The sequence below is a fragment of the Uloborus diversus genome, chromosome 7, assembly GCF_026930045.1.
Source record: "Uloborus diversus isolate 005 chromosome 7, Udiv.v.3.1, whole genome shotgun sequence".
In the NCBI taxonomy this organism is placed as follows: domain Eukaryota; kingdom Metazoa; phylum Arthropoda; class Arachnida; order Araneae; family Uloboridae; genus Uloborus; species Uloborus diversus.
The window spans coordinates 156,906,085-157,164,656 of NC_072737.1; the positions used below are offsets into that span (position 1 = coordinate 156,906,085).

The 258,572-nt window shown below is 34.2% G+C and overlaps 1 protein-coding gene across 1 annotated transcript; it reads left to right on the forward strand.

Moving 5' to 3' along the window:
- Positions 1-95,452: 95,452 nt before the first annotated feature.
- Positions 95,453-243,514, forward strand: LOC129225774 (T-box transcription factor TBX20-like). The gene is made up of 5 exons (XM_054860281.1): positions 95,453-96,960; positions 145,649-146,039; positions 213,506-213,779; positions 229,112-229,279; positions 243,434-243,514. The coding sequence occupies exons 1-5, from the start codon at positions 96,732-96,734 to the stop codon at positions 243,512-243,514; spliced, it is 1,143 nt and encodes a 380-aa protein (XP_054716256.1). The 5' UTR covers positions 95,453-96,731.
- Positions 243,515-258,572: the final 15,058 nt, after the last annotated feature.

Consider the following 258,572-nt stretch of genomic DNA (forward strand, 5'->3'; position numbering starts at 1 on the left):
TTTTTTTTTTGGACAATGAAAATTATTTCTTTAAGTTGACATTTTATTGTTTTTTTTTTTGTTTTGTTTTGGTAAGTGCATTAATTCATTTAAAAAAATGTTTTTGGCAACAGGGGAAAAAGAAACGTTTTTTTTTTTTTTTTGATATGATGTATTTATTTTAATGAGCTTTTTAATTTTAATTGTTTTTTTTTCGTTTTGAAAGCTGTTAAAGATTTTTTTGATGGAAAAAAGTGTATTAGCTGCTTTGTTTAAAAATTGCTGCTATTTTACTTGTTCGTTTTTTTTTTGTTTTTTGTTTTTTTGTTTTTTTTTTTTTTTTTTTCATACAGTGGCTCCCAAAAGTCTTCGTACACCTACGACTTTCAACGAAATAGGCCCCAATCAATTGGTTAGAATTAATATTTCGGAATATGTATCTAATTATAAGATCAATGATCAATTTTTGACAAAACTACATGAAATTTTAAAAAAAAAATATTAAAACTTAATTTTTTAAAAATCAAAAACCAAAAAGTGCCGGAAATTTTATTTTACAAAAGTCTTCGTACACTTTATAAAATGTCTATATATATTATTGAATAATCTAACTTTTGATTAAGTTATTAATTAGTAGAATATCATACAGTATTCACAACACCTTTTAAACGTCTGGGAATAGATTTCATTCTTTTTCTTTCTTTTTTTTTTTTTTTTTGCGTAATTTCTGAGTAAGTGTTCTACCACACTTCGATCTTACTGTTTCTAGCTCTATTTTCGTTTTAAAGCCCTATTTTCGTAATCTAGCCTCCAGATATCTCTAAATACGTTACACTAATTCAAAATCTGGAGATGTAGGGAGTATTTTCTAAACTTCAGGACAATTTTCGTGGCACTAGACGCAAATGTTGAAAACCGTGTGCTTCTTATCGTTACCTTGATAAAAAAACAAAGTTGTTTCCAATAACCAAATTTTTGGCTAAGAGTTCAAAATTGGTTTTTAAAATATTTAAAGGAACAGCATGATTCATTATTTCATCAAAAAATTACGAACTACCAAGTCCTGATGCTGATATGCACCCTCACACTAGAACACCTCCACCGTCCTAATTAACTGATCCAAATAAGTTCTTAAGATTAAGTGCCTAGTTTTTGAGTTCTACTTACAGTTGTGAAACAATTTAACCAAAAATGTTGAATTAATTTTTATCTGTAAGTAAGACGTGATTCTAAAACGTTTTTAGCTTATTTATAATTGATTTTGCGACGAAAAGCGTAAGCTTTCTGTTTTTCGCACGACCAAAAAAAATTCTGCGTGAAGAGGTCCCATTTAATCCAGCTAACCAGAAAACTTGGCGAACAATTTTAGATGAAAACTGAATGTAATATGTTTCATTTAAATCTGCAGTAACGTTTACAGCACTCAAATGTGTATTTTTCATAAATTTTTTAACTTTAAATCTGCGATCACGTTTTGTCAACTTCGCCGGTTGACTTTTTCTTACCTTGTTTACGGTCCGATTCCTTTCTAGCAGTTTATCAAACACTTTACTGTACAAACAAATAAATTAACTAATTTAGAGACATTTCAAACCAATTTACCACTACTGTGGGGAAAAAATTCAAATTTTGAATGATGTTTGCGGTTTTTTACGAATACCAGCCATTTTACACTAATAAGAGCAATATTAAGGAATAAATAAACAAAAAAATTAAAGCCAAATGACTTAAAAGGGTCAACACAATGCAAAAATATTAATAAAACGGCATATGATAATTTTAATCAGGAATTTTTTCGAAAATATTTGAGTGTACGATGACTTTTGTGGCGTGTTATTTCTCTGTATCTTCGTTTTCTGACCCATTTCAAAAAGAAGATCCGTCAATATTTTGAAAAAAACCAATAGGTTTTATTTAGGATGATATAGGAATGATGTGAAAAAATATTGGACGTCATATTCTAATTCAGTTTCAAGTGATTTTGGTTTTACTAAAAAATTTCAAAGTGTACGAACACTTTTGAGAGCCACTGTATCTATTTTTTTTAGATGAGTGAGGAATATTTTATTCCTAGAAATCAGCTTAAAGTATTTTAAAAATATGTTTGAAAAAAATTTGCGATTTGAGCTATTTTTGAGAATATTGATCAGGTACTAGAAATTAGTATGGGTAAACGGGAAAGTAGGCTCGTCTAGTTCTAGACAGAACTTCTTGTTTAAAGCACAAATTTAGTGCCAAAAATAAAAATAATATTTTATTGCAAGTTTTATTACATTGTTATTTCTTTGTGCACTAATTTTCTGAACAAATTTCCAATTTGTTAAGTTTTTTGAGAAAGGTAAGCTTTTTAACTCTTTGAAAAATTAATTCCATTTTCGTCAAAAATGCGATTCTGTACTATAATAGTCAGTAGTTGTAAGAGAAAAATTAGAAAAAAATAATAAATCTTGGTCTTAAAAAGATTAATGCTATGATTTTCCAAAAGTTGGCTTTAAAAAAAACACATATTTGTCCTGCCGTTTTAATTGTCAATTAGTTGTCATATCTCCATCAAAGCAATCGTAAAATTGAAAATTCGAAACACGATGAGTAGATCATACAGTCCATTCTTCACGGTGGTAAAATCTCCAACTTGCAAAACACACCTTGTGTATGTGATTATCCCAACACATGACCCTGCCATTCAAAGACTATTCATCTACGTTTCACAGTACCCGTTCCACGAACTAAAGCAAAATTCCAGCTTGATGGATCGAAAATAAAATAGGTTGTCAGAGAAAGAATAAAATAAAAATAATTGCAGAATCATCTTCAGGTCTTTGTTGGCTTGATCCATCGTCTTGTGTGTTCTGGGTACCCATAACCCAATCCTCACCTCCTGCTGGTCATGTGTGACGTCAGCAATCGTCTGCAAGGACTGTCATCGTATCCCGCTGCCCAGCACACAATAGTCGCTTGGCCATCGACCTGATTGCGTTATTGTTGAAAACAGAAATTGTTTATTGGGGTCTTTTTATCCTCAAAGGTAAAGTTCACCAAAGGTTTTTTTAAATCTGTACTGTGGAGTCGGAGAGAAATTGGCCGACTCCGACTCCTGGAGTTACATAATCTTTGACTGTTTGACTCCAACTTCGACTCCTTAACCACAAAATCAATCCACGATAACAACTATTGCTGCGCAGCCCTGTCAAAGTTTAGAACACGGAGGGAAAATGACAGACGACTCCGATTCTTGGAAATTTAAAGCCTTCGACTTCCTTTAATCCAAAATCAGTCCGACTCCGAATTCATGGCTCCAACTCTTACTCCGCAGCCCTGGAAAAGTTAAAGACTCGAACGGAAAATGACCGACTCCAACTTTTGGAATTTTAAAGTTTTCGACTCCGATTCCTTTACCCGAATTCTGTCTGACTCCAACTCTTATTCCGCAGTCCTGGCAAAGTTATGAACTTAGAGGGAAAATGACCGACTCCGACTCTTGGAATTTCAACACTTTCGACTTCCTTTATTCCAAAATCAGTCCGACTCCGACTTCATGACTCCAACTCTTACTCCGCAGCCCTAGAAAAGTTAAGGACTCGGAGGGGAAAATGATGAACTTTGACTTTTGGAATTTTGAAGCTTTCGACTCCGACTCCTTTACCTTTCAGTCAGACTCCAACTTTTATTCCACAATCCTGGCAACGTTATGGACTCGGAGGGAAAATGACTGACTCCGACTCTTCGAATTTTAAAGTTTTCGACTCCATTTACTCCAAAATCAATACGACTCCGACTTCACGACTCCAACTCTTACTCCATAGCCCTGGCAAAGTTAGGACTTGGAGAGAAAGTGACCAACTACAACTCCGACTCATTTCGTTGCTCAAATTATGATTCGTATTGATTTAAATATTTTTAGTTCATTTTAAATATTTTTGCTAATTATAACAAGTTTGGTGATGTTACCACAAGTAGGGGATTTAACCTGATGGAATTTGAGGAATTGCCCGACTATCAAGGGTAATATGCCCCAAAGCTGCAAATTTTTTTAATTAAAAATTTAATTCATAGTTTTTGTTCATGATAGATTTTACACAACATCTGGACCTACTTTAAGAGAAGCAGGAACTATTATCTTTTATTAGATTACCCTGACTTACTCTATATTCTACGTCCCAAATTTCGAACTTCGGCATCTGGTCACCTTAATTAAACAAGAATTTTTGCAACTTAAGAGTAGATCAAAAATGCTCGGCGGAAACAGACAACAAACAAATATCCCCCCTATCACTCGCATTATTCCAAGACGTATGACCACTTCACGCACTGGAAGTGTGAATAATTGCATAGTTTGCATAACACTCCCATCGATTCAGGCGATCAGCGTGAGCACCCGAGTTGCTGTCAAATGGCTGTCCAAGATCTGCGTGAGGTCCGAGAATTGGTATGCAACAACCGTTTTCGCGCTGTCTGGAGAATGATATTTCGAGACACATGTAAGTTTTAGATTTACGCTCAGAGAATTCAAAAAATGATATTGAAATGTTGCTTGAGATTATGATTTTTCCCACCAACGTTGCTTTTTTGATGCTAACAAATGCCCTGCGATTTAACTTTTTCTTCTCTCCAGACACTTATTGTTTTCTTTCCAATAGCCTCAATGCTGACGAATTGGTTTAGACTTCAAACCTCTTGTTTACCATTAAACGTGCCATGCTTTCGTAATGAGCATATCGGGACCATAGGAATGTGTGATGCGTTTTGAACAAAATGAAAATTGTGGGTTGGAAACTAAAAGTACTTTCTGTAGTTAACTGAAGACAAGTTACTGTTTACTGGAATTAGTTGATGACGAGATCATAGAAATGTGAGTTGTATTTTGAACAAAATGAACGTTTCAGATGAAAACTAAATTACTTAGCATCGCTAGCTGAAGACAAGTTTCTGTTTATTGGAATCAGTTGATGACGAGGTCATAGGAATGTGAGTTGTGCTTTGAACAATATGAAAGGTAGTAATGGAAACTAATAACATTCCTTTAAAAAGTTAAGTGAAACTAAATTACTGTTTTCTGAAAAACTAACAACTGTTTTCTGGAACCAGTTGAGGAGAATGTATGATGTGTTTTAAACAAAATGTAAGTTACGAATGAAAAATAAATACTTAGCATCAGTTAACTGAAGACAAGTTACTGTTTATTGGAATCAGTTGATGACGAGATCATAGGAATGAGCTGTACTTTGAACAAAATGAACGTTATTGAAGAAAATTAAAAGTTATTTCCATTGTTAACTGATGAAACATTACTATTTTTGGGATCAGTTGACGACGAGATCATAGGAATGTGAGTTGTGTTTTGAACGAAATGAACGTTGGGGATGAAAACTGAAAGTACTTAGCATTACTAGCTGAAGACAAGTTACTGTTTGTTGGAATCAGTTGATTACGAGATCAGAGGAATGTGCGTTGTGCTTTGAGCAATATGAAAGTTAGGAATGAAAACTAGTAGTTAGTAGCAGTCCTTAGAAAAGTTAAGTGAAACAAAAGTATTGTTTACTCAACAACTAACAACTGTTTACTGGAATCAGTTGATGAGAATGTGTGATGCGTTTTGAACAAAATGAAAGTTATGAATGAAATTAAGTACTTAGCATCAGTTAACTGAAGACAAATTACTGTTTATTGGAATCAGTTAATGACGAGATCATAGGAATGTAAGTTGTACTTTGAACAATATGAAAGTTAAGAAGGAAAACTAAAAGTATAGTTAACTGAAACCAAGTTGGTGTTTATTGGACAACTAATAACTGCTTACTGGAATCATTTGATACTGACATCGAGAATGTGACTCGTGTATTGAACAAACTGAAATATACGAATTAAAACTAAAAGTACTTAGCACTGGGAACCAGGAGTGCCGACATCAAGGGCACTGCAGTGCTCAAGCACTCCCTCAAAACATTTGTTGGGGTGCAGAGCTTCTCACCTGCACACCCTTAAGCAACCAAAAAAAAAAAGAAAGAAATATTTTAAAAAGGCAAAACATCTTCATATTCTTCTTCAGCAATAAACTAGATCTTAAAGAGTAATAGCAAACTGAGTGCCCCTAAAATAGGCTCTAGGCCACCGCCTAGTTGGCCTATTCAATAATCAGGCCCTGCATAATATGCCGACAACACATTGCGCTGACATCAGAAAAAAAATTGCGAAACTCCAATGGCAACTATCACCATCATTGAGTATATTTTCCACCACATAAAACAAAGCCTTATCACGTAGAACGAAAACAAACAAACGGTTCACAGTCATTCCAGATTCCGACCCGGCTCAAGGCCGGACCGAAACCTTCACATCCGGCAAGTCCAATGTCACCAAGTCACGGTACGTTCTCTTAATACCTTTCTCCTTTCTCAGTCATCCACGTATTTTATGACCACCTGTTTCGACGACCAGCCCTCGATTATCGCACGATCCAAATATATAAATATAAATATTACAATTCGAGAAATTTTTTACGATTTCTCTCCGGCCTGCTGAGTGTCAGCCCTGACAATGGGTCTTATTTATGTGGCGAGCAGGCGTCAATGAAACGTGGAGGTCGAAATTGTCAACACACACGAAGGATGTTAGAGGACGTTAAACCACCAACCGCCACCGTTGGTGACTTGCACAGGATCCATCCATCAACATATATCTCGAATTCATGCATTGCATTCTGCACCTACGGAATGCGATATAGCACCCTATTTCCTTTTTGCGCTCCTGGCTGAACGAGAAGGGACCAAAGAAAGGAAACGCCTAGTTGAGAATTCGTTTCGGAGGTTGCAATCTCAAATTGAGCCTTGAAATTGATGATGCTAATTAAAAGCGAATTATATTCAAAAAATTGGATGTTTTAAAAAAATTAAAGTTGAATAAAACGTGATGGTCCGAATTGTCAACACACAAGAAGGACGTTAGAAGACATTAAACCACCATTGATGATTTGCACAGGATCCATCCATTGACATACATATCAAATTAATACAGTGCATTCAACACTTACGGAATACGATATAGACCCCATTTCCTTTTTGAGGTCTAGGCAGAACGATAAAGGACCAAAGAAAGAAAACACCAAGTTGAGACTGCAATGTCGAAATAGGCCTTGAAATTGATGATGCTAATTAAATGCGCAGGATCCATCCATTAACATACATCTCAAATTCATGCATTGCATTCTGCATCTGCGGATTGCGATATAGCACCCTATTTCCTTTTTGCTCTCTTGGCTGAACGAGAAGGGACCAAGGAAAGGAAACACCTGGTCGAGAATTCGTTTCAGAGTTTGCAATCTCGAAATGAGCCTTGAAATTGATGATGCTAAATTAAAAGCGAATGATATTCAAAAAAAAAAAAAAAACTTGAGACAAACGTGATGGTTGAAATTTTCAACACATAAGATGGATGTTAGAGGACATTAAGCCATCGGCCGACGCCATTGGTGATTTGCACAGGATCCATCCATCAACATACATGTCAAATTAATACCGTGCATTCTGCACCTACGGAATGCGATCTAGCCCCTGTTCCCTTTTTGAAGTCTAGGCTGAACGAGAAGGGACCAAAGACCAGTCCAAAATGCGTTTCAGAATTTGTTATCTCGAAAAGAACCTTGAAATTGATGATGATCATCAAAAGTAAATAATGTTCAAAAAACTGAATGTTTCTAAAAAAATAGGCTTGAATTAAACTTAGAAGTATAGAACTTGTTAGCACACGCGAAGGATGTTGCACCATTGGTGATTTGCACTGGATCCACCCATCAATATATATCACGAATTTATACTCTGCTCTTACGGAATGCTATATAGCCCCCTATTTCCTGTTTGACTCTGAAGGAGAAGGGACTAACGAAATGTAAAGCCTGGTTAAGACTGTAATCTCGAAATGAGACTAGAAATTGATGACGCTAATTAAAAGGAAGTGATATTTAAACTAGTATGTTGTGGCCATCACGAAACTTTCTTCTATATATTTCTTATAATTCTGATCCCTCCCCATGCTTGACGAGGAAACAATATTCTCAACAAAAACAAAATTACACACGCCAAAACTTGACGACCATCACAATTCCCGAATTATCTGAAAAGCAAAGGAAAGAATGAAATTTGAAAATTATTTTAAAAGCCTTGCTTAAAATAATTACAAACATTTATCTGTTAACAAACAAAAGATGGCAACAGTTTAAAAGTTTAAATCATCGCAATTTTCTGGTCATTTTCCAACAATTAAAATCACGCGAAATACGCAGACAATTTGTCTTTCTTAATTGTTGCATTTATAAAGCTATTTTTATTCACAAAAAAAAAAAAAAAAAATTCAGCCCCCATGGAGCGATTGGCGCCAAACTTGAACCACCGTTTGTTTACATATGGATTCATTTATTCCAAATTTCATCCAGAACGGAGTATTACTTCTTGAGATATGGCACTCACAATGAAAAAAAAAAAGAACGTTCAATTTCGCCACCCCTTTTTAGCTATTGACACCAAAATAGATTCAGCTCTTATACCCTGTAAGGGCTACTTGTCGATAAATTTTTCTTTGATTTCGTTCATTATTTCTTGAGATACAGCAATTGACGACAAAAACGTTCTATAGTTCAACCCCCGTTTGAGCTATTGACACCAAAATTGAATTAACACCTGTAACTGTTAGGGGCAACATATGGACCAAATTTTGTTTGATTCCGCCAGTTGCTTCTTGGGGAATAGCAGGTACGCATAACTCAAGAAACGTTCCATTGCTCCACCCCCCTTCAAGGAATTCGCGCCAAAAACCAATGGGCACAAGTTCACATAGGGGCACATATGTGTACCAAATTTCGCTCGATTTCATGCTGTAGTTTTTGCTGTAGAGCGGCCACAAAAAAAAAATGGTAGCACACACGCACACACACACACAGACAGACATTTTCCAAAAATGATCGAAATTGACTCAGCATACCTCAAAACGTTCGAATCTGTCAAAATTCGAAAATTTGCACGAATCCAATACTTTCTTCTATATATTAGATATAAAAGAAAGTAAAAATTGAATACGATTCTGACAAATTAATCGTCAGCGAAACGTGGAGATTGGAATTGTCAACACACACGAAGAGATGTTAGAGGACGTTAAACCACCTGCCTCCACCATTGATGACTTGCACAAGATCCATCCATCAAAACAAGTCTCAAATTCGAGCTTTGCATTTTTCACTAACAAAATGCGATGTGCATCTGCAATTTTTTCGATATTTTAAGGCTTAAAAATAAAGATTTTACCTAGTTTTCTTCGTAGGTGCTATTCTAAACACTAGATTACGTTAGAACATGACACATGATGTAGGAATTCACTGCGCATGATTGTTAACAACAGCTGCAATGAAACTAGAGTACACAAGCTACTGCTGAAAGGGAAGATAACACATTCACTGCATGACCCTGACTCATAACTCATTTTTTTTTAAATAATATTTTCACTCATGCGAAACATGTTTTCATCATTTAGTTAGTTACAATTTCATTTCTTTCTGTCTTTCTCTCTCTACATATACAGTATTCTCGAGCGACAATCTGCCGTTCCAAAAAAATTCGGTCGTTAATAGAGGTGGTTTTTCAAAGAACTGACCACATTGGATTGCTTAAGCAACTTAATCAAAATTTTACCATGATTAGCGAGCAATATTTAAAAGAACTGTTTGTGCTTTGATTTTCTGAATTTTGATTATAGGAACGGTTACATATTTAAGAAGGAAAAATACTTTAACCTCTTTCAAAGTAAGACGAAATTTGATTTGTTAACAAATTTTTTCCGTCAGTACCATTTATTACTCAATTCCGAGAAAAGAGAATTTATATTAACGTCTTGCATGCTTATTAAACTAGGACTGCTAAAGTTAATTAGATAGTTTTCCGGGAAGGAGACCCTCATCGTTGGGTCCATCTGCGCAAGACATCAGTAGACATCCTGTGTTGCTAACTGTATCACTGGCTGGAAGGCTTAAAAAATTCCAAGCCCAATATTCGAAATACATAAAGAAATAAGCCAATTGGTTAGTATGTGAAGAGAAACGAGCTGATATGTGCATCACATGACTTCCTTTTACTCCAATTTAATGTAATTTCCTCATAATTGGCACTTTTAATGTGATTCAATTGTTTACTCTCGAAATATCACCAACACTGGCCATATTGAAACCAAATTTTAAAAAAATCGCCAAATTTGTCGCCAAGTTGGCGACAAAACTTGGCGACCAAAATACTGGCGATATATCACCAAGCGCCCGACAAATTATAACACCACTTGAGTTTACATCGAAATTAACAATGATTTTCCCCAAAAAGGGGCAAAAGGCCCCCTTAGGAACATCCGAATGCAACCCAAAGGGAAGGTGCACAACTAGGCCCCACCAGGAGTCTAGGCTCCAAATTTCACCTTTCTAGGACATACCGTTTTTGAGTTATGCGAGATACATACACACGTACATACATACGCACATACATACGTATATACGGACGTCAAGACAAAATTCGTTGTAATTAACTCGGAGGTCGTCAAAATGGATATTTTGGGTGTCTGTAGGTTCCTAGGCATATATCCACGTGTGGTCAGGTCGAAAAAAAAAACTCAACATTCATTCGGGGGTGAGAAAAATGGAAATTAGGGCGGATTTTTGAGTGAAAATTTTTTCGCGATTACAATACTTCCTTTTTTGTAAAAGGAAGTAAAAGGGCAAGAAAGTTTCAGATAAGAGATAAATCTTGTCGCTAAGAGAGTGTTGTCTGATCTTTAGCGGCAAAAGGACCTTAAACAATGAGTCGAAAAGAAAAATCTTTGTCTTGGAAAATTGGTCGTTAACGGAGGTGATCGCTGTATAGAGGTAGCCGCTCATAGAAGTTTCACTGTATATGTGTGTGGGGAGAGAGATAATGATATTCATTTCTTACTATTGGAACGGTACAGTACGAATTATCACTTTAATTAAAAATAAGATTATTAATATATGACAGGAGAAAGATCTACCAACCACAGGAAAAGAACTCAGGGGCAGATACAGGGGAAGGGTCATGGGGGTCATAACTCCCCCCCTCAAACCGTCGACATTTTTTTCATCTACATTTTTCTTCAACTAATTTATGAATACAATGTAAACGATTGCAATATTTTCTTTTATTCATTTAAAATAAATTTTAAATAATCATACTACTTTTTTTCGTTGCTTATGAAATTAATTACAGTGGAATTCTGTTACAACGAATACCAATACAACGAAATTTCCGTTTCAACGAACCACATTTCAGTCCCTATATAGCTGCCATTACATTATTTGTAGTCCATTACAGCGAAATTCCCTTTACAACGAAAAAAATTTGCGGCCCCTTGGAGTTCGTTGTAACGGGATTTCACTGTAGTAACATTTTTGCTCTATTAGGTGCCTTATTCCTGACCGATTTGGTGCTTTTTATTGACACCCAAGTAGTTTCAGAAATTTCTCGTACCCAAAACAAAACCATAGGTTCGTTGGTAAGGGACGAGCGGAAGGGGGGGGGGCGTTCATTCCGCAGCATGACCCCTCTTGAAATGGTAGTCTGTGTCCTCCCTTTCTTCCATCCATTTGGGTTTGAAAGCACAACGTTTCCATTAACTGTTTCAAAACTGACGAAATTCCCTGGATTTAAAAGTCATCAGACAGATTAAAAAATATCGCTTGCTTTTTTCCCTTTCCACTTGTGGCGGAAAGCAGGCATTAAATTCATAGACCATTCCATTTCACGATCTGCACGATATCCAACTTGTCGTTATGTTTCACAAAAAACGGCCGGGAGACAATGATTTATATTTCCGCTCAATGGACGTCTGTCCGTACTTCGAAGGTTGACACCGACGCCTCTTTTCACTTTCCATCTCATCTTTTCCTCTTTTTTTTTTTTTTTTTCCATACTTACAATGCATTTTAAGGGGAAAAATATCTTTGCCAAACTTTGAATTAAAACTGGAAAAATTGTTTACTTATTTATCAAGCAGTTAAGATTGATTAGTTACGTTTATCACCTTGTCATGGAATGGAGAAACTTTTATTCCCTTTGTGATTAGTTGATAGCGAATCAAAAGATATATCGCGTTGTACAGTGCTGGCCAAATTATTAGACTAAAGAGTTTTTTTTTTTTTTGTTTTGTTTTTGTTTTGTTTTTTGTACACTATTTGTACTAAACTACTATTTATTTTACACTTAAAGTACAGTACATACTGTACACTGATTATGACGTTATTTAAGCATAATTTAATGTTTGCAGGTGGCAGCACTGTCTGCTTTGTTTATGTTCTTTGTTTATCTGCCTACCAGGAACATAACCTCAATCAGCTTAAACAGTTCACTAGTTATTTTTATGAGTGTGTTCTGTTATGTTTAAAGTTAGTTTTAGGTAATTAGTGAGTATGTGTATGTGAGTATATATAATGGTGAGTATAAACAATTTTTTACCTCCTTTTTTAAAAAGTTAAGAAATGGTGTAAACCTTGTGAAAAGTATGCCAAAAAGACTTGAAATACTCATCCAGAACAAGGGAATGCATACTCAATATTAGATAATTATTTCACTGTTCGCTAATGGGTCTATAGTTATTAATCAATAAAGAATTTGCTTTTAAAACAGTCAGTCTAATAATTTGGCCAGCACTGTAGTTGATTCTCTAAAATTTGAACAGTATCGTGTCCGGGAAGAACAAAAAAAAAAAAAAAAATAACATGACCCACAAAGTTTGAATGTTTTTTTAATCGTTTGAAATAATGTTCTAAATGTAGTTCCATTCATACGAAAACAATAACTCATCTAGCAGTAAGTTACTATTCCTAAACCAAGGCTAAGGCCCAGAACTACATGCAATATACCAGACCATCCGGTTATCCCATTCTGAGATTGCAGTTTCGTTCTTATTAGAACTCCTCGGTCAGAAAAAGTGAATAATCATCTACCAGTTTGTTGGCACTCTCAGCATCAATGAGGTGACATCTGCCTCCAGCTCCGTTATTCGCTATTCCTGACTGAGGAGTTCTAATAAGAACGAAACTGCAGTCTCAGGCTGTGATAACCGGGCGGGCTGACTGGGACATTCCATGTAATAACTTCTTTATTTTTTCCTAAGAAAAAATTTTACTACCCAACAAGTTACTCTCTTGGCCTGCCCGAATCCTTTTCTCAAATGTACATAAATTATTAAGAATTGTTTATCAACATTCAACATAATAAATGTGTAGTACAATTTCATTTGTGCAGTTGCATACTTAAAGGTATAAAAGAATACTTTTAAATCTTTTTAATTGCTTAAATTATCAAAATGAATCATTTCAAAGTTTTCCCTAAAGTTTTCATGTCTTTCTCATGACCTAGGAAGGGTTTAACTAATCAAGGCAAATTTTTAAAAAAAATCGAATCTGCTTTTCACCATTTTTTGAATTTCTAGAGCATTTTGTAGTTCTGATTTGCCTGGAGGTCTTTTTATAATTTTAAAGTTCAAACTGAGGTATATAACATTTTTGCTGTCACTCTACCGGGCAACATTTCTGTTACATACAAAAGCTCTTTTTATTATTTCTATTATATGAAATTTAATTAAGAGGTAAGAATTTAAAAAAATAACATTTAATCTTTAAATACGATTCTAGATCTTGGTAACAGGCTCTGAGTAAGTAAAAAGTCACTCTCCTCACTTTTTCTCTGCCAGGACAACATAGATAAAATGTAATAGAGTTAAAGTGAGTTCTCTTTATTTTTCAATTCTCTTATCAAGATCCTCATAAAGACTCGATATATATTTTTCAAAATCTTTTAAAGCATTTCTATTTTTACAGAACTTCTTATTAGAAAATGTCAGGTTTTTGGAGAATCAGTCTTACACGGTGAGTGGAATTTAGGTAAAGCGATGTCACTTCGTATACCTAAGGCCCTTAGACACGGTACATATGGTAATTATAAATGATTATTTTAAAATAATTTATAATTTGAATATTTCTAACACCGAATATATTTATATAAATAAACTTAGAGAATGTTTTTTTTCTTTTTTCGTTAGTGTGCACCGAAATAAATAGATTTTTTTTTTTAATATTGCAGTTCTTTAGCACTGTCATATTTTCCACGTATAAGATTACAACAGCGCACATTTATTAATACCTTTATTTCCTTTTTTGCTTATTGCCTTATGTATTATGGAATAGCTTCTAAGACATTAAGATTTACAAGTGGTTTATTTTTTGTATGATGAGTAAAATATCTGAAGAGATTGAAATTTATGTGAAATTATAACTTTTAGATAGAGAGTAATCAACTACAAAACATAGGAATTTGAAAAGAAAAGAAAAGGAGCGTTTCGAAAGATTAATAAATGAAAATATGTTTCAAAATTTGACTTTATATGACCTTCTTGTCATTAATTAGAGCGATGGTCAATATGACACAGATTGGCGTCGGTTAGTAGAATATTAGTTGTTTTCCATGTGGGTATCCCCCCCCCCCGTCACGTTATGCTAAATACTACCAGGGCGGTGGAGTCGGGGAGACAATGACGACTCCGGCTCAAACTCCGGAAAATTTAGAGTCTTCAACTCCGACCTCCTTTACTCCAAAATCAGTCCGACTCCGACTTCATGACTCCAACTCCGCAAGCACTGGCAGAGTTATGGATTTAGAATAAAAATGACCGACTCCGACTCCAGCTGTAGGAATTGTTAGAAAAACTTAAAACTTTTCTCGAAATCAGGGTTGCAAATGAAGATGTTTTACGGGCCATGTGCATTTCACGAAAAACAGTTACTTAAAAAAGAGGATATCCGTTCATCGATCCTTTGAGGAGCTTTTGGTTGCATTCGGATGTTCCTAAGGGGGTCTTTTGCCCCTTTTTGTGGGGAAATCATCGTTAATTTCGATGTAAACTCAAATGGTGTTATAATTTGTCAGACACTTGGCGATATATCGCCAATCTTTTAGTCGCCAAGTTTTGTCGCCAACTAAATTTGGCGGATTTCTTTTTTTTAATTTGGTTTCATTTTGGTCACTGTTGGTGATATTTAGAGAGTAAACAATTGACTCACATTAAAATAGCGAATAATGGGGAAATGACATTAAATTGGAGTAAAATGAAGTCATGTGATGCACACATCAGCTCGTTTCACATACGGTATAGGTGAGTCAAAGATGGCAACTGTTCCTAAGGCAGACCACCCCCAAAACGGGAAAATTAATTTTACTTCTTATCACAAAACAGTGGTTTTACTTAAATCCTGATTACTGAATAGGTCCGCTAAGCCGTGACCTAGAGCCTCCGCTTTTTAGGGTCCCCCAAATGGTTAAAAATCGTTTTAGCTAATGACTTAAATTGTTTTATCTAATAAATAAAACCGTAATTTTTGACTACAGGGAGCCCCGAAAAAGGTTTTGGCCTAGGATCCCTCGATAGGGGGCCCTGGTTGTACTGCATTGTAAATCATGCAGCTGTAGTGCAAATGACTGAATCTGAAGAGATTACTTTGATCTATCCCCCTTGTATGCGCAGTGATTTCACTTTTGAGGAGGAGTAGTTCTAAATTTCAGGTATAAACATATTTTAACTTGTATGGGTTTAAATTCTTACAACTTTAAATTATGATACGTTTGCTGAAAGATTACTTATTTGTTTTGAACTAAATTCATTTTAAATCACTTTAATTCTAATAAATTTGTAATAGTGTAATAAATTTTTACCTCGTGCAAATGATGACCATATACATGTTCCCAAGATAGCCACCTCAAATAAATGATATGTTAACTAATGTAGTAAGGTGTAATTTTCATTTTCGGTGCTCCAGTTTATTAATTATTTTTTTTGAAAGCACACATTGCTCTGCAATAATTTTTAAACATTTTTTCCAGATCAAGTGAAGGCATGGCAACGAATGATCAAAAATATGTTCATTATAATTTTTCCCTTCGTAATTTCCTTATAATTATTCCCACGCACTGCACTTTTCAAATTGCAGTATGAAAATACTTAAATTTGATATTACAAAAAGAATTGCATTTGATTTGTGTTATAAGTAAGCGTAAAATTCAATATACCTTTGTCCACCTTTGTCTTACTTACCTGTGAGGAGTAACTGTTAAGCAGAATTGTTTCGTTTATTAACTAAAGAATCAATTAAATTTGGAATAATTCGTACATTTATCAATTCGAACAAAAAGCACTAATGATATTTCCCACGACGTCTTTACTTCGAAGGCTTCATTTAATATTCAGAAACATTTGTGTTTACATATAAACACAATTCGTCTGTCTTTGGCACATTAATTCACACACCACTCGCAAGCTGCTTTTCAAAAATCCCCCGTTTATTGCACATTAGCGTGCAGCAGCCTATCCACTAAATAGGCAGTCGTGATATTCCCACAACCGCCTTTTCCTCGCCCTCTAAGGATCTCCCCCACCTTCCGCTTCCTTAATCAAATTTCATTAAAAGAAACCCGATGACTTACCACAAAACAGGAAACCAGACCCGAAAAAAGATGCAACCTGTTTGTTCTCCGAGGGACATCTGGTCCATGTATGGATAACTAATTAACGGTTGTCCTGTCCTTAGAGCTTCTGTTCTTGCACGCGATCCCTTACCAACCTTGAGGATTTCTTTTCAAAACGAAAAGTGATAAGGTGGCAAAAAAATCATTTCTGGGTTCTGATCACGTACCTTGTGAGAAAAACAGCTTGGAAGATATACATATGACATGCGTCGTTTTTCGAAACATATAACGCATCCCCAAAGCTTGTTTCAATAGACTTCCTGAGTAGCGATGATTGATGATTGGAACACGTGACGAAATATAACCTGGTGCTGGTGTTACTTGAAAATGTAAGATGAATTGGTGTTTACATCATACATAAGCAAAAATTATGTAGAATCGACATGAAATTCCTTGTATGCGAGATACAAGAAGATTCTTAAGAAAATCCCCTAGCAATATAACAGTTTTTACCCTAAATATCTTCTTCCCCCTTAATTGGTCGACGAATACGGGCCTGATTGACGCATGGCCCTGCAGGTTCTTGGATCGGGGCACCAAAATAAGGTCAATTTCTTTCTTTTATCCCTTTTTGAAATAAACTACTTTGAAAATGTGCAGATTCTCTTTTGAGAGGAGCACCAATTTCACCCCAGGGCCAGGGCACCACCTTATCTTGATCGAGTACTGAGAACCGATCAAAAACATTGTGGGAACAACTGGGCACGTTCAAAATTACCCACATACAATGCAGTGATACTATTAATTAGTTATCCGTATATTTGGACCATGTATGGTTAATTAATTAACGGTTTCTCTGTCCTTAAAGCATTAACTTCTGTTATAGCATGCGATCTCTTACCAGCCTTGAGGGTTTCTTTTCAAAACGAAGAATGATAAGGTGCCAAAAAAAATCATTTCTGGGTTCTGATCACGTATATTCGGAAAAAAACAGCTTTCGGAGTATACACATATGACATACGTCATTTTTGAACCATATAATGCAAACCGAATTCTTATTTCAATAGACTTCCTGAGTAGCAATGATTGATGGTTGAAACACGTGACGAAATATAATCTTGTGTTTGCTTCACTTGAAGACGTCAACGAAAGTAGATCATTGTTGAATCGATATGAAATTTCTAGCGTGATGCAAGGGGAAATTAAAATGCAGGGGAAATCTGAAAATGTTGCCTAAAATATCCTCCTACTCCTCAATTGGTTGATATTTAAACTAGTGGTCAACCTACGAAATAAGTCTGAAAGTTTCTATTGAATCGCTTTTCTCGCTTATCAGACAGTAAAATATTTTAGTCTAGCTTTATCACTATGACATGCCTCAGTTCGCAAAAAATTACAGAGAGCTGCATACACGTGTTTTGGGGTTAAAAGGGTTGTCTTTTTCAATTCAAAGGAAGTGAGCTTATGGATGAAAAGACAGCCGACAAATTTTTGCGTACTTTTTTAGACATGTTAATTGTAAAGAAACGTTTTTTTTTTTGGGGGGGGGGGCAATCACGATTGCTAATTGTTTTTATGTGACCGTCCTTGATGTTTGGTTGATTTTTCAGCTTGGATCAGGGGCCTCTGCAGGTGCGGCTCCTCTGGTGCTTACCACTGTCCCCCGGAATCTGCTTCTCCCGGGCAGGCTTCCATGTCCTACATCCACGCACGCTCACACACATACACACCCACACGCGCCTTCACACACATACATACCCACACGCGCCTTCACACTCATACACACAAAATCCTACACACGCAAGCACGCCTATAGTCACACATATGCCTACAGAATCGCAAGAAACTGCCCAGGACGGGGGGCCGGCTTGGATGGCGGGAGCCGTTTGTAGAAACATAGTAGGGTCCTGTCGCAACTCGTAATTGCGAAACACATAACTTGAATTTAAAATGTCAGAATTCAAATTATTATTAGATGTTTTTTTTTTATTATTTATTTAAAAGTAGGTGAAAGAAGCAATGAAAATCGGGACATTACTTCGAGAATTTCTGTTTTTTAATACAGTTCAAAAATAAAATTAAAAACAAATTAAGAGAAAAATTGTCTACAGTATTCACAGCTTATTTTGTAAAATAAAAAGTAGAAATCTGATATTATAACCATGGTGGCGGAGTCGAATGGAAAATGGCCACCTCTGACACCAACTCCTTCACCCCAAAATTAGTTCAACTACGAGTGTGACGTCTCAGCCCTGTCAGAGTTGAGGACTCGGAGGGACCGACTCCGACTCCGACTCCTTCGCCCCAAAATCAGTCCGGCTCCTACACCTCTCGACCTCTCGATAGCAGAGAGCAGCATGGGGCCTTTACAGTTTTTGGAAGTCAAATATAGTAAAAAGTATGAAGTAGGACAAGGTTACCCACATGGTTCAAAGTTACCCGAAATGGCTACAGTTTTTACTTCTGCAGGCTTTTTAACTTCATCTATAAGCCCTCCCCCCCATCCCCTATTTCTAACAAAGAGCATATAACTTACAAATGGTTCAGCAACACTATATCAGTAAATTAATGAAAAGAACGAAAAAACACTGGAGCCCGAGAAAGGGGAAAAAAATCATCCTTCTTCAAATAAAGAGCTCGAATTAGGCAGCCTGATTTATAAATACGCGGTCCATTAATCTATCAAGGCAACGAAAATTACAGGTTTTTAAAAGCGAATAGCTATCTCTTTTCCCCCAACCTCTTCCTTTCAATTAGAGACAACAGATGTCAGAAAGGCACGATTTCAATTGGCGAGGCGGAGCCGATTTTTTTTTTCTTTCTCTTTCTGTCTTTCTTTTTCTATCTCTTTCTCTTACTTTTTTTTCAACTGAAGTATAGAATGATTCTACTTCTCATGCTACTTAATCGAAGTAATTGAAGACAAGGTGAGGTGAGACTTAGATTTCGCATTTTCTTTTATAATCTTTTTTCGTTTGGAACCTGAATTTCGAATTTCAAATCGAAGAAAAACTGCAAGGAAAGTTTATGCATTTAAAAAGACCAAATAACATCCAGAAACTTATAAATTTATCCAGTCAATGCTCTTTAGAACGTCCTTCCATTACGGAGACCCTTCCGTTATACAAAGGCCCCCCGTTAACTATTCTTTAGATACAATGTTATTTTATCTCCTGTTAGAACGTCCAAAATGGATCCTTCATTCCAGTATAACGTACAAAATGAAGGTACAACTTATTGGTAATTCTCAAGACTATCTATTCAGAAACTAAATTTCAACAATTTTATGTTTCTAAGACCTCCTTCACATGGGGCAACCTATAGTACATTCAGGAAGAAGTGATAGCGAAAGTAAACAAAGAGGTTTACTGTTTGACGCCTACATGTGCCACTTGCCATTTTGTTCACGAACATTTTGCTTATCTGATTGGCACTGTTTTTTACTTACTCGCGCCAAGCAGTCAGCGGTATTGCCAAGTGTCGCGTAGCTTTGTTTACTTCCACTATCACTTATCAGTGAATGCACTGTAGATGAATCAACTTTCGAATGAGTGGTTATAAGGAAGTACCAGGTAGAAAAGTGAAGGAATCGCCTGTCATCCTTTACACACGTTGCCCAACACACCAGGCACATGAACTGTACGCTGTACGGTGGTTAAAACTTTTTTTCAGCTAGAGTCCAGGGCGGTCATTCCAAGCTCGTCAGCTTGCGAGATCGAGATTCTCGCTCATGTGATCGGTTGTGACGCAGAAATGTCGCAAAAGTAGCATTCTAATCTACTCGAACCTAGCAGCAAGATAACTTCGAGTAGATTAGAATGCTACTTTGCTACATTTCTACGTCACAACCGATCACGTGAGCGAGAATCTCGATCTCGCAAGCTGACGAGCTTGGAATGAACGCCCAGGACACCTCCTATTTGTTTCAGAATTACTAATAGTATTATGCTGTAAAAGTTTCAGCTTCTTACTCAAATTTTAAGAGGGTGCTCAATAATCCTTAAATTTAACATTATCCGGAGAAAAGAAAATGTCACAAATTTAGAAACATTTAATTTCCCCAGCTGTTTTTGTGTAAATAATTATTTTATTGCAATGTATATGCATATTACTAGTGTATATTAAAATATGTAGCATTATTTTTTCAGTTCAATGTACTTTTAACCCCCCTCCCCTTCCCCATACTTATAAAATTTAGGGTCGGGGCTTGAGCACCCTCTTTCAGTTGAAATATGCAGCTAAAACTCATCCAATATATTACTATTCACAAGTATAAAATGATTGAGGGGTGTCCTGTTATCTAGGAGAAACTTTCTGAGCAATCACGATTGCTTATTGTTCTCACTTGACCGTTTTGATGTGCTATCATTTTATTTTCCCGCCAGCACCCTCTGCAGCATCACCGTCGACCGACTCCTCACGATGCAGCTCCTATAGCGAAAACCGTCTCCAGGTTGCATCCATATGCTACACACACGCGCATACATACACGCACGTACAAACAAACACATACACACACACATACATACACCTACAAACATACACAAACACATACACACACACGCATACATACAGACACCTACGCATACACACACACACCTACACACAACTACCCACACACTCATGCCTGCACACAGACACAAACACATATGCCTACACACACATACACATTCCCCCCCCCCTCCACCACAAACACTCATACACACAACTACCCACACACTCATACCTGCACACAGACACAAACACACACGCCTACATACACACACACTCGTGATTGCGAAAAACATAATCTTCATTCCAGATGTCAAAATTCAAACTAATTTCTAATATTTTTTTTTATTTCTCTAATTTTTGAACTACCCTAATGTACCGCAGCCATACTCATCCCGATAAGTGTAATTCACTTTTTACACTCATCGGAACATTCCCAAGCGATCACTCTGCACACGAATAAACTTGTTGAGATTTAAATGAATTATTTAACCATCGTTTTGATGCACAAAAATTGCAAATTGCTGCAGGCACGTGTTTCGGTGTTACAAGGAGCACCTTTGTCACTGCAAAGAATGTGAGCTTTTGGATGAGGCTTTCCTTGGATGACTTTCATCCAAAAGCTCACACTTCTTTGCATTGAAAAAGGTGTTCCTTCCAACACCAAAACATGTATCTGCAGCAATTTTCGATTTTTGTGCATCAAATCGTTGGTTAATGGATTCATTTAATTTTCCAGCACAAAGGTATTTTATTCGTTAAAACTTATTGAGAGTCAACTCGGTTCAGTTTTAACAGCGTTGTGGAGCATCTAGAGCCTGATTACCGCAGGGGCATGCGGGGCACAGGCCCCTTCTCTTAGATTCAGGGGGCCCAAAATCCCCTCAGTTTATCGTGCTAATTAAAAATAAATAATGATTTCACTCAAAATTTAGAGTATAATGATATCATTGATAGTTTTGCAAATGCCAAGACAAGGAAAAAAAATCCTAAAAAATAAAAATTCCTTTTCAAAATTAGATCTTTTTACAAATCTCAAAACCACTCCAAGTTTAGTCTGTATTTACTACTAAAAGTTATATCATAGATAACTTTGATATTTACGTAACTGGAACGGGCAAAGTTTAACCACATCTTATAGAATTATCGTATACTATATCTCTTCTACTTTTTAAATGTTGTGATATGAGGTAAAACCAAATTCAGCATGGTTGCGTCAATACGCAAGTATCGAAATATTTTATAGCTTCAGAATAAACAGGAGTAGTGGGAGGGAGCACAAAATGAATTTCATGCCCAGTGTCTTCAAATATCTTAGTCGGGTTCTGGGGGGGGGGGGGGTTGAAATAGAAATGTGCCTCATGTTCAATATCAGAATGATCGGGCTCTGGGAGCATTTGTTCGAATAAATTCGGCTAATTAGAAGAAAAGTTGATTTAACTTAAGTTATTCATGTGAAGTGAAGACAAAGAAAAACGCCCGGCAACTTTTTTGGAAAGTTGATTCCGTTAACCGCCTCGTGTGTAGGAGGCCTAAAAAATGTAAAATACTTCATTTGATTGGAGTTATTTTACTATGGAAGGGTCAAAGATTTGAAGAAAACCGTACACAAACGACTCTAAATAAGAGGATAAACTAGGACATTTAAAAAAAAAATCCTAAAAAAAATATTAATTTGAATTTTTGGCATCTTGAATTCAAATTATGTTTTTCGCAATCACGAGCGTGTGTGTGTATGAATGCGCATGTGTGTTTGTGTAGGCGCATGTGTGTGTGTATGTATGCATGTGTGTGTATGTATGCATGTGTGTGTATGTATTCATGTGTGTGCGTGTTGTGTATGCAGTGCTGTGTGTGTACGCGTGCGTGTGTGTGTAGGCGTTCGTGTGTGTGTATGTAGGCATATGTGTTTGTTTCTGTGTGCAGGCATGAGTGTGTGTATGTGTGTGTGTGTGTGTAGGAGCGTGTGTTTGTGTCTGTGCGCAGGCATGAGTGTGTGTAGACGTGTGTGTGTAGGATATGGACGCAACCTGGAGACGGTTTTCGCAAGAGGAGCAGCATCGTGAGGCCGGTCGACGCGACAGTGGTGCTGGCAGAGGGTGCTGGTGGGAAAATAAAATCAGCGTAACATCAAAAACAGTCAAGTGAAAACAATAAGCAATCGTGATTGCTCAATAAAGCAGAGGCAAACCATGATCTCTACATCAAAGAATAAACTGATTTCTGTCAGTTATTTTCATTGAATCTGATCATTTAAAGTATTCTTTGAATTCATGTGTAAAAAATACTTATAAAAGTCTCTAGTTTATAATATATTTTCTTCATTAGAATTTACAATTTTGTGGTGAATATGCCTGAGTCAGGCGCAGTAAGAACAAGAGCGTGGCGTGAAAGAAAACGTGGGCGTGAAGTAACAATTCAGAATGCAAAAAAAAAAAAAAAGGAGAGGAAAAAGATAAGTTTCACTTTCTATCGTGTGTTTTTATGACACACAAATTTTTTATGTATATACTTAATTAAATTATATTTTAAAGTGGAATTCTGGCATCAAACTATTGATTTTGGTGCTGTCTCATCGAGTAAAAATTAGACGTAAACAACAGTACATATTTAATAAGTCAAATTAAAGATATGCAAATTAAAATATTGATGATTTGCAGCTAATACCGAAAATAGCAATAATTTAACTCAGAAAATATTGTAATTCAAAATGTTCTTTTTCTCCAAGAAAGAAAGGGAAGAAACGGACTTTTTTCACTGATTTATTTATTTATTTATTTATTTTGATCTATCACGATTGTTCATTGCTTTACCTTGACCTAAGTTGATATCCGTTTGATTTTATTTTTCTACTAGTGGCGTAAGCACAGATTTGCCCGTAATAGAAAATTAAAAGGTCTTTTGGTTCGCCTGCATATTTACAAATAATGCATGATGAATTTCTCGCCAATTGGCTTGCCCATGTTACGGTTCCACGTTATGATAACTTGGTAATTTACTCGTCCATCCTTATATATTATTTCTGTAGCCTGTTTTTGGTTTCTACGCGAGATTTTCCTCAATTCTTGACCGATTTCTTTGATTTACATCTTATTTTAAAGCTTATCGTGCAGGCTACTGACGAAAAATAGACCCACGGTCTAAAAATTGCTTTTTCGGGCAAAAAAACCTGTTTTAAAGTACCAGAATGAGGTTTTCGGTTAAATTTATAACTTTAACTTGCAATGTTATCGACAGAGCTGAATAGCTTGATCGGCAGAGCGTTCGACTGGTAATCAGGAGAATGCGTGTTCGGGCCCACGTCCGGACAATCTGCATCAAAAAATTAGAAAAATATCGCGCATTACATGAACAATGAATAACAAATATGAGGGAATACATGAGGTAAAAACGCTCCTAGCTGTTATGAAAACTTGATGCAACACGGAGCTAAATTAATACTCAATTGTAAGGGTTTTTTTAAGCTTTGGCTCCGGGAAGAAAATTAAAGCATAATGTAAGCGAAAATATAAGTATCAGGTTTAAGATTTCAGACTACATTGGAATTGTTTTTTGTTCAGTAAAATGTAATAAATCGTATGTTGAAATATAGATTCTTCTAATGAGTTTTTGACTCTTTGTATAAATAAGAAAAAATACTACTCAATTTAAATGGTAATATATATTTTTTTCTTCTTTTTGCAAAAAAAACAAATAGCTTATCACATTTTTACTACATTTGAAAAGTTACGCTTAATAAAGAACTTAGTTCAAATTATTTTGTATTTTAACCGTGCTATTAAATGATGAACACGTGCTGCCATCTAAGTTATAACGGTTCAAACAGCCTGCGATAACAAATTGTAAAAATTTTCAAAAATAAAAACATTTCTCGGCAAGAAAAAAAATTTAAAATTACCTGTGAGTTTTTTTTTTTTTTTTTTTCAGTAGAGCGTTCGGCTATAAACTGTCTGAACTTCGGGCCAATTCGGGCTGTCCGACATAATAGCAAATTTACAGTAATATTACGCATTACATCCTTATATATTATTTCTGTAGCCTGTTTTTGGTTTCTACGCGAGATTTTCCTCAATTCTTGACCGATTTCTTTGATTTACATCTTATTTTAAAGCTTATCGTGCAGGCTACTGACGAAAAATAGACCCACGGTCTAAAAATTGCTTTTTCGGGCAAGAAAACCTGTTTTAAAGAACCAGAATGAGGTTTTCGGTTAAATTTATAACTTTAACTTGCAATGTTACCGACAGAGCTGAATAGCTTGATCGGCAGAGCGTTCGACTGGTAATCAGGAGAATGCGTGTTCGGGCCCACGTCCGGACAATCTGCATCAAAAAATTAGAAAAATATCGCGAATTACATGAATAATGAATAACAAATATGAGGGAATACATGAGGTAAAAACGCTCCTAGCTGTTATGAAAACTTGATGCAACACGGAGCTGAATTAATACTCAATTGTAAGGGTTTTTTTTTTAAGCTTTGGCTCCGGGAAGAAAATTAAAGCATAATGTAAGCGAAAATATAAGTATCAGGTTTAAGATTTCAGACTACATTGGAATTGTTTTTTGTTCAGTAAAATGTAATAAATTGTATGTTGAAATATAGATTCTTCTAATGAGTTTTTGATTCTTTGTATAAATAAAAAAAAATACTACTCAATTTAAAGGGTAATATATATTTTTTTCTTCTTTTTGCAAAAAAAACAAATAGCTTATCACATTTTTACTACATTTGAAAAGTTACGCTTAATAAAGAACTTAGTTCAAATTACTTTGTATTTTAACCGTGCTATTAAATGATGAACACGTGCTGCCATCTAAGTTATAACGGTTCAAACAGCCTGCGATAACAAATTGTAAAAATTTTCAAAAATAAAAACATTTCTCGGCAAGAAAAAAAATTTAAAATTACCTGTGGGTTTTTTTTTTTTTTTTTCGGTAGAGCGTTCGGCTATAAACTGTCTGAACTTCGGGCCAATTCGGGCTGTCCGACATAATAGCAAATTTACAGTAATATTACGCATTACATGTACTCATAACATACAACAGATAACACACGTAATAAAATAAATGCAGATGGAATGCTATTTGGTGTTTCGACTCCTTTATGCAGGCTACAGTTATCATTCAGATAAGTTGACTGCTAATCGAAGGGGAAAGAACACCCTTCCCCTTTTTTTTTCCAAAAAGGGAATCCTTTTTGTGCAGAAAAACATTTTTATTGTATACTGAAATGTAGATTTTTCTAATAGCAGTGTTCGAACTTTTGTACAAATGAAAAAATACTACGCCAAATTAAAACTACGAGTTTCAACCAGTAAATCTTTAATTATTTATTCAAATACGATATAAAATATTAAAATTATTATCAACTTCATTAGTAAAAAATCATTTTCTACTCCTCTGCTTTCGGCTGAAAAAAAAAAAAAAAAAAAATTGTCTACGTTCGAAAAATTACACTTAAAAAACGGACTCAGTTCAACTGGTTTTGGTTTTTAATTCGATTAAAAGAAAAACAAGTGCGGATTTTTAAGCCGTACAGGTTAAAGAAGCCTGCTATGGGAAATTGTGGAATATTCAAAAATAAAAACACTTATTTTTTCAACAGAATTTATTACTTCTCTGGAATGTTTGCTTCAATCTCTACGTGAGATCTTCTTCATTCTTTAATCAAATTCCATGTTTTACGAATATTTTTAAATCGTATCATGCTGGCTAATGACAAAACATAGGCGCATGATCTTATTATATTTTTTTCGGGAAAAAACTTTTTTACTGTGTTTTATTACGCATTCCTTCAATGAATAGCATTTGAAATGGAAGGCACAGTTGCTAGGTTTGTTGGAGCGTCGTACTGTTAATCAGAATGGCGCAAGTTCGAATCCGTGCCACTAAATATCTCTTAAATGTTTCTCTTTTTTTCCGTCAGATGCTCACATGGGCAGGACAGTTTCTACCACAACCTGCTTTTTTCACATGCAAAATTACTGATTTTTCACGTGTCACTCAGCTACACTTTTAATAATATTTATATTTGCATTGAAAATACGTACAACCAAAAGGGAAGCGATGATCAAATTATCACAACGTTGTATTTAACGAGGTTTTGTTACTGATGTCTTCAAATTACATGCCTTCTCTTGTGCACTTACTTTTTTCCGTTTGCTTTTTTCGGTTTTTCTTCATAATATTCTTTCATTGAAGTTTTTAAAGAGCGAAATGCCTCATGAAACGATTCGAAGTACAGTGCGGAGTTCCGCACGGGTCGACTAGTGTACTCATAACATACAACAGATAACACACGTAATAAAATAAATGCAGATGGAATGCTATTTGGTGTTTCGACTCCTTTATGCAGGCTACAGTTATCATTCAGATAAGTTGACTGTTAATCGAAGGGTGTTCTTCCCCTTTTTTTTTCCAAAAAGGGAATCCTTTTTGTGCAGAAAAACATTTTTATTGTATACTGAAATGTAGATTTTTCTAATAGCAGTGTTCGAACTTTTGTACAAATGAAAAAATACTACGCCAAATTAAAACTACGAGTTTCAACCAGTAAATCTTTAATTATTTATTCAAATACGATATAAAACATTAAAATTATTATCAACTTCATTAGTAAAAAATCATTTTCTACTCCTCTGCTTTCGGCTGAAAAAAAAAAAAAAAAAAAACATTTTGTCTACGTTCGAAAAATTACACTTAAAAAACGGACTCAGTTCAACTGGTTTTGGTTTTGAATTCGATTAAAAGAAAAACAAGTGCGGGTTTTTAAGCCGTACAGGTTAAAGAAGCCTGCTATGGGAAATTGTGGAATATTCAAAAATAAAAACACTTATTTTTTCAACCGAATTTATTACTTCTCTGGAATGTTTGCTTCAATCTCTACGTGAGATCTTCTTCATTCTTTAATCAAATTCCATGTTTTACGAATATTTTTAAATCGTATCATGCTGGCTAATGACAAAACATAGGCGCATGATCTTATTATATTTTTTTCGGGAAAAAACTTTTTTACTGTGTTTTATTACGCATTCCTTCAATGAATAGCATTTGAAATGGAAGGCACAGTTGCTAGGTTTGTTGGAGCGTCGTACTGTTACTCAGAATGGCGCAAGTTCGAATCCGTGCCACTAAATATCTCTTAAATGTTTCTTTTTTTTCCGTCAGATGCTCACATGGGCAGGACAGTTTCTACCACAACCTGCTTTTTTCACATGCAAAATTACTGATTTTTCACGTGTCACTCAGCTACACTTTTAATAATATTTATATTTGCATTGAAAATACGTACAACCAAAAGGGAAGCGATGATCAAATTATCACAACGTTGTATTTAACGAGGTTTTGTTACTGATGTCTTCAAATTACATGCCTTCTCTTGTGCACTTACTTTTTTCCGTTTGCTTTTTTCGGTTTTTCTTCATAATATTCTTTCATTGAAGTTTTTAAAGAGCGAAATGCCTCATGAAACGATTCGAAGTACAATGCGGAGTTCCGCACGGGTCGACTAGTCTTATGATAATTTTGCTCGGGAAAATGTTCTTAAAATTGGAATAGAAAAAGAACAAAATCGAATTTTTGAAAAATTGCTTCGAGGTGCACACTCCCATGCTACAAAGTAATTCTGTGCCAAATTTCATGAAAATCGGCAGAACGGTCTAGGCGCTATGCGAGTCACAGAGATCCTGACACAGAGAGATCCAGACAGAGAGACTTTCAACTTGATTATTCGGAAAGATGCTAATGCAAATTCTTCGGGTCTTCGGGCCTCCATGACCATGTCCCTCTTCCTCCGCGGTGGCATCTATGTCCCCCAAAATCGGCTTTTTTTCCCACCCTTTCGAATTTACACAATTCTCTTTAGACATCCAGAACACAACATCCAGCTCATAACATCCATCATTCAATAGTCAACATCCAGCATGAAGCTCCTGGCATTCATTTAAATTTTGACGACTTGAGTTCAAATTATGTTTTTCGCAATCGGGTTGTTTCCGAAATTTTAAAAGTATTTTTTCCTGAAAGTGCATGCTAAAAACATTGGATTTAATCATTTTTAAAGTAATTTGACAAAGTTAAAATACTTTAACAATTATTTTATTCGGTGCGCAGATTGAGATTCATTTTTTACGCTTCTGCACATGACATCACAAGTGATGAAATGCCATTCACTGATGCCATTAGCGCACAGCGCAAGTTATCATAACCTGGCAAAGCGGTTGACAGCAAAGCGTAAACATTTAACTCGTCAATGGAGTAGCGGGCCAAAGTACATCACTTATGACGTCATAAAGACTACGCCTTATCTCCAAAATCGGTCACTTAAAAAAATTAAATAAAAAAAATAACAGTTGGGGGAAACAATTTTTTCTGGCTTCACGTTACTTTATTTTATTATTTTTATTTCATTTTATTTTATTTATTTATTTATTTATTTATTGCTTATTCTATCAATTTCAGTGACTAAAAGTAGTACTTTCGACTGAAGGAAACAACTCTATTATGATTGATATAGGAGCCATTTGCAGAAAAAAGGAACCCAAGGAGAAGGTTTTCTTTTTTCTCCTTTTAATGTATAGGGCAAGCTGGGTTTGTTCGACACGTAAATTTTTGAGCCATATTGTCATCTATTAAGTATGAGACCCCATCAGCATCAACACTTTTTATTTTCACCTATTCAACATTAGTATTTCTTTTCTAGTAAGTAGTAGTACAGTCATCGCTCTATAGAACGACCTCCTGTTACTGCGTCCCTTCCGTTATAGCGACCGAAGTATGAAGTCCCATTTCGTATTCCATAGACGCAATGTTATTTTATTGTCTATTAGAGCGTCCGAACTGAACCATTCATTCCTATACAACGTCCAAAACTAAATTTTAATTTTTGTATTATCCTCAAAACTAACTATCGAAAACTAATATTTAAACACTTTATGTTTCTAAAGGTAAAATATTTCCATTGAAAAGAATTATTAATATTATCAGAAGAAAAAAAAGAGTAGGGGAGGGGGTTCATGTCATACTCAATTAATCTAAAGGTAACTGACAACATAAATGGGTCGACATAATTAACTTCAATAACGTTGTAAAATAAATTCTAAAATGAAAAGCTAATTTAGTAAGTGAAACAAAGCAGGAAAATTGCCTTTCATCTCACAAACTGAATAAATAACTTATTTTTCCATCATAAAAGCACAGTTATCTAAAAACCAAACTAAGAAATAAGCACCATTTTCTTTTCAGTGGGTTAAGACCTCAATTTGATGGTAAGAGTATGCTAAAATATTCCACTTCCTTCTTACAGAATTCAAATGGAAGGGGCCCCTCCAAGTCACCTTAATGACGGTAAAAAAATATTTTATACGTACAAATGCATAAGGGGAGGGGGGCGGGTGAGATACGCGAGCCCGGTTAGATGCTCGGCGTGTGAAAACAGGCGTTTGTTAGGAGGCGTTCTAAACGCCGCGTGACATGAATTTTTATCGATATGTGTGGGATTAGTGTGGAAATACATTTGGGACGCCAATTTGGGCCGTAAAGGCGCTGAAACGGTTGCAATAGTAGAAAGAAATGACACTTTTGCGCGGGTGATTTATGCCGCATGCTCAGCGGGGGGCAGTTGGAAGGGCACTTCGTAATCCGATGGGAGGAAACGGGGATAATAATCGTAATCGATGTTTGCGTCTCGCCCGATTTGTTTCTTTTTCTGTTTTTCACCTCCTACAAATGTTCATTCCGTTATTTCGATACAAATGCCCGTTTATAGCGCAGTGTAGTAGAATATCGTTTGTTCGGCACCTCTTTATCCGGACCTCTGGTTAATCCGGATCAAATGTGTAGCGTTTTTTAAAGTTTTTTATTTACATCAATAAAGCTCTCCCCCCCCCCTAACATGAATAAACACTTTTCGTCTTTAATCCCCTCGCATGAATAAATTCCTTTTCTCGTCGACCCTCCACCCCCCCCCCGCCCACCCCTATTTGAAGACGAAGATTTCCTAACAGCAATTAAATCGCTTTCTCAATCGGCTAAGGCCTAAATGTCAAATTATAACATTTTAAACAAATAAAACAATTTTCTGCAAAATTGAATCTTAGGGCTAAAATGAAATTATTTATAAGAAAATAAACAATGTCAAATAAATTCGCTCAAAAAGCTGTTTTTTTGTGTTTCAGTACAATCCAATTAAAAACTAACATTTTATGCGGAACATTTTTATCTTTAGCACTTTATTTTCCAATACCTTAGCTTAAAAACGAAGCAAAAACAATACCAGACACGTATTACTAAAAGAGAAAAAATCTGATGTGGACTCCACACTACTTCCTTCTCCATCTATTAAATAATGCAAAAAACAAAATATTTTCTCCCCTAGTTTGTCGTGAATCAATGCAAAAAAAAAGCGTTTTACCGAGATTAATTTTTCCAATATCTACCATTTCAACGTTAATCATTGGATAACCCAATAAATATCGCCAAAAGCGCCAAATTGAAACCAGATTCGAAAAATATTTTTTTCCGCCAAATTTGCGGCCAACTTTGCAATATATCGCCAAATTGGCGACAGAAGACCACCAAACGCTTGGCGATGTATAGCCAAGTGTACGCCAAATCATAACATCACTTGAGTTGGCATTGAAATTGACACTGATTCTTCCCAAAAGGTGTAAAAGGCCCCTTTTGGAACATCCGAATCATTTCATTCATTTTGATACTGAAAATCAACGAACGTAATTTTAGACAAATTTCGAGGATATTCGGGGGATTATATATTAGGATGGAATAGATTCGGGGCTCGCAGGGGCGTGCACAGGGGGGGGGGTGAGAGAAGGGACACCTGTTGGCCCGGGCCCGAGCCTTGAAGGGGGCCAAATATTTTTAAAACAAGGGGTGAAATATAGGGGTAAGCAATATGGAGGGGGGCCCGGAAAAGTCATTTGTGACGGGCCCCAAAATTTCTGTGCACGTCCCTGAGGGTTCGTCCCCTGAACTGTGTTTGAGTTGAAGTTCGAAGCGTTTGTGTTAACCCAGGAAACCCCGTAAAGGTAAGTAATAAAAATTAAAAAAAAAAAATGCCCCTTCCTATTGAAAAATTTCAGGATCTTCCCTTGTGCAGAAAACACTAATTAAACCTAACAAAGCGCTGGTTTAGCGATTCGATTTTATTATTATTTATTTTTTTCCTTTAAAATTTTTTATTTTTCCTTTTTCTTTCTTATTTTTGATAAGCTGCACTTGGTGCCTCACAATGCTCGACACCCTAAGTGACTGGCTTGCATAGCTTGCCCCTAGGACCAGCCCTTATCTTGTATGTTAACCAACTTGTAGGTTAACTGTTAATCAATGTATACGCAAAAACACACTACGATTCTGACAAAAGATTTGTTTCAGCAACGCAGTCAACAAGAAAATGGAAACAACAGCTAATTTACAGATGAAAAAAGTAGTAAAGGATGCTAAACATCTTTCTCTTAAATGCACAGTTGAACTTTGTTCATTTTATTGCAAAAAAGTTGCCACTTCCAGTTTCCATTTCTTCAACAAATTAAGCACAAGGCAAGCAGTCTTGCGAGAATTAATTAATAATGTGTAGAACAAAAGCGAATAAGGATTCAGCAAAAGGATTGTCTTCAACAACGGAATATAACAACTGGCCGGTGGAAATGGCGCTTAACAACAAACCAGAACGTAAAACAACAGTTACAACCAGCTTACTGATACCAAAGTAACAGAGAAGATATTATTTCCTCCGGTAATAAAGAGTTAATTTCATCCACAGCAACATCTGTTTCGTGCGCACGAACAACACTTTTCATTATCCCCACCTTGTTTACGGCGAGCACAAACGCATTTGCTTAAGAAGGAAACAGAATATAGTTATCATACTATTATTGAGATACACAATTTTGTGTGGCCACCTGATGGTTTGATAATTCGGCAGACGAACCTGTTGGAGGTTTGGGTGGCTTCTAAGTAGGACAAAGGACACCTGAGAAGGCTGTAGGTTAACCCTATGAAACGGAAAGCCTTTTGGAGAAATCTTTGTTATTCAAGCACTTGAGTAATTTGAGCGTCAAGTTATTAAATTATTTATGCGGAAAATACAATGGAGCTGTTACAGGAAAAACCCTGATAAAAATGTAAGTATGTTAGTAATTAATGTTGTGAACGTGAGGTTGCTGTTCCTAAAGTAAAATAATTAACGTATAATTGGGAAACTTTATGAATTTTTCAGACTTTACAAAAGTAGTTAAATATAAAAATATAGGGTAGTCTGACTAGTAAATGAACCCTTCAGCCAGTGGTTTCCAATAAGTGGGGCGCACCTCCCACGGAAAGCATAGAATAATTTTAAGAAGGGAACGCTGCTGTTACCAACTTATGATTTTTTAACAGAGAGAAAATAAAATCGGTGTCAAACAATAAAAATCAACGATACATGGTCGCTATGGAATGTGGTTGTTTCCAAAATTTTAAAAGTATTTTCTTCTGAAAGAGCATGCTTAAAAACATAGGATTTAACCATTTTTTAAATAATTTAACAAAGTTTAGTGTTTTTTGACAATTATTTTAATCGATGCGCAGATTGAAATTCCGTTTTAACGCTTCTGCACCTGACATCACAAGTGATGAAATGCCATTCATTGATCCCAGTAGTGCACAGCGCCAATTATCATAACCTGGCAACGCGGTTGACAGCAAAACGTAAACATTTAGCACGGCAATGGAGTAGCGCGCCAAAGTACATCACTTGTGACGTCATAAAGACCATGCCTTATTTCCAAAATCCGATATTAAAAAAAAAATTAAATAAAAAATAACTGTTAGGAAAATAAAAGTTTTTTCTGGATTCATGTTTTGTTTTTTCTTTTTTTTCCCCCCCCCCTTCTTCTTATTCTATCAATTTCAGTGACTAAAAGTAGTACTTTTGACTAAAGGAAACGACCTCATTCGGGTTTGAACGTCCGTACTATGAACCGGGGCTGCAGAGTCGGAGGGAAAATGACCGACTCTGACTCCGACTCTGAGGATTTTCGAATCTTCGACTCCAACTCCTTCACCCCAAAATCAGTCCAACTCCGACTCTAATTCTACGACTCCTATACTCCACCACAGTCTCGCTAAGAACATTTACATCGTTTCAATGATAAAACGCTTTGAAAAAATTTGCACTCAAAAGCAAGCTTACTCACTCATCGCAGTAACAATGGTATCAACATTTCATTTCTGTAGTGTTTATAGCGCAAGCAAAAAAAAAAAAAAGCATGTTTTGAAATTATTGATGCTTTGAAACTAACAAATTACGTGAATGTTTTTATTCTTATAAGCAACCTTGCAACGGTACACCTAACGCTTAAACATCAGTGAAAATTACGATAGCGATAAAGAAATATAATTTTTAAACGGACATTTGTGGTAACTAGCTACCTCCCAAAATTGTGTAGCTAAAATTTTTGCTGCATTTACTCGAAAAAAAACTGAATTACTTTTAAATGGACGCAACTCATTCCATTTCGTTATTTATTTGTGTCAAAATGATGTAAGATAATTTTGTTCCAAAAGGGGTTAAGTCCTTTTTCTTCTTTTATTTCTAAATTGCGCATTATACTATCCAAGACATAGACGGTATAGTTTACATATTTTGCAAACTGTAATCGTTGCTGTAATCGTTATTACCTTTTGACTACGGATCATAATCAAAATTATAATCAATTGTAATTTCCTATTTTTGAAGCTCGTCATCATAATCGTAATCGACAGTATGGTACATAGTAGTATCGACAGTATAGTATGCAGTAGGGAAGCACCGATTAATCGGCAATGCTGATTAATCGGTCACTTTGCTGATTATTTATAATTGGCCAAATTTTGCCGATTAATCGGCGGAAAAAAAATTTCCAAAATAAATTTTTAAGCATACTTTCAACAAGAAACTATGATGAATATATTTATGAACAATAAATAAATGTAATTTGCTGCAAACATTATTTTAAAATTGCAGTATGAAAGTGTACAAAGTGAAAACAAATAGTTTAGAATGTGCGTAAAACTGAATGAGATATTAAAGAATAATTCTCACACCTAAAATTCGCATGGCACTACAAAGAATAATTAAATTATAGGACTTAAATTGGAATGCGAGGAAAATGTATCCCGGAGTTTTTTCAAGAAAGGAAAAAATTTAATTAACACCATTAGGAAACAAGATCCTCTACTGTCTGACCATCGATTACATGGCTAATATTTGGTTTATAGGCGGAAATGGACGTATCTATTAGTTTATAGAGATGTTAGTTGACTTGTTTCATATGTGCACTTTTGCCTCTCTATTATTTGGCCTTAGTTTTGTAAAATTGAAAACTAGCTCGCAGCAACATTTTTTTGATCAAAAGTATATTCGATCTATATTCTCACGGCAAAAATTAATTGATTTATTTATTCACAACAAAGTTTTTAGATTACCATTTTGCTTTTACGTTCCTGAACGAAATTAAAATATTTTCTTTTCTTTTTGTTTCCATGGTAACTATTTTTGTTTTCCCTTATTTTATTTTTGAAAATGCAATAAATGAATAAGGCACTAGTGACATTATAAAACTCGTGCTCAAAATCCCATCGTTATTTTCCCTTCTCCCCTGCTAGATTCATTCATCTGGAATAACCTTTACTTGGCAGATTGCCAAATTACATACAATCCGCTGTCAAACAGTACACATCCGAGAAAGACTTTTTACAAAAGTTAAACTTTTCATTCACTGGTATGTAGTTATTCAATGGTTGAACTACTCTTTGATACTAGTTAGAATGTAGTAAGATAGAAATTACGACTTAAAAACCCGTAACAAAGTCACGTTTTAGATCAACTAGGAGAAAATTACTATTTAACGGAATCGTGTGTGTTAAAAATTATAGTTTAGGACTCCGTGACAAAACTCATTGGTCTTTTTAACTTGGCGTTTTTATCTAACCAAAAGCTTCAGGCTTTTGGTTAGACAGTTTTAAATTCAGACTTTTGCAACGTCCCGACTACTATGAACTTACCAGCAACGTGCCTAGGATGAGATTATCGTAGCATACTTTATAGCTCCAGCTGACGTAGGGGAACACTCACAAAGTGAACTAAATTTTTGAAGTTTCAATCAATATTTTAAAGACAGAACAGCGACAGAACACTTTCTCCCCCCCCCCCTCTTCCATTCTCCGCCTTTGCATGTCCTTGGGGGGGGGGGGGGGGGGACCAAGTGCATTGCAAAATGGAGCGACCATTGCCCAATGAAAAAAAACTGCATTAAAAAACTGAAAGAAATTTAAGTTGATTGGAATCATTTCGTACTTTCTTCAAATTGAGACATTCATGAGGGTGTGGCGACCGAGTGAACGGAAGTGAAGAGAAAAGGACTTGCGGCGGCCGAGCGAATTGAAGTGAAGTGAGATTGATGAAGCTGGAGAAAAAGATATTGTAAATAGATAAAGTACGATTTGCTGTTGTTGAAATGTTGATAAATAAAATAAAGTAAAATATTCTCTACTCTACCGTTACTCCATTCTCTACTCTAAATATACTCTACAAGGAAGTTGAGATGATACACTAAACTACTGAGCTGAGAAAGGCCTTCGAACATGGAACTATAAAGCTTATAACTCGTTTTTTATTCTACTTAGAGATTTCGAACAGGGGCCATCTTCAGCAGAAAAATCAAATTTCACGTCGTTTGGACTATTTCTGGGGGTGCTTCCAACACCTTGAATTTTTCAAAAGTTTTAAACGACATGAAATTTTAAAATTTAAAAAACCTTTTTACTTCCTTTTACAAAAAAGGAAGTATTGTATTCGCGAAAAAAATTTCACTCAAAATTCGGCCTTAATTTCCATTTTGCTCACCCCCGAATTAATGATAAGTTTTTTTTTTTTTCAACCTGACCACACGCGGATAAGTGCCTAAGAACGTATAAACACCCGAAATATCAATTTTGACATTCCCCGAGTTAATTACAACGACTTTTCTCGTGACGTCCGTATGTGCGTATGTATGTGCAGATGTGCGGATGTATGTCGCATAACTCAAACACGGTATGTCAACTTTCTAAGAACGATATGTCCTAGAAAGTTGAAATTTGGTACGTAGGCTCCTAGTGGGGTCTAGTTGTGCACCTCCTCTTTTGGTTGCATTCGGGTGTTTCTAAAGGGATCTTTTGCCCCTTTTTGGGTGGAAATCTATGTTAATTTCGATGGATACTCAAGTGGTATTATAATTTGGCGGGCACTTGGCGATATATCGCCAGTCTTTTGGTCGCCAACTTGGCAACAAATTTGGCAATTTTTTTTAATATCGTATTTTTGAACATCAATGAGAATTTTTCTTTCCCTGAGAGGGAATTTAGTAACGGTAGTGTCCTTCTTACAGTCTTGAGCAACGATGCGTAAAGAATGTATTTTTTGTAATAACATTCTTGCTTGACAGCATTGTCGTTAAATAATGATACAGCCATAGTTTCGGGACCACCTCGAAAACAGACTTGGTTTGACAGTATTTTAAGAACAACCATATGAATTTTTGATGCATTATGCTGTTAAATTGATCAATTTACGTACGAACAGGAAATCAATATGCAGTGCTTTGATAACCTAATAAGATAAAACCAAGCTCAATCATAAATTTGAAAAAAAAAAAATATCTAGGTACGTTACAGTAAGCAGTTACAGAATTCATTTCATACAATAGCTTATATTGTATAATTATAACTATGTAAAAAAATTATTTCGACTCACCATAAGAAACAATGATTTTTAGCTAAAAAAATATTTTGTTTTTGAGAAGCAAACAACAGCATGTCGTACAAAATGTCTTTCCGTGCCTGACTGAGATAGTTCTATCTATTGAGAGGCGCAATAATGAAATTTTCGAATGGTCCATCGCACACGGTGGTCCATCCCGGGATTATACTATACTCTTTTAAAGGAAAAAAAACACCTGTTCGAACACCAGAAATCGAAATTCTACATCAAAATCATAGCAAACATTTAATAGTGGAGTTTCGGATTAAAAAGTCTATGAACAGTAGCAAAAAACTTACTTTTGCGTGCAGAAACACAAAAAAAAAAACCCGTGCAAATGGCATATTCGAAGAACAACAAACACTGCCTAGAAGATTCCGACAAGGAAGACACATCCCTTTTCCTTAACCCCCCCCCCTCATATTAGTGTCATTTTAACCATAACCTGTTTCAATCAACTCAGATACCTTATATACGAGGTATATCTTCTAGAAGAGGAATGCTATACTTAAATCTAAACTCGATTTCGTTCGGTTAGTAAGCGAGTTGATGTATGAATACCAAGTCTAATGATCTTCACGGATACATCAGAATGATACAGCTGCAAAAAAAAGTTAATGTTAAGCGATTTTTAAATGGACCCAGAGAAATGAAGGACAATGATTAATAGAAGTATGCATATCAGTATCAGTTTTCATGCAAATTCGTCCATTAAACATGATTGATTTGTTTTCTAATTTAGTATGAAAAGCTCAGACACACTACCCCAAGAATTAAATAGCTAGTTGATCTGACACTTAATACGTGTTAATTATCCTGTATGAGAGATTCGGATGTGACAGATTATCATTCATGTCCGGTCACACTTTGAGAAATTGAATAAAATTGTCTCTAAAGGATGGCCTCGGTTTAAGCATACAAAGCCACCATTTTATGAAAAAAGAACATTGTTTTAAATTATGGGGTAGACTGAGGCACGTTTACGCAATGCCCTTTTTTCAAAACGAATTATAACTGGAGAGCAAACATTCATAACAGATTGATGCTACTTCTTAGCAAATATCCTCACAAGTTTTTGAGTATCAGTCGAGCTTTGTTTTAGCATAGAGAAAGAATGATATGTTTTCTACCAAGTCGAGTAAATTTTGAGTTGTTTTGCAGTTTGTTGTGAATAAATAATATTTAGTTAAGAAAGAACAAATATATAAAAATTAGCAGAATTTTATCCTTTTTTGAGAGTTGTATTTGTATGTAATGTTATTGAATTTTTTTGCACGTTAAAAATAAATCCAAACTTGGCGATGGGGCAAATTTACTCATTGGCACCTGAGTTTCACAAGTTCTTACTGTGTCTTACTTCTAAACGTGCCCTGACTTTTTTTTCCGCTCCGAACTGTCTCAACATTTTTTAGTATTTTCAGGCTATTTAGTTTTGAAAATCACCATTTTTTAAATTGAGTTACAAATTCGTATCTTATAGCTTACAATCATGCAGCGTTGTCTTCAGGTCCGTTCAGCTTTTACTTTATACACTATTCAGTGTGTAATAAATTTCCTTCATTTTACCAATGGTAAGACATTATGTTCAAACCACTAACAGAACCACTTTAGGTCACAAAATAAATATGCGTAATTGTGCCCCGTGTCCGGTACAAGTTTACGCAACTGACTTGGACTCAAAAATAACTTTTTTAACGGTTAAAAACACAAACTGAGCAACAACTGAATATACAAATTTCGATCCTATTAACTGCTTTATAAAACAGCACTGTCTAAAATTTCCTAAGTTAAAACATAAAATTTAGAAAACTCATTAAAAATAATCTATGTAAATGTGCCCTGGTCTACCCTACTGTAGTCTAACCTAATACCACTATACTTAAGACAGGCCGACGCATCAGCTTAAGCTTAGCCATTTTGGATCGGATTTATCCTTGTTGTGGAGCTAGGGTTACCAGAACAAAATTTCGGGTTTTGCCAAATTGACCAATAATATAGTTTATTTAATAACCAATTCACGTCTCGCTAACAATACCTTTTTTGGATTTGTATAGAGTGAAGTTACTCTTGTCTTGTCTCGTTACTCTCTTGTTTTACCAATTCGTCTCAGAAAAAAATACTAAAACCTTATGTTTTTATAAAATTTGCTCTGTTCAATCACTGGTCATGATCGGACTAAAGAAACCAACGTGATGTTTGTGAACACTAATAAGATAGTAGCTGGACCAGGAAGTACTTTTTCTATTGTAATGCTTTATTGATCGCTTTTGTAAGACTTTCTCCTATTGCCAACTTCATTCTAGTTTTTAACAATTCACCCAAACAATTACAAAAATTTTTACCTTAACGGAATAACTTTTTAGCATCAAAAACAATATGGAAAGCCTCAACTATGCCAACTAACCTTTTGTATCGCAACTAAGTTCTGTTGAGTGTTAGTACGAGTGATTTTGAGTGTTTTTCACATTTCCAACTTCTTTATTCGTAGTTTTTAACGGTTGACAAACGATTACGAAATTGTTTACCTTAACAGCAAAACTCTTTCAGCATCGAAAATATACCTTAGAATGCCGCAACTAACTACGTTTTTGTAACACCACTAAAACCCACTAAGCTTTTGTAAGAGTGAGTTTTTCTTAAGTGTTCCTCGCATTGCCAAATTCTGCATAGTTTTTAACAACAATCAGCATGCAATTATGAATTTTTTTACCAGAACAGCATAACTCTTCAACCTTCTGAAACATACCCCATAGAATGCCACCACAATACAAACTATGTTTTTGTAGCCCCACTAAAACCCACATAGTTTTTGTAAGAGTGGTTTTAAGTGATTCTCGCATTGCAAACTTCTGCATTTTGTAAACAACAACTGACAGACAATTGCGAATTTTTTTTACCAGAACAGCATAACTCTTCAACCTTCTTAAACATACTATAGAATGCCGCCACTATATAAAAAAAAAAAAAAAAAAAAAACGTTTTTGCAGCCCTATTAAAACCCACATAGTTTTTGTAGGACTGATTTTAAGTGTTTCTCGCATTGCCTACTTCTTCATTTTGTTAACAACAATTGACAGACAATTACGAAATGTTTTACCAGAGCAACACAACTCTTTCGATATCAAAAATATACCATGAAATGCCGAGAGTACGTTTTTGTAGCCCCATTAAAGCCACAAAGTTTTTGCAAGAGTGATTTTAAGTGTTTCTCGCATTGCCAACTTCTGCATAATGTTTAACAATAATCCACACACAATTACGAAATTTTTTTTACCCGAACAACACAACTCTATCAGTATCAAAAACATACCATAGAATGTCACCACTAGCTACAGTTTTGTAGTCCCACTGAAATCCACAAAGCTTTTGCAGGATATTTTAAGTGTTTCTCGCATTGCCATCTTCTGCATAGTTTTTAACAATTGACAGACAATTGCGACATGTTTTGCCAGAACAACACAACTCTTTCAGCATCAGAATCATATACCACGGAACGCCCCCACTAAGCTCTCGTTCTTCTTTAACCTTCCTCGTCCCAATTTGACACTCATGCAAAATTCATGGCCGAAATTCCTCCCGCCACTTGGTGGTGATCATGTTCCCGCCTGTGTGGTCCGGCAGGTAAAAAATCATTGTCTCCACAGGGAGTGCGATCGCAAAATAACCCGGTTGCGCAATTTTCGCAAGAGGAGATTAAGATCTCAGCATCAGAGGGTCAATCCAATTCATCTCCAGGATCACACCAGCAAACAAGTTCATTATTTTTTAGCCATCTTTTTCCGTCATGGCGAGACTCATGATGCCAGAGCTTTGATAGCTCAAAAGTCGAACGACAAGAGTGGTCCATTGTTGCCAATGGGATATTGACAAGGATTGTTACGAGGTGACTTTTGATGGAGGTTAAAGAGATTGACGTCCTTTTTCATGTTTTCAGCCTTCCAAATTCAAGTAAAAAATAAAACTTGGTAGGGCTTTTTCTTTTTTTTTTTTTTTGATCGCACAAGCATTCTGAAAATATATAGGTAATTTTTAATAGTTTCGTGTGAAAAAACTTTCAGAACAGTAAAACCATGCTAGCCAAAGAGCTTTCTTCATTTTTTATCTTATTCTGGTGATTGGCAGTAATTCAATTCTTGTTTTAAAGTAAAATGCATATTAAATTTTTATTAATACTTAAATGCATAATTTAGGAATTCAATTTCAGTTTTTATTCTTTCTACGTTTTTACCTCTTTTGAATCTAACATTTTGCTTGAGAGTACATATACTCCTGAAATTCTTTTTAGTTTATTTCACCAAAATAGAAAAAAAAATCTACTTTGAACGTACATATAGTAACTAAACAATGGAAAATAGAGATCATTAATTTTTCAAAAACAAATGACTATTATCATCGTCATAATCCCGTTCTTCATATACCTTTATAGTAGAATGAATATGAGCAATATTGTATCTCAATGCAATATTTTTTACCAACACTCCACAAACTGGCACATAATTTCTTTTAGAAGTAGTCAAAATTAAAAAAGAAAGACAGAACCGAAGAATACATAACCTTATATGCCGTGTATCCATTTTGAAACGTACCCAATTTAGTCTTTGAAAATACTACAACAAAATTGAACCTGTGTTGTTCAAATAAATTAATAGCATACCCGCTGATAATGCTGTTAAACCAATTTTAACTCGTAAATTGCGGTGCTAGTGCGGATTTAAAGTGAAAATAGATTCTTTTTTCTTTTTCTTTTTCCAGCATTTGCCGTATGTACCTTTTGCTTAAGTTTGAGAATAACTACTCCTTTTTTTTCCGACGTTGAACAAAAATGTACTACTTAAACACTAACGTATTTTTACAGTACTTTTTATCACTCTGTAAAAAAAAATTTCTGTTTTTCTATCAAAGGTCCATGTTGCCAAATGGTTTTTTAATCTTAAACCATAATTAAGTTGAAATATGATTTTTTCCACAAAATTTAAACAAGAGATTTTAACCAGAGAACAATTTTAAGAAACTTTTTGAAAAATCATTCATTTAACGGTTGAAACGAACTCGAAATTGCTTTTTTCTTTCTTCTCGTTTCCAACCCCCCCCCCCCCCCCCCTTCTTTCCCTTTTATCCTTTTTTGTTCCTGAAATTAATAACTTAGTATAAATATTCTTAACTAACAAAAATAATTCGAGGGGTTTTTTTTTTAACCATCTAGAATTATTTTTCTTCCTTTCTGTCATTTTTTTTCTCGTTCTCTCCTTTTCTCTCTTTTAAATTGACAACTTAACTAAATTATTGTTCATTACTTTAAAATAATTGAAAAGGTCCTTCTTTTCCCCCTCATGTTCTTTTCTTTCTTTTCTTCTCTTCTTTCTTTTGATTTTTCTTTTCTCTTAAATCAACAACGCAATTTAACTATTTTTAATTAACGTCAAAAAATTCGAAACTACTTTTTTACTTGTTTTTTTTTTATTTATTTTCCTCCCTTTTTTGTTCTCTCTCGCGAGCACGTTCTCTCTCTCTTTCTCTCTTACCTCTTAAATTAATAATTTTACTTAAATATTGATAATTATCTTAGAATAATTCGGAGTCACTCTTTTTTGTTCTTTCCTTTTTCTCTTTTTTTCGTTCTCTTTCTCTCTCTCTCTCCCTCGTTGTCTCTTAAATTAGTAACTTAATTATTGTTGATTAACTTTCAAAAAACTAGCGAAATCGCTTTTGTTCCTCCCCCTTCTCTACCATTCTTCTCTTTCTTATATTATTTATTATTATTTTTTTTAATTCGTTTATTTATTTAATTTTTTATTTATTTTTTAATTCTGTCTCTTTCTGTATCTTAAATTAATAACTGAAACATTGTTAGTTAACTTTGAAAAAAAAAGAATTCAAAATCTAGGTTTTTCCTCTCGTTCTTTTTTTTTTTTTTTTTTTTTTGCTTTTCTATTTCTTTTTCTTCAACTTTTTTCCCTTCTCTCTCTCTCTTTTTCTGTCTGTCTTTAAAATATTGTTAATTTAAAAAAAGTATTCAAGATCACTCCCTCACCCCTTCATTCCTTTTTTTTTCTTTTTTTACCCTTTTGTTTCCTCTCGCTCTCTCTCTCTTTGTCTCTAAAATTAATAACCATATCGTTAATTAACTCACAAGAATTCGAAATCGCTTTTTTCCCTCGAAAGAAAAAAAAACCCATTTGCTTCTTAAAAGAGCATACCTTTCCACACCACATCCCCAACTCGTTCCACAGGGGTGTCTCCAGTCACAAGAAAAATTCGAACTCGTCATTATTAAACGCTGTCGTGCTTTCACGCCCGTCTATCAATTACGAAAGCAGCCGATTTCCCTTTCACCCACGACTCTCACTTTCTAGAACGACAAAATAAATCGGTCCGAAAGCCAAAGACGCCTTTTTGGCCTTTTATTTATGGTTCTCGAATGCATCTCGAAGATCGTTTGCCTTCTCGACCCTCCCTTGTTCGCCAGCTGTCGAATTTGGGCGTCCCTTCTCTCATACCAAGTCATCCAGCCTGAGCTACCACAACTTTAACACCCCTCTACTTGGAGCTCGATGCCGCCCTCTAATTGAAATCTAAACGGCCGCTCGTTATAGCGGGGTTATAAAACAATTTCGTTCCGAAGCTATGCCGCGCCTATCTCATTTAGAACGCGGTGGTAGGTTCTTTTTCCTTTTTTTTATGATATAATCATTTCTTCATCACACTTACGCAGTTGAAGGGTCCGAGGCACTTTGTGGAGGAATTACGATAGTTCGTCGAGAAAAAGGTTCTTTTCAGGGTTCATTTATGTTTTCATACTTTTAAATTTTTTCTCCATGCCTATCCTGCATCAATGCATCAAAATACTCTCCCAGTGTAATATTGAACACTCGGAAAATTATTGTTTTATTTTCTGATGTAATTACTGCGCAATCCTAAGGGAATTACAGCTGATTCTTTAAAATAATTACAATGATTCTATTTATAAAAAAGTTCTTTTCAAAGATTTTTTTTATTCATTTATTTTATTTATTTATTATCGGTACCCGCACGACTTTGCCCGTAGTAGAATATTAAAAGGTCATTTAGTTCGCCTGTATATTTACAAATAATGTTTGATGAATTTCTTGCCAATTCGCTATGTTAGTTTGCTCGCCCTTGTTATGGTAGGTTGCTCGTCCACGTTATGGCAATTTACTCGTTCATGTTATGAAAATTTGCTCGGTAAAATGTTCTTAAAATTAGAATAGAAAAAGAACAAAATCGAATTTTCGAAAAATCGCTTCAAGGTGTACACCGTCATGCTACAAACAAATTGTGTATCAAATTTCATGAAAATCAGCTGTACGGTTTAGGCGCTATGGGCGTCAGAGAGATCCAGACAGAGATCCGGACAGATATCCCGAAAGAGATTCAGACAAACTTTGAGCTTTATTATTAGTAAAGATTTACTTATTTATTTATTTATTTATTTTATTTCTTTATTTATTTTATTTGTTTATTTTTCTTTCTGTGCTGTAAAGGATTTTTTTTTAATTTTTTAAACTTATTTTTTAATTTTATTTCATTTTATCATTTTATTTTGTATACATATTTACTAATTTTTTAAGCTCTTATTATACTTGATGTGCCGTTGGTGGGCGGGACAAGTTTAATCGTTTCAAAAACAACAATAAATAACATTAATTATAAATTTAGTTGTTAATCAAGGTAACAAATCAATTGATCAGTGGGAAAAACTTTTTAATCGTTTCAAAAACAACAATTGAATTTAAGAGTATGGTAAATTGAAAATTCATGAGACATATTTTGTCCTATTATCCCCACTAGAAAAAATCCTAAAAACTTTTTGAAAAAGCATTTTGAAAAGTTATCAAGTTATTTGAGCCAGCAGCGTACCGAGGGGGGGGGGGGATTATCATATGCTTCCTCCAAGATTTTGTTGGACTTTTAAAGGCGGTGGCACCGAGTTTTTGTAAACCAGTATCCAAAATGTTCCCAATCTGCCCTATTTTCTGAGAGTCTTCCTCATTTTACTCCTAAACACTTGACATCTCTTCAAAAACAGTAATCTGTGGTCTCAGCTGATATCTCGCAATCCAAGGTAGGACATTCGTGGTTCGTACCATCTTTTCTCCAGGCCCAGCCCAATTCCATTTCAACTTTTCATACTTGGTTACGGATTTTTGTTAATTTTTCGTGTGCGGTGCTATAAATTTAATTTGTTATTTTACTATCGTCTGCCAATGCACAAAATACTTCTTTATATATATTTTTTTATTTGTCGTCTGCATTTTGTATTGTTTTTTGTAATGGCAACAGCTAAAGAAATGTTACAGAACAGTTTAGTTACTGTGATGGAATTGTAAAGGTGGCATTTTTCTTGCCCTATATTTGTTGATAACACAATTTATACTATTTGCATAATTGTGCAATTCAAAAGTCTTTTTTTTATAAAGAGTAAAAATCTGCTTTATTTATTGAAGTGCAGAATTATATTTATTATGGAATTTCCTGAGTGAAAAGGAACAACACGATAAATGACATAATAGGTAAAAATAATATTCGTGCATGCAATAACTGAAAAAAATCAATTCGCATACATTTTAACTATAACAAAAACGATAAAAATGCATGTAAAAAAATATGTAAAAGCGAAAAACATATCTTTTTTTATTGAAAACAGATTACGCACAGATTAAGAAATAGATCAAACTACGTTACATTAAAAACGTATAAGGGAGAAGAGGGGACTTTTTCGAGCGAAACTAGTCTGATCACTCGTTTAAATGCGTAAGTAATACAGATCGAAAAAATCAGTAATTAGTATAGATCTAACGTAGCAAATAGAGTAGCTCTGGGAACCAGGTTTCAACGAGTAGTGTTGATCTAAAATCCAGGTTTCAAGAACTATTGTTGATTCAAAAACCAGGTTTTAACAAATAGAGTGTTGATATAAAAACGGGGTTTCAACTAGTAGTGTAGCTCTAAAAATCGGTAAGTAGCTCAAATTTAAATCAGTAAGAAGTGCAGATTGAAAAATCAGGTTTTAAGCATTTCAGGCTTTGTTGTCACTGGAAGGGAGGAGGATGAAAGATACTGGAAGGGAGGAGGATGAAAGATACTGGGAGGGAGGAGGATGGAAGATACTGGAAGGGAGGAGGATGAAAGATACTGGAAGGGAGGAGGATGAAAGATACTGGAAGGGAAGATGATGAAAGATACAGGAATGTTCAAAAATAGATTTTGTTCTTATTGAATTAAAATGAATGTATTTATCTACACTCAGTAGTCAGTGCCGAAAAAAAAAATCCCTTTTTTTTTTTTTTTTTTTTTGAAAGTGTGAAGGAACGCGAATAGGCCGCCCGCTGATAATCGGTAGTTTGCAGTACATTTTATAATTATTAAGTTTACTTCTATTTCATTTCAAAATCCAAAATTGCAATTTGCTTTTTGCTCAAGTCTAGCAGTAAAACAAAACATCATACGTTTGGTTCATTTATGATACAACAACAAGCTAACTTAAGTTTTGATTTACGCTTATCAGAAATTTCAAAAATTTACTTCAGGCAAGCTATCTGCCTTCCCTTGACACCTGAAATAAAAGAATGAGAATTTCATGGATCCCGCAATAAAAGACTGATCGGTATCAATCGAGGAATGGTCCCATAAACTGTGTCTCTAATTTCACGACACATTTAGCGACGGACCCTCTTAAAGCATCACACTAACTATATACATAGGCGAACCTATTTTTCGCCTCGCTATCCGTAGACGGCGTCTCGTTGATAGTGAGGCCTGAGAGCCCGGCGCCTAGGCAATCGGGGCGAGTTCCCATTTTAACGCTTCCGCAACTCGTTATCAGGAAAGAATCAGGAATGGAGAATCACGTTTTGTTTGCGGTAGACAACGCTGAAATTGCGCCGCTATGTGTGGTAACTGTTAGCGGACGTCGATGACGAAGTGCAGCGACAGCTCGGTTAGGGGAAAGAACCAGCGTCGAAGTCAGGGGTGCGGAGTCGGAGTCGGACTGATTTTGAGGTGAAGGAGTCGGAGTTGGAGTCAAAGGCATTAAATTCCAAAAGTCGGAGTCGGTCATTTTGTCCGCAACTATGATCAGAGCTACGGAAAAGAGTAGGAATGGAAGTCGGAGTTGGTCATTTTTTAAGCAATTCTACCAGATATACCGAAAAGAGTAGAAGTGGAAGTCGGAGTCTGACATTTTTTGAGCAACTCTGCCGGGTTACCGAGTAAGAGTTGGGGTGGAAGTGGGAGTCGGTCATTTTTTGAGCAACTAGGTCAACGTTACTGAGTAAGAGTTGGAGTCGGCTCGATTGAAGGGAAAAGGAGTCGGAGTTAGTAATTTTCCCTTCGACTCTACATCCCTGGTCAAAACATGCCTTTATGCTGTGCCTATGCTTAGGGCTTTGGAGTCGGAGTCGTGAAATCGAAATCGGGCTGATTTTGGGTACAGAAGTAGGAGTAGGGAGTAGAAGGTTTTAAAATTCCAGGAGTCGGAGTCGGCCAATTTCTCTCAAAAACCACAACTCTGACAGTGCTGCGGAGTTAGACTGATTTCGGAGTAAATGAGTCGGAGTTGGAGTTTAGAGTTGAAAGTTTTAAATTCCAAGGGTCGGAGTCAGAATCGGTCATTTATTCTCAGAGCATGCAACTCTGCCAGTGCTGCAGAGTCAGACTGATTTCGGGGTAAATTAGTACGATTCGGAGGCGGAATCGGTTATTTATCCTCAGAGCATGCAACTCTGCAAATCTTAGGTTCACTTACCTTAACTAAAACAATCAAAATCTAAGGGTTGAAAAAAATACCTTTGTGCTTGAGGAGTGATACAAGAAATACCAGCGCTTAGTTGCAGGGAATTGCAGATTACACCAGACACGTGTTTCAGTGACCGGATCCCTTTTCACCCAGAAGGTTACACTTTTACGTTGAAAAAGGCGTTTGTTGTAACACCGAAACACGTGTCTGCAGTAATCAGCAATTTTGTGCACACTGCTAAGAGTGCGGACTGAATATGGCACCTATTAGCACCCTTAAAGGTGCTATTTAGCTCTCTGTGGCACCGTTAAGGGTACCTATGGGAGCCAACTGGCTTACTTAGAAGTGATACAGAGTGGCAAACGGAACCAAATGGTACCTTTAAGAGTCGCATACTGATGGCATAAGTAGTCAAGTCCTGTTTGGTGATATTTTGACAGTTGAAATTTTAACCTTAACTCCAGTGTATAAACCCTAAACTCCAGTTGATAACGTTCATTGTTGGCCACTTTTTCGTTTCTTCATTGTCCTAAAGGGACAGTCTTCCCAGTTCAACAGTTAAGTTACCGGATCCAGTTCAACCTTGTCGAAATAAAGCATTTCCCTGCACATCAAACATTACCAAAAAATATTATAAAATTAGCATGCCATGGCGCGAGTTTCATTGTTGATGACGTCAGAGCGTTATTTGATCATATATGAGGATTTTCCTAATCAAAATCTATTTCAAAATTTAGTATTTTGATCAAATTTCATCAAACCTATTTTGCTATTTATTTGTCCGGCCCCTTTGGAGGACCAGACCACTATCCCCCCCCCCCTATTTTGTCCCCTTCTGGCTTTGGCCCTGCTTTCATGTTGCAGATAGCAATTAAAGAAGAGAAAAATTTCATTTTGGAATTCCAAAGAAGTCGAACAGAAGAAACACAGGTGAAAAGAAAAGGAGCAAGTTCCAACTAGTTAGTGCCTCCACATTGTCTACATCACTGGTAAGAAAAGTTGCTGATTGCATGACCTGCAAGACACACAGTGGTTTATTTACTTCTCGTTTCTTCTCCAAGCCTGGACGGCGCTATGCGTCGCCTGGATTCCTAAAGATAATGCAAAGTAATCTCAGTTCGATGTTCCACATTTATTGACTCTGTATGCAAGAATAGATGGGGAAAAAACAACAGCCGTATCTCTTTCGCTCTTGATACTGCAACTGCTGAACGGTTGTCGTGGTGCACAGAAAATCTCAATGAAGCATTCGGATGGAATTCGAACCGTGAACTATCGAAATATGATTCACGTTCTTGTTTCAAGACTTTTTTCATTATTTATGTCTGAAAATAGTTTTAATTTTACTTTTTGTGGGCTTTCGTTCTTCCGCCTTCCAGTTTAAGTATTTTCTATCACAAATAAGCCTTAAGATACATGTAAGTGTAGTAAAAGAGATACAAACCTCTTTCGATATTTGTATGTTATCAATTGCATTTGTCAGAAAATCAGAAAAATTTCATTTTAACAGCAAAACGGTATTAAATTCAATTTTTTCATCTTTTTTTTTTTTTTTTTTTTTTTTTTTTTTTTTTTTTTTTTTTTTTTTGAGAGAGAGAGAGAGAGAGAAAGAGAATGAATATACAAGAAGAAGTAAAATTTTTGCTCCAAAAAGGCTAGAAAAATGGGAGATTCTGAGTGTATTTTCGGTTCCCCCCTCCCCTCCTGTTTTCTTTTTATTTATTTCTTTTTTCCCTTTTTTGGAAAATGTGATAGGTAAAAAAAAAAACTATCGGCAGGGTTTATTTGTATGGCGATTCTTCAAAAAATGTCAGTTGCGTAACGCTAAATTTTTTATTTTATTCAAGTTAATTAAATATGGGATTAACTGTTATGCTTTGATGATATATTAAAGCATGTATTATTCCCCAACAGCATTATTTTTGAAGGCTTTGGTTAGCTGGAAAAAATAGAAAGAGAAATTTAAGCACTTTATTATTCAAGCAAAAAAATATATATATTCATCACAAAAATTGCAATTGTGATGCAAATATTTTTACCGCCGATATTTTTTTTTTTTTTTCGCAAAGCACTGTCTTGTGATTCCACAATGAAAAAACGTTCATTTCTTGTTCATTCATTGATTTATTTCTACATCGGACAAAAAACATTTTAAATCATTAAATATGAAGTCTCTTTTGAAAAACATTTTTAAAGTCCCTTTTCCCATGTGCAAAGTGATAATTTTCTACTTTTATTTGAAAGCTCAAACTTACAGCCAAATATGAAAAATATTCTCTCAATACAAATTTAGTTATAAAATAAATTGTTCTCTATTTGCTTTTATGTACTGTAATTTTCAAAATAAATGTCTAATATTTTTCATTCTGAATAATGTACCTTAACTATTTCAAATCGCCCCTCAGTACCCTACTTTACAAACCACAAATATCTAGTGAATTTGTTTTGAAAATTACAGTTCATAAAGAAAAACAATGTATTTTATAATAAAACTTGCATTGAAACAATGTTTTTTATTTTTTTGGGAATAAAACTGTGCTTTGAAAAAAAAATGGAAAATGTTCACTTTTTCTTCCATAAGACAAAGTGAAAAATGAAATATTTCTCCAATGAATTACTTTCTATTCGATCGTAAAAACATTTTTGATCAAATGAATGAGTAAATAAAAATATGAATGAATAAATGAAATGATAATAAAACAGTAAACTAATAAATAAATTAATTAATCAATTAATGTATGAGAAAGCATTGGTTCTTATTTTTTGGGAGTAAAACTGCTTTCAAAAAGAATAGAAAATGTTCGCTGTTTTTCCTTGACGCAACGTGAAAAACGAAATATTTCTCCAATGAAATATTTTCTATTCGATTGTAAAAAATATTTTTGATCAAATGAACGAGTAAATAAAAGAATGAATGAACAAATGAAATGATAATAGAGCATTAAACTAATAATTTACTTAATCAACCAATTAATATATGAAAAAACATTATTTTTATTTTTTGGGAGTAAAACTGTGCTTTGAAAAAAAAATGGAAAATGTTCACTTTTTTTTCCCATGGGACAAATTGAAAAATGAAATATTTCTCCAATGAAATATTTTCTATTCGACTGTAAAAAAAATGTTTTGATCAAATGAATGAGTAAATAAAAGAATGAATGAATAAATAAAACGATAATAAAACAATAAACTAAAAAATAAATTAATTAATCAATTAATGTATGAGAACAAATAAATGAGTGAATAAAACAGGGAATGACTACGAAAATAAGTGACTGAATGAATAAATAAGTGAATCATTAAATGAAGGAACGCGAATAAATTAATTAATAATTAAATACGTAAGTGATTTAGTAAATAATTGGATGAGTAAACGAAAGGAACTATTTCATGTTGACCTATCCACTTTGCCCCGCATACAATTTACTAAACATACAAAACATTTAAAATAAAAACTAGCTGATGTGTGCATCCCATGACTTCCTTTTACTCCAATTTTAATAAAATTTTCCCATTATTGGCAATTTTAATGTGGTTCAATAGTTTACTCTCTAAATATCACCAACAGTGGCCAAATTGAAACCAGATTTAAAAAAGAAAATCCCCAAAGTTTGTTGCTAACGACAAAACTTGGCGACCAATAGACTTTCAATCTAACGCCAAGTGTCTGCCAAATTATAACACCGCTTGAGTACATCAAAATTAACAAAGATTTCCCCCCAAAAAGGGGCAAAAGACCCCTTTAAAAACACCCGAATGCAACCAAAAGGGGAGGTGCACAGCTAGACCCCACTAGCAGTCTACGTACCAAATTTCAACTTTCTAGGACATACCGTTCTTGAGTTACGCGACATACATACGCTCATACGCACATCCGTACATACGCACATGCGCATATATATGCACAACATACATATGTACATACGGACGTCACGAAAAAAGTCGTTGTAATTAACTCGGGGAATGTCAAAATGGATATTTCGAGTGTTTATACGTTCTTAGTCACTTATCCGCGTGTGGTCGGGTTGAAAAAATAACTCAACATTAATTCGGGGGTGAGCAAAATGGAAATCAAGGCCGAATTTTGAATGAAAATTTTTTTTGCGAACACAATACTTCCTTTTTTGGAAAAGGAACTAATAAGCTTAATATCAACTAAATAAATACTGCATCTAATTTTAGTAGGTCGCAATTAGTATTTAAAATGTGAACAACAAGAATTTTATCATTTGACAATAGAAAGAATAATTTTTACTTACAAAAAAATATTTCAATCTGAGAGCCTTTTTTTTAATTGCTTGTAATATTATACGCTTTGATCTTCAGTGGTAATTTTTTCCTGACTAGAAAAGACTACATGTCTTTCTACATAGTTAAAATGTTACCAGATCGGTGGCGCTACAAGCAGCGTAAGTATTTTACCATTTCACTTTGTCCCTTATACCCCTACTTAAAGGTGACTTATATGAGTTATTCTTCAAAAAGTAAATTTTCACACGCCTTTTACAGTAAAAACTTTAAGGAATAATTCGTTGAACAATGTTTTTTAATTTCATCAAAAATATATTTATTTAAACCTGCCAGCAATTTTTTAGCAATGATTTTTATTCTAATATATTTTTGGTCACAGCATGTGAATTCTCACCTCCGTGGCATGCCACACGCCTGGTTATTAAGCAACTGTTAATGTTGCTTAATAACTTGTTTAATTAAAAATATATATATATTTATTTATTATTTCATTCTCAAGTGGCTCAAATACTAATTGTTCAAGTATATTAAACTTTTTAATATTGTATTTTAGTTCGTTTTAGTAGGATAAGGAATTACGTCACACAATAAATTCTCGACTCCGTTAACCAAAGACAAAATGCCATTTCGCATTAACAAATGGTAGTAATGACATCACATTTAATTTCACATGATACAAGGGAGTCCCCTTGCTTATTTCAAACCTTAAAAAAGGTGTAAATTTTTGTTGATAAACAAAAAAGATAGATTTCGTTTTAAAAACCAAGTGTGGTTATTGGGAATTCTCACTTCCATGAACTTGAACTTCAGGGACGTAAATAAAAGTTTTTAAAAAAGTGCTCGTTTGTTTCATATGCTTAACGTATGCAGATTGTAGCAACAAAGAAAGAATTTCTGTATCCATTAGGACTATATTAATAGAAAATTCCTCACCACCGTGACAGACTTTATCAATGTCATTATTTCTGAGGTGAAATTAAATGCTGGAGGGTAATACATCAATTTTAGTCAGTCTACCAAAATTATAAATTACCAGTTTATTCTCAAATTTACTAATTTGGAAATACATTAATACTAACTATTTTTAACACACAATATAACTAAAAGGATAACTAAAATTTTAGCCGTAATTTAATTAAGAGAGTTTAATATTAGATTCAAACTGATCAGTAAAATAGCTCATTGTGTGCACAATTAACAAAATTACTACTTTGATATTAAATTGACCTCTATTTTCAAACACTAAAAGTTTTTTTTTTTTTTTTTTTTTTTTTTTTTTTTTTTTTTAAACTTCCGGGAACAAGGTATTCATGCAAGAATGAAAAAAAAAAGAAAACAAAAGGTTTTGAAATTCAAAAATATTATCATTCAAAAGTTACACATTCTGGAGAATGACCCATATTACTTCTGGTCGAATTCCTTTCCTTTACAAATGTTAAGTGAAAAATTCGTTGTATAAAATTTGATAATTCAATCATAAACACTCTTTAGCCACCAGGCCAAAATTGAAGAAATGCAATTTCATATGAACCTGAAGTGACATAAAAGAGCGATAGATAGTTTAAGTTACAGATTCGTTGTTAGTGCATAGGAAACTCCTTTCCTTCACAAATATTAAATCAAAAATTCACAAGGAGCTGTTCACAAATTATGTCACGCTTTAAAGGAGAAGGGGTTCGTGAAGTTGTGTCGGCTTGTGACCAGAGGGTCGGAGAGAGTTGCAATAGGTTTGATATTAAGAACGTGTATATGAAAATGGAGTGACGTGTGACAAAGGAGGGGGAGGAGAAATTATGAAGGATGACACTTTATAACATACGAATATTACACTAAAAAGTTGAAAAAAATGTGACTCCATTTATGGAAATTTTCTAAAGATAAAATTCAGATAATTATTTCTGATTTCAATCAACCATCAACACTACTTAACAAAAAACGAAAGTCTAGTCATAAATATTCTTCAGGTACAAGACTAAAAATGAAGTGATGCAGTTTTATGTGAACCTAAATGTGAGCTAGGAGCTGTCCACGAATGATGTCAACCGTTAAAGGGGGAGAGGGTTCAATAAATTGTGACTTCTTGTGACTAGGCGAGGGTGGAGGTAACAAGAAGTGTGACATCACGCATTTTTTAAAAGAACATGTTGATGAAAAATCGACTGACATGTCACAAAGAGAGGGAGGAAAAATAATAAAGGATGACACTCCATGATACAAGAATACGACACTAAAAAGTTGACAAAAAATATGATACCATTTATGGAAACCCTAAAGAGATAAAATTCTGACAATTATGAAAAATCGAGTGACATGTCACAAAGAGGGGGAGAAAAAATGATAAAGGATGGCACTTCATGACACAAGACTATGACACTAAAAAGTTGAAAAAAAAAACATGGCGCCATTTATGGAAACCCTAAAAAGATAAAATTCTGACAATTATGAAAAATCGAGTGACATGTCACAAAGAGGGGGAGAAAAAATGATAAAGGATGGCACTTCATGACACAAGACTATGACACTAAAAAGTTGAAAAAAAAAATATGGCACCATTTATGGAAACCCTAAAAAGATAAAATTCTGACAATTATGAAAAATCGAGTGACATGTCACAAAGAGGGGAAGGAAAAATGATAAAGAATGACACTTCATGACACAAGAATATGACACTAAAAAGCTGAAGAAAAACATGGGACACCATTTATGGAAACCCTAAAAAGATAAAATTCTGACTATTATTTCTGACTCCAATCATCCATCAACACTACTTAACAAACAACGTAAGTCTAGTCATAAATATTCTTCAGCTACCAGGCCAGGAATGAAGTGATGCAATTTTATATGGACCTGAAGGTGACATAAAACCCGGATCTGTAACTTTATCAAACCGTAATGCATCTTATCGAGTCATTCCGATGGCCCAACTATCGACTTTATCATTAGCTTTCAGCGTTATCCCGTGGAAGAGGCGCCACTGATTGCAGATGGCCGAAAAGAACTTCGACAACTAAGAGTAATGCGCTACGAGGAATGTAGTCTTGCATTAATGGCATTGTAAAGTTCTTCTTTGCATTGATGGATAGATAGAAGAGAGAAACAAGAGTAGTTTGTGACCAGGCAATGAAAACTGAAGTACAATTCCATTTTCAGAAATTTATCGTACAAGTTGAAAACTGTAGCGTTTGGTACAATACATTAAAACATTTTTATTAACATTTTAATTATTATTTATTTATGTTAAAGCAAAAACTGGGAGAGCTTTTATGGTTCATTCCAGGTGTTGCGTTGGCAAAAAGTGGCGCAACAACTCAATAATCGACTGCATCTAACCAGTGGGTCAGCACAAAATTTTCTTTTTGGAATTGAGTGGAACAGTGGTGCCCCAACTTTTTCACCTGAAGGGGCGTATCTCGTATTAAGATTAATCTTGTGGGCCATAATACATATAAAAGATAAATATACTTGTCATTTTCCCTAGATAGCTCGGGAAAACCCGAAAAAGGAAAAAAAAATCAAAATAGGAATTGTCGATACCATTTCTGCAAGCTTGTTTTATTAATATTACGAAGTTTCCACCTGCTTTTAAGAAACGAATTTCTGACTATTTGTCCTCAGAATCGCAATTGCCGAATGAGGAGGATTGGTCGTTTGGGAAGATTACAGAAGACAGTTTTCGATTCGGAGCATTGAACATAATCACGGGCTATGTTGATCAGCTGATTTCTGACTATTTGTCTTCAAAATTGCAATTGCCGAATGAAGAGGATTGGTCGTTTGAGAAGGAATTGCAATTGCCAAATGAAGAGGATTGGTCGCTTGGGAAGGTTACAAAAGACAGTTTTCGATTCGTAGCATTGAACATAATGACGGGCTACGTTGATCAGCTAATTTCTAACTATTTGTCTTGAAAATTGCAATTGCCGAATAAAGAGGATTGGTCGTTTGGGAAGGCTACAAAAAAGTTTTCGATTCGCAGCATTGAACATATTGACGGGCTAACTTCGGAGGCCTTACGTGGCCCGAGGGTCGTTGGTCCGGCACCAGTGGTGTAGAAAGCAGTTACTGTTGCCACTTCACCTCAGGAAATACTTTTGAAATCTTATTTTAAAAACAGTACATACTGTGCATTCACCGGAATGTGTCAATACTTCTAGGTGCTATTGCTTGTTTTCATTACCACCCTAGTATTTTTGCGCTCTTTGTCATAACACTTCAGAACTCAGTAGAAGCTATAAATATGCTTCGATTAATATTACTGTAACTGCAGAGAAACAACTGTAGTAAAGCTGCACGTAACTACTGTAACAACTGTCGTAAAGCTGCAATAAAGCTAAAACTCTAGAGCCGATTCAATTCAAATTTATTTATTACTTGTGTTACAGAACTGATAATCACAATTTTTTGACTTATTCTTCCTCTTTTTTATGTAATATCTATAATGTTCCCAGTCTTAAATCACACTGTGAACTTTTGTGTCTTATTTTTCTCTATAAGGTACGAAATAACTTAATTGACTGCTCTGATACTGTTAATTCTATTCAACTTGCTGTCCCAAATAGGACTCTTAGAATCTTAGGAGTCGTTCACGTTTTAAAAATATTTTTACTATTAACTATATTGATAATTTTTGTCTTTTTAAATTTTAGAAACTATTTAACATTTATTGTCGAGACTTAGATATTTTTAGCATGTCATTTTTCAATTTTAAGTCCAGATGTTTTAATATTTTGAAAGTAGTGTTTGTTTTAATTCCTATTTTTTATTATTTTTGCCACTGTAATTGGATTTTCTCTGTAGTGTGTAATACTTTTAATAAATCTTTACTAATAATAAAGCTGAAAGTCTCTCTGTCAGGATGTTTGGATGTCTGTGACGCGCATAGCGCCTAGAGCCTTCGGCCGATTTTCAGGAAATTTGGCACAAAGTTAGTATGTAGCATGGGGGTGTGCACCTCGAAGCGATTTTTCGAAAATTCGATTTTGTTCTTTTTCTATTCCAATTTTAAGCCCATTTTTCACAGAAATTTAATAAAATGGGAAAGAATTTGTTCTGAAAATTACCTTTCTTTTCTTTACTTCTTTATCTTTCTTCTTTTCTTTACTTCTTTATCTTTACTAATAATAAAGCTGAAAGTCTCTCTGTCCGGAGGATGTCTGGATGTCTGTAGGATGTCTGTGACGCGCATAGCGCCTAGACCTTTCGGCCGATTTTCATGAAATTTGGCACAAATTTAGTTTGTAGCATGGGGGTGTGCACCTCGAAGCGAGTTTTCGAAAATTCGATTTTGTTCTTTTTCTATTCCAATTTTAAGCCCATTTTTTACAGAAATTTAATAAAATGTGAAAGACTCTTTATCTTCTTCTTCTTTACTAAGAATAAAGCTGAAAGCATCTCTGTCCGGAGGATGTCTGGATGTCTGTAGGATGTTTGTGACGCGCATAGCGCCTAAACTGTTCGGCCGATTTTCATGAAATTTGGCACAAAGTTAGTTTGTAGCATGGGGGTGTGCACCTCGAAGCGATTTTTCGAAAATTCGATGTGGTTCTTTTTCTATTCTAATTTTAAGAACAAAAATATCATAAGATGGACGAGTAAATTACGAAATTATCATAACGTGGAACCGTAACATGGGTACAAGCCAATTGGTGAGAAAATTCACCATACATTATTTGTAAATATACAGGCGAACCAAAAGACCTTTTGATTTTTCTACTGCGGGCAAAGCCGTGCGGGTATCACTAGTAAATCAATAAATAAATAAAGTAAAACTTTTAGGAATGTGTGGATTTTTAATCTCCATTTTGTCACTCTTTCTTCAAGTGAATTATTATAACATTTTATTATGGTTAATTAAGTAATAGGCACAATATTCATTTTAAAATAATGTGAAATACATTTTAAAACGGGGAATAAACAATTAAGAGTTCTATGGGAAATAACAACATCAAATAGCACAAATTGCGGATTATTGCAGACACGTGTTTCAGCGATACAAGGAGCGCCTTTTTCAATGCAAAAAAAAAAAAAAAAAAATGAGCGTATGGATGCATTGAAAAGGGCGTTCCTTGTAACGCCGAAACACATGTCTGCAGTAATCTTCAATTCGTGCTATTTGAAGTTGTTATTTCTTATTTTACTTTTTATGCACTGAAGTATTAATTTAACTAACTTAATATTTCTGTTTAGATTAACTAAAATTGGAAAAAGAAATTCCAGTAACCAATTCCCTTGCCTTTATTCCTTTCTAAAAAATAACCAAGATTACAAAAAATTCCCAAAATACGTTGTCGCGAAATAGCACTTTTGCTGAGTTCAAAACCAAAAACACAACCTTCAACTTGAAAAGCAAGGAACCGAAGCGGCTTCCTTATGCATCAACTGGTGACTTCCCATTGTTTTTGTAATCGTTTGACTGCTGCAACAAAAACTCGCGCGAGGCACTTTTGCCGTCCAGAATGGAACAATTTTATTCTTTTTTGACTCTTACGAACCTAATTCATGGTTTTGGCATTGTTTAGCTCTCATCTTCCCACTTGTGCTTCTGTGATTTTACCTGTCGGATTTAAAAGCTTGAGAGGCTATTCAAATTATGTAAGAAAATACGACTTAATGGACAGACATCCTTGGTGCTTTTTAGGAAACAGGGTCGTTTTGGAGGAAAAAAATCAATTTGCCACAAAGTCATTTTAACTCATTTTCTCAAAGACTATTTCCTGTTAAATTCATATTTTACTTTTCTTAGAATTGTAATGACATCTCAATGTAGTTAGAAAATTTCCAATTAACCATGGTGCCTAGTTGATTATCCTTTTCTCGGGAATGCTCCTGATAAGAGTAAGGGCGCACCCTCCTTAATATCGCGAAGACCCCACCTTAAAGCAAGAGCCTCCCCCCTCCCCGAAAAAAAGTGAAAAATACCCCTCAAAGCAACCCCCTAAAAATTTCAATGCCGCAATCTGCGCCATGACCCCCTCCCTGGTGGGCACCCCTGCTTTTCTTTTGGCATGGCCACCGGGAGCCAAGACAGGCCCCTTGTCAGTTTGGTCACCGGGACTCCTCTCACCAGAAAACTTATAAAATTTTTACTGTTCCGATTACGGAGTATTCGGAATAGCACAAATACGGAATAATCGGAGCAGTGCTAGGTCCACGGCACCCAAAAAGGCCGGGACCCCTGTTTTCGACTAGAGTGACATAGCCTCTCGGTGGCTCTGTATATTGGAACTACATTAGCGATGCTGTTCAAATTTGCGTCTCCACATATAGGAGAGAGTCATGAGGAATCGGACAACGCTGCATTTATGCTGAAATAAAATGTGAAAAATTATTTCTAGCTAGTCCAGTACATTTAACAGCAGGAGTCTAAGGCTTTGCCACTGGTTTCTTGAGATCTGTTGCTATTGCCGCCGGTTTGAAATATGACGTTTATTTTATTTATTTGTTCCTTACGCAGTTGTAGATTCGGTCAATGGGGTTATTTCCTTCAGTCACTTTTAGTTACCGAAATTGATAGAATAAGCAAAAAAAAAAAAAAAAAAAAAATAGACCCAGAAAATATTTTTATTTTAGCAACAGTTATTTTTTAGTTAATTTTTTTAAATGTCTGATTTTTCAAACAAGGCGTGGTCTTGATGACGTCACAAATGATGCATTCTGGCGCGTCTTTCTACCACGGTTCCACGTTATGATAATCAAAAAGGAATTAAAATTCGATTTCGATTCCGAGTCACAACTGACTACAACTGTATTTATGTCGAGGACTGCATACTAAGTGCCTTGCCTCCATTATTTTTTATACCGAAAGATGGCAGCACCATCACCGGATCGAACAGTTAATGATAATTTAGAACTAGAACATGAGCTAATAGCTACCTGGTGCTAGCACCCCCAGAGGTATCGTTTCACTTGGAGGACACTGAGACCACGAGCATATTTAACGTCGCCCAGTCCCCTTTAATGACGACGGTGGATCTTCGACCGTCGAGGTTCGAACTCAGGACCCTCCGGCCCCGAATCCGACACTCTACCGATCGGGCTACCACGGCCCCGGAATTAAAATTGCGCTCTACGGTTGCTATCAACCATATCGTTGCCAATACACGTGAGTAAAGATGCGAATTAAATATTTTGGTTTGTAAATGGCAACTCTGAATGGCATTTCATCATTTGTGATGTCATCGGGCAGAAACATAAACAATGAAAGCGCACCGATTTAAGTAATTTTTTTAAAATATTAAACTGAAACAAATTATTTAAAAAATGGTCATATCCCATGTTTTTAAACATGCTTTTTAAAAAAAATATATCTTAAAATTTCGGAAACGACCCCATTGTTCATTAATTATGAAATTCGAAACCAAACTTATTTCCTGTAGAATCTACTGGACACGCTGGGAATAATTTGTCTGGATGCCCTAGAAATATACTTGACACGCTAGAAATAATTTGTCACATATTATTTCGGCAGAAACGCAATGCTTTATCATTCCTGAAGACACTCCCCTAGACTACAAAGAAATAACATTTTCTAACATCTGTATACACTTTAAAAAGTAAATTAAGGATTAAGACAAATTGAAACATCTAAGAAATCGGATGTAAAAGGCATTATTTTAATAAAAATGGCGCAAGTTTGAGCAAGAAAGATGAAGTTTTCAAATGTAAAATGTCTCCTCATTTTTATTTAACAGCACCATAAGGTCTCTTTCATTGTATTTCATGGGATATTTTAGTTTAACACAAGATATTTCAAATCAGCATTCAGGTTTAAGCTTCCAAACAGTAACTTCAGAATGCTTGGATGATACAATTAGTTTATAGTAGTGTTGCCAACTTATACTGTAGAATAAAAATTATTAGAAAACTGTTATCATAGCCTTGCCAGCAAAGTGCAACATTGGGCTAACAGTAATTTTTGTTGACAAACATACAGGGGTGCAAAGTTAAGTCACATGATTCTGAAGTGTCCTAAATGTCTGCAACATATTTGAGCATAAGTAATAAGAAAGTCAGTGGAAGAGATTTTTTTAATATACACTTGCGTCAAAAAGTTAAGGTACAACCAGTTTTTTTGCGTCTAATTTGCAAATGAATGAATGTAGAAACGTAAAGTTTGGAGGATATGTGCATTAAATAGTTTTTTTTTTTTTTTTTTTTGAATGCGTCATAGAAATTTGTATAAGTGTATTGCAAAAATGATTTACAACAAAAAAAGTAATCTTGGCGGAAAAGTTCATTCTTGGAGAAAACAGTACATCTGGAGTCATCTGTGAGCAGCACAGAAGCTTCGAAAAACATGTTGCACCTTATCTTTTTGAAACCTATGTATCATACCCCGGCAGCAGAAGAAACACAACACAAAAATAAGAATAGCATTGAAGAAAATTAAGGTTTCATGCACTTTTAATTGATTTATTCTCAAACGCATTATATTATCTACATTAAACCGCCAGACGTCTACCGCAGATTTAATTTACCTGTTGAATAAGGCCCTATTAAGAGTTCAGCCTCAGCATTAGCCATTAAAGCAGTTGTTATGAAGGGTGAGTATTAATAAAGAGTTACAGTAATAAATATAACAGTAATAATAAGCTTAATTGGAAGCTGGTGACTTGGTAATAAAGGAATGCAATTATTAGTATTTAATAAGTCTTGATGCTTAAATTTCACGTAATCAACAAGCAATATGTGTTGCTTTATGTAAACAGCTGATTATTATAAATTAAACTTTGTGCTAATTTTGTGGCAAGAAAAAACTTTAAATTTAGATTTTAAATCAATAATTCTTGTTTTTCGTTTTTCAAACTTTTTGAGATCTGCCGCTATTGCTGCCGGTTTAAAATATGACGATTTTTTTTTTTTTTTAACGTAATTGAAAATTCAGACAATCTCATTATAAAATTCGGAACCACGGTTATTTCCTGTAGAGTCTAAAAATATCTTCGAACATTCAACGTAAAACAAACAGATGGGAAATGTAAACGGCACTGCAAGACATAAATTACAGTATAAAACCCCGAAACTCATGGGCTATTCATTGGCGCTTGTGAAAATGCGAGCAATTCTTTTGTTTCAGACACGAGCCAAAGTAGTTTAGAATGTTGAGAAAAAACATCAGACCTCGCTTCCTATGTCTTTTTGATTGTAGAAATAATAACGGTTGATTCTCTTCGGAACAGCTCAAGCAAATCCGAACGATTTAGATAGAAATAAAACGTTTACTGAACACAAAAAAATACGATGCTTGAAATATCGTTTTTCGCGAGTCAAACAAAATGGCGATATGCAAAATGGTGCGTTTCGGATAGCAAGCTAACTTGTTTAGTGATAGCCGTAAAGACAGAAATAGGTCAAAAATTGTTAAAGGTCAAGTGTGACGGGAATATTGGAATATACTCGCTAGCATAAAAGTGCCCTTCTACAAGTTGTTATTGAGATTCAACTATTGATCGCAAATTGGGGTGAAAAAATAGTGAGCACTTTTAAGTTTGACAACGGTTGTTCTTTAGCATGTTATTTTGTAAATCAGGTTTTCTATTTTTTTTTTTTTTTTTTTAAGAATGAAAAGAAAATGAAATAGGTAAAAAATGGTGAACATTAATAGGGTCATTGTAACGCAACCAAAGGCCGGGGTATGCGGCAGGGAGGGGGGGATAGTCATTCCCCATTCCTTTTGAAGCCATGATCTACATACCAGTAGCGTTGATTCGGAGAAAAGGGATATTTCCTCATTCCCTACCCCCCCCCCCCCCCCGGATACGTCGCTGCTTCATACGACTTAAAATCCTTGGTTTTAAGATGTGCAATTTCGCTCATTGTCGATGGAACTATTCCTTAGTAAATAATTGCAATCAGCACTCACCAATCACTTCAGCGTTAGATTCCGTTTCCTTTTGCTTTTTGAAATCAGCATAATGCATACAAATCTTGATGGTATTTGCTGAGACTTCATTCCACGTGGCTTTAGAGAGATGCAGAGCACACCTTCGTCAAGTGCAGAAGCAAACCCTTAAAAATCACGTGATTCAAACACCAAAGATTCAACGTGATTCAACACTGACTCCATGCAGTTGCCCGTAAACAATAATCAAGGTCATTTCAAGTTACAAATTTGTTTTATTGGAAAAAACACCGGAAATAGTGTCTGCTGAATTCGGTCGCAGTATTGGATTTTAGACGATACAAAACGGTCGTTAAACCGAAAGTAAATTCACAGATTTCATAGGGACAAAGTTGGGGCTTTTACCACTGATCGCTATAATGGGATGGTCTTTGTAATGTGTGGTCGTTATAATGAGAGTCGACTGCACTTGTAAATCGAAGGAGGAGATTGTATCAAAAATACCATTATTGTAAAATGGAATTTGATTGAAAGTTTAAGTACAAATTTCAAAATTTATGTATTTGATTGGAAACCAAACGGCCGATCATCTTGTTTTATACGTACACGTATATTGAACAGTTCGAGAACAAAGTACCCTCAAGAGAACATATTCATAATTATTATTATACAAAAAATAAAAATATACAAAAAATAATAATACAGTCCCGACTTACGCGAGGGACGCGTTCCAAGACTCCTCGCGTAAGTCGAAATTTCGCGTTGTGGAAAAATATGTGTATACAATTTTTTTAGAAGCATACCAAATTCTTTTAGACACTTATGAACGTTCTCAAACTGCTTTAAAGCATTCCTCAACTATACACTACAGTTTCTTACATAAAAAACTAAACTTTTACTGTATTTAAAAAAAAACTGTTTTATTCAAGATGAAATACAAAGATGCACAAAATGAATGTTCAACGGAAGGAAAAGACATAAAATAAAACAACACGACAGTATGTAGAAATAATAATATGTTGCACTTTAATGGTACTGTATGTATACAGTAACATATTTATTAGTACGCATGGAAGATTCACTCATATGTATTGTCGCGCTACCGTCGACATTTTGTAGTTGTTCAAGCATCTCAAGAATGTTAGCTCCCTCCCCACCCCACCCCCCTTTTTTTAATCAGAAACTTTCTTTTTCTTCTCATTTTCACAAAGATTAGATAAAGGTGCCACTAAGGTACCATTATATTTCATCAACTTTAATATTTCAAATGAAAAAAAAAATAAATGAATGATGCTGAGTGACTAACAACGCGATGCGTAGACTAGTTTGATGTGGAAACTTTCGCTGTAAGTGATGCCTAAAGGGATATAATAGTATTTACGAAATCAATATTTAGTGGCTAAAAACGCGGCCGATACTTCCTTCTAAAACATTCGTATTGTAAACGAAAAATTCGCGTTAGCTCTAAAATTCGTAACTCGTGAAAAATTCGCGTTATAGCCGTTTCGCGTAAGTCGAATTGTGTTGTAGCGGGAGTCGACTGTAATGCTTTTTATTATTATTTTTAAATTTTAAGTTGACTATCGATGAATAGTTTTCGGCAATAAACTCGTTTTGGGTACGATCGGCAGTCAAGCATCAGACCACTCCTAACTAAATGTAGCTGGTCCTCACACAACCATTTTGATTTTATTGGTGAATGTTAGCGGTTGGGAACAGTTTATTCAACACAATGAACCTTATCATAAAAACGTAATTGCACATAAAACTCCATGCATAGTTTTTAAATCTTTTCCGGGGGATAAAAAATGTTCTTAATGTCAAACACCGCTTCTTCCAAGAGATCGGTCAAGCATGGATAAACGCAGAACTCGCTGCTCGTGGTACTTCTCTAAACGCGACTTCGCGATTCGACACCAGCAACTCATCACTCCAGAGAGCCTCGTAACACTTCCTACTCGGATTCTCAAAAATCCCGCGCGAAATCCGATCAACATCCTTGCTCTTGAAGAGAGAGAGAGGAAGTGAGGAATTACCGGATCGTCGAACTTTTGTCGAACTGTTTCGATTCAAGTTCTTTTTGGCCTTCCCCATTATTTTTCATAGCCTTCCATTATTTGTTCTGTTGTTTTGTTTGCTCGATACGCAGACCGGGCATAAACAATCGAAACCACCCGGCCCACAATTGTTTAAGAATGAAGCTGAAAAATGGTGGGATGTTCACGCTTACTTGATTGGCCGCAGCACACAGCTCGAGATTTCCGAGTTACTAAACATCACAGGTGATTCCTTTCACCATACTGAACATGAACAATCCCATATGAAGGATTGGAATTTCCCCCAGGGTTTTTCTTTTCATGTACTATGCATTTTTTTTCCATATTCCCTTTTCGTTTCAGAAAGAACAGTGAAATCCCGTTACAACGAACTTCAACGAACCGCAAATTTGATATGTTATAACGGAAATTTTTTCCCTAAATGGAACTCAAGCAATGTAATAGCAATTACACTGTTGCAATTGGCACTTCGTTTGGCAATTTCGTTGTACATTGGTGTACATAGTGACGGACTTTCATTGTATACAATACAAGGTGTCCATAAAAGAACTACAGAGTTTTGAAGCAATTTTTTTTAATTCAATCATAAAACTAGGTCCGTGTTGTACAGATGTACTTGAAGGTTGATTTATAAGATTTTCACCATTTACTAGTAGAATTCATTTTTCAACTAGTAGAAAATTCCCCTTTTGTGGCACGGCATCTATTCAAACAGCATTCAACCTCTTCTCATATCTTTGCCAGCATGTTTGGAGTGGCATTCGTCACCCAAGTCACCTCACTTAATACATACCGTTAACTCGTTATGATTTCTTAAAACCTCTGAGTTTATATAAGGACAACCTGTATTTTATGCGTCAGTAGATGTGAACTGAATTGTTTGGATATATTTTTAGATATCACGACTTGAAGCTTGTTAAAAGGAAAGCATTTGCAAGCACAGACGGCACAAGGTGGATAGACTAATTTACTGGCGGAATTCAAGGCGTTATAAATTAATCGTTCTCGGACTGTGGAGTCTGATCGGATCTTTTAGGGGAAATTTGTTGAGATGGCAATGGCTTGTTGATCATAGTGCAAATGAGGAAGACAGGTTTTAGGTAACTTGTTTTGTTGGAGTATCAGACCATGTTAAAATGATTCAGTTCAACCTGCAAAAAAACCGAGCATTATAAAGGAAGGCTGAGATTATATACGTAATCCAGTGGCGCACACAAGGGGAGGGTCCAAGGGGATCGAACCCCTCCCATCGCCCTTGAGTTCTTTTGATTGACTATAATCCTATGTATATAGTACGTAAAATAATTCCAAGCAAAGGTAACTATAATTTCAGATTCTATTAACTAAAAAATAAAATTTATTTTCTCTCTTTCTTTCCCTGCAAAATCGAACTGTATGAGAACAAAAATTGTTCTATAATGATGATTTTGCTTCATTGTTTTTGCTTTTAGCTATGAGAGAAGTAAACATATTCATTCTTGTGTTTTCTGGTATTTTAATTAAGCATTTGTCATTAATAAGTTTATTTATTAAATAATGCTAAGCAATTATATATATTCAATATTTTTTAAGAATGTGTTTTGTTCCCAACAATCGATAAAATAAAAGAATATTTTTGGGTGCATGTTGGAGTATGATATGAGAATGGTGGAACTTCGATCCTGGAACCCTTCTTTCAAAAATCCCTGTATTCGCCACTACTTTAAGCAAGAATGCGATCGAGAAAAGTCAGAGCATTTGAATGAATTCAAAAACACTGCTTATCACCTTTCCAACATTTGAACATCTGAAGTTTTGCAACTTTGGGCACGAGATAGGGATTTTTCTACAAGAATTTAAAATCGCTTGCTGCTTTATCTCTGGTTTTTATCACTTCTTTTTTTTCTCCAATTATTTTCAAATATAGACAGTTACATAACTCCCGTAATCATATCTGATCCGTGACACACACACAAGAAAAAAGTATATTAAAAGTGGAAAGTTCTTTTTTGAACAATCACGAACTGCTTGCTGTTCTCCTTACCCCTTAGTTGAATCTCGGTTCCTCTTATTTTTTCTATGCTTATTATAGAACCTCCTCTGGACTATATCCAATAGCCTCGTGAATATATCCAATTTGAACTTTGATTTGAATTCAAATTTTGATTTTCGCAATTATGATTACAATAGGAGCCGTAGAAACAAGAAACCCTACTAGTAGTGTCTTATCGCACTTCGTGAATCGAAAAACATAATTTGAATTCAAGATTTCCAAGTTCAAAATTTGTTATTTTATTTATATATTTATTTTTATTTTATTTTTATTAGGTTGTGCTTGGAACTAGGTCTACTCTCAAAAGTCATTTATTTTTAAACGTTCAAAAGTTGAGCGTGCAAAACGGAGAATTTTCTCAATTCCGAAAAAAAAGTTGTGGTCGTTTGAAAAAAAAATAAATAAATAAACGACTCTTTGAGATGTACATTGTTATAACCAGGGGTTCCAGACGAGTGAAAATATTCCCTCTAAAGTGAAAGCATAGTGCCTGAAGGTGCAATGCAAGCTAGAAAATAGAGCCGAAATAGCATGCAATCACAAAAAAGACTCATTGCGCATGCGCTTTTGCCTTAGACATACATTCAACCACCTTAATATGGCGGACAAATGATGATTGCGTTTGTGTGTCTTTCACATTGAATGAAGTACACTATTGGATTTAAACACAATGTTTCTTGGATTAATTATCCGAAATTACAAGTAAGTACAGCTTTTGATCACTTTGTAGCGTTTAGGGCTTTCAAACATAGTTAAGTGGTTAAAAGTGCATTTATTGCTTTTCAGTTACCGTTACTGTCTTTTAGCTTCCGTTAACCTTTACTATCGTGAAATTTCCATCATTTAAAACGCTACTAAAAATATCTGTCATTATTTTCTTGAGTACTCGATAAGCAGCTTTTATTAATCACCAAAAAAAAAAAAGCTATAAGATATCAATAATCAACAAGTGAGAATCTTAATAAAAGTGGTTCTTGTGCTACGCAGATTATAACAGAAAGCTAGCGGAAAAAAAATCTCTCTCAGTCTAGTTCTTTTTTTTTTTTTTTTTTTTTTGACTTTTTCATTCAAGTGTTAGAATCATTTCCTGTTAGCGGTTAGTCTGGATAGCGTTATAAATTTCTTTTGGTTTTTTAACTATCGAAAAGCTTCATGTGCATTTTATTTTGTTACTCTTGATTAACGTTTATGAAACGATTTTGTTTTTCCGTAACTGTAATATCTCTGAATATTTTTGGCTCTTCATGTAAATAATCCATAAGTACAGCTATGCTTCATTTTCGGAATGCGTCAAGGTTTTAGTAAATGTATAATTTCTCACGTTATTTAAATAATTACTCGTCTTTAAATTATAACGATTTGTGACAGATCATTGATACCAAGTAAAGGGGTAGATATTTATTGTTTTATTAATTCTTAACATTACTATTTGTAAAAAAAAAAATCGTCAGAACTCTGAATTTTTCACATTTTTTAACGGCCCCAGAGTTATTATTAATATTATTTATTTTATGAATTTTTAAGAAAACGATAAAGATTTCACTGGTTCGCAAAGTTTTTCATTTGCTTTTACCGCGCCCGTGAGTCAGAAGAGGTTGAGAAACACTGAGTTAGAGCAATGAGCACTTCTTAACTATGTTGAAAACTCTGAAATATGATCAAATGCTGTAATTACATGTTTTAATCATTTCCAGTATCGAGTTCAATGTGAAAAATGTCCAAAACGAAGAATATCATAAATCAAAACAAAACTTAAAAAAAAAAAAAAAAAAAAAACCACAACTGTATTCAAAAACGCACACAATACGGGGGAGGGGGGAGGAGGATCTATAGTAAGGGTGCCATTTCTCTCTCCAAAGGTTCCTTTTTTTCACTCCGACTGTCTATTTTTTAAAAGGTGCCTGTTTTTCACCCTATTTAGAGGTGCGATTTCGGCTCCGTATTGGGTGCCGCTGGTGAACAAGCATTTCTCCCCTGAAAGGTGCTGAATGCATCCTGTAGTTTTAACAGTGTACTGACGCACTAAAACAGCGATATGTCTTTCTTCCCAATTTGCTGCAAAAAAAGTTTAGCAGTTGCGGTAAAAAAAAAAAAAAAAAAAAAAGGATTCAGTTAGTTCACTTCTCATCCAAGAACGATGTGTATATAAAATGGTGCTATACCTCAGTTCGGTTATTAAGTGACCTACAAAAGCATTATACGTACTCTCTCGATATATAAATAAAGAAACAAATAAGTAAATAAATAAATGAATGAATGAATAAAGCACAACTTTAAAGCATAGTTTGAACTAAGTTATTCAATTAAATATAATGTTTTTGATATACACAAAATATGCAACAAAAACGAACTTATCAAAAGGTATGAAAAAATTGCAAATAAAGGATCTCAGTTTCCAAATGGAATTAAGGATCTGAAAAGTTCTTGAATTTCAAAAACATTTTTTGTGGACAAAATTTTAATAAACAAAAGAAAAAATACATAAATATTAAGTTTGAAAAATTTTATTTAAAGCTATTCTTTTAATAATTCCAAAAAAAAAAAAATGTACATGTCTTGCCTAAAGTCATTCTTCTTCTTTTTTTTTTGTACACATATGAAAACAGTAGCAAAAAATTGCGCTTGTGCAATGTATCTTGAACCTAAAATATATCTATATCTTTCTTGCTAAGGAACAAATGTAGTCTAACAAAAATATGCTGCCGCCAAGCACATGCAGTCGAGCTCAAACTGAGAAATTTCATTTTTAACTTTTACGCCTCCATACATTTCATTCAGACCACTTTTTTAGGCATTTTATAAAAAATTCATTCCTAAATAACTATATAAAATTGTATTTATGCAAAATAATTTACAAAAAACCACCTTTTGACAAGGTGGATACAAGAGAGGGGCGATGGGGGCGATCGCCCTCCCTTGAGGGACTCTGCATCGTCAATGTTTCGGAATTGAAGCGCTAAAATCGCAAGTGTAGGCCATTTTTGATGATGTTACGGGAACGTATGAAGCTCGAAACTCTCTCACGGAGACTTTCGAAATTAGAGTTACAAAAAGGCAATTTTAGAAGATCTTTGGTGATGTTTTGAATAGGAGAGGTTTTGAGGCCTTCCCCCAGATATTTTTCAAAATGTAAGTCATAAAGTAGCGACTGTAGACCATTTCAGGTAGTGTTAGAATAAGGGATGACGTTCAGGTAATTTTTTTAAATTGATATCCCCCCCCCCCAAAAAAAAAACCTCAAGTTTAGACAATACTTGATAATGTTAAGAAAGGGGAGTGTCGAAACATTCTCTTAAAGTTATTACGATATTGAAGTTATAAAAACAAATTTTAGAAAACCTTTGAAAACGAATAATGGGTCTAGGAACCTCTTCTCCTCCTCCTAGGCTAAATCTCTAATTTTTTTATTGTTTTAAATAAAACTATGTTGCAACCCCCCATCCGAGCATGTATAATTCAGAGACGTAGTAAGAGAGGTTTAGAGGCAAGTAAAAAATTCAATCGCCCCCTCCTTGGAAAATTTCTGAGTCCCTCTTTGCCTTTTGATTAACTCAATTTTGTTAAAAAGTGCAGATACGACACCTGTGCTTAGCACAGCAGTATGGGTATCAGTTTCTAATCTGTTAGAGAAAGAAAGAAAGTAAGAAAAGGAGAAAAAAAGGGTATTTTCCATCAATATTTCCACCCCCGCCAAAAAAAAAAGACAAGTTATGAATGGGCCGTTAAAAAAATAATTTAAAAGGTTTTTTTTTTAAAAACCTCATATTTTCTTCCAGCATCTTTTTATTTTTCTAAAGAACAAATAATATGGAATTAGCGCATGGAGAGAAAGTTATACCACCTTCTATCAATTAATCAAATACTGTTAAATAATCATCAAAATTGGTACATCCGGTGAAAAGTAATCTGCGGACAAACGTGCAAAAAAAAAAAAAAATAAATAAATAAATAAATAAAAAATTTTAAAAAACTCGTACATATATACTTTGTGTAACGCTATGAATAGAAAAGTTTCCTTTGTAAAGCAGGTTAGTAAAAATAAAAGTTTTTTTTTTTTTTTTTTAATTTTAATTTTTGTTTTAATTTAGAAAAAAATTCCACTGCTTAAAAATTTTCAAGCTTTTTCTTTTTCCTTCCTCCCCGGTTGTCAACCCTATATACCTGACCATCTTCCGGAACAAAAAATTAATAAATAAATAAGCAAAACTAAGAAAACAGACATTGTAATTAGACGGCAAACAATGAGCTTTATTTTTCTTATCACCCGATGGCAACGCGAGTGTATGTCCGCCATGAGTTCACAAGTCGAAAGTTTCCTCCCTGGAGAGATGGATTTATGGAGTAATGTCATAAACCACGCTTGCATGGGTAATTCCCCCAGATGTATTAGATTGTTATTTTGATCGGATATTTCACCTCCAGCGTTTTATGGCGAAAGACAATTTAGGCTGTAATCGTTCCACGAATCACTCAGGGCTGCTGGGGAAATATAGAAGAGAGTTTCTACTATTAGAAAGACAGCGAAGACTGGAAATTTCCTTTCTCTCTTCCTTACGAAGAAGGGTTTATTTATTTATTTGTTTATTTATTTAGTTCTATGAATAAGCATGTGTGTGTTCTTGTGTGTGTGCTTTAAGTCATTCCTATTGAGAGAAGATTCCAAATTATTATTCTCACATCTAATGCTATTTACTGGAAATTTATGAAGTCTTGCACTTGTAAACAAAATTTATTTAAAAAAAAAAAACAGATTTAAACACATTTCTTTCTTTTAAACTTTGATCCGCATCTTCTTCTTCTTATTATTATTATTTCAGTTCTATGAATGAGCATGTGGTGTGTTCTTATGTGTGTGCTTTAAGTCACTCCGATTGATAGATGATTTTGATTCCAAATTATTATCCTCGCATGTAACGTAATTTGCAGGAGGTTTATGAAATCTTGCAAAAAAAAATTTAAAAAAAAACAGATTTATACACAATTTTTTTTTTAATATGATACTCATCTTAAAAAGTTTTCTTCCCCCCCCCCCCCCCACATCGTCAATTCACTACTAAATGCGCGCCTTTCTTAGAAGATTTTGACGATTTTCAACTTCATATCAGGCACTAGCGCAGCCATACTCTACTTTCTAATGTGGGATGATTTGATCAAACTTTCATATACAAATGGCAATATGCTTAAAAACCGAAGTTTCTGGGGGCTGATCCTAACGACTCAAAACACCCATCGCGGCGCTCTTGGGAATTTCTTCCTTCATAGAGTCCGCCATTTTCAGTTTTCAATCTCAATGTCACCCACATACCTTTAGCTAACATTGTATGAATGAGGGAAAAAATCTTGATGAGTTAAGGATCAAAATAAAGAGAAATTTTCAAGTACGAGTATCTTGTCTACATGCAAAGATTTCAAGATAGAGTGTACCATCTCTCGTATTGCTTTCCTTGCTCTGAAATTCCGTTACCTAATTTAAAAAAAAAGATATTAAAAAGGGATAGCATATTGATCCAATAATTATTCAATCCAATGACAAAACATTCACCCTCTTACTAATCATTAACATTTCTATGAAAAAGTTACGCTGAATGTTTCAAAATCTGTAAGTATTTTAACTTCTAATATAACAGCTTTTTTCTTTCTAAAAAAAGAATTTCTAAAAAGAATTTCTAAAAAAAAGAGCGACTTTTAAAGCCATGATGAGAATAGTTGGAAGTTAAAAATCTTTGTTTGTTTTATGCAAGAAGTATATATCAGTTTTAATATTTAGATCACATTCCCTGAGAGGATTTTTTTAAATCAAAACTCGACTGTCAGCTACACATAGACACGATTCAATGATTTTTTTTTAATCTGAGCTACCTTCTCCTTAAAATAAAATGTCTATTAATCGTTCACCTTAAAAGCTGTCCTTGCACAAAAAATAAATTAGTTAGATAAAAATAATGAAAAAAACGGCGATGTGAAGCAAGATAATGACTATGCGACAGTTTTATTTTTTACTTGAATTTTGTGATAATGCCTCGAATTTTCTATGGTTTTTTGAAATGTTTTTTAATTATGTATAAATATTACAATAGCTACCTGTATTTACATATAAAAAGCTTTGTGACAGTTGTTTAATATCATGTGGAATGTTATGTAGTTATTTATTTTTGTTAAAAAAAAAATTTTAAAGATGAAACCCTAATTGGTCTGCGAATTTTTTTCAAAAACTATTCCGGTCCGCGGGTCAAAAAAGGTTAGGAAACGCTGATCTACTTGATTCTCTTAAATTTAAATATTTATATATTTTTAACAAAAAAAAAAAAGGTGATAGATAAAAATGAGATGGTTATTACGTTCAATGAATGGAATATTGTCTATGCGACATGAATTAAAATTTTGCCACCTTTCACTTCATGCCAACAGCAGATTTTTTTCACGAACTTATCCATATGTCTCGATAAGACAGCATTTGACATGCGCCAGAGAGTTGCGGACCACCGACCGAACAAATTAAAACTGAAGGCCACAAGTTACAAAAGTTCATTCACTCACTCTCTGCTACTTAGCAAACGAGAGAAGAAAAAAAAAACGCTACCTGCTAAGTAAAAAGAACTTTATTATAATGGAGTCCAAAACAAAAGCCCACCTATACATCTGATTAATGCCCGTGTCGTCCAGCCCCATTTTCGACTTCTCATATCAAGTCGGAATACTTCTCCTTTTTTTATTCCTGCTTTTCTTTTAGCCGCCGCTTCATCCTCTTTGTAACTCGCACGGTTGCTTTTTTGCCTGACGGTAGTCGTCAACACTGTAGCCAATGGGGGAGCCAACTGGTCACGCTGTCCGCTCCGCCTCCCTTGACGTTACGTCCTGCGTCACGTGAGACCGAGGGCCCAATCGTGTCTGGGATCGTGGGGACGAGGATCGGAAACTGCGACAATATGGCGCTGAACTTGGAGAAAAGTGACAACTTCGGAACAGTTTTGTTAGTTCTTTCCTTTTGAAAACCCGAAAGTAAAACGTTTTCGACAGCGAGATGGCAAATGTACTTTTTTTAAAAGCTTCAATGCACCTCGAAAAACCCGTTTTGGGAGGAAATTTTACATTGATAGTGCTTTAAATTTTCAAAAAAAAAAATATATATATGCGTTTTCGTGTCGTAATCTATCGCAATAAAATAATGAAAATAAAATTGCAATTTTTCCTAAAAGTACAATGGGATCGTTTCCAAAGTTTTAAAAGTATTTTTTTTTCTGAAAGAACATGCTTAAAAACTTAGGATCTAACCATTTTTTAAATAATTTGTTTAAGTTTAATATGTTTAAAAAATTACTTAAATCGGTGCGCTTTCATTGTTTACATTTCTTGCCGATGACATCACAAATGATAAAATACCATTCTGTGTTGCCATTCACAGAGCAAAATATTTAATTCGCATCTTTACTCGTCTGTATTGGCAACGATATGGTTGATAGCAAGCGTAGAACGCAATCTTAATTCGCTTCTTGATTATCATAACGTGGGAACGCGGTACAAAATGCGCCAAAGAACACCATTTGTGAAGTCATCAAGACCACGCCTTGTTTGCAAAATCGGACATTTTAAAAAATTAATTTTAAAAAAACTTTTGGGAAAATGAAAGAATTTTCTGGGTCCATGTTTTTTTTTTTTTTTTTTTTGCTTATTTTATCAATTTCAGCGACTAAAAGTACTACTTTTGACTGAAGGAAACAACCCCATTGTTCCATAAGTGTTTGTATGGAAATTTAAAACTTCCTTATGAGCGAGTCAAGAGGGGAAGAAATGATTGAAGAAGTTTATTTTTAACAATAGCAACAGGGGAGAGGGGGATAGTATACTTTGACGACCGGTAAAGGATCAATGAAACTTGTAGCTGGGAGAAGCACCAAAACGAGAATTTCAGAGGGGAATTTTTTTTTTTTCATTTATTATTTTTTAGTAATTTATTATTTTTTAGTAATTTTACCTGAAGTACAATTTGGAAAATGTTACAATAAACATGGAAAAATCTTTAAAAATGCTTCTTCGAAGTGTAACTATACCCCAAGTGAATCAAGTGGAATGCTGACATAACAAGCAATGAAATAGAGTTTTCAGAAGTTCTTTTTAAAGAAGAGTCTCGAAAAATGTTTGAAGTCCTAATTCTAGTTAAATAATAAGCCTAAATTTACTTTTGCAGTTAATACAAACCAAAGTACGGCAATCTTCATCGAAATACGCTGCTTCAAATATTTAGGGGAAATTTCCTGCATTTAAGATTATTTGGTTATTTGTAAAAAAAAAAGTTAAATGTAAAATGTAAAAATCAACCGCCAACCCCCTGAAACATTTCTGGATCCGCCCATGGGTTCTACCGCATACGTATGTCGAATAAATATAAGCTTTTTGCTTATTCATGAAAATCTAAATTCTTGGCAACTACGTACTCGAACATTTAAGCCCAATCAACTTAGCCATGTGTCAATTGGACTCGGTCTCTCCTACTACCATAGACTAAATCAATAGTTATATGTTTGAAATAAATATATCAAATGTACTAAAAATAATTACAGGTCCATTCAAATGTAAAATAAGCTCAAATGTGGAAGCTCCGATGAAACGAAAATTTCAGTTCAATGAAGTACAGAGAGCTAGCTGTAAACGCTGATTTTCATATTGAATGAAACCAAGTCGTTACAGTTGCCATTTGTTACTATAGTAGGTAGCCTAACCTCGGATATCCGGATTATCCGGGACAAAAGGCAATCCGGGTAGTACGGATAATAAGCGAAGGAAATCCTTAAATTGAAAGACTTGCTCTTTAAAACCATTCGGGAGAATCGAAAACTCGGATAATAAGCAAAACAAATCCTTAAATATTCCGACTCAAACATTAAAAAATATAGATATACAGTAGACCCTCGTTTTACGCGGGGGTTACGTTCTACGGAAATGCCGCGTAAATCGATTCCACTCAAATTGAGAACTAATAATAGCGTTAAAATAGGGGTTTGGTTCCGCAGATAACAAAATACTTCATTAGTGATGACTAATTGTATAATAGTTTTAATGTGTACTTATAACGACTTTTATGCACAATATGCTAAAGAAAACATAAATTAATTCCGTGTCCCGTTTATAAAGAGGAGCTGGCTATGATAGTCTTTTGGCAGTCATTAAGAATTTTTCTCTATAATTCTTTGCCGTGCATTAACACATCCATGATCACTTGCGTCATTTCCATGATAGAATTTTCCTTCACTAACAAATCAGAAAGATCATTTCTATTGTCTAGGAAGGAATTGCTCAAAATTTTCAATGTGAACGTTTTTGGTTGTGCGTCACCGACGTATGTATTCTCGTTGGTTTTGGCCTCCTTTGACACTCCTAAAAAATCTTCTTCCTGTGAGTTCTGAACTGTGTGAGTTTAATAACTTTACTTCTGGAAAGAGCTCTGGAACCAATCGCATAAAATGTCTCCAGTGGCCCGAGCTCGATTATTAGCACGCCAAAATGAAGTTGATTAAGCGTAATCTGCAATCCTTAGGAGTTTGGATTTTGAAGGAGGGGAAAAAATTTTCTGTTGCATTGCCGCATCCGCGTAAAACCGAAACTCATCCGCGTAAAATAAAATAAAAGTGTCAAATCTTAAACCGCGTATAATCGAAACCGCTTAAAATAAACCCGCGTAAAACGAGGGTCTACTGTAAACTCGTCACATCATTTCTTATCTAATAATTGGTCAGTTTTCTTCTATTTCAAACACTAGAAAATCGCCCGTCAAGGTATGACGGGTGCAAATTGCTTCTACATTTGAACGAAGCAATTGCCTGTTTAATGATATTTTGAAAGTTGAAATTTTAACCCTAACTCCAGTGGATTAATCCTAAACTCCAGAAGATAGCGCTCATTGCCGACCACTTTTTCATTTCTTCACCCTCCTAAAATCACGGTTTTACCACAAAAACATTTAAGTTACCGGATCCAGTTCAGCCCTGTCAAAATAAAGCATTTCCCTGCATGTCAAATACTACCAAAAATATTATCAAATTATCATGCCGGGGTGCGATTTTCATTGTTGATGACATCAGCGTTACTCAATCATTCGCTATTATATATAATAATACGTGGTTTTGCGTTTGAATGAATTTTCATCATTAATAGCTCAGCTAGAGTAGCGTCGTTATAACACTCCAAGTACGCCATAATGCTTGTTAAATTACCATACTTTATTGTAACGATCTGTGCAAAAGCTGCAAATTTTGTTTGAAAACTCAAGTTTGGTGTTGTTATAGTTACGTTCTTTCTGCCATAAATAAAAATTTTTATTCATATGAGCATAAAATGTTTTTTATGTCTACAAAACTTATCCGGATTATCCGGATAAACAAAGACCGGATAAACGAGATTCTACTATTTTGTTTCTTGTTTCATGCTTAAAAAATTATTATTCAGCAGCTTTTTCGTCCACTTCCGAAATTATCATTTACCTCGAACTTCTCCGAGTTAGCTCCCCCTCACGCAATGTGTTTTTGCAGAAAAATCTTTTTACAGGCAACATTGAGAAGCTTTCCTGCTTCGGGGGTTAATGATACCCACAAGTATAAAATCATATGTGTACAGTATAACTTCGATTTAACGATTGTCAAGGGATTGGAAAAGTTATCGTTAAATCAAGGATATCGTTAAATTGAGGGGAGATGCTTAATACAGTCAAATCCGGACCAGTGAACTGTATCATTAATTTGAGGAAATCTTTAAATCGGGTACCGTTAAATCGAAGTTATACTGTACTTACTACTATGATAAATAAGGGGGAGGGGACTACGTTTTTGAAAATAAGGATTTTAAAAAAAAGTTTTTCTACAGCTCTTTTGGCCCATCGCTTTTATCACTACAGCTTTTTTATTATTATTATTATTATTATTATTGTTGTTGTCCATTTCCAAAATCATCATCATTCAATCCACTAGCTTCTCCGTGTTAGCTTCCCTGCAAGCAATGTGTTTTTGCTTAAAAAATCCTTTTACAGGAAATTTTGAGACGTTTTCCTGCTTCGGAAGAAAATGATATCAACAGTTTTTAATTCATACAGGATGCTTTAAATATGAAGGAAGAAAACTAGGTTTTCAGTATTATTTTTTTAAAAAACAGTTTTTTCTACAGCTTCTTTTGTCATTCTTTTTTTTTTTTTTTTTTCATTACAGCTCTTTTTTTCCCCTAAATCCGAAGTCATCGTAAACTTCAATTCTACTAGTTTTTCTATGTTAACTTCTCCGCAAGCAATGTGCTTTTGCTGAAAAAATCCTTTTACAGGAAATTTTGAGACGTTTTCCTGCTTCGGAGGAAAATGATATCAACAGTTATACATTCATGAGTACTTTAAACATGAAGGGAGAAAACTTGGTTTTCAATATTAATTTTTTTAACCGTTTTTTCTACAGCTTATTTTGTCAATCATTTTTTTTTTCATTACAGCTCTTTTTTCCCCCTAAATCCTAAGTCATCGTATACTTCAATTCTACTAGCTTCTCTATGTTAACTTCTCCGCAAGCAATGTGCTTTTGCTGAAAAAAATCCTTTTACAGGAAATTTTGAGACGTTTTCCTGCTTCGGAGGAAAATGATATCAACAGTTATACATTCATGAGTACTTTAAACATGAAGGGAGAAAACTTGGTTTTCAATATTAATTTTTTTAACCGTTTTTTCTACAGCTTATTTTGTCAATCATTTTTTTTTTTCATTACAGCTCTTTTTTTCCCCTAAATCCGAAGTCATCGTATACTTCAATTCAACTAGTTTCTCTATGTTAACTTCTCCGCAAGCAATGTGCTTTTGCTGAAAAAATCCTTTTACAGGAAATTTTGAGACGATTTCTTGCTTCGGAGGAAAATGATATCAGCACTTATACTTTAAATATGAATGGAGAAAACTAGATTTTCAATGTTAATTATTTTTTAAAAAGTTTTTTTTTACGGCTTCTTTTGTCAATCTTTTTTTTTCTTTTTTTACTACGGCCCTCTCCCCCCCCCCCCCCCCCCCAGTCCGAAGTTATTGCATACTTTAATTCTACAAGCCTCTCTGTATTAACTTCTCCGCAAGCAATGTGCTTTTGCTGAAAAAATCCTTTTCACAGGAAATTTTAACACGTTTTCCTGCTTCGAAGGAAAATAATATCAACAGTTATAAATTCATGGGTACTTTAAATATGAAGGAAGAAAACTAGGTTTTCAATGTTAATTACTTTTAAAAAACAGGTTTTTTTTTACAGCTTCTTTTGTCAATCTTTTTTTCACTACAGCTACTGTTTTTTTTCCTTCCTTTCTTTTCGTTTTTTTTTTCTTTCTTTCTTTTTTCCCCTCAAATCCGAAGTCATCGAAAACTTTTAATTCTACTAGCTTCTCTATATTAACTTCTCCGCAAGCAATATTTTTTTTGCAGAAAAATCCTTTTACAGGAATAATTGAGAAGTTTTTCTGCCTCGGAGAAAAATGATATCAACAGATATAGATGCATCTATGTACTTTAGGTAAATGACTATAATGATAAATGAAAGAAAAGAACTAAGCTTTTAGAAATACTTTTTTTTTTAAATCGTTTTTTCTGCATCTTTTTTTTTTTTTTGCCAATCACTTTTTACATTACAACTTTTTTCGCCCATTTCTGAAGTCATCATATACTTCGACATAATTACTAGCTTCTCCGTATCAGTTTCTCCGCAAACAGCATGTTTTTGCAGAAAAATCTTTTTGCAAGCAGCGTCGAGAAGTTTTCCTGCTTCGGGGGAAAATTGTATCAACAGATATAAATTCGAGATGTACTTTTTGCAAATAATCATAATCTTTACTAATAATAAAGCTCAAAGTCTCTCTGTCTGGATGTCTGGATCTTTGTGACGCGCATAGTGCCTAGACCGTTCGGCCGATTTTCATGAAATCTGGCATAAAGTTAGTTTGCAGCATGGAGGTGTGCACCGCGAAGAGATTTTTTGAAAATTCGATTTTGTTCTTTTCTATATCAATTTTAAGAACATTTTCCGGAGCAAAATTATCATAAGATGGACGAGTAAATTACGAAATTATCATGACGTGGAATGGGAGAGCGAATGAACATAGCCAATTGGTGAGAAATTCGTCCTCCATTATTTGTAAACATACAGGCGAACCGAATGACCTTTTAATTTTCAACTACGGGCAAAGTCGTGCGGGTACCACTAGTGATAAATAAAGTGAGGAGGCAGTGGCGCACACAAGGGGGGTGGGTCCAGGGGGTTCAAACCCCTCCTATAGGCTTTGCTTTTTTTCCTATAGATTACTATTCTATGTATTTTGCACGGATAATAATTTTAAATTAAGTTAACTATAACTTCAGTTCTAAAAAGTAAAAAAATAAAATTCTTTTGTTAAAAGATTTTTAAAATATTGTGCACTTTTCCTATAACGAATTACCTATAAGATGCAGAATGGTGATTTTAAATGAATACACTCTAATTACCATGTTTTGCAATCGCAGATTAAAATGATATTTTATGAACTTAAATCCATTTTTAATTATTAGAAATGTTAAAACGTAAATTATTGCGTTCTAGATATTTATTTAAGTGTATTTCATTAAACAATGCTAGTTATTTATTCAGTAGTTTATTTTTTACTGTTTTTCGTTCTCGGAAATCGACAAATTCAGGTCAATATGTTTGACAGCTCATTGGGGTATAATATGAGAATAAGGCTTTCGACCTTGGACCCTTCCCTTGCAAAAATCCTGTGTGTGATACCGTAGGGGGGGGGGGGGTAAAGGACACAGTTTTTTTTTTTTTGAGCAATCACGATTGCTTATTGTTCTCATTTGACTGTTTTGATGTCCTATGATTTTATTTTCCCGCCGCCTCCCTCTGCAGCACCACTGCAGAGACCGGCCGCCTCACGATGCTGCTCCTCTAGCGAAAAGGGTAGTCCAGGTTGCGTCACTTACTTGCCTACACTTACACATACACCTACACACACACACACAAACACACACATACATACAGACACCTACACATACACACACAAACACACGCACCCACATGCCTGCACACAGACACAAACACACACGCCTACACACACACACACACTCGTGATTGCGAAAAACTTAATTTGAATTCAAAATGTCAAAATTCAAATTATTATTATTATTATTTTTTTTTTTTTTTTTTTTTTGTAATTCTTTTTGTCCATCACTTTTTTCACTAAAGCTCTTTTTTGAGCAATCGCGATTGCTAATTGTTTTCATTTGACCGTCCTTGATGTCCGGTTCCTTTTTCAACCCCACCGTCCTCTGCAGGCGCGACTCCTCTGGTCCTGAGCACTGTCCCCCAGTAGCCGCTGCTCCTGGTTGGTGGCGTCCATGTCCTAGACACACGCACGCTCATATACACTCACACGTATACACAAAAGCGTCTGTACACACATACACACACGCCAACGTGCATACACACAGGTCTACGCACACACACAAGCCTACACATACACAACTATACACCACCCAAAAGGAGAGAAAGGAACCATTTCTAGAAACAATCGAGTGGGGTAGTAACAATGAGTAGGGTCCTGTCGCAACTCGTGGTTGCGAAAAACATAATTTGAATTCAAAATTTCAAAATTCAAATTAATTTTGAAAATTCAAAAGTTTTTTAATCAAGGTCGAGAAAGCGACCCATTATATCATTTATTATTATTATTATTTTATTTTTTATTTATTTATTTATTTATTTATTTATTTATTTATTTTTTTTTTTTTTTTGATCAATTCCGAAGTCATCGCGTACTTCAATCCTTCTATCTTTTCCGCAAGCAATGTGTTTCTGCAGAAAAAATCTTTTTACAGCAACTATTGAGAAGCTCTAATGCTTCGGGGAAAATGACAACCGCGGATATTAATTCATAAATGATGGAGGAAAAACTATGTTTATAAACAAAATTATCATGAAACACGAAAAAACATTAGATTCAATATTTTAATTTAGTTTTTACAAAAAATGCATTCTTTTTACAAAAATAAAACTCGTTCTTAATTTGCTATAAATGAACCTAGTACAGTGCATGATATTTTAAATTCGAAACAACTTGGTTAAAAAAAACTCTTATTGTAACACATTGTGCCAATATTTATTTATTCATCTTTAATATCTACTTCGAAGTGCTATTAGAAGTATTCACATTTTACATTACCTTTCAATTCATTCTTCAATTAGAAAAGAAATTTAACTGATCACCACTATCTTATTTTACTTTATTATTATTTTTCGATAAATCTCCAATTCTCTTTGAATGAGGTCGTTTCCAAAAATTTAAAAGTATTTTTTTCTGAAAGAGCTTGATTAAAAATATAGGATCTGACCATTTTTTTAATAATTTGTTTAAGTTTAATATTCTTTAAAAATTACATAAATCAGTGCGCTTTCATTGTTTACGTTTCTGTCGTGTGACATCACAAATGATGAAATGCCATTCAGTGTTGCCATTCACGGAGACAAATATTTAATTCGCATCTTTACTCACGTGTATTGGCAACGATTTGGTTGATAGCAAGCGTAGAGCGCAATTTTAATTCGCTGCTTGATTATCATAACGTGGCAATGCTGTAGAAAGATGCGCCAAATTGCATCATTTGTGACGTCATAAAGACCACGCCTTGTTTTCAAAATCGGACATTAAAAAAATTAATTAAAAAATAACTGTTGGGAAAATGAATGTATTTTCTGGGTCCATGTTTTTTTTTTACTCATTCTATCAATTTCAGTGACTAAAAGTAGCACTTTTGACTGAAGGAAACAACCCCATTGCATTATTTATGTAGAGAACATTTAAATAAAAAAGAACTGAAAACTTAAGGTAAGCCAAGTAATACAACAAGACATTCGAAAAAAGATATCACCGGACACCTTTTCGTCCATAAATTTAATTCCTTTGCATTGAAAAAAGCGCTCCTTGTAACGCTGAAACACGTGTCTGCAGTAATCTGAAATATGTGCACTTCAACGTTTTTATTTTTTATTTCACTTTTCACTAGCACAAAATTAATTATTCAACTCTTACTATACAAATTCCTGGATATATTCTATAGAAGGCCTACACAATAAAAAGACACGTGCCGCGGGAAACTTTATTGGCACTCATTTTGTGTTCTGTGATAACTTTTGCTGATATTAATCTTATGTTAAAATGCATATTATGAATTCAAACTTGAAGTGGTAAGGCTCCTTGTATTTCACTTAGACGACACGGGCTGAGCTCTATGTGGTCCAATGGTTATGACCGCTGTCTTTCGACCAAAAAAGAGAAAAAAAAAGAAACGATCGGTTTTTTTTAACAGTTGACTAATATTCCCTGGTGCTTCTCGCACATCCACCGGTAGTTTCAAAATGAAAAAGTAGATAAAACATTTTTGCATTGAATCTATTTTCATTTTACTAATTGAAATATTTTTTTCGTTTTAATTTTTTGAACTATTTAACTGTTTATTCTCTTCTGAGCACAGTAGATTTGTTAATAAAAACACATAAATGTCACTGATTAAGTTTATCTTTCAGCGTATAAAATACTTATTATTCTTTCTTCATCCAGCCCCTCAGATATTTTCTATCAGTTAACATTTTCAGTCAACGCATAGCAGCCTCTCTTTCTCTTTATTTTCAAAGACCTTAGCAATACTTTAACAACACGACACTCACAGCAGCGTTTCTCAAACTTTTTTGATCCGCGGACCGACAAAAGCTTTTGAGAAACGATCACGAACCAGTGATATTTTTTAAAAACCTTTATGCAAAGTAATACTAATCTTTATCTTTACTAATAATAAAGCTGAAAGTCTCTCTGTTCGGATCTCTCTCTGTCCGGATCTCTGTCTGTCAGGATCTCTGTGACGCGCATAGCGCATAGACAGTTCGGCCGATTTTCATGAAATTTGGCACAGAATTAGTTTGTAGCATGGGGGTGTGCACCTCGAAACGATTTTTCGAAAGTTCAATGTGGTTCTTTTTCTATTCCGATTTTAAGAACAAAATGATGGACGAGTGAATTACAAAATTATCATAACGTGGGACCGTAAATGGGCACAAGTCAATTGGCGAGAAATTCACCATACATTATTTGTAAATATACAAGCGAACCAGAAGACCTTTTAATTTTCTACTACGGGTAAAGCCGTGCGGGTACCACTAGTAACAAATAAAACAATAAATAAAAAACACTTTACTTGGTATTAAAGTACTGTCAAAAATATTAGTAAGCTAATAATGAAAGTAGTTATTGTAATAAAACCAAACTTAAGTAAGTAATCATTTGTGAGAAATCACAGAAAATTACGTGGATTAATCACAAAATTCACGTAGAAAAAAAATCTCATATACTGCCGTGCTAGGAACATAGGTCGTATCTGCAGCTCAAATTAAAATGAGAAATTGCCGTTTAAAGTTGTTTGCCTCCAGGCATTTTATTCAGATGCAACTTTTTCAAATATTAAAAAGATATATTTTCCATTGACAAATGACCATAAAATATTGTATTTAGGTGAAATATGTGACCAAGGACCAAAAGGTGACCGCAACGCAATTTTGATAAAAAGTGCAGATACGACCTGTGTGCTTATCACTGCGGTATATAGGTATTAATAAATTTTTCTTTTTCTTTCTTTCATTATTACATCCTTTTACAAAAAAGGAAGTATTGCATTCGCGAAAAAAATTTCACTCAAAAATCGGCCTTAATTTCCAATTTTTTTACCCCCAATGAATGTTAAGTTTTCTTTTTTTCGACCTGACCACACATAGATATATGCCTAGGAACCTACAGACACCCGAAATATAAATTTTGACTATCCCCGAGTTAATTACAACGAATTTTCGTATTTTGTATGTGAGTACGTGTGTATGTGTGTATGTATCTCGCATAACTCAAAAACGCTATGTCCTAGAAAGTTGAAATTTGGTACGTAGACTCCTAGTGTGGCCTAGTTGTGCACTTCCCTTTTGGTTGCATTCGGATGTTCCTAAGGGGTCTTTCGCCCCTTTTTGGGGGAAATCGTTGTTAATTTCGATGTAAACTCAAGTGGTGTTATAATTTGTCAGACGCTTGTCCATATATCGCCGGTATTTTGGTCGCCAAGTTTTGTCGCCAACTTGACGACAACTTTGGCTTCTTTTTTTTTAATTTTAAATTTGGTTTCAATTGGGCTACTGTTGGTGATATTTAGAGAGTAAACAATTGAATCACATTAAAATTGCCAATCATGGGGAAATGACATTAAATTGGAGTAAAAGGAAGTCATGTGATGCTCATCAGCTCGTTTTTATTGATGTGTTTTGAGCAAAAAAATTTTTTTTACCCGAACGAGCAAAAATCTCTGAGGACTGGTAAAAATTTTCTGTGGACCGATTCCGGTTTGACAAATGCTGACTTACACCACTTGGTCGCATAAGACTTGAATCGATTATTTCAGAAAGGGCATTGTCACATTTTTTTCAAAATTGAGTTAGCTGTGGTTTTCCCATGTTTATGTGTAGAGACATCGACTAGTGTAGCAGAGAAGTCAATCCTCGTACAACAAAGCACTTTATTTAGGGGTCAAATTTTTCGTTTAGTGCAGAAAGGGCATAAGTCCCGGACTTAATCCTTGATGCACTAAACGCGAAGGAAAAAATAGTAAGACGCAAAGGCAAGATCATAGAAGAACTAGATATTTTGGCGTAAGGAAGTAAAAACAAATAACTCCTTTGATCTAGCATAATTTCGGTAGTGGTAGGTTCGTCAGTTCGAAGGGTTAGGGGGCATTCGAAATCATGGAATTGGAATGAAATTCGCTAATTTCTCAGGGGTTTTATTAACATCACTCTAGGAACTGCGAAAAAACTGTATGCTTTCAGTGAGAAATACGCTGGTCAAAATAAGAACAACACTGCAAGAGACTTTTTCTAGATATAACACTAAAGAAATTCAACAAGATTGCTGATGACTTTCCTCTGAGAGGACATTTGTTTGTCCTTTGCGACAGTGATTTTTGGACAGTAAAACGAATGTTAAACAAATAACTGCAACTACTAAAACAGGTTCCCTATTTTATTTATTTATTTATTTATTTATTTTATTTATTTATTTATTATTATTATTATTATTATTATTATTATTATTTTGAAGAGGACAAATCTCCCAAATTGAGATTTTGGAAAAAGATTCTACTAGGCGACGAATATTTTCAATTATCAACATTCATGATGTTTAAATATTCGATAGAGAATCAAAGGAACGGTTTCAGGCTAGCTATTTTATAGACGGTTTTCAAGAGATTATTGCAAAGCAACGTTTGTCGGTTAAACTACCTTTGGCCAATATTGAGTATAAAAGGAAAATTTTCATATTGTTGGAAAAAATAACAAATACAAAGATGATTATTCAGTGCAATTTGGAACATAGTCATATTAATTTGTACATCGAACTTGGTACACAAAACTAGACATGAAAAGGATAGAAAAAAAGATTTCCATGGTGGATGCATTTGATGACTATGAATATAGTTTTATACGCATGTCAAACTTTTGCATCTTATCTCAGTTTGTTAGTTTTTGTATTTTTTTAATTTTTTTACATCAGACTTTATTATTTTACTAAAACAAGACGAGGGAAAGAGGAAAATACACGATGTATTTTCTGAAGATAATGAATTTATGACTAAGGACTTCACAAACTATATTTGTCACTTTGTTAAATTATTTTTTATTATCATAAATCAGTTTGAAGCAATTTCACCTGATTTACATTTTCATCGCTCTAAACTAGTCTTTCAGGATATTTATTGCAGAAAGGGTTCAAAAGAGAAAGTCCAAATTAAAATAATAATTATTATTATTATTTTCAGATTCAAAATGAAACGTAATTTAAGGTGCGGTAATGATCCTCCTTGGGACTAGATTAGTCATAAAAAATTTGGCAGAATTAAGTTCATTTCTGAATGAAATAATCACTTTTTGTTGATTTCTGAAAAGTTGCATCAGTTGGACTTATGCCCTTTCTGAAATAATCGATTCACTTTAAGTTACCCCTGACAGCTTTTTAGACTATTATCTGGATGCCACACTTGCCAAATCCATTAACTCCATAAAACAAAAAGTAGAGAAAAGTTATGAAGATGATAGTGTTATCCATAGGAGTAAATAGGACCACGTGTTACATTTTCTGCCATCACATGGTCAGAAATGTACTCAACCAAAACTTTAATATAAATTCACATGCTAAACATTGATGCACTATTAAAGCAGAAATGATGATTTTTTTTTTTTTTTTTTTTTTTTTTTTTTTTTTTTTTTTTTTTTTTGAGCAATCACGATTGCTTATTGCTTTCATTTGAATGTTTGTGACGTTCCTATCATTTTTCCCACCACCATCCTCCGCAGCATCACCGTCGACCGGATCCTCACGATGCTGCACCTCTAGCGAAAACCGTCTCTAGGTTTCGTCAATATCCTACACTTACACGCATACATACACGCACCTACACACATATACATATATACACCTACACACACATACACAAACACATACACACACAAACACACACACTCACATACACAAAACTACCCACACATTCATGCCTACACACAGACACAAACACATATGTCTACACACACATACCCCCACACACACACATAGACACAACTACCCACACACTCATGCCTGCACACAGGCACAAACACACATGCCTACACACACAAACACACACACACACACATACCCCCCACACACAAACACACACGCTTACATATACACACACACTCGTGATTGCGAAAAACATAATTTAAATTCAAGATGACAAAATTCAATTTTTTTTTAAAGTGGAGTTAATCGATTTGGCAACTGAGGCATCCATCTTTCAAAACTCTGCAAAGTGGCGCAGCGAAGGAGGGGTTTTGGGGGTACCCCCTCCCCCAGCGGTATTGGTTTTAACATAAATGAAAATTCTAATAGAGTAGTTTATGCATATGAAAGGGCTGTTTTGATCAGAAGAATATTTCAGAAGGTATTTTTGATTAAAAATCCCCTTCAAAAGGTGTTTTTGATCAAAAAACTCCCTTCAGAAGGAATTTTTGATGTAAAAAAACCCCCTCCAGAATCTATTTCTGGCTGCGCCAGTGGTGTGGTCTATTATTAATAACAATAATTTCATTTATCAAATGCATACCGAAGATCCATATAAGTGTAAAACCAATGGTCGGTTTAATTTTAATAATTTCCTAAAAGAATGAAAATATTTTTCGATTTCTTGTACTTTCATACATTGTTCATACTCCGTTGATGCTATTGATAAATAGAAGCTAATACCATTAATTTCATTGGACATTTCTTACTGATTATATAAATAATCTCCACAGACTTTTAGATTAAAGATGCATTTCTTTTTACCTAAAGTTTTACGTACATTACTGAGTAGAGATCAAAGTAAGAAATAACACCGTTGAATTCCACAAAATTGCAGGTTACTGCAGACACGTGTTTCGGCGTTACAAGAAACACCCTTTTCAATGCAAAATAAGTGAGCTTATGGATTCATCTGTAAACTCGATTTTTCTTTTTCCTTTTTTGAATTGCAAAAAGCGCTATTTGTAACGCCATTACAATACAAATCATTTTCAAAATTTGATACATTTATTGTAATATTTTGTGGTTTATCTAAAATCCTTATATATTATTTCTGTAGCCTGTTTTTGGTTTCTACGCCAGATTTTCCTCAATTCTTGATCGATTTCTTTGATTTACACCTTATTTTAAAGCTTATCGTGTAGGCTACTGACGAAAAATAGACCCACGGTCTAAAAATTGTTTTTTCGGGCAAAAAAACCTGTTTTAAAGAACCAGAATGAGGTTTTCGGTTAAATTTGTAACTTTAACTTGCACTGTTACTGACGGAGCTGAATAGCTTAATCGGCAGAGCGTTCGACTGGTAACTAGGAGAATGCGTGTTCGGGCCCACGTCTGGACAATCTGCATCAAAAAAGTAGAAAAATATCGCTCATTACATGAACAATGAATAACAAATATGAGGGAATACATGAGGTAGAAACGCTCTTAGCTGTTATGAAAACTTGATGCAACACGGAGTTAAATTGATACTCAATTGTAAGGTTTTTTTTTTTTTTTTTTTTTTTATTAAGCTTTGGCTCCGGGAAGAAAATTAAAGCATAATGTAAGCGAAAATATAAGTATCAGGTTTAAGATTTCAGACTACATTGGAATTGTTTTTTGTTCAGTGAAATATAATAAATCGTATGTTGAAATATAGATTCTTCTAATGAGTTTTTGACTCTTTGTACAAATAAAAAAAATACTACCTCAATTTAAAGGGTAATATATATATTTTTCTTCTTTTTGCAAAAAAACAACTAGCGTATCGCATTTTTACTACATTTGAAAAGCTACGCGTAAAAAAGAACTTAGTTCAAATTATTTTGTATTTTAACCGTGCTGTTAAATGATGAACACGTGCTGCCATCTAAGTCATAACGGTTCAAACAGTCTGCGATAACAAATTGTGAAATTTTTCAAAAATAAAAACACTTCTCGGCAAGAAAAAAAATTTTAAATTACCTGTGGGGTTTTTTTTTTTTTTTTTCGGTAGAGCGTTCGGCTGTCTGAACTTCGGGCCAGTTCGGGCTGTCCGATATAATAGCAAATTTACTATAATATTACGCATTACATGTACTCATAACATACAACAGATAACACACGTAATACAATAAATGCAGTGGGAATGCTATTTGGTGTTTCGACTCCTTTATGCAGGCTACAGTTATCATTCAGATAAGTTGACTTCTAATCGAAGGGTGTTCTTCCCTTTTTTTTAAAGCTTTGACTCCGTTCAGACCACTGAGCATAATGTAAGCATAAAAAAAAAGTATTAGATATACCTCAAGGGAATCCTTTTTGTGCAGAAAAACAATTTTATTGTATGCTGAAATGCAGATTTTTCTAATAGCAGTGTTCGAACTTTTGTACAAATGCTGAAATGTAGATTTTTCTAATAGCAGTGTTCGAACTTTTGTACAAATGAAAAAATAATACGCCAAATTAAAACTACGAGTTTCAACCAGTAAATCTTTAATTATTTATTCGAATACGATATAAAACATTAAAATTATTACTAACTTCATTAGTAAGAAATCATTTTCTACTCCTCTGCTTTCGGCTGGGAAAAAAAAAAAAACATTTTATCTACGTTCGAAAAATTACACTTAAAAAAACGGACTCAGTTCAACTGGTTTTGGTTTTGAATTTTAAGTGTTCGATTAAAAGACAAACAAGTGCGGGCTTTTAAGCCGTACAGGTTAAAGAAGCCTGCTGTGGGAAATTGTTGAATATTCAAAAATAAAAACACTTATTTTTTCAACCGAATTTTTTACTTCTCTAGAATGTTTGTTTCAATCGCTACGTGAGATCTTCCTCATTCTTTAATCAAATTCCATGTTTTACGAATAATTTTAAATCGTATCATGCTGGCTAATGACAAAACATAGACGCATGATCTTATTATATTTTTTTCGGCAAAAAATTTTTTTAGTGTTTTATTACGCTTTCTTTCAATGAATAGCATTCGAAAAGGAAGTCACAGTTGCTAGGTTTGTTGGAGCGTCGTACTGTTAATCAGAATGGCGCCAGTTCGAATCCGTGCCACTAAATATCTCTAATGTTTCTTTTTTTCCGTCAGATTTCACATGGGCAGGACTGTATTTGCCATAACCTGTTTTTTCACATGCAAAATTACTGATTTTTTACGTGTCACTCAGCCACACTTTTAATGATATTAATATTTGCATTGAAAATACGTACAACCAAAAGGGGAGCGATGATCAAATTATCACAACGTTGTATTTAACGAGGTTTTGTTACTGATGTCTTCACATTCCGTGCCTTCTCTTGTGCGCTTACGTTTTTCAGTTTACTTTTTACGGTTTTTCTTCATAATGTTCTTTCTTTGAAATTTTTAAAGAGCGAAATGCCTTATGAAACGATTCGAAGTACAGTGCGGAGTTCCGCACGGTTCGACTAGTAATATTTTTGTTATAAAGTGATGTCCTTTTTTAAATTAATATTTTAAAAAAATAATTGTGACCTTTTGATGTCCAATGCAGTACTTATTTAGGTAATATCAGGCATGTTTTGATTTTAAATGTTTAACATAAATTACCAACTGCACGTGGGGGTGAATTGAAATGCTTCATTTCGTACATTTATTAAACTACTTACGTATTTCTTGAGTAATTCATTTACATTTCGTCATTTTTAAAATTCACTTATTTATTTATTTGTTCACCTATTCGTTTACTCATTCATCATTTTATTCACACGTTATTTTTTTCATATACATTGATTCATTAATTAATTAATTTATTTATTTATTTATTGTTTCATCTTTTATTCATTTATTCCCTATTGTTGAAAATATTTTCAAAATCAAAAAAGAAAATATTTTATCAGCAAAGAGTTTTATTTATCATATTGCTTTCAAAGTGAAAAATTTTCACACTTTTTGAAGAGGCAAATTTACTGCCAAAGAGAAAAATAATGCTTCAATTCAAAATTTACTGTAAAACATATTGATATTTCAAAGAACTATAATTTCCAAAGGAAATTTTCCATTTCTCTATATAAACTTCCTAGTCTGTTGTGGATTAGTACAGGGAAGACCGTTTTACAGAGAATTTTTTAGGAAGAAAAACCTAATTTATGCATGGGCAAAACAAAAGTAACTTTCACGGCACTGAATTAAAAATGAATAAATAATAATGAAACTAAATTAAAGAAAGAATATTCGCGCCTATTCTATTATACACAGTACACATTTCCAACTTCCTAGTCTGTTGTGGTTCAATACAGGGAAGAGTTTTACGGAGAGTTTTTGGAAAGACCAAATTTATGCAAGTGCAAAATGACACTGAATTAAAAATAAGTAAATAATCTTTATCTTTACTAATAATAAAGCTGAAAGTCTCTCTGTCCGGAGGATGTCTGTAGGATGTCTGGATTTCTGTGACGCGCATAGCGCCTAGACCGTTCTGCCGATTTTCATGAAATTTGGTACAAAGTTAGTTTGTAGCATGGGTGTGTGCACCTTGAAGCGATTTTTCGAAAATTCGATGTGGTTCTCTTTCTATTCCAATTTTAAGAACAAAAATATCATAAGATGGACGAGTAAATTGCGAAATTATCATTACGTGGAACCGTAACATGGGCACAAGCCAATTGGCGAGATACGAAATTATCATAACGTGGAACCGTAACATGGGTACAATCCAATTGGCGAGAAAATTCACCATACATTATTTGTAAATATACAGGCGAACCAAAAGATCTTTTAATTTTTCTATTACGGGCAAAGCCGTGCGGGTACCACTAGTAACAAAATAAAAGTAAAGAAAGAAAGAAAACGTGCGCATTTATTTGTTAAATCACTTATATATTCATTCATTAATTCATTCACTTACCTTCCTTTACTTATTAGTTCACTATTCATTCACTTATTTTCTGATTCATTCACTCATTTATTTTTTCTCACAGATACATTCATTCATTCATTCATTCATTGATGAATGATATTTTTAATAATCTAATAAAAAATATTTTATTTGAAAAATATTTTTTTCCCCTTTTTTTAAGCAAAAAATTGACTGCCAAAAATAAAAAATAATATAAGCTTTTGTTATAAAGTACATTGCTCCCTCTTAATGTACTGTAATTTTCAAAACAAATTTCCAATTTGTTAATATTGCAAAAGATAAGTTATCTTAAATATTTCGCTCTGCCCGACTTTATTTAGACTTAATATGCTACTCACTATAATGGGGTTGTTTCCTTCAGTCAAAAGTAGTACTTTTAGTCACTGAAATTGATAGAATAAGCAAAAAAAAAAAAAAAAACCATTGACCCAGAAAATACTTACATTTTCCCAACAGTTATTTTTGAATTAATTTTTTAAAACGTTCAATTTTTCAAACAAGGCGTGGTCTTGATGACGTCACAAATGATGCTCTTTGGCGCATCTTTCTTCCGCGTTTCCACGTTATGATAATTAAGAAGCGAATTAAAATTGCGCTCTACGCTTGCTATCAACCATATCGTTGCCAACGCACGTGAATAAAGATGCGAATTAAATATTTTGTACTGTGAATGGCAACATTGAATGGCATTTCATCATTTGTGATGTCCTCGGCGGAAGCGTAAAATATGAAAGCGCACCGATTTAAGTAATTTTTTAAAAATATTAAACTTAAACAAATTATTTAAAAAATGGTCACATCCTATGTTTTTAAGCATGCTCTTTCAGAAAAAAATACTTTTCAAATTTTGTAAACGACCCCATTACCGCTGTAGCTATTATGACCATTCTCTGTAGATTAATTAGGTATTCTCCCTAAACGTTACAAGTATTCTACATAAGCTAAAATAACACATAGAGCATAAAGCAAACAAAAAAAAAAATGTAAAAATCGCTATTCTCATTAGACAATCTAGTTTATCATTAATTTTACACAGCCACAATAGATTATTATCAAAGATTAGAAATACGCTCGTCAAGGCATTACGGGTGAAAATTGCTTCTACGTAACAAGAAAAGAAGCAATTGCCTGTTTGGTGATATTTTGATGGTTGAAATTTTAAACCTAACTCCATTGGATTAGCCCTAAACTCTAGTAGATAGCATTCTTTGCTGACCAATTTTTTCGTTTCTTCATTCACCTAAAATGAGTCTTACCAGAAAACAGTTAAGTGACCGGATCCAGTTCAGCCTTGTGGCAATAAAGCCTTTCCCTGCATGTCAAACATTACCTAAAAATATTATCAAATTATCATGCTGTGGCGCAAGTTTCACTGTTGGTGACGTCAGGAGCGTTACTCGATCAGTGAATTCTCTATTACATATGTATGAGGATTCTTCACACATTCTCAGTAGGTTTTAATTTAAAACAAAATAAAATTGGACAATAACAAAGAATTAAAAATGGAAAGAAGAATTACGCTTTCGTTCTGTGCCAGTAAAAATCAGTAATATCAACTGACTTTTAGTAATTTTTTCAAACGCTACTTGGAAACATTAATCGCTGTTCATTCTTTTAGGTTTCATAAATAATGAGAAGAGAACAATGTTAATCAAATACATTTTTGTTTTAGCTGCTGTTTTTGCATTTTATCTTTGAAAAAGGGAAATTTTTGCTTGCAAAAAATAAATCTGCACATTGTTTTCTTTATTAACTCCCTCTGTTCTCCATTTTTCTCTTTACTTCCATATATTAACTGATTAAAGCTTGCTTATGCTGCCCACTAAATCTTGGGAATTTAAACTATTATATCATAGGAATAAGCTAATACTCATTCTCACCGTAAAATGTTAGATAGGCGCTTTTACCTATTTATTTGAATTTCGACATCATTTTATTCTGAATAACTAAATTAAATTATTATTAATATTGCATTACATGTTAATAATTATCTGCAAAAAACCCAAATAACAACTTATTTTCTCTTTTAACAACTTTGAAACCTTAGGCGATGGAACTGCTAGTTAACATTTTCTAAATCGCAGACGATAGAACTTCGAAGAAGAGCCGCAATCAAAACCAAAATTCGTCAACCTCTCTCACGAGCACGGATTATAGGTGGCGCCACACAGCAGCAGCCTCCGATCCGACACTCTGGAAAGTCCCGATCGCCGTAAAAATCTCACTCATCTCAAACAGCTCCCCGACACACACACACACACACACACACACACACACATGCACACACATCCCCACTCGCAATACGGCAGTGCTCTTTCTTTCCTTTCTTTTTTTTTATTTCATTTTATTTTTTATTCTACTTTTCTTTATCTTTTGCGTTACACACACCGCCGTCTGTGATTGGAAGAGTGGCAGGGAGGTAAGGGGGAAGGGAAAAGCTACGGTGTGTCGTCGGGAAAAGGTTTGTTTACTTTTTATTCCAGAGAGGCTGGAACGTTTTGTGTTGACTGGGTGTGACTAACGCGAAGGTGGCGCTATGTGTGCATGCGACTAAATGCCCGACCCCCCAAAACAGACCAGCTAAGTGAGTGAGTAACAAGTTGAGTTGAGCAGAGAGCCGTCTTCTTCTTGAGAGACAGTTCTCGACTTTTTTATTGCACATTGGCGGTTTGGACTTTTAATATCGATGAATTCGAAATGTTAATCAAAATAATTTTTTTTAAATATCTTCTAGGGAAAAAGTTTAGTTGAGTTGTCAGTTGAAGACAAATTTTAATTAATTGATCGTTTGACTTTTATGCTCAAAGTGTCAGATTTTAATTATCGTCTGTGTTTTGAAATGTTGTTTTTACTTCTATAGCGAAGAAAATAAATTTGAAACAGAGAAGTATAAAGCTTAGAACTATCGAAAAACAAAGGTAAACAAATTGTGAAAATTTCAAATTTAAGTAGTTTAACTTTTTGAAAGCTGGATTTAATACAGCTTGAAAAAATAGTGAATTATTCCAATTGTACCTAAACCATTGAAGGAGTTATAAAAGTTGAGCACAACAAGTCCAAGAAATGTTATTGGAGAATTCGTTTGAACATTTTGTAAAGAACAAAATAGCAAAACTAGACAGGTTCATATTGGAAAAAAAGTGCTCATGTCAGATTTTATGATAATCGTTTTGACTATTTACCAAAGAATTTTAATTAAATCCGAAAGGAAAATTAAATATTGAGTTTTTTCTACATTCAATTTTGCTTGTATTGTTGACAAACTTACAAATTTTGCTTCATGAAATTATTTATCTATAATATTCGAAGCTGCTGAAGAACCATCATCAGATACTGTCATAGCGTCCAGGAAAAATTGGCATAATTTTTACATTGATGAGTTTTGTTTTTTTGTGTGACAATCAAACTACTTGTGTAGCTGAAGCCTGCACAAATAATCTTCAAGAAAATATTTTCCACTCATTAATGATGAAGTACTGTGGCAGCTAAGACACCTGGTACTAGCGCAAAGTGCAACTTCGCTGCCTGCTATAGGGCAGGCTCTATGGTCGTCCCAGCGCCGGTGCGTCATTCCATGGATGCCGCCGCAGGGGCGAGATCCAGCGGCTTCCAGACTCTCCCTCGCCGTGCTTTCCCGCCGATGGCCATGTCGAGTCGGGCTAAGGACTTCTCCATCGATTCTCTCATGTCCACTGGAGTCACAGAGGAGAGCTCTGAAGAGTCCGAACGGGACACGCCTTTGGGACGGGACAGTCTGTCTATTTCACCTTTAGGTAAGTGATTGAAAAATCATTTTCTTAATTCAAATTATTATTGATGATTATGGGTTGAGAACTACAACTGGGTAACTACAAATTTGAAAAAATAGAATGGTTCATTTTTCAGACATGTGACTTTTCAGTATTTTTACTGAATTCAGTAATTTTTGAGACAGAAAAATACTGTAAGCACAAGCAGTAATTATTCTCTCAAACTATATGAGAGAGAACTACAACTGGGTAACTACAAATTTGGCAGAATAGAATGTTTTATTTTATCAGACATGTGACTTTTCAGTATTTTTTACTGAAGTTAGTAATTTTTGAGAGAGAAAAATACTGTAAGCAGTATTAAATCTGTCAAAATATCTTGTAATTCAAATTATTGTATTGAATATCGTGGGTTGAGAACTACAACCTACAACTGGATAACTACAAATTTGGCAAAATAGAATGGTTTATTTTTATCAGACTAGTGATTTTTCAGTATTTTTACTGAATTCAGTAGTTTTTGAGAGAGAAAAATACTGCAAGCAGTAGTAAATCTCTCAAAGTATATAAGAAAGAACTACAATTGGGAAACTACAAATTTGGCAAATAGAAAGCTTTATTTTCGTCGGACATGTGAATTTTCAGTATTTTTGCTGAATTCAGTAATTTTTGAGAGAGAAAAATACTGTAACTAGTATTGAATCTCTCCAAATATATGAGAGGGAACTACAACTGTGTAACTACAAATTTGGCAAAATAGAAAGCTTCATTTTTGTCAGGCATGTGATTTTTCAGTATTTTTACGGAAATAAGTAATTTTTGAGAGAGAAAAATACTGTAAGCAATAAGCAGTATTAAATCTCTCAAAATATTTCTTAACTCAAATTATTGTATCGCATATCGTGAGATGAGGGTATCTACATATTTCGCAAAATAGAATGCTTCCTTTTTCAGGCATGTGATTTTTCAGTATTTTAACTGAATTCAGTAGTTTTTGAGAGAGTAAAATACAATAAACAGAAAAAAAAGAAGAGGCATTGCAGGCAAAATTCAAAACCTGCCAGTTAATTTCTTGCATCGAATTAAAATAGTCAACTTTATAGAGACAAAAATCCATGGGTTAACTTGCAAGTGTTATGCAATATACTAACAATACTGCGCTGGTGCATACAACCATGCAATCTCATTATTTTTCATCATATTTAGATCACATGTATGTTTTGTTGAAAATTCTTGTTCGAAAGAAGATATAGATATTTCTAATTAAATAAAAGTTAGAAATGGTACTTTAATAACATATAAATCAAGTGTTCACATTTTCCGAAAAATTGTGAAAAAACATTATCTTATTGAGTTTTTCTTGAAGCAGTGTGAAAAAAAAACTGAATTGTAGTTACCTAGTTGTAGTGTTTACCCCACAATACATCGCTCTGTGGCGAGAATAATGGCACGGCCGAATTTCAGTTACCTAAGTTGTTGTATTCACCCCACGATGCATCGCTCTCGGATGGCAATAGTGGCACATCTCAAAAGAACAGTATTGAAGAAAATCAAGGTTTTCAGTTTTAATTTATTTATAACTAGTGGTACCTGCACGGCTTTGCCCGTATTAGGAAAATTAAAAGATCTTTTGGTTCGCCTGCATATTTACAAATAATGTATGGTGAATTTTCTCGCCAATTGGCTTGTATCCATGTTACGGTTCCACGTTATGATAATTTCGTAATTTACTCGTCCATCGTATGATAGTTTTGTTCTTAAAATTGGAATAGAAAAAGAACCACATCGAATTTTCGAAAAATCGCTTCGAGGTGCACACCCCCATGCTATAAACTAACTTTATGCCAAATTTCATGAAAATCGGCCGAACGGTCTAGGCGCTATGCGCGTCACAGAAATCCAAACATCCAGACATCCTCCGGACATCCAGACAGAGAGACTTTCAGTTTTATTATTAGTAAAGATCATTCACTACAATATATACAAAAAAATATCATTATGATACAATCTAGTTTCTGTGTGTACTAGCTGATTTTTGTAGTTGAAAATAATCGTGAATATTTAAAATTTGGAAATTTTTCTTCTAAAGTAGGAACTTTTTAAGATGTGCTACTATTGATTATGCCATTTTTACTCCACCACACACTAGTTACTTAATTAACTTTGTGCCAGTATTATGGCAAAAAATAGCATTAAATTTAAATTTTCTGTCAATAATTCGTTCCGTTTCTTAACGTTTTGGAGATAAACCACTAATGTCCAATGGATAAATCGTTGACTACAAAGCTTAAGTCATTTTTGTCCTCAGAGCGCATTTTACAAATTACAACCAGTCTATTAGAATTGACAATTTCACATTTCGTACAGTAAATCGACTGTGCAGTTTAATATTTTTATCAGTAAACGTGCGGTAGAAATAAGTTTTTACTGTTTCTCTCTTAACGATTCATAAGTTTAAATTGACATTGCACCAAAACTGGAGTTTTTTGAACCTTTGACTTTTACTAGAACAACGACAGCATGATTGATTCACTTTACTTCATTCGTTTAACGAGTGTTAAACGAAGTGTTTAGTACTATATTAAAGCAAAATAATAATAACAATAATAATAATAATAGCAACAACTATAATAACGATAGTAATAATAATAACTATAAAAACAGTAGTAGTAGTAGTAGTAGTAGTAGTAGTAGTAGTAGTAGTAGTAGTAGTAGTAGTAGTAGTAGTAGTAGTAGTAGTAGTAGTAGTAGTAGTAGTAGTAGTAGTAGTAGTAGTAGTAGTAGTAGTAGTAGTAGTAGCAATAATGATGATAATAATAATAATAATAATAATAATAATAATAATAATAATAATAGTAACAATAATAATAATCTTTTACTATACATTGATTTATTAATTTTGATATGTTACTGAATTACAGTGCAAATTTCTTTTTAATCATTTAAAATTAACTGAATCTACAAAACGCATATTATAGAATTATTTATTCGTAAAATCTGATTTATGCCATTAATTAAATTATTTACTGTCTTTTATTGAGATTTTTAGAATTAAAAAAAAATAGCGTCCACTAGTTATTTGAAATTCATCCAGGTATTTAAAAAAATGTTTTTAGAATTGAAACTTTATAATCCGTTCGAAGTATGAATTTCGAGACTGATATGATTTGTTTTTACAGTGCGGATTCAAGTTGGTAGAGATTAGTTACTTTCTTGAAGCTGCAAGAAACGAATTTACAAATTCGTTTAACCTCTTTAAATCATTTTGAAAAAGAAAATAAACCTCTTTAAATCATTTAAAAGAGGTTTCAACGAATTTTCAATCTCTGAAAATCATCAAAAAAAGCGTAATATGAATGACAGACACGTGTTTAGGGTAACAAGGAGTTCTTTTTCAATGCAAAAGAATGCTTATGGAGGAAAAGACAGCTGAACAATCCTTTTCTTCTTTAATTTACCACATAAAACAAGTATTTTATTTAAAACTAGTTCTCTAAATCAGAGACAAGATACTGTTATAGACTACGTTTGTGAATAATAGTCTTATTTAATGTTAATGTTGCTTCTACCAAAATATATTTTGGCAAGGAAAAAAAAATAAGTATGGAATAAATGCTTTCATCAATAATTCTATTTCCTCCATATGGTAGATTTACAATCTTTTATAGGGAAATAGATATTATTTCAAGGTCATGACTCCACTAAATCAGTTAAAGGTATGGAATAAGTGAGAGCATTGGATGAGTTAAGGATGGGATTTAAAAAGAAGGAATAGCGTTCAAATTCATTTTTACCACCGGGCTTCGCTCACTCCACTTAAAATATACTCTAAGACAGATAAACGTGAGAATAACTAAATGTGTTTCTGTGATTGGCAATAGCTTAATAAATATTACGAGTTAGAATAATCGCTTACGTTATTGTACGATGTACGGTGGGAGCTCAGTAAAGAATGGGTCCTAGTAAGAGTTTCCTGTAAGTTTTAAATATGTAATAGTAGTTCTCTCTCTAATTTTCCCTAAACAGTTGCTTCAGCAGTTCTATTCCTGCACTAGCGGTACTCGCACGGCTTTGCTCTAGTACAGAATTAAAAGGTCATTTGGTTCGCCTGTATATTTAACGAATAATGGATGATGAATTTCTCGCCAATATGCTAGGTTAATTTGCTCGTTTATGTTATGGTAATTTGCTCGTAAATATTATGATAATTTACTCGTCCGTGTTATGTTCATTTACTCGTCCATGTTATAGTAATTCACTCGGTAATGCTGCCGAGGAATTAAATCCACTAATGGTGACTTAAAATTTAAACAGAAGAAGAACAAAATCGAATTTTTGAAAAATCGCTTCGAGGTGCACACCTTTATGCTATAAACTAATTTTGTACCAAATTTCATGAAAATCGGCTGAACGGTTTAGGAGCTATGCGCATCACACATATCCAGACATCCAGCTTTATTATCAGTAAAGATAAACATTCTGTTCAAACTAAAATACATTAGTCAAATGATCTCAGAAATAATTTTTGAAAAGATGTTAAAAACTTGAGTTCAGCTTTGACTGAAAATTTAAAAAGTTTTTTACTTAAAAACCGTTTGCTGAAAAATACATTTTGAAAAAGTTAGGAATAGCAATTATATGTTTTCCTTTCGATGTTTTACAAGACACAGATAAGAAATAGTATTTGCAAAACAATAAATAAATTGAAATTTGTTTCAATGATTAATTCTTTGACTACGTATATTGATTTTATCAGCAGAAAGGTTTAACCATCCGTTACTAATATGAACCTGCGTTTTTCCTTTTCGAAGTCATTATATTTTCAATAATTCTATTAGTTTAACATAAAGCTGATGCCATAGTAGCGATATCATAGGCTTTCTGACGACCATAACCACACGATCTAGCGAATATTTGTAATTATACTTAGAAAATGAAGGTTTGGCTTCATTGGTCTACATGGCCTTGTTTGGCGCACTTGCCTTAGTTTTCTCTCTTCTTCTTTTTTTTTTTTTAGTTGTCTCTTTGTCTCTTTTGAGAATTATCGCACTTGAGAATATCAGATTTCGAGAAAATTAAGACATTTAGTTCTATAAGTTCATACTGCAAAATATCGAAATGTTATCTAGCTACAAATTCGTCCGTCTGTAAACGATTAAAGATTTTACTAAAAATAGGTAAATTTCTCTTTTTTAAATAAGAATATACTCTGGAATACTCTATAAAATATCTCAAATGAACAGTTGTTTTCTGATAGTTACTGAATTATAAAGACAGCACACATAATTTTGTAACTGTACAAAATCTTAAGTTCGAGTTAGGTATAATTCTTTGCGTATTGTTGAAAAAAAAAAATTAGGAAAATTCTTGCGTCAAATTTTAGAAGTGTTAGAGTTACATCTGTGAAACAAGAGGTTTTGCGGGAAATAAACGGGGAAAGGGTTTTTTTTTTAACCGACTTCAAAAAGGAGGCGGTTATCAGTTCATACCGTATGTATGGTTTTTTTTTTTTTTTTTTTTTTGTTTGTCCACTCATAGCGTCTCACCTAGTGAACCGATTTTGATGATTCTTTTTTTAATGGATAGGGGATGGCTCAACTTAGGTCCCATTACTTTGTTTGACCATATTTGTTTTTTAGAAAAAAAGTTATGGGCAAAAAACAGTAAATTTTATGCAATTAAAATGATATTGTAGCGAAGTTCGCACTTTTCATTCGTGGATAACGGTGGCTCAGTGGTAGAATTCTCGCCTCCCACACGAGCGACCCGGGTTGAAATCCCGACTAGGATAAAATGAATTTTACTAAAATTTTGTTTCTACTGTTTCCCGTATTTTCTTGAATGTTCTATTAATTTCTGTATCTTTCCAAGTCTGGAAAGTTCCAGCACTTTCTCAAGTTGTATATAAGAAGATGTAACGTTCATTCGTGGTTCTGAATAAAGATCTCGAGTTGAGAATAACGAGTATTCGCTTCATTTGGCTTTCACATTGTCTTCGCTATCTTCATCTACGCGACAATATGAAACTCATTGTTATAAAAGTTTGGTGCCATATAACAGTAACATTAATAGTAATTGTAATGATAATTTTGAATAAAGGCTTTTCTAAAGCAATACAGTGATATAGAGCCGAACTTCTTACTAGGTAACTTCTTACTTTTACTGAAATATCTACATTTACACTAAAAAGAATGAAATAAAAAATTTTTGAAAAAAAAAATAGAACCGACTTTAAAATTGCTCTAAAAAGTGAAAAATAATTTTATTCTTTAAACACCATCGATAATACTTTTAAACATAATTTTTGAAGTTGGCGCAAAAACAAAAAGTAAAATCCATTGTAACCATGCTTTGTTCATATTTTTATCAAAAAATCATCCAAAGTTAGGAACGAAACAGTTATATCGTTACTCAAATATGCTGTCATCAATGCGTAATGCATGTGGTAGTGAAGAAACTGGACCTGGTAAAATTTATACTTGTAGTTGAGTTATGGCTGTGAATGATTTTATCGATCGTTTTTGCGCCAACTTCAAAAATTATGTTTAAAAGTATTATCGATGGTGTTTAAAGAATAAAATTATTTTTCACTTTTTAGAGCAATTTTGAAGTCGGTTCTATTTTTTTTTTTTTTTTTTTTCAAAAATTTTTTATTTACTCTACTGTATCAATTTCCAAGAAAGCTAAATTCAGAATCTTCTACTTTTGTTATTAAACAGGATTATTTCATTAATAATTTTTTGCATTAACTATAAATATTCAGTCTCGGTTAATTTACTTTAAAAGCATTTAACCAGCGTCAAGAAGCTTTACAGAAACTTGATAAACACTAAATATGTTTGATGTTGAGTGTGAACAGATCAGCATTATATATATATTGGAAACTAAAAGTAATTCGGGAATATATTTATCATAACAAAAATGGGTATTGAAAAAAATTGTTTTACTTTATTTAGGGGTAATGGAGACGTTAAGGCTCTGTCTTTAAGGGCTGTCTGAACAGTTCAAAAAATGTATCACTAAGTTTTTTGCGGTTGGTTTACTTCGTTGCTTTAACTTTGTAAGTTGTTAAAACTGGGCATTGAAAAATATCATGCATCTGAAAATGATCATGGGGATTTTCCTTCATTAAGTAGTTGACAGCTACGAAGCTAGTGTGCCTAATTTCTGCTAGCTATATATCCGGCAAAAAACAGGAATGCTTCCCGCTAACAATTGGTAATCTTCCTGACCTGCAGCCTTTCTGAAGCCTTCCCAAGAAAAACCAGTCATGTTTCCGGAATATATCATTAATACTCCGACAAAACTTAGATATAAATGTAGTAAAAGTTGTCTCATTTCTGATTTGCCATCAGGAAAGCCCTTAAGACAAATATGGCCGAATTTAAGGCAGAATTGCAAGCAAATACCGAACAGCTTATCCTGCAATTCTTGCAAAGCTATAACGTCCAGAGACTACACTTCGCTCTTGTCTGGGGATCAGTAAATCGGAAGGGCCGTAACCGAGCTGAAAGCAAACACCTTATACAGAAGAATAATATATTTTCTCACTCTTGAAGTGCTCTTGGCAAAATAAAATTCCTAGTGCAGTTTTGCATCAAAGAGAAATTTCTCATGGATGAAATCATGGATCATGGGAATACCTCGATGGATACGAATGTGAAAAACCAGTTATCCCATTTGCATCCATCGATTGGGAAACCCGGGCTTCAATAATCTCGGGGTAAAAGCGTCCGCCGATAGTGGTGTCACTTGAAAGAATGGATGTTCTAATGGGGGATCGCACTTTGTCTACAAAAGATTGTTCCTCCTAAGCAACCCCATTAGAAATAATAAAAAGGAGAAAAGAATATTTTCATACTGGTTGCTAAAAATATTCTTCACAACAGTCATAGACCTGTATTCATGGAACTTGTAGCAATCCAGGAAACATTTCCTCAAATGTACAGTCGAACCTCCATAGATCGAACTTCCACATATCGAAATTTTCTATGCATCGAAATCCCAGCAAATTTCTGTGTTCATTATATAGAAAAATTCTTTCTATATATCGAAGAAATCTCTATACATCGAAATTTTTTTCGAGACATTCGTAGATTTTTTTTTCCACTTTAGACTGTTTGTCTCATGAAAAATAAAGGTTAGAGGAGAAAATTACGCTCACTAAAGGTTGCTACGGAACTCATAAGAAATCTGGGGTTGAAGGATGTGTTGTTAAGTCGTTGTTCCGTTCCGAAGTTCTTAAATTCCTTCAAGTTTATTTCAAATCTTAGCTGTAACCATTAAACCTGTAAAGTCAGTTTCAAATTATCCCTTTTGTTTGTTGATTACCATTTCTAGTCTTCTTAGCTTCAGTAAAAATCATTCAAGTTAAGCAGATTGATTTTTTACTTTTCTCCCGATCACATTGTTAAAACGAAAATCCCCTAATGTTGCGATCAAGTTGAATTGCCGAAGAATATAAAGATGTATGATTGGCGTAAAAATGTAATTTCTGTTAATTTTTTAATCATTAACTTTTATTTAATCCGATATTCGTATAAATTATAAATTGGGTTTCATTTACGAAAATTAGCTTTTATTTTAATACAGACACTTTTATGATAAAATAAGATCGTTTCCATATATCGAAATTTCTATATATCGATTTTTTTCTCGGCAATTTGCTACTTCGATATATGGAGGTCCGACTGTAGTTGTTTTTCACAGGAAACTGGTGAAAGTCCATGAACGTTTCCTGGATATAATCTGTGACGTTTAGGAATTTTCTTACAGTTTATCCTCATATGTATATATCATAGCCAATTCCCTGATCGTGCAACGCTCCTGACGTCACCAACAATGAAACTCGCGCCATAGTATGGTAATACTTTTTAGCAATGTTTGACATGCAGGGAAATGCTTTATTTTGAAGAGGTGAACTGGAAACGGTATCTTAACTCTTTTACTGGTAAGACTGCAATTTCCGGGGAATGAAGAAACGAAAAAGTGGTCAACAATGAACGCCACCTACTGGAGTTAAGGGTTAATCCACTGGAGTTAGGGTTAAAATTTCAACGATCAAAATATAACCAAACAGGCAATTGCTTCGTTCAAATGTAGAAGCAATTTTCACCCGTCATACCTTGACGGGCGATTTTCTAGTCACAAGCAAGGGCGGATTCAGAGGAGGGTCAAAGGGTCAGCTGACACCCCTGTGACAAGAATTTCATTATGATTATTTTGTAACTAAAAATAGTAAATGCACATAGAATCAATGTTAACCTTGCTTTGTTTGGTTCTGTAAGGTATTTCTTCTCAGCGCGTCATAATTCAAGGGATTGACCACCGAACCAAATGTCGTGTTGTGTGTGCTTTTTCCAACCATTTTATAGCTGTAACTAGCTGCGTTGCCCGGCTTTGCCCGGTCTATTTTGAAAACAAAAATTGTGTCAAGTGACTTATATTCAACAATCAGACATAAATAAAAGAAAAAAAAAATCATCATGCAAAAATTCAACTCCAAACAATGACGACTGATATTAAATTACTTTTAAGAAATTAAAATAAAATGAGAAAGATGGATTTAAAAAGCGTAACTATGGAAACACAAAATAAAATAAGTTTTAGAGTTGAAAATAAGAAAGATAGAAACAATGGATTCAAAAAGCGTTACCGTGGAAACGCAAAATTAAATGGTTAAGAACTTGAATAGAGAACAGATTTTTGAACTTCATTTAATTCGCTTGTAACTTTTTTTCTAATGAAGATAGAGAATTAAACTTCCGACCATAGGTCGAGTTAGATCTGAAGCAAAAAAGGTAGCTCTTTTCAATGGTGTCAAAACAAAAACTGTAGGACAATTCCTTCACTTTTTATTGATGGATTTAATGAAGAAAGTATTGCATAAATTTCAGCTAAACCTAAATAAATTCGAGCTAAAAACGCAAATAACTCCCGCCGCAATTAAGTTAGAGCGTTGGAACAAATTGCGTAGAACGCGGAAAATTCTACCCTTTCCAACGATATGTAATATTACTAATTACGAGTAATTTTTTACCCCCATATTTGGGAATTTATGTGAAAATTGGGCCTAAATTGGAATTAAAAAAAAAACTATTCATCGAATATTTTTCGAACTGGTCTGCAAACCTTCTCAGGACTTAAAGGAACAAATTGTGAAAATTTCAGCGAAATCGGCCGGGTAGTTCTCGAGTTTTGCGAGTTCAAACAAACAGACACTTTTTGGACACTTCATTTTATTACTTTCTTCTATATCTAATACATAGAAGAAAGTATTGGATTCGTGCAAATTTTCGAATTTCGAATTTTGACGGATTCGAACGTTTTGAGGTGTGTTGAGTCCATTTCGACTATTTTTGGAAAATGTCTGTCTGTCTGTGTGTGTGTATGTATGTGTGTGTGTATGTGTGTGTGTGTCACGTCTGTGTGTGACCAGTTTTTTGTGGCCACTCTACAGCAAAAACTACCGCATGAAATCGAACGAAATTTGGTACACATATGTGCCCCTATGTGAACTTGTGCCCATTGGTTTTTGGCGCGAATTCCTCCAAGGGGGGGTGGAGCAATGGGACGTTTTTTGAGTTACGCGTATTCCTCAGGAAGTAAGTGGCGGAATCAAACAAAATTTGGTCCATATGTTGCCATTAACAGGAACAGGTGCTGATTCAATTTTGGTGTCAATAACACAAACGGGGGGTTGAGCTATAGAACGTTTTTTGTCGTCAATTGTGACTGCTGTATCTCAAGAAATAACAAACGGAATCAAACAAAATATTTTTTGACAAGTAGCCCTTAGTGGGTATAAGAGCTGATTTTATTTTGGTGTCAACAGCTAAAAAGGGGGTAGCGCAATCGCCCTTTCTTTTATTCCATTGTGAGTGCCCTATCTCAAGAAGTAATGCTACGTTCTGGTTGAAATTTGGAATATATGTGAATCCATATGTAAACAGGCTTTGGTTCAATTTTGACGCCAATCGCTCCAAGAGGTGTTGATTTTATTTTTTTTTTTTTGAATAAAAATAGCTTTATTAATGCAACAATAAGAAAGATAAATCGTAATAGATTGTCGTCTGCGTATTTCTCGTGATTTTAATTGAATGGAACTGATCGGAAATATTATCTCAATGATTTAAAATTTTTAACTGTTGCCATCTTATGTTTGTTAACAAATAAAATATTTGTAATTAATTCAAGCAAGGCTTTAAAAATAACTTTCAATTTTCGCTCTTTGCTTTGCCTTTGCAATAATTCAGACATTGGGATGGTAGTCAAGTTTTTGCATGTGTAATTTTGTTTTTGTTGGGAATATTGCTTCCTCGTCAAGCATGGGGAGGGATCAGAAAAAAAAAAAGAAAAATATAGAAGAAAGTTTCGTAATGGCCACAACATACTAGTACTAGTAGAGATGTCATACATTTAAAACTTACGGTATCATGACCAGCATGTTTGCCAGCAGAAATATGAATTTTGATGAAAATTAGATCCTGGCGCATGTTGGGAAATTGAAAAGTTTAACGGAGAAGGGATAATTTGAAACGATTTTGATCGCATTGGGGGGGGGGCTCCGTAGCGTATGAGGGTGCGCGCCATCCCTTTGGCGGCATCCCTGCTTAATTGATACTTTTTTACGTAAGAGGGGCAATGTTGGACATTGAAACTTGATCCCCCTTACAAAATTTTCTGGATCCGCCCCTGGTCATAAGAGTAAAAGTAAAAAAGTTTTGGTGAGCCATCAACCTTTTAGCTCCACATGCCGACATTGTTGCTTTTGATAACCCGAGAATCTTCCTTCGCCCTCAACATGCATTATTTATGTACATACAACGTCCATTTGTAACGAAAGCCCTATGATGAACGACAACTCAAACACGAGACGTGTATTAAACGTCAGGCTATGTCGAGCGTGAAGATTGTTTGGCAAGAAAATGGGATATCAAAGTAAAGATAAATGGCAGCCCTGATAACATTTTTAGCGTTCCTTTCTGACAAAGGATAATGAGCTTTGGGTGGAATTAATTATCTCTCGATTCCATTTACGTGAGAGGATAGTTCTGTTTTGGAAGAAATATTGATGAACGGAAGAGACAATGAAAAATTCGCTTTAATTATGAAAATTTTTCCAGTTTTTTTTTTTTTTTTTTTTTTTTTTGTGAATTCGGAAGAGTGTCAATTTCGTAATTTAGACGCATTTCAAAGTCTATTTAAATCCTTTGTGGTGGTGTGAGATATTGCTGGAGTTTTTTTAAGGCTTTGACACGTTTTGGAGAAGGAAAGTTCATTTTGGAGGAGTGATCCCAGAGCCCACTTCGTAATATGAGCATTATGAAATGGTTGGTAACGTTGTCGCAACCATGCCTTTCAAAGTCTATTTAAATCCTTTGTGGTGGTGTGAGATATTGCTGGAGATTTTTCAAAGCTTTGACACGTTTTGGAGAAGGGAAGTTCATTTCGGAGGAGTGATCCCAGAGCCCACTTCGTAATATGAGCATTATGAAATGGTTGGTAACGTTGTCGCAACCATGCCTTTCAAAGTCTATTTAAATCCTTTGTGGTGGTGTGAGATATTGCTGGAGATTTTTCAAAGCTTTGACACGTTTTGGAGAAGGGAATGGGGTTCATTTCGGAGGAGTGATCCCAGAGCCCACTTCGTAATATGAGCATTATGAAATGGTTGGTAACGTTGTCGCAACCATGCCTTTCAAAGTCTATTTAAATCCTTCGTGGTGGTGTGAGATATTACTGGAGATTTTTCAAAGCTTTGACACGTTTTGGAGAAGGGAATGGGGTTCATTTCGGAGGAGTGATCCCAGAGCCCACTTCGTAATATGAACATTATGAAATGGTTGATAACATTGTCGCAACCATTTTAAAACGTTTCGAAAACGTCTAAACGTTACTCGTGCAACTCGTGGGAAAGATACGAAAATGGTAAAGACCATAATAGTGATCAATTCCAAAAAAAAAAAAAAAATAACAATGAAATATAAAGGAGTTTTTTCAAGCCGTAAAAATAATACTCGACACGTTTTAGAGGAGGAAAATTCATTCCGGAGGAGTGAAGTCAGAGCACACTTTGTGCAAAAGCGTTTTTAGATGGTTATTAACGTTGTCAAACGGTTAGGAAACGTTTGAACATTACTTGTGCTCTCTGGGAAGAATGCGAAAACGGTAAAGATCATAATAGTAATCAAATAAATAAAAAGAAATTTCTAAGAATGAAATGTAAAGGAGTTTTTTTTTTTTTTTTTTTTTTTTTCAAGTTGTGAAAATAATATTTGACACGTTTTAGAGAAGGGAAATTCATTTTGGAGGAGTGAAGCCAGAGCACACTTTATGCTATAAGCTTTTTAAAATGGGTGTTAACGTTGTAGAACCCTTTTAAAACGATTTGGAAACGTTTAAACATTACTTGTGCTCTCGGGGAAGCATGCGAAAACGGTAAAGATCATAATAGTGACCAATTAAATAAAACATTTTCTAAGAATGAAATGGGAAAATGGTAAGGAAAGGAAAGATATGTACACTCTTAAAACTACGGGTTGCAATTGGCACTTTCAGAGGGGTGAAACGTTTGTAGCATGAAAATATTTTGAAAAAATTGAGTTTGAAGTTTAAAAAAACACTATTTTCAAAAAAGTCCGAAATGCTAGTTGAATTAATTTTTCAAATGTCTGCTAATTTAAACATTTTGATTAATAAATTTTTCTTAAATACCTAGTATTCCAGAAAACACTGATAAATGTTTTTAGTAACATTTATGCATGACAGAAACAGCAAAACACTATACTGTTTGTAACGGTACTGAGCAATACGCAAGTCAACTTACTTTGAAACTTTTAAATCTGTCGGAAAGTCCTGAAAGCTATACATCATAGTTAAATGTCTGTAATTACGTGACATTTTGAAGATTTATCCAAGTAACGTTGAATTTTAATCCAATTGTGTACGCCATTCAATAAGAAAATATAATATCGACATCTTTTATATTTAATTTTCATTTATGTTGAACAAAAAGAGACTAACAGAAAAGAGAGGAAACGTCGTGCAGAATAGTTTTTTTTTCTTCTTCTTCGATAATATAATGAAAAATCCTATATCCTTCTCAACACATCATCACCACATTCATCAAGATTTATGCAAACGAACTAAATAAAGACACAGAAATTTCCCAAATCACCGTAAAGTAGCTTCAGACATCTATGTTCCCACTGTGAGCCTTTCTTATTTTATTTTGTCTCTCCCTGGGTTCTCTCTCATTTTCTTCCAGACCAATTTTTAGAGGCTCTAAAATTTGCTGCCCACCTTTTTTTATGACGCATGACGCACTAAAGTGATGGGGGCGACAAAGGAAACTTTTATTGCGCGTTTTAAAAGGAAAGGGAAATTTATGGATGCAGAGAAATCTCTTTCAAAAGCAAAAACAATAGGGTATCAATAAGAAAATAACTATTTCGGCACTTTATGAAACTCCTAATCATTTAGGAAATTAATGTTTTCGAGTTTTACGCTTTAAGTGAACTAAGTAACTTAAGACTATTTTTTTATGCAGCAAACTCCCGACTATCCGCGGAACAGGGTGGCACGGTAACTGCGGATAAGAGAAAACCGCGGATTATTCGAATAATAGATAAAAAACGTTACTACTGTATACAATAGCTAAAAAATATGAATAACAATCAGACATACATTTAAATTGCAGATAGAAACATAGCTGCATTCCATCTGCTAACATGTAATGTAAAAAATATACATATGTATATACATATGTAAAAGCTAAAAACAAACAACAGCACAGTTAAAGGTTTAAAAAACATTTAATGACTGTTAAAAATAAAAAAAATAGTGAAAAGATCCACGGGTAAACCGACCGCCGATAATCGGGGATTTACTGTACTTTAAGAATTTATATAATTCAGGGTTATTATCAAACATCATACTAATGATAACATATACTTTTGTTTTCACATGCAAAACAAAAAATAATTTAATAGAAAATTTTAAAATTTGATTTTGTATGTAAAGAATTTTATTTTACAAAGCCCCTCATTTTCTCTTCTTTTATTTATCGATATCTAGTTGCCAAAAATTTTTTGTTATACTCATAATAGCATTGCAATTTTATGGGTGCCATTCAACGGAAAACAGTTATTTTGTCCCATACGTGACGCCTCATCTTTATACATAAATGGCTACTTCTATATATATATATATATATATATATATATATATATATATATATATATATATATATATATATATATATATATATATATATATATATATATATATATATATATATATATATATATATATATATATATATATATATATATATATATATATATATATATATATGTGTGTGTGTGTGTGTGTGTGTGTGTGTGTGTGTGTGTGTGTATGTATGTTCGGGGTAATCTTCAAAACTACTGGACCAATTTTAACCATTTTTTCACCATAGATAGCTACATTATCAGGGAGCAACTTAGGCTATAGTTTATTCCCCAAAAACTTAGTTTTAAAACATTATGATAAAAAATAAATGTCATGTAATTTCCCCATTAAATGATTAAATATGAAACCCATTGTTACGAAAATTCGTTGCAATACAACAGCAATATTAAAAGAAATTATAATGAAAATTTTGAATCAAGGCTTCTCTGGAGCAAGCATGACATTTCTTTCTTTCTTAGGAGTTGTATCTTCATCTTTATACATAAATGGCTAATTCTGTATGTATGTATGTCCGGGGTAATCTTCAAAACTACTGGACCGATTTTAACCATTTTTCACCATAGATAGCTACATTACCTGGGAGCAACTTAGGCTATAATTTATTACTAAAAACTTAATTTAAAAAAGTTATGATGGAAAACAGTAAATTTCGTGTAATTACCCCATTAAATGATTAAATATAAAACCCATTGTTACGAAAATTCGTTGCCTAACAACAACAATATTAAAAGTAATCATAATGAAAATTTTGAATCAAAGCTTCTCCGGAGCAAACATGAGTTTAAAGACATTTACACATTTGGAAACTCTACTTTTTGCACACTTAGGAAAACATAGTAGAGAGCTTTTTTTTTTTTTTTTTTTGTGTGTGTGTGTGTGTGTGTGTGTGTGTGTGTGTGTGTGTGTGTGTGTGTGTGTGTGTGTGTGTGTGCGTGCGTGTACTATTTAGTTAAATAAAGCGCACGGGGGTTTTTTTTTTCGTGATCTTTGTTTTTGTTAGTTCATATTTTGGAAATTTTTATATGCTTCAATTCGTGCATTCGTTTCTAAATGAATTCTCGTTCGTTCTTTATACTTATTGCTATTTTACTTTTGTGAGTAAGGAAGAAGCTAGATTTTTAATCACGTCAAAGCGGTGTGTTTTGAGTTCTTTCAGTTAAAACAGAAATCTAAAGAAAGTAGCTATTGTTTCTCACAATTATTACTGACCCAGACAACGCCAGGTATTTTTGCTAGTATCTTATATAATTAGAAACTTAGCGTATGTACCTATGTATGTAATTATGTATTTCATAATTGTATGTTTAATAGATTTTCAGAAAAAGGTACATGAACCTGTGCAAATCAGCATTGACGGTGTAGGGGGGTACTGACTCTCCTTAAGATGTTTGTTAATAAAGAATTGTTTTTAACTTTCTCCAGTTATATATATAGTTCAATGCCCCCCTCCCCTTCCCCACATAAAATGTACTAATTTAAAATATGATTTTAAGACTTTTTTTTCATGATTTAAAGAGGAAATATAAGCCAAAGAACATGGTTACATAGTTTTTTTGAAAAATCAGGCACTAAAGGGTTTATTAATTTTAGTTTGATAATATATTTAGTCGATGTATTATTGTTTCAACCGCATTTGTGTCATTTTACGGTATCATTGGTTTAGTGAAAATGAAGGAAAAATACTAATGCAAGAAAAGTAAAGCAGGTGCATTTCTCTACACCAATTTCCTGAAAAAGAAATAACTTTTCGGCGTGTGCTTCACCGATGGAAGTGAACTCTCACTCAGCATTGCACTGCACAATGCTCTCTTCTCTCTTTCTCTCTGCTTGACAAATGTCAGACCTGAAAAACAGTCACGCTCCCTAACAAACCATGAAATCATGTAACCAGTTGGACGCTTGCAAGTTTTCGAAGTGGAAAAAAAATCTTTTCTCCTATTGTCATCATACGTTTTGATAAATATTGCTCAGTCTATCGCCGGTGCAAAATGTATTCTTTATTTTATTTTGATTAGTTCATGTTTTTTCATTGCCATTTGGTGTAGGAAAAGTCTTTAAAAGTACACAGGAAATGCAGTCTTTACGAAGAAATTTTGCTCAAAAACCTTACGAATGATAGACAAGTTATACATACTTAAATATTCGGATATTAAGATATATTACTTTGGAAATAAAACCTGAAAATCATTACAGTTTCATAAAAATTCATGTTAATAGTTTTTAGGCTCTAATTCACATGACAGTTATTTTTGTTAAAATAGGTTTGAAATATATGCAGCATAATAATTTTCAAAACAATTGAATTAACAATACATCCTAAATATTTTTAACTTGCTGAGAATAACACAGAATGGGGTCGTTTCCGAAATTTTAAAAGTATTTTTTTCTGAAAGAGCATGCTTAACATGTGATATGACCATTTTTTAAATAATTTGTTTAAGTTTAATATATTTTTAAAAAATTACTTAAATCGGTGCGCTTTCATTGTTTTTGTTTCCGCCCGATGACATCACAAATGATGAAATGTCATTCAGTGTTGCCATTCACGGTCCAAAATATTTAATTCGCATCCTTATTCACGTGTATTGGCAACGATACGGTACGGTTGATAGCAAGTGTAGAGCGTAATTTTAATTCGCTTGTTGATTATCATAATTAGGAACCGTGGTAGAAAGATGCGCCAAAATGCATCATTTGTGACGTCATCAAGACCACGCCTTGTTTGAAAAATTGGACATTTAAAAAAATTAATTAAAAAACAACTGTTGGGAAAATAAAAATATTTTTTGGGTCTATTTTATTTTATTTATTTATTTATTTTATTTTTATTTTTATTTTTTTGCTTATTTCATCAATTTCAGTGACTAAAAGTAGTACTTTTGACTGAAGGAAACAACCCCATTCACAGCAATGCTGAACAGTTGAAATCAATTACGGTTATAAATAATTAGTAATTGTAATAAGCACTTTTTCAGTTTAATTGCTATCTTAATCGTTAATGTATTATGAATTCTTTTTTGTGGTACTTACTATTTCTTAGAATAGTTTTAGAAAGCATTATTGAGAAAACCATGGCGATTTTGAAAATCTTTGATTTCAGAATAGAGGGTAAAAACTGTTGTTGATGAGTATGAGTCCTATAAACATAGATGCTCAGTTGAATAATATCTTTAATTACATTTTAAAATACTACTACTAATCTCAACTGCAATATAGTAGTAAACGAAATGCAATGTTAGTTCTTGGTTGGATACTAATTATTACTTTCAGTTGCTTTAGAGATGAGGCTTATTACGATAAATGAAAAAATCCTTTCGTAGCCTTAGATATAGCTTTTTTTTTTTTTTTTTTTAGTATATAGCTAATTGGTGGTGAATATAAGTGCTACTAAAAAAACTTGTATGCTCAGCTGAAAAGCATCTTAAATAATGTTTCCAAAATATTACTGCTGGATTCAATTTCTTCGTGTATTTAAACCCAATTGCAAGGAACTTGGTTTCCTTGTTATGGTAAACGTAAAGTAATGTTTGCTCTTTGTGTGATGATAATTTTAATTTTGAGTGGTATTAGAAATCATGATCGTTTGCGATTGCTAAAAAGACCATTGTAGTTGTAGAGATTGCTGAACTTTGAATTTGTGTGATGATAATTTTCATTCTGCGTGATATTAGAAATCATGATAGTTACAATTACTAAAAAGACCGTTGTAGTTGTGGATATTGTTGAACATTGAATTTGAGTGATGATAATTATTATTCTGAATGGTATTAGAAAAAATTATCGTTTACGATTGCTAAAAATACCTTTGTAGTTGCGGAGATTATTAAACTTTGAATTTGCGTAATGATAATTATTATTCTGAGTGGTATTAGAAATCATGATCGTTTACGATTGCTAAAAAGACCATTGTAGTTGTAGAGATTGCTAAACTTTGAATTTGTGTGATGATAATTTTTATTCTGAGTGGTATTAGAAATCATGATATTTACGATTACTAAAAAGACCATTGTAGTTGTGGATATTATTGAACATTGAATTTGAGTGATGATAATTATTATTCTGAATGGTACGATTGCTAAAAATACCTTTGTAGTTGCGGGGATTATTAAACTTTGAATTTGTGTTATGATAATTATTATTCTGAGTTGTAGTAGATATCATGATCGTTTACGATTACTAAAGAGACCGTTGTAGTTGCAGAGATTATTAAACTTTGAATTAAGCATAGGGCTAATTTATGAAGAGTGAACTCTATAGTAAAATAATTTATTTGCTAAATTGAATAACATCTTGAATCACGTTTTAAATATATTACTGCTAAAATCAAGTGATCATGGGCGAAAACCACAATTGCAAGGAATTTGGTTTTGGTGTAATCGTAAACTAAATGTAATTGTAGTCTTTATGTGATAATAACTACTGCTCTGAATGGCTTTATAAATCATGAGCGTATCGACAGCTTTATAATAATTATTATTATTATTATCGTTAAAGTAGTATATCTTTAAATTTAAAACTGAGTATAGACAAGAGCCCTAGCAAGTAAATTTACACGTATGTTTAACAGAATGGCATCTTAATAAGTAGCGTTTCCAGACGTTGAAAATATTACTGAAATGGAAAGGAAAGGCGCAGTAGCTGTTTTTTTTTTTTTTTTTTTTTCATTTTTTATTTATTTATTTATTTATTTATTTATTTATTTATTATTTTATCTTATTTTATTTTATTTCATTTTACTTTATTTATTTATTTATTTTATTTCATTTCATTTTATTTTTTTGCATTGCTGTCAGTTATTGTACTTAAGCTTTGTTGTACAAGCTTGCTTATTTGATTTCCGCTGAAAATGGAGCTCGAAAAAAACATCCACAGTAAACTCTCGATTATCCGCGAGACAATTAACAGTCAGGAATATATATTTTCGCAGCAAAAAGCGCTTTACCTTCCCACGGCAGATTACTACTCTAATTAATTTGTTCATGTACCTTGCACAGGGTCATAATTTCAAAGAATTTGATTATGTGCAACCATAAACGTAACACAATAAGCTCTTTGTGTCATTGGGATTAATTGTTATCTTGAATGGTATTAGAAATTAGAAATCTTGATCATAACGATTGCAGTGACTAGTTACTGCATTTGTAATCTCTTTTTTAGAATCTTTACTAATAATAAAACTGAAAGTCTGTCTGCATATCTAAATCTCTGTCTGGATGTCTGGTTCTCTGTGACGCGCATAGCGCCTAGACCGTTCGACCGATGTTCAAGAAATTTGGCACAAAGTTAGTTTGTAGCATGTGGGTGTGCACCTCGAAGCGATTTTTCAAAAATTCGATGTGGTTCTTTTTCTATTCCAATTTTAAGAAAATTTTACCGAGCAAATTATCACAACGTGGACGGCTAAATTACGAAATTATCATAACGTGGAACCGTAACATGGGCAAGCAAATGAATATAGCAAATTGGCGAGAAAATCGCCATCCAATATTTGTAAATATAGAGACGAACCAAATGACTTTCTAATTTTCTACTACGGCCAAAGCCGTGCGGGTACCACATGGTTGAACATAAAACTAATTGATGGTGAATATGAATGCTATTAAATAAATTTACATGATCAATTTACTTTCAGTTTGTAGAAATAGTGAAAAAAAAATAGTATTGTGAAGAACTTGTTCATATAAGTAGGTAATTATAGTTAAGGAATTTTAGCGGAGGATAATAAAAGGCTTCCGAAATTTTAAAAGTGTCTTTTTCTGAAAGAGCATGCTAAAAACGTAGGATTTAAACATTTTTTAAATAATTTGGCAAAGTTTAATATTTTTTAGCAATTATTTTATTAGGTGCTCATATTGAAATTCATTTTTTATGCTTCTGCACATGACATCATAAGTGATGAAATGCTATTCACTGATGCCATTAGCGCGCAGCGCAAAATATCATGATATGGCAACGCGGTTGACAGAAAGCGTGAGCACTTAACGCGCCAATTGAGTAGCGCACCAAAGTACATCATTTTTGAAGTCATAAAAATGTTTCCAAGATAAATAAAAAATAACTGTTGGGAAAATAAAAGTTTTTTTTTTTTTGATTACTCTATCAATTTCAGCTACTAAATGAAGTACTTTTGACTGAAGGAAACAACCCCTTTCTAGTTGTAATTAATTATAAAGACTGCAAAAGAAATTTTCATCCGTCAATAAATTATTGTTGACCACATACATAACAGAGGATGACAGTGCCTTTAAAAAAGATTTCAAAAAATAAATATAAAAAAACGTTAATGAAAAGCAATATTTATTATTTTATTATTATTATTTTAATGTCTTTATTCAGTTACATACGTGCGTGTGTAAAACCTCTTTTTGTCACTAAAGGGTAAAATTTACAAAACATTCACGTCATCACAAAGCATAAAAAGAATAAATATTTTACTCCATTTTTTAGAAAAAGATTTGAAGGCTGCTGAAAACACACTTTTTTTCGAATCGTTATATAAATCGTGAGAATAGGACATACAAAGAATTTAGAATCGAAAAAAAAATCTCAACTAAGTTAAAAGCATAAAAAAAATGCAGCAATTTTCCAAGACATAAACACGGATCGGAAGTAGTAGCGATACAGATATATACCAAACATCTATTACTAAAAAAAAGTTTAAAGCAAAAACGATAACGATAAGGTATAAAAACTCGACGACGAAAAGCTTGTCACGACAGTGGAATAGTGAGAAGTTCAATTGTATCCGCATTTGTTATCCATGATGTCGAAAACTCTTTCACTGGAAACAATAACAGGGCAAAGAACTAAGCGGATATTGTTCCTCTCCTAGAAAATTGAATCAGTAGATCACGATTGAAAAATAAAAACTCCTTCAGCAGCAGAAAAAGTCGCCAACAAGCAGCATCGTTGACTGGTGACTGACTAGCTAGGGTTGTTCACAGATTAATATTATTTATTTATTTTTTATCGTCTGCAGTTTTTGCACGGCAGTTTTAAATTATTTTTATTTTTATCGTCTGCAGATTATTAACAATTCTAAATCTGCTAATGAAGTTCACATTCGAAAAGGGCTTTTTGTCTCTTATAAGGTAATTGGTTAAATCTCCCCGATATGGGGTTGGGGCTTACGCACGGATTCAGGGAACCGTATCGTCAGGGTAAGGTTTTATGTGTTTCCTCTTCCAGTGCATAGATACTAATTATTTCCATGTTTTTTCTGAAATGTTATATCTTATATTTATTAATTCGTGCTTAGAGAAGCAGGACATAAAGTTTCTCAATGCCTCCATAAGCGTCGCCAGCTTTTTGTGGGTGATGTTGAAGTTTAACAGTCCAATTATTTTCCTGAATCGGGCAACTGATTAGCTCATAATCTTCAAATCCCAGGGAGAAGAAAACATTCTGACATTGTTTAAAACTAAAATGGCGTTTTTTTTCGTCCGGCATCACGCGAGACATAGAGTGGCACGGAATTGCAATGGATACTATCTAAGAAAAAGTTATATCAAACATGAAACTCCAATTAGTTCGCTACTTTACATTTGTTTATATTTTCATAAAAGCCATAAAATTAGCAAGAAGTTAAAAAATAATAATAAATAATGTAGCTGTTTAAATGAGAAGTATGGGGAAAATTCAACTCATTTGCTTAGAACAGTTAAATTTTAGATAAGAATTAATCGTTTCATTGAAAAAGAAACAATAAAATATAATATTGGTGGAAAATCGTTTATTTTTGTATTTTCATCTATCCTTAAGTGAAAAGTTATAATCATGTGAGGTTATGGTTAAAAAATCGCTAGTTCATTTCCTTCTAATTCTATTATACCTTTTTTAAAGACTTTTTACAGTGCATTAATTTTAAACAATCGTCTTTAAAACGCAACAGCTTTCCATACTCGTTATGTCAGGGGAGGGTGTAATCTAGCCTACAGAAGAGATATATGCTCTTTTTAATAAGCTTCAAAGCGCTATAAGAAATCTCTGTCGGGTTATAGGAAATTCAGAAGTTTATCTGAAAGCGAAAATTGAAAGGGAAAAAGTTAATTTATAACGTTGTTCAATGCTCAATTCTAACAAACTATAAGAGGCTCTGTAGTCTTGGCTAATGGCTGGCTCTGACTCAAATCTTAAATCCCATCAGGTGGCGTATTTTAGCCTTGGAACTGCGAGTTTACTTTTAACAAAAATCGTCTGCTTTCAAAACAGAAATAGTAAATTTTAGTTCATTGTTTTCGAGCTTGAATAAGACACTTTTTGGTGATTTAAGAAATTAGCCATAGAAGTGAAACAGTTTAATTTTGCGCGGACAAGACAATAGTTCAGTCCTTGTTTTACCTCTTTCAGCAGCCATTAGCCAGATACGGCAGCGCCTCCTATAGTTCATTTGAATTGCTATTTTTTTTATTTAATAAATTAACTTTAATACTTGGTTACAAAAGAACTCGTCAATGCATACGAAAATTTCACGTTTCGCAATTATGAAACCACTAGCAGAAATTGTAATGAATGGTTGAGGCAAAAGAAAGGAAGACACTTTTCTGAAAATAATTCGTAATTTTTCATGCTAATAACTAGTAAAAATTGTCTAGCATGTTGTTAAACTACTTTATATTATACTCATTTATACAAATGAATAAAAATAGTGTTTTATACATGTACTTCATATTCGAATAGCTGAAAAACAAAAAAGTATGATACAGACTGATTGATCGCGTTGATGCACGTTAATCGATATGAAGACGTACATTAAGCATATATTATGGTTTTCAACACATTTCTTTTGATTGCTCTTGATATCAAAACTGTTTTTAAAAATAAAAAGTACAATTATAAAGCATTTTAGTGAAAATGACAAAAAAGGGAAAAAACAAATATTTTAACCACTCTGATGACTTAATAACTAAGAAGATCATGCTTCGAACGGAATATTGCAATTTATCAACTAAAATGAACAGCAAAACTAATGAAAAGAGATAATGGTGATGTTTTGTGTCTGAAGTAGAGAATTTATGAACTTTTTCTCCAGATTGTATGTGATAATGAGAAGTAAGCTACTCATGGAAATTAGCGACAATCTATGCTTACAAAGGGGCGCTATATGTAAATTAAGTTATTACAAGATGTATAAATCTTACTTGAACTTTTACTGGTCAGAAATAATAAAATTTATCTGCTCAATGGATAATGAGATAAAGAGAAGTTTACCTACTCCTGAAAGTTAGCGACAATATATGCTTCCAAAGGGTGAATTATACGGAAATTAAATTACTGCAAGGTGCATAATTCTCTCTTGGTCTTTTAAAGGTCAGATATAATAAAATTGATCTCGTAAATGGCTGATGAAAATTCTGTATTATTAAAAAGAGGCAGTAAAGAAATTCATCGCCTAAGAAAAGTAACTAAGATTTATTCTTTACTTAGCGGCAAAAACGTATCGAAGTTTAGTTTGTAGCAAGGATCAATGACAATATGAATCTCTCAATGAGAATAAGTCTTTTTTTTCTTTTTCATCGTTTGTTATTTTTATAAATTTTAATTTAACAAAAAAAATGTTTTTGTGATTGTTTAAAGCGTAACAAAAAGTATACATTACGATTATTATAGTCTATAATGATCAAATTTATAAACTTAAAACCTTGAAAGTTATTGCACTGAAAATAATTCATTCTCTCTCTCTCTCTCACACACACACACACACACATTTTTGTCAAACGGAAAATAATAAAAAAGCTATTTAAATGAAATAACATCTATGTAATATATGTAACAATAAATAGCTATTTAAATAAAATAAATTTAGGATTCATTATCAGCTTTTATAACTATTTGTTAATCAAGTTAATCTCAAAAATTTTAAAGATACATATGTATCGAAAAACAATGCATATATATATCATTTTTTCTCTCTCTCTCTCTTTTTATTTATTTTTTTTCTTACACTTTCTTTCCTTTTTAGGGCTTAGAATATTAACTTCTGAGAGACTCTATATATATTACATTCAAACAAGAGATAGTGACAAAATTTAGTTCTTACAGACACTAGTATCTTGGTCCTTTGAAAATAGAAATTTCCTTTCTTAAAAGCAAACAGTACATTTTACAATTTAGTCATTGATTTTGGAATTGAAGAAATTATGTTAAACTTCAATGCCAAAAATTTATAGAGAAAAAGAACTATACGAAAAACAAAATAGAAAAATTCAATGTCGACCTACGATTCTTAAAATTGAAATCTACAAAGATTTTACAAAGTTATATCATTAAATTCCACATTTTCCTTCTACTCTCCTGAAGTTGCCTAAGGTCATGGACCTTTTTGTCGCACGCTAATTCTGAAAACCCCATCGCTGAAACCACCATCTCATCAAGTCGTTAACGCCGTCAACCAATGGTAGCGACATTACAGGAAGCACAGAAGCAGCATGCGGACAAAATCCCCACATAAATTAGATTGATTTGTTGCTGGCGAAGCAATAAGAATTGTTTTTTGAGTACACTTTGACACTGGAGTGCATGAAAATCGATTAGGTTTTTCTTTCCTTTTTCTCGTGCTGGTTCAAAAATTTTAATCTTAACTCTTTAATGACTATGGGACATACGTATAGGGTAAATGACTAGTTATGGACAGCCCACAAGTAATGGGCTGGTTCACCTTGTATTCTCAATTTCAAGCATCAATATTCCAGGAGCACAATGAGTAGATTCTCAATTTTATTTGCATTTAAGCTTTTGAAGAATTTTTTTCTAAAGGATATTATTTTAAAACTGAGACAATTCTGACTCGGACGTGATTCCGGAACATTTAATAGCTGGCTTATACAAGTTTCTGATCGTAGAGCTTTGTTTTCTTTTGTTTATTTACAAAAAATAAATTAAAAAATTTGTCAACTAGAAAATTCTATTGTTAATGCTAACTAAATTTCACGCGTTTTCCTTAGTGGCCGTGCCTATCACATCGTCTCAGATTGCAATTCTTTTAATGACACATTTGTTGGGAGACCAATCATGAATCAATAATTTATGAAACAGTTATTTCGTGATTCTTCAACAAATTTAACTCATTTATATTCTCACTTCTAGCACGATCCTCTGTCCATATTTTGACCACTACCTGGTGTAGAAATTACTTCACCAGCTGGTAAAAAGTTTCTTTTCGTTGCTTTTAAACAAAGTTAACTCACTTATATTGTCACTTTTGACACGATTCTCGATTCATATTTTTACAGATAACAGGGGAAGAAACTACAGTGTTATCAGCTCCTAAACTACAAAACTCATGCGAAAACTATAACTCCTTTGCCATCGCAGTGTTCAATCAATTCAAACCATCCGGCTGAAAGACTGGAAAAGTGTATGAGAGTTTAAATGTGACCCCTCTGGAGCGCGAGCGCGTAGCAGTAAAATAATCCTTCTTTACTATATCTGATCACAATCATTTACTCAAAAACTAAGATGTTTAATTTTTAATTTAATTTCTGACCATCTTTAAAAGGTATAGGTCCACTCGAGTATTTTGGGACTACTATAGACCTCAATCTTTCTGCGTCTGTAAGCACGAACAAAGCACAGCAGAGCTAAAGTGTTAAAGTCTGCTAAATGTCTAACACCCTAAACATTTCAAACACTATAGTTTTTATAATCTTTCACGCACAATCTTTCTGAACATTTGTACTGCTTAATTTTCAAGACAACTTCAAATTACCATGATTTCGAAAAAATAGTTTGCTTTATTTCTTTCCTAAATGATACTTCACTTCGTATTTGGACACCATCCCAGTGCAAAGATACTGTTAACGGCACCTAAGTTCGTCCTAGGAGCCCGAAATTGTTATGTCACCGTGAATGACGGAATGACGGAAAGGTGATTGTGTGTGAATGTTACTGGGTAATGAAGGATGGTGTCTCTTATCATAGGCAACGTACAACGAAGTTCAAGTGTAAGTCTTTGTGATATAATCAGATTTGCCTCTAAACATCCTCAAGAACTGCCGATTTTTATAACTGAAAAATTACCCTGCTTAATTTTCAAGAACATTTCTTACTGTCATGTTTCCAGAATAGTAAGAGTTAACTATAATAATTACTAAGGCGAATCCTCATTTCGTATTTGAACACCATGTGTGAAAATATTGTTAACCGCACCTAAGTTCGTCCCATGAACCCGCAACTGTTATGTCACCGTAGACTACAATCCATCTTCTCAATCGGGCTATGAAGGACCATGTCTCTTATCATAGGCAACGTATAACAAAATTTAAGTATGAGTCTTTGCAATAAAATCAGATTAGCCTTCAAACATCCTCAAGAACTGCCGATTTTCATAACTGAAAAATTACCCTGCTTAATTTTCAAGACAATTTCAAACTATCAGGTTTCCAGAATAATAAGAGTTAGCTCGATTCATTTTTAAGGTGAATCCTCGTTTCGTATTTTGATACCATCTTGGTGCAAAAATACCGTTAATGGCACCTAACGCCTGAGTTTGTCCTAAAAACTCGTATAATTGTAATGTCACCGCAGATTTCAATTCCTCTTACCGATCGGGCAATAAAGGACCGTGCCTCTCATCAGAGACAGCATAAAACAGTGTTCAAGTGTGAGTCTTTGCCATAATCGGTTCGCCTCTAACCAGCCTTAAGACTTGTCGTTTTTAGTAACTGAAAAACTACTGTGCTTAGTTTTCGAGAATATTTCAAATTGCCATGTTTCCATATAGTGATAGTCAACTGGATTGTTTTCTAAGCACCTTGACAGCTAAGCTCATCTTTAGGAACCTGTAATTGTTATGTCACCTAAGACTTCAATCCACCTTCTCAACCGGGCTATGAAGGACCGTGTCTCTTGTCATAGACAACGTTACTAGTGTGTTCAAGTGTGAGCCTTTGCAATAATCAGATTAGCCTTAAAAATCCTTAAGAACTGTCGTTTTTTGCAGCTAAAAAATTACTTTGCTTATTTTTCAAGAAAATTTTGAATTGCCATGTTTTTATGCAGTGAAAATAAAGTGGATGGATTTCTAAGGCATTTTGACATTATCTTGGTGCAAAAATGCCATTAAATGGCATCTTTACTGCTGAGTTCATCCTAATGACCGGTAATTGCTACGTCACAGCAGGCTTCAGTCCATCTTACCAACCGGGCGATGAAGACCGTCCATGCCTCTTATCACTGAAAACGTAAAACAGTGTTCAACTATGAGTATTTGCCATAATTCGCTCGCCTCTAAATATCGCTAAGAATTGTCGTTTTTTGTAACTGAAAAATTACTCTGCTTAGGTTTCAAGAAAATGTCAGATAGCCATGTTTCTATATAGTGACAGTCAACTGGACTGGTTTCTACGTCGAATTCTCACATCACATTTTGATGTCATCTTCGAGCAAAAATACTGTTTAACGGCACCTTAACTGATGAGTTCAACCGGGAACCCGAAATTGTTATGTCACCACAGACTGCAATTTATCTTACCAACCGGGCAATGAAAGACCGTCCTTCTTATCTTTGGCAACGTACAACAGAGTTCAAATATGAGTCTTTCCAATAATCAGTTCGCCTCTGGCCATCCTCAAGATTGTCGTTTGCTGAAAAATTACTCTGCTTAGTTTTCAAGAAAACTTCAAATTGTCAGGTTTCCAGACAGTAAAAGTCGACTGTATTGATTTCTAAAGTGCATCCTCGCATCTCCTTTTGCATGATTTCGGTACGAAAATTCCATTTTTCCGCACCTTAACTACAGAGTTCATCCTAGGGAACCCGCAATTGTTATGTCACCGCAGACTTCAATCCATCTTACCAACCGGGCAATGAAAGACCGTGCCTCTTATCATAAACAACGTACAAAAGAGTTAAGTTGCGAATCTTTGCAATAATCAGCTTGCCTCTAACCATTCATATGAATTGTTATTTTTTGTGACGGAAAAACTATCTTGTTTAATTTTCAAGCAATTTCAAATTTCAATCTTTCCATAGAGTGAAAGTAAACTGGATGGATTTCCAAGGTACATCCTCACATCGCATTTTGATATCATCTTGGTGCAAAAATACCGTTTAACGGCACCTTCACCGCTGAGTTCATCCTAGAAACCCGTAATTGTTATGTCACCGCAGACTTCAATCCATCTTACCAACCGAGCAATGAAAGACCGTGCCTCTTATCATAAACAACATACAAAAGAGTTCAGTTGCGAATCCTTGCAATAATCAGTTTGCCTCTAACCATCCATATGAATTGTCATTTTTTGTGACGGAAAAATTATCCTGTTTAATTTTCAAGCAAGTTTCAAATTTTTATCTTTCCATATAGTGAAAGTCAACTGGATTGATTTCCAAGGTACATCCTCACATCGCATTTTGATATCATCTTGGTGCAAAAATACCGTTTAACGGCACCTTAACCGCTGAGGAACCCGTAATTGTTATGTCCTAGGGAACCCGTAATTGTTATGTCACCGCAGACTTCAATCCATCTTACCAACCGGGCAATGAAGGACCGTGCCTCTTATCATAAACAACGTACAACAGAGTTCAAGTGTGACAGTCTCTGCAACAATCAGTTAGGCCTCTAAACATCCTAAGCACTGTCGTGTTTTTTATAGCCCATAAATTACACATTTTTCCGCTTCGAACTCCAACGCGTGCATTGCTCTCTCTGGATCTACTCCTTCCCGGGGTTTCCGAACGGAAATCACTGTTCGAAGGAGCAGAAACGAAAGATAGCTAAAGACAGAGGAAGAGGTAGTAATAAGACTAATAAAATGCTAGATTCGAACTCAGCATTTGATTTTTTTTTCTTCTTTGTGTTCTTCCTGTGAATTGTTCTTGAACTTGGGAAGTGTTAAACGATTTCGGACGAATGGATTCGAAATTGCATTTCATTCCGTAAAACTGTTCCGAGATAGAGAGCATGAATTTAGTGATAAGCGTGTTTTCCGGCATGCGGATGCTGAAATTGTGGGATCTTGTTGTGGAAACAATTTGAGAAACATTTCCGTATTTTCCATCTCGTGTCACATTTCCTTTCATAATTAGAATTTTCTTCGTATATTTCCCACTTCAAATATGATGTGGAAAGGTTATCATTAAGAAAAGGCAACAGGACTAATTAGATATGTTTAATCAGTCAGGGGTGCCCACCCCCTAAGAGCAAAGGCGCACCATCCCCAAATATCGCGAAGACACACCCCAAAAGCAAGACACCCCCCCCCCCCAAAAAAAAAAATTTAACACAAATTAACCCTAAAAATATCATTAAATACCATTTCAAATATGATGTGCAATAGTTAGCTTTAATAAAAGAGACTAATTAGATGTGTTTAATCTGTTTTCATGATTTTGGACAAGTGACTTAAAATTTTGAAAGAGAATTTCATTCCATTTAGCATGCTTTTTCCTAGAAGCAGCATTTGAATACGTAAAAAAAATATTGACTGTGTGTGTGTGTGCGTTCTCTAATAGCACACTCAACACAAGCACACGAAGATAATTACACCAGAACGTAAATGTAAAACAGAAAAATGTAAAACAGAAAAATGTAAAACAGGAAAATGTAAAAATGTAAAACATATAAATGTAAAATTTTAAGATGGAGAAATGAAAAATATAAAAATGTAAAATGGAAAGATGGAAAATTTAACAATATAAAATGCAAAAACAGGCAAAAAAAAAAGTTCAATCAATGTGGAGTTCCTGAAGTTGATCTCAGGCCTTCCAGTATCTAACGCATTCAGGCACTTCAGGACCTTCTTTGTTCGATTGAACATCATTGAAATCTTTTATCCTCCGATGCAATATAATAAATGGTAGAAAGTTTATGATCTTGTGAAATAGAAATGGGGAAGTAATTTTTCTGATTCAAAGATGCTCTACTTTTATTGAAATAATTTAGTATTTTGCATCACATTTGTCAGAAGTTTCAAAATATATTAAGTGGCAGGATAACTTTAAACCAGCTCAATAATTTATTTGAAACGGTTTTAATAATTATTATTTAACGTATTTTTTTGATAAACGCACAATACTTTAGAAGCTCAGTTTCATGCTAATAGATACAGTACTATCAACATACTATCAACATATGATTGGAGGAGTTAGGAGTAAAATAAAATTGCTGATAAAATTTCCCCCGAATTAGATTTTTACGTTTAGTTTTCGGAACGATCTCTTTATTGTAGTATTAAGCTTTATGACCACAGCTTTTTCAGTTTCGGTCGGCTGTGTCAAGCTTTTGATAAAATTTCAGCAAAAACATGATAAAAATTAGAACCAATTATTTCAGGAGAAGTCGCTCAATCTTTTAGGAAAATCAATACCAACTACTGTCATTTCATCGAAACATTATGTGCACTGTGCTCCATAATTGTCAAGAAAAAACAAGAAGACCGATATCGCAACATTTCACTCGGCAAACACTAATAAAACCTCTTAATTTCCTATCCACGTTTAAATCGAAATTTCATTACCTGAGGCCTTTATTTTCCGTCCAGGAAAAAAGTCAGTCGCGTACCTCTTAATCAAACACCAACTCGGCAATGATTTTGCAGCTGCGAATATCACTCTGCGAATTAAAACATTCTCCCACTGTCAAACACATTTCTGCTATTTATTCTGAAAATGTGTTTGAGCCCTCGTAATACGAGAAGCATAAAGATCTGCTGTGTAAAGAAATCTTTCCTAATTTATTGGTAACTGAATCTTTGTAATCATCATTTTGGTTACCAGAATCATTTTCTTAGCGGTTTTGTTTTAGCGGAAGATGTTTGAGGATCGCAAGATTGCATGCACTAAAGTTTTTGAGCAATCACGATTTCTTATTGCTTTCATTTGACAGTTTTGAGGTCCTATGATTTTATTTTCCCGCCAGCACCCTCTGCAGCATCACCGTCGACCGGCCGCCTCACGATGCTGCTCCTCTAGCGAAAACCGTCTCCAGGTTGCGTCAATATCCTACACTTACACGCATACATACACGCACGTACACACACACACATAAACACATACACACACATACATACGCATACACACACATACACAAACACATACACACACATACATACGCATACACACACATACACAAACATATACACACACTCGCACACATACAGACACCTACACATACACACACACCTACACGCAACTGCCCACACAGTCATGCCTGCACACAGACACAAACACATATGCCTACACACACATACACATACACCCCTACGCACAAACACACATACCCCCCACACACACATAAACACACACGCCTTCATACACACACACACTCATGATTGCGAAAAACATAATTTTAATTCAAGAGGTCAAAATTCAAATTATTATTATTTTTTTTTATTTATTGTACATTTTTTCTCTTTTTGAAGACTATCGTTCACCTGCAGCCCTATATCGTAGCTTAAGTAGCGATACGTCCGGTCATCTTGGGTCTAAATGCCGCTTTCCTCCTATGACTGCTATGCTTAAGTAGCGTGTTTTGCTTCTTGATTGTGGCGCTTCTTGATTGTTTATCAACATAGAGTTGATAAGAAACCACAACCAAAAAGCAAAACACGCTACTTCGATATAGAAAAGATACAGGGTGATCAGCAAATAAGCCCTGATTTTAAAATTAAATTTCTCTACAACAAAAATCGATAGAATTATGCGGCAAACTGTGCGTTTATTAGCAAAACTGTAAAAATGGTGCACAAAAGTTTAGAACATTTTGTTACGAAAATCGTCAACAGATGGCGCTCTGCGCTGAAAACTCTTTCTTTGAAAGGAAATTGAAAAATAATAATAATAATAATAATAAAGTGAAGCACTCTTTGAAATCAGAATACAATTTTTTCAAAGTGTTCATCGTTCGAAGCAATAACGTGGCGTAAACGAACAATGAAATTTGACGTGACGTCTTGCAATGTCACAACGGAAATGGAATCACATGCAACCCCAATCAACGATTCAAGCTCATCTAGAGTAGCAGAGTTGTTTCCACAGACACTGTCTTTCAATACGCTCCACAGAAAGAAGTCACAAGGAGTTAGATCGGGAGAACATGGAGGCCGATCTGTGTCGGTAAAACCAGTAGATACCTGGTAAATCCTCCAACGCTAGTTGATTGCTGACAAATTGTTCCAAAAGTTGAACGTAACGTTCAGTAGAACATTGAATCGATTTTGAAAACTGCTACGTGTTGCCGTAGGACTGTGTTGCAATCGGTGGAATTCCAGTACCGAAAACACGCGTGCTTCAATGGAATACATTATTTCACTTTCTTAGATAGCCTCTTTTCACTATCCAACAGTCGTAAAGATCGTTTTATACTTCGAAGCATATTTTAAAAGCTATTGATAGGTCATTGTGATTACAGTGCCATCTGTTGCCGATATTTGTAAATAAATTCTCTAAACCTATGTGCACGATTTTTACAATTTTGCTAATAAACGTACAGGTTACCGCATGATTATATCGGCCTTTGTTGTAGAGATATTTAATTTTGAAATCAGAGCTTATTCGCTGATCACCCTGTAGGAAGGAAGCATCGTTTAGCCTCAAGATGGCGCACATGTCGCTACGTATTCTACGATTCAGGCTACACTCTCAGCAACCAACGGGAACTAAATGCAGTCCCATTTGTGATCCAAACTCACCCCATTTGCTCACCACATACTAACCAATGAAATATCCGGATTTAATTGTATATGTCATATTCCACCTGCTCACGAATGGTACGCATAAACTTCCCCTGGTGCTTTGCTCGAAGTCAAACGTGGCAGTGACACCCAGACCGCCCTTTTCTAGATCTATTGCATAAATCGCCACCTTAAGTGTCTTACCTTTGAGCGTGGCAGAAAAATCCACCTTACTTACAAAAGAATGCTGTGACGGGGTTTCATCGGACTTTCCAAGGCAGGTTTAACCTTCGATCCTCGCACTGTAATCGATATTTTAGCGGTCGACGAAGCTGCAGAAGCTGATCTGACATATGTCAGATGTCTTCTACAGGAAAAGCAACAACAAACAACATCATTAACAGGTGCGAGTTCAATATAGTATGGCCATAGTATGAATGTATTCTGAGCACTCAGCCTTTCTGATCTTGCCAGAATGAAGCCCAAAGTTTTTCTCAAATCTGACCGTCAAAAAAAGAAACTGAATGCAAACAAGTTTTAAAATTATATAATATTATGTATAATTTGGGAAGCACAATTGTTTTCATGAGGAAGAAATAAAAGAAAAAAAAATAGTGCAACTGGTAAAATGCATCTTAATAGTTAGCTCTCATCTTATTTACAATAACGTGGACACAATAAGAACAAGAACTCGATTCGATGAGTTTCCTATTCCTAATCAACTGAATATTGCCGTTTTCTTTATTCATTCTGATTGGAATCAGCATTATTCAAGTCTAAAATTATTCATCCAAAATCTTTTTTTGAAAATTCTGTCTCTTCAGCAGCAATCTTTCAATTTCGAAAACAGTAGTGCTTTTTGCAAAAAATTCAAAATATGCGACCCCTACGAATCCGCGGGTGGTTGAAATCGAGACTACATTTGTGTGGCCGCAGCAGAGGTGACACAATAATAACAATAAATTTCACTGCTAAAGGTAGAAGGTTCCCCCTTCCCCCACAGGCAGAACAGGAAACATCAAATTCGGAACCCACATGGTTCTCGCTTTTTTGACAGTCGAGAACCACCTCCAACAATCGCATTGCTGATACTCCCTGCCCGATATTTTTATTTTACTTCTTTTTAGAAATGGCGTAACATTCTGGAGAGGTTGAAAAATTGCAGCATAAATATAGGCTTCTTATTCTCAGTTTTTCAAGATGATTTTTCCTTTATTTGGACATGTTGTACATCGGCAATCAACTGAGTTTTTTCTCGGAGGATCCTTTTCTGTGAACCTAAATGTTCGGTCTAAGGACCTTTAATCTTCAGAATTTTCGATTTTCTGGAAAAAATATATGTTATGCATAATTTTATTCTGAACAATTTGATACCTTATTTATTACCATACGCCAAAAACTTTTCGAGTTATTGTAAAAATGCTTAAACTTTCCCCGTAGAGATTTATGTTAACAGCAGCTGTTTAAGCCTCTTTTTCTCAGGTGCCGATTTCTTCGGTTTTCTCGTTTTGCGCGCATGATATTTCAGAAAGTTTCTTACATATTTCCGTAAAACTTTTCATGCATATTTGTCTGATACATCTTAACGATCTGAACCTAAATTTCAACTAAAAAATTAAAGTTAATATTTAAAAATAAATATTTTTTTACCCAAAATTTTGGAAAATTTCGATATTAACTTACCAAATTTGAAAAAAAATAAATAAATAATTTTAAAAAAATAAATAAATTTAGGTTTAGGTCATAAATATAAACCAGATAAACATACATTAAAAATTTTACGGACATATATAAGAAACTTTCTGAGATATCATGCGCGCAAAACGAGAAAACCGAAGAAACCGGCACCTGAGAAAAAGAATCTTAAACAGCTACTGTTAACATAAATCTCTATGGGGAGAGTTTAGGCATTTTTACAATAACTCGAAAAGTTTTTGGCGTATAGTACTAAATAAGGTATCAAATTGTTCAGAATTAAACTGTGCATAACATATATTTTTTCCAGAAAATCGAAAATTTTGAAGTTTAAAGGTACTTAGACCCCTTGTGACTTGAAAAATACCAACAATAAAAGAATAGCACGTTTGCCGAATTCTTCTGATTTAACATTTTAATGCATGATTTGTTCATTTATATATATATATATATATATATATATATATATATATATATATATATATATATATATATATATATATATATATATATATATATATATATATATATATATAACATTTTACAAATGTTGCCTGTACTGACTATAGCAACCGCGTGAGGAAAATTGGGTGTACCACAGCAGTGGGACTTGGGCCAGAAAGGGGTCGGGTTAGTAAAAAACATTGGTGAACATTTTTTATACCTGTTACCATTTGCTAATTTAGGTATTTTCGATATCTGATTACCTGTGCAAAAGGGCAAATAAAAAAGCTAAATTTGCAGAGTAATCATTGGCCACGAAAAATATATATTGAAAGAGAAATCTAATGAATCTTTCCAATTGGAATAATTTAAGTGATTTAGGTATTGGCGATTGTGCCATTTTAGCGAAGTCCGTTACAGCGAAAACTTCGTTTTAGGAGCTAGGAAATCCCGAGCTAAAATTATGTAGGAACCATATCAGCATTCATAATATCGGTAAACGGAGTTTTGTTACAGTGAAGTAGTTTTGCTACTTTTTTTTACTCTAAATTTATAAATTTTTCAAGAAAAGAAGTTAATGAAAAATTGTTCGTTATTTTGATGTCTTTGTTGCAGATGAAAACCGTAAATCGGATCCTATTTAAAGTTGAAACTTTAAGAAATTTCTTCAAACTAAGTTGAAAATTCGTTTTATCAGAAGATCATTCTACCGACATTCGTACTAACAAGACCTATCTCCATTTTTGAAGTGAAAGAAATCGGAATTTTTTTAAGAGCTGAAACATTATTTCAAAGATGATAAGAAGAAGTCTTCCTTTCGCATACAATAAGTTAATTATGAATTTATCTGAAGTCACAACCTTCACTCAATTTTCATTGATAAACTCGTTAGAAATCCAAGAATCAGGCGTCAGGGGTTACAAGCATTTATCTTCAATTCTCAATCTTTAGTGAAAGATTTTTGTCAGCACTCTAGATGATCAAACGCCGATTAGCTCCTTGGATTACGCACGATCTCAATTTAAATAGAATTTGAACTCGATTTCCAGGAAAATTGAACAACTTCTTATCGCCTGGGTATAAGAAGTTGGTCTCGTGTACAAATTTCACAAAATGCTCACGTGTCCTTTGAGAGAGGAAAAGCAAGGATGATTTTTTGAGATGAGGTGACTACGACTTGTTTTTTCTACGATTTATGTAACTAATTGGAGTGCAATCTAAAAAAGCTCGAATAATGATGTTTTTTGAAATGAAGTGGCTACGATTTGTTCTCTCTGCAGGCTTAAATCTAAAGCTCTATGTATCACCAAGAAATTGACTGAATCTAACAAAATTTAGCTGTAACCATCTTATTGGTGATAAGTTTCGCCAATGTAATGGTGCTTTTACAAACAATCAGTCTGTAAAAGCAAACATATTGGTAAAACTTACATCCCCCCCCCCCCCATTTTTTCCTAAAAAGTTAAATGTAGGGAAAGAGAACTTTATAATTTCATTCTGCAGTTTATAAGCTGTAATTTACCTTACTATTTTATTTATTTACAATTTTATTATTTATTTTTTATACTTTTTTAAATTTTTGTTTTAAATATTAAAATTTTATTCGTGAAGGTATTTTTTGAATCCCGTTTAATGCATACATTATTTGAATTTGGATTCGTTTCTAGCAGTCAAGAGCTTTTATCTTAGGAAACTCGGGTTTTTCTCTGAATTTATAATCCTGTATACAAAGAGAAACCTGTATACAAAGGCTATCTTTGAAACTAAACCAAGTTAATGGACTTGCTATTTTATGTTGCTTTAGGAGTAAACATACGTTCTACATTCTAGTGATTGTAAGTATAACGCTACAAAAGTTGTACCCCCCCCCCCTCTCCCAACGTATATATTAAGTGGATCAGTGAGTGGCGTAACCAAGGGAGTCTGGGTCATATCCCCTCCCGTATGAAGCAACAAAATTATGTATATGAACACACATGCAAGAACCTAAAACCCACTTTTCGACCTTTAATATCAGAAAATTTCATTTGACACTCCACCCCTATCAAACATTTCTCGCTGCTCCCCTAATATGGATGATCATCTTTATTGAGCATTCTTAGAAATTATATACCCAGTCCATATCTACTCTTAGCTCATTAATGATATACTAACGACATGACAGGGTAAAGCATCATAATTCATAACTTGACTAAAAGTATTGCACTGGGCTGAATGATGGCTTGTAGACACTTTCTCTATTATCTTGTTCTCCACCCAAAATATCTGCAGGTACACGAAAAATGTTGTTGCCTTTTGGGCATAGCTTAAAATTCAAAGAGAATTATCAACCGAATCAAAAATATCATTGTTACTTAATGTTCATTCAATAATAATAATAGCATTTTCTTTCTTCAATACACTACAATAAAATTAGAAAAAAGAAAAAGGATATGAAAAACCGAAGATATTTCCTATCCGTGTACAAAAATAGCCTGGATACTTTCAACCTGATGCATGCAAAGTAGCATCAAAGCATGAATCAAACCTTAATTGTTCTCAATATCAAAGAAGTACCGCTCTTAATAAGTAATCACTTGGCATAGCAGCAGCAGTTTCCCTTCTTTCTTAATTATATTTATCCCATCTTCGGTACGAACGGTCGTGCCTTGTGACATATATTCGAAGTCACGTAAGATGATTCAGTAATTAGTAGACAGAGCAAGACTTACTTAATTCCCCCTCCCCCTTTCTTTTCATTTTTTCAACCTCCTCTTGTTGTTTTTCCTCCCCATATTCAAAGTGCCTAATTCTGCAAGTGAGCAAGTGGCCCCGAGTCCAAAACGAACAATGACTCAAATTAATACAAAGAAGAAATAGCCGCAAAAGCTTTCAGGCATATTTTATGTTGTCTACGCGGTGAAGTCTAATTGATGGGAAAATTGTATAAAATTTCAACGATTAAGATTAATTAAAGAGACGTGCCATTGGTCGTGTCCTGCGCTATTGTTTTTAATCGGTTGTGGCGCCAAGTCTTTGTCTTTATCGCGCAATTTGGCGCTATTACAAGAAATAAAGTAGTAGCGGAAACTTTTTTTTTTTTTTTTTTAGCATCGTGACTTGAGCGGAAGCTTAGAACGTAAATGAAAACTTTTGTTATGATTGCATAAAATTATCTTGAAGACTTTAGGATAATGTCTAACCTAAACCATACAGCACGTGACCTGAGGTTTTGCAATCATAAGCTGGTTTCTTGTATTTTTCATTCTCTGATAAATAAAAAATAATAATAGCAATATATGATGGAAAAAGAGAAAAAAACGCTTAATAATAGGTACTTATTCAAACAAAAGCACTTGAATTCAAGTTCTGCTTCCTGCCTTACTAAGGTCAAAAAATAAAAAATTGTCAAGCAATAAAATATTAATGATTGTAATCAGACCTTTACCTGAACAAAGGAGAAAAAAAATAGGCTTATCTCACACCGAACTGTAATAGAGCACCTGCATTTAACAAATTTGACGCAAGGGTTACCAAAATCAAAGTGTTTCTAAATAAACACATAGAATTTTTTTTAAAAAAGTAATGTGATTCAGGGCAGCGTTCAAAGCTGCACTTTTAAGTAGGACCACAATGTTTAAATATTTCACATTACGAAAGAAAATAGTATAAAAGTATAAAAAAGGTGAGTACGTAAAAAGCATTACAGTGCTGCCCAAATTATTAGACTAAGACTGTTTTAAAAGCAAATTCTTTATTGATTACATAACTATAGACACATTAACGAACAGTGAAATGATTATCTAATATTTAGTATGCATTCCCTTATTCTTGATGAGCATTTTAAGTCTTTTTGGCATACTTTTCCCAAGGTTTACTCCATTTCTTAACTTTTTAGAAAAGGAGGTAAAAAATTGTTTATACTCACCCCACACATTATATATACTCACATAACATACTCACTCATTACCTAAAACTAATTTTAAATATAGCAGAACACACTAATAAAAAGAACTAGTGAACTGTTTAAACTGATTGAGGTTATGTTCCTGGTTGGTAGATAAACAAAGAACATAAACAAAGCAGACAGTGTTTCCACCTGCAAATATTAAATTATGCTAAAATAACGTAATAATCAGTGTACAGTATGTATAGTACCTTAACAGTAAAATAAATAGTATTTTAGTACAAATAGTGTACAAAAAACAAAAAAAAAACCCTTAAGTCTAATAATTTAGCCAGCACTGTATCTAAGACCTAAAAGGAACAAAAACCATAAAATGCATGAAAATATAAAAAGCATTGAAGTTTTTCTTCATATCTCCTTTATTTAAGTCTCTGAACATTTTCACACAATTGTTTCAGCATGGGATGCCCACAGGAGCGGATTATACAGTCTACCATTTTAGAGGTGGCCACGTTGAAGAATAAAGGTTTTGGGTACGGAACATTTCTGAAATTACTTGGGTTTCAATAAAAAGCATTAAATCGGTCAGGAATAAGGCACCCAGTAGGATTTAAACACTACTAACTAATTTCATAAGCAACGAAAGGAAGTAGTATTTCAAATATTTACTTTTAAATATCATTAATGAGTTGAAAATATTACTGCAACCCTTCACATTTTATTCATAACTAGTGGTACCCGCACGGCTTTGCCCGTAATAGAAAAATTAAAAGGTCTTTTGGTTCGCCTGTATATTTACAAATAATGTATGGTGAATTTTCTCGCCAATTGGCTTGTACCCATGTTACGGTTCCACGTTATGATAATTTCGTATCTCGCCAATTAGCTTGTGCCCATGTTACGGTTCCACGTTAGGATAATTTCGTAATTTACTCGTCCATCTTTTGATATTTTTGTTCTTAAAATTGGAATAGAAAAAGAACCACATCGAATTTTCGAAAAATCGCTTAGAGATGCACACCCCCATGCTACAAACTAACTTTGTGCCAAATTTCATGAAAATCGGCCGAACGGTATGGGCGCTATGCGCGTCACAGAGTTCCTGACAGACAGAGATCCTGACAGACAGAGATACTTTCAGCTTTTTTATTAGTATAAAGAAGTATTTGAACAAAGCATGAATAGATGACATTGTCGGTGATTTAGGAAAGGTCATGACCCCCATGACCCTCCCTTATGTATCCGCCCCTGGATACCCATTCATTCATATTTTGTGAAATTGTAAACATTACATTTATTATCAGCATACTAAATGGATATTACAGTACTTAGTAGAAGTGTCTAAGTCTGGTGCGCGCAGTGATTTAAGTCTCGTTTAAATTCAGGAGAAATACGATAGACACCCCTCATATTGAAAATCTGCTCTCTACTGAAAAGTTTGAATGCAGTTTTCAAAAATTTCTGATGCTGATATCTCAGAAAAATGTGGATATGAAAAAAAATGTGGATATTATTCTGATATGTATGGAGCATTGCTATTTTCCTCCCATAGCTCCGTTTTTTTATTCTTAGGGAAATAATTCTCGTTACTCCGAAACACATGAATTGAAATTTATTTGCAAACGTATGCCTTATCCAAACTTGAAATATTGAAGTTAATTCCCTCCCCCTTGTATTCAAAACCCCCTTGTATGCATTGTTGTTTCGATTTAAAGGATTTGAGAACTTTCTTAGAAGTTTTTTGTGTTTACGTTTCAATTTAAAATTTGTTATTAATGACTAAACTTAACATGGAGCAAGTCCAAATACAAGGTGAATTTACTGTTTTTCAACTATTTATAAAAGTTTTGAGTGTAAGTACAAGAAGTTTGTTTTATTATTATTTAAAATAAGAATATTTCTCATGATATCGCTGTGTTAACATATCGCATTTGTTTATATGCAATAAATGCTTTTTTACGCCAGTTTGTTTTCATTATGCTAGCTACATTTACTTCATATAATCCTCTATTTTTTAACATCATATAATTATTAATTTCTAATTATTACAATAAATTACACTGCACAACATGAAACTTGCCCTTTACATGAAAAGGCGAGTGTAATGCAAATTTTTAAATGAAAATAACGACTCTGTAATTATAGTTTGCTTTTCCACACACTATTTCCCCCAAATTTTGCTTTTTTTGCATTCTTTTGGTAAATTTGTAGCGACAGTACTGAACAGTGCTGAAGAAAAGCAAAAGATCAATCTTTTCGGTGTTCGAGATAAGCACGTTTGAAAGTTCAAAACTTCAGCTATTCTTCATTGAACAGTAATTTTTGGGTGATTTTTCGTCTTGATCCTACTCCTTTCTTCCAGATTTAAATAGGGATTTAATAATTTTAATAAAAGTCTTAGCAGAAATTGCATTTTGTATTCTTTCTGGAATGCTTTTGGCCCTCACACATTGGACCACACTGGACCACACTGAACTAAGGACAGAGAACAGTTTAAATTTGTTGTGCACTGAAAAAATTCCTGAAATTTTACATTAAAAAGAACTAGCATCTATGCAGCGAAAACTTTTTAGCGTAAAATATTGTTCCACTGAAAATTTTGCGGTAAAAAAGCAAGAACGCTGCGGTTAGTTGTGCTGATTAAAAATACCTATATATGCAAGCAGCGGGATTCAAACCTATATTCTCATTGTTTAAAGGAGGGTGCGCTAACACCTATACTGACAGACTAGAGCGAAGAACAAGAAAGGCAAAATAAACGCTTCGCACCTTAAATCACGTGATATACGAATTGGCGCTGCAATCGTTTACTTTTTCCGGTGCAATTAACTGTAAACTTTGCTCTGTGCTGTAAATAATCCATTCTCTAGTATAATTCATTTTAAATATTTACTTAATTTTTAACAGTGTACAGCACAATTATTTTCCACATCTCTTTGAAAAATTTTCAAAATGGCGTGTTGCCCGGGGGAGTCGGCCCCTATGAGTTGGTGGAACAATTCACCAGGGTCTCTGTCTACATCCATTGGCGACTTTGGTTACCCTAAATTCGAGGAAAATTTCCCTGCAACCCGCCCACTTTAATAAATGTGATAAGAAATTCAAAACGAAAAAAAAAAAGTGCCACGGCAACGTAATGACTCAAAATTTATTGCGCAAAATGTTTACGCTTCCGCAGTTCGTGCTTTATGAATACAAATGAATCTTCTTTGCTGGTTCTAAAATGTTCGCTCAACAGCGAAGCAGCGCAAAATGAAAGGCCTATATATTTTCCTCGAAACTAATTTAAATTAGTTGCGAAGAAAAATCTATCGTTATTTCGACAAACTCTTTTTTTTTTTCTCATCTTAACATAGATTAGGGAGTATGAAAAGAAATCAATTTTCGAAACTGCATTCATCAGATAAATTAAAATTCTCCCATTTTACAATAAATATTTAAGAGCAAGCATATTAATTAAAAATTAAGAGGCAGCGAAGCTTGCACGTGACTGTTTCTCACGTGGCTGATTGATTGACAGGTAACATAACAGTTAATTAAACCTTCAAGACTTCACATTTAGTTTTTTTTCTGAACTGCACCTTAAAATGGCTCAGATTCCGAAAAGAGTATTATTTTAACGATTTTTAAGCATTAACAACTTTGACAAAAGTGAGAAAAATTAACAAAAGAGAAAATATTAAAAAAGTTTAAAAGTTCAAAATTAATCATCTAAATATTCCATACTGACTTCATTATGGAGAATAATGCGATTTTTCATCAGCTTGTGTAAAAAAAAAATGTAACACTTCCAGCGAAAATACTATTCTATATAAATAACTAAAATTGTGCAGAATGTTACTTCTAATAGACAGCGATATATACACATGACAGTTTCTCACGATACTGATTGACAGGTAACATAACAGTTAATTAAACTTTCAGGATTTCAGATTTAGTTTTTTTCTGAACTGTAACTTAAAATCTTTCAAATTTCTATCAGGGTGTGTTATTATAATGATTTTTAAGCATTAACAACTTTGACTTAAGGAGAAAAATCAATGATAGAGAAAAGAAAAGATAAAATGAGAGAAATATAAAAGTTCAAAAACAAAATTTCAAAGTATTTCCTATTTTATTATAGACAATAATGTGATTTTTCGTCGGAGATAGCGTGTGTAAAAAATGTGATAATGGAGTCGTTTCCAAAATTGCAAAAGTATTTTTTTTTTCTGAAAGAGCATGCCTAAAAACATAGGATCTGACCATTTTTTAAATAATTTGACAAAGTTTAATATTAAAAAAAAATACTTTAATCGGTGCGCTTTCATTGTTTAACGCTTCTGCCGATGACGTCACAAATGATGAAATGCCATTCACTGTTGCCATTCATAAGAGCACAATACTTAATTCGCATCTTTACTCACGTGTACTGGCAACGATATGGTTGATAGCAATCGTAGAGGCAATTTTTAATTCGCTGCTTGATTATCACAACGTGGAAACGCAGTGAAAAATGCGCCAGAGGACATCATTTGTGACGTAATAAAGACCACACCTTGTTTGAAAAATTGGACATTTTAAAAAATTAATTAAAAAATAACTTTTGGGAAAATGAAAGTATTTTTTTCTGGGTCCACGTATTTTTTTTTTTTTTTTGCTTATTCTATCAATTTCTGTCACTAAAAGTAGTACTTATGACTGAAGGAAACAACCCCATTCCAGTGAAAATACTATCTTAAAGTCATGTAGAATAATATTTCTAATAAGTAGTGAAGTTCGCACATGACTGTTTCTCACATCGCTGATTGATTGCCAGGTAAGATACCAGTTAATTAAACCTTCAAGACTTCTAGCCGTAAGTTTTTTTTTTTTTTTTCTTGCCGTAACTTAAAACGTTTGAAATTTCGAAAACAGCGTAATATTTTAACGGTTTTAAACACTAACATCTTTAATATAAGTGAGCAAAATCTATATAGAGTATAAAAGTTAAAATTCAAAATTTAAAAGAAATCTTTTCCTACAGACATTATTTTTGACTAGTGGTACCAGCACGGCTTTGCCCGTAGTTGAAAATTAAAAGGTCATTCGGTTCGCCTGTATATTTACAAAAATTGGATAACGAATTTCTCGCCAATTGGCTATGTTCGTTCGGTCTCTCATTCCATGTCATGATAATTTCGCAATTTACTCGTTCATCTTGTGATAATTTTGCTCCGGAAAATGTTCTTAAAATTGAAATAGAAAAAGAATAAAATCGAATTTTCAAAAAATCGCTTCAAGGTGCACACCCCCATGCTACAAACTAACTTTGTACCAAATTTCACGAAAATCGGCCGAATGTCTATGCGCTATGCGCGTCACAGACATCCTACAGACATCCAGACAGAGAGACTTTCAGCTTTATTATTAGTAAAGATTATAATAAGGTTTCTCGTCAAAGATGGCTCATGCCAAAAATGCTGTGATTTCAATGAATTAGTAATGAGGAAGTATATTCTTTGAGAATTGAGCTGTGCATGATTTACTTCCGATCAGCATTCTGACCAGCGTTTTCTGAAAATAATTTTTACTCTTCAGAGGAGATTAGTGTGATTTCTCCCAAGAACTGTCCTTTATTTCCAAAAAACATCTTTTAATTTTTTTTAAATTAAATTTCGTATATCTTTAATAAATGTTAGCTTAACCTGTCTTGGCGTAATTTTAAGTTATATCATGCGCATGGAAATCTCTAGCTAACAGTAAATATTGAATTCAAGATACATGACTGTATTGATTTTTTACAAAAAATAATGAGGCAGGATATCTAATAACTCGAAATGAGCAACTACGAAAAAACATTAACTATGCTATTGTTGTTGTTTTTATTGCGGATGTTATTATTGTTATTAATCATCATCATCATCTTCAACACGTATTCGACAACCCATAGTGGGTGCTGGCCTTTTCCATAGGTCTCTTCCAGTTGGATATATTTTTCACCTGACATCTCCAATTTGAGGATTATTATTATGACTAGAAAATCGCCCGTCAAGGTACGACGGGTGATAATTGCTTCTACATTTGAACGAAGCCATTGCCTGTTTGGTTATATTTTGATAGTAAAAATTGTAACCCTAAACTCCAGTAGGTAGCGTTCATTGTTGACCATTTTTCGTTTCTTCATTCCCCTGAAATGACAGTCTTACCAGTAAAACAGTTGCATTACCGGATCGAGTTCAGCCTTCTCACAATAAAGGTTTTCTCTGCATGTTAAACATTACCAAAACATGTCATCAAATTATCATGCTGTGGCGTGAGTTTCATTGTTGAAACTCGCGGGTTACTCAATCATTGGCTAATATGTGTATGAGGATTATTATTATTATTACTATCATTATTATTATCATTACTTTTAAAAGTACATATTTGTACAAAAACTCTCTTGATTGTGCGGGAATGTCCCTGCTCCATCGGACGTTAGTTAAGATCAAAAAATATACAATTTAATAAGTTTCAAGTTGCTAATTACTTGTTATCTTTTTATAAAACAGATGCATGTCTTTTTTTTAACGACAAAATTGATTTATAAAAGAAAAAAATTGTTTTTAATAAACAAGAATACAATTAAACAATAGTTTTATTGGTGTTTTTTTTTTTTTTTTTTAATATAACGGTGTTCTTTAAAACAAATGGTTGAACCTTCTGTTTTTCTTCAATACACTTTGGTTTTGTGTTCATCTTGTATTCTGAACATCTTACTAACAATGCTGTACTTAGCCCTCCCCCAATATAATGCTTTAGGCAGGTTACAATGCGTTTGATTCCAGTACATTAAACTGCATGTGATTATATCCTTATTACGTCCTGTACACTCAAACCTGGAGGTGTTTTTTTTTTTTTTTTTTTTTTTTTTTTTTGCAGGAGACAGGAATAGCATAAACGAACTTCGGTTTTGAAATTTCGTAATGCAGCTATAAATACTGTGCTTGCAACATATTGAAAATATTAAACAAGCATCAAAGTTACGAAAAAACGCATGAAAAAAAATTCATAAAAACAGTTTCAATGAATAACTATTTAAATAACTGTAATAATAACATTCTTTCTGAAATTCCACCCAAAAAATTTTAAGAAAAACATAAACAGTTACATTTTTTCCTAGAAACGTGCGGATTTTTCTCTTTCCATAAAACAGGCGAGAAGTACAGCTTATTTGCTTCAAACAACAGGCCGTTTTCAGCTAATAGGTTCATTGCATCACATGACATATGAATGCATTAATCACGTGACAATCCCATGTTTATCGATAGACCTACGGTCCTTTCGTATCAAATACGAGCATAAATAAACCTCTCTATAAAGGCATTTGCATGACAAATTTATGCAGACCTTGCCTGACATCTCGTTGCATGAGGTACGAACTGTCTTGTAAGTTCATTTGCATCTGAACATGCACCAAACGCGGAAAGTGTAAGGATTCGATTAGATTAAACTTCAGAAGCTCTCGATCAGAGAGTTGGATTTATGAGCTACCTGCTCTGTACCAGAACTCAAACACGTTTCCGCGACCACTAGCTGGGAATACTTTCCTAAAGATCACGACCATGTTGAATGTTAACATCTTATTAAATTTACTTGGCTTCGAAAGTGTAAGAAAAGTAGTGTGATCACTAGAAACAACAATTCGATTTATGGAATAAGATATTCATATAGAGTGAGATAATTTCATCATTCGATCTTTATTTTCTACCAATTATTGATAAGGAAAATTAATGCTATGCATTAAAACCGTCAATAAGTAATTAATATATACAGTGCTGGCCAAATATTTGGACTAAAGAGGGGTTTTTTTTGTACACTATTTGTACTAAAATACTATTTATTTTACTGTTAAAGTACAGTACATACTGTACACCGATTATTACGTTATTTTAACATAATTTAATGTTTGCAGGTGGCAGCACTGTCTGTTTTGATTATCTACCTACCAGAAACATAACCTCAATCAGTTTAAACAGTTCACTAGTTCTTTTTATTAGTGTGTTCTGTTATGTTTAAAGTTAGTTTTAGGTAATTAGTGAGTATGAGTATGTGAGTATATATAATAGTGAGTATAAACAATGTTTTACGTCCTTTTTTAAAAAGTTAAGAAATGGTGTAAACCTCGTGAAAAGTATGCCAAAAAGACTTAAAATGCTCATCAAGAACAAGGGAATCCATACTAAATATTAGACAATTATTTCACTGTTCGTTAATGTGTCTATAGTTATGAGATCAATAAAGAATTTGCCTTTAAAACAGTCTTAGCCTAATAATTTGACCAGCACTGTACTTCCGTGGGCAAGTAAACAGCAGTATCTGCCGAAATGTATTTTCGAGATGTTTGAAGAAACGCGTTTTGGATTCAATACTCACAATAGGAAAATGTCGGAATTGGCGTTTTTTCAGCGGAAACCGAACAGTGTGTTTATTATTCTTTTCAGCACCATCAAATTATATCATCTGCTTTTCCTTATTATTCATCAATTAATTATCCGGAATAGGAATAAAAAGTATTTTTCCAAATATTTTAGCTGTTTATGATCAATTAATCTATAAAATAACTTTGCAATTGTTTTTCATTTAAACAATCTATCATAGTTATTTCATTGAATAACTAGGTAAAAGGTAAATTTTTTCATCTTTAAGTGACATGTCTATGGTGATTTGACGAAATACCCCCAGTTCTTCTAATTATACAATTTAATGTTAACATATGTAATGTATTTTTCCTCAAAAATGACCTCAACTTAGGAATAAAATTTTCATTTTTGCGTGGTAAATTAATATCCATTCTAATAGCATTTATTTTAATACATTTCATATTTAATTTTGCAGCGAAAATGGTTGAGCGAACTTCCCGAAGTCCTGTGAGTCCCATATCCCTGCTCTCACCAGGCGGAGGACAACGTTGCCTCACATCCCCTGAACTGACCCCCTCTGACACCGACACGGGACCACTGCCGGACGATGACATCGACAAACATTCTACGAAAGCGTCAGAAGAGAACTTTGACTTGTCGAGCAAAGACAGCGCTGATAGTGTCGATCATCTCAAACCCAAGGACAAAAAGGAGAAGAAGAAGGACAAAACCGAGAAATCACCAGCAATAACTGGCAAATGCAACTGCGAAGAACTGAAATCGGTTGAAGCCCACCTGGAAACGAAAGACCTGTGGGAAAAGTTCCATGGTTTGGGTACGGAAATGATCATCACTAAAACTGGAAGGTAAGAGAATTTTTTTGTTACATTTTATCGACTGGTCTAACCCCTTGACATACGACGCTAAGTCAATAAGTTAGTTGCACTGCTCGATAAAGCAAAAACATGATAAAAAATTTTAATAACTTTATTGGTATCTTAAAGTTACATTCCAAATACGAATATTCACACGATAAAGGTACATGCCTGAAGTGTTGCCACAGTGTCATCAAAATAGTCTTAGACGAAACATATTTACGAAGTAGTGCAACTAACTTTCTGACTGGCCTATGTACCTTGACGTCTCGGAGACGTCAAAGGGTATGTTCAAATAGAGTAACTAGTAACCGGTTGTTGTTTGATGACGTCAGCGGTTGATTTAATGACGTTACGGTGATTCATTAGTTTTCATCAACCGGTAGCTCTATTGGAACGCGCCTGATTAGTCACCGGTTAACCAGTTACTCCATTCGAACATATCCAAAAAGTTTGCAAAGGCACATGAAATGAATGACATCTCGAAAACGTCTGTCTGAAATACCACTTGAAGTGAAGGCCAATACGCTATTGTATGTAAAGAGATTAAAGTTTTATTGTTAAGTTGTAGTAACTGCAAGGGATTTTATTAGTATGCTAAGAGGTCAAGCTTTGAGCATGAAACCTTAGCAAACTAGTTCACATTGACCACAAAGCCAGCCCATTGCAGGTACTTTGATTCCGCCATAAAAAAAAAATCTCGAAAAAAGCGAAAATAAGCCAATCATTTCAGGTATAGTTTTAGACCTGTTCTTCTACCACTTGCAAAGCTCGATAGTTCAGAGGTGGTTATTTAGCCGTGGGCTGGTAAACAGCAGTATCTGCAGAAATGAGTTTTCGAGATATTGGAAGAAACGCGTTTTGGATCTCTTACAGAGGGAAACGTTGGAACTAAATGTTTTTTTCGCGCTTTTTTTTTTCCGCGCTTTTTTTTCAGCGGATACCAAATAAGCAAGCTTGTACATGCAATAGATGACAAAAATATCAAAAAAGTAAAATGGAACATTTGCAGTTACTGCCCTTTGCCTGTCCATGACAGTATTGATCCCAAGCCAGGGTTTAATGTAAACGGTCGAAATCGAAAATCATTACTCCCTCTAATGATTGAAGTCATTGCATTTCTCTTGGAAATGTGCTCTAGTATTACCATACGCTGCCGTATCGTAACTGTAGAAGTGATGAAGCGTTTATCATACCAGGAATCGAACGTTGAGAATACCAGAAATAAGAAATTATTATTATAGATTTGAAATCACTTGCGGTTAATTAAACAGTTCATAAAAAGAGAACTCTAAATTTAATTTTCGGCTTCTTGAGCAAGGTAAAATAAATTTAAAGAGCTGCATATTTTTACAGGCAGCTTTATTTTTAACACCTCTACAAGCGTCTTTCACGCATTGAAAATCAGAAGTCCTTCCCAAACCTTCAGTCACGTGTATTTTCACGCTTTGAGAAAAACCCACAGCTTATTTATGAATCCATAATTCCACTTGCTGTTTAATGTTTTTACATTGTTTATGCTTTTAAATTGTGTTGTGAACCATTATTAAATTTGGAAAGTCTTCGGCAGAAAACATTATTCAAGGCTACCGAAATATTGAACTTGGATATAAATATCCGCTTTTGATGTGTGTGTGTGTAGCATTATCTCTCTTATTTTCTCACTGAATTCGTCTGCTCGTCCATGCGCAAAAACGCAAAGAGTTTGTGATTTCTGCAAGCGTACCGTAGTTAACTACGTTCCAAGGAACAGCAAATTCACAACAAATCGAAGACCATTTACTCAGAAATTGATTTTTCATCGTCTGTGTAAAAATAAACACCTTAACCTTTTTATATAAATCAGTAACTTAGCTCACCAGGACCTAGACTAGGTGCCATCCGTTCAGGGGTAACAATTTTAATATCGCTTAGGAAAAAGTCGAGATGGTGTTAATTTTAAGGGCAGAATTTGTGTTTGAAGATCGATATACATTTTTCTAAATGCGTCAAATTTAATCAAAAGTTGCTTATAAGCTGTCTTAAAGTAACTTTAAGTGACTCACACTGCTGTTATTTCACACTAGTGGTACCCGCACAGCTTTGCCCGTAGTTGAAAATTAAAAGGTCATTTCGTTTGCCTGTATATTTACAAATAATGGGTGACGAATTTCTCGCCAATTAGCTATATTCATTCGCTCTCTCTCATTCCACGTCATGATAATTTCGTAATTTACTCGTCCATCTTATGATAATTTTGCTCCGGATAATATTCTTAAAATTGAAATAGATATAGAATAAAATCGAATTTTCGAAAAACCGCTTCGACGTGCACACCCCCATGCTACAAAATAACTTTGTGCCAAATTTCATGAAAATCGGCCGAACTGTCTAGGCGCTATGCGCGTCACATACATCCTATAGACATCCAGACAGAGAGACTTTCCGCTTTATTTTAGTAAAGATTATTGATGGGTTTGCGAAAAGAAAGTCAAATACGTGCAAAGACTCATGAATTAAAATCCAGCCCTAAGTTTTTGACTGCTGATTAAACGAGCAACATGGAATCTGACTTGAATACCTCTCTCAGTTTCACTTAAATTGCAGTTCAAGTTAGTGGGCAATTTGTGTGCGTTCCTAGTGGCCTATATTTTTAGCATGCTTTTGCACAATTGGGGCGCTTAATAGAGAACCCCAAATCCATGCTTAACTCAAATTAGAAAATTTTTGACTTACATCACTATCATTCTGACCCATTCAAATATCATTCATTCATTGAATGAAAGTTTCATTGGTCGTATTTCTAACCATGACGTTTCAAAAAAGAAAGAATTTTTAAGTATCATATTAAAAACTTTACTTTTTAGATTTAAACGCACTTATTTCAGTTCTAATCACGATGCAACAAATCAGAAAAAAAAAATAAAGCCAATCATAAACTACGTCACTTAGAAATCATGATGAATGTTTCATTCGTCTTATTTCCAACCACGACGCTTCAAAAAACAAAAGAAAAGTGTAAAAATAAATCTTTGCATTTTTTAAAACTTTGTTCATTATTCAAACAGAAAGAACGCTTCATTAATTTCAATGGAGTCGTTTCCAGTATTTTAAAAGTGTTTTTTTTCCGAAAGAACATGCTTAAAAACATAGGATCTAACCATTTTTAAATAATTTGTTTAAGTTTAATATTTAAAAAAAAAATACTTAAATCGGTGATTTTTCATTGTTTATATTTCTTGTCGATGACATCACAAATGATGAAATGACATTCTGTGTTGCCATTCACAGAGCAAAAATATTTAATTCTCGTCTTTACTCACGTGTATTGGCAACGATATGGTTGATAGCAAGTGTAGAGCGTAATTTTAATTTGCTTCTTGATTATCATGACGTGGAAACGCGGTACAGAGATGCGCCAAAAAACATCATCTGTGACGTCATCTAGACCACACCTTGTTTGAGAAATCGGACATTTAAAAAAAAATAATTAAAAAATAACTGTTGGGAAAATGGAAGAATTTTTTGAGTCCATGTTATATTTTTTTTGCTTATTCTATCAATTTCAGTGACTAAAAGTACTACTTTTGACTGAAGGAAATAACCCCATTCTAAGCACAAAGTTTCACAACAGAAGAAAATTATAATCATAAATTTTAAAACCTTTATTTTTGTTTAAATTTAAGCAGCCAAAACGTTTCTTTCGTTCCAATTCCAGCCATGACGCCTCAAAACAGAAGCGCTGAGAACGTTTTCCCTCTCACTTGATAAAATACATCCCGAACAAGCTTCCGACGAAGATAACTCCATTGTTTATAGACAGATTTCATGCTTTGCAGCATAACCGATGATCGACAGCATGACCGGAAGATGCTTCCATGGTGGACCTGACACTCTGTGCTTGATTGACAAATGAGAACCAATTGTCTCAGAAACCCCATGTTATTATGGTTCCTAAAACAATTGAGCTCTATTCTGAAAATTGCACTGAAATTGCGGGGCTCTTACTTTATAATCAAGCGGTGCTGCTTGTAGATCGTTTACAGTCGAATGATTTCTTTGCGCTTTGATACACATGATTTTTCGGCAGTGATTTTTATCAAAGGTATTGATGGATTGGTTGAAGTTGTAGTCATTGTTTGTAACGTGAAGACAGTAATTAGAAGTGCGTAAGTGAAGATTGCTGCTTAAGGTAGGAATGGACATCAGTGGCCGATTTACCAGGTTCGAAAGCCCATTGCAATGCATTTTTGTGACCCTCCTATCTATTACAGAACTATATGAAACAATTATAATTTGCATTTGCATTCCTTTTCAAGGTTATGGGCATGGGCGCCTCTCTCAATTACGAAAGGTCAAGTCCGCCACTGATGGCCCAAACCTCGAGAAATATTTGTACCTTAAGAAATATCAACACAAAAATGCTTTACGTCCTTATGGAAATAAATTTCTAATGCCAAAGAGGAATCGAGTTAGTTTAGGACAATTCCACAAAACCAGAAGTATCAACGGTTGCAGACAACGCCTTAGAGGGCTACAAATGTGTTAGATCCAAGTTTCACTTCATTAATATGGTGATAAACAGGAACTCTACTTTTATTGAATGTAATTAAGTTTTGAATATTTCCAATCTTACCAGGTAAATAAGTAAATAAAATCCAAATTGTTATTGATTATAATTACTCTCAAATTTTCAATAAGAGTTTTGTAATCCTACAAGTGATTCGTTTATCATATGAATGAAACTGTAAAGAAGTTGAGGCACTGCCGATTCAATTTTAAAATATTGTAAGAACTTTTTGAAAAAAAATCACTCTCAATCATTCTCTACGATGAACGACAACCTGCAAATTCCATTCAGAGTTCTGAAAATATTTGTCTTAATCAGTGACTTTTCTTGCATGGGTGTCACTCGGGGTGGACGTTTTTGGTGTCTTCCCTTCCCAAATAAAAAATAATGAAAAGAACTAAGTTTCATCGAAAAATATGCGTTTTTGTCTGAACGGATAATAAATTAGAAGAAAAAGCAATTAAGTGGTTTTCTGTACAGACATGTTATGAACTTACTATTAACAATTATAGTACACGTAACGAACGTTTGATTGATTAAATATAATTTAAAATATATTGGAGGGAAATTTAAGAACTAAAGTATTTATGTTTTTCATAAAGTCGAAGTCTATTTTGAGTGTAATCCCCCCCCCCCCGCCTCAGAAAGATGCATCCCCGCGGTCGACCGCCCCCCCCCCCCCTGTGATGACGCTTCCGCTTTAATGTATAAGAAATCATTCTCGTTGTTGCCGTTACCTTTTCTAAAACACGACGTATACAGATCTACTAACGCATATTTAGAGACACGTACGAAGCAAACAATCTTTATGCATATTTCGCTTTGCACTCGATATCTAACGAGTTTAGGTAACATAGCCTTATAACTACCTTAGATCTCTATGATTATTACGCATCGTGCTCAAAGGTAAACTCGATGTGTTGATATGCACGGGTAAAGCGTACACTAGTAAGTTGTTGCGCAATTTTCCTCGCTATATATATTTAAAGAAATGCTCATCGCCATATCTAGCAATGTCCTTCTTGGTGATCAAATCATAGACCTTCGGTTTAAAATAAAAAATAGCTTTTAATAGAGGTTACAGTCCTCAAAAATCGACAGATACGACACCTGAAAAACTCCTGTTTTATAGTTCCACGAAACTAACATCGAATTGCACCAGAAAACCCAAAATTTGTTGATATTTATCAAATAGTAAATATAGTTCATGGACTTACATTCTTGCCACGAAGCGAGAGCAGTTAACTAAATATTTGCATAATTTAGATATCTGTTCTTACAACTCAACTCGATCGGAAAAATATACCTAGGATCTAGGAAATGATTAAAATGCTACCCGCAGTTTCAACACGTCGTTGATTGCCATCTTAATGGGAATTGCTTTACTTAGTCATGTCTACTCAAGCAAACCGTATAGCCTGTAAACTTAAAATTTTCAGTTTTGGATTTGCATGGCGCATTCCACGATGCATTATTTGTCATTCTAACCTTGTTTTCTCAGCCCTATGGTTGGGTGGGCAGGAAATGAACTTTTTAAAAAGAATTTCACAGTCATTTCTTTCAAACTTGCCACTGTATTTAGTTTCTTATTTAAATATATATTTATTTTTGGAAACCTTATCTACACTGCTGCTCATCAATCTGCGCAGCCGAGAGTAAAATTCAGCTAGGACTGAGTTTAAACTCTGTTACATTTTCTCGATAGCCATCAGTTATTTAAATTTATGGTACGCACCAGAATGGTAATTTTTTTTTCAGTCTATATATAGCTTAAATCGAAAGATAGATCGTGACCTACTATAAATCGAATATGTAAAACATCATCAGTGGTTGACAATATTTTTTAGAGTACTTGTTTTCAAAATAAAAGGTTGAAAAAACAAGTGCAATCGACTTTTTAAAAATTTCATTTAGATTTTTGAATTATTATTGTTTGCTTTATGGAGCCTCCTTCTCAGGGGTGTGCACAGGGGGGGAGGGACACCTGTTGGCCCGGGCTGAGCCTAAAGGAGGTCCAATATTTTTTTAACTAGGGGTGAAATATAGAGGTAAACAATATGGAGGGGGGCTCGGAAAAGCTATTAGTGACGAGCTCCAAAATTTCTGTGCACGCCCTTGCTTACTTTGTGCTCCCAACATTATTCTCAAAATTCTTTTCAATATTTTTTTTTTTTAAAAGACTTTTTTTCTTTCGTCGTTCGATGTTTAAGAAAAATATTCAACAATTTTCTTAGTAAAAATATTTACAAAAGCAGACCAGTCTTATCTGATTATCCAGGGATATCGTTCGATTGAACGGAGATCTTTAGCGTTGCGATTATGGGGAAATATTCGGTTCCGGAAGGTTTTGTTCTTATAAAGCGGGATATTCGGTTATCCGTTAACCAAATCTGGGTCGAAAGACTTTTTTTTTTCTTTTTCTTGCTTTGGGAGGTGAGTAACATGTTGATAAACCATCAAATAAAGTTTTTCATTATCTTCATTAGATCAAAAAATTTGATAAATATGTGAATAATACTATTAAAACTAATCCTCTGTTAGTTAATGGAATAATTAGACACGCACGCGTAGCAGTTGGCAAGCAAACAAATCCCTAGGTGCTAATGCATTGTTTCATAAAAATGCAGCTGTCGAATAGGAAATTTTCCCGAAAATCATGGTTTTTGATGACTAAGTAATGTAAGAACTTGTTAATTTCAGCATCCTTAAGTCTTAAAATTTCCATCCGGGGTCATAGTGCACTGTAAACCATTTGAACTTTCCGCCGAAGATCAATCAACTTTTGGGAAAGAAAATTGCTTCTCCTTCCCACCAAGTGATCAACAAGCAGCCTCTAAATATGCTTGGGAGGTGGATCCCGAAATCCGCCCCAACAACTTCCGAAGTCAGTAATTATAGCTTGCCGCTCGCTCTTCGGAGGCATTCTAGAGCTCTGAAGACGTGTTCGAATTTTGGAAGGATCGTTCTACGTATGGTTAAAAGTAACAGGTGGAATACACAACGGCAAATGGGCAATTCCATTTTAATAGACGCATCAATTGTTGCACAAAACACCCTATAAACGAGGACGCACTGAACCTAAATTTTTGACAGGGCGGAAATTCTAAATTTGTCGAATGGAACTCCAAATTTCTCCGAATGAGGATAATTCGGCCGAATAGAACTCCAAATTTTTCCGTATGATGATAATTTGGCCGAATGGAACTCCAAATTTTAACGTATGATGATAATTTGGCCGACTGGAACTCCAAGTTTCGCCGAATGATGATAATTTGGCCGAATGGAGCTCCAAGTTTTACGTGTGATGATAATTTTGCCGAGTAGAACTCCAAATTTCTCCGAATGAGAATAATTTTGCCGAATAGAACTCCAAATTTTTCCGTATGATGATAATTTGGCCGAATAGAACTCCAAATTTTACCGTAGGATGATAATTTGGCCGAATGGAACTCCAAATTTCTCCGAATGATGATAATTTTGCCAAATACAACTCCATTTTTTTTTCCGTATGATGATAATTTTTCCGAACGGAACTCCAATTTTCTCCTAAAGATCATAATTTTATCGAATGGAATCTAAATTTTGCCGAATGGAACTCCAAGTATCGCCGAATGATGATTATTTTGCCGATTGGTCAGAAAAAATTTGCCGAATAAGAAAATGTTTTGGAAGGTTACAGTGTCTTCTCGTGACCTCCAATCCACCTGTCTGCAAAGGCTCCAAATATGTTGGAGCCACGTTTCATTGCATGAACTTTATGAAGAACACGGGCTCTACTTCTATAGAACTCAGTTTTGAAAATTTTCAGCAACAATATGTAAAGAATATTGTTTTGTTTAGTACCGGACGTATCTCATAAGGTTCATCCGTTACAGAACCAAAAAATATTACTTAGCTCTTGTTTCTAAAAATCTTCAAAATTTACTTCCATTATACAGAAGTTGAGTCCATATCCTTCATAAAGTTCATGCAATTAAAACAAGGATCTAGCATATTTGGAGTCTTTGCAGGATGCTTTGTCTAACAATTGATACGTTTATAAAAATGGGATGTACAAACTTCCTTTTCCCTGTTCCCATGAATATTTTGATTAAAATGACCCATTTTTAAGTTAAAGTAGAGCACTTGGGAAAATTAAAATACAGCGTGCAATTAAACCTTCATGTATCAGTCCTTATCTTGACTTCTGCAAAATGGGGTGGTTTCCTTCAGTCAAAAGTACTACTTTTAGTCATTGAAATGGATAGAATGAGCAAAAAAAATTACATGGACCCAGAAAATACTTTCATTTTACCAACAGTTTTTTTTTTTTTTTTTTTAATTTTTTTAAATGTCCAATTTTTCAAACAAGGCGTAGTCTGTATGACGTCACAAATGATTCACTTTGCTGCATCTTTCTGTTTTTACTACGTTTCCACGTTATGATAATCAAGCAGCGAATCTAAATTGCGCTCTACGCTTGCTATCAACCATATCGTTGCCAATACACGTGAGTAAAAATGCGAAGTAAATATTTTGTTCTGTGAATGGCAACATTGAATGGCATTTCATCATTTGTGATGTCACACGACAGAAGTGTAAACAATGAAAGCGCACCGATTTAAGTATTTTTTTTTATTAAACTTAAATAATTTCTTTAAAAAAGGTCAAATCCTATGTTTTCAAGCATGCTCTTTGAGAAAAAAATACTTTTAAAATTTGGAAACGACCCCATTAGTACATTGGCAGCCGCTTATTTGAATCACGCTGATTCTGAACAGTTTTGATTCCATAAAGCGGCTGATTCAACAAAGCGGCTAATTCAATAAAGCTGGATTTTATACTGTTTTTGACTCTTTGATTTATTAAAGCGGTTGATTCAATTAACCATTGATTCAGTTATCCGGCGTCCACTATATTCTTTTCCATAGCAATAATTTATCTTTCTTTTTTTTCCCCCGATATATCAGGTTTCTACAATTAAATGTATAAGAATGGTTATAAAAATTTTCTCATGAAATTTTACTTTTCACAATAAATTTTGATTTTAAATAGCTTATCAACTATTCTCAAATATATTATGAGTAAGGTTTAGACATTCGGAAAGTTTACTTCGTCCAAGAGTTTAAGATTTACTGTAGGAATTTAGAAGAAACATAACACTCTGAAAACAAAAGACCCCTTTTAAAGAAAAAAAAACATAAATAATTTTGCTTTTTAGAAATATAATAAGCAGCGGCACGTGCCAAAGCAATTTCCGCGGCAAAACAGGGCGGGAGCTTGTACTCAAGCGCACGAATAGACGCTATTGTTTGTAAATAAATGCAAGCGGACACCACCACCTTGCCGAAAAGGACCACCTCGAAAATTATGCTATAAAAAACCGACTTGTTTGCAAAGAATCTTGAAAATATTTTGAATGCTTTGTAAAAATCCCATAATTTAGAAGTATCCTCAATGGTCAGCTTCTGAAAAAGAATTGTATTCGCAATAGCTGTCTTCAAGATAAAAGAAAAGTCTAAAAGTTATGACTGGCACGTGCCAGTAGTGTTAAAATTAATTCAAATGGTGGCAAATTGCATGCGAAAATTACACATAGGAACATTAAAGTAAGTTAAACTAAAACATTTCTGTATTTTTTTTCAAGGACTTTTTTTATGCTGGCGTATATTTCTTTACCATCGACATAATTGACTTGCTATACAAAATCTGCCCATAAAATTTGGAAGTTGACAGGTGGCTCGTGGCGAAAATAATTTTTGCCTTAAAAATCTTTCTTTTGGGGCTCTTTACGATGCATTACAGCCATTTTCTACACTTTGCTCAAGTGGACGGTAGTTCTAGCGGACGTCATCCATTGAAAAGTTTTTCATTATCTTGAAATTGCGGCAAAGTCGTGCGTATAATTGCATAAGAAACAATAGTGTTATTTTGAAAGCAGCAATTTACATCACAAAAACAGCCTCCAATTTATTTTCAATTTGTGAAAATAATGCCGAACTAAATAAAAGACCAGGTTCTTGTAAGAGTAGCAATATATAACAACTTAACAATTTTTCGTCGTTAATTCCACAAGCGTCTCAAAGGAAAATTTGCATTGAAAATTGGTTTTTCAGAACAGCAAGGTTTTTGCCTTAATTTATTCTACCTCACGAAATCATCTTTTTTTTTTTTTTTTCGCTTCCATTTGCTCAATATAATCGCTCTTCCTTTTATGTGGTACCGTCCTGGACGTAATAATGACAGCGAAAACTTAAATCATGCCTATTCTACAAATATCGTCCGTCCCTAAGAGTAATTAATAGCACTCTTAAAATTTCACTCTAAAACTTGCAATAAAATATTCATTCATTTCAAAACAATGAAACTTAAGTCAATGGTGATTCACTTAAAATTTCTGAAACTTACAATAAAATATTGATTTCAAAATAAAACTCAAGTCACGTCGATTTAATAAATGTCGGCTATTCGTCAGAATAATAGGGAATCTCAAAATTTCAACTAAAACTTTGCGATTAAAATATTCGTTCATTTCGAAATATTGAAATTTAAACTACACCTATTCTGTAAATGCTATCCATTCGTCAGAAAAAATGCGAATATCTTAAAATTTCAATGTAAAATATTCATTCAGTTATTTCAAAACAACGAAACTTAAAGTAATAAAACTCATGTCACGTCTATTCAATAAATGTCGTCCATTCGTCAAAACAATAGGGAATCTTTCAAATCTTCAATTAAAAACTTGCGATTAAAATATTCATTCATTTCAAAATAACGCCAATTCTACAAATGTTCTCCATTCCTCAGAATAACAGCCATTCTCTTACAATTTCAATCCCAAACTTACAGTAAAATATTTATTTATTTCAAAATATTGACAATGAAACTTAAACCGCGCATATTTTGTAAATTTTATTTAACTCCTCAGAACCTATTCTCTTAAAATTTCAATTAAAAACTTGCGATAAAATTTTCATTCATTTCAAAACAATGAAACTCAAATCCCGCCTATTCTATAAATATTGTCCATTCGTCAGAATAATTGCGAATCTCTTAAAATTTCAATGTAAAATATTCATTCAGTTATTTCAAAACAACGAGACTTAAAGTAATAAAACTCATGTCACGTCTATTCAATAAATGTCGTCCATTCGTCAAAACAATAGGGAATCTTTCAAATTTTCAATTAGAAACTTGAGATTAAAATATTCATTCATTTCAAAATTATGAAATTTCAATCACGCTTATTCTACAAGTGCTGTTCATTCGTCAGGATAACTGCAATTATCTTAAAATTTCAATGTAAAATATTCATTTAATTATTTCAAAACAATGAAACTTAAATCACGCCAATTCTATAATAAATGTTCTCCATTCCTCAGAATAACAGCCATTCTCTTAAAATTTCAATCCAAAACTTACAGTAAAATATTTATTTAATTCAAAATATTAACAATGAAACTTAAACCGCGCATATTTTGTTAATGTTTATTTAATTCCTCAGAAGCTATTCTCTTAAAATTTCAATTAAAAACTTGCGATAAAATTTTCATTCATTTCAAAACAATGAAACTCAAATCCCGTCTACTCTATAAATGTTGTCCATTCGTCAGAATAATTGCGAATCTCTTAAAATTTTAATCAAAAATCATTATGAAATATTCAATTATTTCAAAATCAATAAAACTGAAATTATATCTCGCATATTCTGTAAATGTTTATTTATTCCTCAAAATAATAGCTATTTTCCTTTAATTTCGATCTAAAGCTTAAAATAAAATATTCATTCATTTCAAAATGTTCATTCATTTCAAAACCAATGAAACTTAAATTAAATCACGCATATTCTGTAAATGTTTCCTCAGAATATAATAGCTATTCTCTTAAAATTCCAATTTAAAACTTACTGTAAAATATTCATTCATTTCAAACAATGAAACTTAAATCGCGCCTATTCTGTAAATGATGTCCATCCCTCAGAATAATAGCTATTCTCTTAAAATCTCAATCTAAAACTTGCGATTAAAATGCCCACTCATTACCAAGTTGCCGCCATCGGCTGGCAAACCGAAATGCTAAACGATCAAGCCTGGACATCATTTGTATGCTGTTGGCGTTATTTGCATACGCACCATCAGTTAGGGCTTGCTTATCATTTGCATAAGTGATACCATGTTCGCACAGCGCGTATAACGATGACAGCTGCACAAGCAGAGTGGACTCGGGGCCTCTGATCACATATTTGCCCTGTTTCATTTGCAAAGCTATGTGTTTCGCTAATAATCTGTTCATTGTTACATTTGTTGCAGAATGTTGACTGATATCACGGGTTCCTCCGCCGTTTGCATTCATCATTTGCTGCGTAACGCGAAACGTGATTTATAGCTAACGATTTGCGTCTAGATTTGAAACACTACCGAAATATGATGAGATTGATTTTGAGCTATTGTTTCGGAAACTCGACGAAGGGAAATTTACGATATTACTGGCAGAGGAAATAGAATTTCGGAAGCTGGCAGTTTTCCCCGTGAGTTAAAGATCAAGGGTGAGACGATTTTCTGTTCGCTGTAACGAGTTTATAAGCAAATATATTAGTTGCCACATCTTTCTTTCTCTCGCCACTTTTTTTTAATCAAAAAAGTATCTAAAGAACAAAACACCTTTTAAATTGCTACTAAAATATAAAAATTACTACTTTAACAGAGGTTAATAGAATAATTAATTATACTAATTAATGACATTAACGTTTTTACTAACACAAGACGATGGGGACAGTGGTGACCGGGTAGCGAATGATATTAATATTTTTGGTTGACACTTCTTTTTCTTTAGACGCCACATGGCGATTGTGTGGTTTAATGGTGCGTTCGCAGTTCGAGTCTTTAATTTGTTGCTTTACGTTCATGCGCTCCTTTCTCAACAAGTGATAAAAATTGTAACTCGTGTTTTTTTTTTCCGCACAGTCCACATAATGTATTCACCGACTTCCAATAACTCACGTCCATTAGGGCGAATTCTTGTCGAAACAGAGTAACTTCAATTCGGAATTCAAATAAACAACAAGAGGCGCTACAGTGTCTATCCAATGGCCGCTGAAAGAGGTAAAACCAAGGCCACATTCACTTACATCTTTCCAATGAGACATCTGCCTTGTCCAGGGGCAACCCGATGCAAGGTCATGGGAGGTCACTGTGGCCTTTCAAAAATTTCCTTATTCGGTGAATTTTCCCTGAAAGTTCGGCAAAATTTTCATCATTTGGTGAAATTTGGAGTTTCCGTTCCCCCTCAAAAATTTGAGTTTGGGGCACCTCTGACCATGTCTGAAGAAAATGGAAATGTTTCGTCTCTTTAGCTAATTTCTTCAATCACCGCTAAGTGGCATATTTGAGCTCTAGATCTACGAATTATAACTACCTACTAATCCTCACATTTATAATAGCCAATGATCGAGTAACGCTCCTGACGTCATCAACAACCAAATTCGCGTCACGGCATGATAATTTAATATTATATTTTGGGTAATGTTTAACAAGCAGGGTAGGGCTTCATTGTGACAAGGCTGGGCTGAATCCGGTAACCTTTACTGTTTTGACTGTGTCATTTCAGTGGAGTGAAGAAACGAAAAAGTGGTCAACAATGAACGCTATGTACTGGAGTTTAGGGTTCATCCACTGGAGTTAGAGTAAAAATTTCAACTATAAAAATATCACCAAACAAGCAATTGCTTCTTTTAATGTAGAAGCAATTTTGACCCGTCATATCCTGACGGGAGATTTTCTAGTCTTTAATTTGTTGCTTTACGTTCATGCGCTCCTTTCTCAACAAGTGATAAAAATTGTAACTCGTGTTTTTTTTTTCCGCACAGTCCACATAATGTATTCACCGACTTCCAATAACTCACGTCCATTAGGGCGAATTCTTGTCGAAACAGAGTAACTTCAATTCGGAATTCAAATAAACAACAAGAGGCGCTACAGCGTCTATCCAATGGCCGCTGAAAGAGGTAAAACCAAGGCACATTCACTTACATCTTTCCAATGAGACAATAAAGCTCCAATGAGACAATAAAGCTCAAAGGCTCTCTGTCTGGATGTCTGTAGGATGTCTGTGACGCGCATAGCGCCTAGACCGTTCAACCGATTTTTATGAAATTTGGCACAAAGTTAGTTTGTAGCATGGGGGTGTGCACCTCAAAGCGATTTTTCGAAAATTCGATTTTGTTCTTTTTCTATTTCAATTTTAAGAACGCTTTTCGGAGCAAAATTATCATAAGATGGACAAGTAAATTACGAAATTATCATGACGCGGAATGGGAGAGCGAATGAACATAGCCAATTGGCGAGAAATTCGTCATCAATTATTTGTAAATATACAGTCGAACCGAATGACCTTTTAATTTTTCAACTACGGACAAAGCCGTGCGGGTACCACTAGTTATAACATAAAAACCGAAAAAGTAACTATAACTGTGAGTAGTTCCTGCAGATGCTGATCATTTCCTCCTTCGGCGCTTTCATCTGCAGCCATTTTGTGAGGTTCATCTCGTCTTTATTAAGTCATTGTCCACGCCACAGACCTCTGGGTCTGCATCGAATACGAAATTTTTCGGAGTAAATTATCGTCATCAGCGATCTGATCTTTCGCCACTACCTCCAGAGAGGCAAAACAGCGCTCACACACACTCCCCTCTCCCAATAAAAAACGATGAAATAAGAAACCATCTCTCTCTCCCTCTTTTTGGTAAGTGGCAAAAACATCGGTTTTCCCCTTTTGCTCAAATTAAGCTGAGTACATCACAATCAGCGGTCTGGCAAATAGTTGGCTCTCCGTTTGTTCCCTTCGCACGCGTTACGGGAATGTGATAAGGGAATTACCCCCGGGAATTGGGTCCCCCAGCGCGGAGAAGAACACTTTGACGAAAATGTTTTGTGCTGCCGTGGGCTTGTAATTGCGTAATTTACTTTTGCTCCCGTTCTTGACCCTGGAATAATCCTGGTGCTCAAACAAGAAGTCCGATCAAATTGTGCAGATTTTATTTTTCTTTTCCGATTGTACTTGAAGCTAAAGTATTTAGCTGTTGTCCGTTTTTGATCCTGGAATAATTTTGTGCTCAAACAAGGAGTGAGGAGTTCGATCAAAATGTGCAGATTTTATTTTTCTTTTTCGATTGTATTTGAAGCTAAAGCATTTAGTTGTTGTCCGTTTTTGATCCTGGAATAATTTTGTGCTCTAACAAAGAGTGAGGAGTCCGACCAAAATGTGCAGATTTTATTTTTCTTTTCCGATTATATTTGAAGCTAAAGTATTTAGTTGTTGTCCGTTTTTGATCCTGAAATAATTTTGTGCTGAAACAAGGAGTGAAGAGTCTGATCAAAATGTGCAGATTTTATTTTTCTTTTCCGATTATATTTGAAGCTAAAGTATTAAGTTGTCCGTTTTTGTCCCTGGAACAATTTTGTGCTCGAACAAGGAGTTCGATCAAAATGTGCAGATTTTATTTTCCTTTTCCGATTCTATTTGAAGCTAAAGTATTTAGTTGTCGTCCGTTTTTGACGCTGAAATAATTTTGTGCTCAAACGAGGAGTCCGATCAAAATGTACAGATTTTATTTTCCTTACGGCAACGTCTTTTCTCTCTCTCTCTCTCTCTCTCTCTCTCTCTCTCTCTCTCTCTCTCTCTCCTCTCTCTCTCTCTCTCTCTCTCTCTCTCTCTCTCTCTCTCTCTCTCTCTCTCTCCTCTCTCTCTCTCTCTCTCTCTCTCTCTCTCTGTGTTTTCTCAAAAGAAGTTGTGCATTCGCAATGTTGTTTCGATTATTCGCATGTTTTAAACATATCATTATATTGTTTTCTATACATCTAGAGAAAGAATTATTTTAAAGCTCGGAATTACATATAAGCACTTTTTTACTTTTTAATAAGATAGCTTCATGATATTTTTTTTTTCGCCTTTAAATAGTTTTTAGAAAACATTTCAACAAAAGTTTTTTTTTTTTTTTTTTTGTAAAAAATCACGTGTTTTCAGGAAAAATACCGAAACAAATGAACGTAAACAACAAATTTATTATAAATTTTTTATAATTTCTTTTTTAATTATTTTATTTCTTTATTTATTTTGTCCTAACATTAAGAGACAAGACCTGAAAGTTTTGTAAGTCCACATTCACCTAAACTTTTGGCAATATAGTCGGATCTCGATAACTCGAATATCCCTTTATCTCAAGGTTTTCATTGGGTCCCCAAACTCTTCAGACTAGTGGAAACTTCTCAGAACTCGAACTACCAATATCTCGAAAGTTTTAGCCGGTTCCTTGGGACTTCGAGTTATTGAGAGTTGACTGCATGTGCAAAAACCTAGTTTCTTAGTGACTCCCTCCCTCTTGACCCCCCCCTCCCCTAGCACAGTCGCTCTCTTGAAGTATTGCAGAAATCTTATGAAACCTGTTACGGTGAAAACAGTGGAGTATTTTACATTTTTTGAGAAGAAACAAATGTGTTCCTATCCGGGGCCGTATTTAGTACGTTAAGTCCAGGCGTGAATTCATATTTTCCAGTACCGGAACTTCACTTGAATCTCAAGTCGTGATTAACCTGGTCAAAAATAATTTTTACTCCAATACGTCACCATTCTGTAACATTTATCTGTTATTATAATATCAGAAAGAAACTACAAATGTTGATATTGACTCGTTACGCAGTTACGTCCCCTCCCTACTTTTCCACCTGTTGATAGCGTGTGATATCTGGAGAAATCGCGAGTTTTTCCCATGTTTCCGCAATTCCTCGACGCGCTGACGGGCGCCATGCTACGATCCTGACGCGGATAAGGACGATCCGAATTCTGCCTTATCAACAAGTGGCAACGAAAGTGGGCATAAAAAATACGGCTTCAACAAGTGGCGTCAAGCGATGAGCCTGTCGACGGCTCAGAACAAAGAAGTCCTTTTCCTCTTGTGACGATGTTGTATCGTTTTTTTTTTTCCTTCGCGATTTATGCCTTTTTAAAGGATTGTTTTTAAAGTAGTGATACTCAACCGGTGGTCCTGTGGACCGGTAGCGGTCTGTAAAAATTTGGCCAATCCTCAGAAATTTTCATTCGTCCATATAACAAAATATATATACAGGGTGTCCGAAAAGTCCTTGACACATTTAAAAAATTCATAGAAAACCAACAAATTGTCGTATATGAATTTGCGGTTTACACCATAATACTTCATAGGTTCAAGAGTTTTTATGACATCGAAAAAAAAAATGAAAAGGGGAAAAAAAAAAAAAGAAGAAAAAAGGCATTTCGCAGCCAGTTTGTCAGTATATGCTATGCTTGTTATTCTTCGTTTAGTAATTTTCATTCCTTTTTGCGTTTTCCCATGTCAACAAAAACGATTTAAAAGTTACTTTTAATAACTGAACCGCAAATGCAAACCGCAAATTCATACTAGAAGTTGTTGGTTTTCTATGAATTTTTTAAATGTGTCCAGGACTTTTCGGAAACCCTGTATATATATATAGAGAGAGAAAGAGAGATACGTAAGAAATAAATAAATGAATAAATTTAAGGAAAAAAAACATAATTTTATCCTATTCGACATTTTTTGCTTGAATTTCATGATTAATTTTCGTAATTTTCTTGATTTTTCGTACAGGATTTTTACAAATGAATAACTATTATGATAATTTGATTAAAGTGAAAAATCAACGTAATTCACTTTAATCGTATTATAGCACAAAGCTTATATGATAATTTTTTATTTTACTATGATAATTACTTTTTTTTTAGATTTAATTATATTTCGAGGTAGTACTACTTAAATACCACGTAAAGTTTTACTTGTTCATTTCTTAAGTATTTTTATCATTATTAGTTTGCAAAAAAGTAATTAAAAGTTTGTATTCGACATTTTTTGCGTGAATTTTATGATTCATTTCAGTAATTTTCTTGATTTTTCGTACAGGGTTTCTTCATATGAATAACTACTATGATAATTACCTATTTTTACATTTAACTACTTTTCGAGGCAGTACTACTTAACTATCAAGTAAACTGTTATTTTTTCATTTATGAAGTTTTATTATCATTTTTAGTTTGCAAAAAAGAACAGGAACTTCACTGGTCCTAAAAAAAATTTTAAAGCTTTTAACGATGCTCAACTTGAAAAAGTGTTATTTTTCAAAAAGGATAGGGAAAAGTTCACACGCTCGTAAAAAAATTTTCATTAAATTTGTTAAGTGGTCAGCGAGTCGAGGATTTTTTTTTTCCCTTGAAGAAAAACAGTCGCCGGTCAGCGATATTTTTTTACCGTTCGCATTTTTATTGCAGTTACTTATTGATTGCTTCGCAATGTTAACAATAGATTTTTTTGTGAAAAATTCATTAGATTCGTGACAATACAAGCAAAAAACACGAAACACCACGATATTTTTTAAAAATGGGATTTTATAGAGTTTAAAAATAATAACTCCTAAAACTTTCTAATTGATAAATGAATTAGTTTTTCAAGCATCAGCTAATTCAAACATTTTGATTAGTAAAAATTGTTTATCCGGTATTCAAGAAAATGCTGATAAATATTTTTAGGTAGTCTTTATGTATGATAAAAACATCCAGACAATCAATGTTTATATTGGTAAACTGAAAAATAAGCAGTAGCCCACTTACTTTTAAATATCTTGGTAAGCCTTAAAAGCAACACCATGGTGAAATGCCTATAATTACGGGAAATTTTGAAGATTTACCCTAGAAGTGTAGAATTTTAATGCAATATTGTACTCCATTCAATCTGAAAGGATTTTCCAACATTTTTGTTGCAACTTCTCCTTCTTCCGCCATTGAATTCGCTGAATGTACATCAAGGCGCATGCGCAAGCGAGTCATCCTGCTTTTGCGAGGTCTGTCTGCATTTAAAATTTTCACCCTAAACGTTGCCATATATAACTCGCAGTTTTAACAGTATGATTATCTATATAATAATTATTTCTTATTTTCGACAACCTATATGATCTTTTCAACAATTCTATAATAGTTTTATTTTCATCAACCCCTTTTGTTGTTGGAAGGACTAGAGAATGTAGAGTCATGAACTGTTTAAATATGAATGTAGCGGTTAAAAATCGAAAATAAGCAAAATAGATTTAAGTTGTCTTTAAGAATTTAAGTGTCTGCTTGAAAATATCTAAAATGTTGAAAATTGAAAAGAATAGAATTATGCAAGATTCAAAGAAACCCATGCATTTTAAATAATTTTCTTGACTCTATGCGAGATAAAATTGAAATGACAGCTCGATTGTGCGCGGAAGATGCGTAATTCTTTTTCCAATTTCAAACGCGCACGTCCGATTCCCTATCACACCAAATGCTGATTGAGAGACAAGACTTAACTTGATATTAGCGGTTTCCGCTAAAGATCTCAACTGTCAAGTTACACCAAGTGGCGCCGTTGAGCAAACAAATTCCCCTTCTCTCTCCCGACACTTTCGTGTACAAATTGGACTATCACGTTGAGTAAATTTCGAAAACGATAGCGATAAAAATGTATAATCGATACGCCAGCCCCAGAGTGACGACTGATACCTTTATCAGCACGAGAGGAAATAAATAATAACGTCGATAAAGAAAATAATAATAAAAACTTATAATGTTTATTTGCCACTGAGTGATTAGCACGAGTGAACTTCGTTTTAATGGGTTCCACCGAGCCAAGGTTCTATGGCTGTTCGTCTAGTCAACACTTCTGGAGCAGGCTTAGAACAAACTGATCTTTTGTGGTAGGACGTTATTTATCGTCCTGCCGATAAGTGATGGAGGGATTCCTAGAAATTTACTTGAATTTCATCCGTGTTTACGTCCGTTTATGCTTTTGTGCATTTTATAGAAGCATCAAAGGGGGCAGTGTGCTGTTGGCGTCAAGGACTGTCGTCGTGCGCTCCAAAAATGCCAACTGCACAGGCTATTGCTTCGTGTTTATGAAGGATGAGATTTTCATCGTCTGTTAAAGTGGTCTAGAGCACGACGTGATGGTTAGTTTGATTGGAATTAAGGTCGGGAACGTGTTTTTTTCCCCCGTTTTTAAATACATAGTCGGACGTCATAGTTATAATTTATGTGAAAAGGATGTTCGGGCGATTTTTTTTTTTTTTTTTACTTCCTTTTACAGAAAAGGAAGTATTGTATTCGCGAAAAAAATTTCACTCAAAAATCGACCTTAATTTCCATTTTGCTCACCCCAGAATGAATGTTGAGTTTTTTTTTTTTTTTTTTCTACTTGAACACACGTGGATAAGTGCCTAAGAGCGTATAGACACGCGAAATATCCATTTTGACGATTCCCGAGTTAGTTACAACGAGTTTTCTCGTGACGTCTGTATGTATGTATGTGCGGATGTGCATATGTGCGTATGTATGTCGCATAACTCAAGAACAGTATGTCCTAGAAAGTTGAAATTTGGTACGTAGACTCCTAGTGGGGTCTAGTTGTTCACCTCCCGTTTTGGTTCCATTCGGGTGTTTCTAAGGGGGTCTTTTGCCCTTTTTTGGGGGAAATCATTGTTAATTTCGATGTAAACTCAAGCAGTGTTGCGTTTTGTCGCCGACTTGGCGACAGATTTGGCGATTTTTTTTTTTTAAATTTGGTTTTAGTTTGGCCACTGTTGGTGATATTTAGAGAGTAAACTATTGAATCACGTCAAAATTAAATGGGAAAAGGACATTAAATTGGAGTAAAAGGAAGTCATGTGAGGCACACATCAGCTCGTTTTTTTCTGCCATAAGGGGGCCGTTTACAAATGATGTCACACTCTGACGGGGAGGGGGAGTTGTGAAGATGTGGCAGTTTGTGACAAGGGGATGGAGGGGTAATACATAAGTAGGACATCGCACACTTTGGTTGAAATAAAAACATTTTTACAGCAATATGCATATAAAGTGTAATGTTGACATGTAACAAAGGGAGAGTGGGGTGTGACATTTCGTGACAAAGAGAGAAGAAAGTTAAAAATGTTGAATAAAAGAGTGACATCATGTATGTATAGCCCCTTATTAGAGCTTTATCGAAATCAAAAATTGTATGACAAACAACGAAATAACTCTTCAGTTTACTGCAAATTTTATCTACTTTCTGTAAATTTTTCTCTTTTTTATTTTGTCGTTTTTTATTACTTCCTTTTACAAAAAAGGAAGTATTGTATTCGCGAAAAAATTTTCACTCAAAAATCGGCCTTAATTTCCGTTTTTCTCACCCCCGAATGAATGCTGAGTTTTTTTTTTTTTTTTTTCGACCCGACCACACATGGATATATGCCTAGGAACCTACAGACACCCGAAACATCTATTTTGACGACCCTCGAGTTAATTAGAACGAATTTTCTCGTGACGTCTGTATGTACGTATGTATGTGCGTATGTGTGTATGTATCTCGCATAACTCAAAAACGGTATGTCCTAGAAAGTTGAAATTTGATACGAAGACTCCTAGTAGGGCCTAGCTGTGCACCTTCCCTTTTGGTTGCATTCAGATGTTCCTAAGGGGTTCTTTTGCCCTTTTTTAAGGGGAAATCATTGTTAATTTCGATTTAAACTCAAGTGGTGTTATAATTTGTCGAACTCTTGGCGATATATCGCCAGTGTTTTGGTCGCTAAGTTTTGTCACCTACTTCGCGAAAAATTTGGCGATTATTTTTTTTTTAATTTGGTTTCAATTTGGCCATTGTTGGTGATATTTAGAGAGTAAACTATTGAATCACATTAAAATTGCCAATAATGGGGAAATGACATTAAATTGGAGTAAAAGGAAGTCATGTGATGCACACATCAGCTCGTTTTACTTCAGATTTACTGTCTAAACTTGTATGTTTGGTTTCCGCTGAAAATAAAACTCGAAAAGAACGTCATATTCCAACATCTTGTTTTTGTTTGTATGAAATCCAAAACGCATTTCTTTGAATAGCCCAAAAACTCATTTCTTCGGATACTGCCTTTACCTTCCCACGGCCGCATAAGTCTGCGCATTTATAAGTAAGGAGTAATGGATCAATTAGGTCGATTCGAGATTAACTGTACTCTACAGTAAGACGCTATCCCCAAACGATGTCACGCTTTAGAGGGAAGGAGGGGTTCGTGAATGTGGGACATTTTGTGACAAGGGGCAGAGGGGGGGAGGGCTACAAGAAATGTGACAACACGCATTTTTAATAAGAGTATGCTTATGAAAAACAGCGTGACATATATGACAAGGAAAGGGAGAGGATAAGGTGAAATTTGACCCTTTGAGACAATGGGGCATAGGGTTAAAAATGTGGAAAAAAGTGTTACATAATTTATGGATTGTCCCTGAAGAATTTTTATTAAAAAAAGCCGTTTTTATTTGTTTATTTATTTTAATTTTTTTTCATTTAATAAATGTATGAATTTTGGAAAAAAATTATGCGTCCTTCCTCAAACTAAAATAATAATGTAACTAATTTAACATCGCACATGAACACGGATGGGGGGGGGGATATCTGTTGGCCCGGGCCCCAGCCTGAAGAGGACCCAATATTTTTTTAACTATGGGTGAAATATAGGGGTAAACAATATGGAGAGGGACCTGGAAAAGTAATTGTGTCGGGCCCCAAAATTTCTGTGCACGCCCCTGCATGAGCACCGTCATTAACTAAAACTAAATAGGTGTTTCGCAAGGCATTCATGTCCCGTGTCTATACGAAAAGCTACGACACCATATTTTCTAGGTGCGTCTGGGATGGCTAGAAGGGCCATCCCAGGATATATTTGAGCCCTTCCCAGCCTGTCTAGATTGAAAGACTTTTTTTTTGTTCTGTCTTGTTTTATTATACGTATCAAGGTGATATATGGGACTGAATCCTGTGGAATTACATTTAATTACATTAAATTACATTTAAACGGTATTGTCTTACTTCTCGACAGAATATAGTAGCTCGTTTCAAAACGTAACGAAGAATATTTTACGAAGATGGAATCATCTATTCAAGCAGCATTTTCAAGTTAAGCCTCGTAGCATAAAGAGAACAGCATTAAAACAACGGTGTAAAGAAAATTGAATAAAACAGCTTTTAAAGAATCTCGTTAAAATTAGTTTTCATCAAGTTACTGCAACGAGCAGAAAATAGGCCAAGTGATTAGTTTTCGGAAAGTCGTCCCCAAGTGTGAATCCAAGGCCGACCAGGCGCGCGGGGCCAGCTGAATAATTATCGCAATTAACAGATTGTAGCCTTTTCTCTGGAAGATTTTTTCTTCTTCTTAGTGGAAGACACGCCTTGCGCATAAATATAGAGATCCCAGCCAAGGCCCAGAGGGGTGTTTTGCAAATTAAGAGAGACTTTGAGCGCTGATGGCGCATGCCAGTTAAAGAAGCAGGTTCGTGTTGGTCCTATGTATGATTGCCGTATGATATGCGGGGCACGTGTCCTGTTGGAAGAGGCCTCAAAGTTTTTAAATTTTAGTTGATAATTTTCCTTCTCTGCTTAAAGAAGAAAATTATGAAATCTAACCGAGAAACCACAAGATAGTCTAATAATCCTATTTTCACCCTTTTATGGGTTAGCTATAACAGGTACAGTATTTAGAAAATATGTAGGTAGGCAAATTACAACCGTGAATTGCAGTTCCGCATAAAGATTTCATAAAGATTTTTATAATGCACTAAAAGAGAGGTAGAGGGAAATATTTAATAATGGTTAATCTTATTAAAACTAGAAAATCGCCCGTCAAGGAATAACGGGTGAAAATTGCTTCTACATTTGAACGAAGCAATTGCCTGTTTGGTGATATTTTGAGAGTTGAAATTTTAACCCTAACTCCAGTGAATTAACCTAAACTCCAGTAAATAGCGTTTATTGTTGACCACTTTTTCGTTTCTTCATTCTCCTAAAATGACAGTCTTACCAGGAAAGCAGTTAAGTTACCGGATCCAGTTCAGCCTTGTCAAAATTAAGCATTTCCCTGCATGTCAAACATTACCGAAAAATGTTATCAAGTTATCATGCCGTGGCGCGAGTTTCATTGTTGGTGACTCGATTAGTGAATTCGCAATTATATATATGAGGATTGGGATAAATCTTAATATTTTTATTGAAGAGCAAGCTGCCGTTGGCAAATAAATGACTGTACACAACTGCAAATTTTTCATTTTTTGCATTTTTGTCATCGATTGTACGTTCGCTTTATTGTACAAGCTTGCTTTTTGGCTTCCGCTGAAAAGAAAACGTCAAATTTCAACATTTCTATAATGGGGTTGTATCCTTTAGTCAAAAGTACTACTTTTAGTCTCAAAAATTAATAGAATAAGCAAAAAAAGAAAAAAAAAAACATGGACCCAGAAATTACTTTTATTTTCCCAACAGTTATTTTTTAATTAATTTTTTTAAGTGTCCAATTCTTCAAACAAGGCGTGGTCTTTATGATGTCACAAATTATGGCCCTTTGCCACATTTTTCATTGCGTTTCCACGTTATGATAATCAAGCAACGAATAAAAAATCGACTCTACGCTTGCTATCAACCATATCGTTGCCAGTACACGTGAGTAAAGATGCAAATTAAATATTTAGCTCTTCTGAATGGCATTTCATCATTTATGATGTCATCGGCAGAAGCGTTAAACAATGAAAGCGCACCGATTAAAGTATTTTTTTTTTAAATATTAAACTTAGTCAAATTATTTAAAAAATGGTCAGAGCCTATCTTTTTAGGCATGCTCTTTCAGAAAAAAATAATTGTAAAATTTTGGAAACGACCCCATTGTTAGAATTGAATCCAAAACGTGTTTCTTCAAATACCTCAAAACTCATTTCTGCAGATACTGCCGTTTACTTGCCCACGGCAGCAAGAGTGTCACAAGGAGAGAGAGATCATGGTACAGACTGCGTCATAGAAATATTTAGGGAAGGTGAGGGAAGGGAGTTAATTCAGAGGGTTTTGATCTTTTGCGGAGGATCTCCTTCTTTGGGATAGGGGTGGGGGAGTGGTTGCTCTTCAGAATTTGAGGGTGTGCTTTTCCGCCTTTGGAAAGGGGATGCTGAAGAGTATATATTTGGTAGAAAGGTAGCAAATCGCTTAATTATATGGATTGTTCTAAATGTTTTTACCTCGTACTTAGCTGCATTTATTCAAGATCACGTTATGCAATACCTCATTAACGAGAGGGCAGCTGTTTATGGTACTGTATTGAAAGCTTTGATTATAGTACAAGGGGCTTAAGCATGAAATAACAGTTCGCCCTCAGTAGATGCCTTAAAAAGAGAAAACATCCCTTTAACGATCCAAGTAAGAGCTTCTGAGGTTAACACGAACGCTCGAAGACGTACCATTAACCATCCTCGGTAGCTTTTTCATGGCCGAACTGGAGTGAAAAGAGCAGGGGCGAAGGCACAGCATTAAAAGGCCCGTAATTACCTGAGCCAGATCATGAGCGCATTTAATGGCGTGTTATACACGTGTAGAATGCTCAGTTTTGTCAGCTGGCGCCGAGACTTTATTCTATATTAGTGGACTTTTACGAGGACGGTCTTTTGTCCACACAGCTGGGTGTTAGGACTCACTTCCAGGATCTAGGCTTTATTCGGCAGTACAATAGCAGTTGTTAAACGATGGACCGTTTAAGGATGTTAATTATTGGGTGAAGGTTTTTGTCCTCGGTGTTCAGTTTTAAAAACATGAAGTTTTTCCTCCAACCAGACATGAAAATCAGCTCACTGGATAATGATGGGTTCAAGGAATGCCCTTTGCTCTTGGATTTCAAAGTTTCGGCAATGAGAGTCTTGCTTAGTTCGCAATATAAAATTTTATGGTCAAGAAATTTTCTAAACAGTTAAAAACATGATTTTTTATGCTAATTGCTCACCAAAAGTCAGAAGATTTTATTGTAAGGTTCCAGAATCGTTTGTTCGTATAGTTAATTAGTTTCTGGTTTGTTTATTTTAAAAATAATGAATTAGGTTGTAACTAGCTGCCTCGCATGACATTACACTGTTTAATCCGAAAATAAAAGCGATGTCAAGCGACATCATGTTCATTAACACTGAGGTGCAAGTAAAGAAAGAGAAATTATCATGAAATGCGCACTCATAAGAATGAAAACAGTTTTTAAACAAAGATAAGTCACTCCTGAGAAGCTGTTTCCCCCCCCCCCCCCCAAAGCTAGACCGATTGAAAAAGTTGAATAGGCCGAATGAATACACCTGATAGTTTTGTTCTTCAATTTTGCTGACACTTTCATGTTAAGTTTGTAGCATTGTGAACATAAAAAGTGATTCGTCTTTCCTCTCAAATATGACTTATTGACCCTTGAGTAGAATGCTAAGTTTAAGGTCATGAATTTATGGTTTTGCTTTAAGAGCAATGAGTGGCCCATGACATTTTTTTTTTTAATGCGGAGATCACATAATACTAAGTATATATTATACAAATTCTTTGGTGGATCACTCTTTGAGGGAAGATACCAATTGAAAATGCTGTTTTCGTTGTGTTTTTTGCCTTCTTTCTGTACATTTTCATGAAGAAACTGGTAGAAAACGATCTGTTTGTCCAATGGTTGAAAGTGTTCATTCATGAGGTTGGGGCACTTCCTTCAAAGAACATGAGCAGAACCGTAAAAGTTATCCAATCTTTTTTTTTTTTAGTATGCAATGACATACTATATGAATTAAAATGTTTTTACTGTCGTATACCAATGCTACACCTTTTAACAATGTTATGTATTCTTGAAAATGAAATTACATTTAAGTGTTCATTCACAGGTCGGTCTACGCTATACAATGCCACTTGGGATCAAACCAAAAGTTTTATCAATAAATACCCTAATGTACCACATTGCAAACATGAACATTACCCGTTGATAGGAAACGAGCCCTGCATATCAATTATCTACCCAATAACCAAGTCTCAACCACCACTCATCACCGGCACCGAGCAATGTTCCTCTTCTGGCAGGAATCCTAAAAGACACAAGAAATGGATCAGCAGGGTGTGTGACTCCAATCTAACGCTTCCAAGTTCGTCCTTGACTGTTGATAACGCCGCGTTAGGTAATTTGTGAGATGCATTAGACAGCAGCGGACTGATTAGTAGTCGCTTGGTCACTTCGGGCATGAGATACGAAGCCTGTGGATCGAATTCTCTCGATGGAACTTGATTCACTCAACACCTTGAGAGCAGTTTTTTGCTGTTGTCGAATTTGGAGGATGACTTTTCTTGGAGGAGTTTGTGTGAAACTTCTTTTCTGCTAAATGATTGGTCGATGAGACGTGTATGTAGGTGTGGGGCTGTAATTTTCAAAAGAAGCAATATAGTAGAACGTCCGAAATCCCGATGTCGAAAATCTGAACACACTCCCATTAAGTTTTAATAAATTTTCCTTTGTGTTCAGCAAACAGTGAGGGATAATTTTTGTCAAAAATTCTAATTGATTATTGTAGCGTTATGTACTGTACTGCATGTCACGTTCATACATTTTGTATAACCACTCTATTTGATTAGATGGCATACTATTTTCCTAAACGGTAGGTCTCGAAAATCCGAATAAATTGACAATCCGAATTACCTATGGTCCTAATCAGTTCGAATGTTTGACGTTATGCAGTATTAACTTTCTGTCAGGGACAATGTGCCTAACCACCAAACGTTCAAAAACAATTATAGCAGTTAATATAAATAATACACCAGGTGTGTCCACCAGCGGGGGGGGGGGGGTCTTAGCGCAACCTGCGCCTTTTTTTTTTTTTTTGAGCAATCACGATTGCTTATTGTTCTCACTTGACTATTTTTGAAGTTCCTTTGATTTTTCCCACCGCCACCCTCCGCACCATCACCGTCGACGGACTCCTCACGATGCTGCACCTCTAGCGAAAGCCGTCTCCAGGTTGCATCCATGTCCTACACACACGCGCATACATACACAACTACACACAAACACACACACAAACACATACACACACATACACACAAGAATACATACAGACACCCACACATACACACACAACTACCCACACATTCATACCTGCACACAGACACAAACACATATGCCTACACACACATACACATACCCCCCCCCACAGACACAAACACACATGCCTACACACATACACATAACCCGTACACACAAACACACATGCCTATACACATACACATAACCCGTACACACAAACACATACACACTCGTGATTGCGAGAAACATAATTTAAATTCAAGATGTCAAAATTCAATTTTTTTTTTTTTTTTTCGGATTATCTTTAGTATTTGGGACACTCACGCCATCACTCTTGGGAGGATGGGCATCCTGAATAATGGGAATGTTACGAGTTGAATTTTCAGAGTTGTTCAAAGTAAAAAAGCAGACTTAAAGTATTGGGATAAGTATAGACCACGCGTTGTTTAAACAAAAAAATAATAATAATACAATCGAGAAACTTATGAGACTGAACTAAATACGAAGAAAACATGCAGGAGTGTTTAATTCCATCCGAGAAAACTATTCGTAAGGTTGATAGTATTAAATGTTTAGTCTTTTATTATTAAATATTTTAGTTGAAATGAAACAGCTGGGCATGCCAGGATGAAAGGGTAAGCCTCCTAGGGAGATAAGGGGACAAAATGGACGCTGTATAAGCAAGGAGTGTGGTGGTAATTCTGTTACAACTTCTGTTTGCGAAATTAAAATGAAAGAAATTCTTTATGTTTGTAACAAAGACATTTTGATTTTTTGATTCCTCATAATCATCAACTGCAAATTCTATGTAAAAAATGAGGATAAATGAGACACTTGTTTCATCAAAAGGAAATATGCTAAACTAGGATGCACGTAGAAACCTCCGTATTTATAAATATTTGAATTGTAAACAAAGTAATCCGTCATAAAAAGGTATAGCCGTAGGAAAAACCAGAAAATTGCATAGATAAATGAAATACCCATGGATAAAGCATAAATAAATTAATAAACAAGTAAAACATTAAATATTAAAAAGTTAATGAACAAGTAAATAAATAAAATTATTTTTAAAAATTGCGTGAAATGCATAAATAAATGAATAAACGAATTAATTAATTGAATCAAATATAAAAAATATAAATAAATAAAAATAAATGAAGAAAATGTTTTGGGAAAAAATCTATGCATGTGTCTTCCAGTTTTTTTAAATCGTAAACAATACCCAGTTGTCAAGAGTTTAAAAATATAGTTAAAGTGCAGTATTAAAAAGAACTCGTATTTGAACATTTTAAATACGGTAGATTAAAAACTCATGGTTATTTAAATTTTCTCTTGTTATTCTCTAATGTAGTATTCAAAGCTTTACCGTCGTTTTCACATGCGCAAAATACCTTTAAAGCTGTTAAGCAATTTAGTGATTTGCACGACACATTAATAGCTAGTTTCGCTTTTCTTTACAACCAATGCTGCGTTGTTAAAAAGTACACATGTCGTGCTGTTTCGGAATGATGTATGTGACTAGACTATCATGACAAATTTACACGAAAGTTTCAAATTCAATCAGACTTAATAGCCTTGACCTATAAATAGCAAATGCAAAAATTATGCCTAAAGAATGACAGGACCGAATTGCGGTAGTTAGAGGTGTGGCCGAAAACAGATGGGAAATATTCTGTTTTGTTTTATCGAACAAAAGTTTTACGATGAAAGCTTCACCTTTTTTCGCAGCTAAGAGCAATTAGACAGTTTTCCCCTTCAAATATTTCCTACTTTTGGGCAAGAGCTGTTGCAAATAGAATAGTGACAGGATCAAAAATTCACGATTGGCATTTATATGATTTATTTTTATTTAGCAAGGCAGGAGGAAGAAAAAATGTCAAAATGTAACTCAATACTTAGTGTAGTTGAAAATTCTTCCGTTTTTGTCTTTATTTAATTATCTCGTTTCCGTTGTTGGAAAAATTGTGCGAAATGGTTTTGGTAAAATTGGCAGTAGCTTCGTCTTCTGTTTTAAATCCAATAATGCATTTTATTTCGGGAGCTTTAAATGTACTAAAATGGGACTTTGGCAGATGAAAGATAAGGAAGAATAATTTTGTTAAGCTAACACATTTCAAAACTTATTCTGCTATATTTTTTAACATTATGCTTTGAAGAGTTTTTCCTTGATAAATGGAAATGCTTTTGTATATATACAGTGAAACCCGTGTAAGTTGACCACTTGCGGTGCAGTACTTTGGTGGTCAACTTAGACAGGTGGTCAACTTATAAAGGGTGGTAATGATTTTTTTTTTTTTTTTTTTTGTCATTTTTTGCCCCATGTATTCATTTTTTGACTAATTGATACTTACTCTTTCTGTTCAACCCATTTTTATTGTTTAACATTACGTTGAAACAGTAATTAAAAATGCTATTCAAATATTTTTGTTATTTTTTCCTCGTTTTTTACTATATTAGACACTGTAGTTTTAGAAATCCCATATGTATCAGCTAATTTTCTCTGGCTTTCTTCCTTTTCAATTAATTTTAATATTACATACTTTTTATCAATCTCAAGTTCAATTAACTTTCTTTTTGAAGCCATTTTATGTAAAACTTATAACACAAAGAGCAACAAGCTGGATTATCCTAGTTCATAAAGGCAATTGAAAATAGACTATTTCTTATCCCTTGCATAGAAATAAGTAACTTTACTCTTTAGCACAAGTTCAGTGTTGCCACAGAATATTGCAACTGGAAGACAATACTTAGTACTTTTCTACTGACACCTGTTTTCATTGAACAGAGAGTACGAAAGGCTCTCTCAAATATAACAACAGAAGAAAAACAAGTTTGGAGAATAAAGTGCAGCACGAGCTTTATGCTGCTGTTTTATTTAGTTGATAAAATGCTGGTCTGGACATCAAAGCATTAAAATTATTCTAGGAAAACTATTTAAAAAATAATAAAATAAAATAATTTGCTTAGTTAAGCTTGAAAAAAGTAAACCAAGTGGTCAACTTACAAAGGGTGTTTTACAATACTCCAAACCAAATGTGGTGTACATTAGTGGTCAAGATAGTGAGATGGTCAACTTACAGAGGTTTTCTTTCATTATATAAGATAGGACTAATTCCGTTCCTGACTAAAGCGGTCAACATAGGCAGGTGGTCAACTTTACAGGTTGTATTCAACTGTATTGTGAAACTTTGTTCAAAAGTTAACTGTACTTAGTTTTAAAAACTATAAAAATTTAATGAAAAACTCTTGAAGCCATTTGCTATTTGCTTTCAGTAATTTTAAAGTAAAAATAATAAATCAATGAATAATTCAGATTTAGAATGTTTTAAGTTAAGTTTTCAAATTGTTATTATTACAGTCAACGCTCTATAGAACGACCTCCTATTACTGCGACCATTTGTTATAGCGACCGATACATGATGTCCCATTTCCTATTCCATAGATGCAATGTTGTTTTTCTGTTCATTAGAGAGTACGAACTGAATCGTTCATTCCAGTACAACATTCAAAATTTAAGTTTTAATTTTTGTACAATCTTCAGGACTAACTGTTCGAAAACTAATATTCCAACATTTTAAAGTAAAGATAAAAAATAGCAGCTTGCAATTTTTCTTTTTCTCATTATTATTTTTTATATAAATTGTTTAATATTTTGTATTTGACTTGCATATTTTATATATATATGCAAGTCAAATACCATATATATATATATATATATATATATATATATACTGAAGCAAAAAAAAGAAAGAAAGAAGAAAGGAAAAAAAGAAAGGAAGAAAGAAAAGGGGTGACTCCGAATAAGAGAAAACATAAAAATTAAGTAAAATTTACTCTTTTGGTATTTACTGTTGTGGCACTTAAAATAAAGTTAATTGTTTTCTAGTAAGCAGTTTTGATACCCCCCCCCCCTCTTTTTTTCTTCTTTTTTCCTTTTCTCCCCCCCCCCTTTTTTTCTTTTTCCCCTTTTCTTTTCTTTTTTTTGGGGGGGGGGGAGCCCGGTGACATAACTGACAAGAGGCCCGTCTTGGCTCTCTGCAGCCTTTCATGGCTAAGATCTTGAGATCTTTCTTTAGTGTAATAAATATTCACGTCTTGATTCAGTGAAATGGAAAGAAGTGTCAGCATTTTGAAAATGGTGACCCGAACTATAATGCGATATTTATAAGTGAAATAATGAATGAAAGTGTGAATAATACCTTTAAGTTGTTTGAAAACATCCCTGTTAAAAATAAAATAATTTCCTGTTCACGTAGTTTATAAAAACATGGCGACTAGAAAAAAAAAGGGCGACTACTAAAATGGCTTCAACTCGTCACTGGCGATCAAAAACTTTTCAACGTTGATATTTACTGGCCTGTTAACCCTAACTATAAGTAGCTCAGTGCTGAGTGACACAAACCAACTTTGAATTGATCAGCGTGGTAAACGAATCACCCACAACCTCCCTATCCACCAGAGACTCCCCGCCTCTGTAAAAGCAAGGTAATAACACATCCCTCATCCACTTCCATCAATAACCCGCCATAATAAGCGAATCTTTAATTCCATTTGCACCCACAGACGCGTCAACTGATTCTTCAGTGAACGATGACTCCGGCTCCTAATCTGATAGTTCGGTTTTTGAGGTGGGTGTGTGTGTCGATATCGGTCCAGTTAGCTGTTGCAGGACCCCAGAGGAATATGGGAAGAGGGCTTTTTACACCAGGACCGTGCGAAAATGCGTGTGTCAGCGGTACCCCATAACGTCGTCCAGTAATTCACTTATCGGCTGCACCGTAGGTGTTTTGTCGCGCGCTTCTGCAATGATGCAGCTTGTTCGGTGGGGAAGTGTTTTACGATCAATTACCCGGAATGGGTTGTGCAGAGGACACTTTTGTGTCACGGATAGCTAAATTTTTGATGCAAAGTACGTGGTGCGAAATAGTTCTGATAAGGTGTCGGCTTGAGTCTTTGCCGTATGATGTAATTGTAAGTTCTGTCGTGGTTTAGATCAATGAAATCTGCGACAGATTTATCTATCCAATTAAAAGTATTTAGTATTTCCTTTCATTGATATTGGTGTGCGCATATGTGCTGGTTTAGAAGAAACTCAAACGGCTAAGTTAACTTGAAAAACCGGAGGAAATCAGTAGATTTTTCTATCACAACGCACATCAAACACAAATTTTATTTTCTAGCCTTTTATAAAAAACTTAATAACAATCGAAAAGAAAAAAAATTTTAAGTGAATAAAATAATTTTAAAATTGTATTTTAGCCCTTCCATGGTAAACAACAGTAGTCTTCCAACACAATCGTTAGAACTTTTGAGTAATTTAAAAAAGAAGAAAACAGTACTTTCAAAAACACCATTCAACTGCCAAATCAAAAACACATATAAAAAAACTGTCTCCTAGATAACAGAACACCCCTCAATATTTTTAGACTTATAGATAGTAATATTTTAGCTTTCTATTTCAATTGAAGGAGGGTGCTCACCCCCCCCCCCAATTCATAAGTATGGGGAGGGGTTTAAATTACATTGAACTGAAAAAAAAATGCTACATATTATAATATACGCGACTAATGTGCATATACATTGCACTAAAATAATTATTTACAGCTGGGGAAATTAAAAGTTTCTAAATTTGTGATATTTTCTATGCTACGGCTAATGTTAAACTGAGGGGTCAATGAGCACCCCATTAAAATTTGAGTAAGAAGCTAAAACTTTTACAGCATAACAAACACTATTAGTAAGTCTAAAAAAAATAGGGGGTGTCCTGGACTCTAGCAGTAAAAAAAGTTTTTTTGAATCCCCCTAAGGTGTGTGCATGCTGCAGAAACCAAGGCTTTATTTTACATGAAACACACGGCCAACTCAGTCGTTTCAGCCGAGGACTGCAGTTTCGTGCTTATTAGCACTCATCAGACCGGCATAGGAAAGTGACTGAGCTGGAGATGGAAAAACCTCTTAAGGAAGCCAAGAGTGCCAAACAAACTGGTAGCTAATATAAGAATTAGCACAGACCAGACGAGTGACCGAAGCAATGATTCGGTTTAACTCGAGGATTGAAGGCAAAACATGGTATGTTTAGTAAATTACCGCCAATTAGCCAGGGCTAAAGCAGAATTACATGAAACACACCGCCAGCTCAACGCCCTCGAGTTGAACCGAATCATTGCTTCGGTCACTCGTCTGGTCTGTGCTTATTGTTATATTAGCTACCAGTTTGTTTGGCACTCTTGGCTTCCTTAAGAGGTTTTTCCATCTCCAGCTCAGTCACTTTCCTATGCCGGACTGATGAGTGCTAATAAGCACAAAACTGCAGACCTCAGCTGGAAATGACTGAGCTGGAGGTGTGTTTCATATAATTCTGCTTTAGCCCTGGCTAATGGGCGGTAATTTACTAAATAAGGCTTTATTTTCTTCAAAGAATGACCGTATCTGCTAAAATATGTACATTATCTACCTGATTGTACGCGAAAATAAAGGTCACAGAATACAATATGCCGAATAAAATTGCCCATTGAGTATCTTTTCCAATGAAAAACCGCTTGAGAAACGTAATGAACGAAGAGTAAAAGTCTCCTAAGCGTCTTCTTTGCCAGACGATTTATAACCTCATGCCTTCTGCCCTGTGCGAACCAATATTTAGCTCTCAGTGTTAAGTGAAAGAGACGGCAGATGGGATTAGAAGGAGATGTTCACGTCCAATCTCTGTCCGATGCTACAGTTCAGCGAGTTATCTTTCGAGAAAGAGATTCCTCCGTAAATAAAACAGAACAAGTCCGGTCTCTGCTTAGTAGGATTGGAAAGTTGTGGAGAGTTGTTTTTGTCTTTTGCTTGTCTTATTAATTTCTGTACCAACTAGATTCTCATGAAAAATCAACCGAAAAAATATTTCGAATTTAGATCTAAACATAGTTAACTTGTTGCAGGTACGGGACATTTGATTCAATTTCCTAGATTCTTACTTCATTATTATTTTACTGAATTTAAAGTTGAGAGATAGACTAGACTTCAGCAAAACTATTTATTAAAAATAAATTAAAAGCATGATTAGTTTACACACACGTGAAGAAAATGAAAAAAAAACAAGTCCTGACTACCACAACACTGGCAGTTTTATACATTAGACAACACTGTTGCCACACCAAAAGGAAAGGCATTAGAAAAATAGAACAAGGTTAATTTACATAAACATTAAATAAACAACGTTAGTAATTAAATATGAACATAAACCATTGAGAATATTCTACAATTGAAATTCTCTATTTTCAGTTCCAACAAATATTGTTCGATTTACGTTTTTCCAGTAAAATGATCTTTCCAAGAAGGAGAAATGAGGAGGAGGAATAAAAGAAAACCAAGAGGTTTTCCTTTATTCCTCCTAATTTATCCTTCTTCTTTAGTCTTTATATTTTCTATAGTCTTTCTTTTTTCCCTCTTCTATTGTTATGTTTTCCTTTTTCAATTTTAATTATTTGTTGTTTACTAATATCTTCTTGTTTTTCTATACCAACTGCATTTTCATGTAAAATCAATCGGAAAGATACTATAAATCTCTTTGTCACTAATTTCAGCAGAAAATTTATTCAGTGATTTCAGTAAAATTCGCGTTCCAAGAAATGAAAGAAAAAATGGCTTTCTTTTATTCTTCCTCTTTTTTTTTAATTATTTTTTTTTTCCTTACTTTCTAATACCTTATTGTTTTTCTGTAAAAACTACATTTTCATGTAAAATCAATCGAAAAGAATTTACAAATCTCTTTCTCATTCATAGTACCAGGAATCTTGTTCAGGGATTTCAGCAAAATAAGCGTTTTGAGAAAGAGCAAGTAATTTACCTTTTTTCTTCTTCTTCTTTTGTTTTTTAAATTTTAGCTATTTGTTTTGACTAATATCTTATTGTTTTTCTATAACACTACATTTCTCTGTAAAATCATTGGAAAACATGTAACAAATCTCTTTGTCACTAAATGGCATATTTAATTTTATTCAGTGGTTTCGGTAAAATAAGCGTTCTGAGAAGTAAAAGCGGATTTATCTCTTTTTATTATTATTTTTACTAATATCTTACTTTTTTTTGTACTAACGACATGTTTATGTAAAATCAGTCAATATGTAATCTTCAATCATTAGGTACTATGAATTTCTTCTTCACTAATAGCATGGAGAATTTCATTTTTGATTTCAGTAAAATAAGCATTCCAAAAAGTAAAAAATTGGTTTTATGTTCTACTTTTATTTTTAACTAATGTCTTATTATTTTCTGTACCAACTATATTTGATATTTCCATATAAAATAAGTGCAAAGGGTATTACAAATTTCTTTATCAGCGGTTACAAAATTCTTTACAGCATTGTTTCATTCAGTTATTTATTAATCAGTACTTTTATTAATAAAATAAAGCGTTTCAAAGAATTTTTTTTTTAATCACACACACACACACACACTATCTTATTATTTTCTTTACCACTTATATTTCCATATAAAAGCAGTCGGAAAGATATTATAATGCTGAATTTTTTTTTCGTCACTAATTGCTTCCAAAATTTCATTCAGTGATATCTAAAGAATATGTGCTCCAATAAGTAAACAAGTTCACAGAAAGGGATATCCTCCTTTTTTTTTTTTTTTTTTGTTTTTGCTATTCTTTTGTTTTTTTGCGTACCATTCAAGTGAATGGCGTGTCGCTTGCGTTCTATTGAAGACATGTTTTAATTAGAAGAACAAATAAAGGTTCACACAAATCTTAATTGAGGATATACTTTTATTAAAGAACAAATATAAAAGTTTACACAAAGGGCTAGAACAATATATGCACCACAGAACAAACGTCAAACACCGATACATCTCCTCAGGCCTCAACCTTACTTCACTTCTCATCTGCATAGCCCCCATAACCCTCTTCTACATTCATTTCTCTTCTTCTGCTCTACTGCGCCCTCTATTCGCAACTCCAGAGCTCGAATACGCTACCTTGTGGTGATTAATAATACTAAAGAAAAAGGTAAAACATTCCATTCCACGTGTTTTCTTTGGGGTAAATTACAGGCTTCATACAGTTTATAATCTAATGTAATTTCAGAAGAATAGAAAAGAAAGCTTCTAATAAACACATTGAAAAATTACTGTCATACACTAAGCGTCAAAGCAAGTTATAAGTTACGGCGTGCGTTTGTTTCACCTTTTTCATTTGCCATTTGCCGTTGGCTGCAGTGCCCCCTATAGTTTATTGGAGTTGCGAATCAAGAAATAGGAAAGTTGACTAATAACTTAGTACGCTGTTTCACTAATTCTAGATTATTCAAAAAAAGCTATATCTTCCTCTTCAATTAAAATAGTACCGCAATAAAAATCGATACTAGTTTCACAAAGAAACTTCTTTTCTTTCTTTGATAAAGTTTTAATATTATGACAACTAATGCGGAGAAGGTTCTAAATAAAGCTAATGGCTAAATTAGACAGAATGGAAATTTTTAACCTTGCAAGTATTAAGTGTGAATAAATCTTATTCGATGATTTTATCTAGCCCGTTCACTGATTCTAGTATTTCGAAAGCATAACTCGTGACTCATATTATCTCACATACATTAAATTAAATTAAAACTATACTTTCCATTTATATTTCTCTTATACAGTATTTTTATATGGTTTTTGAATAAGTTCTGTCTCTAAACTATTAACAATTATAGAATGCTAAAGAAGTATACGGTCCAAATTGGTAACAGAAATGGCTCGTACGTGTTTTGCAGTTTCGAAAATGCTTTTTTTTTTAGTACACGGAATGTACTTGCTCAAAAAAAAAAAAAAAAAAAAAAAGGAAAGAAAAGAAAAAATAAAAGGAGAAGGATAAGAAAAGAAAAGAAATAAATGTTTTTTTTTTTTTTTTTTTGCAACATATCTCCCTTCTCAAACTTTGCAGACAAGAATGTGTGTCAAAAAAAGTGGCAAATACTAACGTAATGTTTAGAGTCTTCTCTAATATTGCTAATTTTTACAAAGTACATATTTCCTTTCAAAGATATTGAGAAAGATTAGACACATTAGAGTTATTTTATAGTTTTATTCAGTCCGTATTATTCGATTTATATTTCTACTCGTAAATAGCAAACAAAAAGCTTCCCAAAAGTAAACCTGAGCCATTTGATTTAGCTCACTCGATAAATTAAGTCCTATAAAGTAAAATATGATTCAATTACCGTTTTAGATATTCTGTTAATAAGCGCGAAAAAAGAAAAAAGAGGAATAAATAATAGGAATTTCAAACAAAAATCACATTAAAGGACAATTTCTTCCATTATATTTCTTTTAAAAACTCTTTAAACAGTTATGACACTTTTTCTGTATGTGTGCGTGTGTGTGTGTGTGTGTGTGTGTGTGCGTGTGTGTGTGTGTGTTTATAGTTATGCTGTTAAAAGACATCTTTCGTCCAGTAGACTGCAAATTTATAAGTGAACTAAAAAATTACTTGTGTTGCAGCTCGTTAATTAGTACAGGTTTCTTCAAGCAGGCTGTTCAACTAACAAATTGCATACTTTGTAATGATTCCTCTTTTAAAGTAAAAATTTGTTGCTTATAAATTTCCTTTTAAAAAAAAGCACATAAAGTTGAAAAGCATGTTGGTTCATAAACTCTCACTGCTACGCTTCTACACACAATGAAGTCGTTCAACATAAAAAAGCAATTATGTTTTAAAATGTATGCAAAGTACTTAGATATCACCATGTTTAAAAATACGGAGATTAATTCTCTTTCAAAATAAAAGCAGTTGCTCGCTTCGACAGTGAAAAACAGCTTTAAGTATTTTACTCTTGCGGAAAGTTTGCAAGCAAATTAACTTGAATCACGATTACAATAAAAATCACAGAATAGAACAAACGGAAGGGGGGAAAAAAAGGAAGAGAAATTTAATGGTCGCTTTCAAACATCCACATTAGCAAAAAGGGAAAAGAAGAAAAATGGAAATTCGTTAACCTAACATTTAAAAGTAGAAACAAGCAGTGCGTTAATCTAGGCGCAAAGCACTCGCAAACCCATTAAAAGCAAAACAAACAACTGCGATTCTTAAAAGCGCAAACGAAAAAAGAGATAAAAACAAAACTAGAAAACAAATTGTTCTACGAGCTTTACGTTTCAACACACAAGTTTCTATTTTCATTTATACTTCTAATCAGCTCTCAACCGAATTGGAATGAATGAAAAAATAACTGGCAAAAAGGGAGCGAGAGAGAAAAAGAGGGGGAGGCGAACAAACAAATTTGAATACTAATTAAACGGTGAGAAAAAAACGCTCATCCAATTACAAAATTTTAACCGGTTTCTTTTCCGGAACGCAAAAACGCGGGAAAAAATTAAACCGGGAACTTCTTTTCGTATTGCATCATTTTCCCTTCCTTGATGGAGTTGGAAATAAAGAATTGAATGAGTGGAGTTGAGGTGTAGGCTCCCTCTCTCTTGGAAATTAGATAATGTTCTCCTGACGTGCGGAGGTGTAACGCAATATCACATTCTTCTTTGCTGGAGGTAAGATATTCGTGATGCACACTTTACACGCTCAGTATCTTTAAGTTTGCATAGAGATAAAAAGAGTGGAGAAAATGCTCAGTGGGGAGAAAGCATTCTAACATTTTTCTCTCGAAGATTAATTTTAGTCCATTCGCTTTGCGTGTATTTCTTTGCTGCTCCGTTTTTAGACGTAGTATGACGGCAAATTCGCAAAAAAGCAACAGCATTCGCTGAAAACGGAAGAATACCAATTTTGGAGGATGAACTCGGAGAATATATGAACTGCACAAATGGACTGGAACTTTAATTTAGACATTTCATTCAGATCAGAGTCAAAAGATTTTTCATTTCTAGAGTTGAGAAAAATTCTTATATTCTAGGATCCTTTTTACGCAAGTATCCTGAGGGGAAAACATTTCTTCTCATATTCAGAAATTCAAAGATTCCGTCGTTTTGTGTGTATTTCTTTGTTGCTTTGTTTTTAGGCATAGTATGACCGCAAAGTCGCAAGAAAAGCAACTCAGCATTCGCTGAAAACGGAGGATAACCAACTTTCGAAGATGAACGTGGAGAATATATGAACGGCATAAATGGATTGGAGCTAAAATTTGGACATTTCATTCAAATCAAATTCAAAAGATTTTTCATTTCTAGAGTTGAGAAAAATTCTTATAATCTAGAGCCTTTTCACGCGGTTATTCCAAAAAACTTTTCTTTTCATATTCAGAAATTCAAATATTCCGTTCGCTTTGTGTTTATTTCTTTGCTGCTCAGTTTTTAGACATTGCATGACGGAAAATTCGCAAAAAAAGCAGCAGCATACGCTGAAAACGGAAGAATACCAATTTTGGAGCATGAACTTGGAGAATATATGAATTGCACAGCGGGACTGGAACTTTAATTTAGACCTTTCATTCAGATCAGAGTCAAAAGATTTTTCATTTCTAGAGTTGAGAAAAATTTTTATATTCTAGGGTCCTTTTACACGGTTGTTCTGAAAAAACATTTATTTTTTCCTCAGAAATTCAAAGATTACGTTCGCTTCGCATGTATTTCTTTGGTGCTCCGTTTTCAGACATAGTACGACGGAAAATTCACACACACACGCAAAAAAGAAAGAAAGAAAGAAAAAGCATCTGCTGAAAACGGAAAAATACCAATTTCGGAGGATAACTCACAGAATATATGAACTGCACAGCTGGATTGATAATTTAATTTAGACATGTCATCCTGATTAGAGTCGAAAGATTTTTCTTTCTAAAGTTGAGAAAAAGCTTTATAATCTAGGGTCCTTTTTGCACGATTATTCCGAAAAAAAAAAAAAACACATTTCTTTTCATACTCAAAAAAGTGTATTTCTTTGTTGCCTTCTTTTTTGAAATATTATGGCAGCAAATTCACAGAAAAAGCGACAGCATTCGCTGAAAACGGAAGAATACCAATTTTGAAGGATGAACTAAGAGAATATATGAACTGCACAACTGGATTGAAACTTTAATTTAGACATTTAATCCTGATCAGATCAGAAAGATTTTTCATTTCTAAAGTTGAGAAAAAGCTTTATAATCTAGGGTCCTTTTTGTACGAATATTTCGAAAAAAAACGCATTTCTTTTCATATTAAAAAATGTGTATTTCTTTGTTGCCTTCTTTTTTGAAATATTATGACAGCAAATTCACAAAAAAAGCGACAGCATTCGCTAAAAACGGAAGAATACCAATTTTGAAGGATGAACTAAGAGAATATATGAACTGCACAACTGGATTGAAACTTTAATTTAGACATTTAATCTTGATCAGAGTCAAAAGATTTTTCATTTCTAAAGTTGAGAAAAAGCTTTATAATCTAGGGTCCTTTTTGCACGATTATTCCGAAAAAAAAAAACATTTCTTTTCATATTCAAAAATGTGTATTTCTTTGTTGCCCTGCTTTTAGACATATTATGACGCGGCAAAAAACTAACAGAATTTGCTGAAAACGGAAAGTAACAATTTTGGAGAATGATGAGAATATATGAACTGCCCAACTGGATTGGAACTTTCATTAAGACATTTCTTTCATATCCGAGTTATAAGATTTTTCATTTCTAGAATTGAAAAAATTCTATAGTCCTTTTTTACTCAGTTATTCCAAAAAAAATGGTAGAGGAAGTATGCTCTATAAACTATCTCTTTTCATTTTCAGAAATTAAAAGATTGGAATTTCTTTGGAAAACTGCACGTTATTATTCTATATTTTGTTTTAAGACATTGGCATTGAATAAAGTTTTAGAAACGGACGTTCATTTTACTATAAATGTTCATCCAATTATGTACTGGATTGTACGTTGTGTAGAAACATATTGTATTAACTCTTTATTTGATTAAATTGCATACAATTTTCCTAAACGGTATTTTCTTGGTTAGTTTCGAAAATCCGAACAGTTTAAAAATCCGCACTACCTATGGTCCGATTTTTAATGTTCTACTGTAAATGCAAATAATCATAACTAAAAGCATAGTCTTCACTGTTAAAACTACAGGTTGCGTTTGGCACCTTTCAGGGGTGAAACGCTTGTTCACCAGCGACACCCGAAAGAGAGCCGAAATTGCACCTCTAGCAAGGGTGAAACACTGGCTCCCTTCACCTAACGTGCACCGTAGGTGAAATATGGTACCCTAGGTGAGAAAAATGGCACCTTTATTGCTTCCTATAGAGATCCCCCCCCCCATGTTGTGTGAGTTTTTGAATACAATTGTGTTTTATTTATTTTGATTTATATATACGGAGGCATTTGATCACATTTCAACTTTCGAACATAGTTTAGAAGTGTTCATGACTTTAATTTGTCTGTTCGTGCACTAACTTTCTTGCATTCACACTTGGACTGCTCAGTAATTAATATGTTGTTGACAACTTTTACTGCATGATCCGTACTGAAAATGAACAGGGAAGGTATTTATCAATCATTTGCCGGAACAACCAGAAATATTAGGTAACATTAGATTAGAATCATGGGAAAATAAAAGCGTTTCATTAACGCTTAAAATTTTAATCGAGCGTAACATATCAATACTTATTACAAGATTCGATATTTGAGTATCCCTATGCGTACAAGATAAATACTAATTTAAAAGCCCTTCTTTCCAATGTCAAGTTTTCCGTCAGATTAAAAATAAAAACGAGTAGATAACTACATTCGCTTCCTGCAATAATGCCTAAGAAAGATACGTTAACCAAAACACGATGTGAAACTCATGAGTCACACTGAGTGAGAGAGATTTCTTTTTACGCGGTTTTTTTTTCCTCCGCCTTTGCTGCTCTGTTCATTTTTACTACGTAGTTATTTCATTGAGAGAAAATATACATTGGTATATAAGCTGCTCACGTCGCGTCGATGCATTTTTATTCCGGAATTAGCTATTCAATTATCAGCTGATTTAAAGTTCTTATTTTTAATGTTGTTGTTGTTCAAGATATAGGTAGTTTTAGGTAACAGTTTTGCAGGATATAAATAGCAAGATATTAAATATTTAATAAGGTAAACGGAACAATAAGCAGTTGTCAACATATTTTAAACACTTTAAATATGTTCGAAAGCTCTAAGAGCTACAATATGATCAAATGCTTTTACTTACGCGAGGTTTCGAAGATTAATCCACGAAATTTTCAGTTTTGTACTTCATTCCGATGTGAAAGTAAATTTCGTTGCAACTTCCTTCGTTCGCCATTCAAACTGAATTTGTCGTTGGAGTTGTTGTCAGGGCGCATGCGCAACGACTCGCTCTCCTATTGAATGGTCTTTTAGCTCTTGAGTTAACGTTGTTCACCCACTGAGGAACCAAAAGCACCTTAACGACACTTCCTAGCCTCTGTTGCACCCTGAGTCACCGTTTTTTCACCCTAGGGTGAAATTCTTTACTTCTGTGGCACTTCTGGTTTTAACAGTGTTTACTAATAATAAAGCTCAAAGTCTTTCTGTCTGGATATCGGGATCTCTCTCTCTCTCTGTGTTTGGATGTCTGTGACGCGCAAAGCGCCTAGACCGTTCTGCCGATTTTCATGACATTTGGCACAGAAATATTTTGTTGCATGAGAGAGCGCACCTCAAAGCGATTTTTTGAAAATTCGTTTTTGTTCTTATACTATTTCATTTTTAAGAACATTTTACCGAGCAAATTTTCACAACAGTGACGACCAAATCATCATAACGTGGATGAGCAAATTACCATAACGTGGACGGGCAAACTATCATAACATGGGTGAATAAATGAACAAAGCAAATTGGCGAGATATACGTCATCCATTATTTGTAAATATACAGGAGAACCAAATGACCTCTTAATTTTCTATTACGAACAAAACCGTGCGGGTACCGCTAGTTTTACTATAAAAGAGATATTTAACTATTCGCGGACGTGAAGTCCTCGGTTGAAAAGCGCAACTAACAGGCAAGAGACCTACCTCCCTTTCACCAGCAGGACGGCGCCGGCGAAAGTGAAGTTTCGCAAAAGGATGGTGGGGCGACAGACAGACAGCTTTTGGCTAATATCCCGAATGATTAGTCCATGCGGTATTGACAAGCTGGGTAGGGCTAAGTGCATTAGCGCTATCGGGATGGCTGGGGTCAATCCATTTCTCCTGCCTCTCAAACTCACACAAGATGATAAAAATAGCTCAGGGAAGATGTCGATGACTCTGTACTTTGTGTGGTTAGAACAGAAGGATTGATGACATTAAGATTTTCCAGTTAGATTTCCAGTAAGATTTTCCAGAATAGGAATAAAATATCGAATTTTGATCCCTATTTTTTACAAAACGAAATCTTTTTGCATAGGCGGCTCGTACGGGGAGGGGGGAGAGTGGCAAGGGGGGCAACTGCTCCCTCCCCTTTGCCCCTCCACTTTTCTATGTTCAAATTAAACTATCGACCAAAATGTGATAAAATCTGTCGATTCATGAGTTTAAAGAAAGAAAAGCTGACTTATTGTTCTTCATTCTGGTCAGTGCTAATTCTTTATTAGCTACCCGTTTGTTTGGCACTCTTGGCTTCCCTAAGAGGTTTTCCACCTCCAGCTCCGTCACTTCCTATGCCGCGCTGATGAGTGCTAATAAGCACGAAACTGCAGTCCTCGGCTGGAATGACTGAGCTGGCGGTGTATTTCATGTATTTATAGGTGTTGATTTTATATGTTTCTCGAATATTACCTCATAAAAAGTAAAATGGAGCTTTAAGTTGGAAGAATGGAGTCTACTGTGGTCATAGATCTCGATTTTTGAAGTCTTGTCCCAAATTTGTTTGGAGGTCATTCAATCAATAATAACGTTGAACTTCAATTCATAAAAATAAAAAAAAATCGGCTGCAGGGGCACACTCACCTATTATGCCCCCTCCGCACCTCTTTTGACCTCCCACTTTTTTTGGTGCACCAGCCGCCTATGCTTTTTACAAAAATGGCAACCTAGTGAAGTCGGACTCGTGAGTGAACTAGTCAATTTTTTAAATGAGGCTTCAAAAGCTTTTCCTCAGGCAAATTGACAAGAGCAGCTTCCTTCTATACAGTTACAAAAACGAGACGAATAATGTTGCTTGTTGCAGTTTTAGTAGCAACTTTGAATCTTTATTTCATCAAAAGACACTAGAAATACTTTAGTTTCATCTTTTAAGAACAATTGAGGCAGTGAGGAGCAAAGGGATGTAGGTACCAGAACTAAAAATTTCGAGAGAATTAGTGCAAATGTTACGAGAGCCTCTTCTCTGTTATGGGGCAAGAGATGTACTAGGAGATCTGGTAGGTGCTGCCATACGGCAAGAAAGCCTATCTTGGATCTGAGAAAGGATCTGAGATCCAAGAAAGCCTAATCTAAACTTCAAACGTGTTTTGCCCAAAACTTTAATAAGTTCACTTACATCCCTTTGCTTCTCACTGACACAATGGGGTCGTTACCAAAATTTTAAAAGTATTTTTTTCTGAAAGAGCATGCTTAAAAACATAGGATCTGACCATTTTTTAAATAATTTGCTTAAGTTTAATATTTTTAAAAAATTACTTAAATCGGTGATCTTTCATTGTTTACATTTCTTGCCGATGACATCATAAATGATGAAATGCCATTCAATGTTGCCATTCACAGAACAAAATCTTTAATTCGCATCTTTACTCACGTGTATTGGCAACGATATAATTGATAGCAAGCGTAGAGCGCAATTTTAATTCGCTTCTTGATTATCATAACGTGGAAACACGATAGAAAAATGCGTCAATGAGCATCATTCGTGACGTCATAAAGACCACGCCTTATTTCCAAAATCGGACATTTAATAAAAAATAATTCAAAAATAACTGTTTGGAAAATGAAAGTATTTTCTGGGTCCATATTATTTTTTCTGCTTATTCTATCAATTTCAGTGACAAAAAGTACTACTTTTGATTGAAGGAAACAACCCCATTGTAAACTATTTTTTGTCTGCAGTTTGCATTTAGAAAGCCGTCCTTTGATAGCAAACGATTTTTTTTTTTTTTTTTTTCATATCTATACTCATCTTTTTTTTTTTTGGTATAGTAAATGAATAATTACTTTTCATGTCTTCGGTTATACCGCGGTTTCGGATACATCGCACTTTTCTCTTGTCTCCCGACTAGCACGATATAACGAGGGATTACTGCACCCAGCGCTACGTGTGGTTCACTGTAAAACTAATAAAAGTGTGTAAACAATTAATGCCTTTGAATTACGCAGAAGAAATCACATGTGGGAACTTTATGACAGCGGATATTAAACGGTAATAAACTCTCACAGAGGATAAAAACTTCGATTCCCAAGTGACCATGAACGAACAGTATTAGGTACCACTCTCATAGATCCATATTTATGCCCCTTATGCATGCGAAGGCTTAAGAGGCATACAGTTGAAAAAAAATGTCAGGGTCAACACCACCGTGGGAGAAAGTCTTGGCAGTCTTGCATCACAGTGATGACGTCAGCGCATCACGCATGGAACACCGCGCTGAAACGCGTCTTCCTTTTATTCTTTCGCCCTCATCTATATACTACAAATTGGTCTGCGTGTTTGTTTTAATGTGTGTATTATCCGTATGGCACGCTACACTTTTAGTTTGGAAGTAGTTGATGTATTTTCCGCCTCATGGGAGTGAATACTTTGGTCAGGCAGGAATGCTTGCTCGCTAATCGTAGATGTAATTTGTTTTTCAACTCAAAACCTCCTGCACTTTTGTAGTGAGAATTTACCTTCTGTGGGGAAGGGGGGGCGAAAATAGCCTTTTATGGGTATATAATACCATACTAGGATTGGCAATATGGCCTAGAATCAAGGGTTTGGGGGGTTTGCATCCCCCCCCCCGCAAATGCCCCACAAAGATTCCATAGTAGTTCCTGGATTCTCTCTCCTGGATCATCTCTCTCTCTCTTTCAGTGCCGAATCTACGATTTTTCCTAGCCGGGACAAATCTTGAAATTGTCGCCTTAATCTATCATCCTTCAAGTTTTTTTTATTATTTTTTTTTTCGTTGAGTTTCAGCGAAAAAATAGAAAAATACTCACTGCCCAGAAGTTGCGACCCGGAGCAAGGGTTCTCTCTCTCTCTCTCTCTCTCTGTCTGTCTGTCTGTCTGGTTCAGGAATCATCCTCTTCAATTTATAAAATATTAGATTATCAAAGAGGAAGAATCATATTCAAGCCAATGTCTTTATATCAAAGAGGAAGAATCATATTCAAGCCAATGTCTTTACTTTTGTTCTCCAAACTTATATAACTTCCTTTTCTTCTACAATTCTTTCTTCATTTTTTGTCTGCTTCTTGCAATGGGGCCTGTTGGAATAATAATAACTATACGATAGTTTGTACTTGTGATAGTGTACAGCTCTAGTAAAATATGAGTGGAGCGATTTAAAATAAAGAAAATGGTGCTGCGACAGAAGTACTACCTTTTGCCGACCTAGTGCGATCCATTCTCTCATGCAGTGCCACTGTGGGTGGATGCCATCATGAAGAAAGTTTTGACTCCCAATTTTCAATTTCCTGCGTATTGAAAATCCACTGACTGGAGCCAGGTTCGAACCTGCACTTTTGGGCGTAAGAAACCAAGCGTCCACCACTCTGTCGGCACAGGCATATCAACCGAAGTTCTGAAGGACTACTACTGATCAGAACTCATGTTTAAAATCAGTCTGTGGAGTCGTAGTCAGAGTTGGAAGTCGAAATCTTTAAAATTCCAAGAGTCGGAGTCGGTCATTTTCTCTCCGAGTCCTTAGCTCTGCCAATACTGCGGAGTAAAAGTCGGAATCGGGCTAATTTTGTGGTAAAGGAGTCAGAGTCGAAGGCTCTAAAATTTCAGGAGTCGGGTCGTTTTCCCTTCGACTCCGCAGCCCTGATATTTTGAACTAAAACTGGAGAACTTTCAATACTTTTCAATCTTTACAGTTGCAGTTAAAGTCGAATCTTTTTTTCTCACCATAATTTGCGATGTTCTGTTCCGCTGCTTAAAGGGAAACACGTTGAATACAAGCATAAAAAAAGTAAAAGGTTTGTAAGATATTGCATAAGCTCGCAAATAGCTCTTGTAATCAATTCCGTTTGAGTCGTTCATTCCTCTTATTAGAAAGCGAGGGTATATCATTAACGGGTGATAAAAGTTCCGAGAATCTGGGCGCCAAGACTCCTGGAGATTTGGCGCGAACAATAGGCTCGCGTGTGAATGTGATTACAGTAGCGGCATTCCTTTGTTTCCTACACAGCGTGTGTTTTCTGGTTTTTTAATTATTAATGTGTTTAAATGTCGTTTGCATACGTAGTTGAAAATATCGGTTTCAAACGTTTTGATGTTTTACTAATTTTTTATAGCTGTGGTTCAATTGTCCAGTGCTAGATCTAGGAGGGAGCAAACTAGGGCTATTGTCCCGGGCAGCAACTTTTGGGGGCTGCAAATTCACCCAATTTTTTTCATTGAGACTCGATATAAAAACTTGAAGGAAGGGCGGCAGCTTCAAGTGTTTGACCCGATTCAGAAAAATCATAGATCCGGTATTGCAATAGCATGAATTAACTTAAATAATAGGGCAGAACAAGAGAGGGTAAGGGTAAACCCCCAAGAACCCTTTGTTTTAAATCCAATTACCAATCCTAGTATGATATTGTATCATGGTCGCCATAACGGAGTGGTGCAGTAGTGATGGTGTCGAGACAAAAAACAGTGCCCGAGACGAAAGAAAAATGAGATGAAAACATATTTATGTGCCTATTTCTTCGCATTTCACACCAAAATTGGCCTAACATTAGTTTCTTTTTGAAACTAATACTAACAAATATTTAGTAGAAAAGTAAAGTATATGTTCAAAATTTTTGAAAAGTAGATTCGGATGATATCCTCATATAAATAATAGCCGATGATTGAGAAACCCGCGTGTTTCAACAATGAAACTCGCGTCACGACATGATAATTTGATAATATGTTTTGGTAATTTTTAACATGCAGGGAAAGGCTTTATTGCCACAAGGCTGAACTGGATTCGGTAACTTAACTGTTTTCTGGTAAGGCTCATTTTAGGAGAATGAAGAAACGAAAAAATGGTCAACAACGAACGCTATCTACTAGAGTTTAGGGCTAATCCGATAGAGATAGGTTCAACCAAATTTCAACCATCAAAATATCACCAAACAGGCAATTGCTTCTTTAAAATGTAGAAGCAATTTTCATCCGCCATACCTTGACGAGCGATTTTCTAATCTTTGATAATGATCTATCGCGGCTGTGTAAAATTAAAGATGAACTAGATTGTTTAATGAGAACAGCGATTTTTACTTTTTTTTTTTTTTTTTTTGCTTTATGCTCTATATGCTATTTTAGTTTATGTAGAATACTTGTAACGCTTAGGGAGAATACCTAACTAATCTACAGAGAATGGTCATAATAGCTACAGCAGTAATTATAGTGAGTAGCATATTAAGTCTAAATAAAGTCGGGCAGAGCAAAATATTTAAGATAGCTTATCTTTTGCAATATTAACAAATTGGAAATTTGTTTTGAAAATTACAGTACATTAAGACGGAACAGTGTACTTTATAACGAAGAAAAAAAAAGAATTATAACGCTATCTAATGGGATTTAGGGTTAATCCAATGGGGTTTGGGGTTACAATTTGAACTTTCAAAATATCACCAAATAGGCAATGGCTTCGTTCAAATGTAGAAACAATTTTATTTTCACCCGTCAACCATGATGGGCGATTTTCTAGTTTGCTAGATTTCTCGTTGTCAATTGAGAAGTCTAAAGCTGATGTCCAAAAGTGTGTCCTGCACGTGACTGGTGAACTTGATTTAAGAGATGAGAAGTTTTAAAAATTGGAAATTCATTTTTCGCTTAACAAATCACACTAGTAAAGTATTTTCACTAGGTCAGCAAATTTGTCTCACCACGTGACGGTGGAATTACCCTAGTACAGTTTTGTAAACCAAAAAACGCTGAGATTTTTTTTTTTAGTGGATTTAGGTTATTGGACCTTGGGCGCCCTGACAAAAACTTCGATTGAGGTATTTTTCAAAGACCTTTCCAACCATTTCAAGTTCGAAAACATTCAACCATCCAGTCGCGTAAAATGCGTTTTTAAATAATATCTCCGTTAATTAGCGTTTGATTTCGAAAGACATTTTTATGGCTCTAAAACTCGGCAATAGCTGCTGAACAAAAAAAAATGAAGAAAATCGGTTCATAAACAGAGGAGAAAATGGTACCGAACGAAAACGCCCTGCCTATTAATATATAAAGACGATGATGATAGTGATGGGGAAAAATTGGTTTTAGAGGACATTTTCTGAGCCTATTTGCTTAAATAAAATGCATTATACACAAACCTTATTTACAGGATACCCAAAACTATTCAAAAATAGATGCTTTTAAAATATTTTCTCAAAACGCACCATTTTCTTGGAACTTAAACTAAAAAAATTAAGGATTAAAAACGTGTCGAAAATATCAGATTTCAAAAGTCATACATATAAATTAACTTCCTGACTTTCGCGAGTAAAAAAAGGCAAGAAAAAAAACTCCAAAGAAGCTTAAAATTATATGAGAACCATATAATGAAAAGGGAGTCTGGGGGAAAAAACGCATAAGAATAAATCCAGTACTGAGAACTAGTTTCGAGATTAAGACAGCAAAATATCATCAAAGGCTCCGACTTTTTTTTCTTCTTTACTTTATACCTCCATAAGCGGCGTTTTATCGCTTTCCAGCTATTTAATTACTAATAGACTAATTGAAGACTTTTCTTGCAGAAAAATGTGTTAACCTTGAGAGTCTTCTTTCACAGGTTAATTTGTTACGACAAAAGCCTATTTTTTATTGTTCTTTTTCAGTGTTTTATATTGTTGAACTTTTTTTTATGTGCGCAAAGAAACATAAGTATCGTGCAACACAAGCTAACTGATTAAAATCTATTAATTAGCTTCGAAGACTGATGATCAAAGTTCAATAACGTGAAGATGAACTTGAAGTAATTGAAATATCAAATTCAAATGAACCGAGCTCAGTTTATTACTTTTGCATTTGGTGTTATATTGCCTTTTCTTTCTTTCCGCCAGAATTATAAGATTCATTTGCCTTCGTCTGTAATCTGAGCTTTTTAAAGCCACACTGAGATTTTGACAATACATTAAATCAAGTTTTAGTTTCAGAATTTTGCAAAAACTTAAATCCATTTCAGAAAAAAGCTTTTTGTTTCGATTTAATCATTTATTCATTCCACTGTTGATTTGTTAATTTTGTTCCTACTTATTTTACTTTACGTTGTAAATAGAAAACGAACTTAGTCAAATTGAAATAACAATTTTGAAAACTAATTCTGTAAATAAGTTATTCAATAAAATGCATGAATTAAAAATAAATGTTAAAATGACCTGCTTAAACAGAACCTCAAAAGCTAGCTACACTATAGAAATTGCCGGTTTTAGATCAACTGCATGCCCGGTTAAGTGCGAGTCCTCAGAAAATCTAAAACTGCATGAATTAAAAATAGTTATGTAAACATGAAAACATGCTGCGAAAAATGCAGGTTGCATAATGCATATTACGGCACCTTTTAGGGTGAAAAGTTGTATCACCAGTGCCATATCCTAAAAGAGTGCGTCCTTAAAGTTAGTTCTTATTGCTTGTATCATAGTAATAACGATAATTATTATCATTAGTATTTGTATTATTATTGTTACTGTTTTCCCTTTAAATTTCGCAACGTATTAAAATCAACGAGAACAACGAGTGACAAAGATTTTGAAAATGTTCAAAATTGAAATATTCGAAAGCCATGCCTCTAAATTTTGAAATTAAGTTAAAAAAACTTAATTACCACGGAAAAAACTAATGCGGCGTATGGCCCATTCGTGCTGTAGCTTGGTTTGTAAGGCTGAGAAGAATATGAGACTAGGAGGAAATTAGCCATCTCGTTTCTTTTAAAAGGGCAATTGAACTTTTTTTTTTTTTGCATTATACATTTTATTTTGAAGAAAAATTCCTTTTTTTTTTTTTACAAACAACATAAAAGCATTCGTTACATCCAAGGAATTGTCGTGCTTGTTCTCAAAGAACTTTTCTATATCTACTGATGCAAGAATATGACTAAAAAAAAACATTCCGGCTTTTCATTCCAGGCATTTTTTTTTTCAATAAAAACGTTTTTTAATTATTTTATTCAACATTTTTAAACGTAGGCCGAATTTATTTCCATTTGTTGATGATTATACAGTGGAGTAAGAGGTTTTCCACCTGCTTGAGCTTCTTTGACACAATTTTTAATTTATTGACAGAATTTTATTCCCTCATTGTTATCTTTCTAATCAAAAATTTTTCTCATTGTAGAAATTGAAAAAAAAAATCATTTATATTTTTTTTTCTACCATCTTTACTTTTTTACATAAACATAACATCACAAGTTATAAAATTAAAATCGTATTCACGTTTCGCTGACCCGAATTTCAGCAGAATTGCACATATACTGCCCTCTATCGACGAAACTTGGCTTTAAGGACAATTATTCCTCTCTTAAATTTTCGGAGGATTCAAAAAACAGAGTAGCGAAACGCTCTGATTTGTGCAAACAATTTCGTACAACTTCGAAATAATTGTTACATTTTTTTAGGTCATTCTCTCAAAAACAGTTCCTTTCATGTCCTCATTATAATTCACGAATGTTTTGTGAGTTTTACATGTTCTTAGGGGATTAAATACTTTTCAGAATAGCGTAATAAAAGCAAAATTTCCATATTTTGTTTTAATGTATTTCATGTAAATCTAATGTAACAAAACTTTATTCTCTCGCACTTAGTAAAAAAAGGGAAGAAATTATCTCTAAGAGGTTGTTTATAAAATGATGTCCCGTGAAATTCTGATAGTTTGAGATAAGGGGGAGGGAGGAAAGGTAATGTGTGACATTTTGTAACAGAGGGGGGAGGGAGTCAAATTTAATGCAAAAAAGGTTGACACTATTTATGGACATCCTCTGAGCAAATAAACAATAATTCAACATTTTGGAGTTTTAAAAAATTTTAAAACTCCAAAAAATTTTAAAATATTGAACAATGCAATACAAAAAGTTCGTTTCAAGTTTGGTTTAGCTTAAAAATAATTTCACACCATTATTTTTAAGTGTGTCCTCACTGAGTTGCATCATTCTCTCACATTTTTCTAAAAACGGTAAATAAAATAAGGTAGCGCATGAAAACAGGATAATCATTACTCCCTTGTTTAAGAATATTTCAACGTGATTTGAACTTGTAATGAATTATACTTTATTTTAAAAAATCAAATTAAAAAAAAATTCTTTACCTCACTAATGTATACAATGGAGGAATGATTCTGAAGCCATTAGTTAGTCAAAAGATTCTTTTTACTTCCTTTTACAAAAAAAAGGAAGTATTGTATTCGCGAAAAAAATTTCACTCAAAAATCGACCTTAGTTTCCATTTTTCTCACCCCCGAATGAATGTTGAGTTTTTTTTTTCGACCCGACCACACGTGGATATATGCCTAGAAACTTACAGACGCCCGAAATATCCATTTTGCACGTCCGAATGTACGTATGTATGTGCGTATGTGTGTATGTATCTCGCATAACTCAAAAACGGTATGTCCTAGAACGTTGAAATTTGGTACGTAGACTCCTAGTGGAGCCTAGTTGTGCACCTTCCCTTTTGGTTGCATTTGAATGTTCCTAAGGGGGTCTTTTGCCCCTTTTTGGAGTGAAATCATTGTTAATTTCGATGTAAACTCAAGTGGTGTTATAATTTATCGAACACTTATGGCGATATATCGCCAGTCTTTTATCGCCAAGTTTTGTCGCCAACTGGGCGACAAATTTGGCGATTTTTTTTTTAATTTTAACTTTGGTTTCAATTTGGCCACTGTTGGTGATATTTAGGGAGTAAACTATTGAATCATATTAAAACTGCCAATAATGAGAAAATGACATTAAATTGGAGTAAAAGGAAGTCATGTGATTCACACATCAGCTCGTTTAATTTTAATTATACCATGAACACAGGAACTAGTTTACTTTTCTAAGGTCATCAAATCACAGGGAGAAAGAACGGTAAACAGCGACCTTTTCCTTTTCGAATTCGTCTACTACATAAATTAAGCTTTCTGTAACAATCAACAACTTTTTGTACTGATAAACTACAGTGTACCACGAAGAAAAAAAAACAAGATCAGGCAATTTGGACATGTTCAGTAAATACATGAAATACATCGCCAGCTCAGTCATTTCCAGCCGAGGACTGCAGTTTCGTGCTTATTAGCACTCATCAGCCCAGCATAGGAAAGTGACTAAGCTGGAGATGGAAAACCTCTTAAGGAAGCCAAGAGTGTCAAACAAACTGGACATGACTCTTTTGCCATAACTGTTACTACACTTTTGCTTATTAATGAAAAATATCTTATTGATAACGCTTAATCGTCAGTACGGCTTTCTTAAACGACAAAATCACGATCTAGCGAATATTCTACCCTACATAGAAAAATGTGGAGTTCGGCCTTATTGGTCTACTTGGCCTTATCTGACGCACCCACCTTATTCAATTTTTTTATTATCGATAAACATCATTACCCATTAATAAATAAAAATCATGTGAAAAGTTGGGAAAGCTTTACGTAGGAAAATTTTCTAGACGTTCCGTTTCAAACGTTTTTCCTACAGGAGCTGAATGGGAGCAAACAAAAGAAACTGTTATGAGCCACACCTGCGAGCAACTAACAAAAACCCGTGCCCTGAATCAATGCGCTGTTGACTCTTCTCGGAAGACATTTTCATTGCTCGAAAAATCGAAAATAATTTAATAACGGGAGCGATAAAATCTGACACTAACTCTATTTCTTCGGGTACTAAACGAAATGATTGTTTGGATTCGCATCTCCGCCGGGATATTTTGTTGCCGGGCTTTTGTTGAAACAGTAGCGCTGAGGAAATGGAGTGCTTTCTTTAAAAACACTCTTTTAATTGAAAGGCCGCAACGGATGAAGAACCAACAATGGAACTTGCGCTTTCGTCCATCGCGGAAATGTGTTACACAAAGTTACAGTTTAGGAAGTATATACGGTGAAAAACGCTTTTAAAAACACATATAAACTGATGACTTGAATCAAGGAAGGCATTAGAAACCTATTATTTGGAAAATTTCTAATGCCCAAAATCCACAATCAGTGCAAGTTCCGTCTTGAAATTATTTTGCTAACTTTATTAAATGGTATAATATGTGCTTTGGTAAACTTGGGATGTTTAAATTTGGTGCTTTTTAAAATTTTATTAACTTGCGCTTTCGTCCATCGTGGAAATGTGTTACACAAAGTTACAGTTTAGGAAGTATACGGTGAAAAACGATTTTAAAAACAATTATGAACTGATGACTTGAATCAAGGAAAACATCAAAAACCTGTATTATTTGGAAAATTTCTAATGCCCAAAATCCACAATCAGTGCAAGTTCCGTCTTGAAATTATTTTGCTAACTTTATTAAATGGTCTAACTTTCTTCTTCAACTTTGATTCTTATAATTAACAAAATTGAATGTAAGAGAAAATGAAGTAAAACATGCTCTATTTTCTAATAGTAGAAAATGCGTTAAGAGTTTATTGAAAGGATTTTTTTTTTTTTTTTTTTGCTAAGTTTAGTTGCATAATATGTGCTCTAGAAAACTTGGGTTGTTTTAATTTGGTGCTTTTCAAATTTACTAAGGAGAACTTACCTACTGCATTCGAAAGGAAAATGTGAAGAATCATAATTGGAGGAATTAATTGTGATCGTTTTTAGAAAAGAAAAGCAAATCTGGAATTTTTTTAACTATTTCATGAACCAGAGTTTTTCTACAAAAAAGCCACCATTTTTTCCGCAAGTGAAAACTCATAGATTTCGTTAAAAAGTAATGATGTTAAAAGGTAATAAACAAAATATTTTATTTACGAACTCACATACACAAGGTGATTTCTCAAGCAAAAAAAATTTGTTCATTATTCTTTTAAATTATCAGATTTCATTAAAAAGTAATGATTTTAAAAGGTAAAACAACATATTTTGTTTACGAACCCACATACACAATGGTGATTTCTCAAGCAAAAAAAAATGTGTTCATTATGCTTTTAAGTTATCAGTTTTTAATGAAATACAGGAGCTGTCACGTGCGGTTCAAAATGGCCATTTTTCCATCGAATGACCCATTATTAAATTCATGGCATTACAGAGAAATAAATGAGTTGGACATCTAACAATATTGAATGATTCGATCGAACCACTGAGAGAGAAATGACCTTCTTGGCTTAGCCATCTGGTATCCGAAAAAGAGGGAAAGATCTTAGGTGGATTGCTTTCTTGAACAAATACCTAAAAATTATCAAGGTGACCAATTCAATGTCCTCAGCAATGAACAGGACGTCATGGAATGTTAGTCTGATGATAGTCAGGGGCCATCCGGGACTGTAGCGCCAGTGAAGATGAAAGACTTTTTTTTTTTTCAATTTGAAATCTCTTTATGTGGCATATTTACCCTCAGCCAAATAATTAGCTTTTTTCACCACTAAATTTACGATGCCATACTGTTTTCACAGCTAAAATTCGGATGAGTTCACGATCTCAATGAGCAGCATTAAGAAAAATTAATTATCTCCTAATCATCAAGTCCATTAATTGCCCAAATCTCCCGCCACGGAAACGACAGAGGTGAAAGCACTCCTTGGCAAGGTGTAATCACGATACTTCAGAACTAAGCGTGCTGGTGCCTAAAAGAATCTTTCCGTGTCGCACGCACCAGTATATTGTGGGTCTGTTAGAAAGAGAAAACTACCGCGAACAAGCCCTCCCCCCATCGAAAAGATTCTCGACTTTCTCGCGTGCCGTATGCGTCAGGAAACGTACACCTTTTGTCTTCCCATGGCAGATATGACGTTCTAAAGAATGGCTGTTCGTTGCCTGGGTTTTGCTGGAGAATGCTATTAGCATAAGAGGATGCTAATTTTATACAAGGGTATGAATTATAATAATGCAGGCATATAAATAGTTTGCTCACCTTAGTGCTAGAAGCATTTGAAAAAGTTGGGGGACATGTCAAAGAGTATGGCGTTTTGTTTCCCACCGGGAACACGTTTAGAAGTTTTTTTTTTTCATTCTGGTCAGTGAACAATTTTCCATGATGATGATAATTACTATAGCTTAACCATTTGAAATATAGTTCAATATCAAAGGGCAACGCCGACTGCAAATGCATTAATATGCTGATAATGTTAAAGTTTGTAATTAATGATTTTATTTTGATGTCAAATTGAGATTAATTTTTCTATATTATGAAGCAGACTGACTAACAAATGAACATTTATGCATAATTTCATTTTCAAAAATGCTGGAGCATATTCAAGCACTCTCGGGGTTAGCTGTCCTGTTTGGAAGCATTGTGACCATTTTAATTGAGAAATAGTGGCAAATTTGCAATTGAGGCAGCGGTATGTAAGTGGACATTTTCAAGTTTTGAGTAAAACGCGTTTAAAGTTCCGGTCCTAGCCAGGCTTTCAATGAATTTTTCTTCTAAACCATGCTGTTTAGCAGCACCTACCAGAGCTACTAGTACTATCTCTTGCACCAAAACAGAGGAAGTTATCTCCTCCCCCTTCCATCTGTACTTTTTATCTTCAAGTTTTTAATTTCGGCACTTACATCCCGTTGCTTCTCACTGCCTCAACTCATAATTTAAAGAACAGTCCTGAACATAATATTATGTTTCGTATCGATTCACAAGCAGTACTAACAAACTTAAGGTGTAATGAAAATGCTCATGTCCAGGCTTGTAGAAGGAAACTGATTAAACTTAAGAAAACTAGGGAAAGTGTTGCCCTCCAATGTATGTATTCCAAGTCATGTGACATTTTCGGAAATGAGCAACTTGCTAAGGCTGGATTCTTTTGACTCAACCTGATTCTCTTCTGCCTCTGCGCAACATTAAACAAATTGTTTATATCAAACTAAAATTTAATAGAATATCTTTTTATAGTGATTCAACTGTGGGGAAAAAGTGGAATATTCTACTCAGTAAAAGTAATAAAATCCTCATCTCTTTGTCTCGGTCTGTTGGAGTGGTTTGTTTTCGTCTAATAATTTTCACTGGAGATGACTATTTGAAAAAACACTTGTATAGAATTGGAGTGAAGGATTCGCCTTGCTGTTCTATGTGTCCCCACGGTGAGGTGGACGGTGATAATCTCAGGAATTGCTCCATTATTTTTAAAGTTTTTAAATGACAGCTCTAAGGACGCTGAGGTCTGCTCATGGTACTGGTAGGTCTACCCTACCCTATATTTGTTTTCGTTCACATACTGCTAGAATATGCTTATTCAAATTTTTCAGAGTATGTTTGATCAATAACATTGGACAAGTTTGAAATAGATGTTTCCGTTCTGAATGTCCAGTACGGAAATACAGTGAAACCTGTGTATAACGATACTGTCTATAACGATAACCTGTCTATAACAATACTTTTTTTGGTCCCAGCAAAATGTCAGCATGAATAATCAAACTGTCTATAACGATAACCTGTCTATTGCGATATTTTTTTAGGTCCTAACAGTATCGTTGTAGACAGGTTTTACTGTATATTCAAAAATAAACGTTTACTTCCTCTTCAGCAATATGTAAATAATTACAATAAGTCAATATCATCATAATCAGTCATGTTATAAAGTTGTTCCTCCACTATCCAATATGTAAGTTGTAAAATATCATGTTGGGAAAAAGAAAAAGAAAAAAAAACTTTTTTGTTTATGATTAAAGCTTGAGCTTTTGAAAACGATTTCCGTTTTAATTTGTGTTTTATTATTCTCTATTAGTAAAAATCTCTGAATAAGTTTCAATGCCATTGAAAAAAGAAAGCAATTAAATAAGTAAATGAATAAATAAACTAATCTACGTATAAACCAATTTGCCTTTTCATATGCACAAATGATTCGGCAGCAAGCATATGAGATCTAATATTTTCTAAATTAGAAAGTAGAATTCTGGAAACGTAGTTTATAGTATATAACTATACAGAGAGAATTCAAATTTTCAATTGTTTGTGGGAAATGTGATATTAATTTAGATCCCGGTTAATAAACTGTTTTTTAAATATAAATCATTTTCATGAAGCATATATTTGAAACATTACAAATTCGCGATGGCATCACGGAAAGTTTTCATTTCGAAATCAAACCCGATGGCGTGACGTAACTAACACTGATTTACCCCCGTTCTCTTCGTCTCCCCGTTTTGATTGCACCGATTGCGGTTTGCGATAACCGGGCGATAAGTGTTAAAAATGACAGTTTGATATCCGCGAAGTTGAACTAATAATGATGAATCGATAATTAAAAGGGAGAGAAAAAAACAAGAAAAAGAAGTCTGGCGAAGCCGCATTTCCACTCTTTGTCGGTTCTTCCAATTGAAGATAGGCAGTCGAGATAATCACTCCTTCTTGGTGCTATGGGTGAATATCTTACTTTTATCTCATTTCAAATCAATAAAGAAAAAAAATACTGTGCGGTTCATTTTTCGTATGGTGTTTGCAACTGTGATGGTACCATTATACTTTTATTAAATGAATGTTTAGTTCGGAAGGGGATGAGGAAACAAGTGATATCCATCCATCATTATCTATCAAAAGTGGCTGGATTATGCTTCAAAGGTTTTGCCTAATTGGAGTTCATTCATGATTGTTCGTCTATCGTTTTCTTGACAACTCGTACATTGTCATAACCCCCTTGTTCTGCTGAAGGATTATATTTGTCTGAAAGACATTTGATACGCCACTGCTGTAATATAACAGATGAGGGAGAATCTATTAATTGTAGTATACGCACTGTTTCCTGTATTCCCTAACACGTTTTCGGTTCTGGTAAAAATGAAGCTTTAAGATTACTTCTTCTTTTTCTTCTTCTTCATTTTTAATATGGTGCGGAGTTAGAGAACAATTTCCAAAAACTCCGTATTTTGTTTGCTTCAATACTGTCTGTTTTCTATAGATCTCGTCCAAAAACATTGTATATTGTACGTTCTTGCGAGTTTTACATTGTACAACCCGTACATTGTCATAATCCCCTTATTACATTTGAAGGACATTTGATACGACACATCTTTAATATAACAGACGAAGAAGAATCTATTAATTGTAGTATACGCACTGTTTCCTGGTATTCCTTAAGACGTTTTCGGTTCTGGTGAAAATGAAGCTTTAAGATTACTTCTTCTTTTTCCTCTTCATTTTTTTCATATGGTGCGGAGTTAGAGAACAATTTCCAAAAACTCCATACTTTGTTTGCTTCAATACTGTCTGTTTTCTATAGATCTCGTCCAAAAACATTGTATATTGTACGTTCTTGTGAGTTTTACATTGTACAACCCGTACATTGTTCATAATCCCCTTATTAGGTTTGAAGGACATTTGATACGACACATCTTTAATATAACAGACGAAGAAGAATCTATTAATTGTAGTATACGCGCCGTTTCCTTTATTTCTTAGGACATTTACACGGTTGTGGAGAAAGTGAAGCTTTAAGATAACTTCTCCCTCTCCTTCTTCTTTTTTAACTCATTTTTTCTTCCTTTTCTTTTTCTCTTCTTTTTTAAAATGGTATGGAGTTACAGAACAATATCTAGACTCCACTCATTGCATGTTTCAATATCGCTTGTTTCTTTTCTTTTTAAGATGGTATGGAGTTACGGAACAATATCCAAAGATCCCCTTTTTGTGCGTTTTAATATGTCTGTTTTCTCTTTCTTTCTTTTCTTCTTCTTTTTTAAGATGGTACGTAGTTACAGAACAATATTCAAAGACTCCACATTTTGCATGTTTCAATGTTCGTCCAAGTTCGTCCAGTGTCGTTTAAGAACACTGTACGTTCTTGTGGGTTATGACATTGTGCGACTCATTGTCATAACCTCTCAACTCATTGTCATTTGTTATGTTTGTTTGAAAGACATTTGATACGGCACCGCTGTAATGCAGCCGACGAGGGAAAAGCTAATGATTTTAGTACGTGCTGTTTTAATCATTCCTTGAGAAATTCACACGGTTCTGGTAAAATGAAGGTATAAGCTGATTTTTTCTTCTTCTTTTTTCGTTCGTTTTTTTTTCTTTTTCTTTTTTTTTTTAAATTGTACTAAATTGCAGACTAAGACTACAGGTTTTGTGTATTTCAAGATTTTCGGTTTTCTTTCAATCTCGTCCAAGAAAATTACACAGTCTTGTGGATTTTGCATTGTACAACTCGTACATTATCACAACCCCTTCTTCTGCTGAAGAATTATTATTACTGTCCAAAAGATATTTGATATAATATAACAGATTAGAGAAAATCTGTTATTTGTAGTTCGTGCTGTTTTCATTATTTCTAGGGAAGTTCATACGGTTTTGGTGAAAATAAAGTTTATAAGATGAATACTTCCTCCTATCTCTTCTATATTTATAATGGAATAGAGTTATACATATTAATATTCAAAGATTACAAACTTTGTGTGCTTTAATATTATCAATTTTCTTTAGATTTCGTTAATTTTTAGCATATCTGCAGTAATCTGCGAACTTATTTATTTAGTTGAATATGTTTTCCCGCATGTCTTGTTTTTACTTTTTACATATCATTTCAGCTGAATATGTTTTACCCCATAATTACATAATGTGCATAATCCTTGTATTTGACATCATATTATAAGCAAAATTTCATGCTAAACTTCCAGCGAATACTTATAAAGTAATAATTCAAAATGTTGTTGGAAATAGAGTAGTGCCTCTATTTTTCGAACACACGCTTTTATAAAGAACACAAACACTTTACAAACGTTTTAATGTTCCTAATTCATATATATATTGTATATACACGATCCTCTAGCAATTGTGACATCATTTTTCGCAAACACCTGAGTCAATATTTGGTTAGAAATTCTGTGGTACATTATGGCACGAAGTCAAGAAAATTGAGAAAAGTTGCAGCTGCGATGGAAAGCGGGATTCGTCCGAGGAAATGAAATCGAAATGTCTGATTTGTTTTCCTTCCCGTTTCTTCCTATTTTTATGTGGAAAGTTCTGATTGAGTTGTTAACGTTGTCGCTATACAGTATTTACAGCGCTCGGGGCTGGGTGGAAATTGATTTTGAGAGAAACTGGTTCAGTCAGGCTGGTTAGGTTCGACAGAGATGGGTTACGGTTATAGCTAGCCACTTTTATTGCACGTTAAAAATTGTAACGCTTGTCTATGAAGTATAACATGTGTGTTCTGTATTAAATTATTATCGGCTTTAATTTCATGATAAATAAGTAAAAATATAAATTATGAAAACAATTGACGTGCAGTGCAGTGTTGCCAGATTGGGGGAAATTTCCCCATTTTGGGGAAATCTAGTGCTCTCTGGGGAAATGGTTGCAAATTTGTGCTTTTTCTAACGTTGTTCGTCTTACATTAGCGTTGGTTTAGCTTTGCTCAACTTTATGGAATTCGCATTTCGCATTATGTGGAATATTATGCTATGGAATTCCCATTAATAGTTCTGCGTGAGTACGTGAAACATACAAAAATAAGTGTGATGAAGAATGTTCTTAGATAAATACATACAAAAATCATAGTTTAAAGGTACATACAGAAGCAGACTAGTGGCACCCGCACGGCTTTGCCCGTAGTAGAAAATTAAAAGGTATTTTGGTTCCCCTATGTATTTACAAATAATGCATGATGAATTTCTCGCCAATTGGTCTGCCCACAACACGGTTCCGCATTATGATAACTTGGTAATTTCGTCGTCCATCTTATGAAAATTTTGCTCGGGAAAATGTTCGTAAAATTGAATAGAAAAAGAACAAAATCGAATTTTCGAAAAATCGCTTAAAGGTGCACACCCCCGTGCTACAAACTAATTATTTGCCAAATTTCATGAAAATCGGTCGAACGGTCTAGGTGCTATACGCGTCACAGAGATCCTGACAGAGAGAGAGAGAGAGATCCGGACAGAAAGACTTTCAACTTTATTATTAGTAAAAATATAAAAAAAGATAAAGAAGACAAAAAAAAAAGCGAAAATGGGAAGAAAAAAAAGTTGGGAATTTTATAAGAAAATTTGGCTATTTGGGGAAAAAAAATTTTTCAAGAGACAAAAATATCAGAAGAAGTCGACTCATTTTATGAAAATATTAGTGGAAAAATAATTTTTGAATTTGGGGAATTTTGATAGAAAACATCCCTTTTTGGGGAAAAGTTGGAAGGGAATTGGGGAACTCTGGATTTGATCATCTGGCAACACTGGTGCAGTGAAAGTGTTTAGAATCAAAATCAGCTCAAATTGTAGATTTTTGAAAGTGAAAGTTATATTCAAAGCTGAAGAACTTCGAAACTGCACTAAATACAATAATTATAAAAGATAATTATTGTATAATACGCTTAGAAATTTTGATAATCTGTCATTGAATTCGATTAGTCAAGAAACTTATTCGTACGTTTTAAAATGTCCACCATAGAAAAATGACCCTCATACGCTCTACAATCGTTTGTAATCTTGTAAACGTTTCTGAATATAATGGCAGCTGTAGTTCATGAAATTTTAAGAACATTTATTTCGGAATCCGTTTTCTGTAAATTTTAAAAACGTTTCTGAGTATTTTGAAATCTGCTTTCTGTAATTTTCAAAAACTCTTATAGGTATTGTAGAATCCGTTTTCTGTAATTTTCTAAAACGTTTCTGAGCTGAGTATTTCGGAATCTGCTCTCTGTAAGTTCCAAAAGCTTTTCTGAGTATTTCTGAAACCTCTTTCTGTACTTTTTTTTTAAATCGAGTGTAATGTGCATCTGCGGTTCATTTTTTTTTTTTAAATTTGTTGAGCATTTAAGAATTTTCTCTGAAATTTTCTAACGCGTTTTCAAATATTTCGGAATCCTTTTTTCAGTAACTTTTTTTAAAAATGCAAATATTAACTATAATGGTGCGTACTATGACAGTTTTAATTTATTTTTTCATTGCTGAGATGAGTATATTTCATTCCAAAAAGTAAACAAAATATAAATCAATAAAATACTTTTATAGTGGTGTAAAAATGTAAAATTATTTGTTTTAAAAAGTCCCCCAGTTTCTTTTGTTATAAGTCTATTTTTATAATCCTCTACTTTTACCAATAACAAAAGAAACTAGAAGATTTTTTTTTAATGTATTTTTGTATTTTTACACCAAAAACGTATTTATTTATTTATTTTTTGTTTACTTCTTGGAATGAAATATTACCCATCTTAGCAGTGAAAATATAAATTAAAATTCTATAGTACGCAACATTATAGTTTAGATTTGTATTTCTTCAAAAAAAAAGTCACAAAAAAAAAATTGAAATATTCGAAAAACGTTTTCGAAAATTTCAGAGAGGATTTTGAAATACTCAGAAAGCTTTTAGAAAATTTCATGAACCGCAGCTGCACAATATACTCAGAAACGTTGCTGGAAATTACAGAAAGAGGATTCCGAAATACTCAGAAACGTTTCTGGATATGAGAGAAAGAGGATTTCGAAATACTCAGAAACGTTTCTGGATATTACAGTAGGAGGATTCCGAAACACTCAGAAACGTTTCTGGATGTGAGAGAAAGATGATTCCGAAATACTCAGAATGGTTTCTGGATATTACAGTAAGAGGATTCCGAAACACTCAGAAACGTTTTTGAACGTTGTTTCAGGAACTGCAGCTGCCCGATATACTCAGAAACGTCTCCGGTTTGTCTTACAGTAAGGCATAAAACTGACAAAACCTCCCTAAAATATTTCAGTCACCAGCAATTAATAAATTATACTTATAAAAATCGTATAAAAGTAATCGTTAACCTGTTTCTAAGATATCCCGTCGCTTAGAAAAACGCATTCAAGCGTGGAATAGAAGTGTCGAATACGTTCATGTGAAACTTTTCTGCATACATGGACGACAAAATAAATACCTTTTCTTGGAGAAAAGTTGAACCAGGATTTTTAACACTGCAATTGCTTCTGTTATTCGTACAACACTGTAAAAGAACTGGCTATTTACTAAAATATCTCTAGGAAACTGGACTTCCATAAAGGTTTCTAGTAATGATACAGCGCCTTCTTAAGTAGCGTTACGTAAGAAACGAGCTGATATGTGCATCACATGACTTCCTTTTACGGTCAGTTTAATGACAGAAGCGCCTTGGATTAAGCAAAGAAACACTTTAAATATTTTTACCCCAAGTTTGTTGCAAGCCGGAGCAGAAAAAACGTTTATACACATTAATTTTTCCAATACTGGACATTTTAATGTGATTCAATGGTCAACTCTCTAAATATTGCCAATAATGGCCAAAATGAAACCAGATCTGAAAAAAAGAAAAAATGTCACTAAATTTGTCGCCAAGCTGGCGACCAAAAGGTTGGCGATATATCGCCAAGTGTTTGCCAAATTATAACACACTGGAGTTTTCATTGAAATTAACAATAATTTCCCCCTAAAAAAGTGTAAAGGATCCCCTTTGGAACATTCGAATGAAACCAAAAAGGGAGGTGCACAACTAGACCCCACTAGGAGTCTACGTACCAAATTTCAACTTTCTAGGATATACCGCTCTTCAGTTATGCGACATACATACTCACATACGTACATACATACATACTTACATACGTACATACGGACGTCACGAGAAAAATCTTTGTAATTACCTCGGGGATGGTCAAAATGGATATTTCGAGTGTCTACACGTTCTTAAGCACTTATCCACGTGTGGTCCAGTTTAAAAAAAAACTCAACATTCATTCGGGGGCGAGCAAAATGGAAATTAAGACCGATTTTTGAGTGATGTTTTTTTTCGCGAATACAATACTTTCTTTTTTGTAAAAGGAAGTAAAAAGCTGTACAGTTACCAGAAAACTTTATGGAAGTTCAGTTTACTAGAGATTTTCTAGTGGTACTGCAGTACTTTTTTTAATGTTATTGTAAAAAATAAAACCCTGCCCGTTTTCTAAAGAATCCAGGAAACTAGACTTCCGTAAAGGTTTCTAGTAACAGTACAGCTCCTTCTAAGTAGCGTTACTTATGAAGAAACTGCATCGTTACAACGTTACTTTAAAAAAAAGCTGTATTGATACTATACTGTAAAAAAAACTGCAGTAGTCAGTACTACTGGAAAACTTCTGGGAAACTGGGATTCCATACACTTTTCTAGTAACGATACAGTTTCTTTTTAAATGAAATAAAAACTGCTCGTTTGCTAAAAAGTTGCTAAGAAATTGGACTTCTATAAGGTTTTTAATTAAAATACAGTTTCTTCTTAAGTAGCGTTACTTAAAAAGAAGCTGTATCGTTTCTTAAAAAAAACCTTTGTTGAAGCCCAATTTTTTTAGGATTTTCTAGTAAACGGGTAGGGTTTTTTTTTTTTTTTTTTTTTTTTTTTTTTTTTTTTGAGCAATTACGATTGTTTATTGTTCTCATTTGACATTTTTGACATCCTATGATTTTATTTTCCCCCCACCTTCCTCCGCAGCATCACTGTCGACCGGGCGCCTCACAATGCTGCTCCTCTAGCGAAAACCGTCTCCAGGTTGCGTCACTTACTTGCCTACTAGTACACATACACCTACACACACAAACACATACACACATACGCATACATACATTTACACATACACTCAAGCACAATCACCCAACTACCCACACACACAAACACACATACACAAACCCTCCACACAAAAACATACCCCCCCCCCCCTCCACACAAACACACACGCCTACATATGCACACACATTCGTGATTGCGAAAAACATAATTTGAATTCCAGATGTCAAAGCTCAAATTATTTTATTTATTTATTTATTTATTTTTTACAGTGCAGGTTTTTTTTAATTTATTTATTTATTTTTAAGTGTTGTGATAGAATTATGTGCTAGAAGTTGCATACAAAATTTCTTTCTCTTTGCATAAAATTTCTTTCTGGTAATCTCAAAAGTAGCATATTTTCTCTCTTCTGCAGGAGAATGTTTCCGACCGTGAGGGTGTCGTTTTCTTGTGCGGACCCGCACGTCAAATACGCCGTGCTGATGGACATTGTTCCTGTGGACAACAAAAGGTACCGGTACGCGTACCACCGGTCCTCTTGGTTAGTCGCTGGCAAAGCGGATCCACCGTCTCCTTCCAGGCTCTATCTGCACCCGGATTCTCCGTTTACAGGAGACCAGCTCAAGAAGCAGGTTGTCTCTTTCGAAAAAGTCAAGCTGACCAACAACGAGATGGACAAACAAGGACACGTAAGTTTTGCATTTCTTAAAGGGACTGTGTTAAAGAAACGCAAAATACGGGAAACACACATAAAGTAAAAGTCAAATAGAAAAAACTAAAGGTAGTAAAGATGACGCTTTTAAAAAGTACAATATCCATGTTTTGCAAAAAGAACTATACGAGGGTCGATCCAAAAGTAAGGTTCCCATCAATTTCACAAAACAGCACTGTCTCTTCTCATTGAAATTTACGTCGTTGGAAAGAAACGAGCTGATGTGTGCATCACATGACTTCCTTTTACTTTAATTTAATGTCATTTTCTCATTATTGGCAGTTTTAATATGATTCAATAGTTTACTCTCTAAATATCCCCAACAGTGACCAAATTGAAACCAGATTTAAAAAAGAAAACAAAAAAAAAAAATCACCAAATTTGTCTCCAATTTGGCGACAAAACTTGGCGATCAAAAGACTGGCGATATATCGCCAAGTGTCCGCCAAATTATAACACCACTTGAGTTTACATCGAAATTAACAATGATTTCCCCCCAAAAAGGGGCAAAAGACCCTCTTTAGAGCATCCGAATGCAACCAAAAAGAAGGTGCACAACTAGACCCCACTAGGAGTCTACGTACCAAATTTCAACTTTCTAGGACATTCCGTTCTTGAGTTATGCGACATACATACACACATACGCACATACATACGTACATACAGACGTCACGAGAAAACTCGTTGTAATTAACTCGGGGATCGTCAAAATGGATATTTCGGGTGTCTGTACATTCCTAGGCACATATCCACGTGTGGTCGGGTTGAAAAAATAACTCAACATTCATTTGGGGGTGAGCAAAATGGAAATTAACGCCGATTTTTGGGTGAAAATGTTTTCGCGAATACAATACTTCCTTTTTTGTAAAAGGAAGTAAAAGGGGGTGAAACGCTTGCTCAATGGGTTGGCGGTGGAATTCTGTGACATTCGATACGGAAGTTAGCGCACCGTCGACAATAATGAACACGAAAAGATGGCGATTACTATGTATAAATATAGAGAAACGTTTTTTCTTTCCAACAGTGTAAATTTCAGTGAGAATCGACAGTGCTGTACTTTTGTAAAATTGATGGGAACCTTACTTTTGGATTAACCCTCGTACAAGCTATTTCAGAAAATTTTAACACATTTAGTTGCAAATCCGGACGTTTAGGTTGAAAATAGTCCGTTATCGTGGATTTTTTTACTCATTGAGTTGAAAGTAAATGCAGCATTGTCCAAGCTTGAAATACTTTGTAAGTTTTTTCCTGGACTGTATGAGAAAGAAAATAGTCTTTCACTAGTTGTAAGCTCTTTAATGCACTATTGAAAGAAGGGACGAGCTGTGCTTCTGTTTCTTCTTATTCATCTCCACTGGCGGACGAAAAGTCCATAAGATCGGGCAGTAGCATTTCTGTTATCATAGATTAGCTTTCAACAAAGTGGATTAGCTTTAAAAGAGAAAAGATATTACTTATTTTAGAACTATTTTATTCATTTTTATTTTCTTCCCAGGGAAAATGCGAAAATTCATAAATAACAAACTTTTCATCCGGAGGAAATCAACATTATTAGTGTACGGAAAAACTGGCGCCTGATGGAAAAAACGTGAAATACGGGGGAAATGTAGCTTCGAGGGACGTAAAATAGGGTTTCGCTGTACTTAACTACAAATTACTTTTGTGATTTTTTTTACTTTTATTACTTTTCTTACGAATGGCTGAATGTTGAATGAATTAGAATGGCTGATTTTTAAAGTAATATTTTCGAACTCGCAGGAAAACATAGCGATATTTGCTCGTTATGACCAAGTGCAAGTAAAAACCGCATTTGTGAAATATATATATATATATATATATATATATATATATATATATATATATATATATATATAAACACGTGCATGCTTACTTTGTTTGTTTTTCATTTCCGCACACTACCAAAGAAGGTGGTTAATTTGCCTTGAAATATCTTGGTCTCTTTTTCTCTGTTATTACTTTTCGAGAAATACGTATGGTCAGGAAATTATCGTCATTTTGCATACCTGGATTCGGGAAAAAAGTTTGAAATTTTTCTTCACATCAAAAGCCATTGGTTATTCTGATGTTGTTCACGAAACTCAAAATGCATGTTGTGAAACTCTAGGAAACTGCAAAATCAGATGAAGATGTACGGCATAAAAAATGTATTTAATAAAACAAAGGAAACAAAATATTAAATGAAGTACAGTCAGACCTCCATACATCGAAGTAGCAAATTTCCGGGGAAAAATTCGATGTTTTGAAATTTCGATACATAGAAATGATCTTATTTTATCAAAAGTCTCCTGAAACATTAAAATTAAAGCTAATTTTCGTGCATGAAACCCAATTTCTAATTTATACGAGCATTGGATTAACCGAAAGTTAATAACTGAAAAATTAACAGAAATTACATTTTTTGTGCCTTCATACATCTTCATTCTTCAACAGTTCAACTTGATTCGCAACATGAGGGGATTTTCGTTTTGACAATGTAATCGAGAGAAAAGTAAAAAATCAATCTACTTGATTTTTACTAAAGCTAAAAAGACTAGGAATGATAATCAACAGAGAAAAAGGATAACTTGAAACGGATTTTACAGTGTTACTGGTTACGACTAAGATTTGAAATAAACTTGAGGGAATTTAAGAACTCCACAACGGAATAACGGCCTATCTACACACCCCCTCAAACCCAGATTGCTTATGAGTTTCTTAGTAACCTTTAGTAAACATAATTTTCTCCTCTAACCTTCATTTTTCATGAGACAAACAGTCTAAAGTGGAAAAAAAAATCTACGAATGTCTCAAAAAAATTTCGATACATAGATTTTTTTCGATATATAGAAACAATTTTTCTATGTAATGAATATGGAAATATGCTGGGATGTCAATATATAGAAAATTTTGATATGTGGAAGTTCGATATATGGAGGTTCGACTACATAAAATAACTAAATTAAGTTTAAGATGAGACAAAACATCATGCACAACTTTTACATTTTCACATTTTCAGTCAGCCTCAGGGGTAAAAATTGAATTATTTATAAGAACCTTTTCCTGGTATCAAAAGCTAAAGGTCACATATAAACTAAAAAACCGATTGGTAATTAATCACATCTCGATAAAAATTTCTTTAACATATGGTTACATGCTTGGCGTTCGCATTAAACGCTAATAATAAAACATAACAAAAACATCTTCGGATACCCATCGCTCTAAATGAGGCTTTGTCTGCACAACCTATTTCGAGTTCATAAAATATTATTCATTTTTCCCAGCGCGCGTGCAGAAAATGTCCGATAAAAATCGTTACACAATCGAGAGGTTGGCACCACTTGTTCTTTCATACAAAATGAGGCAAATAAATTCGTTCGTCGCCGCGTTTCGTATTTTGTATCCATCAACGAAGGAAAGTGGACAATGCAAGTCAAAGTCGACAAGTACTACATAAAATTGTTTTTCTGTAAACATTTGTGGAGTTAAACATTTGAAAAGATATTGATGTTGCAATTTCCATGCCGTGCAGAGAGAATGCTGCATTTGAGAACGCAGCAAAAAATGACAAGTGATGCTTTGGAACGATCGCCATTTTGAGGTTTGTCTTTTTAACTCGGTTCTGTGAACAGTAGGCTGTAGTTGCCTTCAACGAACATGTCAATAAAACGCGAAGATGATTGCAAAGTAAACTATTTTTTGTGGGCTTTGTGTGATCTCAATGGAATGAGGGGATCGATCGGTGCATGAATTTCTTTGGCAAAAGAAGTAAAAACTGCTGCTTAAATAAATAAATTTAAAAAAAATTGCATTTGCATGATGAAATTCTCTAACAATCACCATAAAAAGACATAATTATTTCACTGTAAAATGGATAATTACAAAATATATTTAAAACTACATCGATAAAAGAAGATGTAAAGAAACGTACATGCGTCAGAATTTCAGTGATTCGAATTACTTTACTTTCGTGGGCAGGTCAACCGCAGTATCTACAAAAATGAGTTTTCGAGTTATTTGAAGAAACGCGTTTTCACAATTGGGAAACGTTGGAGTTAGACTTTTTTTTCAGAGAAACCATAAAGCAAGCTTGTACAATAAAGCTAACGTACAATAGGTAACAAAAAATGGAAAAAATGAAAAATTTGCAGTTTCTGTTCTTTATTTTCCCACAGCAGTTTAGAACCTCATTAATCCGGACAAACAGGGGATCCAGGTTGTCCAAATTTTAGAAAGTACGAGTTGAACAAAATAGCCAATAAATTGAGCCAAAGTAGGTAAATAAACCACTATACACAGTAAAAATTGTATTTTAAATTCAATAGAATAATAGAACTACATAATAACAAAAATACATTACAAGCAACAACTCGCCTTTTATTTATAGTCTGTACATTTAATTAGCTGTCCGGATTAAACGAAGTCCGATTTTATAGGGGCTGGATTAATGAACTTTTACTACACTTTCATCCCTTACGAAAGTTTTCTCCCAGGGCACTTCAGTTTATCAGTAAGGGCTGACGAAGTGCTTTTGAATCCTTTGTTTTATATACTAGTAGATTAGACTGACCGTAACCTGAACTAAACACTTAAGAATAATTTCCCTTTCAGAAATTCGTAACATCTTTAAAAACTGTAGTATTTGGTACACAACACTAAAAACATTTTTATTTGTTACTAGAAAATCGCCCGTCAAGGTATGACGGATGAAAATTTGCTTCTACATTTTAACGCAGCAATTGCCTGTTTGATGGTATTTTGATAGTTGAAATTTTAACCCTAACTCAACTCCAGTGGATTAACCCAAAACTCCAATAGATCACGTTCATTGTTGACGACTTTTTAGTTTCTTCCTTCTTCTAAAATGACAGTCTTACCAGTAAAACAGTTATAGTACGAGATCCGGCTGCAGAATTCTGCACTCATCGAGTAGAAAATCAAAATCAAATTTTTATATTACATTATGAAAGGGGCAATATGTTTTGGCTAGGTTGCCTAGCAAGAAGTGCCCGCAAGTATTTTTTATCAAATTAATATTTTTTGACATTTTGGGGTAAAAATGACGCATTTGTTATGGACATAAACTATACTCTACTTCAAAGAAATATACCTAAAGAACTTGAAAAGTTACGGTTGCCGGTTGCGCAACTGGCCGCTACCTATTCGCAGCCGCATGTTAAACGAGTACTATTGGTGCACATTTATGCACTCATAAAGTATAGTCACCATTTATACATCAAATTAAAGCTATTTTTTTCTGAACATGATTAACTAAGGTTGCCTTTTGCCTGTACAAAAATGGCCGCAAGTGGGGGTTGCCAGCTGTTAAAGATTGCTTAGAATGAAAGAGTTAGCGCTTTACAATATTCGTTCGACAGGGATGGCGACAGCCAGCTCTACGCATGGGCGTTGCGAATTTAAACTGTCTCAAATGTTTTAATTTGTTTTAACTTTATAAAACGAAATCTTGAAGACTTCAACTGATTTACTATGGATTCTCTATCTTTGCGATAACTTGAACTAATAAAGCTTCAAGTCAATAAAAATTAGTCTTGAACCATATTTTGTAGTTAATTGCTTAAGATTGAAACGATAATCAGTTCAAATTCGTTATTTAAAGTCAACTTTTAAACTTAACTTAGATTAACACTTTGCAGTGAGTTCGTTTAACTTGAATCATATTTCAATAGTTCAGACTGAATCAAAATATAAAACCGATTGATGGATGTTGAACAGCTTTCGATTCAAATATTAAATAAATAAAACTTCATGCAAGATTCGAGATTTTCACACCTGGTTCAAAAACTGACTTTGGTGACTGGGTGATTTGGCATGTTGGACTGGAAATTTTGTTAAAAAGATCAATTAATATTTACCTTGCGTTGCCAAACTCTCATTGCATTCACCAAGCAAACTTTTCAAGTATTGTCGACCCAAAATATAATCTTTCTAGAACAGAGAACTGAGGATTATTTAATTTTCAGAATCGATTCGGTGACCTGGAAGTCGATTTACAATCGATTGCTTGAAGCACCCTTTTTCGTCAATTAGTTGGGGTTAAATTCGAATGTTTGGCAGAAATAACCGAATCTTTTGAACTCCATATTTGGAACTGTATTACATAAAGTATGGAAATTATTGTTTTTTATACACAACACATAAAAATCTGATTCAAACAACTTCTAATTTTTTTCGAGTTTAGCTTTTTAAAACACAAACTTAATTTTCAGTCAACCACTTATTACTGCATTTTTTCGATACAATTTTAAAGCATTTATGAGGCAATGATAAAACTATATTTAATGGGGGGAGGGGGGAATCAATGATGCGAAATGAATAAATACATTTGTGCAAGAAAGTTACAGTACATAACGTTGAGCATAAACTAGCAAATGATCTCAGACACTTGTTTCAAGTTTTCAAGGAATCCTTTTTTCAATTAAAACAGTATGAGCTTTTGGATGTAAAGTAATCAGAAAAAGCTTGCTTTTCTTTCTGCAATCAGTTGCTAATTTGAATTTGTACTTTTTTGACGTTGTATTCTACTGTTAAATCAATGACACTTTGGTTATGCAACACCTCGGTCACAGTTTATTCTGTGGAAGATTTATTTTTTAGTTTCTGTAACAAATTGCTGATGTACAATTTTCTAGGCGGATCGAATTTTTAATAGAAAATCAATAAATATAAAAATATTTTGAGCTTTTTTTAACAGCAGTTTATGGGAGCAAACAGTGCCCCTATGCGTGATGTAGGGTCATAAAGCAGATTCAAACGCTCCTCATTTCAATAACAAAAGCAGTACGCAATCTTCATCAAGCAAAAGAGATATTAGTAACTTAAAATCTCTTATAATATCATTTCGAAGATCAATTATCTTTCCTACTTCGCCAAACACGCATTTCATTCGCCAAGCAAACTTTTCGAGTATTGCCAACCTAACATATAATCTAGAACACAGAAATGTAATTGGCCACGAAAACGATAAGTTATTGACCAATAAGGACATCATTTAGCTCAAAGAAAATTTTGATTGGTCACGTGACAACATCAATACATCGTGTCTGCGTGACAGAAGCTTTTAGATTATGGCTTCCTGTTTTTATTTTCTATTGCCACTTTGTAATGCTTTGCTTTTTGTTATTCTTGCCATTAGTACCTTCTAGCTTCTCGCAAATGCGGTTACAAAGACAAGCGCCATAAAAAAAATAAATAACTCCCAGCTTTCAATATAATTAAATGAAAACCTCACTGCATTCGTGGCATACTGGAAAGCCATTGTAAAAATTTATTCCGCTCCCAAACCATTTCTTTCGATTCGTTCCGGATTCTAAGAAACATCGGTGATCTAATCATAATTATATTCCTCCATCGAACTGTGAACAATTCCATAAATGGGCGATTAACATAAATAGATTCATTGGAGATTTGAGTCCTGTGAAGAATTGGTAAATCCTGCCGAGCAATTAGCGCACGTTAAATTTTTCTAGGTTGCTGACTTGTACGCAATCCATTGTGCATAAAAGCAACCTGGCCATCAGGTTTTTTTTTTTTTTTTTTTTTTTTTTTTTTTGCCTACCAGAGCTGCTCCCTCTTGTTACTTCTCTGACGAAATATCAGAGTGATGTTTAATATTAGCAGAATAAAAACTAATGGTTGCTAAACGATATTTCCAAAATGTAACTCGCATGAGTTAATTGGTTCTAATGTATCTCTTTTTACTCATAATAAGAATAAATTAATTGAAACAGATCCAGACTTCTCTATTTTGGAAGGACTTGCGGAAGTGGTTTGAACTCTTGATCCTAAAACGTCTTTGAGTTCAAAAATATATCCCCGGAGAAATACGTTTGTGGTATGTCTTTCCTATTATAGCCGGATGCAAATTTTATTGCAAAGGATTACATATATATATTGCAAGATCATATTATCAATGATACAGTTATTTAAATGCTTGTACATTTTATGAAAACGTAATGAAATAATATGCCCAAGTAAAATAATTAGATATTTCTAATTAATTCCTTATTTCGAAACGCTTGCAGAAACAATGATTATAAAGATTACGCATGGCATATTAATCTGCATTAGTTCACTGGCTATATTGCATGTGACATCAGTCGCTGAACTCATAGTCATCAAGGTAAATTACAACTATTTCATTATGAATGTTGTTACAGCTATTTGGGAATTTTGTATGATGCAATCTAATTCAGTTTCCCGCATTTATTTTAGATATTGTGAGCAATTGCATGTTTTTGTTCAGTTTTATTGAAGATTTAGTTTCTTAATCTATTTTTTCCGATCACTTTCTCTTGAAATTTCAAGCCTTCAGGTCAAAATATTCAAAGATTTAAGTTTAAAGCAAGCGGATTTCAATGACAACTTGTATTAAGTATACTTGGCATGAATTTAGTTTTTGATATTGCTTTACCATCACTCACTTGTTTTGGGTTGCAAGTTACAAAAATTCGGAGTTTAAAAACTTATTTCTGAAACATTTATGTTTTTATAATTATTCTTATTTTTTGCATTTTGCGTTATCTAATAACAGGTAGTTAAATTGACATACGTTCTGGATTGGTATTCGTACCAACACCAAGACTGCTTTGATAAATTACGTCTGTAAGTTAAAAGACTAACAAACAGCGAAACAGGTCCTGATTAACGCATGAGCTAACTAGGCGCTGTCCTAGGGGCCGCCAAGGTTTAAGGCCCGATTTCTTTTCGAAGCTACTCATGTAATAGAACTTGCACTTATCAGGCTTGAAATATAAAATTACTGAAAACAGTTTTTCTAATTATTCTTTTTTTTGCAAATAGTTTTGAGTTATCTAATAACAGGTAGTTAAATTGGCATACCTTCTGGATTGGCATTCGTACCAACACCAAGACTGCTTTGATAAATTACGTCTGTAAGTTAAATTACTAACGAACAGCGAAGCAGGTCTTGATTAACGCATGAGCCAACTGGGCACTGACCTAGGGTCCGCCAAGGTTTCGGGCCCGATTTTTTTTCGAAGCTACTCATGTAATGGAATTTACACTTATCAAGCTTGAAATATAAAATTACTGAAAACAAAATAGCTGTTAATTTTGTTTCTGTTCCCTTTTCCTATTTTTTAAATTATTTGCGGTTTAAATTAAACATTTAGTACATTTGCAGATTATTTCTTCCATAATCTGTTGTTGTGATAAATTTTTTGTCTGACCATGTGTTTATTTTCAGTAAATTACCGCCCATTAGCCAGGGCTAAAGCAGAAATACGTGAAATACACCGCCAGCTCAGTCATTTCCAGCCGAGGACTGCAGTTTCGTGCTTATTAGCACTCATCAGCCCGGCATAGGAAAGTGACTGAGCCGGAGATGGAAAACCTCTTAAGGAAGCCAAGAGTGCGAAACAAACTGGTAGCTAATATAGAATTAGCAGACCAGACGAGTGACCGAAGCAATGGTTCGGTTCAACTCGAAGATTGAACGCGAGGCAAGGTATATTCAGTAAATTACCGCCCATTAGCCAGGGCTAAAGCAGAAATACGTGTTTATTTATTGTTCTTCATTTCTTAGCTTGTTGTTTGACCATTTGTTAAATTGTTGTTCATCATTTCATAATTTGTTGTTTGATCATTTGTTACTTTGTTATTCTTATTCTTCATAGAAAGTTTTATAGTAACATTTCAAACTATATCGATTCTTTCGGCATACAATTTGAACTATTCCTTCCTATTTTCATAAAGTTAATATCCGCAGGATAATAATAATTCTAACTATTACCACTTGAAAAGGGATTCTTTATCTAGTTGTAAAGATATAGTTCTGAAAAGCACAATAAAATTTCAAAGGTGACCTGCAGAAACCCTACACTTCCCACATCCAAATTATTTATCTAATGAAGAAGATATTAATCAAAATTTCAGCCTGCCCTCTAATCCCTTACCTTTTATCATTATTACCCTTAATAAGAACTCCAGAGCTTCCTGAATAACTTTCTGTAAACACTCGGAGAGATAAGCTGGACAATCCTGGAGTCATTTCCACGATCCAAACAAAGGCAGAGGAATAAAAAAAGAATAAAAGAAACCCACTATTAAGATAGCAGCAAACAAGAGGCAACTCAACCCTGGGACGTAACAAAACAAACCTCGCCAACCGTCCAATCATACATGCCAAATGTCCTCACTTTGGGAAACAACCGCGAAAACTAAGTGCTAGACGTCAAACTATGTTATCGTGGATGATGACAGCTGGATCTAAATCAGACACGCGAGATGACCCTGGAGGAAAACAAGAAACGTAAGAAACTCTTCTTTGCCAAATTGCAGACGTCAACCGAGTCGCTTGTTTTATGTAATCCCCAAGTCCAGCACTGTTTCTGAAGTCTTCTGTTCTTCTTCTTGTACTTATGTTTGTTTGTTTGCACAGGAAGTTATGGTGGATGAGTTTCTTGACAGCGATGAGAAAAAGATGAATTCTACTATCACCAGCTTGAATGTAATCAATGCTCCAGATTCTTGTGATTAGCTTTTGCTAGAATTGTGTATTAATGAACACATCCCTATGTGCTTTGTTACTTTTTAGCATTTCACACTATGTTAAGCACCACTTAGATAAGAATGGAGGGGGGGGGGGGAATGGTACGAGAATTTCAGAATAAACCGAACCAAAACTTATTATAACCGTACAATTTGTCCAATATAATTTTTGTTAGTGCAATAATACTTTTCATCACTTCATAGGAACAGAAACAGGCAAATTTATCTTCATGAGCAAAAGCACAGTTTAACTAGAAAGGAAAACCTTGATTTTATCGCAGAATGTGTCAATGTGATTTCCATTTGCGTTAATCGCATGTTCAAAACATGTTTTAGCCAGGATTGTTCCCATAACGCCATATACTCTCAAACATTTCTTAGACGTATGACGTATACCCTCAAGCTTCAAAAAATTTCATATTATGACAAACGGGTATTATGTATATGATCGCACACATATTGTGTGTAATGGATTACTCGGAGTATACCCTCAGGAAAATAGATGGGATTCGCATGGTCAACACTAGCCCGGAAGGTTTCTCTATCAGTTGCATCAACTTGACGATGAGCATTGCAATTGATAAAGAAGGCAAGAAGCCCTCAGAGACATATGGCGTACACCCTCAAACTTCAAAAAATTTTATATTATGACATACAGGTATTATGTATATGATCGCACACATATTGTGCGTAATGGATTACTCGGAGTATACCCTCAGAAAAATTGATGGGATGGTCAACACTAGCTCGGAAGGTTTCTCTATCAGTTGCATCAACTTGACGGTGAGCATTGCAATTGATAAAGAAGGCAAGAAGCCCTCACCAGACGATATTTTCATACAGCGTCTTCCTTTCTTCCTCAGTCCATATAACAATGGGGTCGTTTCCAAAATTTTAAAAGTATTTTTTCCTGAAAGAGCATGCTTAAAAACATAGGATCTGACCATTTTTTTAATAATTTATTTAAGTTTAGTATTTTTAAAAAATTACTTAAATAGGGGCGCTTTCAATGTTAATGCTTCTGCTCGATGACATCACAAACGATGAAATGCCATTTTGTGTTGCCATTCACAGAGCCAAATATTTAATTCGCATCTTTACCAACGCGTATTGGCAACGATATGGTTGATAGCAAGCGTAGAGCGCAATTTTAATTCGCTTCTTGATTATCATAACGTGGAATCGCGGTAGAAAGACGCGGCAAAGTGCATCATTTGTGACGTAATCAAGACCACGCCTTGTTTGAAAAATCGGACATTTAAAAAAAAAATAATTAAAAAATAACTGTTGGGAAAATAAAAGTATTTTCTGGATCCATGTTTTTTTTTTTTTTTTTTTTGCTTATTCTATCGATTTCAGTGACAAAAAGTACTGCTTTTGACTGAAAGAAAGAACCCCATTACACCAAGTTTCAATGACATACTTCCATAAGAACAATATCTACATAGGTCCAAACAGGTACTTTAACAATAACCACTCTCGTCAGCCAGCAGTAAAATTGTCTCCAGCTGCCTGCGAAGCAGATTAAAAATCCAAAATAGTCTGCGGAATAATCCGACAGTAGATTTATCGTAAAATGTAAATCGGCTCCGAGAGGTACTTAAAAACAAGGTACCGAACTTAAAAACTACAAGTACATACTGTATTATATCTCGGAAAATACGGTGCAACGATTCGTTCGTGGAAATTCAAGTTTTTTTTTTCTTTAAAAATTTTACAGACTTTCTCAAGAATCTGCCAAATTGTAGAGTAGAAGACCAATCTTACAAGACTTGGAATACTGCCATTCAGAAATGTCATGCATTGCAGTAGGCGCGGATCACACGAGGCAGTGAAAAGCAAAGAGATGTAAATGCCAAAATTAAAAATTTGGAGATAATCAGCACAAATGGTAGGAGAACCTTTGCTCTGTTTTGGAGCAAGAGATTATAATTATAACCCCGGTAGACGCTGTTATACTGCATGATTTCGAAAAACAAATCAATGAAAGCCGACCTATAATCTGAACTTTAAACGCGTTTTACTCGAAACTTCAAAAAGTCCACTTACATCCCTTTGCTTCTCATGGCCTCATATTACTCTTCTTTTTCCTTGAAAATGATTGTTTTGCACGAAATATATTGCCATAACAGTTGAGCTCAAGGGATAATGAATAATTATCCTCTAATGAGCAGATGCAGTAATAAAACAACTCCCTTCATACTGAGAACTTCATTGTACAGTTTCACAAATCGCGGAAGTCAGCCCGTAACCAATTTCAAAAAACTGCTAATTCGCGAACTGCTTCTGTTGACCATAAATTCATTTCATATCTTAGCGGATAAAGGAAAAAAAAATACTTCAACAGCCGCGGCAGTCGCCACCTGTGGGAAAAACATCTGGAGACGGGCATTATAAATTCGAACTGTCTCCATATCAGAAACTCTCAACAGGAATAAAAAGAAAGTCTCATTTCTTTTGTTCCGTTGTTACGCAATTTACGATTAGCGTAGTCACCTATATAGGACGTGACCCCTCAGGCCATGACGTGACTACAACAGGATACTTAGGCTTTTCAGAAGGAGATAAATTTTAAAGCCCTTTTTTTTTCAACGGCGTCCACCTTAGGGGTTTTCAGGAAAACCGTGAACTTAAATAGCCCGGGGTTTTCAAGGTCTTTAATGAACATTTTTATTTCGTGTTCTCATCCTTGTCTATATCCATGCCGCTTCATAAATTTCAGCTTTTTGCAAATATATGTATGACTAATCATCCACGGTCACTTTTGTTCTCTGCCGCTGTTTTCTTTATGGCGTTTTTTGCATCTCTGCTTTATTAAATGATGATTCTTTTACAATAGAGACAAAAAGGTGTGAAAATACAACATAAATTAAGGCGCAGGAGAACTTAAACTGCCGTAATCGCGTAATCGTGAGAACGTATATTAAGCTATTATCAGAAGGTCAGTGATTCAATTCTGTGATCAACACTTCGCATTTAAATCTGCGTTTAGACTTTCTTATACGGTAGAACCTCATTAATCCATTAATAGGGAAATTAGGTCGTCCTAATTATTGAAAGTACGGATGCAACAAAATAATCTATAAATTGAGACAAGGTACATAAACACACTACTGTACACAGTAAAAATGAAATTGTAATTCCAGAGAATTCTCATATATATATAATAGCGAATTCACTGCTCGAGCAACGCTCCTGACGTCGGTCATCAACAATGAAACTCGCGCCACGGCATGATAATTTGATAATACTGTTTAGTAATGTTTGACATGCAGGGAAATGTTTTATTTTGACAAGGCTGAACTGGATCCGGCACCTTAACTGTCTTACTGGTAAGACTCATTTTAGGAGAATGAAGAAACGAAAAAGCGGTCAACAATGAACGCTATCTACTGGAGTTTAGGGTTCATCCACTGGAGTTAGGGTTAAAATTTCAGCTATCAAAATTTCATCAAACAGGTAATTGCTTCGTTAAAATGTAGAAGCAATTTTCACCCGTCATACCTTTACGTGCGATTTTCATGAGAGATATAAAACTGTATCAGAGAAAATTTAAAAAATACATTACAAAAATTCAAAATACGACGTACAAAAGAATATTGCACTAACTCACCTTTTATGAATACAGTAAGTATGTACTTTGTACATTCTTCTATATGACTGTCCGGATTAAGCGAAGTCTGGTTTAATAGGGTCCGGATGAAGGAGTGTTTACTGTACAAGGGATAGGTTTTATTACATTAGTGCGGCTCACCAGCGCAGTTAGGATTTACTCCTAGTGGGTCATAATAGTCCTTATGCACACATATAGGGTAAGTATGATAACAGTTCCACTTTTAAAAAACTGAAGAAAAAAAAAAGACACAGGTCAAAATGATTTCAAATCGAAACTGAATGCACTTGAAAAAAAAAAAAAAAGAAGAAATGGTATGGAAGAAGAAAAAAAAAGTTCCTAAGTTTATGAATCTTTTTAGTAAGTATTCACTTGTAAAGCTCTTTTACAAGAATGGCAACTATGGACTAGCAGCTTCCGGTCAATGAAGGGTATGAAAAAAGGCTGCGATCCGATGTCTGCTAGGATCTGATGAAAATGATTTAACAAAATCGAAGGGAAAGGTTCCTTAAAAGTATAAGGTGTTGCCACAACAGCATCTAAAGAAGGGCATTTGTTTTCTTGCCCCTTCATCAAGTACAATATTTATTTAAAAAATTTTAAGTCATTTCGATTATTGGTTCATGTTTAAAAGCATTTTGAAAGTACTTTAATCGTAATCATCCTGTATAATAACATACAGTTGAATGTCTAAAAATTGAACTATTTGGGACAATAGGTAGTTTGGATTTTCAAATTGTTCGGATTCTAGAAACTAAAAATGCCGTTTAGGAGAATAGTATGCCATTTTATCAAATAAAATGGTTGTTCAATATGTATGTACATTACAATACAGTGCATAACACTACAAGATGTAATTACATTTTTTAATGAAAGAACTTCATGGGAGTGCGTTCGGATTTTTGACGTTCGGATTTTTTATATTCTACTGTACAAAAGTTGGCAATTTGGCTTAAAATAGAGAATTCTGCTCACCCGAGAACGCCTTACCCCCTCCCCCCTGTTCCTATGGTTTGGCCTATTGATCTGTCATCAATAGATCAAAATCGTATTGTTTTCATTTATTTATTTATTTTACTTTATTCTTTAATTTATTCTAAAAACTCCTACAAATGATATCAGCAGGTACCTCCGTTAAATTTACTTTAGTATCTTTATTCTTTCAGATTGTTCTGAATTCGATGCACAAGTACCAGCCCCGAATACATTTAGTGAAATTGAAGCCCAGCTGTCAAGGAACTCCATCCATCACGAATATCGAATCCGAACAGTACCGGACCTACGTTTTCCCAGAAACTGTATTCACTGCCGTCACCGCATATCAAAACCAATTAGTAAGTACAATACTATAAAAAAAACTTAGTAAAAAGGATCAGTTTTTAAAATAATATCATGAATCCCTATTAATATTATAAATGCGAAAGTGATTTGTTCATCTATTTTGTTGTTTCCCTGCGTTCCGATCGCTATGTGATAAAACACTTGAAATTTTGGCTGATGTCCAAAATATCATCTCTAGATCTTTTGATCGAAACCAATTTATTTTTGTATCGATTCGGAATCAAACCGAAGTCAACAATCAGTCAAACCGAATTGTACCCTAAATTGTCCGCCTTTCTCTAAAGGTAATGAATTCTGAAAAATTACTTATTCTTTACGAGAGGCTCCTGAACATCTTCTCGGGCTCAAGCATTCACAACAAACTTCCATCGAACTCTCCCGACTGATTTTACCATAGATTTCCGCTCAAAAAGAAACTGACACATTTTCTCCTAGCATCCTGTTATTCAGCCCAGAAAGTAGAGGTATTCATTTGCTTTGTCGTTTACATCAATTCCATCTTGATTGGGACAACCACAAAGGAGAAAACTTCCGAATACTTCAAATGCTCATCACTGCCTCTAGAAATGAACGTATTGCTCAAGGAAGAAATGTGCTGCACTCTGAATTGAAATAAATTATAACTAAATAAAACAGATTTTCGAACGAAGAATAATGTTGCAGAAATTTCCTGCAAAGGAGATGAACGCTGAGAAATATTATATCTTTCATCAATTACGCCTAAAACAATTTCTTGCCACTAAGATTTTACAATAAATTCTTTCCAAATTTCGGTTGTGGCCTATTTCTTCATGGATTTTTCTCAAAGAACCTGGCACTCATTACCTAGTAGCATCCTGGCATTCACCCCATAAATCAGATATTCATTTGCTTAGTCGATTACATTGATTCCATCTTGAGTGAAACAATCACAAAGAAGAAGAAACCTTCCCTCAGATTGTATCTACTCATCACTTCTAGAAATGAACGTCAGAAAATAAATTTTAGCGTAAAAAACTGATATTCGGACGAAAAATAATGCTTCAGAATATTCCTGTAAAGAAGATGAACTCTGAGAAATAATAATGTGTCTTTTATCAATTACGCTTTTAAAAATAACCTTGGCAACTAAGATTTTACAATAACTTTTTATCAGATTCCGATTGTGGCCTTTTTCTTCATGGATTTTTCAGAACCTGCCTGACACTAATTATCTCCTAGCATCCTGGCATTCACCTCAGAAATTAGATATTCATTTGCTTAGTCGATTACATTGATTCCACATTGAGTGAAACAACCAAAAAGAAGAAGAAGCCTTCCGCGAGATAGTATCTACTCAACGAACGTTTTGCAATAAATTTTAGCGCAATAAAACAGATGTTCTGAAGGAAAATAATGTTTCAGAATGTTCCTGTAAAGAAGATGAACTCTGAGAAGTAATGTGTCTTTTATCAATTACGCTTTTTAAAAAAATATTGCCTGCTAAGGTTTTACAATAAATTTTTGTCTGATTCCGGTTGTGGCCTATTTCTTCATGGATTTTTCTCAAAGAACCTGACACTCATTATCTCCTAGCAACCTGGCATTCACCCCAGAAATTAGATATTCATTTGCTTAGTCGATTACATCGATTCCACATTGAGTGAAACAACCAAAAAGAAGAAGAAGCCTTCCGCGAGATAGTATCTACTCAACGAACGTTTTGCAATAAATTTTAGCGCAATAAAACAGATGTTCTGAAGGAAAATAATGTTTCAGAATGTTCCTGTAAAGAAGATGAACTCTGAGAAGTAATGTGTCTTTTATCAATTACGCTTTTTAAAAAAATATTGCCTGCTAAGGTTTTACAATAAATTTTTGTCTGATTCCGGTTGTGGCCTATTTCTTCATGGATTTTTCTCAAAGAACCTGACACTCATTATCTCCTAGCAACCTGGCATTCACCCCAGAAATTAGATATTCATTTGCTTAGTCGATTACATCGATTCCACATTGAGTGAAACAACCAAAAAGAAGAAGAAGCCTTCCGCGAGATAGTATCTACTCAACGAACGTTTTGCAATAAATTTTAGCGCAATAAAACAGATGTTCTGAAGGAAAATAATGTTTCAGAATGTTCCTGTAAAGAAGATGAACTCTGAGAAGTAATGTGTCTTTTATCAATTACGCTTTTTAAAAAAATATTGCCTGCTAAGGTTTTACAATAAATTTTTGTCTGATTCCGGTTGTGGCCTATTTCTTCATGGATTTTTCTCAAAGAACCTGACACCCATTATCTCCTAGCAACCTGGCATTCACCCCAGAAATTAGATATTCATTTGCTTAGTCGATTACATCGATTCCATCTTGAGTGAAACAACCACAAAGAAGAAGAAGCCTTCCGCGAGATAGTATCTACTCATCACTGTCTCCAGAAATGAACGTCCTGCTCCAGCGCTCGTTCAACCAGTTCCTCCCAACGTGGTATTCTTATCCGAAGCTTTTGTTTCACGAAACTCATCGAACGTCTACGGCGAGTGTGGACTTGAGTTCTAATTTAGCCGTCACGGAAGGCCTGGTCGGAAGAAACAAACAAACAATCCCTCTTAACTGATAAGGCGTACTAAACGGCTGACTAACTTCGTTATTGTTGCCATCCGTCTTGCCGACTGTCAACGGTGAGGCTGGAAGTGAAAATTATGCTGGCTGGGAAAGACTTTGAAGGCCGGATGAATGTGTTAGCTCAAATAAATTGGCAGATTACCTAAATACTGTTAATGAAGCACTGCTAGCATTTTGCATCAGCCCGATTTTCGAATTGTAAGTGATACAGAGATTGGCTTCTCAACATAGACGCAGGCGACACCAGTGCACTTTCTCGAAAACTTGTAAGTGACAATGACACCCATTGAGGAAACTTAGATAATGCTCATATTTGACATGTTTCTGACTTTTAAAGCATGTACACATACATATTAGATTTTTTTTTTTTTTTTTTTGCAATTTGTATTATTAATTTATTCTCCTGTTTACGCCAAGAGCTTACACTATTCAGAATGGTAGTTGTTAAAATGAATTTAGCGTCGTTATAAAAACTATTTCAAGCAAAATCTCTATTTTTGAACTATCATCCGTCCCTGTATATCTCTTTCTATCTCTATAATTACTATGTATACCTAACTTTGCACCTATATCTATATTATCTAAGCTTTCTATATTTATCACTCTATTTCTATCTACTAATTTCAGACATATTTATCATATCTATCTAATCCTCTACGTTCATCAGTCTACATTTATCCACAGGTGGATTCACCTCTATCTATACAAACATTAATTTTAAAAAAAAACTCTTTGGAAAATATAATTGTTCCCTCATCGTGTTCAGCAAAACCTCTATACTTATCAATCCATCTATATAGCATAACTTATAACAATGCACATCAGTTTCTAACTTGGACTAATTCTTGGGGAATTTTTTTTTATAGAACTTAAAAGCTAGCAGAATTAAGTTTCGCTATCAATTACATTTCAATACATTGAAAGACAACAGAACAATTATTTATGTGTCTGTTAGATAAAAAAAAATGCTGAAAACCACGTAAATCATTAAATAACTTTTTCTCTACTTGATCTATCCAAAATCGGATTCCGAGGCGCACGTCAACGGCATAGCTATGCGCCAAACATCTCCATGTGAAAGTGAGAAAGCTACTGTTTGACCACGGATTGTATGTAATCTGGCAATTTGCCAAGTAAAGACGATTCCATCTGAATGAATCTACCAGGGAAGATGGGAAAATAGCGATGGGATATTGATACAAGCGTTTTATAATGTCACTAGTGTCTTATTCATTTATTGCATTTTCAGAAATAAAATAAGGGGAAAGAAAAGTAGTTACCATGTGGAAACAACAAAAGAAAATAAAATATTTTCATTTCGTTCAGGAACGTAAAAGCAAAATGGTAAGCACAAAAATTTGTTGTGAATAAATAAATCAATTAACTTTTGCCGTGAGAATATAGATCGAATATACTATAGATTTAAAAAATGTTGCTGTGAGGACATTTTCACTTTTACAAAACTAAGGCTAAATAATAGAGATGCAAAAGTGCACATCTAAAACAAACCAATTAACCCCCCTATAAACTAATAGATACGTCCATTTCCGCCTATAAACCGGATATTAGCCTTTCTATGTAATCGATGGTCAGACAGTAGTTACACTACTTGATGAAAGCGTTACCGCTAAGTGTATCACAAGAAATCCAAAGAACCATATTTTTGGGTCATTTTGGAAAATAATATATGGCCGAAACGGTGTAACTCCGATATCTATGAGATTCATACAGACGAGAAGATTATCAAGACTTTAAAAACTAAGTACAGTGTAGTGGGTATAAGCCACCTCCTGAGAATAAATAGAGAGAACAGCCCTGAAGGTCTGGTTAATGCAACTTCTGTTTGTAGTGCATCACAGGAAGACCTTAGAAAAGATGAAGGAACTGCCTGAATGAGGATTTTGCAATTTAAAAATAAAAATCTTATTCCTGCCTGTCACTTAGTGGAGAAACAAAGGGATCAATTCCCCCTGGCTTCAAGAAATTAATGCATTTACATGTAAGTCTGCGTAGCTTTCGCTATTTGGTTCGTATAATTTACATTGAGTATATACCCCCTAGAAAAAATCGAAATGACAGGCCAGAACTGGAGGTTAATTTCTGGCAAGAGGCTTCTGAGGAAGACCATAGCCCACAAGGACTGTTGTGCCAATTTTGAAGATGATGATCATGATGTAACGCATGAAAAATCTATGCTACATTGTGGAAGTGCACATTGTAGTTTGCATACATTTTCAGTACGATCAAAATATTTTTAATTGAATTTAAATTGACTGAAGTCATCAGGCGTTGTCACACATTTAAATAGTAGATTAAATATGTACTTATTTTTTAAAAAAAACCTGGCTGTTGTGGGAGATAGTGGGGGGATTATACTAATGTATATCCTCTTCCCATTGTTTTGAAAAGCAATGGTGGTTTTTAAGACCAAATCTGAGTAAAAATAGCGAAAAAGCCTATATTGGAGTAGAAAGTAGAATTGTCTTTTTTTGAATAAATGAAGATATTTCTACTGTAATTTCATCGATAAAAATTTTGAGGTGTTCCCGAGCATCGCAAAATAGGAATCATTATCATCGTCTTTAAAACGATCATATTTGAAATATACTAGGTGATAATGTACCTTTTGTTGGCTGCAGATTGCATTGCTCGGTCGTGCGAATAACTGAAATACTTTGGGAAATAGTGAGCAAAACTTGTTGACACTCTTGTCATCTTGCCATATCAGGGCCCTCTCATCGGCGAAATGACACAGTGTCAACAGGGGCCTCGATCGCTGCTACTAATCAGTGCTTCTGACAGCCACAGGCACCAGACGCAGGCTGATTATTGTCTGAGAAGCTTGTCAACAAGTCCTCTGCCACTGCTCAAAGGTCGTTCAGTGGTGGTATAGCGATTATGAAGTTTGACTTTATCGATGTTCCCTGACAGAAAACTGTCGTTTTATTTACAACTCTTTCAGATCTGAAATTATAATGTTTGCATTTCGGGAAAGCTTTGGACTAAGCTGCGTGGCACAGTAACTGTCAGAATTCCTTGTAGACGAGAAGTTTAATCCTTTCTGGCAAACAGTTGACATGGGAATGACAGATTTCCCACGCTTGAAAAGTTCAGAATGGGAAGAATAGCGGGACATGGGAGGAAAATTTGAAACATGGTTTTCATGTGAAACATTAAAAAAAAAAAAAAAAACTAGCTATGAAATCTCTGGTATTTGACCGTGGGTCAGTGATTGCTTATAGAAATTAATTATACTGTACTTAAAAAATTAATTAAAAAACTTTTTGAACGTTTGTGCAATTGGATTCAGTTTGTTTGAGTTCTTGAAGTTCCTACCTAATTTATGACCGCATCACCAATCTATAAAGGGTCATTCCACGAAAAAGTCGCCATTTTATCCCTCGCGTAACAGCTCATATAAGGTGGATTTGCCGAAAAAGACCATGTTGACCAATAAGGTCAACCCCTGTTTTTCTATACAGAATGACAAAAATCGCTAGATTGTGATTTTATCGTCATCAGAAAGCCTAACTGATGATAAAGAGTTATCAGCAAATACTTTGTTATCAACAGTAAAAGTGCAGCAACAGTTATTACAAAAGAGTCTTGTCAAACTTTTCTAATCTTATTTTACAGTAAATTTTGTTTTTTCATGGTTCACTGTAGTTTACTAGTACAAAAAAAGTTGTTAATTGTTCTAGAAAAGCTGGTTTATGTAGTTGATGAATTCAAAAAGAAAAATTTCGCAGCATACCGTCATTTTTTCCCTGTGGTTTAATAACACTAGAAAAGTAGACTGTAGCCCAATAAGGTCCCCCATGATTGGCATTATTAGGACTACGGGGTTCTTATTACCACACCGAAGGATCGATCTGGAAGGTATTATTCTGTGCTACGTATCTGCACATACGTGCACGAACGATGAAAACCAAAAATGTGACCAAAAACAAAAAATAACGACTTATTAGTGCTCCGAATGTGAGGACTGATCTTTCTCCTTTCCATTAAATATGGAATTGTTGATAATGTTTTTAAGTTTATCAAATTTGATTTGAGATTTTTTTTTTTTTTTTTTGGACAACAAAAAAAAAAAAAAAATCTAAAATTTCTATAATAGTACTACTTTTCGCCCTCTTTTCCGAGTTTGCCTAATAATTGAAAATGAAGATTTTTTTTGGGGGGGGGAATGCATATAGATAATGTATAAAATGAAAACACTTGTTTTCTAATATTATTTTTGTAATTCCCGATAATACCGTTTTTGACAAAGCTTTTCCAGATTTTTTTTTTTTTTTCAAAATTAAAATTCATAGCTAAAATGTTTGTTGTAATATGATCCTAATATCACAATCCTGATTTTTTTCCGCTTAATTTCATTATTTTTTTCTTAATCTATCAGCTGTAGGACACGAAAACAAAAGGTACCCATATTCCGTGCTTTTACCCTAATATAATGCAGACATAATATAGACATGCTATCCTAGAGACTTTTTCAACATGGATCAGGAACATCTTAGATCACCAGCGAAAATAACAAAATAGCCCTCCTCACCCTGCGCAATCCAAAGACGACAAAGTCTACCGAACAAATCAGATCCAATATGTAAAATACACACCTAATACGCATGAAGAAACAAAACTACAACATTCCGTCCACCCGAACTTTCCAAAGCGAAGTCGTCTGCTTATTTTAAACTCCGGATGAAAATGTCCTACCTAATATTCCTAAGTATTTCTATAAATAGAACTGAAATTGTTTTCAGAAGAGTTTAAACAAGTGAGTTACACTTTCCCGCTCAGGTTCACATCCCCATAACATCCCGTGCGCGAAATTTATTCCATGCGTCTTAGAGATAAGAAACTCGAACAAATCAAAGGCAAAGAAACAAGGTTATAAAGAACCCGAAATGTCCTGTGATGACTTTGCCTACAAGATGCAGTGCAATTGATTATTGCTGTTGGACGTCTTCGAAGATAATTAGTTATGCATTTTTACTCAGATTTACCTATTTTAGGAGCGGGGCAAAAATATTCTTTATCAATGCAAATTGTTACAAGAGACCTTTTCTATTCCTGGAGTTAATGTGAAGCGAAAATAATTGAGGATTCTGTTTGAAATATGTTTTCCTGCTTTTCACGGTGAGGAACATTGTCTTGGAGATAAACAAGGTTTCGGATGTCTATTTGCATCTCCGTTTATCTATACTCTGTTGCAAAAAAATAATAACACTCATAAATGTGCACCCGGTACTGATTTGGCTCAGATGGCTGTCCCTGTTGACAAGGCCTGATTGCCCTTCAGGCCAGTTCGGCCTGGGCCTAGAGCCCAATCATCCTAAGGGTTCCGATTTTTTAAAAAAGAATTATGCATAGCATTTAACGAAATGGTAACAATACATGTAACTTTTTGCAAAATAATGAGTTATTAACTGAAAAAAAAAACTTCATCAAAGGGATTTTTAATAAATTCAGCCAGCAGCAGATTTTTCATGTCGCAATAACTAAGGGCCCCCGCGATCAAAAGGGCACCAAAGGGGATTCAAAAAGGCACATGCTACATGATAAATAATAATTAACTTAGTTCTCTGATAGACAATGGGGTCTCCAAAGTGTACTCCGATGGGCCTTTGAACCAGTAGATCAACCACTGCATTTTGCCATAGTCATCAGGGGGCCTCCGAATTATTGTGGGCTTTGGGCCTCTCTTTTAGTTAGTCGGGCCGTGACATAGACCAGTGCCAATAGCTTTGAAAATGGTAAAAAGTCGAAAAAATTTAGAACAGGATAAAACCAGTTAGAAAGGTAAGAAAATCTAATAACATTAATAGGAAAAATAAATTACGGGCGAGCTGAGTTCGGGAAGGGGGGTGTAGGGGGGTTTAAGGGGGGAAAAACGGTTTATCACGATTTCCGGAAAAACTAAGAGTCCTATTGAAAAAAACTAAACTGCAAAGTTGTTAGTAATAAAAAGATCTACAACTTTTGCATTTGCACTTTTTTTCCATAACCTTAAAATATATGCGAAAAATTCAAAAAACCGACTTTTTGGTTTTTTATTTTTATCTCCCACAAAAAAAATTTTTTTTTCACTATATTTAATGAAAAGTTACCTTATTATGTCCCAAATACACTGTAATTTTTTGGATTTAAAATATTTATTTTTTCTCCTTATTTTGATTCAGTAGTAAAAAATCATCAGAATTTTCAATCAAAAAATCTCACGTCAAAATATCTGATTTTTTTAAAAAATCGGAGCAAGTTTTTTTCGTTGGAATCTTTACTTTTTGATGGTATAAAAAACAATATACTATACTATAGAAATTTTTCGCAAAAAATGAAGAAAATCAAAAAACTCGAATTTGAAAAAAAAAAAGTCATAACTATGTAAAAATTTTAAGCTCCTTATTAAAATGTACACTTTAATTAGTCGAAAAATGAAATTTTCCATGTTACATTGACACAAACTGAAAATAAAAATATATTAAAATAATTAAAAATCAAGCTACAGCATGCATTTGTTTTATACCCTTCTCATCCACCATTAGACGGTGACTGTAGTGCCCCCTATAGTTTTTGGAGTTACGAATTGCAAGCTACACTGTAGGATGGGATAAATGAGTAATTTCCGCAATTTCGAACTGTGTAACCTTGAATATTATGAAAAATAATCAGTTTTCCAATTGTGTTTGCTGTTAATTATTGTGTTTGCTGTTAATTTAATAAGTAGCTTAAAATGTTACATAGTGATGATTTTTTTTTTCAAATTCGAGTTTTTTTTATTTTCTTCATTTTTTGCGAAAAGTTTCCATAGTATTGTATATTGTTTTTTATACCATCAAAAAGTAGAGATTCCAACGAAAAAAACTTGCTTCGATTTTTAAAAAAAAATAGATATTTTGACGTGAGAATTTTTGATTGAAAATTCTGATGCTTTTTTTACTTCTGAACCAAAATAAGGAGAAAAAATAAATGTTTTAAATCCAAAAAATTAGTGTATTTGAGACATAATAAGGTAACTTTTCATTAAATTTAGTGAAGAAAAAATTTTTTTGTGGGAGATAAAAATAAAAAACCAAAAAGTCGGTTTTTTGAATTTTTCGCATATATTTTGAGGTTATAGAAAAAAAGTTCAAATGCAAAAGTTGTAGATCTTTTTATTGCTAACAACTTTGCAATTTAGTTTTTTTCGATAGGACTCTTAGTTTTTCCGGAAATCGTGATAAACCGTTTTCCCCCCCTTAAACCCCCTACACCCCCCTTCCCGAACTCAGCTCGCCCGTAATTTATTTTTCCTATTAATGTTATTAGATTTTCTTACCTTTCGAACTGGTTTTATCCTGTTCTAAATTTTTTTGGTCTCAAACATTATTGGCACTGGCCTAACAGTCGAAGACGGAGTTTGAAACGTCTGAACTTGCCAAGTTGAGTACAAATGGATTCCGTTAGTAAACACAAGAAATGACATCAAGCACTGTTTTACAACTATATGGTTCGGAAAAACAGCTTGACATGTGACAAGGGCAGTGGCGCATACAAGGGGAGGGTCATGGGAGTCATGACCCCCTAAACCGTCGACAATAGTATCCGTCCCCATTATGTTCAAACACTTTATGAATAAAATGTAAACCATTTCAGTAATTTTTCAATTCATTAATTATTTTTGAAAATAAATATTTGAAATATACTGCTTCTTTTAATTGCTTGAAAAATTACCTAATTTGTATCGTTTATAAACGTTAATAGGGGGCTATAAGGTAAAAATTCCTTATTTCTGGCCGATTTTATGCCCTTTATTAATGTCTAAGCATTTACAGAAATTTTTCGTGCTCAAAACTTTAAGATCGTTTATGGGGGGAATCATTCTTCAGCGTGACCCCCTCCCTAAAACTGTATTCTGTATCCTCCCCTGGACAAGGGGTGATGTACGACGAAGTGTGACACTTTGTGACTCAGGAGGAAGGGGTGAAATTTGTTGTAAAAAGTGTGACATTATTTATGGACAGCCCCTAAGATCAGGGGCGGCAAATAGGGGGTGCAAGAGGGGGCGGTTGCACCCCCAAATTTTTCACTAAGAATAATATAAAATGTTAAATTCAATTTAGATAACTTAGAAAATCATTTGCCTGAATTTTCAGAACAGAAAAAACTGATGGAGGATAAGTGTTCGCCTTAACTAAGGAAGTAATCGCTTCATATGGGTTAAATATTTCAAAATTGAGTAATCTATGTTATGATGGAGCATCTTGTATAAGATACCCGTACAGTGTAGAGTCTGTGCAATTTTTACGCGTAAATTCCATGTCATTTTACATAAATTTTTGTGCTCATATTATAACTTAATGTTCAGCTAGTAAGTGTTCATTGACGCCATGTACTAGAAACACATTTTAGCAACTCGGTGTATCATATGCTTTCATGGGAACTTTTTGTAAAGATATGCTATTTTTGAAAAACATCTCACATCAAAAAATACTTTCACATCAACAAATGTATCTTGAGGCTCTTTATTTGACAATCTCCGAGTGACACAAGATGGTCTTCAAGAGTTATAAAAGCCCCCTAGAAGAATTACTGGAAAGCGACCTTTTCATTGATAAAAAATTTGATGTCATTTTAATATGTATGCCTTTGTCTGAATTTTTTGTTTACTTTATTTATACTGCGGAGCGTTTTTTTGATAAATGCTACACTCTATCATAAAAATTTTAATTCGCTGATCTTAATTCTTGGATTGACAATTGAAACTCTTAGTAATTTTCGCATTAATGCATACTTGAACCAGGTGTGGAACTTTGTGACAGATTTTTTCGTAACAGTTTTTAATGTATGCCAATGTGGAAGAGGTGACAAAACCCAGATGAAGTTTTAGTCAAAATATTAAATCAATATTTTGAATAAACTGATCAATTCAGTTTCTCAAGAAATTGAGACAGGATTTAATGAGATATATTTATTATTAGTCTTAACTTCAATATTATGTAGGTCGGTTATAGAAAGCGAAAAAGAAAATATTACACTTATAAGTAATAGCATGAGGGAAGATGAATTGTTTTGTGAATTGTGATTATACTTTTTAATGACACAAAATAAATACTAGCCTATTTAAAAAGCTTTCTTGGTTATTTTAAAGAGAGGAATCTAAAGGAAATGTGCTTTTCTGACATAACTTTCTTGCTTCCATTGTTTTTTGACTGTTTCAATCAGGTCAGTCATTTGAAAGATGACTTCCGTGATTAAATTGAAAAACCGATGTAAATAAAGCACAAATTTACACGAAAATACAGCATATAGCTATTTCAAGGCTACAAAAATGGAGCCTCTTCATCGGTGTAAAAAACTCAACCAGAAAGTTGTAGGAGAACTGAACGTCAACCAATTTTGACTTGCGTGTCTCAGGAGGTTAGAGAATTGCCTTCGAAGCGGAATGAGGCAAAGCAAGACCTTCCTCTTTAGCTATACTGGCAATAAAGTCATTGGATATTGATTAACTATAGTTACAAAATTTTCTGTTCTTCCTGACTCCAAAAATAGCAGATTAAAACTTTACTAAAAAATAAAAACTAGTACCGAGATATTTTGTGATATAACTTATAACAAAATTAATTTAAAGCTTCGGTCGCAAAAATTTTAATTGTTCTTTACAAACCTAATTATTTTTAACATTAAAGCCAGTTAATTATCAGTTCTTGTGAAAAACAATATGTATTTTATACCGTTCTGAGGAAATTCATGTTCAAGAAACTTGACCCCCCAAACGAAATGCTGAAATGCCGCCCCTGCCTAAGATGACCTTTGTCTGAAAATAATTAAAATTGTGAAATGAAAATGCAAATGACGCAAAATCTTTTTTAATGTATTTGCATTCATTGCGTTTAATAATTTTTGTATTTACTTTATTTTTAAATATTCTGCTAAAACCAACTTTTAAAAATATTTTTGTCCTAATTAAGTGTAGATCCAACTTCTGGTTTTTGAAGGGCTCATTAGTAACGAATGCGTAATAATCGGTCGCTCACAAATAGGAATCTGGTAGTCAGGGGCGGATACAGAAAAATATTTTGGAGGGGGCACGGGAAATTGAATGCCCCTTCCCCCGCCGCCTTCGGTGTTTCATATGACTTTATTTTTAAATATGCGTGTTTTTTATTATTTTTTTTAGGATTAATTCAGGTCAATGAATCTTCTTCTAAGTACATGAATATTATGCACTAATATACTGTGAATGTGGACGGAAAACATCCTTAACATTTCTAGACATTCAATTAAACCCAATATAATGCCACCGAGATGCTAGACAATGAGCGACTTTACTTAAGAAGATTGTCATAATGATTATAACAAAGAGGGCAAGGTTATTAAACAAACCCATACCTCACTAGAGTTTTTAAAATTAATTTATAAAGAAAATCATAACTTCATAACATATATGTTTTACTGAAGAATTCAGAAACTATTTTTGTGTGAATTTCAAAACAGTTGCTGATTTGTTCTTAAAGCCATGATACAGTTGAGCTAACATATTGATACTAGATGTCGTTTACATTAAAAATCATGGGTTTTCCAAGAAACTACCATATTATGATTTCGTTCGTTTTGCATTTTTTATAAGCAGAAAAAGAAATCTATTTCTTTTTCGCCAATAGGTTCCTGCATCAAAATGGCTCTTTTAGGTGGGCCTATACATTTTTTTGAAAAGTGTTGATTATTGATTCCATCAAAGAAGAATTAGTGTACGAATCGCGATAACACGGTCCCTTGAATTCAAAACCAGTGAGTTAAATGTATTCTGCAACTCTGGGCATCTGACTCCAGTAATAGTTCTTTAGCAAACAAAAATGCTTTTATTCAAAATATGCTGTGTGTTTTGCGTTCTTTTTAATTAACTACGTAAAAAAAGGCAAAAGAAAGTTCAATTAAGAAGTAATAAATAAAATAGTGGAATTCATCCATCCTTTTGGGGGGGGGGGGGCACAGGCCTCCTGCTCCATCCCTAAAATCCGCTACTGCTGGTTTTGTAGCGAAAATTTTGTTCGCTGTAACGGGAATTTTGTTGTAATGGAATTCAAGTAATATAGCAACAATTACATTAGGACTAAAAATCCCTTTTGTTGAAACTGAAATTTCGTTGTACTGGTATTCGTTGAGGGACCTTTCCACGGAAAACGGTTCATTTGTCCCGCGCATGACGCCACGTATATTTCATTAAAAATAATACTCTAAAGTTTTGATGAACAGTTTTTTTCTGCTGAAAAAATTACAAACTTATGTGTGGTTTCTTGAGCAAAAACTTCTGTCATTACCCTTTAAAATGATTAATTTTTAATGAAATATATGAACCGTCACGTGCGGGACAAAGGGTTGACTTTTTCGTGGAATGGCCCATTACCGGGATACAAAACGCCCCGGGAAAAAAGAAAGTTCCAACAATGCAGTATTACATAATCTTTGGTCATTTTGAATGGGCATCTTGATACGGATATTTAAGAAAAGACAACATTCTTCATTATAGAAATTTTCTTATGTGTTTCACAATGTAACAGCATTACATGGATATTTTTTCTCCTTAGATTACGAAGCTGAAAATCGATAGCAACCCATTTGCCAAAGGATTCCGTGATTCATCAAGACTCACAGACTTAGAGAGGTAAATTCATTTGCTAAGATATTTCTGCAGTTTTGAGCTACACAATATGTTCCAAAAATAACGATTCATTTTCATGACCATCATGTTTAATAAAGGTAGAACAAGGAGCGTATATGTACATAGGACTTAAGTTCAGTAATTAAAGTATGTCAACCCTGAATGTCAACGCACAGATGCCAACGTTTCGCGATCCTTTAGTTGATCAGCTGTTATGCTGTTAACTGCTTCCACAATCCTTGCACACAATTGATGCAGACTTGTGACTTGAACCTTGCACATACTAGATTCGATGTAACTCCAAATGAAGAAGTCAAAGGGAGTTAGATCGGGTGGATTTGTTAGATTTGTGTTTGTTTTCCGTATTTTTGCTAGTACAGCTGACGCACCTGTCCATATGCTTTCCAACCCAGTTTCCAGGAAACGATGGCTATTCTTTCTTCTAAGGAGGGTATTTCTTCAAACACTTGAAATGAGAGAAAGCAGTATGGAAATGTTTAGTTGCTTTTGGAGCATCCTGTATTGCTATAATTTCATAATGAGTTTTGATTATTTGTGAAGAACAGTGTATTGAAAAGTTACTATACTTTTGCGTCAGGTATTTAAAAATTTGAAGGAAAACGCTGAATTGTTTTGTAAGAAATGATGTTTGCAATAATTACAACACAAATAAATACCGTCGATAAAGCTCTGGGTCTTTACAATTCTTCAATAATAATTTCCTTTTTCAAATGAAATTTAAAAAAATAAATTAACAATAAAATAGGAATGAGATATTTTTTTCAGCAAAAATATTATAATATAAAGCATTTTTTGGAATACTTTTGAAAATTTTCGGAGGAACCAGAATACGGCACTGATTTATCACTACATAAAATGGACAGCAGCCATTTATCGATTTGCGTACAACTGCTGAAGGAAGATGAACCATTTTCAGAACGCATAACTAGATTTCTGAGACTAAATTGAAAGTCTTAAATTTATATTACAATACTTCTCGCGTTAAAGGAGTTTTTTTTTTATCACAATAAAAATTATTCTTAGTCCAGATAATTCGAATATAAAGTGGATTTACAAAAATTATCAGCAATAACCCTGTTAATTTAAATTTGATGCTTATCTCAAGCAGTCGTTTTGTTTTAGTTAAATTACTGATCCCCCCCCCTCTCTCCCTCTCTCTTTTCATCTTCTTCGTTTAACTTTTTAATTTTTATTTATCCATTTATTTATTCATTAGCTCATTTGTTTTTAAAAAAAAGGCCATTTAAAAATTCATGCATTGAAGTATTTAAGCATTTAGCATTAAGAACTTCCTTGATAAATTGAATTTCAGATTGAATGATTTGAAAAAACATTATTTTGCTTATTGAAATTCAAATTTAAAAAAAATGTTATTTAATGTTATTTTATTATTATTTTCTTTTTTCGATTTGGGTTGTTATTTTACATGGATGATTCTAAAAATTTGGGGGAATTTTTTATCCTTAAACATTCAAAACAATTTAGCTAGTTTTCCAGAATTGTTCAAACTTACGAAATGTTTGATTTTCTATTATTCTTTATTTGAATCAAAAAAAATTACTCACTTTTCAATTAAAAACACTTTTTAAAAAAAGAACAAAAGTTTTAAATGACTTTAGCATGGTTGTCCCCAGCAGCTATGTCTTTTGCAATGTCTACATATGTGAAGTATTAAAACCAAATTAAGACCAAAAAAGTGTCCATCTGTGTTTGAATGAATTTTGAAAAATATTTATCCAAAAAATTCATTTTCAAAAATAAAATCATAATTTTAGTAAAAGAACTAAAGTTTGCCCCCCCCCCCCCATATTTTATTTTTAAAGCAAACACATGCTTAAACAGCTTGTTATTAATAAATATTTCATCTTTACAAAGTTTAAAAAACAAGTTTCTTCCAGGAAACAGCAGATATTTTGGATTAATTACCAAATAGAAAAATTTGCGGAATTTTAACAAAAATTTAAAAAAAAAATATTTTACTGATTTGCATATAACTGTGGTATATATGTAAATGCCACAAAAAGAAATTTTGTGTTGTAATTACAGTGTGGTTTATAATCTCAATTAAGTCCCAATTTTTTCATTAATATAGAATTCTTGCATAGGCGCCCATATGCAAAATTTTAAGGGGGACTCAGATATTTTCCCCTTGGTTTAGCAGGATATTTTGCCTATGGCTACCAATTTCAGTACAGATTTAAAGTTATTAAAATTCGACATTTTCAATGACTTATTCATTTATGGCCGGAGAAGAAATATATTTACATTTTTGCAAAGAAAAAAGTACTAAAAGCAAGGAAGTCCTAATTTCTAAGAGGGGCTTAAGCCCCCACTTGCTTCCCACCCCGCATATGGGCGCTCGTGAATTCTTGCCCATGCCAATGATAAATGATTCATGAAAAATTATTCTTATTACTTTTTTTATAAGTGAAAATTTAAATACTGCCATCTGGCAAAAAGTAAAGTTTACAGGACATTTTTTTAGCAAATTCTATTTTTTCCCCTACAAATTTTACTCAAAATATTATTTTAAGACTTTGTTTTTCTAAAAAAGTTTCCTGTTTTGAAAACCACCCACAATGCGTTTTTTTAGTTAATTCTCAGGCATCTAGAAAATAAATACTTTAAGAAAGGTGCAATAAATTGCAATTGCTCCCTTCCACCTCTAATGTATTGCATCAGTTGACATTATTTGAACCAACAATTTCGTGGTTGTTTTTTCTCAGCGCAGCAGACGAAAGACAGAAAAACGACTATGATTTAAATTTTTACGTCACGTTTTCCCGCTCCCGCTGAGAACTTTTTTTTTTTTTTTTTCATAAAACCCTTACATAACATCAACGTAACTGATCGTTAGAACGTTAGCATCTAAACATCGCAAAAATGGCTTAATTAAAAATGGAACGCATAAATTTTGTCTTTTTATGTGTGTAAAACACGATTCGTTTCTTTTTCCATATTAGTAAAAAGCAAGTAATTTTATGCATTGTCAACTCTTGGCTGCTCAACCGAAACCGTTGTCTAATTTTTATTTCTGAATCGTTTCCAAAACGATTCCCCGTGGCTTAAAAGACGATGCCGCTTTGGATAGTTTATAAAACAGGATATGTGAAAATTAACTTTTTAAAATGATGTCACATGTTATACGTGTGGCGCCATCTGTTTTATAAATATTAAGTTAAAGTACCATATGTTTTTGAGCTAAGAAGCAAAATTGCGGAATGGGGGAAATAAATAAGTAAATAAAAAGAGCAAAATAAAACGAACAGTTATTGTTATGAAATAATTATTCTTTATTTGCTATTACATTTAAGTTTGGCATTGTTGTTATTGATTATCTATATTTTGAATTAACCAAAAAAGAAAAATATCGTAAATTATTTTCGAAAAAATTTTTAAGGAAAAAAATCTATAAAATAAGTAACACATATATATGTCATATGTGTGTGTATAAATTAATAATTAATAAAATGACGCAAAAAAATAAGAGCAAAGAAAAGGCGAAAATAGCAATTTCCACAAAGAGTGGAAAACCGAAATGATTTGAAACGAAGTCGAAGAACTTAAGTAATAGCAGTGTGCCCACCTAGAGGGATCATGGCACAGACTGCGCCATTGAAATATTTAGGGGGGGGGGGTGTTTTGAGGGACATTTCTCTCATTTTGGGGGGAGGGAGGGAGCTGTTGATTTGGGGGAGGAGTGGGAAGGTCATCTCGATATTTAGGGAGGGGTGCGCACTTGCTCTTAGGGGGGTGGGCACCAGCTGGTAATAGGTTACAAATTTTAATTGTGCATAGGCATAATTATTGGAGGAGTAGACTTTTCCATACCTTTCAAAGCAAGAGTAAAACGTTGTATATTGCTTCCGTTAGTTTTTAGACAGTGCTGAAATGTTTTAAACCGTAGGGAAAATAATACGAGTACATAGTACTTTATTTTACGTTCATTATAGAACAGTTAACTTATTCTCTCAGTGCAATTTCTTCAGAAATATGAGGGTGTATATTCATAATATAGTTTGTCCACTTGTATTCAGATGCCGATATGAATTTTCGAAAAATAGAGTGTCCTCAACGAATCGTTACTAACTTTTCGGTTGAAAAAAAAATCTTTTTTTTTTTTTAATGTTCGTTGATAAAACTTTCCCAATTTAAAGTAAAATGCACAAATTTGCAGGAAACGGCTAACACGTGTTTCGGAGTTATAATGAACCCCTTTTTCAATGTTTAGAAGAGAGTTTATGGATGAAAAGACATTTGACAACAGCTTTCGTCAAATGTCTTTTCATTTGTATAAACTCCCTTCCTTGGATTGAAAAAGTTTTGTTGAATGTCTTTCTATAAATAAGCTCATTTCTTTGCATAGAAAAGGAGTTTTTTCAGACTTTTCATCAAAAAGCTCACTTTTTCACATTGAAAAAGGGGTCGTGTCGGAAGTCGGATGTCTTTTATCAATAAGCTCATTTCTTTGCATTGAAAAAGGAAATTCGTCGGATCTTTTCACGCACAAGCTTACTTCTTTTGCATGCAGAAAAAGGAGTTTTGTCGGGCGTCTTTTCATCAAAAAGCTCATTCTCTTCTTTACATTGATAAATGTATCATGTCGGATGTCTTTTATCAATCAGCTCACTTCTTTGCACTGGAAAAGGAGTTTCGTCGGATGTCTTTTCACCCATAAACTCACTTTGCATAGAGAAAGAAGTTTTGTCGGACGTCTTTTTATCAAAAAGCTCACTTCTTTACATTGAGAAAGGAGTCGTGTCGGATGTCTTTTCATCTGTGAACTCATTCATTTGCATTGAACCAAGAAACAAGTGTCTGTAGTTTTCTAACAAAATGCATTTTAGCGTTGTTTTGTTATTTTTTACATTTCAACAGAGGTATTTCTTCTCTCCGCATTTATTACTTTGCTACTTTTTTTTATAATTTTTTCAAAGTTATCTTGTTCTAGTAAATAAATTTACTTCTACACTTTATGCATCAAGAGTGAATTTGTCAGCCTTTATTTAGTACTAGTGGTACCCGCACGGCTTTGCCCGTAGTTGAAAATTAAAAGGTCATTCGGTTCGCCTGTATATTTACAAATAATGGATGACGAATTGCTCGCCAAATGGCTATGTTCATTCGCTCTCCCATTCCATGTCATGATAATTTCGTAATTTACTTGTCCATCTTACGATAATTTTGCTTCGGAAAGTGTTCTTAAAATTGAAATAGAAAAAGAACAAAATCGAATTTTTGAAAAATCGCTTCGAGGTGCCCACCCCCATGCTAGAAACTAACTTTGTGCCAAATTTCATGAAAATCGACCGAACAGTCTAGGCGCTATGCGCGTCACAGACATCCTACAGACATCCAGACAGAGAGACTTTGAGCTTTATTATTAACTAGTGGTACCCACACGACTTTCCCGTAATAGAAAATCAAAAGGTCTTTTGGTTCGCCTGCATATTTACAAATAATGTATGGTGAATTTTCTCACCAATTGGCTTGTTCCCATGTTACTGTTCCACGTTATGATAATTTCGTAATTTACTCGACCATCTTATGATATTTTTGTTCTCAAAATTGGAATAGAAAAGGAACTACATCGAATTTTCGAAAAATCGTTTCGAGGTGCACACTCCCATGCTACAAACTAATTCTGTGCCAAATTCCATGAAAATCGACCGAACAGTCTAGGCGCTATGCGCGTCACAGACATCCTACAGACATCCAGACAGAGAGACTTTGAGCTTTATTATTAACTAGTGATACCCGCACGGCTTCGCCCGCAATAGAAAAATCAAAAGGTCTTTTGGTTCGCCTGTATATTTACAAATAATGTATAGTGAATTTTCTCGCCAGTTGGCTTGTACCGACATTACGGTTCCACGTTATGATCATTTCGTATCTCGCCAATTGGCTTGTGCCCATGTTACGGTTCCACGTTACGATAATTTCGTAATTTATGATACTTTTTTCCTTAAAATTGGAATAAAAAAAGAACCACATCGAATTTTCGAAAAATCGCTTCGAGGTGCACACCCCCATGCTACATACTAACTTTGTGCCAAATTTCATGAAAATCGGCCGAACGGTTTAAGCGCTATGCGCGTCACAGACATCCTACGGACATCCTACAGACATCCTCCAGACATCCTCCGGACAGAGAGACTTACTGCTTTATTATTAGTAAAGACTAGTGGTACCCACACGACTTTCCCGTAATAGAAAATCAAAAGGTCTTTTGGTTCGCCTGCATATTTACAAATAATGTATGGTGAATTTTCTCACCAATTGGCTTGTTCCCATGTTACTGTTCCACGTTATGATAATTTCGTAATTTACTCGACCATCTTATGATATTTTTGTTCTCAAAATTGGAATAGAAAAGGAACTACATCGAATTTTCGAAAAATCGTTTCGAGGTGCACACTCCCATGCTACAAACTAATTCTGTGCCGAATTTCATGAAAATCGACCGAACGGTCTAGGCGCTATGCGCGTCACAGAGATCCTGACAGACAGAGAGACTTTCAGCTTTATTATTAGTAAAGAAGCGAATTTTCATTTTCAAACAATTGTAAGCTTTAATTCAAATTTGAACACTTTATAATGCCTATATTTCCTAATTATGTGGCACATTTTATTACCCATAATAATTGCATGGAAACATTTTAATTTCGTCCAAAGATAATAGGCAAAGGGGTGCTTTCAAACTCTACTTTAAAAATATGTCCTTGTAGGTCATTATAACGCAAACTCTCTGTTAATTTGTCTAAGCTGAACAAGTACATAATCAAGTGCATATTCACAGCCATTAAGAGAACGACCCTTTTAAGCGGGAAGGCTTTGTTCCAAATGGGGTGGGCTATTTCCCGCGAATGGTAATGAGCGAACTGGGGCACATATATATATGGATAGATTTCGCTGCGAGAATAAATTAGTAGTGTGATTGAGCAAGTGCTTCCATTGTTAAATCGAATCGTCTTTAGCTAATTCTCCAAGTTGCTTCTGTCGGGGATAATGACCATATATATATAAGACGTGGGATAAAATATTGAGCACGGAAATTTATTGTAATTAATTGAAATTGCATGATCTCTTGATACATAGTATTAGACGAAAGGATGAATATACCTCAAATTTGAGCAATATTAAGAAGATCAGACAATTGCATGATATCTTGAGTGCTAACGCTGTTATTAAAGGTTGAACATTAAATCCCGAATAATTTATTAACTGGAAGCACTCTGGATTTACAATGATTGTCGGGTCACTGAGAATTTTTGTTAACAAACGTAAATAGTTCAATCGGAGAGTACCTATAATTAACTTGTATACAGTGAAACCTGTAAAGTTGACCACCTGCCTATGTTGACCGCTTTTGTCGGGAACGGAATTAGTCCTATCTTATATAATGAAGGAAAACCTCTGTAACTTGATCACCTCTCTATCTTGACCACCTGTCTATCTTGACCACTAATGTGCCCCAAATTTGGTTTGGAGTATTGTAAAAAACCCTTTATAAGTTGACCACTTGGTTCATTTTTTAAAACTTAATCAAGCAAATTCTTTTATTATATTTTTATTTATTTTTTCTACGAATAATTTTACTGTTTTGATGCAGGGTTGCCAACTGCTCTGCAACTTGCGGAGTTGCTCCGCAAAAATAGCTAAACTCTGCAGCTCCGCAAAAAAGTTACCTTGCTCCGCATTTCCCGGTCGAATGTTTTCAAGCATGACATAGTGTTTAAGTTTTTCTTTTGTTGTTCTCTTTGAGATAGCCTTTTGTACTCTGTTCAATGAAAACAGTTATCTGTAAAAAAGTACAAAGTCTTTTCTTCCAGTTGCAATATTTTGTGGCAACACTGGAATTGTGCTTAAGAGTAAAGTTATTTATTACTGGTGCAAGGGATTAAAAGATAGAACATTTTCATTTTCAATTGCCTTTATGAACTAGGAGAGTCCAGCTTGTTTCTCATTGTGTTATAAATTTTACATAAAATGGTTTCAAAAAGAAAGTTATTGAGCTTCAGATTGATAAAAAGTATGAAATATTAAAATTAATTGAAGAGAGGGAAAGCAAGAGAAAATTAGCTGACACAAATGGAATTTAGAATTCCTAAAACTAGTGTCTAATATAGTAAAAACACAAGGGGAAAAAATAAAAATATTTGAATAATATTTTTAATTATTGTTTCTAAGTAATGTTAAAATAAGATTATACATAAAGAGTAAATGTGAATATATCGTAAAATGAAGACATCATGCAAGAAATGAAAAAAAAAAAAAAAAGGAAAAAAATATAGTACCACCCTTTATAAGTTAACCATCTGTCTAAGTTGACCACCAAAGTACTGCACCGCAAGTGGTCAACTTACACAGGTTTCACTGTATTGTATTATGCCTAAAATACAAGTCAATGGGGTCGTTTCCAAAATTTTAAAAGTATTTTTTTTCTCTGAAAGAGGAATTAAACATAGGATTTGACCATTTTTTAAATAATTTGACAACGTTTAATATTTTTTAACAATTATTTTAATTGGTGAGCAGGTTCAATTTCCGTTTTTACTCTTCTACACATGATATCACAAACGATGAAATGCCATTCACTGATGCCATAGCGCAGAACGCAATATTTAATTCGCTTCTTTATTCACATGTACTGGCAACGATATGGTTGATAGCAAGCGTAGAGCGCAATATTTTATTCATTTCTCAAATATCATAACCTGGAAACGCGGTAGACAGCAAGCGTGGAGTGTGCGCCAGTGGAGTACGCGCCAAAGTTCATCACTAGTGTCTAGTGACGTCACAAAGATTACGTCTTATTTGAAAAATCGGACATTTTAAAAAATTAATTGAAAACTAAACGTTTTGAAAACAAAAGATTTTCCTCGCTCCATTTTTATTTATTTATTTATTTTTGCTCATTCTCTCCACTTCAGTGACTAAAAGTAGTCTTTTGACTGATGGAAACAATCCCATTAGTTAATACAGGGGGTATTCATCGAGAGAGAGAGAGTTTATGGCGCAAACTGCACCTTTTAAATTTTTTAGGGGGAGTTAGAGGGCTTTTAGATCATTTTCGGGGAAAGTCTCGGGATGCTTCGTAGAATTTATTTTAGGGGAGTGCCATTGCCCTTGGAGAGATGGGCACCCCTGCTTAATAGAAATGTCTGGAAGAGTTAAAATCGGCTTTAAGGATATAATTTCAATTTTTGTACGAGTCTACGTTTGAATGTTTTGTATCGTGAAATGTTAGATAATTAAATAGACATATCTATACTATTTAGAAGACCAAAACGACTGACATTTTTCAATTAAAAAATCTTTTGAACAGCCAAACTATTATTGTTTTTTTCTCGTTGCTAGACTTTTCAAATCATGCAATTGGTTTTCAGATTTATTACATTCAAAAAGGCTTTTAAAATAACAATAATAATAATATTTTCATTCAAAGAAAAGATCGAATAAGAAGACAAATGAAAGTAGTACAGCAATATGGTTTTTCATTATTCCTCTAGTAAGTAGTATCAATATCACGGAAACAAAAAAACGTAAAAAAAAAAAGTCTGCTCTTGGTAGATAATATCGTATATTGTAACTTCTTATAAAACCACGTAGTATTTAAATTTTTTAATTAAAACATGTAAATGTAATGGGATGTACGAGACTTTTTGAAGTAAATTATGTTCACATGCGTACATTTTACTTTTGCAGTTATTGTAACTGCCCGGATATCCAGGTATAATGGGGTCTTTTCAAAAATTTTAAAAGTATTTTTTTCTGAAAGAGCATGCTTAAAAACATAGGATCTGACCATTTTTTTAAATAATTTATTTAAATTTAATATTTTTAAAAAATTACTTAAATCGGTGCGCTTTCATTGTTTACACTTCTGTCGTGTGACATCACAAATGATGAAATGCCATTCAGTGTTGCCATTCACAGAGCAAAACATTTAATTCGCATCTTTACTCACGTGTATTGGCAACGATATGGTTGATAGCAAGCGTAGAGCGCAATTTAATTCGCTGCTTGATTATCATAACGTGGAAACGTAGTAGAAAGATGCGCCACAAATTGCATCATTGGTGACGTCATAAAGACCACGCCTTGTTTGAAAAATCGGACATTTTAAAAAATTAATTTTAAAAAAACTGTTGGGAAAATCAAAGTATTTTCTGGGTCCATGTAATTTTTTTTTTTTTTGCTCATTCTATCCATTTCAATGACTAAAAGTAGTACTTTTGACTGAAGGAAGCCACCCCACTGTCTGCATTTGAAGTAAAGTTTGTAGTCTAAAAACTCTGAGATGGAGTCCTACTTCTATTATTTAAGCAAATTCATAAACTATGTACTATATAAGGTTGTTATAATTTATGAATGTAAAATTTAGATTCCAGCGAAATAATGCATTTGTTTGTTTTAGGGAATCAATGGAAACACTTCTAAGGGAACACGCTTTCCGATATTCCCCTTTTAGATCTCTAATGACTGGAGAACTGCCTGCTGACCAATACGCACTTTCTGGTAAGTTTTAACTGCACTGTTTTAAGCACAAGTCAATTGAAACGCTGATTTTTATTATTGCGTAATAGAATAATAAATACGTAACCATACTTTTAGAACAAAACTTTGGAATACAACCGAAACTCAGAATGTAACCGAATGTAGGATTTTTTGCTCAAACCCCCTGATTAGTGATGTTTGCGCGAACCATTTCTTAAAAATTCTCGAAGCCCCGCATACCAGTTCTTAAAATTTCTTAAGCTCCGCGAACCAGTTTTTGAAAACATGCAAATTACGTATTTGAAAAATCAAAACTTTGCAAAATGAAACAAAAGTTCAAAACAAGGATTTAAATCTTGTTTTCAACTCTCTAAATCATCATTGTATGTTCTGTAAAACAGGAGCTCTCAAACTGGGTGCTGTAGGAAGAGACAATGGGTGCCGCGAAGTGTCCATGGTATCCATGATATTAAAATTTGTTAACCAGGTGTGCCAAATAAGGCCATGTGAACCAATATTGCCATCTCCCTTTTTTTTTTGATGTAGCATAGTAAAATTTCGCTATATCGTGTCTTTATCGTCATCATAAAGCCTCACTGAAAATAAAGCTTTTTCAACCAGCAGTTTTTGATTACCAGGCAACAATGTAGTAAAAGTTATTCAGGAAGAGAGATGTCAAGATTATCTTATCTTATTTTTCTGTAGGTTTTGTTTTTACGTGGTTCATTGTAGTTTACTTGCAGAAGAAACGTTGTTTATTGTTCTGGAAGACTAATTCAAAGAGAAAAATATCTTTATGTACCGTCATTTTTTTCCTATGGTTTGATAACCTAGAAATGTAGTTTGTACAGCATAAGGGCGTCTGATGAATAAGCAAAAGCTGGTGCCAATTCAATCATAAATGAGCATCTAGTTTGTAGCCCAATAACGGCATCTGATGAATAAGCAAAAGCTGGTGCCAATTCGATCATAAATAAGCATGATATTTGGTTATGAACACTAGGATGGCCTTATTTAGCGCATTTACCTTATATAATAGACATTGAGTAGGGTGCCGCAAGAAAATTCTAACTCGTCAAAGGGTGCCGTGAGTCGAAAACGTTTGAGAACTCCTGCTGTAAAAGCTGAAAGAAGCTTCAATCTAATGTTTTCTCAATTTCTCCAGATAAAATAAATACATTGACTGATAAAAATATTTTAAGCGTAGATTAACTTAGTTCAATTACCACTAAAAAATTAGGACTCGGAGCCCGTGGTAACAAAGTATGGTTTATCAATATAACAATCACTGGGCAGATGATCCTCGAGTAAAAACAAAGAAATTAGAAGAAGCCAGTGAATACCAAAAGGTTATTTGGAAATATGTTTTTAAAAAATAGTTGTTTATTTTTTGTTGAATTAAATGAGTTTGAAAAATATAAGGGTTATTTAATTATTTAATGTTTCATTATCATTTTCATCACTATCCTCCCCATGAAAAATTTCAAAAAAATTTAAGCGTACCGGTTCTTGAATGATTTGAATCCCATAACTGCCGCTGATCCCAAGATTTCATGTAGAATGCATATGTAATCAGTATCAGTGGCAGAACTAGTGGTGAGTCAAGGAAAGGTCTGTGTAGGGCTGCAATTCCGCTCCCACTCCACAACATCCTTAAAGATTTCCGAAATGTTACTTTTAGGACATAAATTTCGATAATCTGGCAGCGAGAACCCCCGCCCTCCAAATGATTAAAAATCGTCTAAAATTACTGTCCATAGGACTTCTTTTCAATTTTTAAAAAAATTCACGGGAGAGTCTCCTGGCCTCAGCCCTTCCCCTTAAGCAGGGGCGGCGAGTGGGGCTTATAAGTGCGGGGGAAATTCTTTTAGGAAGTTGAAAACTATTTTAGGCTATCTTAAGTGACTGGGGGGGGGGGAGGGGGCTTCTGATGTTCTCTCGCGTAAATGTTTTGGAATTGTAGCTTTAAAAACGCCATTTTAGTAGTGTTTTGCCAACGTTTGAGGAACGGAAAGGAATTTCCAGGGTTGTCCACATGTTTTTTTTTAAATAAAGTCTAATTAATAATAATAAATCGAAGAAGTTTTGACACTTCTTTGGTAATTTAAGGGTAAGGAAGGCTTGTCCCGGAAAAAAAATCTTAAAATGATGTGTTAAAGACTCAAATTAAAACCATCTTTAGCAAACTTAGAGCAAGGGGTTTAGGGTTCATTCCCAGAAATTTCGCTAAGTTTAAAACGCCTTTTAAAACGATCTTTCAGATTTTCCTTTTATTGACTGAAGAAGGAACGGAAGAATTAGGAGGTTCTCCTACTTTTTTTTTTTTTTTTTTTTTTTTTTTTGAACTGATGAAATCCTAAGAATTTAATTTTGAACTTCCTTTGGGGACTTCAGAAAAAAGCTCTCCGGATTTTGTTTTCTTTTTAAATTGGAGCCTTAAAAACGCAGTTTTACGCTATCTAAGGGGATTCTTTTCCTGATTTTTTTCCCTCAAACTGGAGTCTTTATGTAGCACATTTAGGTATCTTTGAATGTAAAGGAAGGAGGGAGCGCGCTCAGATATTTTCTCCCGGAAAGTTTTCAAAATTGAAGTTTTAAAACTGAAATTTTAAACTATATTTGGTGACGTTCGGGTATCTCACCCAGAATGTTTTGAAATTAAAATCTTAACGTTGAGGCAATCATTGATGACGAAAAAAGTGCAGGAGTGGTCTCCTCCCCCCCCCCTTGCCCCCCGAATCGGCGCCACTGCCCTTAAGTGATCAAGTATGATCTACAATAGTGCATCTAGAACTTAAATTTCGAAAATTTTCCGGGGAAAATCTTGAAGTCTTTCTCTTCTCCTAACTTAATCAAAGTTCCTGACTAGGACGGATCCAATTTCTGAATTTGAAGGAGTTCATTTCCATAAGGGGGAGGGGGGTTATAAGAGTCATTTTTGGGCAAATAAGGGGTGTCAGGGGCGGGTTTTTCGAAATAGAATCCCCTAAAACCTAGTTTTAGGCTATCTTTAGCCACTTTTATGAGGAAAGGAGTCAAGACCCTCTCCCCCGCCTCTAGATCCGCGCCTGGTTCCTGAACCTCCCCTCACCTAACGTCATCATTGTCTAAAATGTTTTTATAGAGCTATAATTTCGAAAATTTTCGACCAATTCACTGCAAGAGATTTTTTTTTTTAATGTTTTTCACAAGCAGGGCTAGTTGCTAGTCTATTAATAAAATGCTTGTCTTATAGATAAATGTGTTATTTTAAATTTAATGGCGGAATGTGGGTTCTGAACACAATTCCACATTAATGACATATTTTCTCTTGGATCTGAAATCTGTTTAGGGGAGCACAAATGCACAGGATGCGGTCCGCACGCCTGCATATGCTATTTTAAAAGTATTTTTTTCTGAAAGAGCATGCTTAAAAACATAGGATCTGACCATTTTTTAAAGATTTTTTGTTTAAGTTAAATATTTAAAAAAAATTACTTAAATCGGTGCGCTTTCATTGTTAACGCTTCTGCCGATGACATCACAAATGATGAAACGCCATTCAGTAAAACACGGTAGAAAGATGGGCCAAACTACATCATTTGTAACATCATCAAGATCACGCCTTGTGTGAAAAATCCGACATTTTAAAAAAATTAATTGAAAAAATAGCTGTTGGAAAAATTCAAGTATTTTCGAGTCCATGGTTCCTTTTTTTTTTTTTTTTTTTTGCTTATTCTATCAATTTCAGTGACTAAAAGTAGTACTTTTGACTGAAGGAAACAACCTCATTATTACGCAGATTTTAATGAGATTCACTAAAATAACTCGTAAAGAATATACTAAAGGTAATTTCGAAAGAACTAGAGAGATGTATGACACGCTTAGAAGAAAATGTTTCCTTTACTTTGTGTGTGTGTGCGCACGTGCGTGCGTGAAACATAGAAAAAAATCGTCAGGATAATTTCATGTTTTTTGGGGGATGCAATTGCCCTGAAATTCAGGAGATTCCCTTTTTCGGGAGAGTTTGCACCTACATATAGTGTTGTCTGTGGCGGATTCACCATGTCGGAAATAGCAAGGGACCCCAAAGGAGATACAAAAATGCACATGGTAAATGTTTTACACAATTCTGTGATAAACAGAACCAACTTGGGCCTGTCTATCCAAAACCAGATGGGATAGACAGGTCAACTTGAACTTGGGCCAAAAGGGTCCTCCTAAACTTCATCGCGTGGGGCGTACTGAATCAGTAAATCCGTCACTGATTATTGAATGTCTTATTTCAAATACAAATGCAACGACCAGCAACAGGCTCTTGACCCAGCTAGACTGGTCCTAGTCAATGTATTAGTCCTCAATGAAGATCAATGGCCCTCTTAAAGCTATCCACCTCCTTGATCATTACCACCTCTTCCGGTAAGCTGTTCCAAGTTCCCACAACCCTACTAAAGTAGCAGTTTTCCCATATTTCCAGGTTAGTCTGAGATTTGAATAGCTTAAAACAATGACCCCCTCGCCCTGCTTTCGGTGCAAAAATGTAATCCGTTAACATCATTCATTTT

Coding starts and splice junctions, on each gene's coding strand:
- LOC129225774 (XM_054860281.1), top strand. CDS start 96,732: ATGGTCGTCCCAGCGCCGGTGCGTCATTCCATGGATGCCGCCGCAGGG. Junction 96,961..145,648: donor TCTGTCTATTTCACCTTTAG/GTAAGTGATTGA, acceptor TTAATTTTGCAG/CGAAAATGGTTGAGCGAACT. Junction 229,280..243,433: donor CCGCATATCAAAACCAATTA/GTAAGTACAATA, acceptor TTTTCTCCTTAG/ATTACGAAGCTGAAAATCGA.